We start from the raw sequence: 288,358 nt of genomic DNA, 5'->3' as shown, positions 1-288,358 counted from the left end.
CCTCTTGTCAGCAAAGTGTCCGCCGCACGGTTCATCATGACATGCCTTACGGATGTCAGGCATTTCATCTTCCCGAACACATCTTCTGATCATACAATCTGGCCCTGTTTTGAACAATTCATTAGAAATCCAAGAATAATGTGAACTCTCCTCAATGATTTTCCTTTTCTCATTAGGAAATAAGTGTGGAGGTAGCTTCCCTGTAACTAAATAGTTAGCAATATCTGCATACCAAGGAGTTTTGGTAGTTACTGCAAACAAGTATTCATCTGGAAACTTATCCTCTACAGGAGAATCTTCGTTAGTGTTTTGGATTCTAGACAAGAAATCAGCTACTGTGTTTTGTTTCCCTAGTCTATCTAACACAGTAATGTTGAATTCTTGTAAAAGTAAAAGCCATCTTGTAACTCTGCCATTAGTAACAGGTTTGTTCATAAGATATCTAATTGCAGAATGATCAGTATGGACAAAAGTTTCATAGCCGGTTATATAATGTCTAAACTTGTTAATTGCATGAACAACGGCTAAGAATTCTTTTTCAGTCACAGTGTAATTTAACTCAGTGGGAGTCAAATTTTTACTGGTGTAATAAATGGCATAAGGGACCAAATCCTTTTGTCCCAAGACAGCTCCTAGAGCTGTATCTGAAGCATCAATAGAAATGTGGAAAGGGAGTTTCCAATTTGGCCCTCTCAAAATGGGTGCTTCAGATATTCTAGTCTATAAAGTTTCAAATGCAGACTGACATTCAGGATCCCATTTGAATTCACAGTCTTTGGTAAGTAATTTGAAGAGCGGAGATGCTATCTTGGTGAAGTTTTCAATAAATCTTCTATAATATCCAGTAAACCCAAGAAAACTTCTAACATCTTTCTGGCAACTTGGAACAGGTAACTTGGAGATGACTTCAACTTTGGATCTATCAACTTTAATTCCATCTCTTGAAATATGATGTCCTAAAACAATCCCTTCAGTAAACATCATAAAACATTTTTCATGACTTAATGAAAGATTTGTTTCTTTACATCTAATTAGGACTTTTTCCAAATTTTCTAATGCTTCTTCAAATGTGTTACCATAAACTGTGAAATCATCCATGTAGACCTCTACACAATCATGAATTAGATCTGAAAAGATTCCTAGTACAGCCCTTTGAAATGTAGCGGGTGCATTGCATAATCCAAAAGGAAGTACTCGGTAAGCAAAAGTTCCCCATGGACAAGTAAATGTGGTTTTGTCTTGATCTTCAGGTGCTACCTGAATTTGATTGTAACCACTAAAACCATCCAAAAATGAGAAATACTTTTTGCCTGCTAAAGTATCTAATACTTGATCAATAAAGGGTAAAGGAAAGTGATCCTTCAAGGTTGCTTTGTTCAATTCCCTGTAATCAATGCAAACCCTCCATTTACCATTCTTTTTAGGTACTATAACCAAGGGAGAAACCCATCGGCTATCTGAAATGGGGTAAATGAAGTTTACATTGAGTAACTTTTGGAGCTCTTCTTTCACTATCTCCCTAAGGTTTGGATTCATCCTTCTTTGAGGTTGTCTTATTGGTCTACTGTTTTCCTCAATGTAGATGTGATGAATGCAAGTCTTAGGGTCAATACCTTTCATGTCGGTATACTCCCATGCGAAAGCAGTAGAATGTCTTTGCAAGACTTTGGTTAGCTCTTCCTGTTGGGATTTTTCCAAGTTTTTGTTAATGTTTAATGTTTTTCCTGGAAAGATCTCAATGGCAGAACTACCAAATTCTTCCATAGAGAAAAGAGACATTTGTCTAGATGATAGACACTCTATGTCAGAATCCAATTGAAATCGTGTAGAGTCATATTCTGAAGATGGTTCAAAATTTTCTAATGTGTTCAAAATTTGACTATCTTCACTAATCTCAGAAATGGTAAAGACAGGTTGTATAGTATCTTCATCATCAACCCACTCATTATCTCCTATTTCTGTAATTGCTTTCGCTGGAGGATACAGATTGAACTTCTTTGTTGAATTGCCATCAGAAATATACATATCCCCAGACCTACAACTTATGAAAGCATCAGCTGTGGCTAGCCAAGGTCTTCCTAAAATAAGAGGATGTCCTCCTAGATTGTTCTTGGGAGTTAAAATCATAAAATCAACTGGATATTCCCAAGAGTCTAGGGAGACTGGAATGTCTTCCAATACACCATCAGGTTTAATGATTGATCGATCTGCAAGCTGCAGTAGAGTAGGTGTAAAGAGAAGGTTAGGAAGTTTTAACTGGTCCATGGTCTGTCTACTCATAATGTTTATAGCAGCCCCTAAATCAATCAAAGTATTTGGTATTTCTACCCCATTGATATGTGTTTTGACAATTGGACTACCGGGATCTACATATTTCTGCATGGTAATCTTTCCCATCATGATATCTACAATTTTCCCTACCAGGTGGATCCTTCTGGTATCTCTTGGTTTCCTTCCTGGTCTTTTAAGGCTCAACTCCTTTATTGTTTTTGCTAGAATGGGAATCTCTTTAATGGCTTGTAACAAGGGAATCTTGATACAGACATTCTTCAATTCATCTAGAAAATTATAGTCAGGCAACCAAATTTGTTTTTCCACTCCTTTGTCAATTTGTAACCTTTCAGGAAAAGGAGGTGTGGCCAAAGATGTAGGTTGTTCAACTATGGGAGTTGTGGGGGTTGATTCTTTTTCTTTTGCTTTTTGAGTGTTTGGGTTTTGAAGAGATGCTTCAGAACCCTTATTGGCTTTAAGAGACTCTTCCTCAGAAATGCTTGGCTGTTGAACATTTATAGAAGGTTGATCTAGGATTCTACCTGATCTGAGTTGTACTTCATTGAGAGGAACAATCATATAGGTAGGGAATGGTTGACCTTCCATCATGTAAGCATTTTGAGGGTTCCTATTATTGGGGTTTGGCAATGGCTGAGAAGGGAGTTGATTTGACTTCTGTTGGGATTGAAGCAAGAGTTGAGAATTTTGATTTTGTGGAGAAGGTTGTTGTTGTTGAGGGAATGGCAATGATAGTTGTTGACTTTGATTTGGAAGTTGTGGAGCTTGCTGGTTTTGAAAAGATGGAGGATATTGATAGAATTGAGCAAATCTCCCATAAGGATTTTGCATGCTTTGCATCCATGATTGAAAAGGATTTTGAGGTTGAGGCCAAGGTTGTTGCCAAGGATTCCAATTTGGTTGGGGTTGAAAATTCATAGAGTTGTTAAACCCTTGATTTTGTTGCCCCTGCCAAGGTCTCCTTGCAACAAAACAGAGAGATTCAAGTGTATTTGGATCTTCTTGAAAGACTGCTTTGAGCCCAGGGATTGAAGGACAATCCTTGGTCTCATGGTTTTCTGAGCAAATTACACATGTTTCCACAACTTGTGCTTCCAAGGGACATTCCCTTAAAGCATGTTTCTTCCTACATTTCAGGCAAAAGATGGCCAAGGCCTCGGCTTCTGCTTTATGTTTATTGTGGATCTTAAGGGTGTCTAATTGTTCACTAAGACTCCCTAAGATGTCAGTTTTGAATTCATCAAGCATATTGCCGATCTCAGCCCTACTTACTGATCCAGTTGCAGATTTATTTGCTCTAAGGAGAGAAGGATCTCTAGGCCCTTTTTGAGTTTTTGATTTGCCCCTTGAGAGATGGATACATAGCTCTGCTATATCATTGAGTGAAAGTTGAGATATATCTCCTTTCCCCATCATGTTCAGGATATCTATCCATTCATCTCTAATGGCTTTTAATAGGAGGGCTTTCAAGGTCTCCTCATCCAAGTTACTCATTTTTGCTCTTTTCAGGTTATATTGAAATCTTTCAAGTAAATCCTCTAGGTTCTCATCTTCTCTTTGTACCATTTTAAATACCTCATCCTTGTGATTGGTAGGCATACAATAGTCCAGGTACCTATCCAAAAATGTCTGTTTCATATCATTCCAAGACCTAATGGATTGAGTGAGTAACCCCATGAACCATTTCAAAGCTTGTCCTTTCAATGTGGAAGGGAACAATTTGAGTTTTTGAGTGTCATCCAAATAGTCATAAGTTCGACATACGACTTCAAACTCAAATAAAAATGTTTCAGGGTCCTCAGTTCTTAACCCATGGAAGTTTGGGAGGACAGATGGTGATATGTTTTTCATAGTGGCTCGGGAATCCTCATCAATGATAGGAAACCCAAATGAGTTATCCCCATCTCTATTTCCTCCAATGGGACCTCTACCTCCTCCATTGTTTCCTCCTCCTCCTCCTCTACCTCTACCTCTACCACCTCCTTCCTCTGTCATAATGGTTTCCCTAGAGACTTCAGAATCTTCTGGTTCTTCTACAAAGGGTGAATGAGAAGGAATTTCTCCCTCTTCTTCAGATGATTCTACTTCTTCAATTACAATTGGTCTTTCTGTAGAAGGAAGGAAAGGATCTCTTTCTGATTCAAATTCAATAGAAGGTGTGGGAGAGTCAACTCTTGCCTCTTGAATTCCAGGAATCCTAGGGTTAGGAGTGTCAGTTGGAGATGAGGGAGGTGTCTCTTGTCTATTCCTTGAAGTAGATGGACTTGTAAAAATTGAACTCTTGGCTCTAGCTAAAAACCTTCCCCTAGAATCTCTAGCTCTATGCATGTCATTTTTTTTATTTTTCTTCAAGTCAGGCTAATAATTCTCTTTCTGATCTTCCAGGTCACTCTAGGTGCAAGAAGAGAGCATACTTAAGAAACTATTAAACCAATAACTTTCTCTTTTCTGATCCTCCAGATCACTCTAGGTGCAAGAGGAGAGCATACTTTGAGAGGTTATCACTAGGTGCAAGAGGAGAGCATACTTTGAGAGGTTATCAATTTCCCTTTCTTGAAATTTTCTTAATTTTTTTTTAGAAATTGGCTACCTAATTTCACTTCCCTGGCAACGGCGCCAAAATGTTTGGTCAATTTAGTGTTGTCTAAATTGCTATCATAAATTGTCAACTCGGGGCTCGTAAGCTGATGAAGTGAAGTGTACAATATATACTTAAGTAGCCTTTCCTAGTTCTTTTTGTCGTTTTTTAGTTCGTGTTTGACTTATCTTCCTAATGTGATGTGATGAAGTTATAAACAAGTGAGTGAATGTGTGTGTATGTGGCGATAAATGCTTCTTGAAATTTAAAGAGAAAACTTGAACAATAACTTGGAATGAAATTAAAGCTTCAAATGAAAGTAAAGCATCAAACAAAAGACCAATGGCACTAGTCCAATACCTTTACTGCTGATAAGAATGGAAATGACATCTACATTAACTCAATTGAAAGCAAGAACACTACTCTAACTCCTCTATTGAATCTAAAGCAATGCAAAGATTAAGTGACAAATCACACTACTTAATTCTCCCTTAACATTCTGCCTTTAGCTAATTGATCATGTGAAAAAGAGTTAGGAGTGAATTAGCAATATGAGTCTAAAACTAAATAAACCAAGCTGCAATTAAATGATATTTTGGTCCCACGAAAGTTAGTGAATTATGATAAAAAGAACCATCAAGAGATTAGCAACTTGACAAAACCTGATAAAGTAAACTAAGCAATGAAACTAATGCAAGTCAAGGTAAAAATCAGCAGTTTAGATAAGACAACTTCAAATGCCACTAGTGATAAAAAGAAGGAAAAACACACTATCCCGGGCTCCTAACACACCTGCAAGAACAAACTGATCAGTTCTGAAAAATGTTGGGAATGTAAAGGCATAATTCAAACTGTACAATATTATACATGTCAAAAGAAATGAAAATTGCAGAAATCAAACTGTACATTAGTATACATGTGAAAATGAAAACAAAAAGAAGTGCAGGAAAATGAAATTAAAAACTACTGTACATAGGTTGTGGCAGACGGGGGCCCTCCATCTACTCAACCAGTTAAAAATCAGCTACACGGATAAGAGCAAAACAGTCTTCTTGATATTAAATCAGCATGTCACAAAATACAAAAGTGTAAACGCTGTATAAAACAATCTTTAAAACAGAGTTTTATAAACAAAATGATTACAGCCAAAAACTAAACTTGAAGACTAACTACTAAGCGTATGCAAACGCTTTATTTATAGCAACATAGACAAACTGTCTTCTGCGTAAACTAAGCTAACAACCAGCTAATTAATTAACTGTGCAAAAGACACGCAGCAGCACCGTGCACTGTTTGAGGAAACGGTCATCGTGGATGATAAATCCATGGTTAGATTCTTGTCCCCTGCCGTCTTCGTGGCTCGAAGAAGATGCCAGCTGTGGTTACGTGCTTCACCTGCTCACGCAGAGCCGTGCCACCGCTTGAAACCTTGCTGTTTGACCGTGGTTACATCTGCGTTGACCAGGGGTATATATGAGTGAGTTGGCTTAGCTGATAGCACACGAACCATGTACACAGTCATACCAACTTGCCCATGTGGCCCTTTCCTTTGGAGGACACGTGGAACATAGCAAACAAGAAAAAGGCTGCGGAATCTCTGATCGGCTGCGGAAACGCTGTATTAGCTGCGGAATTGTAGCACTTGTACCAAAATTCTAAACCAACAGTCAATCATTAGCACAGTCAACAAATCATGTTAAAAAGACATATAATGCAATGAATTGAACAAGTTGATGGAGGAAATGATGACAAAAGAGAGAAGTGAGTAGGAAAAAGCTGTTGGGAGGATAGGTAAATGAGTGCAGGTTTGAGGCTCAACAATCATTGCGCGTAGTGGTACCTTTAGACCCTGCAGAAGGATCGCACTACATAGAGCCAGTGCGTGACGACAAGAGCGACGATGATCTAGACTGTATCTACAAGATAACCGCTCAGGAATAGGATTGGGTGAATCCTACAGTAGATGGCAGGATTTTGTGGGAGCGCAAAAGCTCCTGCACATCAGATTTGGACGAGGAAATAGAACGATGGCAGAATTAGTTGCATGAGTTAACCACACTCAATTGCAACATGATGATAAAGTCACTATGCTATGTAGCAACAGAAGCAAGAGATCTACCTATGTATGATGGGCTAACAATGGTAGATTATTTCCTGAACACATTTGAAATAGAAGTACTGGAACAACAGGGTTTCAATGCTCTGAAATTGGTGTTCCCAGCTACGCCCGCAAGCTGGTGGGGTACACACCAGCATAATTTTGAGGACTAGCGGGAATGTAGAAAGATGATGCACCTACGATTTGGGAAACCACAGATGTGGCTAACAGACAAATATGATGAATGGGATGATCCACACACACACCTCACAAAATGGACCAAGGTTTACAGGGAAGAGCCACAACCTGAATGGGTGCATTTGTTCTGTCATAGCCTGGATGTCATACCCATGAATTGGTATACTGAGACAGAGCTTCGCCATGGCATGAGCGAATGGGATATCTTGTGCGAAGGATTCCTGTTAACCTTCACATTTGAAGATCGATGGTGGGATACTGTTGATGATGCGCTACAAGTAGTAAAATCAACTACCTTCAAAATAACCTAGGAACCAATGGAAGTGCTTTAGACGGAATGGGCGACCCAGCTAAGCTGCGCACTAGAGTGTTACAATGTAAATATTGAGGAAGATGATGAGGATCCATGAAATATTAACCTTCTAGAAACTAAATGCTGTTGCTAGGTTCGAGGACCGTTGATTGAGGATCCTGGTATCACCGCGCCACTAAAAATGAAGCAGGTAAACATTGGGATGGAGGCGGAACCAAAGTATGCAACACTCGGTGACTGTTGGGATGATGCCATGGTGGATAAAGTTGCTGAGTTACTCCGTGAGTACCAAGATTTATTCTTAACCAAGATCATGGACCTAAAGGGGATCGTTGGCGATTTAGGGATGATGAAGATCACCCTAAAACCCGACGTGAAGCTGGTTAAGCAGAGGCTTTACCGCTTGAATCCGAAATATAAGGAAAAGGTCCGCGTCGAACTAGACAAAATGCTCATGGCCGAAATTATTGAACCAGTGGAAGAATCTGGTTGGGTAAGCCCTATGGTTGTACAAGAAAAGAAACAGAAGGGTGAGATAAGAATATGCGTGGACCTTAGGAAATTGAATGATGCCTGTGTAAATGACCCATTCCCGACCCTGTTCATAGATGAAGTATTGGAAAATGTTGGCAGACAAGAAGCATACTCTTTCACGGATGGGTTCTCAAGGTACCATCAAATCAAAATCGTGCCGAAATACAGGAGCAAGACAACCTTCGCAACTAAATGGGGCTGCCTTCAATACATTGTTATGCTATTTGGATTAAAGAATGCGCCAGAAATATTTTCGCGCATAGTTATTGCCACCTTCAAAGAATATGTCCACAAGTTCCTGGAGGTCTATCTAGATGATTGGAATGTCTTTGGATTGGTTAAGCACCATGTAGTAAGCTTACGATTGATGTTGGACACTTGCCAATGACACCAGATTGTGCTGAAACTTAAGAAGTGCACATTCCTTGTTCCCTTTGGAAACCTATTGGGACATGTGGTCTGCAAACAAGAACTGATCGTGGACCTTGCGAAGATTGTAGTAATTCTAAATTTGGAAGCACTGTGAAGTGTTAAACAATTGTGCGCTACCTTGGGACACACAGGGTACTATAGGAAGGTCATCAAAAGCTATGCCCAAATCACCGCGCCGATGGAGAAATTACTGAAAAAGGATCTCACATTTTTGTGGAATGATGATTGCATGAAAATCCTGGATGTCATAAAGGGGAAATTGGCCTCTGCTTCAATCCTGGTCTTCCGAAAATGGGATGTGGAGTTTCATGTCCATGTTGATGCGTCGTGTATCGTGCTAGGAGCAGTGCTCACATAAGAGGGCGGTGAGGGCTTGGATCATCCTATCATATTTGCAAGTTGTAGATTGTTCAAATCCAAGAAGAACTATTCCACAACCAAGCGCGAGGGGTTAGCGATAGTGTATGCGTTCCAAAAATATCAGCACTATTTGCTAGGAGGACATTTCAAAATATATATAGACCATTCCGCACTAAAGTACTTTGTCAATAAGCCTGTGTTGGTGGGGCGCATATGTCGGTGGATCTTAATGTTCCAAGAATATGACTTTGAGGTCGTGGTAAAACCTGGACATCTGAACGCAGGACTAAATCACTTGTCACGTATTGAAACAGGCGAGGAACCTACTAGTTTGGAGGAAGGATTACCTGACACATAGCTCTTTTTTGTACGCATCGTGGACAGACACTTCAAAGACATAATCCACTTTCTAACAACTGGGACTGCGCTACAGGGATACTTCGTCCAACAAAAGAAGGAATTAATGGTGCACACGGCGGCCTTTTCTGTCATCGTGGGGCACCTCTATAAAATGGGAAATGATGAGATATTGCGAATATATGTACTTGAATTTGAACGAAGTCAGATCCTCATGGAAGCACATGGGGGCGCTGCAAGAGGACATTATGCAGGATGAGTGACTGCACAAAATATTCTCCGTGCAGGGTTGTGGTGGCCAACCCTTCATTAGGATTCGAAAGCGCATTGTAAGGCCCACGATATATGTCAAAGAACTAGAAAACCATCACGGAGGGATGAGATGCCTATGAATCCACAAATGACACTGCAATCGTTCGAGAAATGGGCGATCGACTTTGTGGGACCTATCAAACCTTAGGGAAATACGGGCACGCGCTACATCATCACCGCGATGGAGTACTTGAAGCGATTGGCGAAAGCGCAGCAGGTCAAAGACTGCATTGCCGCTACGGCTGCGAAGTTTTTGTTTGAACATGTGCTGACCCGATTTGGATGTCCGAAGATCTTAATGAGTGATCGAGGTACACATTTCTTGAATGAAACCATCAACGCATTCATAGAAGAGTTCCAAATGTATCATCAGAAAAGCACACCATATCACCCACAAGCCAATGGGATAGTAGACGCGTTCAACAAAATACTGGAGACTGCGCTAACCAAGTGTGCAATGCGCAGTGAAATGATTGGGACCTGTGCGCACTTGCAGTACTCTAGGCTTATTGGATAACATGCAAGAAATAAACGGGTCAAACACCTTTCCGATTAGTTTATAGCTTGGAAGTTATCATGCCAATGGAATATATTGTACCTAGTCCACAAATAGTCACACTCACAGGTATGACAGACCACGAAGCTCTAGAAGAAAGGCTCATGAAATTAGAAGAAATTGAGGAGGAATGATTCTTGGCTAGTTTTCATCAGCAGGTACAAAAGCAGCGTGAAAAGGCCTGACACGATTGCCATATTAAGTTGCGCACCTTCAAGGTAAATGATTTAGTGCTGTTGTATGACAGTAAGTTTGAAAAAATCCCAGGGAAGTTCAAAATGCATTGGATGGGACCATGTGTGATGAAGGAGGTCATAGATGGAGGCACAATACAACTGGTCAAAGTAAATGGAGAACCTTTCCCAAGAAAGGTGAATGGCAGCCATTTGAAGCCTTACACAGCTAGACCAACTATCTGACTAGCTGGTAGAAGCACAGTCTTCGCACTCTGAGGAGCCGGACCAAGGCACGGGACTATAAACACATGCCACAGACACTTGTATAGATGTATGGAAATATTTCAGAAATAGAGGAGCGGATGCAACAGATTCAGTAAGCAGCAGCTCAATGCGCTGCCAACATTAGCACAATTCGAGGAAAGTTGAAGGAATTTCATGCCAAGATTGTCGCACCACCAAACTGACTCGAGGGCAAGTCACAATGTTTGTGTTGGGGGCCTGTTGGGCATGGAATCCCCCCGAGGCATGTTTTGGGGCTCAAAGCCCATGTTTTGACCAAAAAATGTTGTAAAGCCCCGTGAATTGAAGGCACGGAAGTATGTTAGAGTCATAGGGTTGTTCGCCCTAGTTTTGGATGTAATGTCGGCCTACCCATGGTCCGCGGACCATGGGATTGTATAAATAGAGTGAGGCTCTAAATGTAAAAGAGAGGAACTAATGGAGAATAGGATGGCATAGAAGAATAGCGAAGCAAAGTAAGAGTTTGAGTAGCTAAGTGTGTCTTGGGTCGTAGAGTAGGAAAAGGCTCTGCAGTTGAGTGCACAGAGGCCTAGTAGTTTGTAGCTGAGTGCGCAGACCCCTGCAGCTGAGTGCGTAGGGCAGATTCGAGTCTATAACTGAAGAAGAGAATAATAAAGAGAATTTTTATCCAAATTCTATGTATCTGTTCATGAGTTATTACGTGTTTGATATGAATTGCAAATATATTGTTTATTCACTGCGTGAACTTGTATGAATGATTTATATTATTACAGTATAACTTAAAACTCGTGATTGGGCTAAAATAATCAACTAACAATGGAACACTCATAAGACTTGGGTAATAACAACATTGGAGCCTCGAGTAGGATTGCGCGAAGGTAGCCTCTCAGGATGCGAGGTACGGGTAAGTGCGCGTAGGGACATGTGCATAGGGTCGAACCGCGTACCACTTGAACTCATCAGACATCCCCAGGGTGCGGAAAACTGGTTCTATCACCCTCCCATACTACTTCGGGTGAGACCTCAGTCCGCGCTCTGCGGACTGTTGCTGAAATGGCCAGTAGTACTGGGGTTTTTTTGGCTAAATCACCTCTGAACCTGGGTTAGGCCCCAACAAGCCAACAACAATTATTGGTGGCATGACCAATAACATCACACAAAGCACATGGAGAAATATGCTTTGGTGGTTTAGGAGGAGTTGGTGTTGTTTGGGGTGCCTTGCCTTTGGTTCCCTTTTTCTGGGCTTTTCTCCCCTCACTGGATGCTTTCACAATAGGAGTAGGTTCCTATTGAGGTTGATGTGGAACTGAAGTAAAGGCAGGGGTAGGAACAATGGGTTGGATTGGGGTCAAAGTAGTGTAAGGTTTGAGTTGATTAGTGGGAGTGTTTGCGAGAGGATGAATGTAACAGACTGGGATCCCAAAGGTAATGTTGGTTAAACTCAACGTAGCCATAACATGTGTAGAATAAACTCCAAGGGGGGGGATAAGAATGATATCTGACCAGAAGGATAATGGCCTGGAGGAACTACTCCAAGATAGTTAAGACCTGGGGGAAGGTTTCAGTCAGAAATAAATTATGACAGATACCAGTAGAAGGAAATGATCCTTGAGGAGTAGTAGCAGAAGGTTGTGTTGAGTTAGGAACATTGAGTTGCAGAGTTGCGGTCTACTGTGAAGGCATACCAGACCATTTGTGGAAGGCTTGTGATGCTTTGAACATGCAAACACTAGATGAGTTAGGCTCAAAAGGAGTAGGTGGTGGACCATAATACACACCAAGAAGAGTGTAATCTTTAAAGACTCCAGGAGAGACATTAGTGAGGGATGAGACAACCTTATTGTCAGTTACGGAAGAGATGTTGGAATGAGGTGAAGTCTGGGCTTTGGGATCATAGTATGTCAACTAATCAATGATGATGATATTTACATTGTGGGGAAATCACATCTTACGGTGGACCACAAATGTGACATATGACATGGCATAGGTATAAATATGACGCAAAAGTATGTTATAGTCTAAGGGAGCATCGATGACTTCAATGTCAATAGAGACAATATTTCTAAAACTATGACTAGAAAGTTGTGATATAATCCAAGGGGTTCTGATGGATGACCATCCCAGGCATGTAGAGTCATGGTGGATGGGGACAAGTCAGGGGAACCAAATTTCTTTGAAACACTGTAAGCCATTACACAGGTGGAGGCGCCTTCATCTATGATACACCACTGAACATTGGTGTTTCTAATGGAGCCTTGTATTTTAAACACAATGGATGAAGGTAGGTGAAGATTTTATGACTTTTCAACATGGAAGACAATCATATGATCATCTTAGGGATTCACGACACCCAAAGGAGATAATAGATCTTTCCAGTTGGATGGGCACGTTTGAAGGATTTCCAACATTGACATGGGAGGATGATACTATGCCAATTCATCTAGTATGTTATATTTATGGGTGGCTTTAGTAGAAGCAACATTTTGATGTAATGGACCTTTGGGGATCTTGGGAATAACTGCAACCTTAGGTTGAGGGATCTATAAGGTATCATTGGGTGACAATAGAGGCTTAGTGGAAAGTTTGGGTTAGGACTCATTCACTGACTTAGTGGATGGTTTGTCGTATTGGCACGATTGAGTCTAAAGGTTGACTTGCTCGGTATTGACCTCATCAAAATTAATCATAATAATATGATAATCATGGTGACTATATGGTGTAGTTGGCTGGGCTGCCTAACTTGTTGTAATTTGGGTAGAAATATGTCCTTGGTGACGAAAAGGATTGGTAAGAATTCTCGGTTGAGATGAAGTAGGAGGGGGAGGAGGAGTTATGGTTTGTGGTCCTCGAGAAGTAGTTGCTTGAGCTTCCCATAGTTAACACATATGAGATAAAAGGGGACACTCATGAGTATAATGGCCATATATGCCACAACAAGCACAAGGTCATTTTGTACAAAGACCCTTGTTTTACTTGGGTTGTCCACCCTGTTGTTGGGTTGTGGGATTAGGCTGAGGACCCTAAGGTGCATTGGGTGGAGGACCCTATTTATCTTGATTACCTTGATATTTCTTATTCCAGTTACGCTTCCCTTTGTTCCTTTTCTTGGGGTTAAGGGGATTGGGTCCACTCTGTTGAGCATACACTTGACCTTGTGGAGGAGGTGGCTGTTATGGGAGAGGGGGAGAAGGCATGGGGGGTTGGGGGATGGTGCCAGAGGTGTTGGAGTGCTATGCGGTGCATTCTAGTAGTAAGGAGAAGGGGAAACCTTGGTTGGTACCTCGGTTAGCACCTTGGTTTTAACACCCATGTTGGTGCCTGACATGGTGGAAATATGTTATTGAGAAGACACAGAATCAAAGGATTAACTCGATGAATCAGTAGAATCAGAATTAGAATGATGATTGGATGAAGGACTGGGAGCATGTACCCTAACTCGACGAGGAGAAGTAATATGTCATAACGGGAATTAGGGTGAAGATCATGAAGTCTCCGTGAAAAACACCTAGGGGCCGCAATGATGTCAAGAAATAGGAACAAAAAGAGAAACAAACAACAAGCAAACACCTAGTGTAGTGGTGCCAAGTGTAAACTAACTATATTAATGATGTTACTCTAGTACAAGAAAACACGTCCTATCAAAGAAAAAGACCTCTAGCCTATAGGTGATCTAAATCCCCAAACAATACTATATCTAGTATTTCATATGGCCTTCAAAAGAACTTCTTACTTGACGAAATCTCATCTCCACAAGCATAGTTTTCCAGAGAAAGTTAGGGTAGAGAACCAACTGCTTTCCACAATCAGTTCTATAGGGTGTTTTCCTATGATTGGTCACTACGGTTACCTTTGTCCCATGGGGGTGGTCGAGTCTTGAGCTTCTTGGTAGTCATCCAATGCATGGGATTTCCTGCCACGGGTTGGATAGCCCTGAGGAGAATTGCTTGCATGATGACCTAGCCTAACCACCTCTGAATCAGGTTTTTGACGCACTCTGGCTTTGGACCGCGGGATGGTGAAGGCTTTTAAGCTCCCTAACATGTCAACTTCTATGTCTCAATGAAAACGATCGATGGGTGTTATTGGAAGCCTATCCCACTGATCCTACACCTATGCTACAAAGATTTTTTGGCCATAGTGCCCAATTGGGCTTAATATATGTGTGTTGATTTATTAAGGTGTAGGGTTTAAAGTCTTGGCTTGGCAGTGTTAACCAAGCTCACGTTCACTTAGGGTGTGAGTCTGTGAAAATAATGTGTCAAGTGGATGAGTTAATTGAGCATGTTTTATGATGCCATGTGCTACTGAAAATAAAGTGTTGAAATATTATAAATAAATCTAAAAATGACAGAAAATAAATAGCTAATCAAGGACAAAAAACCCCACCCACAAGGGCTATCAAGCAGTTAAGAAAGAGAGGGAAAAACAGCTACTCAAAGACACATAAAAATGCCTAAAATACCTAATGTCAAGGGACTGAAATATAAAAGCACTAATCTGCTATAAATGTTGTAGACAAACAACAAAAATAAGAGGTGAAAATTGTTGCAAAGGATAGGTGTGAAGCTCTAAAACCTGGGATGCTCAAAGGGATCCTAAGGGGGAAAAGGAAAAATCAAACTCTAAAGGGAGAAAATGTAAAAGAAACAGATCCAAAGGTGTTGGAAAGTAATGGATTAGACTTTGAAAATCAATGGTTGTAAATGCTGAAACCCTAGACTCCTCACTCAGTCGATCTCTTCCTAATAATGTGGAGGTGTACTCTAAACCCTATGGGCTTTTTCCTTCCCCAAAGAGACAAAGTAAGTGTATCTATGCCTAGGGGAGACTGAAAATAGAGTTGAAGTACCCTACCCAGTCTGTAGATAGCACTCTCGAAATAAATAAATATCTGGAAAAATACCAAAACGTAGGTACTGACCTAGAACAGTGGAAAACATAGTTTTTGGGCCAAATAGTGTGCTCTGGAATGAAGATCAGGGCTGAAAATTGTTTTTTTTTTCTCCCGGGAGTTTCAGTTAGAAGATCTCGCACAGATGTTTCCATATCTTGCTCGGTTGGTACTTGTGACCTACGGAAAGAACCAAAAAACCACCAGAATCTGAAAATTTGACAAAAAAAGAAATAATACTATAGATAGAAATTGAGACGCTAAAAATAGTTTTATAAAACCATGAAATTTACTGAAATTTCAATCACCCAAGAATTTTTTTATTACACCAGTAGAGTCGCCATTTGTTAGTGTGAAATTTCTTGGAAGGTGTACCAAAAACACTTCACTTAAGTCACTAGGTGAGAAATGAACCTAACAACAATTTGATGGCTGCTTTTGATTCAAATATTTGAGAAGAATGGAAAAATGTGCAACAAAAACATATATGATTCAGCATAGAAAGTAGTAGTAAAGATATCCAATGCAATAACCCTAACGGAAAGACTTTAATTGAATAAATTCTTTATTGAAAACACCTGCTGAAGGAAATCCACAAAAGGGTTTGTGAAACCCCTCTGTGGGATGGGTCCTTTGATTTTGTTGATGCTTCAGTAATCGATCTTCTCTCTCAATATGTCAAAAGCCCAAACAATGTGAATAACTCAAATGGGAGCTCAAAAGAGAAAAGAAGATAATGGTGATGATGATAATGATCATGGTGAAGAATGAATGGAAACCCCTCATATTTATAACAAAGTATGGAGTTAATCTCAAAAATGGATAATAATAAAATAATATTGACCAAATCAAGCTCTAATTTCTAGGAATACTTTATTATATTTGTTGGAGATGGAAAATACATTTAAAATGGGCAAATATCTTCATTTAGAAATAATTAACAAATAAAACGATTTATTAATTATTTCACAAGGATTAAGAAAGGTGTGAAATTTAAATAATTATTAAATAGTGATTTAACAATTATTCCAATATTGGAAATAAGGAATAATAAATAAATATTGATCTATTTAATTATTCCTAGGGGATTTCGTCAAATGTGACAAGGAATAATTATTTAAACAATGATTTAATAATTATTCCTAGAGAAAATTAAATAAATAATGATTTATCTAATTATTTTCATGGATTTTTTTTTTAATCAAAAAATAATTTAATAAAAGTGGTTTACTAAATTATTTTCCACAATGAAAGTGATTTTACTATGGTAATATTAATCCTACATGGTGTATTTCGATCCACGTAGTTAGAAATGGCTAGGTGATAATTTTTTGGTGATAACATATCTAGTACTAGCTTAACCAACTCACTGAATAGTTCAATCATAATGTCTCAATAGAAATAGTCTCCTATTCATGCGAGACATAAAATAAAATATTATATTAGAACAAATATATATCACAAAAGGATACCTTATTCATCCTCCCTCTCACGGAGGTAACAACCACAAGCCTAATATTTTATTATATGGAAACATTGTTACAGTATATGAAGATATCTCAATCCCAGCTATATACAATATTTTCTGCCAATCAGATCCCACTCATTATTATTGCAATGTATCATTTTCACATCCAAAACCTATTCAATTCTTCAACCTACTTCACAGCTAGCCATGCTAGCAACACCATACTCAACCTCGGTTGTGCTTAAAACTATGGATTTATTATCCAAAAGTATCATGGCAAATCTCATACTAAGGCAACACCCTGGTCTGCTCATCTTATCAATAAAAATACCGAACAACGTCAATACATCCATGCAGTCACATATCATAGGATTAATATCTCAAACCAAAAATTGATCGCCCCATGCAAATATCTCGAAGGGTGCTTAGTGTTAACTCAATGTGTATGAAGTGGCTCAATCATGAATTCACTCAGGTTCTATGAAACACACACACACACATATATATACGCATGGGTGCTCACATGGAACATCAATGCTTCAATCAACTATCAGTTTCCAAGTTAGGTTTAAGAATATCCCTTCACAACTTCTTGCTTCAATCAAATATCAGTTTCCAAGTTAGGTTCAAGAATATCCCTTCAGAACTTCTTGAAATTCAATTGGAGTGTCCAAATATTTTCATTTCCATTTTCCAAAAAAATATTCAATAAATTAAGGATATATATTTTATTTTCCAAAATTCAAAAAGTAATTCATCTTGAACTTCAAATACCAATTCCCTCTTACTTTGATCATCAAAGGCTCGTTACATGCCAAGAATAGACCGTCAACATATAAAACCAAAATCAAAATCATACCTTGGACCAATTTTGAAGTTGAGGCTTGGATTGGCACATATTCCTAGCTTCACTAGGTAATTGTCAATGCCAACATACCAGGCCCATGAAGCTTGCTTAAAACCATATAAATCTATCTACAAACATTATATTGATCAAACCAATATAATTAGCATCACACAAATCAATATTGTGCAATCAAATCAACAAAGTCAACTTATCAAGCTTTATATGCCAAATTAAAACTAATTTTAGAGTCATGATTTGTTTTTCCAATATCACTGTGACAAACTCTTCAAACTAGGTGTCAGGTGGAGCTCACATCCCAACAACAAGTTATGAATTCATCTATTTTCATGTCAAAAAATCATTATTTACCAAGCAATATCAAATTCTTGTCAGCATCCATGGGGATATTGTTGGCATGATGGTGTGCATGGATCCATCTAGTTGATGTTAGTATGAGTTCATGATGACAACTAGCTCATGTTGATGTTAACCACTTGTAACCTAGCTTATGTGTAGCTAAAGTTCATTATAGCATGGTTGCATCTAGTTGCGTTGGCATTAGGATGATTATGTTGGCATTGACGTCAACCTTATGATGTCAACCTTATGAGGTCATGTACTTAAGTCAACCTCATGATGATGTAGATCGATTGAGAAGTTGGTGTGTGTCAGTATGTGTTTGTATTGATGTTTGATCCTATGATGATGGCACACTCATGATTGTTAGATAATGGCATTGGTTGGTTGATGATGCTACTACAGGTTCATGATGTAGATCTATGTGTGATAGAGATGGTTGATGGCATACTAGTTGAATTTTCAACTAGGTATTCATTAGGTCTTCACATCTATGCTTATGAGGATGACTTCTTATAGTGATGTGATGGATTGATGATGGTGTTACAGAGTAATTCAGGTCTGTCAGAGGTGTTGCGGCTTGTGGAGATGATTGATGGAGAGTAGAGGACTTGTTGACAGTTTTTTCGACCATATGTTTGTTGGCCTTTTAGGTCAACACAGGAAGTGACACTTGGGAGACTTTTGTCATGGTTATAAAAGGATTTTCATGGGTTTTTAGAGGTTCCACAATGATAGGCAATGCCCCCCCAAGTATATAAACAAGTCCTGTAAGTTTGGAGCCGATAAGATACAATATCAGGGCTGCAAAACTCTTGCGAAAACTTGCTTCTAAGAGGAATACAAAGATTTTGTGAAGGAAACCCACGTATACGTAGATTTTATGAAGGAAAGTTGCACATACATTCTTAAAGTGAATTTCTCTACATTCCTCTCATTTCTCAAGTTAATTATTGGTTTTCCCGACTTGTCTTGATCAAAACTTTTTATGTAAAGGTTAGAAAAGGTTAGGGATCTTCTAGAAAATGATTAACTTTGGAAATTTCAAAAGGAAAGTGGAGTTGGTGGTTTGATCAAGTCAATGAGCTAAATCTAGATCAAATCAAGAATATGAATAGATATTGTGGAGCTTAGTAGTTCTTGGTAATTATTGAGTTAAGAACCTTAGTTCATCTATATATTGGAGGAAGCTCAGTGATAGTATGGTGGATTCTATTGGTGTATGGAGTGAGTAAGTGATTGCAGGATTGTATACAAGATTTGTGAGGGTTGTGTAATGCATAATTTATGAAGCATGTTGTAGAATAGATCAGAATTGAGGTTGCTGGAGTAGAAATTGATTTAGAGAGTTATGTATGTTGTTGGGTAGTGTTTATGTTGGTGATTCTCACACTTGTTTTATGCAGGAGTTGTTGATGCATTTGGAACATAGCCATAGTTTCTCATGATGTTATTTGTATTATGCAACATTATATTGTTGTGAGGATATATTTGTATTCAAATTTATTGTGGTCATAATTTTTCTATTTGGAGAGCATGTATTTTGTGGAGTTTATTATTTTGTTTTGATGATGAGATCCTACTGTTGAGAGCATGTATGCAGATCTGAATTCTTGTTGAGAAGAATGTCTTGGATCCAGTTTGAAAATAGATGAAAGGAGGTCCACATAGTGGAGAGGAGCAGTGAATACATGATAGAGGAGAAGTGATATCAAATCTTTAGTGAAAGGAACAATTTCTCATCCAATGGTAGTTGGATAGTCCAATTAGAGTTTCGTAAGGATCGTTGATTGTTGTGGCCTTCAGTGGATGTAGTCCATATATCCATAGAGAACAAATTATTTTGTGCTTATCAATAGTATTGAGTGTCCTAGCTAATCGGTGTTGGCATTTTGTATATGAGGTCGAGTCTCCATGTTGATGAGATTTAGTGAGCTATGTAAATGGCCAATTGCTTGACTAATAGAATTTTAGAGTAGAGTAGCAACAACAAGGGTGGTTCTTCTCCTAGAAGGGTTTCCACTAGATATATTGTGTCTTATGTGTGATGATGTGATTGTGTGCATTGCTTATTGTTTATATTGTTTCTTATGGTTTTAAGTTATGCTTATGTGATGCACATGTTTAATGAGTTGCTGCTAACATATGTGTGATTTAGTAATTGAAGTTAAAATTGGTAAAAATCATATATAGATCAAACTAATTATTCACCCCCCGCCCAATAGTGCACAAAGTTTTCCAACAATTCAGAGTGAGGCTCTTAGTTGCAACTTGATCATTGGAGAGTAGATCTGGGGTTTGTTGGTGGAATTTTTTTTTTTAGAATAGTTTTCCTTGTTGCTACAAATTACAAGGTATGGTGTAAAAATGTAAAATATTAATTATTATATTGTGGATCTAACATTTGGAGAATATGTGAAGGTTATGGAAAGGATCCAATTGCAAATGAATTTTTGTAGCAAGATGCACAAGAACGATGCATTATCTACAAGAATATTCATGATGTTGATATGAATACATTAATGGGTTTGAAACTTGCTAAAGATATGTGGGACAAGCTAGAGTCCGTTTTTAGAGATGGCACTAGCAACAATTTAGAGAATGTGAAGAATATCAACAAGAAGAAGAACAAAAAGAAGAGACTCCAAAATCAAGAATCTCATCCACAAGAGTCCCATTCTTCTAGTGCACATGATTCAACGAATGATGAGAAGAAATCGAAAAAATATTGAACCCAAAGGTATAAATATTAATGATTTCTATTGAGTTATAATTTTGATGATTCAAATTTTGATCATGTTGAATTGGCTAGTGAAGATGAGAATAATATTAAGGTTCTTGTTTGGTCAATTTAGTGTGTTCTAAATTGCTGATTAAACTGTCAATCCGGGATTCGTAAACTGACGAAGTGAAGTGTACTATATGTACAAGATAACCATTTCCTTAGTCTTTTGTCGTTTTTGAGTTTTTTAGTTTGTTTTTGGATTTATCTTTTCCTAATGTGTGATGGCGAAAATGAAATTTAAGTATGGATGGTAATGGTGATTTCTACAGTGATTTTCCAAACTTAAAAGTGTTCAAAAAGAAAGCTTTAAAATAACTGTAATGAAATCAATTCTTAAGAGGAAGTAAATGTATCAAACAATGAACTAATGACAATGGCCCAGTATCCTTGCTGCTGCATGAAAAAGAAAGTAAAAACTGAACTTAAAGCAACTCAAAAACTGAAAGCAAAATCAACTAATTCACACTACTTCAACTCTTCTGATCCTTTACCCTTCAGCTCAATCTACCTTATGGGAAGCAATCATGAACAAGTTAAGCAATATGATATCTAAATTGCAGGAAATTAAATTGCATAAAGGAAACTAATCACACTACTTCAACTCTTCTGATCCTTTACCCTTCAGCTCAATCTACCTTATGGGAAGCAATCATGAACAAGTTAAGCAATATGATATCTAAATTGTAGGAAATTAAACTAAATCACACTACAATAAGTAATATTCTGATTCCTTACTAATAGAGTCACTTGACTATAGAAAGAAACCATAAACAAATGAGTAGTATGATGTCTAAGTAGCAAAAAAATAAATAAGCAAAACACAATTTAAAAAATGACAATACTGGAATTTAACTTCAAAAAATGAAAATTAGCAGGAAGGACAAGATGATCTCATATGTCAGTAGTTGTCAAAAAGATGAAAATTTTCTCGGGCTTCCTAAGAAAACCTGTAGAAAAGCATTGATCAGCTGACAACTATAAGAAAACATAAATGAAAATGTAAACAGCAGTGAATTAAAAACATCAAAACAGCATGTTATATACAAGCTAATGATTATGAAAGCATAAACATAATAAAATCAAATGAAAACTATACAGGGCTTTAGTGCATAGGGGCCCTCTGCCACCTCAGCCAGTCAACGAACAGTCACAAAAACGAGCTCAGGAAAGTAGTCTTCTCATGTATTAAAGCAGCAGCAAAATATGTAAAACAGAGTGCAGTGGGGTGATAATAACAACAGTTCAAAAATTACATCTCCAAAAGCTTCTACACAGCGTTTATCAACGCGTTATTTATAATGAAAAAGTGTTGTAACTAACTAACTAAATCCTATGCTGTTAACTGCGTTGCCAGAGACACGTAGATCTCCTCAGCCCGAGATCTAGCGTAACGGTCATCATGTCCATTAAATCTTCGGAGTGGTAGCTGTTGGATTCAGGTTACGGGGTTGATCTCCAGGTGTGCCGATATCTCCGTGAGCTAAGGACTGTGCCACATAAACTTTCACGTGCTCAAAACAGAGACGTGCCACCGCTAAATTCCTTGGTTGGCTTTGCCTTTGACCCTTGTTGACTGTGACCTTTTATGGATGATTTGGTTGATCTGAAGGGACACGTTCCATGTACCCGTCACCTGTAGCTTGCCCATGTGGCTCGTTTCTTCATAGGACACCTGTAGCATAGCCTTTCATAAAATGGCTGCGGAAACCTGTGCTGGCTGCGGAAAATGACAAGTTTCCACAGCTGCCTGAACAAAAATCTAAACCAAACAAAAATCATAAGCATAGTTAGAAAACCATGTCAGAAGCTCTTTTTAGACTATAATGCAATGATTTAACAGCTTGGCGGATGAAGTAAGTGGAAAAAAAGAAGGCTGAGAGGGTGTATAGGAAGGTGCAGGTTTGAGGCTCAACATACCCCCACTGTGAAGGTGTTGCATGTCCTCATGCAACCAGAATTTAGTCATTTCCCTCTAATCCATATGTTCTGAGGCTTCTGCTAGGACATCTAGCCCTCTTTTCTTCTTCTTTGATGCTAACATCATCCTGGGTTTCCTAACTAGACATTTGAACTTGAGATTAATCAATGCTCTGCTTAACTTTTTTCACTTTTTCTCCATCTTCCTATTTTTCTTTTTCCACAGTCCTAAATGGAGCATAGTGTTATCATGGACAATCTTATCTACCTTGCTCTGCTCTTTGAGTGCTTCATTTTCCTGTTTGATATGCCTATTTAGGACTTCTAATTCAAATACCTCTTGTTTCAAGGACTGAACTTGTGCATATAGTGGCAGAGTGGTACTTGGTCCTACAGCTGACTGTTCTAAGGATTCCAGGTAGTTATATACCTCTTGCTGATTAGGATCTACCTCAGGTGTCTTTCTCGGACTAAGCTCAAAATCTGGTGGAGGAGGAGGACGGATCTCTCTTTCCGGTCGAAAAGGGCTTTCATCATGTGGAGGACTTGGTTCAATGCTTGGCTGAGCTGGAGATTTATCAAGTGTCTCTTCACCTAAATCAATAAAGTGAGGCTATTTTTCTTAGGTTTTACTCACCTTTCCTCTTAGCCTAGTGCTCCTCCTTAAGTATGGACTAGTACTCTTTTCTTGTGTACTCTGTTTTCCTTTTTGCTTTTTCTTTGCTATAGCAGCAGCCTGAAGATGTACTAATCTTTCTGACAGTGGTTGATAATCCTCCTCTATGGATTGCTCAGGGGATGGATAGACTTCTTGGATGGTTCTTTTGCCTTTTTCTTTCTTCTGTTTCTTGCCTTTAGCTTTATCTTCTTCTTCTTTTTGGTCAGTTTCTTGAGTTTCTATAGTAGGGGAGTCTTGGACTGTAGTGTTCTTTTCTCTCCTCCTACTTTTCCTTGGAATCTTTGGTGGACTACTTCCAGAGGCCTCAGATGGCTCTTGGAAGTAGTTTCTTATCAAGAATTGCTCCCAAGTATCTTTAGTTTTCTTCAGCTAGTCCTCAATAAGAATTTTTATGAGCCCATGATGGTATAGATGAGGTTCAATGTTGCCTATGTGTTTTTGAACTGTAATACTCATCATTTTCAAACTTAACAGCAGAAAATGAGGCAAATTAAGAGTGTGACCCTCTAGGAAATTCATCATTAGTCTAGCATGATACATATACATAGAACCAAAACGTCCTTCACATGTGATAAATTTCTGGATAACTAACAATAGACTAGACCATTCCTCTTTTAGTACATGAACAGGGATGCCTCTTGTAAATACGGTGGTATCCATACCTTGGTTTTGTAGCATGATTCTCCATATCTGATCGTCCACACTTCTATTTTTAAACCACCTTTCACCTTCCTGAGGTAGGCCCGTGGCAACTGGTACTGTGGCCTTAGTCACCGTGAACTTCAAGTCTCCAATCTCCACTGTTTGACCATCAAAAGACCGTGCAAAAGCTTTGGTCACCTCCTTGTTATGGCCTTTAAACTTTTGGATAAGTCGTAACCATCTGGCTTTCTTCAACAATTCTTTAGTTTGAGGATAACCTTCCAAGTATCTCGGTCCTTCTGGCTCTGCTCTCAGTAATTTTCCCATCCTCTGTTTTAAATTTCAACTGAGAGCTCTTCTATGTGTGAGGGTTCAAAGAAAGAAATGGCTTGGTTACAGGGTTTAGGATAGACTGTAGTGGCTGCAATTGGGGTTTGGAATAAACTGTAGTGGCTGCAATCAAGGTTTAGGATAACTGTAGTGGCTGCAATCGAAAATGGAGAACAGTGAATGGAAGTACCTAAATTACCGGAGGAACAGAGGGTGAGCAGCAATAAACAAGTTCATAAAATAAAATGCGGGTGCATGTGAGGAGTATGGTATTAATGAAGTGGTAAACAAATGGAGTAACGTCGGGATTCTTTTGAATCGGATGACTGTGTATGAAATTTTTACACGTCTCAATGGACGGCTGTGGAAAATACAGCTAAGAAGAACCGTAACAAAATAGTTCACGTCTCAAGAGTACGGGTAATAAATGAAAGTGCAGTCAGTCTTGAGTTTAAACCCGGAATAATCATGAGACCATTGGAGAAATGAATGCAAGGTGTGTGGAGTGATATCGTGGAATAGGAGTGGTAATGGAGCTATCGTATCAAATCATTGCACATAGTAGAACTTGTTATGGTTTGATAACTATGCATAATTATGACTTGAATTGTTATTTGATAAAAAAAATTGATCATACCTTTGGAAACTTTGTCATTTCTTGCTCAAGTCTTCTAACCAATTGCTCTTCCTTGATGTCTTAGAGATGCCCCATGTCTTTAGCTCAATTACTCCTGCATTTCATGATTATTGCACTAACAGTTGACTATAAATTTGAAAACATAGTGATGCTGGCTGCGGAAATCGTTTCTGGCTGCGGAAACTGCTTCTGGCTACGGAAACCGCTTCCAGCTGCGGAAATTGAGACAGCACCCACTCAACTGAACAAAGATAGTTAGAGAAGAACTAACTGAATGAAAATAGTCCTGAAAGGGACTTTTATTGATGAAATGAAATGGAATGAGTGGAATAAAATGAAAATGAAGTGGAGTGCAGTGGAGTGCAGTGAAATGGAAATGAGAATGAGATGGAGGTGAAGTGAAATGGCAAATGAGATGAAGTGAAGATGGAAAGAGAAGGAGAGGAGTTTTTTTTTTTTTAGAAAATATAGAGTGTCAAGTGTCCTTGATTTTCACTCCATATTTTCTGTATAAGACTGCCAATCTATGATTGGTTTTCAGGCTTATACAATTTATTTATTTATTTATTTTAACTGAAAGAATAAAAGGCTAGGCTAGTGGGGGAGAAGGATTCTTCTCCACTAGCCTTATTGCAGAATTCTCTTGGAACATTTTGACAAATTCCTCTTTTGAGAGTGGCTTATGATAAATTTTCAATCAGTGGCCATTCACAATGAGAGGAGTTCAAAATTCATCAATGGTCTTTATTCTTACCGCTCCAATGTTAATGACTTTGTCAATCTCATATGGCCCAAGCCAATGAGTCTGAAATTTTCCTTTGAAGTCTTTAAACTTGGAATCAAATAGTAATGCCCAATCTCCCTCTTGAAACTTTCTCTCTTTGATGTATCTGTCATGCCACTTAGCTCTTTGATGCTGAACTAGATCAGTCCTTAAAATTGCATCTTGTCTAATCTCATCTAGCTCATTCAGCTGTTCCATTCTGTGCTTTTGGGCTTCTGATAGATTCATTCCCAACTGGACTGCCATCTTGAAAGTCTTGACTTGAAACTCAATGGGGAGCAGGACTTCTTTCCCATAAACAAGTTCATAGGGAGAATGTCCTGTTGTGCTCCTCCATGTAGTTCTATAGGCCCATAAGGCTTCATGAAGCCTTTCTGCCCAATCTTTTCTGTGTAGATGAACAGTTTTGGTGATGATGCTTTCAAGAACTTTGTTTGTAGACTCCACTTGGCCATTTGCTTGCAGATGGTAAGGAGTAGATTTTCTATGCTTGATTTTGTATTCTTCCATCAGCTTCTCCATCAAGTTAGATGCAAATTTAATTCCCTGATCTGTCACAATTTCTCTTGGGACACCAAAACGAGTAAAAATATCCTCAAAAAGAAATTGAACAACTGAATTTTCAGTGGCAGAAGGCAATGCTTTGGCTTCTACCCATTTAGTGACATAATCAGTGCATACCAATATATACTTATTTTGTCTAGATGGTGGATTAATAGGTCCAATGAAATCTAAAGCCCATTTTTCAAAGGGTTCGATGAGTACCTGTGGTTGTGATGGCATTTCATTTGAAAGAGTCAGTCTCCCAACTCTTTGGCAGCTGTCACACCTTCTGACATATTGTTTTGCATCTTTGAAAAGGGAAGGCCAATAATATCCTAAAGAAAGGATTTTATAGGCCGTCCTTTTGTCAGCAAAGTGTCCACCGCATGGTTCATCATGACATGTCTTGAGGATGTCAGGCATTTCATCTTCCCGAACACATCTTCTGATCACACAATCTAGCCCTGTTTTAAACAATTCATTAGAAATCCATGAATAACTTGAACTCTCCTGAATAATTTTTCTTTTTTTACCAGGAAATAGATGTGGAGGTAGCTTCCCTATAACCAAATAATTAGCAATATCTGCATACCAAGGAGTCTTAGTAGTTACTGCAAACAAATATTCATCTGGAAACTTATCCTCTACAGGAGAATCTTTGTTAGTATTTTGGATTCTAGACAAGAAATCAGCTACTGTATTTTGTTTCCCTGGTCTATCCAACACAGTAATATTGAATTCTTGTAAAAGTAAGAGCCATCTTGTAACTCTGCCATTAGTAACAGGTTTATTCATGAGATATCTAATTGCAGAATGATCAGTATGGACAAAAGTTTCATAGCCAGTTATATAGTGTCTAAACTTATTGATTGCATGAACAACAACTAAGAACTCTTTCTCAGTCACAGTATAGTTTAACTCAGTGGGAGTTAAATTTTTACTGGTGTAGTAAATGGCATAAGGAACTAAATCCTTTTGTCCCAACACATCTCCTAGAGCTGTATCTAAAGCATCTGTGGAAATATGGAAAGGAATTTCCAATTCGGCCCTCTCAAAATGGGTGCTTCAGATATTCTTGTTTTCAAAGTTTCAAATGCAGATTGACAATCAGGATCCCATTTGAATTCATAGTCTTTTGTAAGTAATTTGAAGAGTGGAGATGCTATTTTGGTGAATTTTTCAATAAATCTTCTATAGTATCCAGTAAATCCAAGAAAACTTCTAACATTCTTTTGACAATTTGGAATAGGCAACTTGGAGATGACTTCAACTTTTGATCTATCAACTTTAATCCCATCTCCTGAAATATGATGTCCTAAAACAATCCCTTCAGTAAACATCATAAAGCATTTTTCATGACTTAATGATAGGTTTGTTTCTTTACATCTTATAAGGACTTTTTCCAAATTCTCTAATGCTTCTTCAAACGAATTACCATAAACTGTAAAATCATCCATATAAACCTCTACACAATCATGGATTAGATCGGAAAAGATTCCTAGTACTACCCTTTGAAATGTTGCGGATGCATTACATAATCCAAAAGGAAGTACTCGGTAAGCAAAAGTTCCCCATGGACAGGTAAATGTGGTCTTGTCCTGATCTTCAGGTGCTACCTGAATCTGATTATAACCACTAAAACCATCCGAAAATGAAAAATACTTTTTGCCTGCTAAAGTATCTAATACCTGATCGATAAAGGGTAAAGGAAAGTGATCCTTCAAAGTTGCTTTGTTCAATTCCCTGTAATCAATGCATACCCTCCATTTACCATTCTTTTTAGTTATTATAACCAAAGGAGAAACCCATCGGCTATCTAAAATTGGATAAATGAAGTTTACATTAAGTAACTTTTGGAGCTCTTCTTTCACTATCTCCCTAAGGTTTGGATTCATCCTTCTCTGAGGTTGTCTGATTGGTCTACTGTTTTCCTCAATATAGATGTGATGAATGCAATTCTTAGGGTCAATACCTTTCATATCAGTATATTCCCATGCAAATGCAGTAGAATGTTTTTGCAAGATTTTGGTTAGTTCTTCCTGTTGTGATCTTTCCAAATTTTTGTTGATATTCAATGTTTTTCCTGGAAAGATCTCAATGGCGGAACTACCAAACTCTTCCATGGAGAAAAGAGACATTTGTCTAGATGATAAATACTCAATGTCAGAATCTATCTGAAATTGTGTGTGGTCATATTCTGAAGATGTTTCAAAATTTTCTAATGTGTTCAGAATTTGACTATCTTCACTAACTTCAGAAATGGTAAAGACAGGTTGTATAGTATCTTCATCATCAATCCACTCATTATCTCCTATTTCTGTAATTGCTTTTGCTGGAGGATACAGATTGAATTTCTTTGTCGAATTACCATCAGAAATATACATATCCCCAGACCTACAACTGATGAAAGCATTGGCTGTGGCTAGCCAAGGTCTTCCTAAGATGAGAGGGTGTCCTCCTAAATTACTCTTGGGGGTTAAAATCATAAAATCTACTGGATATTCCCAAGAGTCTAAGGAGACTGAAATGTCTTCTAATACACCATCTGGTTTAATAATTGATCGATCTGCAAGTTATAGTAAAGTAGGTGTAAAGAGAAGATTATGAAGTTTCAGTTGTTCCATAGTCTGTCTACTCATAATGTTGATAGCAGCCCCTAAATCAATCAAAGTATTTGGAATTTAAACCCCATTGATATGTGTTTTGACAATTGGACTACCGGGATCTACATACTTCTGCATAGTAATTTTTCCCATCATGATGTCTGCAATTTTCCCTACCAGGTGGATTCTTCTTGTATCTCTAGGTTTCCTTCCTGGTCTTTTAAGACTCAACTCCTTTATTTTTTTTGCTAGAATAGGAATCTCTCTAAGGGCTTGTAACAAGGGAATCTTGATACAGACATTCTTCAATTCATCTAGAAAGTCATAGTCAGGCAACAAGATTTTTTTTCCACCCCTTTGTCAATTTGTAATCTTTCAGGAAAAGGAGGTGTGGATGAAGATGCAGGTTGCTCAACTATAGGAGTTGTGGGGGTTAGCTCCTTTTCTTTTTCTTTCTGAGTGTTTGGGTTTTGAAGAGATGCTTCAGAACCCTTATTGGCTTCAAGATATTCTTCCTCAGAAATGCTTTGGTTTTGGGCATCTATAGAAGGTTTATCTAGAACTCTACCAGATCTGAGTTGTACATCATTCAGAGGGACAATCATATAGGCAAGAAATTGTTGACCTTCTACCATGTAATCACTTTGAGGGTTTTTATTATTGGGGTTTGGCAATGGCTGAGAAGGAAGTTGATTTGACTTCTGTTGGAATGGAAGCAAGAGTTGAGAATTTGGGTTTTGTTGAGAGGGTTGTTGTTGTTGAAATGGCAATGATAGTTGTGGGTTTTGATTTGGAAGTTGTGGAGCTTGTTGGTTTTGAAAAGATGGAGGATATTGATAAAATTGAGCAAATATCCCATAAGGATTTTGCATACCTTGTACCCATGATTGAAAAGGATTTTGAGGTTGGGACCAAGGTTGTTGCCAAGGATTCCAATTTGGTGGGGGTTGAAAGTTCATAGAGTTGTTAAACCCTTGATTTTGTTGCCCCTGCCAAGGTCTCCTTGCAACAAAACAGAGAGACTCAATTGTATTTGGATCTTCTTGAAAGACAGCTTTGAGCCCAGGAATTGAAGGACAATCCTTGGTCTCATGATTCTATGAACAAATCGCACATGTTTCTACAACTTTTGCATCCAAGGGACATTCCCTGAGAGCATGTTTTTTTCTACATTTTGGGCAAAAGATGGCTAAAGCTTCAGATTCTGCTTTCTGCTTATTGTGGATCTTAAGAGTGTCTAGTTGCTCACTAAGACTCCCTAAGATATCAGTTTTGAATTCATCAAGAATATTGCCAATCTCAGCCCTACTTACTGATCCAGTTGCATATTTGTTTGCTCTGATGAGAGAAGGATCTCTAGGCCCTTTTCCAGTTTTAGATTTTCCTCTTGAGAGATGGACACACAGTTCTGCTATGTCATGAAGTGGAAGTTGAGATATGTCTCCTTTTCCCATCATGTTCAAAATATCTATCCATTCATCTCTAATGGCTTTTAATAGAAGGGCTTTCAAGGTCTCCTCATCTAAGTTACTCATTTTTTCTCTTTTTAGATTGTATTGGAATCTTTCAAGTAAATCCTCCAAGTTTTCATCTTCTCTTTGTACCATTTTAAACACTTCATCCTTGTGGTTGGTATGCATACAATAATCCATGTATCTATCCAGAAATGTTTGTTTCATATCATTCCAAGTCCTAATGGATTGAGTGAGTAATCCCATGAACCATTTCAAAGCAGCTCCTTTCAATGTTGAAGGAAACAATTTGAGTTTTTGAGAGTCTTCCAGATAATCATAGATTCGACACACGACCTCAAACTCAAATAGAAATGTTTCAGGATCTTAATTTCTTAACCCATGAGAGTTTGGGAAGACAGAGGGTGAAATATTTTTCATTGTTGCTCAAGAATCCTCATCGACTATAGGAAATCCAAATGAGTTATCTCCATCCCTGTTTCCCCCATTGTTACCTCTACCTCCTCCATTATTTTCTCCTCCTCCTCCTCTACCTCTACCTCTACCAAATCCGTTAACTCCCTCTTCTGTCATGGTAGTTTTCTCAGAGATTTCAGAGTCCTCTGGTTCCTCTACTAATGGCGAACGAGGAGGAATTTCTCCCTCTTCTTCCTTAGATGATTCTACTTCTTCAATTACAATGTGTCTCCCTGTAGAAGAAAAGAAAGGATCTTTTCCTAATTCAGATTCGATGGATGGTGAGGAAGAGTCTCCTAACTCAACTACTGTCTCTTGAATTCCAAGAATCCTAGGGCTAGGAGTGTCGGTTGGAGAAGATGGAGGTGTCTCTTCTCTATTCCTTGAGGTCGAAGGAGTTGTAAAAATCGAACTCTTGGCTCTAGCTAAAAACCTTCCCCTAGAATCTCTTGCTCTATGCATGTCATTTTTTTTTATTTTTCTTCAAGTCGGGCTAATAATTCTCTTTCTGATCTTCCAGGTCACCCTAGGTGCAAGAAGAGAGCATACTCAAGAAACTATTAAACCAATAACTTTCTCTTTTCTGATCCTCCAGATCACACTAAGTGCAAGAGGAGAGCATACTTTGAGAGATTATCAATTTTCCTTGAATTTTTTTTTTTTTTTTTTTTTTTTTTAAGGAATTGGCTACCTAGTTTCACTTCCCCAGCAACGGCGCCAAAATGTTTGGTCAATTTAGTGTGTTCTAAATTGCTGATTAAACTGTCAATCCGGGATTCGTAAACTAACGAAGTGAAGTGTACTATATGTACAAGATAACCATTTCCTTAGTCTTTTGTCATTTTTTAGTTTTTTAGTTTGTTTTTGGATTTATCTTTCCCCAATGTGTGATGGCGAAAATGAAAGTTAAGTATGGATGGTAATGGTGATTTCTACAGTGATTTTCCAAACTTAAAAGTGTTCAAAAAGAAAGCTTTAAAATAACTGTAATGAAATCAATTCTTAAGAGGAAGTAAATGTATCAAACAATGAACTAATGACAATGGCCCAATATCCTTGCTGCTGCATGAAAAAGAAAGTAAAAACTGAACTTAAAGCAACTCAAAAACTGAAAGCAAAATCAACTAATTCACACTACTTCAACTCTTCTGATCCTTTACCCTTCAGCTCAATCTACCTTATGGGAAGCAATCATGAACAAGTTAAGCAATATGATATCTAAATTGCAGGAAATTAAACTAAATCACACTACAATAAGTAATATTCTGATTCCTTACTAATAGAGTCACTTGACTATAGAAAGAAACCATAAACAAATGAGTAGTATGATGTCTAAGTAGCAAAAAAATAAATAAGCAAAACACAATTTAAAAAATGACAGTGCTGGAATTTAACTTCAGAAAATGAAAATTAGCAGGAAGGACAAGATGATCTCATATGTCAGTAGTTGTCAAAAAGATGAAAATTTTCCCGGGCTGCCTAAGAAAACCTGTAGAAAAGCATTGATCAGCTGACAGCTATAAGAAAACATAAATGAAAATGTAAATAGCAGTGAACTAAAAACATCAAAATAGCATGTTATATACAAGCTAATGATTATGAAAGCAGAAACATAATAAAATCAAATGAAAACTATACAGGGCTTTAGTGCGCAGGGGCCCTCTGCCACCTCAACCAGTCAACGAATAGTCACAAAAACGAGCTCAGGAAAGTAGTCTTCTCATGTATTAAAGCAGCAGCAAAATATGTAAAATAGAGTGCAGTGGGGTGATAATAACAACAGTTCAAAAATTGCATCTCCAAAAGCTTCTACACAGTGCTTATCAACGCGTTATTTATAATGAAAAAGTGTTGTAACTAACTAACTAAATCCTATGTTGTTAACTGCATTTCCAGAGACACGTACTCAGCCCGAGATCTAGCGTAACGGTCATCATGTCCATTAAATCTTCGGAGTGGTAGCTGTTGGATTCAGGTTACAGGGTTGATCTCCAGGTGTGCCGATATCTTCGTGAGCTAAGGACTGTGCCACGTAAACTTTCATGTGCTCAAAACAGAGACGTGCCACCGCTAAATTCCTTAGTTGGCTTTGCCTTTGACCCTTGTTGACCGTGACCTTTTATGGATGATTTGGCTGATCTGAAGGGACACGTTCCATGTACCCGTCACCTGTAGCTTGCCCATGTGGCTCCTTTCTTCATAGGACACCTGTAGCATAGCCTTTAATAAAATGGCTGTGGAAACCTGTGCTGGCTGCGGAAAATGACAAGTTTTCGCAGTTTCCTGAACAAAAATCTAAACCAAACAACAATCATAAGCATAGTTAGAAAACCATGTCAGAAGCTCTTTTTAGAATATAATGCAATGATTTAACAGCTTAGCGGATGAAGTAAGTGGAAAAAAAGAAGACTGAGAAGGTGTATAGGAAGGTGCAGGTTTAAGGCTCAACAGTTCTTAAAGCTGAGATTTATAGACTAACAACTATATGCAAGTATCAGCAAAAATTATTCTAGATCTTTGATGATAAGGAGGCCAAGCTCAAGGAAGAGATTGTGAGCTCAGAATCAAAAAAAGTTGAGGAAGGTACAAGGAAGAAATATCAAGTGAAGGTAGAGGAGGTTGAGAGATTATAAGTTGAAGTGGTTTCCTTAAGAAAGAATCGAAAGATGGAGAAGGGCACAGTAGCCTTGGAAAATTTGCTTGAGATCCAAAGATCACCATTGGATAAATCCAGTTTTGGATTTCAAAAGGTTGAGTCTAGTTTGCATGTAGGTAAAAATACCAAAGAAGAACCCAATAAACCTATAGAAAAAAATGACAACAACAAAAATGAGATCCAAGGAAACAAGAAGCAAATCCAACAGCTGAATTACAAACAAAAGGACCAGCAACAGAAAAACAAGTAGAACCAACAACCATTCAAACATCAAAACTAGCAACATCAAATAAAATCTCAATGAGAACCTACATTCATAAGATATTTTTCTCCTAGAGATGATCGTGATAGATTTGTAAAGTTTCAAAGGAATCAAAGTCCTATTGTTCCTTTTGTGCATAATGTATAATGTTACAATTGTCACAAGTTTGGGCATTTTGCAGCAAATTGCTGGAGTAGAACGTATAGTCCAAATCACCAGAGATTCCAGCAATATCAACAACTAAGCAGAATAGATAACATTTATACTTGTTATTTTTATGGTTATTGCTACTCATTTCACCTGTTTGTCCATAAGGAAATAGATCGCAAGTCTAACCGTTGGAGGAGAGACACATTTCCAGCAAGGTTTAGAACTAGCCTGAGTTGTGGAGTGTTATATATGCCATAGATTTGGCCATATGGAAAGAGATTGTTTGTTGCCCATTACTCAAGCCAAAACCATCAAAAGCAGCAAAAACAAAGACGATCTAGCACAAAACCAATGAAGCAAGAGAAAAATCATATGTATGAGGATAAGAAGCAGCCCAATGCCATGTGGAGGAAGAAGGAGCAACAACTCTTCAACTAGTGAACAACATTCCCTCCTGCAATCCTTGATTATTCATGCATATTTATAGAGGAATGCAAAATTCATGAGAGTTGCATCACCTCAGGGGGAGCGTATGACTAGTTGTTGGAGCAACATATGATGAGTTTGTTTAAGCCTCATGCACATTTAGGTCCACAAGATCAACCTTTCTATTGGAGGTATATTGGGCTAAGGGGGAGCTATGCATGGTATGGATTTACATGTGATATTTAGCATTTTCTTCATTTCTTTTCACTTAGTCATTTGTGGAATATTTATATATGTGTTTACATGAGTGAAAAAGAGAACATTTTGTGACCACGCATATGTTATTGGTTTCCACTAACAGCTGGTTGAAAATATGTGGAACCATGCATAAATTATGATCATTAGTTCCAGATGTATTGAGATGACATGTGACATGGACCAACCATTTATGAGTTTTTGTATGAAGATTACTACAGCCATGTATTTTCTATTGTTTCATCATTATGTATTGGTTGAGAGTCCAATCAATAGTTGTTGAGTCATCATGGTGATAGGCATGTTTTGGAGGAGTCTTATGGAGTCATATTGCAGCCACATGTATGGGATAATGATGATATAATTTTCCTGATGTATTATGTGTTTGAGTCATTGGTCCATAGGAGATGATCATAGAATCCATATATTTCATTGAAAATCTATGTAAAATGTTCATGGAGCCATGTACTTGTGTTGTACTATCTTTTGGGTCATAGTCATGAGTCATGAGATCATGTTATGGTTATAAGAGAACATGTATGAGGTCTTATGTCACTGCTAAAACCATGTATTTATTATGTATATGTCACTTGAGTCATGGTCATGTGGAGCCTCAGTCCATATGGTGCTTATATTTGTCAAAGGAAGCATTGTTTGCAATGGAAGCAGTCATTTAAACCCTACAATTGGTATCTTTATAGCTTGGAGATGGCATGTGTTCACGGGGAGAATTATTTGATATTATTACTTCAGCTATATATTTTTGGCATTATGACCCGCTTGGGGGTATTCATGTTATGCCTCATACTATGCTATGATAGTTGGGCCTCATGTGATGAGATATTTTGTTAGTTGTTGATAAGTAGTTATGGGGGAGATTGTGGATTGATGCTCATGTGAATATTGATGCATATACTTGATGATTCTCATAGTTTATATATGATGTGCATATGATGACTGTATGGTTGCCCTATGTTGGAAACTTGCTTCTCGGTACAAGAGGTTGTTGGTTGGTATGCTACTCTGGATTTTTTATTGGATATATTTGATGCTTACTACTTCTGATATGTGGAGAGATAGAGGATATTTTTTACTGTTGTAAGGAGGCATGGATGACCTTTCATATGCATTATATTTCAGCCATGTAGAGATGTATCACTCCAATATTTGTACTTCGGTTCTTCGTTATGAAACCAGCTCACAAAATGATAGAAAAGATAGATCAATGCCTTAGAATTAAACCTCTTTGAGGGGGAAACCTCCTTTACATTACACAAATAAACAATTCTTGGATGTTACAAATGATAAGACCTCATTCCTATATATAGGAGTCTAAGTGGTCATAATATAATTAGAGCCGACATGACAATAATAATGTAAGGGCACAATAATAACAATAGTGGGATTCTATGGGGCACAATAATAGCAATATGGGGACTACATGGGCACAACAATATAGTAAGGGGGTTGAACTAATAACAATAAGGGGTTACACTAGTAGTATAGGGACCTAACATGCCCCTCTCCTTCAAAAAGTGTTGTCCTCAACGCTTGAGTAGTTCTTGATATTTCTGTATAAAATTCTTGTCCTCCCATGTGGAATCCTCAGTGGGTAAGTTCTTCCACTTGATGACATACTCTGAAATTGATTGATTTTGTAGCTGTCGAGTTCTTGTTTCCGTGACTACTTCAGGTTCCAATATGATTTTTTCTTCCTCATCAAGTTTTGGCAATATTAATTGAACTGGGATATTCTACAACTTTTGAATGAGTGGCCACACTTCTTCCTCCTTCTTCCATTCGTCCCTTGCTTCATTTATCCAATCTGGTTGGACAATAGAAATAGCACAAGATAATGCTTCACATCCTCATCCTTTCTTGAGAGTGCATCTACAACAATATTTCGCTTCCCTTTTTTGTAGATGATTTCAAAGTCATAACCCAACATATTTGTGACCCATTTTTTCTGTTCTTCTGCAGATAATATTTGTTCTAAAAAGTATTTAGGATTATCATGATCTATTTTTACCTTGAAGTGTCTTCCCCTTAGGTAAGGTCTCCATCTCTTAAGTGAATGTAGTATTGCCAACATTTCCTTCTCATAAATAGCTTGCTTGAGATGTAGCCGTAAAAATACCAAATTGCCTACATCAAAACCTCTTTCACTGCAATCTTGATTTGCCCGTTGTTTCATTCGATTTTGCACCAAAGTGGCATTATCCTTTAAAAGTTGGAGAACTTGTTGTTGATGCTTGATGTGATCTTTCACTGCTTGAATATTTTTCTTCTTGATATGTCCTTCTATCTTGAGAGTTTGATGAGTGGTAATTTCTTCCAATGCATTACAAGATATGGTTGGATTCATTTCTTGATGATCGATGTGATCTTTCAATTATTGAAAATTTTTCTTCTTGATATGTCCTGCTATCTTGATAGTTTGAGGAGTGGCAATTCCAGCCAATGCATTACAAGATATGGTAGGATTCATTTCTTCTTTCTCGATGTGACATTTCACTTCTTGAACCTTTTTCTTCTTGATATACCCTTCTATCTTGAGAGTTTGAGTGGTAATTCTTACCAATGGTTTACAAGATATGGTCGGATTCATTTCTTCTTTCTCTGGGTTTGTTTCCTAGTGTATATCCCCTTCTTTTGATCTTTCTTGATCCTTTTCTTCCTCCTCTTCATAATCTATGTAAAATAATATCTTCTCCGCACACTTATGACCTTTAGTGTATTTGCTATCACAATTGTAACAAAGCCCCTTTTCTCTTTTTTCTTCCAATTGTTGCAGTGTAAACCTTGTAGGTTGTGGAAGGCCAAGAGAGAAAACTCTTCCATAATTATAGTCATGAGTGGTGGGATTCCTTATTTCCATAATTTCGCTTTCAATTATTCTTGCCAACCTAAATGCCTTCTCCAATGAATCAGGTTCCCAAAGACAAATCTCATCTTGAATGTTATCCTTTAAAGTCCCTATGAAGACATCAATCCTTTGCTTCTCTAGAATATCATTTACCCTTATATTCAATTTTTGAAATAACTCAATGTTCTTTGCCATTGAACCCTTTTATTTGAGATTTATCAATTGGCTAAAGAAGGTGTTTCTCTTTGTATCCTCATAATGTGCTATCATTTCCTCTGTGAAAATTGACTACGTAACAAGTGGTTTACGAGAACAAATTCCTTTATACCATAAAAATTGATCCAGTTTTAGATATGAAGATGAAATACATACCTTTTGTAATAGTTGCACCTCATGTAGATCAAAATATTGCTCCATCTGTGTTATCAGGAAATCTAGTTTCCACTTGGAGCTGCTAGTCCCACTAAGACTGGTAGCTATCTTAGAAACAAACAAACCAAAACTACTTTCGTTTTCCTTTATGAGAAGTAGATAAGAGTGGAATGAAGGACACCAACCTCAGTCTTGCACTTGGTTCCTTGCTCGGTTCCTCTCCCTTCTGATAGATCCTTGTCGCTTCTCCTTCATCTACTCAGCTTCAAAGAGCACCTGTGGAATCAAAGTAGCATAATACTATCGAAGAACAGAGATCTACAATCATAAACAATATAGGACTAGACATATATTGACCACACAAATGCATATATCATCAAACATACAAGAATGTGGAGGAAAACTTGAATAGCTTTATTAATAATCAAGAATAGCAAAGAGGATTACAACCAATTGTTCTGACCTAGCGTCATCTGCCAGCATGAAAGCCCTTCTTTCACCTCATGAAAAGCTTAGATCACCCAACACTATGATATTCCAACAAGAAACCAATAGCACTTCCTTACAAGATACAAAATTCCAGCTTCTGGATCTCTTGGATGAGGGATCCATATATAGATGATTGCAGGGGGGTGAGTCAGCTTCTTGGATTTTGATTAGTGTCCTCTCTCTGATAGTTCTTGATTCCACTTGGAGATTGATGATCTCTTACTCATCGCTGGGCAAATTCAGAGAGGCAAGTGTCATAGGAGAAGTTTCTGGATATATTATGATCATCCACCTCGCAAACTGTCAACCTGTATGGTCAAGTTTTGACCTGTTTTGAGCAGTTTTCTGTGGAGAACTTCTGGGAGATGATGTAATCAGTTGACCTTGTTCCTTTAGGGTATGAAACAAAACTTTTAGGGACTTAGGAGCCCTTGGTTTATGGACATGTTTGATTGGGGTTGTAGTGCCCAAAAATTTCTATAATAGTTGCCCCCTAAAGCATGATGTCGTTAATCTTTTGATGTCGGGTGAAATGCTTTATCATGAGGATCTGAAGCTTTTTGAGCTGGAAGGCGACCTATAATAAGATACAATACAATACATTATCTTCATAATATTTTTCATGATCTAGCTAAGGCGAGCATTCCCATGCTCAGCTTTATAAATTCATTTTCATGTACATAAGACAGACAACCGTCTGTGTGGGAGACTGATGATTCTGATAGAGTCATCATCCTTTGATTCAGATGATCATCTGTGCAGCAACAATGTACATTTGATGTCTTTATTTTCTTGAATATATCGCAGCCCGGATGGATGAAACTAGATCCGAGGTCTTCAAACTTGTTCAATCTTCACTCGGAGTACAAGTCGATCCATGTGAAAGATGTTCTGGAGTCAAACATGAAAAGACATCATCTGATTACCAGCCGATGATGTAGGCTGTTAACAGGCGCGAGAGGAATCACCGATAATGATGGTGACCCTCAAGGTACTATAGTAAAATTCACATGGTGTGAAAAGGGACTTGGTGTTGAACACCACGCAAAATCTTTTGGTCGAAGGCCATTGATGTAAACCTATCACTGGAAGTGAGAAACTTACCATTGAGGCATGCAAGCTTCAAAGTACTAAAAGGGTTGTCCCTAAGTCGACTTCTTGGATAATGAGCTGATGTCGACAAGAAGCGACCCATCGTAGGAGGGCCTTAATGAATCCCACATCTACGACACAAAATGGAGTAAATGATTTTGGAGGTGAAAACGATCTGATGATACAGGGTTCAGTGTGGCGGCATGAAAGAATGGAGCATGAATGTATTGCAGCGGATGAGACATAGGTGAATTCTCTGAGCGACTTCTCTTGAACATACCGGCGACACTGACATGGATTGGTAGCGTTAACCCCAAATATGGATGGTGTGGTATACCAATGGTGATATGACCGGTGAATGGAACAACCCAACCTGATTCAGATGCGGAGTGAAAGTGTCATGTTCAAGGGCGACTTGCTACCAATAAAGTTTCTTCAAGTTTTCTTCCCAATTTTTCCCCAGTCATTGCGGACTAGTACCTCTTTATTTTTGTCAAGCTTGAGGAGGATAACATATGCTTGTTCTATAATTTGCCCTTTGGGCAAACCCGTCACTATGTTTTAACGAGCCTAGCAACAGTGAAACTCATTCTTGTCTATATGGACAAGTTTGTCGCTATTCGGTTTTAATGAGTTTAACGACAAAGATAACTCGGTCCTTTTCAATTTTAGAGAGTTTGAAAGGGACGTAAAGGAAACTCCATTAATCCTTTTTCGTCATCTAATCCCTCAAGTCCGAAAAAGTATAAACTAATACGAAAGGGATGAATTTTCGGTAATTTTAACGAGCTGAACAAAACAAGCGCTCGATCTTTTTGTGTAATAATCCCTCAAGTCCAAAAAGATTAAAATCTAGAGGATGGATAGCACTTCCGGTCGCTTTAACGAGCTGGAGAGGCCAATTGCTCAGCAATCTTTTAATATTTTACGAGTCAGTTGAAAAGAGCTTAAAGGAGACGCGTTTTTTGAGGAACCAGTGATAATTTCAGGTAGCAGTTGATTTCAAGTAATGTTTGGAATTTTCCAATCATGGCAGTGTCACAAGGATGGCTAACAGGATCACTCTTCGTAGTTGTTCCTAAAAAGGGGTAAACAATCAAATGGAGGTGAATGGTCGGCTAAAACAGAGTGGAGTTGATGATGAGAACATGACCAGGGCTCAAAAGCTGATGATAATGCATTCACATGGTTATTTACCAGAAATTGGTTCATTCTTTAATGAGCTTAAACTCTGGGGGAATGTTTTCTCATTGCTTATGTTTAATTTTTAATGAGCTTGAACTCCACGTAAAAATTGCTCGTGCTAGTTGTATGATAAGGATATTTCATCTAAGATGCCATTTTTTATGGAGCTTGCACCTTTCAAAGCTTTGCCCCGGATCCTTTATTTATGCAAGTTAGGAACGACCAATTCTACGAGTTTAAAGGGTTGAGAAACTACAAACTAAGAAAATAAATGGTCGCTCTTCGCTTGCATGCAAAAAGGTTTGCATACCCCCAAGTATAGCGAAAAGTTTCCAGGCTACCATATGAAATCTCTCCATCCGCTTTGCAGACAAAAGGCTTCCTTGGCGATGTCTACCGAAATAGACAAATGTGAGTGGCGCGGTTGCCTCCACTCACATAACTTTGACGAGGGAATCTTATTCCAATCTAATCCCATTTTCCTAAATGGACGGGTGTGTCAGACTAGTCATATATCCTCCACGAAAACCTACCCTATACCCAAAGTTTTCCTACCAAAACAGACTAGGGTGCATGCCCCCTGGGTTTCAGTCATGTCCTCCCGAATCACTCGCGCTCATCAGGTGGACGAACTGGATATTGATGAGATATTACTTGTGCGAAAAGACCATTTAGGGATGGTATTTGACTATTAGCTATGTGTGAGCCAGGAAATGACAACTGTTCTACGAGCTTGACCACCCTGCCTTCATGCGGAAAACACATTACTCTAAAGAGTGAGGAGACAATGGCTCCCATGCAATAAATATAGTCACGCCCAAGGACTAGATTATAATCCAGAGGTCCTTGGACTACCATTACGTTCATGTGAATGGTTTTCCTTCTCAATGTTATCGGTACATTGGGAAGGATCCCTAACGGTCAACTGGTTCCTTTGTCAAAGCCTATCGTATTTCTCATCTCAGGTAGAAGCGATGGCGAACCAAGCGCTTTCCAAGCAGTTGAGGAAAGGATACTCATAGAAGCCCCTTCATCTATGATGGTACTGACCATGATTATTCTGTATACTTGTGTAATGATTCGGAATGGTACACTAGCTAGTAAACGGGGTTTGCCTAGTAGGTTCCAATCGAAGGAAACAACTAGGTTGCTTGGAGGTGGGACCGAATAGACGGTCGGATATGACTCTGACGAACTTCCTTCCTACGGTAAAGGAACAGGTAGACTGCCCCCATGTTCATCGGAGTCAATGTTTACAAAAAGAATTTGAACGGTGTCGTTCTCATTCTCTTCGGTGATTGTGTCATCTGAAGATGGACCTTCCGAAGGCAAGACCAGGTCGACTACCGCCTCAACCTTTTGACTTTCATCTGATATGGATTCAGCAGGTTTATCTTCAATGACAGATGCTTCGACTGACCACAATGGCGTGTCGGTCGGATTTTCAAATAGTGACATACTTGGCACGACTTTCTTATATCCAGGACGAAGCCGTAGCGGTGAAGCTGGACGGTCAACCAAAACTCTTTTAGCTTCGTCTAGGAACGGACAACGGTGGACGGTGTGATCGCCTTCACACATTTTATGATGCAGGAGCATCAAGGGCGTTTTTTTTAGTTTGTAAATATGTTAAAAGGGGGTGTGACAATTTTTAATATTTTATTAAATTAATTTGTTATTTTAAATAAAATAGGAGGAAGTGAGGATTTTTGTAAATATCCTTTTATTAATAAAAGGATATGAGAGAATTTGAGTAGTTAAGGATATAAAGGGATACGATTCTAGATAATAGGATTTGTTGAGATATTTTAGTGATATTGAGATATTAAGGGGATTGAGCATTAAATTCGATTATTTTTTAAAATTGTATAAATAGGAAGGGGTTTTGAGAGAAAAACACATTGAGATTGAGAGTAGGCTTGAACTGCAAGGTTGTAAGCCTTCAGCAATTGTAAAGGGGCTACAGAATTGAAATATCTGCCCAATAAAAGTTTGTAAGTTATTGTTTTGTTTCAGATTATATATGTTTCGGTTAATTGGGAAATTCTTGTTCGATTTGTAATTGAAAGTTGGATCATGTGCCTTAGCTGAGTGTTTATGGATGGAATTGAATATAATCTCTGCAAGAATGGTGATTGTAATTTTAAGATTGAGCCAGTCCTCTTAAATATAATCAATTGCAGCAAATGCTATTTACTGAGCACCTGAAGCCACAAAACAGAAGTCTTGGGCAGAACTGAATTCGATTTATGTGAATATGTTTGGTAGCTCTGCACATAAGTTATTACTAACGATATGGAAATTGATAAAAAGTATTGTTAAATCTAAGTCTGTCCAGTAATTTGGTTGTCGATCTGTAGTTTGATGGACAGCAATAAAAGTACAAAGGAGAGCGCTAGTATGAATTCGTGAGTTCCGGAAGAACCAAGAAGCGTTCAGGTTTAGCTATTGAACAGAGATCGGTGAAAATGTTGAAAAATCGATTCAAATTCAGTGAATCGATGCTGTAGGACAGAAAGCAGTAATGAAATTGGTCTTTCTTATGTAGTAACTGGCATTTTGCATCTTCTGTATTTGTAATTGAATCAAATCTATTTTCTTGTCGATGGACAAATGAAACAGTAATAAAGATTGAAATGGCGATGTGAAGAAATAACATTGCAATTTAAATAGATGCAGATCTTATAAATGCACAGTCGACTCAACTGGAGCAGTTCGGCCGAGGAGTACTTTACAAAACTGGAACGGTGGACTGAGAAGTGTTAACCAGGTTTGGAAATCTGTGTGTTGACAGCGTTAAAAGTTAGGCAAGCAAAGAGAGATGGGCGCAGTCCCTTCAGAAACGTGGAAGCTTCGGTGAGCAGTAAGTTGTTTGATTGTGTTTTTTTTCAAACCAGTTCTTGTGTTAATAAGTGAATTCCATTGTAAAATCAACGCAGAGTTGATACAACATTTAAATGGTAACCGTATGGAGGCGTTAAATGAGTGATGCCATTGTAAAGATGTATGAACCATGGAAATCGATCCGTAATAATGGAAAATCTAGTTGAAGGAATGAAACGCTGTGGGTATATAAACACCATTTGTTTATGTCGTATATTGAACACCGTTTTAACATAATGCAGGTTGAAAAGAAGTTTAAGAAACCAGTAGCTTTGGAAAGGATATGCCAGAAGGCATTGCCCAGAAATTGAAAGGCACGGTCCAGAACGGGTAAGATATGATAGGGTTGCATAAGTGATAATGCATGAAAGTGATATATGATTGCCAGGCACAGTTTCAACATACGGGCGCTTTGTTTATGAAGTTTGTTTGAAAATCCGTATTGAAAAACCATAAATGCAGGTGGGATGAAATGAGAACTGCGAGCAGTTGTTGTTTGAGATTTAATCCAAATGGAGTTAGTGGACAAACAAATGAGAATTAAGCACTGGGGTTATAATTAAACAAGTTGCCAGATTGAATAAGGGCGCAATCTATAATGAGAGTTATTGGATTGTTTGCTTCCGAATAATTAATGATTAAAATGGTGATGTTTGTGTGTCAAACTGTCAAGTTTGAATTAAAATATGGGCGCATTTGTTTGATTGATCTTTAAATCTGATCTTGAAAGCGCATATACAAGATTGGTTTGAATAATGTTTATGTGGTATGAAAGTGTGTAAATTTTGAATTGGAAATGCAGATTGAAGTTTGGGATGATGTATGTAAGCCCACGTGAATGATGGCATTGATATGATTTAAGGAGGCATTTGAACATTGTTTGAAGGTTCAAAAGTTATGAAATTGCTTAAAAGTGGGTGGATGTGAGATTGATAATATATGAAATGATATTGAGCCATATATTGGAAAGCTTCCACATGTTGAAATTGATTTGTGCATATGATGATGATGCATTTGTATATAGCAGAGATAAAAGTTCCTGGGTATTGCAAGCTCTAGGCTTGCATCAATTTTTGGTATCAGAGCTTGGCTCTGTTAAATTGAAAAATGTTTATTTTCTGAATGAGCACAGGAAGATTTGTTGAACTGAAATGTATTTTTGAATGTGTGATGAATGATGACGATCAGATTTTAAATCTGATATGCAACATACACAATTGCAAGTGAACAAGATGGCAGAAGCGAAAGGAGAACAAGATCAATAGGATCTTGAAAGGTGAGATTGTGTAGTTGATATTTAACTCTGGTTTGAAGACTATTTGTAGAATTTGGTTGCAGGCATAGTAGAGAAATCTCAGCAGGAAGAAGCAGATCACAGCTGAAGTGCGGTGATGAAGGAGTCCAGCAAAGGATTCTAGGTGTGTGGCAGAACCGGAAAGATTCAACAGAGGTTGAATGAAAAGGACAAGTGTGTTCTTGAAAGTTACAAATGAGAGAAGCCTGAAGGAGCAGTGGAGAATGCTCAAAGGGTTCCAGCAGAGGACCAGATGATTACCAAGAGACCAGATCCGGAGGAAGGGATTGATGAGGTAAGAGGCAGCAGAAGAGTTTGTTGTTGTAGAGGCTTGTTGCAAATTACGAGTGAGAAACTCATGGCGAAGGAAATGACTACTGAAAGAGAAAGCAGAGGTTCAGATAAAAGCCACAATAAAGTAAGGGAGAGAGATGCCAAGACAAATGGCATATTGAAGCAGTGGACTGATGAGGGGTATGAGAAAGAGAAGGCTGAGATAGCAGTTCATCTTGAGGTGTTAATGGAGTTGTTACAGGAGAATATGAGAGGCCAGAGACAGGGTTGGCTGATGAGGAAGAGAGTAAAGTGGTGGAGGCTACAACAGAAAAGAGATCGACAGATAAACATACAGTTAATGGAAGAGCTGAAGAAGCTCGAGCAAATGGTGGATGTACAGTTGAGGTGTACACAACCCAGAGCAGCTGAGTTGAAAGTGGAGGTTTCCATTGATGAAATAGAGGAGGAGATCATTGGTGATTTCTTAAGTTACTGGGTAGATCCAGATCAGCTGGATAGTGAGAACTCTTGTGTTTTTATAGCTGACAGTTGTGATGTGATTACAGGTTTTGTGGAGGATGATGCGCAATCTTGTGAAGCGATCACAAGTATAGAAAAGTACTCTGAAGAAGGAAGCAGTGATGTGTTTGTACTTGACGTTGTTGCAGTACAAGAAGAAATTCTTGTGGATGCTGAAGAAGATAATCAGTCTAAAGCACATATAAGGGAAGTAACAGTTGATACTGTTGAACATTTTGATATGCCAACTGAAGGTTTATGTATGAATGCAGGTGATGATGATATGCTTCAGCAATGCTACAGAGAAATTGCATTATTGGAATATTTATTGGAGAATTAGGAGTATGACAAGGAGATTGCAGCAGATGAAAGAGTTCAGTACAGTGAACAAGTGCAGAAAGATATCATGGAAGCAGATGATGTGAAGGAAAGACTGGTTGACAATCTTGAGAATTCTTCCGAGGATTCTTTGGGCAAAGATAATCAGCATACTGATGTGCTGATAGTGGAGGAGAATTCAGAACAGCATACTAAAGTGCTGGCAAAGGAGGACAAGGCACTGATGCCTTCTGATTTTTATTCTAACAAGTGTTTTGTGAATGCAGGTATTGTTGCAGAACATTTGACTCAGTTAAGCAGTCAAATGAAGGAAGAAGAAGTTTTCTGTTCCAGAAGACAAGAGGGTATGGATGATCGAGTGGCAGTCAGAACAGAAACAAGCAAAGAAACAAGAAGTCAACAAGTGACAGTACAGATAGAGAAAGTAAAAACTGAGCAAGCCGTCTTAGCTCAGCAGCCGGGAGATTTATTGGACCGAGAGATTGAAAGTATCAGAAGACTGATGATGAAAGAATCCCAGAAGAGACCAGCAACAGCAAGACAAAAGAGAAGCAAGAAAAGAAAGATAGCGAAAGATTGCAAGAGCAGAGCAAGTGGAACATTACAGCACAAAATATGGAGACCTGGAGAACAACAACAGATAACAACAGCAATAGAGCAATTAACAAGCAAGGAAATATTACAAAATAAAATTTGGGATCTAGGAGGAAATATCCAGACTTATGACCAGGTGGTCATGAATTTTCTTACATGGGGAGTCTGATGCAGGAGCATCAAGGGCATTTTTTATTTGTAAATATGTTAGAAAAGGGGGTGTGACAATTTTTAATATTTTATTTAATTAATTTGTTATTTTAAATAAAATAGGAGAAAGTGAGGATTTTTGTAAATATCCTTTTATTAATAAAAGGATATGAGAGAATTTGAGTAGTTAAGGATATAAAGGGATAAGATTCTAGATAATAGGATTTGTTGAGATATTTTAGTGATATTGAGATATTAAGGGGATTGAGCATTAAATTCGATTATTTTTAAAAATTGTATAAATAGGAAGGGGTTTTGAGAGAAAAACACATTGAGATTGAGAGTAGGCTTGAACTGCAAGGCTGTAAGCCTTCAGCAATTGTAAAGGGGCCACAGAATTGAAATATCTGCCCAGTAAAAGTTTGTAAGTTATTGTTTTGTTTCAGATTATATATGTTTCGGTTAATTGGGAAATTCTTGTTCAATTTGTAATTGAAAGTTGGATCATGCGCCTTAGTTGAGTGTTTATGGATGGAATTGAATATAATCTCTGCAAGAATGGTGATTGTAATTTTAAGATTGAGCCAGTCCTCTTAAATATAATCAATTGCAGCAAATGCTATTTACTAAGCACCTGAAGCCACAAAACATAAGTCTTGGGCAGAACTGAATTCGATTTATGTGAATATGTTTGGTAGCTCTGCACATAAGTTATTACTAACGATATGGCAATTGATAAAAAGTATTGTTAAATCTAAGTCTGTCCAGTAATTTGGTTGTCGATCTGTAGTTTGATGGACAGCAATAAAAGTACAAAGGAGAGCGCTAGTATGAATTCGTGAGTTTCGGAAGAACCAAGAAGCGTTTAGGTTTAGCTATTGAACAGAGATCGGTGAAAACGTTGAAAAATCGATTCAAATTCAGTGAATCGATGCTGTAGGACAGAAAGCAGTAATGAAATTGGTCTTTCTTATGTAGTAACTGGCATTTTGCATCTTCTGGATTTGTAATTGAATCAAATCTATTTTCTTGTCGTTGGACAAATGAAACAGTAATAAAGATTGAAATGGCGATGTGAAGAAATAACATTGCAATTTAAATAGATGCAGATCCTATAAATGCACAGTCGACTCAACTGGAGTAGTTCGGCCGAGGAGTACTTTACAAAACTAGAATGGTGGACTGAGAAGTGTTAACCAGGTTTGGAAATCGGTGTGTTGACAGCGTTAAAAGTTAGGCAAGCAGAGAGAGATGGGTGCAGTCCCTTCAGAAACGTGGAAGCTTCGGTGAGCAGTAACTTGTTTGATTGTGTTTTTTTTCAAACCAGTTCTTGTGTTAATAAGCAAATTCCATTGTAAAATCAACGCAGAGTTGATACAGCATTTAAATGGTAATCGTATGGAGGCGTTAAATGAGTGATGCCATTGTAAAGATGTATGAACCATGGAAATCGATCGGTAATAATGGAAAATCCAGTTGAAGGAATGAAACGCTGTGGGTATATAAACACCGTTTGTTTATGTCGTATATTGAACAATGTTTTAACATAATGCAGGTTGAAAAGAAGTTTAAGAAACCAGTAGCTTTGGAAAGGATATGCCAGAAGGCATTGCCCAGAAATTGAAAGGCATGGTCCAGAACGGGTAAGATATGATAGGGTTGCATAAGTGATAATGCATGAAAGTGATATATGATTGCCAGGCACAGTTTCAACATACGGGCACTTTGTTTATGAAGTTTGTTTGAAAATCCGTATTGAAAAACCATAAATGCAGGTGGGATGAAATGAGAACTGCGAGCAGTTGTTGTTTGAGATTTAATCCAAATGGAGTTAGTGGACAAACAAATGAGAATTAAGCATTGGGGTTATAATTAAACAAGTTGCCAGATTAAATAAGGGCACAATCTATATTGAGAGTTATTGGATTGTTTGCTTTCGAATAATTAATGATTAAAATGGTGATGTTTGTGTGTCAAACTGTCAAGTTTGAATTAAAATATGGGTGCATTTGTTTGATTGATCTTTAAATCTAATCTTGAAAGTGCATATACAAGATTGGTTTGAATAATGTTTATGTGGTATGAAAGTGTGTAAATTTTGAATTGGAAATGCAGATTGAAGTTTGGGATGATGTATGTAAGCCCACGTGAATGATGGCATTGATATGATTTAAGGAGGCATTTGAACATTGTTTGAAGGTTCAAAAGTTATGAAATTGCTTAAAAGTGGGTGGATGTGAGATTGATAATATATGAAATGATATTGAGCCATATATTGGAAATCTTACACATGTTGAAATTGATTTGGGCATATGATGATGATGCATTTGTATATAGCAGAGATAAAAGTTCCTGGGTATTGCAAGCTCTAGGCTTGCATCATTTTACAAGGAAATTTACATTTCCTTTTTCGTCCAAATGATTCGCTTTCACTAGTTGATGGTGTACTTTCAACATGGTCTTCAGAGGTTGATGACACCAGGTTGTGCAAACAAGGAGACCAGACCCTTAAGATCCAAGGGATGCAGGGACAATCTCGGTGATAGTGGTCTCCTTTGCAAATGAAACATGGAGATTTAGGCTTGGATAGTGCAGTGTGTGGATTTTCACTAGATGATGGATGGTTACCCCTTTTTTCCTTTGGCTCCTTCTTGTTCTTCTCTTTCCTCTCCTTCCCTTTCTTCTTCTTCTCAGTTACTTGATTTTTAGCTTTACTAGCTTTATCAAGCGAAGAGGAAGGAGGAGAGGCAGAATTGGATAAAGTAGAAGGTTAGGGGGTAACTTTAGTATCATCTAGTTGCTGACTTGATTGCTCAGGAATCACGGTGTTCTGAACGGAAGAGGTCGAGAAGAGCCATACGGGCAAGCCGATTGTCAATCCTGGAAGTGACAATGTGCCATATGGGGTGCACCAACATCTCCCCAAGAGGAGAAAGGACTAGGATTTCCTCCAAGGTGAAATCCTTGGTTGTTGGACTCCATTTTTCTCAACCTAAGACCAACGTGGGAAAGGTGGTGTTATTCCGATTAAAATAAATTTTAGATGCTTTGACACAACTTGTTTTTTCAATTTTTAAGAGTCGAGAAAAAACAAAAGATGAGTCTAGTCACCTTCGATTTTTAATGAGCCTGAAGTGACAAGTGCTTAGATGGACCTTTTCCTTTAAGGAGTCTGAAAAGGAATGAAAGAGACTACTTTGGAAATCTAAACAGAGGGATTACCAAACCAATTGCAAAACTGCAAAATAATTTTTATGGTATGGCAGTCAATCTTCCCGAATGCTATTTTCAGTGCATTGCGATCGATAGGGTGGCAGACACAGCTTCCTATGGATAAAGGATATAGCCTATTGTGGTCTCCCAATATATACTCGACAGTACATGGGAGAAAAAGTCTGTACTGGAACTTGTCATCTCAAAGAGGAGGAATCACCCAACCAACAGTGAAAGCGACAGTTACCAGGCTTTACGACGCCGAAATACGTCTCTAGCCTAGACTTCTAGATGTTGTGTGTTAGGTTCCAAAGCATTTTTAGGTTCTTTAAATTTATTTTACAGTTGATCTTTCTTAAGAAATTTGCCTTTCAGGTTCATTGTGTGATCTAGATGTACAATTCCTAAAATGCAATCTAAGATGACAAACAATCGTTTAATCTTCTTTTTGCAATGAAAATCTTAGCTACTAAAGAAAGAGAGATGGTATTCTTTCAACATAGAGCAAAGATCACACACTAGATGCATTGTCCTAAATCAAACCAACAAGCAGTCTAAATACAAATGCACATGCATGTATTTGTTTTCAGCTTTCTTAATGTGTGAATGACAAGAAGAATGCTAAGTACAAATCTGAATTATCTTTTCAAAGCGACAGTACTAACAAATTTATCTTCAAAACGAAAGGAAGATAATGACGAAACTTTGCTATTTTGAATTGAAAACTGCTTTCAACACTTGAAAAAATACTAATTCAAATCAAATACAAGAGTAACTATATAATCGACCATCAAGAAAAATAGAATTCTTTTCTTTGACTGAAAACGACACGTGCAACACTTCCAAATCAAGAAACGACAGTTCGGTTGTGCTACTACTTTGTAAAAGAGAACTGAAAATGGCGCACAATACATAAAAACATTCACAGTTCTTTGCACAATGGAGGCGGAATGATGGAAAGGAAGGGGGTTTCCACAGTGTTATATTGATCACAGATAGCAAAACTCCTGAATAGAGCTGAAGAGAGTGAATAGAGAAACCAAAAACTGAGAGCAGAAGAGGTCTTGTTTGATCACCGCACCTGTAACACATGGAAAGTGAGATGCAGTGCACCTACTGCACATGGGAAGTGCGATGCATCCAGATTCCCAAGAGGAGAAGGTGTGATGATCCAGGGACGAGACTTCAACTGGGTTTCGGGTCACAGTTTGTAGCTCGGTTCAGCATTTAGGCCGAGCAAGTGATGTTCAGTAAATATAAATCACAGGGATTGATCTAATGAGGTTACTAGAGCCACCACTAGGGAAATTAGAAGGTTTGCAAATCGATTGTTCAGTTTATAAACAAAACCTGGAGATAGACTGAAGTAGCATTGATCTACTTTGCATTTGCATAGAAAATGTAGTTTGAATGTTAGCTGGCTTGACTTCAGGCTCCGTCTATAAGTTTATAAAACAAACAAATTAAGAAAAACAAACAATCTATTCGTTCCCCAGCGGAGTTGCCATTTTTTTATTAGGAAATCTGGTATCCACTCGGAGCTGCTAGTCCCACTAAGACTGGTAGCTATCTTAGAAACAAACAAACCAAAACTACTTTCATTTTCCTTTATGAGAAGTAGATAAGAGTGGAATGAAGGACACCAACCTCAGTCTTGCGCTTGGTTCCTTGCCCGGTTCCTCTCCCTTCTGACAGATCCTTGCCGCTTCTCCTTTATCTAATCAGCTTCAAAGAGCACCTGTGGAATCAAAGCAGCATAATACTATCGAAGAACAGAGATCTACAATCATAAACAATATAGGACCAGATATATATTGACCACACAAATGCATATATCATCAAACATACAAGAATGTGGAGGAAAACTTGAATAGCTTTATTAATAATCAAGAATAGCAAAGAGGATTACAACCAATTGTTCTAACCCAGTGTCATCCTCCAGCATGAAAGCCCTTCTTTCACCTCATGAAAAGCTTAGATCACCCAACACTATGATATTCCAACAAGAAACCAATAGCACTTCCTTACAAGATACAAAATTCCAGCCTCTGGATCTCTTGGATGAGGGATCCATATATAGATGATTGTAGGGGGGTGAGTCAGCTTCTGGGATTTTGATTATTGTCCTCTCTCTGATAGTTCTTGATTCCACTTGGAGATTGAGGATCTCTTACTCATCGCTAGGCGAATTCAGAGAGGCAAGTGTCATAGGAGAAGTTTTTGGAAGATTCTATGATCATCCACCTCGCAAACTGTCTCTGCCATTTGTCCACTCTCGCTCAAAGCACCCTACAGAAAGGCTTTTAAGTATGCATCACACCTTTTATACTCGGCATGTGGGATGCATCGCACCCTTAGCACTCAGCAACCTGTATGGTCTAGTTTTGACCAATTTTGAGCAGTTTCCTGTGGAGAACTTCTGGGAGATGATGTAATCAGTTGACCTTGTTCCTTTAGGGTATGAAACAACACTTTTAGGGAATTAGTAGTCCTTGGTTTATGGACATGTTTGATTGGGGTTGCAGTGCCCAAAAATGTCTATAACAATTTGTAGTATCCAATTTACCGGATCCTTGCCATCAAACTTCCTCATATCGCCTTTTCTTGATTTTAGGAGCTCAATCTTGAAACGACTATAAATCTGTAATTTTGGATCTCCCAGTTCTGAAATCATGACCTGCAGTAGCCCTCCGAGTCCTCTTTCTAACCCCACAAGTCTAATCAATATTGGATTCTGTAAGGAAGACTTATGTCAAATCTCCCACAATGACCTGATTATAGACTAGTTCAGTAGAGCGAACTTGTACGAAGTTCCACGTGTCACTGTTTCAACCTTAGGTCCTACAACCGATAAAAACAAACTAAAGTTCATCCTCTTTCTGTAACTTCTTACGAAATTTCAATCTGATGCTCAAGGTGAACGTTATGACAATTTTCCTAAGGTCACCTATTTGGGATGCAATTCGGGCATCTGTAGAAACCCTAAATGTCATGGACTATATATCCAAACATATAGCAAAAAAATATTTGAAATTCTGGCCCGAGCTTCACCAAGTTTGTGGCTCAAATGAGTGATTTTTTTAGCTTCTGGAATGTCACAGAAAAAAGTTATAGCGAAAATGCCACGATGAGCTGTTTGAGATGAAATTCTGGAGCTTGAAAAAGGCCTAACTTCCTTAGATCATATCTCTAAAAATATAGCGAGACTAGATCTAAAATTCAGACCTAAGGTGTAGAACAATCTCAGCTGAAGCGTTTTTTTTGTCTTCTAAAACTTCATAGTGAAAAAGTTATAGCGAAACTTCCACGATGAACTATTTTAGATGAAATTCTGGAGCTTTCAAAAATCCTAACTTCCTCAGATCATATCTCATAAAATATAGCAAGACAAGATCTGAGATTCAGATTCGAGGTTTAGCGAGATTTCGTCTCAATTGGGTTTTGGTTTTACCTTTTGAAACATCACCAAAAAAAAGTTATAGTGAAAATTCCAAGATGACCTGTTTGGAGCAGCGAAACCCTAGAATCCAAAGCTCTAATACCAAATGTTATGAAACCAACTCACAAAAAGATAGAAAAGATAGATCAATGCCTTAGAATTCAACCTCTTCGATGGGGCAACCTCCTTTACATTACACAAATGAACAATTCCTGGATGATACAAATGATAAGAACTTCTTTCTATATATAGGAGTCTAAGGGGTCATAATATAATGAGAGCTGACATAACAATAATAATGTAAGGGCACAATAATAACAATAGTGGGCTTCTATGGGGCACAATAATAACAATGTGGGGACTACATGGGCACAACAATATAGCAAGGGGTTTTACTAATAACAATAAGGGGTTACACTTGTAGTATAAGGACCTAACATTCTTGCTGCATTATTCATATGGAGTTGGCCCCTTTCCATTGATGTCAAAGGGGGGGAAATATAGGATGATGGTATGGAGTTTGTGTATGGTTTCCATCAATGCCAAAGGGGAATATTGTTGGAATCCATGGGGATATTTTTGGCATGATGGTGTGTATGGATCCAACTATTTGATGTTGGCATGAGTTCATGATGATAGGTAGTTCATGTTGGCATTGATGTCAACCACTTATAGCCTAGCTTATGTGTAGATGTCATACATTGTAGCATGGTTGTAACTAGTTGTGTTGGCATTGATGTCAACCTTATCAGGTCATGTTCTTATGTCAACCTCATGATGACGTAGGATGAAGCAGTTCATGTGTGTCAGCATGTGTTGGTATTTATGATTGATCCTATGATGATGGCACACTCATGATGGTTAGATGATGGCATTGGTTGGTTGAAGATGCTACGGCAGGTTGATGATGCAAATCTACATGTGATGGAGATGGTTGATGGCATACTAGTTGAATTTTCAAATAAGTCTTGATTAGGTCATCATGTCTATGCTAATGAGGATGAATTGTTGTAGTGATTTGATGGCTTGATGATGGTGCTACAAAGTATTTCAGGTCTGTCAGAGGTGTTGCATCTTGTGGAGATGAATGATGGAGAGTGGACTTGTTGAAAGTTTTGTCAACCCTATGTTTGTTGGCCTTTTAGGTCAACTTGGTAGTGACACTCGGGAGACCTTTTTCATGGTTATCAAAGGATTTTCATGGATTTTTAAGAGGTTCTACAGGGTTTGGAGATGCCACACCAAGTAGAAAAATAAATCCTAGAAGTTTGGAGTTGATCAGATGCAAGATCAGGGTTGAAAAACTCTTTGAGAAAACTTAGTTTTGAGAGGCATACATAGGTATTGTGAAGGATACCTACACATCTGCATGTTTTATGAAGGAAAGCCACATATGAATCCTGAAAGTTAATTTCTCTACTTTTCTAGATTGTCTTTATCAAAACTTTTTATGTAAAGGGTGGAAAAGGTTAGGGAGCTTCTAGAAAATTATTAACATTGAAAATATCAAAATACAAGTGTAGTTAGTGGTTTGGTCAAGTCAATGAGCTAAATCTATATCAAATCAAGCATATGAACAGATATTGTGGAGCTCAATAGTTCTTGGTAATTATTGACTTAAGCACCTCAGTTCATCTATATATTGGAGGGAGCTCAACGATAGTATGGTGGATTATCTTTTTGTATGGAGTGAGTAAGAGATTGGAGGATTGTGTAGAAGCTGTGTGAGGGTTGCGTAATGCATATTTTCTGAAGCATGCTATAGAATATATAAGAATTGAAGTTGTTGTATTACAAATTGATTTGGAGAGTTTTGTATGATGTTGGGTTGTGTTTATGTTGGTGATTCTCACACTTGTTTTATGTAGGAGCTGATGATGCATTTGGCACATAGCCATAGTGTCTCATGATGTTATTTGTATTATGCAACATTACATTGTTGTGAGGATCTGTTTGTATTCAAATTTATTGTGGAAACGATTTTTCTATTTGGAGAACATGTCTTTTGTGGAGTTTCTTATTTTTATTTGATGATGATATGTTACTGCTGAGAGCATGTATGCAGAGTTTAATTCTTGTTGAGAAGAGCATCTTAGATCTAGTTTTGAAAATAGATGAAAGGAGGTCTAGATAGTGGAGAGTAGCAGTGATATCGAACCTACAGCGAAAGGAACAAATTCTCGTGCAATAGTAGTTGGATACTCTGATCAGAGTTGGGTGAGGATCGTTGATCATGGTGGACTTTAGTGGTTGTTAGTTTGTAGATCCATAGAGAAAAGAGTATTCCAAGCTTATCAGTAGTGTCGAGTCTCTTAGTTGATCAATGTTGGTATATGAGGTCGAGTCTCCTTGCTAATGGGAGTCAACCAACTATGTAAACGACCAATTGCTTGAATAATAGAATTTTAGATCAGAGCAGTAGCACCAGGGGTGGTTTTTCTCCCAGAAGGGTTTGCACTAGAAATATTGTGTCTTATGTGTGATGATGTCATTGTGTGCATTGATTATTGTTTATATTTCTGCTTCTTGTTTTAAGTTATGCTTATTTGATGTACATGTTTAATGAGTTTCTGATAACATATGTGTGACTCAGTAATTTTGTGAAAATTGGTAAAAAACATATATATATATATATCTATATATATATATATATATATATATATATATATATATATATATATATATATATATAGATATATATATATATATCTGAAATTCTGGTGCTTTCAAAAACCCTAACTTCCTCAGATCATATCTCATAAAATATAGCAAGACAAGATCTGAGATTCAGATTCGAGGTTTAGCGAGATTTCGTCTCAATTGGGTTTTGGTTTTACCTTTTGAAACATCACCAAAAAAAAGTTATAGTGAAAATTCCATGATGACCTGTTTGGAGCAGCGAAACCCTAGAATCCAAAGCTCTAATACCAAATGTTATGAAACCAACTCACAAAAAGATAGAAAAGATAGATCAATGCCTTAGAATTCAGCCTCTTCGAGGGGGCAACCTCCTTTACATTACACAAATGAACAATTCTTGGATGATACAAATGATAAGACCTCCTTTCTATATATAGGAGTCTAAGGGGTCATAATATAAAGAGAGCCGACATAACAATAATAATGTAAGGGCACAATAATAACAATAGTGGGCTTCTATGGGGCACAATAATAACAATGTGGGGACTACATGGGCACAACAATATAGCAAGGGGTTTTACTAATAACAATAAGGGGTTACACTTGTAGTATAAGGACCTAACATTCTTGCTGCATTATTCATATGGAGTTGGCCCCTTTCCATTGATGTCAAAGGGGGTGAAATATAGGATGATGGTATGGAGTTTGTGTATGGTTTCCATCAATGCCAAAGGGGAATATTGTTGGAATCCATGGGGATGTTGTTGGCATGATGGTGTGTATGGATCCAACTATTTGATGTTGGCATGAGTTCATGATGATAGGTAGTTCATGTTGGCATTGATGTCAACCACTTATAGCCTAGCTTATGTGTAGATGTCATACATTGTAGCATGGTTGTAACTAGTTGTGTTGGCATTGGGATGATTGTGTTGCCACTGATGTCAACCTTATTAGGTCATGTTCTTATGTCAACCTCATGATGACGTAGGATGAAGCAGTTCGTTTGTGTCAGCATGTGTTGGTATTTATGATTGATCCTATGATGATGGCACACTCATGATGGTTAGATGATGGCATTGGTTGGTTGAAGATGCTACTACAGGTTGATGATGCAAATCTACATGTGATGGAGATGGTTGATGGCATACTAGTTGAATTTTCAACTAAGTCTTGATTAGGTCATGATGTCTATGCTAATGGGGATGAATTGTTGTAGTGATTTTATGGCTTGATGATGGTGCTACAAAGTATTTCAGGTCTGTCAGAGGTGTTGCATCTTGTGGAGATGAATGATGGAGAGTGGACTTGTTGACAGTTTTGTCAACCCTATGTTTGTTGGCCTTTTAGGTCAACTTGGTAGTGACACTCGGGAGACCTTTTTCATGGTTATCAAAGGCTTTTCATGGGTTTTTAAGAGGTTCTACAGGGTTTGGAGATGCCACACCAAGTAGAAAAATAAATCCTAGAAGTTTGGAGTTGATCAGATGCAAGATCAGGGTTGAAAAACTCTTGAGAAAACTTAGTTTTGAGAGGCATACATAGGTATTGTGAAGGAAACCTACACATCTGCATGTTTTATGAAGGAAAGCCACATATGAATCCTGAAAGTTAATTTCTCTACTTTTCTAGATTGTCTTTATCAAAACTTTTTATGTAAAGGGTGGAAAACGTTAGGGAGCTTCTAGAAAATGATTAACATTGAAAATATCAAAATACAAGTGTAGTTAGTGGTTTGGTCAAGTCAATGAGCTAAATATATATCAAATCAAGCATATGAATAGATATTGTGGAGATCAACAGCTCTTGGTAATTATTGACTTGAGCACCTCAGTTCATCTATATATTGGAGGGAGCTCAACAATAGTATGGTGGATTATCTTTTTGTATGGAGTGAGTAAGAGATTGGAGGATTTTGTAGAAGCTGTGTGAGGGTTGTGTAATGCATATTTTCTAAAGCATGCTATAGGAATATATAAGAATTGAAGTTGTTGTATTACAAATTGATTTGGAGAGTTTTGTATGATGTTGGGTTGGGTTTATGTTGGTGATTCTCACACTTGTTTTATGTAGGAGCTAATGATGCATTTGGCACATAGCCATAGTGTCTCATGATGTTATTTGTATTATGCAACATTACATTGTTGTGAGGATCTGTTTGTATTCAAATTTATTGTGGAAACAATTTTTCTATTTGGAGAACATGTCTTTTGTGGAGTTTCTTATTTTTATTTGATGATGATATGTTACTGCTGAGAGCATGTATGCAGAGTTTAATTCTTGTTGAGAAGAGCATATTAGATCCAGTTTTGAAAATAGATGAAAGGAGGTCTAGATAGTGGAGAGTAGCAGTGATATCGAACCTTCAGTGAAAGGAACAAATTCTCGTCCAATAGTAGTTGGATACTCTGATCAGAGTTGGGTGAGGATCGTTGATCATGGTGGACTTTAGTGGTTGTTAGTTTGTAGATCCATAGAGAAAAGAGTATTCCAAGCTTATCAATAGTGTTGAGTCTCTTAGCTAATCAATGTTGGTATATGAGGTCGAGTCTCCTTGCTGATGGGAGTCAACCAGCTATGTAAACGACCAATTTCTTGAATAATAGAATTTTAGATCAGAGCAGTAGCACCAGGGGTGGTTTTTCTCCCAAAAGGGTTTGCACTAGAAATATTGTGTCTTATGTGTGATTATGTGATTGTGTGCATTGATTATTGTTTATATTTCTGCTTATTGTTTTAATTTATGCTTATGTGATGTACATGTTTAATGAGTTTCTGATAACATATGTGTGATTCAGTAATTTTGTGAAAATTGGTAAAAAGAATATATATATATATATATATATATATATATATATATATATATATATATATATATATATATATATATATATATATATATATATATATATATATATATATATATATATCACACTACTGATTCACCCTCCCCCCCCTCGGTAATGCTCAAAGGTTTCCAACAACTCCATCAGGCCATCCATATAATCATAATATGAATTATTTTTTCCATTATACATCGAGGATGAGACATATAAGTTCCATCCATTCATTGTGAAATTTCTTCAATAACAATCACTGCATACTGAATCATAACTGTTCATACTTCAACCAATGTGCCAAATCCAATGATCTCAATACATAATAAATATTGAATGGAAACATTAATCACTAAAAGTTACTATGCCCACATAGCACAATCATCAAGGAAAATCATCAATTATCAAAAACCCTAATATGTTATCACTATGAATTCAAACATTCCATAATAAAAAACATATTAATGAACTATAAAGCATCATATCAAATTTATAAAGTATCATCAATTCCAAGCCAATATGCCAAATCTCATCGAACCCTTGCAACAGTTCATCAATTACTGCTTATAATAGCTTCAATGATCAAATCAAAATAACATACTGATATGCATATTTTGATCCCTGAAAACACAAGTTTAGTTAACAAATTCACATTCTCTATAGTAAGTCAAACATTAAAACTTCCCTGCTAATAGGGCTTTCCATTGTTTTCTCCATATATGTAGGTATGTCATATTACTGGTGCACCCTTGATCTCATCCATAACGCTTTATTTTTTGTGACCTACATGGACAATCACACCCATAGACCTTCTTTCGTGCAGTTGAGAGGCTTACAGTTGTGCTCCTAAGCCTTTTTCCATGAGGTTGGGGCTTAGACTGAGAGAAACCCTCTCTTCTCAAATGAAAACTTATTGCAGACCAACAACATCATAAATTTTTCTATTTATGTCAAAATCTTACTTCAATAATAAAGAATCTTCTATAAATTTAATGCAAATGATAATAAGGTGTAGGAATCTTAGGGAGAGTTTCTCCCTATGAATGGGAAGCCACTTCATTCATCATAATTCAAAACATCAACCTATCTATCATAATATTGTCTATCTGTAGAACTGTTAGATCATGAAATCAAACTATATCAAGTTCTAAAACATATATCCATCATGGTCATAACATGTTAGCATCAGCTAGTTCATCACCACATATGAACATGACATCAAAATTTCATCAAGGGTTATAGTCATGTGATTTGGGGAAACTGACAGGTGTATAATCATACTTCAATGATTATAATCACTACATTACTTATCTTACATTTATTCAGCCATCAAGGCAGCTAATTCAAGTTTACCATACGCCATAATTACTAAGCTAACTAGGCTCAACAAGAAGATCCTGAATATCAATCTTATTGTTACACTTTCATCATCATTCTTATCATTCTTATCACAAGCATTAACAATAGTATCAAGCTACCATATATAAGAATCAATGTTCTAGATTTCTTCAGGAAATCCATCATGTCTAAGATGTAAGATGTTTTCCCAAATATCGAGTATATCAATATATAAATAATTAATGTTTCTAAGTAGCTTTACCACGACTTAATAAAATGTAAGATACTTGCCCAATACCAAGTGCATCATGTCATCATAAGTACCATGAATCAAACTTACTTTCATGTGTGATAGTCTCATCATACCTTAGAGCTTACCTTGCCATCCAATATTGTGGTTGAAACATAATATTGAAACAATACACCATACATATCTTGTAACATTCAGATACCTTTGCACCTTCTTATTTGACATTGGAAGTTGGATCACTTAGTCAACTTTTCATCAAATGCCTCTTTCTTTTTTCAACACTAGCTCTTCTCTTCCTAGACTAGGCATATTTTCCTACACCTCAGATAATCCTCAAGAAGGATCCAATAAACACATCTCAATAGGAGGTTAGAAGTATCCCAATACTCAAATATACATGCAGGAAGTATAATCAATAATCATATTAATAAATCTAAACAAAATTGAATACATAAAGGAGTAACATAAATCGAAAGAATGCTTATATTTAATGAGAGGTGATCATCTCCCTCTTGAACCAACCTTCAAGAGTCATTATTGTCCATTGTCCATGTAACAATGTTTCCTTCACTATTTTTATACCAACTTCATGAGCAACCAAGCCTAGTAAATACTAACTCATCTAGGGATACATCAAACCCATCATAAGTGTTGGAGCATCTTGTTGGCTTAGTGGGTCCTGACCCAGGTTCAGAGTTAGTTGTGCCAAACAAATCCACACACTACTGGCCCTTTTAGCATCAATCCTTGGAGTGCAGACTAAAGTCTCACCCAAAGCAGTATGGGGGGATGCTGGAACCAAGTTTTTGCACTAAGAGGTTAGCATGATGTCATTTTGTGCCCTAAATCTGTCTTCGCGTAGATCGATAAGTCCTTATGGGTTATTGATGGAACTCCCTTTAATCAGCCTCTACACCTCTGCCAAGGTCTACGACTGTCTTTCATAGACCCTAAATAGGTGAATCAACTACTTAAGTGCATCAAATATTACCCTTAACCTAGTAATTACTCAGATCGTCTTAAGTGTTTGATAACTTTAACATACAACAAGATAATCTTCGTGTAAACAATTAACATTAATTGCATTCATATAACCATATAGATCAAGTAAAGTCATGCATCAATACATCGTTATTTCATAAAACCATCATTTATCACAACATAAAGTACATTCATGCATAACATAAGTAAATATATAAAACATAGGAATTCTTGTAATAATCTTCTTTATGAATATTCAGTTCAGCTTACAGACTTAAGACTGCCCTCCGCACTCACCTGTAGGGGTCAGTGCACTCAGCTGCGGACTCTACTCTAGACCTTTGCGCACACACCTGTAGAGCCTTTTATTCCTTTAAGACTTCTAGACCTTCCTTCTATTGACCCATTACATTCATCTTCGTCATCTACTCTTGTCTTAAACTCTCTAAGACACACCTATTTATACAATCCCATGGTCCGCGGACCGTGGGTAGATCCTCAAAAAGCTGACTCAACTTACATAAAGGAGGGTAAAACCATTTTTGACTCTTTTACTATCTACGCGCTCCGTGATCACAACTTGCGGAAACTTTACATTTTATACAATAAAACTTGGGCTTTTGCCCAAAAATTGACCCTAGGGACCCCATCCCAATATGCCCCCAACACAAAGATCGTGACTCACCCTCAAGTCAATCAGATGGCATAAATATCTTGTTGTGAAGATCTCCTAACTCCACTTGTGCAACCGCTACTTCAACCGCGCTCTACGTGGCTGCCTACTTCACCTACTCTACCAGCTGCTTTGCCGCTAGCCCTGCACTATCATGCTTGATATTCTGCTACGTACTCTCCAAGTTCACTGATTTTTCCTGAATATTGGTGGAGACAATGTAGGACTCATCCAACCAAGGCCCCAGTATGGCCTTAAGGATGGCCTCTTTCTTTTGCAATGCTTCCACTTATGTAAGCAACTGCTTAGCCTCCTACAGCATTGCAAGGAATTGTGTTATAGCAATAGTGCACACCATCGCCCGCACTTCATCATATTGTTGTTGGAGCTCACAGACCTCTATATTCAAGACTTGCAAAGTGGGATCTTCCTACAGGGCCGTGACTACTTCCATGGCTTGCTCAAACAGCGTGGTGCAGTCCACCACCGCGACATCCACCATCGTTACTCCATCTTTAACAATATCCTCACGCTTTTCCCTAACCTCTGGCAAGGTTGAAGGATGTGACTTCAACTCCAGTTCAGTTATCTTCATGTTTAGCTCGAACTGAACTCTAGCCACTTCCGCCTTGGCATCGTGCACGCCCACAGCAACCTTTCTGATTTGTGCCTCCAAAGGCGCTTCTTCTGAGATATGCAATTTTGGCACTGTTTTGCAAGATTTTGCCACCGTGGCTGCGAGTTGGGCACTCTACGCCTGAATTTTCTCCTTTTTTTGTAATGCCTTTGTCTTTTCGATGAACATCTGCTCATTTTTCACCCTATATTCACTGATTAGGCTTAGTGCGTGCTATTCTCGAGCTCTGAACGCAGCTATCACACCTGCCTGCAATGTGTGAAGGTACTCATTGGGGAGCATGGCCAGGTTGAGGCTGATGTTCTTTAGAGAACTCATGATGACCTTGTCATCAGCCACCTCCATGCTCAAGGATCCATCTGGTAGCGTGACTACCCGGAGATCAAGTGATCAAACCATCTCTACTACCTGACTAGTTCCCGGTGCCAAGCTCGTCTGTGGAGCATTGACCTACCTTGCACCCACCTGGATCCTACTCATCTGAATTTGCAGCTCCCAAAGGTCCTTCATAATGGTACTTAGTGCTTGCTACTGTTGTTGTTCGAATTGCTAGAATAGTTCTGTCGTGGTATCACACACCTTGTCACCTATCTTGTCTAGGTCACCATCTATCAGAGTGATCGGATCCAGCAACGACTTTGTTGCTTTTGATTTCTTTCACGACCCTTGCTTCTGCTAATCCTTATATCTCTTTATCAGAAGGGAGTTCTCTGCTCCTCCTGACCACAGTCGCCATGCTCTGACTGTTCCTCCTCTTTTGTTTGGGGCGAAGGGGACTTACCACTCTTCTCGGAGTCGTGGTCTTCGTGTTCAGGCTACTACTTCACAGTGTGCTTCTCTTCCACACGGGCCTTCTCCTCAGCCTCTTTTCTGTGCTTCTCAGCCAACTTCTGGACCTTCTGCTTTGCCACTTCCTTCTTTTTCTTCTCCGCGGACTTGCTGGTGCCTGCGGCTAGATCGGATGGAGAATACCAATCTATCAACCAGCACTTAATCATTTCCTGGATGATGTCATCTATGGCCAAGTACGGCAGATCAAACCAGTTTTGTTGTAGATCCTTCCGTGCCCTGATGTATGCATGGTGGAAATCTGCTTTGAACTCTGCATACTCTGAGAGACATTCAAACACCATTGGAGACAACTACAACTTCTGGTTGATGGCCATGCATAGACTAGCCTCCATCAAAAGATAGAACACTTTGGTCTCTGTGACTCATGTGACATCTTTTTTCGCCCAAAGGGATTCAAACTATGCAGCCTTTAGCAATCCCTTGTCCATAGGAGGAAATTGACTATCCTCAGGAAAATCCCAAGCTACTAATATGATGGAGAGTAATAACCACGTGTAGTATAATGTTTTACTCTCATCCTACGCCTCTCAAAAGTTCACAAGGAACTCTCTACAAAGGTAGCGTGAACATTTTAACTGCACACCCTCCATGCACTATGCATCTAGTGAAATAACTGACGTCGGGACCTTGCCCATGTGAAATTTTCTCATGACTTTTCCAGCAAGGATCTACATGGCAATTTTTACCGCGGGGTCATGATTGAGGTGATAGAGTACCCGCGCGGCTTCTTCACGAGCTTGAATTTTTCCTTCGTTTTCTATGAGGTCACACTCACTTGTCTTTCTGCCAAACTCCTTGGCCGGATTCAACCCTGAGTGCGGTAATAGTGTGATCCGCTGGATCAACATATCAGTGATAAGGATCGGCGTGCTAAACCACAAGAATCTGTCATGTACCAAGGTCAGCAATTGCTTCATAACAATAAGGTTGATGTTGGAGCGATGGTAGTGGGGCACCCACAACAGGTTCAACAACCTTGACTGATTCACTCTGCAAATCCACTCCATAGGCTCCAACGCAGTGAGACCTAATTCCTTGTAAAAGACCCTCTTCATATAGTTCTCTATTGCATGATTGGGGAACCTCTTGTGGTCCACCAAATCCCAGTCCTCTAGTTTTAAATGTGGAATCCACCAAGCGCTAACCTTCAAACGTGATGCTCTCTGGTAAGAGGGGTTTGTGGATCAAGAACTTCTCTGCATTTGGCTCTCTGGTGATTTTCACTTTTCCCTTAAGAGGAGGGATATAATTCAGAAATTTGGAGATAGGATCCACCCCCTCGGTGTCTATATCCTCTGCACCCTCTTGGGCCTCTAAATCCACCACTTTCCCCTTATCCTTCGCTGACTATTTTTCTTTCTTTTGGGCCGGGGTAGAAGCATGCTTCTTAGGTGACTCGTGCAGTGACATTGGATTCTTATGTTTGTCCTTCTTGGGTTTGGGGACTTCTCTCATTGGTGTAGGTTTTGGCCTAGGAAACCTCGGTGCGTAGGCACAGGAGTCGGAGCCTCCATGCTTATCAACTATGGAGCAGCTCCCGCAAAGACGAAAACTCCTCCAGTACTAGCAGTCTCTCCTAGTCTAGGCGTCGTGCTGTGAATAAACTGTTGGGTATCCTTGGGTAACTTATAAAATACAAAACTAGCGACCAAATCAGCGAAAAACTGAGGATTCATAAAAAATTGATAACTCAAAACAGAAATTCTAAGGAGGTAAAGTGTTTTTTGCTGGATGGACACACATAATTTATAGGTGATTTCGAATTCAAATTCGACCATTCCCCACAAAATCTGTCCATAAATTCTGATTTAACGGTAGATTTCCAAAGATTTCACTCTTAAATACAATATTAAATGACGCCGCCCCATGCTCCTCTTAACTATCTCCTCACTATTAAATCATGAACAATGACTATAACAGTCACTTTTTCGCTATGCTGCACAGTGTCTCCCCCTATAGCACAGCTCACTTCGCACATCTTCTAGTAATGTGACACCACTCCTTTTTGCGTAGCCCCCCTGTCGCGTAGCTCTACAAACCAAGCAGTGTAGTTTATAGTCTCGCACTTCTTTGCAGCTTCCTCGAATGCTAAGATTGTGTTACCATCATGTAGTCATTGGGTTGGATCCCCCTTGTATGGCTTCAAATGGCTTCCATTTACCCTTCCTAGAAATGGTTCTCCATTCAACTTCAGGAGCTAAACTGCTCCACCATATATAATTTCTTTGATAACATATGGTCCTAGCCAGTGCATCTGCAAATTTCCTAGGAACTTGGAAAACCTACTGTCATATAATAACACTAAATCATTTACCTTGAAGGTGTGCAATTTGATGTGCTGATCATGCCAAGATTTTTCACGTTCCTTCTGAACTTGTCGATGAAATCCAACCAGAAATCTATCTTCCTCGAGCTCCATTAGTTGTGCAAGCCTCTCTTCTAAGGCTCTGTGGTCCTCCATTCCTGTGAAAGTCATTATGCATAGACTAGGCACAATGTACTCCATAGGAATCACAACTTCTACGCCATAGACCAGTGTAAAAGGTGTTTGACTAGTAAGATTTTTACAAGTAGTTCTGTAAGCCCATAACACTACTGGGATGCACACATCCCAATCATTCCACTACATGGTGCAAACCTTCATTAGCGCATTCTCCAATATCTTATTAAAAGCCTCAACTATTCCATTGGCGTGAGGATGATATGGCATACTCTTCTAATGGTCAACTTGGAACTCTTCTGTCAGTGCGCTAATCATTTCATTGAAAAAATGTGTTCCGTGATCACTTATCAATACCTTTGGGTAACCAAACCTTGTCAACACATATTCAAACAATAATTTTTTTATTGTTTCCCCTATACAGTGTTTCACAGGTTTTGCCTATGCCCATCTGGTCAAATACTCTATCGCGGTGATGATATATCGTGCACCCGTCTTCTTTCTTGGAGGTTGAATATGTCATACAAAATGACTTTCCCATTTCTCAAATGGTTGTAACGACAGCTACAGATTCAAAGGCAGCTTAAACCTTCGTGATGGCCTACCCGTTCTCTGACATGCATCGCATTCCCTACATTATGCTTTAGATTCCTTATGTAGCGTCGGCCACCACAACCCAATGCGCAAAATATTTTGCGTTGTTGCTTTCCCTACATAATTCCCTCCTACAACTCCTCCATGAGCTTCAACGAGGATACTATTTCATTCAAATTCAGGCACATAGCATCACAGTATCTCATCCTATCCCATCTTATTAAAATGGCTTGCAATAACCGAAAATTTTTCCGCATGCACCACCACTTATTTCTTTTGTTGACTAGTGTATCCCTCTAGAGCCGTCCCTGTAGTTAGAAAGTCGATAATGTCCACAAAGTTATTATCCGCTACGTGCACCGCGAAGAGCTGCGCGTTAGGCAACCCTTCCTCCAAATTAGTGGGCTCCTCTCTTGTTTCAATGTGCGACAGATGATCTGTTCCCGCGTTCAATCTTCCTGGTTTCACAATTACTTCAAAATCATATTCTTGAAACAACAACAACCATATGTATATTTCCCCCCCAACAAAAGCTTATTGACTAGGTACTATAATGCATAATGGTCTATGTACATCTTGAAATGTCCGCCTAGCAGGTAATGCCTAAATTTCTAGAGCACGTACACCATAGCTAGACCTTTGTGCTCTGTCGTCGAATAATTGTTTCTAGCCTTTGGCAACTGCCTGCTTGCAAATTCTATAGGATGGTCCATCTCCCCTTCACCAGCCTGTATTAGCACTACTCCTAGCACAATAAATGAGGCATCAACATGCACATGGAACTCCTTCTTCCAATTCAAGAAGACTAGGATTGACTCGGTGACCATTTTTCCTTCAATACATCCAGACTGCACTGACATTCTTCATCCCAACAGAATGTAGCATCCCTCTTCAACAAATTTTCCATCGATGTGGTAATCTAAGCATAACTCTTGATGAATCTCTGATAGTACCCCATATGACCCAGCATTGCACGCAGCTGTTTGACACTTCTTGGCGATTCCAAAATAACTATAATTGCGATCTTAACAAGGTCCACCATTAATCCTTGCTTGCACACCACATGACCAAGAAAGATTCTAAAAGGGATGCATAACAAGCATTTCTTCAGGTTCAGCGCAATCTAATATCTTCAGCATGTATCCAACATCAATCGCAAATTAGCTACATGGCACTTTACTAGCCCAAACATTGTCCAGACATCAAAATATACCTCCAAGAACTTGTGGATAAATTCTTTGAACGTCGTGATGACTAAGTGCAAGAAGGTCGTTGGCGCATTCTTAAGTCCAAATGGCATCTCTGTATACTGGAAGCAACCCCATTCTTTCGTGGAGGTGGTCTTACTCTTGTCTTCTGGCGTGAACTTAATTTGATGTTACCCAAAGAACCCATTAGTGAATGAATAGGCTTCTTGTCCTCCAACATTATCCAGTACTACCTTTGTAAACAACGTTGGAAAAGGATCGTGAAAGTAGGCATCGTTAAGCTGCCTAAGATCTACACAAATTTGTATCTCTCATTTCTACTTCTTCTCTTGGACTACCATTCGGCTCACCCAATCAGATTCCTCCATTGGTTCAATAATTCCTAGCTCAAGCATCTTATCCAACTCCAAGCGGACCTTTTCTTTATACTTGGGATTAAGGTGATAAGGCCTCATCTTAATGAACTTCGCATCCGGCTTCAAGGCGATCTTCATCAAGCCCAAGTCTCCTACAATACCTTTTAGTTCTAAAAACTTTGTAGGGAACAAATCTTGATATTCACAGAGAAACTCAACAACTCTATCCAATGTAGCATCATCCCAATAATCCCCAATTTTCGCAAACTTTAGCTCCACTTATGTGCCAATGTTTACTTGCCTAGTTTTAGTGGCACGGTTATGTCTGGATTCTCTATCTGTGGTCCCTCAACTTTGCAGTGGCCTTCTACTTCTAGGATGTTAATATTTTTAGGATCCTCATCTTCTCCTTCGGTAGTCACATTATAGCACTCCAACACATGGCACAACTGGGTGCTCCAATCTGGTTGAATCAATTCTAAAGGATCCTGCAGTATTATGAAGATTGCTACCTTAACCTCCTACAATGCCTCGTCGATGCTTTCGAACCCATCCTCAAAGCTGAAGGTCATAAAAAATCCTTCCCTTAAGATGTCCCACTCCGCAGTGCCGTGACGAATGTTGGCATTTTGGCACAAGTATGGCGCTATGGTACAGGTGTTGTGGAGATTGTTGGCATTTTGGCACAAGTATGGCGCTATGGTACAGGTGTTGTCCTTGATGGCAACTCACTTTGGTGACAGATCTCAGTTCAGATGCTCAGAATGAAGGAAATCTTGTATACGTAGGTACACCTTGCATAAGACGTGTATACACGTGGTTTATACGTTCATAAGTCGCGTATGCGTATACATGCACTTTTATGCACATAAAAGCGCGTACATGGTGGGAAACTTACTTTTGGTCCGTGGTTGTTAGTCCTTGGAATTTGAACCCATGATTGTGGACCATTGTATCTCGTCAGAAGAGTTGACCCCAGGTTTTGGGCCCTTGGTATTGTTTATTATGGTTTTGGCCCGTGGTATTGTGCAAGGCCTATAACTATAAAAGAGGAAGGAGATCATGTGGCAAGGTATCATCTGATTTATTGAATATCTGATATTGTGCTAGATTTGGAATAGGTGTGATTGGGTTATGGTGCAAATCTAGATCTGAAAAGGAGGAACCTAAGCGCAAGAAGGATAAGGGCTATTGATGGATCAAAATCTCAAGGCTTGAACATTGGTATCTCTGTATAATTTTGATCTATTTGGCGCTCTCTTGATCTATAAATCTGGGTTAACTAATATCTGAATACTTAAAAGAATAAATTATCCTTTATAGATCTATACGCAGGTTCAGTGAATTGCAGGTGCGTATACACGCTTTTTCTGTGAATGAAAGGAGCGTATACGCAGGTTGGTTGTGGTACAGACGCGTATACTCGCAGGTTGATGAACAGTGAAGTAGCGTATATATCTTGATTTATGTTCTAGCTGCCTCTGTTTTATTGCTGCAGTGCTCTAGGTTCAGAATTGGTGTTTGATTACAGTTACTGTGTTCTGGGTACAGTGGTCAGAGAAGTGCTTATTTGTTTCGGCTTTTGATTGATGAAAAGGAGTTTGGGTTATGCAGAAATTCTTGATGTTTGATTAATGTTACTTGTGGATCCAGTTTGAAAATTAATGAAACGAGGTCCCTGAAAGCAAAGAGAAGGTTGCAGCCTTCTGCAGGTAGGAGCCTGCGTACTAGTATCTCAAGCTAGTACAAGAACTAAGGGGGTTGGAGCTCCCTTCCAGGAAAGCTGGAAAATGAGAGAGAGTTGTAGCTCTCTGCGGGTTGCAGCCTGCGTACTGGTAAAGTCTGCTCTAGTACAAGACATTGTAAAGAGAAGTTTCTAATTAAAAGAAGATAGAGACGAATTGCAGCAGGAGGTTTTCACCCACATTGGGTTTCCTCCTTATATCTTGTGTTCTTGTGTGTGACTGTCTTCTGCTCTGTTTCACTGTTTCTGGTACTGTTTATGTGCATCTGAATCACAGATTAATAACTGCCATCTGAAAGATAATTCAAATTATAAGTCTGCTTTATATACGCGAGTTTCTTTATCTGTAGTTGCGTATATACGCGGTTCTTATTAACTGAAGTAGCGTATATCATCTGGAATTTAAAAAGGAAATAATTGGCTTGATAATACTGATTCACCCCCCCTCTCAGTATTATTTCCAACAATTGGTATCAGAGCAGGTCCTTCAGAGAAGCTTGATCGCTTGAAGGAAGATCATTCATCATGAGAAACTACGAGAGGGAAGCATCAATCAGGCCACCAATGTTTGATGGGACAAACTTCAATTATTGGAAGGTAAGAGTTACTGCCTATCTTCAATCTCTTGGTACAGAAGTTTGGGATATCATAGATACAGGCTACACTTTTCCTTCAGCTACTCCTACAAATCCGGCCGAGAAGAAGAAATATGAAACAAATGCTAAAGCAGTTAATACTCTGCTGGGATGTTTATCTCAAACAGAATTCATGAAGCGCAAAAGAAATATGGGACAAGATTGTATTGAGCTACAAAGGAGATGAACAGGTAAAGCGTGCTAAACTTCAAACCCTCAGGATTCAGTATGAGAATCTTAGAATGTATAATGATGAAAGTGTGGCTAACTATTTCCTTTGGGTAGACGAGATTGTTAATTGCATGAAAAACTTGGGTGAAGAAATAAAAGAGGCTATTGTGGTTGAAAAATTTCTAAGATCATTGTCCCCCAAATTTGAATCTAAAGTATCTGCAATAGAAGAAAAGGAAAATCTACGAACTCTTACTATGTCTCAGCTACATGGAATTCTAACTGCTTATGAAATGAGAAAAGGAGGTCCTTCAGACAGGAGAGAAGATGCTTTCAAGGCTTCAGGCCAAGGAGACTACTATGAAGCAAGTCACGTGCCAGAAGAAGAAGAAGAATCAAATTTTGTCAGAAATCTTCAACGAGGTACTGGAAGGTTTAGAGGTAAGTTACCTTTTAAATGTTTTGCTTGTGGAAGAGTAGGTCATTATGCTGCCAAATGTCCTCATAAGGATAAGATTGACAAAGGAAAGGAATCTGCTAAATGGAACAAGAAACAAAATGCAAATAAGAAAAGCTACTACACTCATGAAGACAGTGATGGTCTATCAAATAGTGATGAAGATGAACGAGGTAATGACTATAAACTTTTAATGGCCTTTGAAGATGATGATTACATGGATGCTATAGATGTGGATAGCTTTTATGAAGAAATTTCTAGACTCAAGACATGTATAGAAGAAAAGAATATGATCATTGATACTCTACAATTTCAAATTGATGAAAAAGAAAAATATCTTGAAAAGTTAGAAGGTGAAATTGTTGGCCTTAGGAAAGAGATTGAGAAAACAAAGGTTATTAATCTTAAGTTTGTCAAAGGATCTGAAACTCTGGATGAGATCATCAATGTACAACGTTCTCCACTAAACAAGACAGGTCTGGGGTATAATGGAGAAACTTCTCAAGCATCCACCTCAAGAAGTTATCTTGATGCAGCAAGAAGGAATGAGCAAAAGCACAATGAAGATCACCAGGTAAAGCAGGGACGAATTACATCAAGAACAAACAAAGACTATCAGGGGCAATCCATCTTAAGGGTGAACAAAAGCTACAACCAGCCACAGGTAAAATCTTCTCAATTTGCTTCAAGAATGGATGACAATAGAAATTACAATCATTTGGCCGGTAGATTTGATAACCGCAGAAGTTTCTTCAATGGACAATGTTTCTCTTGCCATAACTTTGGTCACAAAGCAGCTCAATGTGTTGCATATAAAACAATCATGACTAGAGAAGCTCAAAAACAAAGAAGTATGACTGAGATTACAAAAAGGACCTATAACAACTTTTCGGCTCTTGAAAATGAAGTTGAATGTTCTATTTGCAATAACTTTGGTCATGAAGATTCTGAATGCAGGAGCAGGTTTCAGCAGAAAAAGGAACAAGCCTCAAGCACCAGAACTTGGAGAATAAAGGAACCACAAACAGAAAGATGTGGGATAGCCTTTTATGCAGAGGGACAGGAAAATCTATGGTACATCGACAGTGGATGCTCGAAGCATATGACAGGTGATAAGGAAAAACTTGAATCATATTCTGCTTTAGAAAAGGGAAAGAAAGTTTCTTTTGGAAATGATACTCCTGCAGCTATAAAAGGAAAAGGCACTGCTCAGTTGAAGGAAAAAGTCAAAGCTGGAAATGTTTTGTATGTTGATGGATTGAAGCATAATCTTCTGAGTGTCAGCCAGATGTGTGATCAAGGAACCGAGGTAATATTTAGATCAAATGGATGTCGTGTTCGTGATCTTGATACAGGTGAAACAGTGATCAAAGGTAGAAGAACTCCAAATAATCTATACATATTTGAAGAAGGACAACAACAATGCTACTTGAGCAAGGATGATGAACACTGGTTATGGCACCGGAGGTTGGGGCATCTAATCTTTTCACAAATAAGGAAAGCATGCAAATACCAGGCAGTTCGTGGTCTTCCAGATATCAAAATTCCAGACAACACCATATGCAAATCATGTCAGTTTGGAAAGAAAACCAGAACTAACTTTCCAGAGAAGGAAGGATCAGCTAGCATGCCTCTTGAGCTAGTCCATACAGATGTATGTGGTCCATTTAGGAAAACGACACCTCGAGGAGAAGAATACTTGATATTATTCATTGACGATTTCTCCAGGTTTGTTTGGTTAGGACTTATGAAGCACAAAGATGAAGCATTCGAAAAATTCAAATCCTTCAAAGCCTTGGTTGAAAATGAATCAGGTTACAAAATTAAGTGCCTCAGGTCCGACAGAGGTGGGGAGTTTACCTCAAATGAATTTTTCGATTTCTGTGAAGAACATGGGATAAGAAGAGAATTCTCTACAGCTAGAACTCCTCAGCAAAATGGAGTGGTGGAAAGGATGAACAGAACAGTCCAACAAATGGCTCGTGCTATGCTTGATGAGTCTGGAACTCCCGCAACTTTCTGGGGTGAAGCTGCATATGCTGTGGTTGTTATTCTCAACAAAAAAAATGTCCGGGTGAACAGCACTCAAACTCCTCATGAGCTCTGGTATGGTGAGACTCCTTCGGTAAAGCATTTCAAAATCTTTGGGAGCAAATGCTATATTAAGAATACTAATGAGCAACTTGGAAAACTTGAACCTAGAGTAGATGAAGGTATTCTTCTTGGTTATTCTCCACATAGCAAAGCATATAAGTGCTACAATAAAAGACTTGGAAGAATTGTTGACAGCATTGATGTAGTGGTTGATGAAAAGGGATACATTCCTAGGCAAGTAAATCATGAAAATATCGAAGAAGATGAAGACTACCGTCAAAGACAGAATGATGAAGAAGAAGAACCTCAAGAAGCACCAGAGGAACAGATAAGGATAGAAGAGAAGACTCCATCCAGGTACGTTCAGAAGAATCATCCAGAATCTCAAATTTTGGGACAGAAAGAAGCAGGTGTACAAACAAGAAGAACAATTGCAGAAGCTTCAAGCTATTTGGCGTTACTCTCCTCCACTTAACCACAAAATGTAAAAGAGGCATGCAAAGATGAATGTTGGGTCAAAGCAATGGATGAAGAACTTGAGAAGATCGAAAAGAACAACACTTGGGAGTTGGTTCCTAGACCAAAGGATAAGAATGTTATAGGGACAAAATGGGTCTTCAAAAATAAGTTGAATGAAAATGGGGAAGTAATTAGAAACAAGGCAAGACTTGTTTGTAAAGGGTATGCACAGCAAGAAGGAATAGATTTTGAGGAAACTTTTGCTCCTGTTGCAAGACTTGAGGCCATCCGAATGTTCCTTGCTCTCTCAAGCTTTCAAAAGTTCAAAGTATTTCAAATGGACGTGAAATCAGTCTTTCTGAATGGAGACTTAGAAGAAGAAGTAAACATTGAGCAGCCAGATGGTTTCATTCTTGGAAATGATCCAAATCTTGTATGCAGATTGAAAAAGGCTCTCTATGGTCTCAAACAAGCTCCAAGGGCTTGGTACTACCGGTTGGAAAAATACCTTCATCAACAAGGTTTTTCAAAAGGATTAGCAGATAGCAATCTCTATATAAAAATTGAAAATAACAAATTTCTAATACTTGTTGTGTATGTAGATGATATTATCTTTGGAAACAATGAAGAAGCTATGAGTCAAATCTTTGCCTTGGTAATGTAGAAAGAATTCGAAATGTCCTTACTTGGAGAATTGACATATTTTCTTGGATTGCAAATCCAACAAAATGAAGGCGATATTTTCTTGTCTCAAACCAAGTACCTCAAGTAGATCTTGAAGAAGTATGGCATGGAAGATTCGAAACCAGTATGTACCCCCATGGTTATAGGATGCAGCCTTAGTGAAAATGATGAATCAGCAGCAGTGCATCAACCAACCTATAGATCCATGATTGGGAGTTTGCTTTATTTGACAGGTACCCGACCAGATATTATGCATGCAGTGGGAATAGTTGGAAGGTTTCAGGCAAATCCAAAAGAAACTCATCTTCAGGCAGTAAAGAGAATCTTCAAGTACCTTCAAGGAACTCAAAACTATGGCTTATGGTATCCTAGAGATACATATCTCACACTTCATGCTTACACAGATGCAGATTGGGCCGGAAGCGTGGATGACAGGAAGAGCACAAGTGGTGGTGCATTCTTTATGGGTTCCAGATTAGTATCTTGGTTCAGCAAGAAACAGAGTTCGATTGCTTTATCTACAGTAGAAGCGGAATATGTGGCTGCTGCATCTTGTTGCACACAACTCCTTTGGATGATGCAAACCTTGTAGGATTTTCAAATCACGTGTACTCCACCTGTCTCTATCTTATGTGATAATACAAGTGCAATAAGCATTTCAAAGAACCCAGTCATGCATTCAAAGACCAAGCACATACCGATCAAGTATCACTTTCTCCAGGAACAAGTGTTGGAACAAAAGGTCAAATTGGAGTATGTTCCTTCTAAGGAACAAGTTGCTGGTATTCTCACCAAACCACTGCCTAGGGAAACTTTTGAATATCTCAGACAGAAGCTGGGAGTCATTGATGCTTCATCCTGCTGTTGAAGCTTGTGTGTTCCAAAGAAAAGTTGGTGTATGCGAGTTGGATGAGGGTAATCCGCGTACATACGCCGATTTATGCAGGTGCAGTCGCGTATATGGAGTTCTGAAGAAAATCAGCAAGGGCAGACTCTGGTTGAAGAGTGTCTGATATGGGTCTGTCAGAGATCATCAGGCACAGGTTCAGGGGGAGCAGTTAATCTTCTAATAATGCATTGTTGGCATTAGCTTAGAAGTTCTTGGTTCTAGTACTCAAGCTGTTTTGGTTCAGGTGGAACAACTGCAGAAAGGAGATCAGAAGGAGATCATGATTGCTGATATCTACAGTGATTGTCAGATGCTGCTGATAATTGTTATTGATGATTTGCATAGTCTTGATATTTCGTCTCTATGTCATGTATATCTTTTTTTTTATTATCAAGGTCATGTAACGGCCTATTTTGGTTTCCCCACTATGCCTGGGATGATTAATGCAATTGGTTGTCATATGTGAATTTCTGATGAATCCCCACTTGGTTGGGTGATGGTTGTATGTATTGAGTCTTTTGGTGATAGGAAGGTCTTTTATGATGTATAAGTCATGTTTCTTCATTGAAGAACACCTTTTTGCAGATCTTGCCTACAGTCAGGGGGAGCATGTTCAGCACAGCAGAGCAGAGATATCAGCATGTACTCAGGGGGAGCACAGCCCTTTGCCCTTGATGACAAAGGGGGAGAATGACTTTGAGGATCTTGGGGTTGCCATCAAGTCCAAAGGGGGAGATTGTTGGCATTTTGGCACAAGTATGGCGCTATGGTACAGGTGTTGTGGAGATTGTTGGCATTTTGGCACAAGTATGGCGCTATGGTACAGGTGTTGTCCTTGATGGCAACTCACTTTGGTGACAGATCTCAGTTCAGATGCTCAGAATGAAGGAAATCTTGTATACGCAGGTACACCTTGCATAAGACGCGTATACACGCGGTTTATACGTTCATAAGTCGCGTATGCGTATACACGCACTTTTATGCACATAAAAGCGCGTACATGGTGGGAAACTTACTTTTGGTCCGTGGTTGTTAGTCCTTGGAATTTGAACCCATGATTGTGGACCATTGTATCTCGTCAGAAGAGTTGACCCCAGGTTTTGGGCCCTTGGTATTGTTTATTATGGTTTTGGCTCGTGGTATTGTGCAAGGCCTATAACTATAAAAGAGGAAGGAGATCATGTGGCAAGGTATCATCTGATTTATTGAATATCTGATATCGTGCTAGATCTGGAATAGGTGTGATTGGGTTATGGTGCAGATCTAGATCTGAAAAGGAGGAACCTAAGCGCAAGAAGGATAAGGGCTATTGATGGATCAAAATCTCAAGGCTTGAACATTGGTATCTCTGTATAATTTTGATCTATTTGGCGCTCTCTTGATCTATAAATCTGGGTTAACTAATATCTGAATACTTAAAAGAATAAATTATCCTTTATAGATCTATACACAGGTTTAGTGAATTGCAGGTGCGTATACACGCTTTTTCTATGAATGAAAGGAGCGTATACGCAGGTTGGTTGTGGTACAGACGCGTATACTCGCAGGTTGATGAACAGTGAAGTAGCATATATATCTTGATTTATGTTCTAGCTGCCTCTGTTTTATTGCTGCAGTGCTCTGGGTTCAGAATTGGTGTTTGATTACAGTTACTGTGTTCTGGGTACAGTGGTCAGAGAAGTGCTTATTTGTTTCGGCTTTTGATTGATGAAAAGGAGTTTGGGTTATGCAGAAATTCTTGATGTTTGATTAATGTTACTTGTGGATCCAGTTTGAAAATTAATGAAACGAGGTCCCTGAAAGCAAAGAGAAGGTTGCATCCTTCTGCAGGTAGGAGCCTGCGTACTAGTATCTCAAGCTAGTACAAGAACTAAGGGGGTTGGAGCTCCCTTCCAGGAAAGCTGGAAAACGAGAGAGAGTTGTAGCTCTTTGCGGGTTGCAGCCTGCATACTGGTAAAGTCTACTCCAGTACAAGACATTGTAAAGAGAAGTTTCTAATTAAAATAAGATAGAGATGAATTACAGCAGGAGGTTTTCACCCACATTGGGTTTCCTCCTTATATCTTGTGTTCTTGTGTGTGACTGTCTTCTGCTCTGTTTCACTGTTTCTGGTACTGTTTATGTGCATCTGAATCACAGATTAATAACTACCATCTGAAAGATAAGTCAAATTATAAGTCTGCTTTATATACGCGAGTTTCTTTATCCGTAGTTGCTTATATACGCGGTTCTTATTAACTGAAGTAGCGTATATCATCTGGAATTTAAAAAGGAAATAATTGGCTTGATAATACTGATTCACCCCCCCTCTCAGTATTATTTCCAACAACGAAGCTCTGTTTCAAGGTACCAATTCATAGGAATGATGTCCAAAGTGTGAAAGAATATATGTAACCACTCTGGCTGCGACTCATTCCATAAACCTTAGTCCATTTTTCTAAATGATTGAGCAGGTCATTTCTCCTATCATATTTCTTAGTTAGCCGAACTTTTGGATGACCAAACCGCAATCTCATCATTCTTCTATATTCACGACATTCATTAAAATTGTCTTTATGTGTACGCCACCACCATGCAGTGCCAAATCTAGTGCTTGGAAGCGATGTTTCTCAGGAACTTCCATTTCAAATGTATCCAAAATTTATCTACATCAGTTAGACCATCATAATAAGATAAATTTCCTACCTACAATGATACACAACGCAGTGACTTAGTCATCATATTACACTGCATTGTAGATACTTCATGCAACCTATTATGCTAATGTTCCAATTCTTTTTCTATATCTGATGTATAGGAATTTTCACAATCCCATGCAATTTGTCCATTAGCGATCAGATTAACTCAATCTTGGCCTCGTGTTGTTATCTTATAGATCTGGTCCAAATCATCATCACTTCCCTCATAATCGTAGACTAGTTCAGTATAGCATGGTCCTTTTGCAGGGTCTAAAGGTACTACTATGCGGAGCGATTTCCTTTCAAATGACATCGTACGCTTCTTCAAATTTATTACCCCACTCATGTCAATAGCCAAATCAATCCCAAGGAATGCAGGGTACAGATTGTTGTCATCAACAATCTCTATCACTTCAAAATCGGTCAATGCTTTCACCCCTTCTATATCTATGGCTACTCCATGCAATCTCCCCATATGGATAATCTTGTGTTGATTTTCCATCCTTAATTGAATCGGAGACCACTACAGTGCAATTCTACCCATTCTTTCCCATGTCTGTTTAGGAAAAACATTTGCATCCGACCCCAGATCCAAAATAACCTAGTCCATCTCATACTCTCCTATTTGCGTGGTGAGCCTCATCTCATGCATTGTTCTTATCTTGTGCTTGCCTATCTTCCTGACTGTGCACTGTCCTTTAGGAATAGTTTCCTTACCGGCACACTTATTTATAAGTTCTTGTAGCCCTTTTACAACCTTTCTATCATGCAGTAGCTTCATACAAGTCTCCAAAAAGGTGGTAAGCATGGAAGGGTCAACCTCTTCAGCTAGCTTGTCCTAACTTCTCGAGGCAGAAGCCTCAGGGAAGCTTTTCTTTGCTTCCATGAATGTTTCCTTCATGTGCTCTAGATCAAATCCAACCTCCTTTTCTGGAGCCTTGCGGACCCATCCACTTTCTACAAGTTGTTTCCCTTTATCCTCACTAGTTGTCATTCCACTTCATAGCACAATATTCACGTTGGAATCCTCTTCACGGGGCTTAGCCCTCATTGTCTGTAAATTTGGGTAGGTTTCTGAGGATGCACATTATTCTCTTTCATCTTATCTATCAATATAGGGAATTATTCTATCACGTGGTCAAACTAGGTACAATATCGGCATGACAGGCGTGTCTGGATCGTATGCTCTGATGCGTAGTGTCATGGCACTCCGCAATTATTGCAAATAATTTTCCCTCGACCTCTACTAGGTCCTCCTCCTCCTCAGCCTGGTCCGTGGCCCTAATATCCTTTCTATGCTCCCCTAACGCCTTGATCTGAAGGCCGTGTTTCTATATGCATTCAATACATGGGCATTCTGTCCATCATAAATTCATAGCTATGGAAGATACGCTCATCGTGGCCCACCTATTTACGAAAATTATAGAATAACTTTTGTGGTGTCTGCACAAACTTCTGCAGCAAATGACAATTGTCCGTTACATGTTTTCCAGCCACCTGACAGATAACGCACCATAGCGTGGGCCCTGTACTTGGTCCTACTGGAGCTTCCTGCCTCAGAGCCATTGACCCTCCTCCTACAACATAATTCGTGAAGACATGGTAGTGATCTTTATCACACCCCTAGTTTTTACACTTCAGGCACCAAAATTGTTCACGCACCTCTGATCGAGTCGCTTTCTCCTTTTTCAAGCTCTGAAACTCTGAGAAGAGGTTATGTAACTCTGCATGAATCTGTTGAACTCCCAATGACACGTCCTGGATAGGTGTCTCATGTAATCTCATTACGATCTCCAGCGCTTCCGCCTGAGTTCCTATATTTTGTTGTGACAAATCAATCCTTAAGTGGGGCAAGAGCACGGTTATAAACGAATCATGGTGTTGATTGTCTGTGAGATTCATATCAGCTTCGTGGATGCCACACTTGAGTCTTTGATCCAGCTCCAAGGGTGTTTCACCAATCCTCATCGCGATTTCCTTGAACCCCATTACTGATTGCGTTTCAGACTTAGGCCTTCTGAATTCCTTGTTTAGCACAGTTTGAGTGTTTGCTAACGATGCCCATAGATTATCAGTGCAGTACTTAATGTACCACATCAACGCATGATCTTGTAGAGAAGTAACCAACTGCACCTTCTTTATGTGATCATCTATAATATTCTATCCTGTCCATATAGCCTTTGCAATGAACCAAAACTGATATAGGTCCTCACTTCCCAAGCCCTTGAAGACAGTCAACTTCATGGTATTCGACATACTGAATGGCGGAGGAGGTGGTGGTGGTGTGGGTGAAGGTGTACGTTGTTGAGGTGAAGGTGGAGGTGGTGTGGGCAGATGAAGTATTCACGGAAAACCCTGCTTTATTAAATGTACAACACTTCACAATGAGGCTTGTACCGCTCCCTCGTCGTCACTCGAAGGAGGTTCTATCAATGGGTTGTATTCAGGACCTGCGCTTTCCTTATTTCTAAAGATTTTTCCACTTCGCATAGATCCAAACATCAAGGCAATGGAATAACGTGCTTTTCACACAAGAGAATTTTAATCCAACTATTCAAGGATCTCATATACTTACCTCATGGTCCCTTGAAAAAACGTCACTCTGCTTCGATGTAGCTGACTAAGGTATTAACCATGAATTCTATCAAAAATCCTCTTATGAATTGATCAAGCCAATGATCAACATCGTGTGGGATCCTATCTTCAGAGGTTTCCAACCTTCACACTAGTTCCTTGGTCCACACTATCGGTCCATCAAGCCTCCACCTTCCTTGGTCGCCTTCTAATTTAGTGATCCACTCGTATAGTTCGATCGAGAATGTGTAGAAGAAAATCTCGTGTATTTATGTGTACAAATATCTGTCCAACCACTATTCTTTTGTCAGGTGTGGATTTATGTTCTCTTGCATCGTGAATTCCTGGATCTTTCTATCTAACCACTTCTCAATTTCCTTCTTTGTTGGATTCTAGTGATGTGACATCACACATCTCTTTATGAAAATCCCAGTCCCAACAACAAAACCATTTGTTGGCATAGTGGGTCCTGACCCAGGTTCAAATTTAGTTGCACCAAATAAATCCCTACACTATTGGCCCTTTCGGAATCAATCCACGGAGCGTGAACTGAAGTCTCAGCCGAAGCAGTATGTGGGGATTATGGAACCAAGTTTCCGCACCAAGAGATCAACGTGATGTCATTTTGTGCCCTAAATCTGTCTTCATGTTGATCGATAAGCCCTTATGGATTATCTATGGAACTCCCTTTCATCAGACTCTAGATCTCCGTGAAGGTCTACGAATGTCTTTCTCGGACCCTAAAAAGGTGAATCAACTACTTACATGCATCAAAGATTACTCTTAACCCAGTAATTACTCAGATCGGATTAAGTGTTTGATAACTTTAACATACAACAAGATAATCTTCATGTAAATAGTTAAAATTAATTGCATTCATATAACCATATAGATCAAGTAAAATCGCGCATCAATACATCGTTATTTCATAAATCCATCATTTATCACAGCATAAAGCACATTCATACATAACAGAAGTAAATAGATAAAACACAGGAATTCCTGTAATACTATTCTTTATTAATACTCAGTTCATCTTATAGACTCAAGACTTCCCTGCTTACTCAGCTATGGGGGTTCATGCACTCAGCTGCATACTCTACTCAAGGCCTCTACGCACACAGCTGCTGAGCCTTTTCTTCTTCTAAGACTTCTATGATCTTTCTTCTATTGACCCATTACATTCATCTTCGTCATCTACTCTTGTCTTAGAATCTCCAAGACACACTTATTTATACAATCCCATGGTTCGTGGACCATGGGTAGATCCTCAAAAAGCCAACTCAACTTACATAAAGGAGGGTAAAACCCTTTTTGACTCTTTTACTATCTATGTGCTCCACAACAACAACTTGTGGAGACATTACATTTTATACAACAAAACTTGGGCTTTTGCCCCAAAATTGACCTAGGGGACCCCATCCCAACACATCCTCACATTGATCATGTTAGGGTTTCTAGATTGCATATCTCAAATATTTGTCATAATCCAGGGTTTCTTCCGAACCCTAACCTCATAATATCCATCAATTCCTAATAGACAAAGTTCCTAGGTTTCCTTCAAACCTTATTATTCTTCTAGGCCTCCTCCATATTCTCTTGAATCCACCAAAGGTGTCTTCATAGGTATGATATTAATGACTTCTCTTCAGCCTAGCTCTAATACCATGTTAAATTTTCTTAGGCCTATATTGTTATTTTCTTTGATAATTGAATTTCATTATTTACATATCAAATTCACTCCATAGCATCATAACATTATCCAGATTTACAACATTATTGAACAACGTATGCAACTATATAGAAAGAAAAATATCATCATCAATGCAGTGGAACATAAAGGAACAATAGAAGAAAAACATTCACACATAGAGACACCAGGATTGGTCAGAGACTACGGAAAAAACCACTACGGGGAAAACCCTTTGAAATTCTTCTTATTATTATATTTTCATTCAATGATTTGGAAAAAGAGAGTACAAAGATCCATAAATTCACCTGTAATCCTATCCAGAAAAATCAACTAAAGAACATCATAAGATGAATCCAACAATGCCAATAATAAAAACCCTAATTTAGAAGCATGCAGCTAACTATCATTAATTGTGATCAACTACCAAACTCTATGATAAACTAATGAAATCTGCGGTCAACTGTAAAATTCAAACCCTAAGTCCAAACTGCATGCAAAGAGTGATGTGTGTGTGACTAAAACCCTTCAACTGCATGTATGAACCTACCTACTTCCATTTATATCCAAAAAATTCATGTGACAATCCCGCGGTCAAAAATAAAACACCAGACACGTGTGCAAGCTTTGGAAACTACAATTTCAAACTAATGCGAGTCAATCTCTCTTAATTTCCTCAGACTTATGTGAACCAAGACCAAAAAGAGAGTAGAAGAATGCTTCATGATCATTTCTAAATGAGGTTGAGGTCACCTGTATTTATATACTTCCAAGACTGTTCAATTTTCTTTAGAGTTGACTTTATCAAATATGCACATGTGAGCTTTAATTCAAAAATACACTTTCCCTTATCCAAATTGAGCACTTCAATAGTCAAAATTGGTCCTCTTGAAAAGAGGATTCTCATCCCATGGTTGGAATTTGTCACTGAACTGCCAAATTAACAGGAATATGTCACTGATAGGAGGATTATTATGGATTATTGTTGAGTTTGTGGGATCCCTCCTATTGAAGTCTTCTCCCGTGTTCTCTATTGTTTCTTCCTAAAAAGAAATTCAAGGAATTTTATATCAATTATTAGTTTCTAAGAAACCCGGGTTTTCAAAATATAGGTGAGAGGAATGGTTCTCCTTTTTTCTAATTAATGGGAGAAAATTATATTCCAAATTTAAAACAAATTCACCCTTTTGCGAGCATTCTTATCACTTAATAAAAACCATGGTTTGAAAAATTTTAACTTTCAGGGGTTTGCTATAGGATGCCTATATATGAAAAATTTTACCAAATTTTCCATCTTTGTGTGCATGGAAGGTGAGGAAATTTTACTACTTATCCCTTCCTTGGAGACTCCTTCATGCCTTTGGGGTTTTAGAGGAAAATTTTCCCAAAATCGATCCCTTTTCCACCTCTCAAGCTAATCCTGTAGCAACTCATCACAATCCTGTAGCATATGTTCTGTATCTTGTAGCATTGAACCTAGATCTTATAACAACTAGTATTTGACCATGTAGCTTATGTGTGGTAGCATATGGGACCCCTAGTGGTAGCTAGCTCAAATCTTGATGATGCAGTGGGCCTCTCTTACCATTTTTGAAATGAGACTCTTGGTACAAGTGAGGCTCGAGCCCGATCTTTATTCCTTTTGTGGTTTGGTGGTGGGATCAACATGCTGTGTTAGATTTCCCACACATACCGTCTTTGTAATCTCCTCATAGACCCATTGGCCCACTACTCAAAATCATCATCTTTTCATTTTCATTGTTTTCTCCATGTGGGATGAGAGATGGAGTGAAATTTACTCAATTGTTCGAGGGTGGCCTAGGACGCTGGCCACCTTAAGCCTAGAAAAACCTTTTTCCTCATGTATTAAAAACATTTTAAAACTATTATGCACATAAGGAATAGGTTAGGAGTTTTCATACATGTACCTACCTAGTGGTTTTTTCCAATGTGCTAAACACTTGATGTCTACATGTTGTTTCTGATCAAGAGTACTTGTCAATATGATGGCTTCTTGAGGTGTCATCTTATCATGTTTGTTTCTCAATGCATTGGATCTGCTCTGAACTTTTTTTTTGTGAATTGTTTCTTGAAATTTGATTGACTTATCGAAGCTTGAAAACCTAGATTCTGGATGAGGTGGATCAAATGTTGTTGTTGAAGGTGATTGGTGACCCTTAAGTAGCTTTGAAGAGGTCTTGTGGCTACCCAAAATCAAGAAAATGACACTACAATGCCTTCATGATGCTTGATTCTTCATTATGGTGTTTCCAACTATGGTCTAGTAAGGTTTGTGCAGACTAATACAGGATTGTGTGTCTTCCTGTAGTAGTCACACAAACCCCTCTAGGATAATAATATACTTTAGATAATGCCTTCAAAAACATTGATAATTCATTATTAACCTATGGATAAGGATCAAAGCCTTTTATTTGGTGGAAATGATGAAAGAAGTGGTGAAAATGGGGATTTTTGATGGACAAAGGTGGATATTTGGGTGGAAGAGAGGAAAAATGGCGTGGACGATGGATGATGACCCCCTCTTGTTCCTCTATGAAAAACATAATATCTTATCCCCTTTTCTATGTCGATCACAATCTTGTAGAACTTCAGGAAAATATTGTACCACTTCAGAACTGAGGTAGAATTGAGTGAGATAGGTGACCAAATGATGGAGGAACTTGGGGGAATTGATGAAATAATGGAGCACATGCAGAGAGATAGCTTGGTGGATGAAAAAGTGGAGTTTTGAATTTGTTTTCGTGTCTACTGTCCTTGTTGGGATATGAATGGAAACCTGAAAAAAACATTTTAGAAACACTGATGTAAGGGTTCCAGTACTTTTCCCTTGTTCTTTTTATCTTTTTCATTTTTCTCTTTCTTTTTTGAGATACCTAAAAACTTTGTCAAAGGAGGTTTTCAGCATACAGGACTACCCGAGGTGCCTGAAAAGGAGGTTTTCACCTAGGGATCTTTTATTTTCTCATTTTTTTTACTCTTGGAGTGCCTCATTGAGGTTTTTAGTTCTAGAGTTTGCCTTTGGTGCCTCATGGAGGTATTCAACGAGGCTTCTTATTCTTTTCCTCTTGTTTATTTTTTCTTTTTTTGTGTGTGTTTTTCATTTTTCTTCTTTCGCTGATCAAAGGCTGGCTGGAATGAGAGTTGTGAGACCCCCAATTACATTCAACTCTTTCCTCATTGAGTTGGTAAAATCCTCCTTTGATAGAGGTTTCTTGTAGAGATTAAATTGGTAATCATTGAATAAAAGTTGAATTCCTTCTTCATCAATTTTTCTGATATGGATAGAGTCATTCTCATGACATTTTTCCACCAAATAAGGGTCCAACCATCTTCTCACCAACTTTCCCTTGAAGTCCTTGAATCTAGAGTCATATAGTAGGGCCTAATCACCCTCTTGGAAGGTCCTTCCTCTAATGTTTTATTCATGCCAAATATTCCTATGTAATTGGACCACCTTAGCATGAATGAGGGCCTACAATATAAGTTCATCAGGATTATTGCGCTGTTGCAGCCTCTCTTGCTGAGCATTGGTGATGTCTAGGTCCAATTGTGCTGCCATTCTTAGGGTGTTGTACTCAAACTCAATGGACAAAAATTTCTTCTTACCATACACCAAATGAAAGGGAGTGAACCTAATGGTGGTTTTCCATGAAGTATTATAGGCCCAAGTGGCCTCCGCAATTTGGGGTGCCCAATCCTTGTTTTTGTTACTGAGAACATTAGTCAAGATGTTCTCCAAAGATTTGTTCATGACCTCCACCTTCCCATTTGCTTGAAGATGATAGGCACTGGATTTATTGTGCCTTATATGATGTTTCTCCATGATTCCCTTAATAATATTTGAAGTAAACTGAGCCCCTTGATCAATGTCCATCTCCCTTGGGAATCCAAACTTATAAAATATATTCTCCCTTAGAAACTTTGGAACCTTTTTCTCTATTATTTCTTTTACTTCTTTTACTTCACCCCATTTTTTCAAATAGTCAGTGCACACAATGATGCATACCTTTTTTCTATATGGTGGATCAATTGTTCCAATGAACTCCATGCCCCACTTCTTAAATGGTTCAAGAGTCACTTGAGGTTGCAGGGGCATTTCATCCTTCGATGTAGGCTTACCCATCCTTTGGATATCATCACATCTAGTAGTGTATCTTCTATCATCTTGGTGTAGAGTGGACCAATAATAGCTAGCTTGGAGAATTTTGAAGGTTTTCCTCTTAGAAACAAAATGGCCCCCACAGGGTCCATCATGGCATGCTAAAAGGATCTCAAAAACCTCACCCTCCAGTACATTTCTCCTCAATATCTAACATAGTCACAATTTGAAGAGATTTCCCCCAATCTAGGTGAAAGGGGCACTTTTTATAACAATATTTCTCTTCTCCTTACAGGATAGATTAGGAGGGAGTCACCCAACAACCAAGAAAGTTTCTATATGGTGTTTCTACTACAACACCCTCCAAAATTTTTCTATATTTGAATTTTGGAGCCTATCTTCCATCATGTGAAATGTCACTTTTAGTGTCCAAGTGTATTTTTATGTTTTTACACATGTTTCAAGTGTCCATGTCCCTTCGTAAGTGTTTTTGAATCATCAAGAGTAGAGATAACCCACTTTGGAGCCATAATACACTTCCTAGTCACAAAACAACACTTATTAGTCACAATTGCACATACTTTTTCTGTTACATTTCGAGAATGTTTGTGAATTGGAATTTTGATGTACATTTCTCATTGTTGGACCGTATTTAAGTTTCACTAATGAATTGAGATAGGTCGTTCTTGATTATACCTCTAACTCATTTTGTTTTCACATGTTTCACCATTTTGTACTTTAGCCATTTTTCTAGCTTTGCAAGTTTGCCCTCTAAGCTTTAAAAAGCACACTACACACTTATAAGGCTTAGGGGAGACCTTCCATGTTAGTAAGAACTCCACCCTACAACACCCTAGCCCTTTCCTCTCCCTCTAGTGCATAACACGTTTTTAGTCAATATAACCTCCTTTTTCTCTCCATCCTGTGCTAGTCAAGCTTTTGTGATCCAAACTTATGAAGGAAAGAAACAAAATAAAAAAATACACATATACATAGAGAAGAAGCAGAAATAAAACTTCATTTCATTAATATCAAAGAAATAAAATATGCTTACATACAGAAATGGAAATAAACTACCTTGGGCGATGGTATCTTATCTTTGAGAAGAGAAGTAGTGGCTACACACCTCTAAACTGTGTTACAATGAGGCTCAAAGGCCTATTTATTATTGAGAAATAATGGAAAACCCTAAACATCCAAAAACCTAACCCTAGGATATGAAGTGCCAAAACTTTGTGCCCTGTTTAGGTAAATTGGTACATCAACTTCCCAGGGTCATAACTTTGGCATACGATCTTCATTTGACGTGCACAATACCTCATTAGAAATATCTATTCGAGGACTACAACTTTCGAATGAAAAAATCAATCAAAGACTCATGTTTTATTGTTTTCCAAAACAACTGTTGTTTAGGGCCTCAAAACGGCTTCAAAATTTCACAACCCAAAAACTTCTAAAAATGGTAAATTATGTTACAATTAAGGAAACTAAAAAACTGAAAGAAATAGTGGTGGGGATCCAAGTGGAATAGGCGAGTGGCTGCCAATATCCACCTGGATAATTTTTCTCCTAGTTGAGCACATTGCACACTTCTGGTGGTAAGTGATGCTTTCCTTTATGCCTTGCAAGAGTTCCCTGCATCCCCCTTGTGGCCCTGACCTTCTTCCCTAGCAAATGGCACATTTTCAATGAGGAGCCCTTGATGCATTGTCTCTTCCAAGTGAACCCTATGTCAAACATGCCTCCTCATCCTTAAGAGATAAACATGGCACAGTCTTAGTGAGCAGTGAAGCCCTCTTATGTCATGTATAAGTGTGCTCTATGCCTAGAAGGCCTCTCCCTATCTCCTTTGCGAATTGTTGAGCCAAAGTTAGAAAATTTACATGAATCATGATATAATAAGATATTTTTGGGTTGATGTTTGTCTACCATGAGTGATCTATAGTTGCAGGTGTTCAAAAAAGCATGTAAAAAATATGTGAGGAGATTTTCCAAGAAGGGATGTGTTGGGCACGGGATCCCCCAAGGGAATTTTTGGGGCTTAAAGCCCAAGTTTTGACTAAATCCAATGTAAAGACTCCGTGTTTTGGGGGCGCGGAGCATTAACTTGTAAATGAGTCATATGGTTGTCCACCCTCTGTCACACGGAATTTGTCAAGGGTGCGGACACGACTGACCTTCCTAGAAGTCTAAGACATTCTAATGACAAACAAGACAAAATGGAGTGATCTTTCTCTAAATACACCTTTTACAACATGAAAACTACAAGTGTTTAGGCTTACCTTATTCCAAAACGCTGTTGTTGAAGTCCGTTCTTGACGATCCGGATGAGCTCTTCCTTCAAGTCAATTCCTGCAACCACAAACAATCAAACAATTACCAAGCACTTGCATTTCATATAATAAAAAATATATTCAACATGCAGACCAAGGAACACATGAAATAACTCATTAACACAAGCTATTGAGAAAAATAAACCAGTTTGTATTAATAACGAAACAAAGAAACTCTTACAACCTGGCCTTGGTGTTGTGCAAGTTCCTCCCAGGGTCCATCAAGGGTTTTCCTCTACTTTGACAAAGCTCACCCTCTCCCAAGTAGAATCAAGTGAAGACAATCTCTCCTCACAAAGGCTCTAATGGAAGACCTAAATCCTGCAGCATTTACCCAAAGAAAATGTATAGCTCCAACCTCCCCTCCTTTTGGCTCAATGCCTTTATTTATAGTGCTGTAAAGAGGTTATTCAGGTCCACTATCAATGGGATCATCCCCCTCTATGGGTGGGATAGCTCCCTTATTGATGGGATAAGTTCCCCCTTAATAGAGATACATGAACCAACTGGAGGCGCATCCATTTCATCAAACCGACCTCTAGAATGTTCTAGAAGTAACCACAAGTAACTTTTTCAAGATAAAACTCGCGCATTTTGCCTTTTACAGAGGGACGCACCTGTCCCTTAACATACAGAGCGTCCATGGACGCAGATTTTGTGAACATGGTCAGCGTCCCCGCAGGTAAGGCTAGAGAGAACCTGCGACCCCAGAGATAAACATAGTTTTTACAAGACTTTCTCTCTTCTTTGAGTTTGAGATGGATAACAGAGGCATGAGACTTGCCTAAGAGGGTAGCATGACTGTTGATTTGAGCCATACTAACTGTAAGTAGTCAAGGTGACATTTTTTAGTGTAACAGATTGCCCCCTAAAGTGCGAAGCCTGGAATAGAAAAGGGTTTTGTAATTCTAGGAAGGGTGAAGCGCTTTATCATTTCAAGGATTGCCTTGTGGATGGCCTGGTTGGAACCTGCAATTTTCAACACAAAATACATGGATAAGATTATATCATCACTGAGGTAGGCATTCCCATACTCAGATTCAAAACTTTAACTAATGGACTAACTATTCTGATACAGGAATGATCTTGCAGTACATTATTTTTATAGACTTTTGTAGACACAGTATGGACGCAGCCATCTGTTTATGATAAGTCTACATAGACAATGAATACAAAACTCCTCGCAGCCTGGATGGTAGAAACTAGATCCAGGGTCTTCACTTCTACTTCCCGAATTGGTACGATTCTAGCCATGTGATTAAATGATTCGATGTCGAACATGGTAGAAACCACTTGATTACCAGTCAATGATGTAAACTGTTAACAAGCGTGAGAGAAACCACCAGTAATGTCAATGGTCCTCAAAGTACCAAGCACAACCCGTGAAATGTGAATAGATGTTTTGATGTCGAACACTTCACGGAATCCTCTGATCGAAAGTCAATGATGTAAACTGACGTCAAAGGCGAGAAACCTGCCATTGATGCATGCAGACTTCAAGGTACTGTCGATTCCTAAGTCATCTTTCTAGATAATGTGTCGATGTCGATAGAAAGCGACCCGTTGCAGGCAAGCCCGCAACACGAAATCATTGTTCAAGTTGAAGAAATGTTGCTGTAAGGACTGACTCAGGGATGGTCAAATGGATGACAAGTATTTTGTAGATGAAAGTTTTGCTTGCAGACCTCTTGAACACATAACGACACAACAGATGGTTTGGTGACGAATAACTCAAAGTTGATCCCTGAACCCGGTTAAAGATTTTCAAAGTGATTTGGTCAACTGTGAGGTAAAAGATTTCCCAACCCAGGTGAATGAAAAGTGTCGTGTTCAAGAGCGGTAATAAAGTTTCTTCTGAGACAAAAGGTGACAAATAGGTTCATTCTTCTCTTTTTTCCCCCACCATTTCTGGCAAGTACCTCTTTATTTTTAACAAGCTTGAGGAGGATAACATATGCTTGATTATAAGCTCATCCTTCGGACGAGTCCAACCTAGTTTAAATTCGAACCCTAGGAAGGAGTGGTTCGTTCCTGTTTGTAATTGAACAGGTCCTTTACTGTAAAAGTTTAACGAGCCCAGTATAGGAGAAACTCGGCGTTTTTCATTTTTAGAGAGTCTGAAAAACTTAAGGAAACTCCACGTTGAACTTTTTCGTAAGTTTGTGTCCCTCAAGCCCGAAAAAGTATAAAATAATACCTGGGGGAACCGCTTGATCTTGCGACCAAGGAGAACATTCATATAGGTGCCGCATGTACTGAAGAAGAAATCCAAACTTACAAGGCCCTATTCCAAGAATTCCGCGACGTGTTTGCCTGGTCTTACGAGGAAATGCCGGGAATTGATCCTGCCATTGTTGTTCATGAAATCAAAACCTACCCGGATGCTAAACCCATTCGGCAACGGTTGCGTCAGATTCACCCTCGAAAAGCAGCTGCAATCAAAGCCGAAGTCGAAAAGCTGTTGAAAGCAGTTTTCATTTATCCGATCCCGTTAACGGATTGGGTATCGAATATTGTTCCCGTCAATAAAAAACAAGGAACAATAAGAATCTGTATCGATTATAGGGATATCAATCGAGCTTGTCCAAAAGACAACTATCCTACGCCTTATATCGATCAAATAATTGATGATTGTGCCGGAAGTGAGATGTTTTCCTTCATGGATGGTTTCTCCGGTTATAATCAAATCAATATTCTACCTGCCGATCAACCAAAAACGGCATTCATTTGTCCATGGGGGACATTTGCTTATTGCAAATTACCTTTTGGCCTTAAGAATGCCGGTGCTACTTTTCAACGGGCCATGTCTTATGCATTTCATGACATCAAGCACATTGTGCAACCCTATCTCGATGATTTGCCTGCTCATTCTTTACACCGAGCTGATCACCTTGTCCATTTACGAGCAATCTTTATGAGGTGTAGGCATTATCGAATTCGGTTGAATCCCCACAAGTGTGTTTTCTGTATAGAAACAGGTCGATTGCTGGGATTTGTTGTTTCCAAAACCGGCATTCGCGTCGATCCCTCGAAAGTCGAGGCTATCATCCAATTGCCTCCTCCTTCGAGTTTGCGCCAACTCCAAAGTTTGCAAGGGAAAGCGAACTTTTTACGCCGATTCATCCCTAACTACGCCGAGGTCACTAAAGGTTTTACACGGTTGTTGAAACAGAACGTACAATTCTTTTGGGACGAGATTGCTCAACAATCTTTTGATGCACTGAAACACGCGTTGACCCATGCACCGTTATTGCATCCTCCCAACTACAACCAGGACTACTTCTTATACCTCGCAGCTTCGCATTCCACCATTGGAATGGTGTTAGTTCAAGAAGATGAATTCAAGGCAGAGCATGTGATATATTACCTTAGCAGAACCTTAAATCCAACTGAGTTAAAATATTCACATGTGGAGAAATTGGCCCTGGCAGCCGTTCAAGCTGTCCAGCGTTTTCGTCACTACATTCTTCTCCGCAAAACTACTGTTATTTCGGATTGCAACACTATGATTTATATCTTGACAAAACAACTGCTAGGGGGCAAGTACTCTGAATGGATCGTCATCCTGCAAGAGTTCGACTTAGAGTTTGAGAAGTCCAAGTCTAAGAAATCTTTAGTCTTCGCGGAATTGATGTGTGATTTCCCGAGTGCTGACACAGAGACTGTGGCAGAGGAGTCCATTGCGGACGAATCTTTGTTTCTTATTAGCACTGTAGATCCGTGGTATGGGGATATAATCATCTATCTCCAAACCCAAACCTTTCGGCCTGAAGCTTCCAAGGAAAACCGTCGAAAAATTCGGTTTCAATCCCAGCAATACAGAATTATTGGAGATACACTTTATCGCCTGGGGGCAGACTTAGTTTTTCGACGTTGTTTAACTCACGATGAGGCTGAGAGAGTTTTGAATGATTGTCACTCTGGAGCATGTGGCGGTCATATGTCTGGGTATGCCACAGCTCAGAAGGTGTTGCGCGCTGGCTATTTCTGGCCGTCTATGTTTAAAGATTGTATCCTTGCCGTCAGAAAATGCCACAACTGTCAAGTGTTTGATCGCAAGATGCGCGCTCCACCTGCTCCTCTCCACCCTATAATTGCCGCTGGTCCATTCGCCAAATGGGGCATTGACTTTATTACTTGTAACCCTCACTCGGCCGGGGGGCATGCGTATATCATCCTTGCGGTTGATTATTTTACTAAGTGGGCCGAGGCGATGCCTACATTCGACGCAAGCGGCAAGACAGCTGCACTTTTCGTATTCAATCATATCATAACTAGGTTTGGTGTCCCACAAGCAATCATTACGGACCATGGAAGCCATTTTCGAAATGTCATGATGACTGAGCTTACAAGCCAGCTTGGTTTGCGCCACGATAGCTCTACACCTTATTATCCGCAAGCCAACGGTTTGGTTGAGTCAATCAACAAAGTTCTAGTCGTCATGATTCGACGGATCATTGGTATCCATCGAACGAATTGGCATAACATGTTATTTTCGGCGCTATGGGCATATCGAACTTCAGTGAAAAATTCAACAGGTTTCACCCCTTTTCAGCTAGTTTATGGCTTAGAAGCTGTGTTACCTATTGAGTGCGAAATCCCATCACTTCAAATGGCTGTCGAATTACTTCCAGCTACTTCCGAAGAGGAGAAACGGTTGTTATACTTGGCTAAATTAGATGAGACTCGACGTGACGCTACTTTAGCCATCGAGACTCACGCAAAACGAATGAAAGCCCAGTACGATAAAAATGTAACTCCTCGAAGTTTTTCAGAAGGAGACCTAGTACTATTATATGATCAAGCGAACGATAAGCTAGGTGCTGGAAAATTCGTTCCCATGTGGCATGGGCCCTACATTGTAAAGCGAAAGCTAGCAAAAGGGGCTTATGAGTTAGTTGATTTTGATGGGGACTCTTTGGGCAAACCCAGAAATGGACTTTACCTAAAGAGGTATTATGCTTAAAATGATGGATGGAGAAATTTTTAGATAGGTTAGATTTCCTTTCTAGCTAGCAAGTGTGTTAGTTTAGTCAGTGTGCTTAGCTTAGCAAGTGTGGTTTTTCGTCATTATTTTGGCTCATCTTGGTTTTACTCTTGATATTGTAGATGTCGACGCCTCTCCAAACATACATTGGATTTGCTGATGGTGCTTGTCGTAGTACACGGAATATCTCTTCCGCAGCTTGGGTTATCTATTCACCCTCTGACGAGTTAGTTTCTATGCATGGGGTAAGCCTCGGTCAAACAACGAATAACATTGCAGAATACAGTGCAGTGGTTGAATTATTATCCGAATCTATTTCATTTGGAATTCGACGTTTGATAGTGAGGTTAGATTCTGAACTTGTTGTATTACAGCTTAATAGAGTTTATGCCATTAGAAATCCTGTGTTGTTAAGGTTGTTTTTGAGAGTGCGTCTCTTGGAACGTGAATTTGATTACATTGAATATCAACATATTCCAAGGTCTTTGAATACATTAGCAGATGCAATTGCTTCTCGAGTGTTGGACAGACATTTATAATAATCATGCAAGTAAATTTAAAGACATTTCATCATACATGTTAAACAAGATAAGCCAGTAATAGTGATATATAGATATAGATAGAAGTGTGTCCAAAATATATACATCGTCTTCGATCATAGGTTTAACACACCTTATGATCGGCAAAATGATAGTACAAAAAGTCAAAAATGTCACATGTGACTACAAAAGTGACTAGTCAATCACTGGTGGTGCTCTCTGTACGACACCACTGCGCGGGCTACCTTGCGCAGAAATCTCCTAAACGGTCCAGGGACCGCGACTACGAAGCGCTGAAGCCTCATAGGAATATCATCCATAGTAGTCTCAGGTATATCTGCCGTGAGACGCTCTAGATCATGCTCCAAATCAGCTAGTACTTCTGCTGTCGCATCCTGTAGGGCCGGTGCCGGTGCAGCTGGATGTTGTCTGTCGTAAGGCCGGAGATTGGCTGGACGCTGTGGTCCAACATCTGCATTTTTAAAATTTTACTGTTACTTTGAGACGATATATATGAAAAATAAAAAATACATAATTAGAAAACTTGTGAAAATGAAAGTACCTCTGTCATCCCATTGTTCTCCCTGTGGAAGAACCATGTCCGGATCACCTCTGAAATCCATTCCGGCATATGGAAAGTCTTGTATCACAAAAAGCTGGCCCTCTAGCCAGTCGAAGTAACTGTCCGAGAATCGAACCACTGCAGCACCCTCGTCAGGATGCCGGGCCATCACCGCAACCCATCGAACAAGCTTTGGCTCCCGAGGACCCAAGTCATCAACAGTGAGTTGCTGAGGGATCAGCATAGGAACTCTCTCCAAGGCAAAGCTCACGACTAGAGGCCCATATCCAAAAGTTTTTAGTCGTCCGTTCTTTGCCTTGGTTAGTTGGCTCTTCATATGAGCCGACACAGCTTTGCACCAGTTGAAGATGGTGCCTTGGTAACAGTCAACTGCCATCCGCATTTGGGATCCGGAGGCAATGTGCAAGGCGGCCGCGCCACAAATCCTGGTGACCGTAAATGCAATAACTCTAAGTTCCGCCAGAGCGATGTGCTTTATCTCCACGCCTTTTTTATGGCGAATCCCTGGTCTGCACCACTCCTCGCGGAGATCATCAAGGGATTGGCCACCCGGCCTGGTCCCCGCAAGGTTGAGTTGCTCACCTCTGTTTGGCAAGCCAGTGAGAAAGTATACATCCGAGGGCTCTATCTCGAGCTGGTGCCCTCCAATGTAAAAACATTGATCTTGAACGTTCCATCGCTCAACCAGCCATTCCAAAAATCTTACCTGGCCCCTCATGCCCGGTATGGTCCAATATTTGTACAATCCACATGTTCTTAAGGCATCCAGAGAGGGTTGGTGGTTAATCGCAGCTTCATCGTCCTCTACGTGCTCTCTCTCTCTCCAGTCTAACATGTTTTAGGTCCTGCACATCAAAAGAGTCAATTAGAAATTAATTTGAGCAAATTTGGTGGTTTTTTGAGAGAGTTGGGGTTTTGAAATGCGCCCTTTGCGGAAGACGCACCCCGGCTTTGTAGCACAGGGCGTCCGGACGCAGCTCGCCTGAAGGCGGACTGCGTCCCCCGACCTTTTTCCCGTGTGAGAAAAAGTCGGGGGACGCAGGTCACCCGAAGGGCACCTGCGTCCGCCGAGGGGCGCATTTTGAACCCAAAACCCCCCCAAAAAATGAAACAGAGACCAAAAACAAAAAACTAAACGGATAAAAATGAAGAGTGGGATGTGTAAAATACCTCGGTGAAGCGGCGTTCGATTCCGACGGTCAGATTTTCCGCAGCAACCACGGGAAGTTTCTTGTCAAAAGCTCCTTTTTCAACCTCAACAGTGAAACGGTAAAAATGACATGGTAAAAGGTCTTTTTATAGGTTTTTTGGATGAATTAGTTCATTTTTTACCATGAAAAGATGTTTTCGAATGTATTTTTGCCTATTTTAAACAGGTATGAGTAATGTGTCGCTTTTGTGCAGGACGAAGGGATTTCGAGGGAAATTGTAATTTTTCACAAACAAAATTTCAGAGTCATCTTTTAAGCCCTTTTCTGACTCCTAAAAACATGAAAAGATCGCCGAGTGTTTCTTTTTCACTCGTTAAAACGGAATTAAAAGACGGTCCCCTTTTAGCTCTTTTCTGACCGCAAAATCAGGAAAAGATTGCCGGGTTTTTGTCGTTTCAAACTCGATAAGGAACTAAAACGACGTGTCCTTGATCGCTTTTTACTTTTCAGATTAACGACACTATTATGAAAGTACTCCTTGGTCGCAAGATCAAGCGGTTCCCCCAGGTATTATTTTATACTTTTTCGGGCTTGAGGGACACAAACTTACGAAAAAGTTCAACGTGGAGTTTCCTTAAGTTTTTCAGACTCTCTAAAAATGAAAAACGCCGAGTTTCTCCTATACTGGGCTCGTTAAACTTTTACAGTAAAGGACCTGTTCAATTACAAACAGGAACGAACCACTCCTTCCTAGGGTTCGAATTTAAACTAGGTTGGACTCGTCCGAAGGATGAGCTTATAATCAAGCATATGTTATCCTCCTCAAGCTTGTTAAAAATAAAGAGGTACTTGCCAGAAATGGTGGGGGAAAAAAGAGAAGAATGAACCTATTTGTCACCTTTTGTCTCAGAAGAAACTTTATTACCGCTCTTGAACACGACACTTTTCATTCACCTGGGTTGGGAAATCTTTTACCTCACAGTTGACCAAATCACTTTGAAAATCTTTAACCGGGTTCAGGGATCAACTTTGAGTTATTCGTCACCAAACCATCTGTTGTGTCGTTATGTGTTCAAGAGGTCTGCAAGCAAAACTTTCATCTGCAAAATACTTGTCATCCATTTGACCATCCCTGAGTCAGTCCTTACAGCAACATTTCTTCAACTTGAACAATGATTTCGTGTTGCGGGCTTGCCTGCAACGGGTCGCTTTCTATCGACATCGACACATTATCTAGAAAGATGACTTAGGAATCGACAGTACCTTGAAGTCTGCATGCATCAATGGCAGGTTTCTCGCCTTTGACGTCAGTTTACATCATTGACTTTCGATCAGAGGATTCCGTGAAGTGTTCGACATCAAAACATCTATTCACATTTCACGGGTTGTGCTTGGTACTTTGAGGACCATTGACATTACTGGTGGTTTCTCTCACGCTTGTTAACAGTTTACATCATTGACTGGTAATCAAGTGGTTTCTACCATGTTCGACATCGAATCATTTAATCACATGGCTAGAATCGTACCAATTCGGGAAGTAGAAGTGAAGACCCTGGATCTAGTTTCTACCATCCAGGCTGCGAGGAGTTTTGTATTCATTGTCTATGTAGACTTATCATAAACAGATGGCTGCATCCATACTGTGTCTACAAAAGTCTATAAAAATAATGTACTGCAAGATCATTCCTGTATCAGAATAGTTAGTCCATTAGTTAAAGTTTTGAATCTGAGTATGGGAATGCCTACCTCAGTGATGATATAATCTTATCCATGTATTTTGTGTTGAAAATTGCAGGTTCCAACCAGGCCATCCACAAGGCAATCCTTGAAATGATAAAGCGCTTCACCCTTCCTAGAATTACAAAACCCTTTTCTATTCCAGGCTTCGCACTTTAGGGGGCAATCTGTTACACTAAAAAATGTCACCTTGACTACTTACAGTTAGTATGGCTCAAATCAACAGTCATGCTACCCTCTTAGGCAAGTCTCATGCCTCTGTTATCCATCTCAAACTCAAAGAAGAGAGAAAGTCTTGTAAAAACTATGTTTATCTCTGGGGTCGCAGGTTCTCTCTAGCCTTACCTGCGGGGACGCTGACCATGTTCACAAAATCTGCGTCCATGGACGCTCTGTATGTTAAGGGACAGGTGCGTCCCTCTGTAAAAGGCAAAATGCGCGAGTTTTATCTTGAAAAAGTTACTTGTGGTTACTTCTAGAACATTCTAGAGGTCGGTTTGATGAAATGGATGCGCCTCCAGTTGGTTCATGTATCTCTATTAAGGGGGAACTTATCCCATCAATAAGGGAGCTATCCCACCCATAGAGGGGGATGATCCCATTGATAGTGGACCTGAATAACCTCTTTACAGCACTATAAATAAAGGCATTGAGCCAAAAGGAGGGGAGGTTGGAGCTATACATTTTCTTTGGGTAAATGCTGCAGGATTTAGGTCTTCCATTAGAGCCTTTGTGAGGAGAGATTGTCTTCACTTGATTCTACTTGGGAGAGGGTGAGCTTTGTCAAAGTAGAGGAAAACCCTTGATGGACCCTGGGAGGAACTTGCACAACACCAAGGCCAGGTTGTAAGAGTTTCTTTGTTTCGTTATTAATACAAACTGGTTTATTTTTCTCAATAGCTTGTGTTAATGAGTTATTTCATGTGTTCCTTGGTCTGCATGTTGAATATATTTTTTATTATATGAAATGCAAGTGCTTGGTAATTGTTTGATTGTTTGTGGTTGCAGGAATTGACTTGAAGGAAGAGCTCATCCGGATCGTCAAGAACGGACTTCAACAACAGCGTTTTGGAATAAGGTAAGCCTAAACACTTGTAGTTTTCATGTTGTAAAAGGTGTATTTAGAGAAAGATCACTCCATTTTGTCTTGTTTGTCATTAGAATGTCTTAGACTTCTAGGAAGGTCAGTCGTGTCCGCACCCTTGACAAATTCCGTGTGACAAATTGGCGACTCCAGAGATAAACATAGTTTTTACAAGACTTTCTCTCTTCTTTGAGTTTGAGATGGATAACAGAGGCATGAGACTTGCCTAAGAGGGTAGCATGACTGTTGATTTGAGCCATACTAACTGTAAGTAGTCAAGGTGACATTTTTTAGTGTAACACCCTCATTTTTGTAAATGTAATGTCAGCTTTATAGATCTACCCATGGTCAGCAGACCATGGGATTGTATAAATATAGTGAGGCTCTAAGTTGTAAAAAAGGGGAATCAATTGATGAATGCATGATGAAGAATTGAGTCTTACTTAAGTGTAGAGTCGAGTCTTGGGTCATAGAGTAGGAGAAGGCTCTACAGTTGAGTGCGTGGACCGCTACAGCTAAGTGCGCAGGGCGAGTCGAGTCTGTAACCTTTGGAGAAGTAATAAAGAGAAGTTTCATATCATTTCTGTGTATCTTTTCCTGTTTTCTGCATTGAGTATATTAGGTATGAATTGCAATTTTACTATTTATATGTGCAAAATTATATGATGATGTTGACTAAGAGAATATAAGACAAAAATCTGTTTACACGAAGTTAACTAACAGTTATAAGAAGATAAGTGAGATCAGCAGTGTAACTTAGGGAATTAGCGTAGATCACTGCCTTAGCAACACAAAAGCATCTCAACCCCTGGTTAGGGTTGCGTGAAGGTGATTATAACAGATCGCGAAGGCCTCGCAGGTCAGGGTAGTGTGTGAAGTAACCTGTGCGAAGGTATTCATAGTTGGACTAAACCGACCCCTCAGACATCTCAAGGGTGTGGAAACTTGGTTTCAGCATCCCCGCATACTGCTTCAGGTGGGACCTCAGTCCGCGCTCCGTGGGTTGTTACTGAAAGGTCCAGTATTGTAGGGATTTGTTTGGCTAATTAACTCTGAACCTGGGTCATGCCCCCTCAAGCCAACAAATGGTTTCGTTGCCAGGACTAGAATCTGCATAGAGATGTCTGATGTCATATCATTGGAATCCAACTAAGAAGGAAATTGAAGGTTGGTTGGAGAGGAGAATTCACAAATTTGTGACATAAGGGAATAGGAATCTGCGACTATCAAAAGGAAGAGTGGTTAGATTGCTACCTGTACACAGAGATCCACGAAATCTTCTTCGCATCTTTCCCTACTGAGTTGTACGAGTGGATTACGAAGCTAGCAGATATCCAAGGGAGGTGGAAGCTTGACGGTCCTATTGTGTGGACCCCAAAGTTAGTGCGCAAATTGGAAGCATCGAAAGATAATATCGCACACTTGTTGATCACTGGTTGGATCGTATTATAGAGGATTCATTACTAAGTTCGCGGTAGATACTTCAGTCAGCTATAGCAAGGCAGAGCAACGCTTCCTCAAAGGACTGCAAGGTAAGTACGTAAAGTCTCTGAATACTTGGATTAAAATTCTATTGTGTGAAAAGAGGGTTATGCAATTACCTTGATGTTTGGAGCTACGCGAAGTGGAAAAACCTATAGAAATGAAGGAAGTAAGGAACCAGAGAATAGCCCTTTGATTTCACCTCTGTGAGGGGATGAGGAAGAGCTTGTAAAGGTCTCTCCGCGAAGTGCGATCCATTTGATAAGGCAAAGGATTCCTTGCATACCACCCCTACCCACACCGCCACCAGCTTCACCGCGTTCACCTCCATATTCACTCATACCACCTCCACCACCACTGTGAGTCAATATGTCAAGCGCGATAAAGTTTATTGTGTTCAAGGGAGTAGGAAATGAAGATCCGAATCAGTTTTGGTTCGTGATAAGAGCCGTATGAGAAGCACAGGGAGTTACAGATGACAATATAAAGAAAGCGACATTGGTTAGCGCCCTACAGGACCGCGCACTGACCTGGTATATTAAGCATTATAATGACAATTCGAATGAGGGGATCGCAGATATCCAAACTGCGATAAATAAGGAATTTAGCAAGCTGAATTCAGAAGTGTAGTCGATCACTGGGTTCAAAGAGATCACAATTCTACAAGGTGAGACTCCTTCGGAGTTGGATTAGAGGCTGAAGTGCACAATTCACGAATCTAATATGACTTTGACGGATGGATAGCATTGCGAATGGTTTGTAGCATCACTAATGCCACATTTGATGAATGCGTTGTCGCATCAGAGGTTAATGACTTAGGCAAAAGCCTTGGAGATCACTATGAGACTCCATGAGGCCTCTGTGCAACATCCTAACTTGGGAGTTCAACAAATCCACGCGCAGTTGAAAAACTTATGCCTTGAGATGCAGAGTCTAAAACAAGATAGGGCAGCTCGACCAAAAGTGCATGAAGAGGTGTGGTGCATAAAATGTGAGGGTCAGGGTCATGACAAAGACCACTGCTCAGTGTTCATGAATTACCTCATGGGAGGAGGACTGGTGCTGTTAAGGCTAGAAGCGCAAGTGGGAACTAGTGCGGTGCCTGCTTTGTGGTGCGCAATTTGTCAAATAGGTGGGAAACATGCTACAAACAACTTCCATTTTCTACAAAAGTATATGCAGAATTTGCAACAGTTGTTCTGTAAATTTTGTAGGTCATTAGGACACAATGAGTGCACTTGTAGAAGGTATGAGTTAATGATGGATAGAACTCCCACCTACAGAGTTCAGGCTGAATCGCGGCCCCTAGACTTGAATGCAGGAGTGGTGCGAACAAGATTTCAGGGGCGCAGACGAGGCCGAGGTGGAGGAGGACCTAGAAGAGGTCGCGGACAGCTGATATGCTACAATTGCGGAGGGCCAGGACATTATGCTCGTGATTGTACAAATCCAACGCGCCCATCATGTCTATATTGTACCTTGTTTGATCATGAGATGGAGGATTGTCCTACGCTAATAGCTAGGATACGTGACAAGGGAGCGCTACCACCTCCCCCGATTTAGAACTTGCAGATGATGAGGTCTGAGCCATGTGAGGAAGACCCAAATGTGAACATTGTGCTTCAGAGTGGAATCATGACGGGAGATGATAAAGGAAAATAACCCAAAGATAGTACTTGGGTTCGCAAGGCTCCGACGAAAGAAGCAGAGTTTGATTTGGAGCACGCTAAGGAAACCTTCATGGAAGCTAAGAAGAGCTTCGTTGATGCCTCCACTTCAGGAAGCAAAGATAGACCGAAGCCAGAAATGGACCCATCTATGCTTACAATGTTCCTGGAAACATGCATGAAGTTACTGCATGACAGTAAGGATGTAAAGTGACTACAGGAACTCATTAACAGATGCATTGGGACCGTGATAGGAGAATCGCGCGTATTTTGAAAGGTTGGAAAGCATAAGACAAGGACAAGGAGAGAAATGAGGCTAACTACGCAGATTGGAGAATATGACATGGGCCAAGTAATTCTGGACATAGGATTGGACACGAATGTTCTACCGAAGCAGACATGGGAGTGCATGGGGAGGCCTACGCTATAGTGGTCTCCTATTCAGCTGTGAATGGAAAACCAACAGAAGATAATACCCCCTGGGGTGATTGCAAGGAATCGCTATGGATATTGAGGGAGCAAGCATTCTAGAAGACTTTGAGTTGATACAGATTGTTGATGAAAACAATCCCTACCCCGCACTCTTAGGAATTGATTGGGCCACTGACATGAACATGGTGATTAATCTGAAGAAGCACAAGATGATTTTTGAGAAGAAGTCTCTATGCGTAGTTATACCCTTGGACCCTGTTGAGGGATCACACTATACAGAGCTGGTGCGCGACTATGAAAGCGACGACGATTTGGACTGCATCTACAAGATAACTGTGTGATAGCAAGACCGGGTAAATCCCACCACGGATGGATGAATATCATGGGAGTGCGAAAGATCTTGCACTTAATATTTCGATGAGGAAATAGAACGATGGTAGAATCGGTTACTTGAGGTAACCACGCTTAATTGTAACATGATGACAAGATCATTGTGTTACATATCAACAGAAGTGAGAGATCTCCCTACTTATGATGGGTTAGGTGAGGTATATGCTTTCCTAGACAGATTCAAAAGGGAGGTACCAGAAAATCAACGTTTCTAGGCCTTCAATTGGGTACTACGCATTACGCCCGCGAGATGGTGGGGTACGCACAAAGGAAGATTTGAAGACTAGTGCGCATGTAGGAGGATGATACACACATAGTTTGGGAAACCTATAGTGTGATTGGAAAATAAATATAATGGACAGGATGGTCCACACGTTCATCTGTCTAGGTGGGTACAGGCATATGGTAAACAACCTGCCTGGATACACATGAACTGTGCATAGGGAAATATGGGAAATAAGCATGTGTTTGGGGGGGAAATGTGTGAACGATTCCTCGGGTTGGAACACGAGAGTGTGGAGAGAACAAGTGCACAGAAGATTATCCACGCAAAAGCATTTAAGGAAGTGTGTGAAGCACTGAACAAGGTATGTAATCCGCAGTGAAGTGATTGGGACCTGCACGTACCAGCAGCCTTATGGGATTATATGACAACATGCAAGAAACTGATGGAATAGATGCCTTCTAGGCTGGCCTATGGAGTGAATGTTGTAATGCCAATGGAGTATAGCATGCCTAATCTATGCATAACAGTGGCCACAGATATGGCTATTTGCGGAGCCTTGGAAGAAGGGATCTCACAGTTGGAAGAGCTCGAAGAAGAACGCTTGGGACCTAATGAAGAGATCTAGCAGGGTAATATTAGGCTCCAAGAACTCATGAATGAAAGAGTTTGGTTGAGGGAGAAAAGTGCCATGGTGGAAGCAGGAGTCAAGAAGCTTGAGGAAGGAATACAGAAGGACTTTCTTGATAAGAAATCCATGGTGATAAAACAGGATGTGCACAATTACGTTGACGAATTTTGGGACTACGCTGAGAGTTGATAAGTTTGATGCCTTGGATTGGACCATATGTTACTAAGGGGATCATAGATGGTGGCACAATGCAGTTGGTAAAATGTGCGTTGCAGTTGGTGAAGCCAGCTAGTGGACCCTCCCCAAGAGAAGTAAGTGATAGTTGATTGAAGCCGCATACAAGTGGCCCGACCACCTGACTAACTATGGAAAGCATAGTTTTAGCACCCAAGGAAGTTGAAAGGAGGCACGGGACTATAAAATACACTGCCTGGGAGCTATGGGATGTCAGGGCTGTGCGTAGGAGCAAAGTGTCACAGGGTCTGCGACGACGCAAGTGTAGCTGCGCTGCCGCGCGGGTCGATTGGAAAGTGAATGTTATAGTCACTATTCACGATGTGATGCTTGGTTTGAGACCAATTAATTGGGCGGCAGGAATTTAAGGCAGGATTTATCAGCTAGATTTGGGAAAATCTACTGCCAAGGGAGAATTAATGAAGAAAATTTTGGGGGAATGGTCGAATTCGAATTTAAAAGGCGCTATAAATTGCAAAGGGTTGCCCAACAAACAACACTTGGCCATTTGAAAATTGAGCTATTGCGTGCCCAGAGATCTATGAACCCAGATCTGTTTGATTTTTTGAAGTCGAAGGCATTGTTTGAGCACTTACCTGAGCTATTGAGACATTTTTGGAACAACAATATGACCACACCAGAGGAAGCCATGGATATTGGCGAGATGACTGCTGAAGAGGCCACGCAGGCCATGACAATAAGAGATGCCCTTGATAGCAACGGGATAGTCGCAGAAATCCCTAAATCATCACGCACGCCGAGACCCAACAAAGATAAGCAGCCCATGGTTCTAGTATGTGTGTCTCCTAGAAACTAACTGCTAACTAAACTAACCATGGAAGAAAAGGGGAAAGCGGTTAATGTGGAAACCGATGAGGAGGAGGAAGACCTTGAGGAAATCCTGGTCGAAGAGGAGGAGGACAAAGAAATGGAGGAAGAAACCCAAGGTGCGGACCCTCTAACCAGGCTGCTAGCATATGTTCCTCTGCAAAAATGGAAAGCAAGGGTACCTAAGGACCTAGATGAGAGCAAGAGCTCTCTGCAGACTCCGCTACTACCTGACGATATCGTTTTTGAAGGAGTGCACTTGGGACGGGTGCCGGGTCTAAAGTTTGAAGACTGGGATCTCACAGACCACAAGAAGTTCCCACACTTGGCAGCCTCATAGCTCATGAAGCCGAAGAAAAACACTGCAATGGGAGCCATAGAGTTGGAGCCGCACAAGTGGTTGCACGGAGTAGAGAAAGCAGGGTTGTTAAACCTGCTTTGGGTGTCATATTACCATCGCACCCTAGTAACTATCTTTGTCATCAGGCAATTGCTCTGCCTGGTGCATGATGGGTGTTTATGGCTAGAGGAGCCCATCCCCATCATGGACCACCTGATTCATAGAATTACCTAGCTCCCTTGTAAGGGGGAGGACCCCATGGATATTTTAGAGGGTAAGAGTAATGACTTGGCCATCGCGGAGGCCATGAAGGAGAAATTCAAGCTAGAGAAAAAGAAGAGAGGGTATGTGAAATCCAATATCAACAACAAGGCAATCAAAGTTGCCACCCTAATACTGGCTGGCAAGGTTATGCGAAAGTGTCGCGCATATGAGGTGCCTGCGTCGGTGATAACACTTTTCGTACAGTGCACAGCGGGAGTCTAGTTTAACTGGTCCAAGTACTTTTGCAAGGAGTTCCTGGAGAATTACAGTGAGGGATAGGAACAGGGGAAGACCTTCCACTATGCATGGCTTCTTCTATCCATAGTGCTGGTGGCTTTGGAATTTCCTAAGGATAGCCAGTTCCCTGCAATTGCGCGGGATCTTCTTGAAGCAGTGAAGTATGCTTCGCTATGGGCCACTAAGGATGCTCATAGGATCTCAGACAGTAAGATATTCTGGGTGTTCATGGAGATGACATCAGAATGGGGATTAACCGTAAACCGTGGTTATTGCTCGTTATCTATAATAGTCTACAAATCCTCACAGAGTTCAAGGCGGACTTCCACCATGTGTATGTTAGAGTGTGCAAGGACCCTGCGAAGAAGTGGAATGAGCTCCCGTACCTAGCCACGAACGATGTCATATTCGCCACACTTGAGTCATGGTCACAAGAGTGGTGCACTCTGACCATATCCACATTGGAAACGGAAAAATTGGTTGCACAAAAGAAGAAGGAGGAGGTGAAACTATGGATGGCGTAGTTGGTAAAGAAGAGAGGAAAAGAGGTAGCAACAACAAAGGCGCAGGAGGTGCAGGATGCTACGAAAGTAGCAACAGAACAGCAGAAGGCAACCGCAGAATAGTAACAGGCAGTAGAGAAGGAGCGCGAGGGCCATAAGTCACCATCGCCTGGGGAAGAGCTCGAGACAGAGGAAGCTGGCGTAGACCCACAGATAGCATCTACATAGCTGAAGCACCAACACACAAGAGAGCAGGTGGGGCCGCAGAAGAAGTCAAAAGCCTCCAAGACTTCTTTCGACCCGATCACCCTCACTAAGGGGGATCTGCATGACATAGGGGAGATGGTGCGCGACGTCACTGTGGAGGCCCTCCAGCAGTTCGCAGAGGAAAATCAGATGGCATTGGGGGCCCTCCAGGCACAGATACAGGAGTTGTAGGTGCGCACTCCTCAGGCTAGTACTCTGTTGACCAGCCTCGCAGTAGGAATGGTTGCAACTGAGGAAATGTTGCGCGCCCGCATGACCAATACTATAGTGCTACCAAAGGGGGCATTGGTTACAGAAAATGAGGCCGACAACCTACGGTCAGTGCACTAAAAGGAGTGGGGATCAACATGGCTACGCTCCCTCGGGAGATGCTCTATGTTCTGCAGGACGGAGTAACTGCAGAACTGTGAGCTAGGGATGGCCGCACACTCTAGGTAATAAGCAGTGAATTAACATGGAGCAATTGAGCCTGCAACATGATGAAGTTGTGGCGCAGAACCGACAGATTGTGCAGGTGGTTGAAGAAGCTTGCTAGATGGTCCCTGAGTTGGCCATCCCAGCAGAGGCACCAACAAAGGTGCGCATCTGGAGGTTAGCAGTAGGGGTGCGTGAGGCACAAGAAGAAATGGCTAAGGTTCAGCTAGAGCTAAACCTTCAGATAGCTAAGCTGCAGTTGAAGGTGCAGCCTTCAACTCCACTAGAGGTGAGGGAACAGCACGCCAGTGCCATCGCAATGGGAACAGAGGAGATCAGCAGTGCAGTGAAGGGCTGCACCATACAATGCTTGGAAACAGAGGTGCGTGAGATGTAATAAAGACATGATGATATAAAAGGGACTGTGTAAACGATGGCCCTTACACAATGGCTCGTGTGGATGTAACAGGAAAAATTGCTTAAGGAGCAGGTAGACGCGGCGTGACATAAGGAAGCGGTTTTGAAGGCGTACATCCAACCATGGATCAATGAGGCCTTCGTCCTTACAGCCTCTATCGAAGCCAAGCTCACGCAAATGTAGGGAACGCAGGAACAGATGCAAGGAATTAGTTCAGATACCGTGGTCTCTGAACAATGCGTGTAGGAGGTATAGCAGACAGCTAATCAATGCGCTACCGATCTTGTAGCAGTTTAGGCAGAGTTGGGAGGTCTTCGCACAAAGATCTCTGCATCGACAGAGTGACTCGAGGGTGAGTCACGATGTTTGTGTTGGGGGCCTGTTTGGTGTGGGATCCCCCAAGGGACATTTTGGGGCTTAAAGCCCAGGTTTTGACTAAATCCAAAGTAAAGACTCCGCATTTTGGGGGCGCGAAGCGCGAACTTGTAAATGAGTCATAGGGTTGTCCACCCTCATTTTTGTAAATGTAATGTTGGCTTTAGAGATCTACCCATGGTCCACGGACCATGGGATTGTATAAATAGAGCGAGGCTCTAAGTTGTAAAAAGGGGAATCAATTGATGAATGCATGATGAAGAATTGAGTCTTATCTAAGTGTAGAGTCGAGTCTTGGGTCATAAAGTAGGAGAAGGCTCTGCAGCTAAGTGCGCAGAGGCCTAGTAGTCCGCAGTTGAGTGCACAGACCCCTGCAACTGAGTTTTCAAGGCGAGTCGAATCTGTAACCTTTGGAGAAGTAATAAAGAGAAGTTTCATATCATTTATGTGTATCTTTTCCCGTTTTATGCACTGAGTATATTGGGTATGAATTGCAATTTTACCATTTATATGCAAAAGCTTATATGATGATGTTGACTAAGAGAATATAAGACAAAGTATCTGTTTACGTGAAGTTAACTAACAGTTATAAGAAGATAAGTAAGATCTGTAGTGTAACTTGGGGAATTAGCACAAATCGCTACCTTAGCAGTGCAAATGCATCTTAGCCCCTGGTTAGGGCTGTCCGAAGGTGATTATAACATATCGCGAAGGACTCACAGATCAGGATAGTGTGTGAAGTAACCTACATGAAGGTATTCATAGTTGGACTAAACCAACCCCTCAGACATCTCAAGGGTGTAGAAACTTCGTTCCAACATCTCCCCATACTGCTTCAGGTGAGACCAAAGTCCGCGCTTTGTGGACTTTTACTGAAAGGGCCAGTAGTGTAGGGATTTGTTTGGCTAATTAACTCCGAACCTGGGTCGGGCCCCCTCAAGCCAACAAGCTACCCAAGGAAGCATCTTGAAGACAAAAGGTACAAATTTATCATGTTGCAACAATTGAAATAACAATGGGTTTCAATGATAAAAGTGACTCATGTAGACTCCATGATTTCTCAAGATACTTTGGAGGGTAGAAGGAAACAACAACACATGATTTTTTTACAAGTATTGAAGACATAGTGGTAATTTCATCACTTCTTAAAGAAATATATGTAGAAGTCACCATGCATCCAAGTCATTATGTCTATGATTTGTCATGTTGTCGTAAGATGATAATTTAATTTTGGGAAATATCGTAAATGTAAATATTTGGAATTCCAAGAGTCACATGGAAAAGTCCAAAAGTCGTATAAAAGTCTAAACATCACATTAGAAGTCTAAGGGTCATGAGGAAGTTCAAGAGTCATGGGGATATGAAAAGTCACTCCTCTTGTTATAAAATAAGCCTCATTACTCAAACAAAGGAATTTTCACCTCGACTTCTCCACCTAGGAATTAGAGAGAAAGATTGTTCTTTTGGAGAGAAAGTAGTGGCTTAATGCTCCACTATTGGAGCTAGTGGTGTCTCATTATATCAATGTATCTTGGAACTTTCACTTAATATTCAAATCTCATTGAGCCAACACACTTTCATGCATATATCGTGAATGTAATAAGACTATTCTTTATATGTTTTTAGTATGTGTTTTGTTCATATGTATAAAGGAAATTGAATTATTTCATTATTTTTTGCACTCATCTTATTGAATGTGTGCTGTAAGTTTTTTTACGATCGTTACATCCATGTGAACTAATTCACTAGATAGTTAACGATTCTTTCATATGTATGTGAATGTGTTGAAAATGCAACAAGATAATCCTAATTTAATTTTTTCCTTGAATTAAATTAGGAATTAAATTGTAATTCCACATCTCATGACAACTTGTAATAGTTAACTAAGTTAATTTGACTTAGTTGGCTTAGTTTATTTGAGTTGAGGGTCTAACTTGAGTCATGTAGAGTATCTCCTACATTATAGGAGCCTTGGTTGAGTTTATTTTGAGTTGTAATTAATTAATTCAGTTTAACTGAGTTAAAGTTATTTAAATTAGTCCTCACTAATGGAGGAACTAGTAGTAGGTTAGATAGTGGGGTGTTTCTTCATGTGTTAAACCATTTAACTGATGATTCACTCATAAATAAATCATGCATGTCAGATCTAAGAGTTATCCAGTTGGTATTAGATTTTAGGTACAGTGTACTATCAGTTGAATAATCATTTGAATTGTATAGGTGGTGCATGCAATCAAAGGAATGATCTGAATTTGAAACTACTTGAAATTTGTTTGCAAGATATTCAATTCAGAATTAAACATGTTTAAAAGATTTCCATGTCTTGCAAAAAGAAAACACATGAAATTTTCAGTTGTTCATGACCCATTTAAGCATAGCAGAGTTATTTCTTTTTGCTATTTAACACATTAAAACGAATTTGATCTGCAAAATAAATCAACCACAAATGCAAAAGAAGTTGATAAAGCAGTTCACCCCCTCCAGGGCTACGTCTGTTGGGTCCAAAGCTCCCAACCGGGCTTGTCCTTATTTTTATTAAATGCTAAAATTGAAAATACAGCTGAATAGAAGAATATACAGGAGAAATAGATGGTAAAAATGGATTCATAACACTTGAATCCTTCAGGATTGACTATTGGATCACCTCCAATGGATACCTGCAACCCTATACAGTCTTCACAAAATTGGGCCCTAGTGGCTCCTAAAACTTTCACGGCTCCAAAAACTCTACAAATGACCTCATATGGCTGTAAGACCTACACCAATGGCTTCATAAGGTCGAAAATACCCAAAATCAAAAAAAAATTCGTCCAAAACCGACTTTCCTAGCCAAAGTTATGGCCATTTAAAGTTTCTCCAGTTTGCCCCTAGAAAAACTCCTGCTAACTTTAGTTAACTCTAGTTAGCTCCGCCAATTATGGCGGGTCCGCCAAATTTGGCGCTCCTGCCAAAATTCCGCCAACTTAACTGCAGTTACATTTAATGTTTGGTGTTTGCCTCGGATTTCTTGCCAGGCAGAATATTCCTTTTTTAATTATTTTTTTGAAAAATTAAAATTTCTAATGTTATGGACAAATTCTTCTTTTTGCCATAACTTCCTCATACGGCGACCATTTTTCGAACCATTTGCGGCGCCAGAATCAGGAAGATGAGTGCTTTCCATTCATTCAACTTTGAGCCAGTTCTAAGTACTTTAAATTTTGAGCATTTTATGACACTTAGGACATGAGCACCTGATCACGCCTCCCCATTGGGAAGCTTTTGGACCCCAAAAGCCTTCAACTACCTGTTAAAGAGGTGAGGGTACAGCTCCCTCACTCTATCCACCTCCATCCACTTTGCCTTGTTTGGTTTGCTGCCTTTGAAACCAATCCGAACATAATCTACACTGCCTCTCCTTGAAGTGCGTGTCCTTCTGTCAAGGATTGTATCTTCTTTCAGCTCATCTAAGAATTCTGGCGAGAAATCTTCTATAGATGGCAGCTGAACAGCATTTTCATGATCAGCAATCAAAGGAGGTTCATACAAACGTAAGTTCTCCACATTGACAACATAATACAGTTGCATGTAGGAAGGCAAATCTAATTGAAAAGCATTATTTCCAACCTTCTTGAGGATTTTGAATGGACCATAACGCATAGGCTTCAGCTTTTTACCTTCTCCTTGCATCCTTTCCTTACTAATGTACAGCCATACCTCATCTCCTTCTTGAAACTTGTGATCGACTCTATGCTTGTCATGTCTTTCCTTGTACTTGCCTTGACTCTTCTCAAGCTGTTCTTGAATTTGCTGATGTATTTGCTGAATTCTTTCAATGAATGAACGAGCTTTGTCAATATCACTATGTCCCTCAATGGCAACATCTTTCTCAAGAATGAAATCAAGAGGTGATTTTGGCAAGTAACCAAAACAAGCTTCAAATGGTGAGGTGTTTGTGGAAGAGTGCTTGGCACGATTGTAAGCATGCTGTATGTAGTGCAAATGTTCATCCCAAAGCTTGGGATGCTTGCTGCAATAACCTCTCAAGAGGTGCACAATTGTTCTGTTCACAACTTCGGTTTGTCCATCTGTTTGCAGATGGAAAGCAGTGCTTTTCTTCAACTTTGCGTCGATCATCTCCCATAGGTTGGACCAAAAATTCCCCACAAATATGGAATCCCTGTCACTAATAATGGAAGTAGGCAAACCAAAGTGAATCCATACATGATGAAAAAATAATTCAGTAGTTTGTTCAACAGTTATAGTTTTCTTACAAGGCATAAGTATACACATTTTGCTGAAACGATCAACTACTACATATAAATAATCATGATGCTTTCGAGATTTTGGCAAACCTCCTACAAAATCCATAGAGATGCTCTCCCATGGTCTAGAAGGTACCGGCAAAGGAGTATACAAACCAAGCTTCCTGTTGCTACGCTTGCTTGTAGCACATAATGAACAACCTCTTATGAACCTTGAAACAGAATCTACCATGTGAGGCCAATAGCAATACCTCTGTAGATGTGCAACTGTTTTGCTCACACCAAAATGGCCAGCAATAAGAGAAGAATGAGCTTCTCTTATGACATTTATCCTCTCCCCCTGTGGTATACACAACTTGCCCAAATGAAACAGCAAATTGTTATGCATGTGATAGTCATTTTCCTCTACATGATTCCCTTTACTCCAGTTAGCATACACATCTTTAAAGTCTTCATCAGATGCATATTGTTCTATGTAACTATCATGTACAATGGAATCATTCTTAAGTAAAGTAACAGCACCAATAATAGGCCTTGAAAGCATATCAGCAACCTTATTCAAAGTACCTTTCTTATACCTTATTACCAAATGGAACTGTTGTAAGAAGCCCATCCATCTAAAGTGTCGTGACTGTTGTAACTTGCTTTGTGATTGCAAGTACTGTAAGGGCTGATGGTCGGTATGTATAACAGTTTCGTTGCCCATCAAATAGTGTTTCCACTTTTTGACGCTTTGTACCAACGCATACAACTCCTTATCATATGTAGGATAATTTACAACAGCACCATTAAAAGTTTCAGAATGAAAAGCAATAGGCTTACCATGCTGTAGAAGAACTGCACCCATAGCATAATCACTAGCATCAGTTTGTATCTCAAATGGTTGTCTCAAATCCGGTAATGCAAGGACTGGAGCTGAACTAATCTTCTCTTTCAAAGTTTCGAAAGCTTTTTGCTGCTTGCCTCCCCATTGGAAAGCATGCTTCACACTTGTCACTGCATGCATAGGAGCTGCTATAGAAGAGAAGTTAGAGATAAACTTCCTCCAATATTGAGCTGCACCCAAAAAACTTCTTACCTCTGTTATGGATTTGGGAGTAGGCCACTTCACAATAGCCTCAATCTTAGCAGGATCAATTCTCAAAGCACCTCCTCCTACTATGTGTCCCAAATAAACCAAAGAAGTCTTTCCAAATTCACACTTTGACATTTTAAGAAATAACTGATTCTTCTTCAAAACATCAAGTACTTTTCTAACATGCATGACATGATCTTCTCTAGACTTGCTGAAAATTAAGATGTCATCTAAGTAGACAATAACGAAATCATTAAGAAAAGGACGCAAGACATCATCCATTACCCGCATGAAAGTTGCAGGTGCATTGCACAAACCAAACGGCATCACAAGCCACTCAAAGAGTCCTTGTTTGGTTTTAAAGGTTGTCTTCCAAATGTCACTTTCTTCAATTCTTACTTGATGATATCCACTGCGCAAGTCTAGCTTAGTGAAATATCGAGCATCTTTCAGCTGGTCTAGCAAATCATCTATCCTTGGGAGTGGGTAACGATTCTTTACCGTTATCTTGTTCAAGGCCCTGAAATCAACACACATATGCCAAGTGCCATCTTTCTTTGGAATCAATACAATCGGTGACCCACATGGCGAAGTACTTGGCCTTATGAAACCCTTGTCCAACAAGTCCTTGATTTGCTTCTTTATTTCAACATTCTCCATAATAGACATGCGGTACATGCCTATGTTTGGAAGAGGACAATCTGGATGCAAATGGATTTCATGTTGAATCTCCCTCTTAGGAGGCAAACCTGTTGGCTCCTGAAACATCTCATGATATGCATCAACTACATCATACAGATCTGATTTAAGTTTTGGATCACAATTGTCAAATGACTCATGATTCACATCAACCTTGGGCTTAATCATAAGAAGAACAAAATTCTTACTTGAATTGACCAGCCTTTTTACCTGTCCTGCATTCACCATCACTATATTTGTCTTCTTGCGATGAGCTCTAACAATGAACTCCTTGCCATCTTTGAATAGATGATATTTGTTTTCATGGCGATGAAAGATAACTTTCCTGTCAAACAAGTAAGGTCTTCCCAAAACAATTCCTGCTATATCAAAAGGTACCACATCAAGTTCAACTGTGTCAATAAAATGTGCAGTAATTGCAAAGCGCAATGTGCACTTTCTTGAAACTTGTAAATTTGCATCCTTGCAAATCCATCCAAGTGGATATGGCTTCGGATGTGGAACGGTCTCAAGTTTAAGCTGCTTGACCAAGTCCTCTGATATAAGGTTTGCTTGTGACCCACTATCAAAAAGTGTGTCAATTTTAGTATGTTTTGAAATCACCCTCACATGAAACAATTCAATTCTTTCTTCCTCATTAGGAGCTTGTACATGGCAGTTTGAGGTACTAGTGCTGGCTTGAGTTTCAATTTATTTTCCCTTCAAGTTTTTCAAACCCATGGCTGCAATTTTGGTTTCATCACCTGAATCTTCCCCTAAATCTTGTGGTGTAGATGTAGTAGCAGCAGTTTTCTGTTTCCCTTTGGATTTGTTAAATTGAGGTCTTTTTTCAGGATATAATTTCCAACAGTTTTTCTCCTCATGGCCTGGTTTAGAACAGTGTTTACAGATCACTTTCTCACTCTCCTGTTTGACAGATGCATTCTTTTTTCTCTTTCCCTTGGAGGTTTTCTCTTTGTTTTTCCCCTTGGGGGGCTTGTTTCTACCCTCTTCAAATGTGTTTTTTCCCCTTGCCTCTAAATGGGTAGCTTGGACATAAACCTCGTCCAGGCTAGTAGGGTTAAACATCAAGATGGTGTGTCTAAGGTAGCTATTCAAGCCACCAATGTATTTCAGCAAGGTTTCTTGGGTCTGTAAATCTACCCCTAACAAGAGAGCTCTTCTCCTGAATTCTTGGGTGTAGTCTTGGACACTCTGACCCTTAAGTTGTCTAAAATTTTCCCAATTCATGATGGCTTTCTGCATGTAAGCAAGAGGATAAAACTGTTTTTTAATGGCTAACAGAAATTCAGGCAATGTTAAGGTGACCTTACCAAATTTCTTGATCTCCTCTTTAGTCTTGGCCTCCCACCAGACCAGTGCTGCTCCATCCATTCTCAAAGAAGCCAACTAAATCTTTGTGGAATCATCATGCATATTCTGGATCCTCAAATAAACTTCCAACTGCCTAATCCAGTTGTCCAGCTTTTTTGCATTCACTTCACCATTAAACATAGGTAATTCGAATTTCACATCAAGCTTCAAAAAAGGACTTTTTCCAGAGGATCTATGCTTATGAACGGAAGAAGACGAGGATGAAGAGGAAGAAGGTGAAGATGGGGGTGGTGGATCACCATTTCCTCCATGTCCTTTCTTGGAATGATCATCATCTTTCTTACCTCCTGAAGAGCCCTCTCCTTCATGGGGATGTTTGGACCCTTCTCCAGCCAATTTCTCATTTCTTTCTTGGTACAATATCCTCACCATTTCAGTGAGGTCCAAGAAAGCCTTTCTGAAGACTCTTTCTTCTTCTCTTGGATCTATCTCTATAGGAATTTCTCCTTCATGTTCAGACATCCTTGAAGCTTCTGCTGAGACTCTTGAGGGTGAAATTGAAGGTGGAGGTGATGGCTCTCTAGCCTTCCTTGACTGAGGATTCTCTCGTTCTCTAGTCAACTGTCCTTCCCCTCTTTTACGTTTCAACCTAGTAAGCATCAATACTTTGCAAGACAATTAGAAGATATTTGCACCAAAACCCTGAGCTCTGATACCAACTTGATCTGAATTTGAAACTACTTGAAATTTGTTTGCAAGGTATTCAATTCAGAATTAAACATGTTTAAAAGATTTCCATGTCTTGCAGAAAGAAAACACATGAAATTTTCAGCTGTTCATGACCCATTTAAGCATAGCAGAGTTATTTCTTTTTGCTGTTTAACACATTAAAATGAATTTGATCTGCAAAATAAATCAACCACAAATGCAAAAGAAGTTGATAAAGCAGTTCACCCCCTCCAGGGCTACGTCTGCTGGGTCCAAAGCTCCCAACCGGGCTTGTCCTTGTTTTTATTAAATGCTCAAATTGAAAATACAGCTGAATAGAAGCATCTACAAGAGAAATAGATGGTAAAAATGGATTCAGAACACTTGAATCCTTCAGGATTGACTATTGGATCACCTCCAATGGATACCTGCAACCCTATACAGTCTTCACAAAACTGGGCCCTAGTGGCTCCTAGAACTTTCATGGCTCCAAAAACTCTGCAAATGACCTCAGATGGCTGTAAGACCTACACCAATGGCTTCAGAAAGTCGAAAATACCCAAAATAAAAATAAAAAAAAATCGTCCAAAACCGACTTTCCTAGCCAAAGTTATGGCCATTTAAAGTTTCTCCAGTTTGCCCCTAGAAAAACTCCAGCTAACTTTAGTTAACTCCAGTTAGCTCCACCAATTATGGTGGGTCCGCCAAATTTGGCGCTCCTGCCAAAATTTTGCCAACTTAACTGCAGTTACATTTAATGTTTGGTGGTTGCCTCGGATTTCGTGCCAGGCGGAATATTCCTTTTTTAATTTTTTTTTTGAAAAATTAAAATTTCTAATGTTATGGACAAATTCTTCTTTTTGCCATAACTTCCTCATACGGCGACCGTTTTTCGAACCGTTTGCAGCATCAGAATCGGGAAGACGAGAAATTTCTAGTCATTTAACTTTGAACCAATTCTAAGCACTTTAAATTTTGAGCATTTTATGACACTTAGGACATGAGCACCTGATCAAGGAAGGCCTATGACACTAGTAGAAAATGAGAAATTAGTGACTAGGTGACCAAAAAAGTTAGTCATTGCAGCCTTTCCAAGTGAAATACGAACAAAAATGAGAAATCATAAGTGACCCAACTAAAAATGACTAACATGAATGATTGATTTAGTCCCGGGTTAAAATATATGAACAGATACTAAATACAACTAAAAATGACTAACGTGAATGACTAATTTAGTCCAAGAACAAAAATACGACTACCTAACAAGTACTACAATAATATGAATCAGTCATTTAAGTTAGTCATTTTAATTGTGTCACTTCGACAATCTAAACTTACAAGTGATAGGGTATTCAAAGGCCATTAAAGATTGGTTGAAAGGTTATACTTCCTTAAACACATTTTTATTGGATCAGTGGATGAATAAAGTTATGGAGTTTATTAGAATCGTTAGGGTTATATCCTTTGATCACATTCATAGGGAATTAAATTCAAAGACTGAGAGATTATCCAAAATGGGAGTGGACTTACAACTAGGTCAAATACATTATGAAGAATAATTGCAAGGAGAAGTGTTGGTTAATTAGTAGAGGACACATTTCCTTTAGTTAAAGACTTAACTTTTCATGCATATTTACATTTTTTATTATCAGGGTCATATCCATTGAACTTAAGATACTAGTTTTTAACTTGGATATCAAGTTGTTTATCTAGTTTGAACGTACATTATGAACATAGCAATACTAGACTCTTATGAAATTGTTTTGAATCCTATGGGGATTTTGATATTGCTTGAACATTAAATGTTGCACATATTAGAATATCACATCATACATGTGAAGAATATTTAGTATATGTTGGATGATATAAATTACACCTTTGCATTAATATAAATACAAAAATGATGTTTTTTCTTATTGGAAAACAAATTTATGTTATTTCCCACCACCTAAGTCAATAATTACTAAAAATATTATGCCTAAATCAATAACTTATACTAAAACAAATCATTTCCAAATTCTTCAACCTAAATCAATAATTTCCCACAACATAAATAATAATTTATAAAACAATAACAAATCATTGCTCATTGTCATTGAAAAATCAATGTTCATCGTGACTAGTCACTTGATCATAACTAAAAGCCAACTCACCTGAAAAATCAAGGTTCATTTTAGTGATTATCTCTCATGATTGAAAAATCAAGGTTCATTATAGTGATTAGCCATTGGGTTTACAACCACTATTGTTGGTTTACTAATTGGGGCAAGTTAGCAACAGAAAATTGGTAATGGATATTCTTACATCCCTAGTAAATTGGTCCCTCCACCCACCACCCTTAGTTTATCCAAACAATCAATCAAGGGGCTTCCATCCGGTTGTTTAACTGGTTCACGAAAGAGATTCAAAGAGTTATAGTTAAAGAGGGGAAAATAAACCAGAGTGTAACATGAGATTTAGCCTCTAAAGTTGCAGGCACCTTCAACTATGAATTCACCTGCCTCTTCAACTACCTCCAAATTCTATCTACTACTCTTTTGTCCATGGAAAATATCTCCAAATAAGCCTCTCAAAACCAAAATAACCCTCCCCCTTCCAATGAAATGCAAATATTAATGTAGAAATTGGTGCCAAAATTTCACCAAGTTGTAGTGCCACTAGTACATATAATTTTTTTTTTGATAAAATAGTATGACAATATGAATAACATTGGCTATACCATAAAAAATTACAATAATAATGCCAATTTTTTTGGTCTAATTCACCTGCGTTCATCGATATTATGATGAAATATCTTAAAATCATCATTTTTTCTACAATTTTACACCCACAAAAAAATAGAATAATTACATACAAGTCTAAACTTAAATAATTACCTCAAATGAAATATTTTGGTCTTTGTACATGGTCTTTCTAGAAGGGAATTAAATCAGAGACATTGGCGGGAAGTTGGACACATAACCAATTGACATTCCCATGAATAATTTCACATATTTCAGAGGTGTGGGACCAAAAACAGGTTGAGCTCTAATGAGAAGCCCATGCAATCTGGTGGAACCAGGTTCGAATACCATAAAATATATAAATAGGAAAAAAAACATCTCCACGATGCAAGCCAACCACAATGGTGGGGCTCTAGTTTGGTGAGAAAATTTTTATATAGGGTGGAATTGCTCAAAATATTCGCTCAAATGGTGAGTAACATTTCCGATCATTTTCAATCTCTTCTTGATTGTAGGCTTGATGCCTCTTATTTTCCCATCAAATAATTGTTTCAGACCTTAGTCTAGTAAAATGATGACGGTGTGTTTAGTTCTTACCTAGCTTGACAAATTTTACATAAATCCAAATGGAAATCAGTTTGAAAACTTATTTTTTCTGGTCATCTTGGTAGGAAAATGGCTTGGAAAAGGTGAGAATTGGCTCAACTGATGTAATAGAAAGTGTGAAGATATTTGTGTTTTTCTCTTGAAGTTTCTTTTAGAAACACAACCTTAGGTCAAGGGCTTCATTGCATAATATGGGCTTTTGTTAGCTTCGATTCCAGGGTTGAGAGGTAGTTATTATGTTCAATCTCCGATGACTCGTATCTAGCATCATCCCCTTTAAAACCTTGTATCCATTATGAAGATGAAACTTGCTTTGGAAATTTATTTTCCTAATTGATTGTGGCATGGGGGCCATGGGAGTATCAGTCTTCCATTTGATGAAGGGAATTTACAATTCCTGGAAGGTTGAATGTATCTTGGTGGCACGTAGGGTGTGAGGTTGAACGCCCCTTGCATTGGTGGAAGCTTCAGAGTATGAGGCAGTTTTTTCTTGACTTTTGATTGCTCGGTGGTGTACATTAGGAAAAAACAGGATCCCTTGAATTCTATAATCACCACAGCTACCACCGGGGGGTTTCTCCAAATTCGGCAGGGACCCAGGCTGCCACCAGGTCTGCTATATTTGGTGGAGTTTTTCTTGCCTTGATAGAGGGTGTCAGGATTATGCTGAATAATATTTTGAGTGTGCAACAACAATTTCTACCGATGGTTGAATATGTGCCTAATATGCAGGGTTCTATTCCAAGGTTTCAAGGCTATGGACCCATGCCTGCCAATATTGGGGGTCCTGGGGCTGAGCCAACTCAAGCCATGGGAGAGTAGCTCCTGGTTTGGAGGATTTAAAGGGATTTTTGAGGGAAAGAAAGAAGAATCACAACATAGTAGTGGTGGTGGCAAGGTTGAGGCTTTGGATATTTTTTATTAGCCCAATGTTCCAGTGCCTACTTCTGATTTCAAGTGAATCGGGGGATATTGGTCTGTGTTAGCTTCAACTACTAGGTAAGGGCCTGAAATTTATCCCATTTTAAAGTCATGAATGAATATAAATATTTATTTATTTATTTATTTCCTTCCGTAAGCATGCCACATACCAGTGACAATAAGGTGATGATCATTAAATAAGACTTTGACATCACACAAAGAATCTGTGGAAGTGTTGTACACTCTTCCCTCTATTCATTATCTTAGTCAAGCACAAAATATCTCAACCTAATACAACTTAAGCACATATTCCTCAAAATGAATGAGAATATGTCCACTCAGACATTTTCCACAATTTGTTGTGTGCATCACTAAAGTGATATGGATGGGAAATACTAGCATTTCTTTCATTACCTTGTTTGTTGCTTGTAGCCTATCATTTGTGAAAATTGAACTAATGAGGACACTATAAGTTAAAATTTGGTAATGGTATCTTTTCAACCATGTCATCAGAAGCATCAAAACATCTTGCATCCTACCTTCCTTACAAAGCTTGATAATAGAGTTCATATACTTTCCCATATGTATTAGTTGTTGACATGGAGGTTGTTTTAGGTTCATTATCATCACATAATCTATCAAGTTGAAATATCAGCAGCTTGACTCTCAGATAATTCCAGTTCCCACAATATTGTTGATGCTTCTTGTATCTTTCCTTCATCATAAAGCAATTTGATGAATTTTGCACAATGAGATATCAAACTCTGGTCAAAATAACAATATACGACATATTTTGTAGTGTTGTTTAATTGGTGACTTGAACATAAATGTATCTAGTTGAATGCTCTAGTTCTCCATTTCAAGGAGAAGAATGGATGCCTCCTCATATTTATCATGCTTACACAAACAAGGAATCAGTATATTGCAAATTAAATCAGAAGCCAACTTAAACTATATCTATATCTATATATATCTATATATATATAGATATATATATATATATATATATATATATATATATATATATATATATATATATATATATATATATATATATATATATATATATATATATATATATATATATATATATATATATATATATATATATATATATATATATATATATATATATATTTGACAGGATTATTAGCTCCAAGTTTTCTTCCAATTTCATGAGTCGTGTCAGGAATGACATGTGCTTACTAATACTTGGCAGTATGATTTCCTTTTCTATTTGATTGTAGACTTTGATAGCAATATCAAATTTCCCTTTCTTTCAAATTCCATTGATGACAGTGTCATAGAGAGACTCATCCGCATAATTCAAGGATCCACACCCTATTATGTTATTGAGAAGTACATACACTTTTTGTATATTTCCTACCTAAAGACACCCCTTAGGTAATGACATTTGGATCGAGACCTTTATCCAAGTCTCTCTAAAGTGGTTGCTCCATGCTTTTTATTTTTTGTCTACTAATCCATTCAATGCTTTGATTTAGTCTGCACTCTGTGCAAGAATGTCACCAGTAATCTCCACATAAACACACACCATCCTTAAATCAATGAAAATGGTTTGTCTCTCACAAATATATCTTGGGAGACTATCCTGGAAATGTGCTTGGTGGCACTATGACAATCCTTGCACATAAAAATATTCTTGATGATACATATAGGTGTCCTCAACATTTCTTCATAACACCAAATGTAATTTCTAGCTTATCACTATGAGCAGAAGGATGGTTTCCTTCTCATACTCATCTACTTCATGCAACACAAATATTGTAGCAAGGAAGTACCCCAAATCCCTTAACTGTTCATTTCATCTCTCCAACTTTGCATATATATCCTCTGACTATGGGTGTGATCTGTCTCACAAAAAAGTTGATGATCCTTATTTTAGACTCAAATTTAGTTGCATCCTGGCCATTACATAATAATTTGTCACTTCCTTCACCCTAGTTCTTCTACTATGTCATGTGTCTAGTAAAACGTTTCTCTTATTGAATGAATGCTCTCTTATGTTGGCAATTGACCCTCTTTTCCTAATTTTTTTGCCTCGTCACGATAATACACTTAATATACGTGATGGACCCCTATCATAAACAGTTTTGTCGTGACCCCGTCCCAGGAGTACATCTGTTTCTCACGATGGTCGTATTTCATGCCCCAGTGCGAGGCTATTTGCTCTCTTTAGCGACAGTTTGACTGAATATATTACTTCCTAGCGATGTCAGTGCCAGAGCTTAGTTATCAACCAGCAATGATCCAGATTGGGTGAATTTGTTCGAACAGTCGGCCTTCTAGATGTCTCTAGACCTGGTTGTTGGGTCAGTTTGGGTTGCCCTTCCCCCTCTGGCATGGCAGTTCCGTCTTTTGTGCTGCTTTCCCTCAGGATAAGCTCCCTCTCCCTCATTTCATGGAGACTCCTTCTCCTATAAAATCACTCACCATTTCTATCATCTAATAGTTCTTTTGGCTGGGCAGTGTTGCTAGTGCTTTTGAGTTTGATAGATAGCTGGTGTGAGTGTGACAAGTGTGGGATTGTTGATAGCTTGTGGATGGTTGTGGAGTGCCCTTAACTTTGTGTTAAAGCTTATGAGTTACAGAGAGGCAATGTATGTTGGGAGATTCATCCTTTAAGAGTGAATACTTGAGAAATATACTGGCTGGACCCTCTGAGAAGGCTTGCAACATCAAGACATGGTTGTAAGCTTACTCTTGATTCATTATTAATACAATAAATGATGTTTTCCTATGTCTTGTATGTAATTTACTTGACAGCTCATGACTTCTTGACTTTGTGAGTAAATAGATCATTGTTGTTTCTTGGTTATGCGCTTTGTCATTGTCTTGTGTTGTTTCAGGTTAATTGCTTGTTGAGGAGAAGAAACGGAAGCTGGAGCAGTGCAACGGAACTTCATCAACCACCGGTTTGAGGTAGGCCTCCAACGATGACTATTTAAGGGAATCAATTGTTGTTTTGTATTTACTATGACTAGACCCACTCTAGGGCTAGAGGGGTTGCCTCTATCCGCAGAGGGAACACTTTCCTGCATCACACTAGCTTCTGTTTTACTCATTTTCCTTTCATCATTTTTTTCTCACATTTGCAAGATAATACACCTGTCATCTAATACATATATATATAATATGGAAGCACATGCATGAGAATATGTTATGTTGCTTATTTCTCTACATCCAAATTGCCATGGACTTTGCATGGTGACAACAAGGTCTGCCATACCAAAGCATTTAGCTCAAACCACATTTATTGATAAAATCCTCAACACCATCCAGTTGCCTAGCATGGCCAAGAAGGTCACCCATATACACACAATGCTCCATTTTTAATGTAATGCATTCCATGAGGAAATCTCACATTCACATTCATCAAATACATTTCAGGCATCTCCCAAACTTCCAAAATTTTCATCCATGTCAGCAATGGAATTTCCAATAGAGATATCTAAGCCAAGTCCACTTTGGATAACAAAATAATGGACCTGCTTTCCAATTTCCATGACTATTAGATTGGCACAAACATCAATGACACTAGCAATAGTAAAATTATTTGGCTTCATTCTTTCTTGTAGCATTTGGCCAAAGTTTTTTAATGTCTTTTCCCAATACCCATTTTGGGTGTATCTTGCAATTATGACAATCCATGAAACCTCATCTCTTTTTGGTTATTTTGTCAAACACCTATCAAATATAGAATACCATGCATTAATATCTAATACTCATATAATCATTAATATTTCTAATTTGTGTGAGAGGTCTCTGTTAATTATTTTTCCATTTTTTGATGTAAGCACATTTAATGTGAGTAAATAAATGTGTAGATATTTAGTTATAAAATATGGTTGTAGCTGTTGGCATACATCTATTGGTGCATGCAGTTTCTAGTCATCAACCTTATATTTGATTTGAGTCCTTAGATTAACTTTTTAGATAGTCGATCCAATAAGAAAAAATAATTAAAAAGTTCATTGAAAGATTGTGAGGATTTGTTGAACATGGATTTTCATATTGCATTGATTACTACAATTATATAGTAAGTGTTAAGTTAGAAATGAAAACTTTTTTATTGGTTGAAAATACAACATACTTTTCATTAAAAAAATCAATAAACTGTACATCAAAATTAACAAATCCAATATAGTGGAATCACCAGCCTACATAGGTCAGGAGCTCTAACATATCTGCTTTGGCTCCATTCGTCAGAGAATCTATATCCCTTCTAAGCATGTTAATCCTAGCCCAAACCTGGAGAGCCAATTTTGATTGGAATGTAAAATTTTCACACAAGATGATCAGATATTTCACCTCATGAAATGTTACATGACAGTGAAATCTTCACAAGAAAAACAACTCTGTCATTCTGATCACATCTCACATGTACCTACTAACCTGCCAGACCATTAGCTAGCCTCCAAATAGAACTCCCTTCCAGTGGAGGGGAGAAACTAAGAGAATGCTATAATCAATAGCTACTCAATGCTATAATCGATAGCTACTCAAGCCCTGAATGTTCAGGCAATTGAACCATTCGTCAACACATACTTGATTGTTTCATGTTTCCACAAACCAAACCATCTCAATCAGTAAAACTGGAGTGATGTCATCATCCTTGATTGCAAAACTTTTATGAAAAGTCAACCACCTCAATATACCCTACGTCCACCTGGCTTCAGAACCACTGATCTTCCATTTCACAATTCAGCAAGGCCTCCCATAAGACCATAACCAGTCCCTTCCAAATGAGCCCATGAACATCCAATGCCAGCTTAAACTAACAGTTTCTAGAATTAGCTGACATATTGTAGTAAAGGATAGGTGTTCAACAGGTTGAAGCTGATGATAATGATTTGTTCTTACCTAGATAGCCATTACACTTTGTTCATATCCCAGAATTCATGCCACATATGAAATCCTTTTTTCATTAGGTGTTTGTTGGTAAAAGAGGGAAGTTACCCAAGTTGTCCTCAATCACTGGAGAAACTCTATATTGCTGACAATAGTCTAGAGAATCCCAATGCAACTTCTTAGATACCAACTTCCAAGCCTACGACTTACCACATTCTACTATGAAAATTGGATCCAGATAATTTAAAGGTTTCAACTGGGCTAACTATGTCACAAAGTATGGAAGGATCAGAGATGCCATGGATGTGCATAGGATTTTGAAGACAATGTCATACTAGTAATTGCCAAGGCATTTAGCTACTAACACAGTTCCTTGGGAATCAAGCCAAGCTTGTTTCCCTTCTTCTGAAAAGTGTAGAATCTCCAAGAAATCAAAGGGAGACTAAATTTCTTAATATCAACTTGGTAATGACAAGTAAACAGTAATAGAATTTTGAAGGAGGGGTTTGATAACATATATAAGAAACCTAAAGGAAGATGGTATTCCCTCTGCTGCATACATTAAAGCCTGGAAATGACACCGATAGTTGAAACCTAAGTAATTTTGAATCCCTTCTACCCTTGTCTGGTCCATGAAATGTTTCCAATTTCTTAAGCTCTATATTGGCTTCCATTGATGAAGGGCTCAATAAGTTTCTTTGCATTGGGTGTGGAGCTTGATTATCTTCCTTATTCAGAGGTATCATCACATTGGACCCCATTTCGTAATGTGCTGGCAACACTGCCCGTAAAATGTATGCTTCTAAGGGGTCCAGTGGCAGGGTGATGATGATTATTTGGAGCCCCCCCTAGGTGCGGGATTGGCGGTAGCACCCCTCAAGCAAAAAATAGATGTAAAATTTCCTTGTAAAATGTTGTAATTTTGTAGTCAATCTGAGTTGTTCATTAGGTGAAGATCTGATAGTAGAAGTTATTTTTAATTTATGGTTTTTTGACCTAGAAGGCAACCCCTCGCTATATATGAGGGAATTGTATTGAATCTATGCAGATCTATATTCTGAGTGAGAAGGAGAGAGGAGATTGTGTGAGAGCGAAGAGGGACCTACAACGGATGTATTGTAGGTTGTATCTCTTCATTTTGCTGGATAATATAAAAGGAAGGAATCTTAAGGGATAAAGTCCCCTAGGGCTTTGGGTCAGAACCCTAGTAGAGAAAGAGTAATCTACAGCAAGAAACAAGCAAATAACTCAGGAAAAATGCTTAAATGAGCAAACTATGTGAGGATGTACATACTTGGGGGTCCTTCGTTCGGGTAGTTCCAGCCAGGGTTCAAACCCTCTACAACTCCTCACGATCTTTGAACCTGTAAAACAACCAATTCAAAGACACACAACAGCATATAGATAAAGCATTATAGTGAAATCAACTTTATAGCATATAAGTATATGGTTAGTTATACATTGAAATAGTCATTCATACATAAACCATAACAATAACATTAGATGCATGAACAAAGTTGATATCAGGAACAAGACAATGTTTCTTTTATTGCAAATAACTATAATCAAAACATAGAAAGAGTTCACCTAAGTCTTCCTCTTCCGACTCCAAGCGGAACCGTCCTCCAGGTCCATCCAGTCCCGGTCTTCAAAAGGCTCCTTCCATAACCAACACAAGGATATCTCCCACAAGTGAAAGGATATCAACTCTTAAGGAAACAAGGGTTTCCTGAACTTGGGGAAGTGCTTGAAGCATAGGGATCTTCAGACTTGATCAGGGGATAATCTCAGTAGAGTAATTCTCTATTTTCTCTCCTCCTTAAGGCCTTCCCATTGAAGTCTTTTTATACTTCTCCCAAAGTAGTTTTTTAGTTGGGAAACAGTTGGGAACAGTTGGGCCACGGGCACTAATAGGTAATCAACAGGTAAAACCCATGATGTCTGCCCATAATTAAGGAAATTTATTTTTTTAAGTGTTTTAAGACATATACGCGAGTTGGGTATAGACTGACCCACATGTACACATGTTTAATACAGGGCAAAGTCGCATACAGGGAGTAAAACACTATTTTTTGAATATTTGGACCAAGTATGGAAGGAGAGGTTGCCCTAGGCTATATATTAAGCATCACAAATACATAAGGTGGTATGTGGAGCTATAACAGATGCCCCCTAATATATGAGGTCATAAGGGGAACATGATGGACGAAATGAATTAAGTATATGGAAAGGAAACCTGTCAAAAACTGGAAGGACTTCACCAGATTTCAACCTACCAAGCCAGCAAAAGAATATCAGAAAGAAATAACTGTCTGAGGCAGGCATACTCATGCTCAGAGAAAGTAAAGCATGTCTGCATATCAAGTACAAGTGGATCCACTATGTATACAAGTATAAGGAACTGAAAGTACATAATGGATCATCTGATCACGATTGAACAAGTACATGTCTGCATATCACATATAAGAAGATGACCAATGAAGTTGAAAGATGAAGCTAATCACTGATGTCAAAAACTGATCCCAATAGTACCAAATGAGCATGATGGAGTAAGATGGTACTACATTGCAACTCGGATGCCAGCATATAGGATGTCGTTGTGAAGGGTTGCAACATATAATGTGGAATGGTGTCAACTAGTAGCAACAGGAGTAACTGTCAAGTGAACCAAAGAATGTTGTTGCAACCTGAGGTCTTCACCAACCACCGTGGTACATTTCTACACAATGGGAATAAATGATACTTAGTCAACCATGTGAGAAGTCATTTGATTACTGGTCATTGATGTGTACAGTTAACAAACGCAAGACTACTCACCGACAATGATAATGAGAGTCAAGGTACCCAATACAATCTAACAAGTGTGAATAGATGAGCTGAAGTTGAACATTGTAAGAATCTATCAATCAAGAGACAATGATGGTTTCCCACTGTCAATAACAAAGGATCTGCCACTGATGACTGCAAACCCCAAGGTACTGCCAAATGGGCTCTGTACCTTTGCCCCAAAGCAATGAGTCGTAGTCGATAGGGAAAGATCCACTAGAAGGAAGGCATTAAGGCATCCTTCATCAATCTAGTGCGAGTGTAACCCATAGGCCAATAATGTGGAAGGAATCAGACGAAAAAGATTTAGTAACCCGACCGAAGCACGTTTTTGGCATACACAACATGTAGCTAGCACACAATAGAAACACTCTAAACCAACCAATAATGAAAGTTGACACAGAGGTGAGGAATCCACCAATAGGTTCAAATGGAAACCAAGGCACTGTATGAATCCCAATATGTGATAATGAAAGTTGATGTCGAACACAAGGGAAACCACTCAGTCAAAGACCCATGATACTGATCAATGCTGAGCACAAGGTGACCTATCAATAATGAAAATAGGGCTAGGGTACGGCTTTAGGCTTGTCCTCAGAGAAAGATGTCGTCGTCAATAAGGACAAGACCTGCCAGCAAGAAGTCAATGGAGACCTTCTCAAACTGGCATGAGTAAAGGACCAATATAACTGATGTGATGATAGACAAGACACTGACAACCAGGGATGGCCGACTGAAAAATAGGTCAAGAGACACCGGAGAGAGGCCGACTCAGGCTTACTTCCCTTGAACAAAAGCACGACTCAATGATGACCATGTGACAGCATATGATGACTCTATATAAGTTCGTCATGTAGGAGGCATGAAAAAACTCTCCATATGATTAGAAGAGATAACCAATCGGAGGAGAACTGACTCAATAACAAAGTTAAGGTGTACCTAAGTCAAACTAAATCCCACCCAAATGGAGGAGAGACTTTCTTTTGAGTGCTTTGTTCAAGGGCGACACGACTGACTCTAGTTGCCAACAATAAATGGAAATGTTGTCCTGTTCCCGCTCTTTTTGGAATATGTAATTTTTTTTTGTCTTTTTCTTTAAGCTGGAAAAAGAATAAAAGAATGCTATAGTATAGTGGAAAGAATGAGTGTTAGTGAAACAGATGATCTAGTTCCTGGGATGGGAACATTTCTATGCTCAATGCAGGGAGGCGAAACTGGTCAAGGACACTCAAAGGGATGTTCCTTCCATGGGTCTGAAGGTGTGTCAAGTTTCATAAGCTAAGGGACTTTAGGTTTGATTTTGCAGACATCATGGTCAAAAAAGTGGCTTAAACACGAGTCCAAGTGAAGTCGGCTCAAGGCCAAAAGGTGCAAATAGTCAAAATGCAATGCAGTAGTACAACTCAACACAAAGGAGCCTCTAGGGTATAAGGCCAGAACGAAGTGAAGAAGCAAAGAGGAATGAGTCTTCAACGCACAATTCATGGTGGCACTAGAGAGGACTCCCGAGCGTAGGAATAGAAAATCAGCATGGGTGCCAAGTGACAACAAGGTACTATCTAGGGCACCCATGATATGGTAGGCTTTACCACACAAGTCATGATACTTCTAAGCGATGAGAAATTTCCGCACCATAACTTGGTGGGGTCGATCCTAAGGCCAAAATGGGAAAGGAAACTGATAAGTGCACAATGTAGGTGAAAAAACCTAACCTATATGCCAGTTTCGAGAACCAATACCTATCCGAATGGATCAACCATAACAATTTCCAAAGGAGAAATCTTCCAAGTTTTGTAGACATAAATAGGAACACTAGACAAGAAGTTAATACATCCCACATATAAACTTCATATAAAATCTTGTGTTATAGAATACAAAACTTGAAAATGCGTACCTTATATATACAATATGGTACAGGGAACCACACAACCTTGTGGCTTACGCATAATAGTTCTTCTGGAAAAACCCCTTGCAGAGCTTAGGCCAAGGACTCCTTGGTAGTCAAAACTCATGGCTTCAAAGAGTTCCTCCTATGAAGGCAAATCAAGTTCTTAGAAATCATGAGAACTACATGGATCAAAAGAGGGAATTAAGGGGTCCCATGTCCTTATAGAAGAATTTCTTGGTTAACTACTGGGACCAAGTCCTAAGAAGGAGAATAATAAGTCAAAGGATCCTTCTCGGAAGTGATTGAACATTGAGGATTCAATGCCACATAATTCACCCATGGTGGGGTAGAGTCTTCTTGAATACTTGGAACAAACTAAGGGGTATTCTACAGTAAAGTCGAATTAGGGTGGTAATTATCAAACGTAGGTTGATAAATAGTGACAATATTGCCTTTATGAGGAAAACACATCACTCGAAAGAGTGAAGACACCACAGCATTCATAGCATAGACATAATCATTCCCAAGTAGCATATTAAAGTCTAACGAGCTATCAACCACCATCATATCGATTAAAACAATCTTCCCACCTAAAGTAATAGGAAATTGAGGAAGAACACACATAGATTCACCAGGTCTTCTATCATAGGCTAAAAACTGAGTCTAAGTTGTCAACAACTTTGGGGAAACCAAAGCTTTCCAAGTCAAAGAGGATATAATACTTGCAGAGGATCCTTCATCCACCATACATCGATAAATGTTTGTGGAATTAACTCTGACCTTTATTTGGAAAGGTGTAGCGGAAGGAAGATGAGGCTCGACAAGACTATCCCAATCAAAGGAGACACTCTGAGAACTTGGAGGGGGAACATTTGAAGCAACCAAAATGCCCCCTATACCAGAAGACTCTGTACTAGAAATCAAATAGACTCTTTTGTTAGGCATTTCACCCCCCAAAAGAGGAGTGTAATCAACTAGAGATTGCACTGGCTCTACCACATTATCAACCAATGGTTGATGGGATTGATGAGAAACCATATCAGATCTAGGAGTAGAAGAACTTTCAGACTCGGACCATATCCTTTGTACCTCTGGAATACCAGGGCATAAATGAGTAAGATGGCCTCCCTTGCATAGCTTAGAAGGGAACTTAGGTTTAAAACTTCTATGTCCAGGTTTCTTATCAACCTCCAATCTGCCAACATGACTAGTAGTGGTTTACGGAGAGTCCTGAACATGACTTGCAGAGGTCGGTGACTCTTTGCTAGTATGAATCGCAGTGACTAGACTCATGTCCCCAGCATGACTACTAGTGGCTAAAGGCTCATCTTCAAAATGACTAGCAGAGGTTGATGATGAATTGCTAGTATGACTTGTAGTGACTAGACTTGTGCCCCCAGCATGACTTGCAGTAGCTAAAGACTCATCGCCAACATGACTCGCAGTTGTTGAAGATGAATTGCTAGTATGACTCGCAATGACTAGAATTATGCCCCTAGCATGACTTGCAGTGGCTGAAGGCTCATCTCCAACATGATTGGCAGAGGTTGAAGATGAATTGCTAGTATTATTCTTCTTCTTTGTCTTCTGATTTCTCCTCTTTTTAGATTTCTTATTACAAGAAGGAGGAGAAAGAGGAATCCTAGATTTCTCTTTGAAAGAAGATGAACAATTAACATCCATGTGATGCCCCTGAAATAAAGTATTCAATTGAGAAGCTTCAAGATCATTTGGAACATTAGGAGTGGACCACAGCCAAACGGGTAGTCGAACATTCAATCCAGGAATATTCAAAGTGGCCATAAAGGGAATACCAATGTTTCCAAAGAAAGGAAAAGCACAAGGATCCCCTTTTGGGAGGGTACCTTCGTTGGTTTCCACAAGAATATGGACCATATCTAACCGATTCACATACCCTTCCCTTACGGGAATGTACAAATGACTTTTCAAGGAAGATAGACGCACAATTAAAACCTTTTCCCTTGAGCAGGCAACTCCACAACTTTCCAAAGAAATACCAAAAATCTTTCAAGATCGACAGAGTGGTAAGCCACTCAGAATATAAAGTCCAAAAGTGACCAGAAAAAAATACCTAAAGCCAACTATATACAAGGAGCAAAGAGCACTCGATTATTAAGTCCCTAAAGTCACAACCAATCAAGCAACTTCCAAGTATTTTTGCTCCGAGTGATGAGGACCGGACACCAAAATACAAGAAAGTGAAGTAAGGGACCTTCCGAAGATAGTCTGGGATAATGATGACCCAAGCGTACCAATGAAGGTATCAGAGGTAGTTACGCTGACCCCTAGACAACAGCTTTTGTTGGTGCAAGCCCCCAAGCTTCGCAAGGGTGCCCTCCAGAAGTACTGTTGAACGTGATGCAACGTCAACCTCAAGTGCCACGGGATTCCCCTCCGCAGCCACCTGTGTAGATCCATAGGATAGGCAACTAAATATACCAACTCGTATCAAAAGTTGAGCGGAATAGTCGTGAGGTAAGATCGAACAAGTAAGAGAGGGGGTATCTCTCGTCCTTATCTTCAAAAACCCTCGTGCTTAACTCCCAGTCACAGAGCTTTCCCGGTCTCCCTAATGCTATTGGATTTTCACTCTTTATTTAGACTTCTACGTTTGACAATTTAGAATGGCCTTGGAGAGTTTACTTTCCTCTCACCTAATCCAAGGCCCTAAATAACCTAAAACTTGTTGGTGTACTTATTGACAATATAAAAAGTTCTAGTTTATTTTATTAGCACTTGATTTTAAGTGGTTGTTCTTTTAAGTCAAGGGTATGAGAGTGAAACTAATGATGTGTGTATGACTCAACCAAAATCAAAGAAAAAGTAACTACATGAATGAAATCATTTTTCTTTCAATGAAAAGAGATCTCTACATGGGTTCTATGAAACTTTTATAAAGAAAAAACTTTTTCTTTTCTTTTCTTGCAACACACTTCACACATGCAAAAACTAAAAAGATTACTAATGCTTTAACAATGTAAACTATCCTAATGAAAGGTGTAATGAAGATGCAAGATCCTAAATCACTTCAAAAACGAAAGAAATTGTTTATAATGATTAATAAGCCAACTTAAGTATTGAAGATAATATAAATTTTGAATGCAACAATTCTCTACAAACAAGAAGGACAGATCACAAAAGATCACAATTCACTTTCAAAAAATGAAAAAGGAACCAAAAACTTGGCTAAAGAAAAGAAAAAATATGTTTTTTAAGACTTTTTGTTTTTCAAGAAACAATCAAAATAACTTTTCGAAAGCACTCTAAATGCTACAAAAGACTCAAAGACCGAAAGCAAACAACAAGGAAACTTTGCAAGTTGTCAATTCAACACGAATGAAAACTTAAAAAAGTAGGTGCTTCAAGATGCACTAAACGATCCAAAAGTAGCAAAAAGAGTTTTGAGACACTAATCAAGAAATCAGGAAAAGCACACTTTGAAATTTGTCAACAACAACTTTCGAAAAGCAAGAAGAAGTGAATGGCCACAACTTAACAGGAAGCAAAGCAAGTAAACCATAAAAATGAAGTTTGACACAAATATTGCAAGAAATATTTTGTTCCAGAAAACCAGAACAATCAAGGGCCTCTACAAGAAGCCTTGTGTGTTCAAACACAAATGGTCACAGTCACTGTAAAGCAAACCAAGACCAAAAACTCTTCAAAGCAGGAGAGAACTTGAAACAGTAGGCTCACTGAAAAACTAAAATCTGAAAATAGAAACTGACCACTCAGGAAGCACACAGGCCAAGAAACAAATCTTTCCAGATAAAAAGACTTGAAAAAATCATGCAAAGAAAATGTATACGCAACTATGTCTCTACACAGCTGCGTATATGCGGCTTCAGTTCAGAGAAACTAGCGTGTATACGCTTCAATAACCTGACAAAGATGTGTATATACAAGTTTACAAGAAAAAAAAAATGAGGCCTAATGAAATGGATCAGACTTGAAGTCTGAGTTCCTACAGGGGCAGAAAATACAATCACAGCAAGGAAACTGAAAGTTTAGCCCTGATTGGCACTAAATAACCCAAACTAGGAACAACAAGATTGTTGTCCCTAGTGGAGTCGACAATTCTGTTAAGGGATAAAGTCCCCTACGGCTTTGGGTTAGAACCCTAGCAGAGCAGGAGTAATCTACAACAAGAAACAAGCAAATAACTCAGGCAAAATGCTTAAACGAACAAACCATGTGAGGATGTACATACCCGGGGGTCCTTCGTTCGGGTAGTTCCAACCAAGGTTCAAACCCTTTGCAACTCCTCACGATCCTTTAACATTCAAAACAACCAATTCAAAGACATGCAGCAGCATATAGATAAAGCATTATAGTGAAATCAACTTTATAGCATATAAGTAGATGGTTAGTTATACATTGAAATAGTCATTCATACATAAACCATAACAATAACATCAGATGCATGAACAAAGTTGATATCAGGAACAAGAAAATGTTTCTTTTATTGCAGATAACTATAACCAAAACATAGCAAGAGTTCACCTGAGTCTTCCTCTTCCAGCTCCAAGCGGAACCACCCTCCAGGTCCATCTAGTCCCAGTCTTCAAAAGGCTCCTTCCATAACCAACACAAGGATATCTCCCACAAGTGAAAGTATATCAACTCTCAAGGAAACAAGGGTTTCCTGAACTTGGGGAAGTTCTTGAAGCATAGGGATATTCAGACTTGATCAGGGGATAATCTCAGCAGAGTAATTCTCTATTTTCTCTCCTCCTTAAGGCCTTCCCATTGAAGTCTTTTTATACTTCTCCCAAAGTAGTTTTTTAGTTGGGAAACAGTTGGGAACAGTTGGGCCACAAGCACTAATAGGTAATCAACAGGTAAAACCCGTAATCTCCACCCATAATTAAGAAAATTTAATTTTTTAAGTGTTTGAATACATATACACAGGTTGGGTATAGGCTGAACCGGGTGTACATGTGTTTAATACAGGGAAAAGTCATGTATAGGGAGTAAAACGTTGTTTTTTGAATATTTGGACCAAGTCTGGAAGGAGGGGTTGCCCTAGGCTATAAACCAAGCATCAAAAATACATAAGGTGGTATTTGGAGCTATAAAAAGGACTAGTTGTTTCTCTGTGGACGTAGCCCAAATTGGGTGAACCACATATATCTATGTCTCTCTTGTTTTATGTGCTTTCTATGTTTATATTTCTACAATATTTTATGTGTTCCATTGCTCTGTAATATATAATTTTCTAACAACTGGTATGTAGATGATGAAGGGTTGTTTCCAATTTCTTAAGCTCTATATTGGCTTCCGCTGATGAAGGGATGAGTAAGTTTCTTTGTTCATGGTTGTTGGATTTATCATCTTCTTGTTCCAACTAAGGGAAGACAAAGATCTGATATTTTGGAGTGGTCCTTATTTCTTGGGATCGAAAGGTCTGTATCTGAATCATTGGTTTTTGGACTTCAATTTAGAAGAGGACATCTCTAAGATAGTTCCAGTGTGGGTTCACGTCTTGCACTTGTCATTCACTTTTTGGGTGACTTGACCTACTAGCTTATATGAAATAGAATTGGGAAATTCTTGTATAGAGTAGTCCCAAATACTTTTTAATAGCTGGCAAAAGGTATGCCTGAAGCCATTCAATTGAACTCAAACCATTGGTGTCACCTTCATAGACTAGGTTACAAACAACTCCTTTTCAAATGCAACATTTGTCATGAAAATGATCATTTCAAAAGAGACTATAAGAAAGGCTAGTGACCTAGACTCAATCAAAAGAGCAACTGATGTGAACAATGACTAGGAGGAGATGTCGACAACCTTTATTGCAATCCACTCAAACCAAATTGTTGGTTCTGCACTCAGTCTACAATAATTTCAAGGTATTAGGTGAGCAGTAACAAGGAGAAGAAGCAGAAGGTTGAGTCTTTGGTGGTCCATGAGGAAAATGAAAGGATCTAGAGGGGACAGAGAAGATTTAAGTTGAACAGGCTTTGAATTATTATTCCAAGCCACCAAAGGAGGATCCTCCAGTCTAGGGTGTTGAGAGGAATTCTTCATATGCAAGAGTGATTAAATAGACCACTAGTTCCCCGCCTATCATGAGAGGAAGAAAAAAAAGAAAAGAATCACACAAAAGAGAAGTTGAGTGGAATAAAACATTGGTTTCCTAGTGTTTGCTTGCCAAGTTTGACTATTCTTTACTAGGCTCTGTGTATTAGGTATTTTTTGTCAATGTATATTTCTATGTAATCAATTTCTTAGACAATACTCATGTGGTACTGGTCATGACAGTGAACAAAGTTCAAGTAAAAAAATTAGTCCTTCTCCCTGATTTGGCTTGGGGAAGGGGAGAGATAGGATTTCGTCAGCTCAACTTAGCTCTCTTGTCTCAGGTTGTATAGGAATGGTTGTAGCCCCCAATATTTTCTAGTTCAAATACAACTACTAGTACTAACAAATTTCTTTTGAATATAATTCAAACTGGAGCACAATATGTATGGTGCGAGAAAGTAGCTATTGGGTTTCTCTTGTGACAATGGAAACATACTATTCCCTTATATTTGGGTCCTACTACTGTAATATTGTTGCTCGAATGCTTTCATATTGCATTAATGTTTCTCATGGATTTGTTGGTAGAAGAGAGTGTCGACATGAGGTAAAGATATCTAACAGTTTTGTGCATCTACGAAGAAATTATATGTTTTCTTAGTTGATTGTTAAACCTTCTAGTGTTTTTCACTAATCTATAATCATTTGCATGGGACTTTACTAGTAATTAGGAATTTAGGACACAAACTTTTACAAGCATTGTTGAATACTCTAGATATTGGTTAAGATTGGAAGAGGTAGTCTTATTGCACTATATTTCTTTCTTCCTGTATTATTGTTTCTCAAATATTAAGAAAAGTACTAAGAGAGAATTACAAGTGTTTGAGACATGTTTTCAGCGATAATCACATCAAAATTCATTTGTCGACACGTTTCAAACCAGCAAGTGTGGTTCATCATCAAGACAAGATGAAGAATCGGATCATGGTAGCGAGTTAAACAGAGGGATCGACCATTCAAATGGCTAGAAAGAATCGACTATTTTTTACCAAAAGAAACGACTACATTTGACTGGGCTTCAGCTACAATTGATTAGACCAAGAGTTAGGCAAATTTTTTATTAATTAATTAGTTAATTTGTTTATTATATTTATTTAATTAAATATATAAATAACTAAATATATATGTTTATAATTAACTTGAAAATATTTTAACTATGTTTATATGTAAAGTTATTTATTATAAGTACCATGTTTAATTTAATAAAAACTAGTTAAAAACTTAAAAATATATATTAGTTAAATTATGTATATATATATATGTATATATATATATATATATATATATATATATATATATATATATATATATATATATATATATATATATATATATGCTTAATTAACTAAAAACTTTTTAACTATGTTTATATGTAAACTTACTTATTATAAATACCATGTTTAATTAAATAAAAACTAACTTGAAAATATATATTGGTTAAATTCTATAGAACTAAACCTAATACCTAAATATTAAGGGAAATTATTATCTTTTTATCAATTTAAAATATATATAAACTTATATTAATACTACTATAGGAATATTATGAGGTAAATTAGAGTTAAAAGTAAATCATAATAATAATATTAATAAAAATAATAATTAATAAAAAATATAAATAACAAAAAAGTAAAATCAGCAAATAAATAGAAAAGGGAACACAGAGGAAATTCAAACAGTTTAAGAGACGAGGGAAAGAATTCAAAACTGGAAACGAAAACAGCAAAAAGAAAGGAAAAACAAGGGGGGTGGTCTAAGAGGAAAGGGCAGGGATCCAACAGTTGTTGATTTTCCATCCGTCATCCCTGTTAAGATTACTCGACCTCCTTTCAATTTCAATGGCCTCCCTAAACTTTTGGTGATGAAAGGATAAATCCTAGCAATGACCTAGGCCTCCTCAATGAATATATGATGCTTAGTATTCTCCACGTGTTTCGCCAAATATTAAGACCGGGTCCTCCCATGCTTGATATCGGCTGCGTGATCATGAATCCTTTTATTAATAAAGTGTCCAGTTTCACCAACATAGGGGGTCCCACAAGAAAATGGAATAACATAAACACCTTTCATATCCTTGGGGTCAACAAGGTCTTTTAAAAATCTTAAGGAGCTATGAATGGTGTTAATGGGTCTAAATGTTGAGGGAACATTATGCTTCCTTAGGATTCTCACAATCTTGTCAGTGGTTCCCTGGATGAAAGGGAGATGCACCCTTGAGATTCGATCTTTAGGGTCTTTCTTAACCTTGGGACCTCTGCCAGCTTTGAGGAAAGCTTTAAGACCTTGGTGCCTACTATATCCATTATTAACAAAAACATTAAGGAGATGGGCTTTCTCTTTATAAAGGTGGTTTTCATCAGAGATTCTCAGCACACGAGTAGCTAGCGTGTTGAGAACACCAAACTTTTGAGTCGGGAAATGATGAGACTTGGCATGAAGATACTGCTCAGTGTGAGTTTTCTTCTGAAACACCTGGTGGGAGAAAGAACCATCATCCTTCTTCAAAATGAGAACATCAAGAAAAGGCAGGCACCCCTCAACTTCCTACTCCATAGTGAACTTTATGGAGGTAGATTGATTGTTGAGATGCTGGAAAAATTGATCTAACTTTTCTTGGCCATGAGGCCATATGACACAAGTGTCATCTACAAAATTTTTCCATAACTTAGGCTAGAAATGGGTTGAGGCCAAATCCTTCGATTGAAAGTATTCCATAAAAATATTAGCAACAACCAGGGATAATGGGGAGCTTATGGAAACCCTACAAGTCTACTCATAGAATTCCCCTTCAAAGTAGAAAAAAGTAGAAGTAGGACAAATCTCTACTAATCTAGTGGTATCAGAATCAATGAGGCGATTGATGACCTCAATGGCATCCTTAATAGGGATGTTAGTGTACAGGGATACTACATTAGAACTAACATGATTGTCCCCATGATAAAACTTCAATAATCCCTTTAATGCATTAACAAATGAAGAAGAGTCTTTGACGAATGAATTTGTATGTCCAACAAGGGGTTTAAGCTTCAAGGCTAGGAATTTGGCTAGGAGGCAGGTAGGCACTCCTATAGTGTTGATAATGGATCTTAGGGGGGCCCCATATTTGTGGATCTTTGGAAGCCCATATATCCTTGGAGTGATTGGGCTACTCTCAATAAGCTTATAGCAAAAGGTACCCAGAGTGCTACTAGAATTTATAGCTAGAGATATTTTTCTGGAGATCCTTTCAGGGTATTCTTATTAAGCTTTTTATAGCTTCTGCTATTACATAGGTGATCCAACATCTTCCTGTGATAATCCACCTTGTCAAGGATCACAAAAACCCCACCTTTTTCATCTTTAAGAACGACAATGTCCTTATTCTGGTTCAAGACTTTTAGGGCATTAAATTCATCCTTGTTAATGTTGTTCCTAGGGGGCTTTGCTTTCTTGAGGATGAAAGCGCAGTATTGCCTAATTGTGTTCTCAATAAGATAACTGCTCGTGCACCAAGAATCTCTGATGAAAACCACCTTTACAAAGAGAAAGCCCATCTCCTTAATGTTTTTGTTAATAATGGATATAGTAGGCACCAAGGTCTTAAAGATTTCCTCAAAGCTAGCAAAGGTCCCAAGGTTAAGAAATACCCTAAAGATCGAATCTCAGGGGTGCATCTCCCTTTCATCTAGGGAACCACTAACAAGATTGCAAGAATCCTAAGGAAGCATAATGTTCCCTCAACCTTTAGACCCCTTAACACCATTCGTAGCTCCTTAAGATCTGTAAAAGACCATGTTGACCCCAAGGATATGAAAGGTGTTTATGTTATTCCATGTTCTTGTGGGACCCCCTATGTTGGTGAAACTGGGTGCTCTATTAATCAAAGGATTCATGAGCATGCAGTCGATATCAAGCATGGGAGGACCCGATCTTCAGCTTTGGCAGAACACGTGGAGAAGACTAAGCATCATATATGCATTGAGGAGGCCCGGGTCATTGCTAGGATTGCTCCTTTTCATCATCGGAAGTTTAGGGAGGCCATTGAAATCGAAGGAGGAAGAGTGATCTTAATAGGGGTGATGATGGAAAATCAACAACTATTAGATCCTTGCCCTTTCCTCTTAACACCCCCCACCACCCCCCCCCCCACCCCCCCGCCTTGTTTTTCCTTTCTTTTTGTTGTTTTCTTTTCCGGTTTTGATTTCTTTCCCTCGTCTCTTGAATTGTTTGAATTTCCTCTATGTTCCCTTTTCTATTTATCTATTGTTTTTCCATTTTTTATTTATATTTTTTATTCATTATTATTTTTATTAATATTATTATTATGATTTATTTTTAACTCTAATTTACCTCGTAATATTACTATAGTAGTATTAATATAGGTTTATATATATTTTAAATTGATAAGAAGAGAATAATTTCCCTTAATAATTAGGTATTAGGTTTAGGTATATATAATTTAACCAATAGATATTTTCAAGTTAGTTTATATTTAATTAAACATGGTATTTATAATAAGTAAGATTACATATAAACATAGTTAAAAAAATTTTAGTTAATTATAAGCATATATATTTAGTTATATATATATAATATAAATAAAATTTAACTAATATATATATTTTTAAGTTTTTAATTAGTTTTTATTTAATTACACATGGTACTTATAATAAATAACTTTACATATAAACATAATTAAAATATTTTTAGTTAATTATAAACATATATATTTAGTTATTTATATATTTAAATTAATAAATAAATAAATCTAATAAACAAATTAACTAATTAATTAATTAATTAATAAAAATTTCCCCTTACTCTTGGTCCAGTCAATTGTAGCTAAAGCCCAATCAAATGTAGTCGTTTCTTTCTAGCCGTTTGAATGGTCGGTCTCTCTATTTAACTCGCTATCATGATCCAATTCTTCATCTTGTCCTAATGATGAACCATACTTGTTGGTTCAAAATGTGTCGACAAATGAATTTTGATGTGATTATCGCCAAAAACATGTCTCAAAAACTTGATATGAATCACAAAAGCCTTAATTCAATAATTACAAGTGTCTTTAAACATTTCATGTATCTATTTTTCAAGAAATGAATTATTGGCATTTTTTTTTGTTGGAAGTTATCTTATTTGCATGGCTTTCCTATGGTAATTAGCAAATAAACTCTATTTATAAAAACAGGTAAAGGTGGTACCTATAAATGAATATGCTTAGTCAATTATTGGCATTTTCTGCATTGGGAAGTTGCCATGACATTTGCATGGTTTTCCTATGGTAATTAGCAGATGAACTTTATTTATAAAAACATGGAAAGGTGGTACATTCAAAAATCTATGGCACCATTTTAAATATATGGTTTTATATTGGTAAATTACAAGCATGTTCAGAAAGAATCAACATGCTTGGATTTTCTTTTATAATTTCACTCTTAGCCACTACAAATTCACTTTCTTTGCAGTAAATGTCATGCTTTTCTTTTGATGTTCATCATCTAAAGTTATTTCATTTTGGGACTCATATATGTTAAGTCAATTTAATGTTCTAATTGCCCCTAACTATCTGGAGTCAGATAACCACACTATAGGACATGCAACATGTTATTTGACTTATAAAATCTATGTTGGTTTTGTAGATTCTTGCACTCCTTGTTAAAATATATCAAAAACTACCCTCACCTGATTATTTAAGCATTTGTCAGTGCCTCATGTTTCTGAAGGAACCAGACATTGTTGCAAGTATATTGGAGAAACTCCTAAGAGGGGACAAGGTAATTTTTTAGGAAATCTTGATAGTGGTTGCATGTTTCTCTGTTTAAGGAAATTTTGATAATGGATGAACTTAAACTGATATTGGGTTGCATGTTCATTGTTTATAATTGAAACCAATATTTTTGCTCCCTTTTTTGTAGGATGATGCCTTGTTGGCCTTTCAGATAGCATTTGATTTTCTTGAAAATGAGGATCAGGCTTTCCTAATAAATGTTAGAAACCAACTTCCCGAGCTCAAGTAGCAAGGCACTAGAAGTGCAGATGTTGGACAATCTTTAGTAGTTCCGGGTGATGTTTCTAATAATGGAAACAATGCTTTGGCTTAAACACCTATTGCAATGGATACCTCTGATGGTGTCCAAATGAAAGATGGTGCTATTGTTCCCAATGGAGCTAATAATGAATTGGATATAATAGAAGTCATTTATGCAGAAAGACTAGCAAAGATTAAAGGAATTTTGTCTAGTGAAATGGCTATACTTCTGATATTGCAGTTTTTGTACAGTCACAATAGGTCTGAAGTCTCATCTTGTGCAATGTTTTTTAATGTCAATTTATTTTTTTTGCAATTTGATTTAGTATTCCCTGATCTGCATTTATGACTTTTGTGTGCTTTAACTTGTAGTTGGATTTTTTAATGAAACTAGTATGCAACCATGTTAAAATAATGAGAAGATAATATTGTTCTAAGTTCTATCAATGAATGTTGTGAGTATATTATATTGGGATTTTGTCCAAAGGCATCATTACAAAGATAGCTGGGCACATAGTGGGGAGCTTAAGCATCAAATTCAAATGGTCGCAGTTCTATTTTTTTTCTCTTAACAACGACAAAGATTTATATTAATACTGGAACTGGAGATTACATATATAAGTTGAGGGAAACACGAAGCACCCTTTACTTGGACATGAAAAATACCACTATTAAACTATACAACCGAGAAACAAGAGTAGAACTCTATAGCCAGATATCCATGCTTCCCTTGTCCTTTAAGCTTCTGAAAAGAATGAAAGCTAATCAACCTAACAGCTGAGAATTCATAAGTTGCAACTGTTGGAAATGTTGGGATTGCATACATATACAGCTGGTAACAAGATATGTACTGTAAATCATTTGGCTTGGTTGTGGTACTAAGGAATGCTTGGAGCTGAGACATTGATGTCACTGTGGTACAAATGGATGTTATGCTCTTAACCTACAAAGCGATACCCAAACATAGAATTTGCGAAGAAAAGATACCAAGAACACAAAATATGCGAAAAAATATACCCAGAGCACAGAATAGCAATGATTTTATTATTCAGAGAGAAATGTTCACATGCCTCTTCGAGGGGGCAACCTCCAATAGAGCAGAGCTTGATTACAAAACAAGACACACTCCTCCTCGCAGGGAGTCTCTATCCTTTATATATGACTCATACATGCCATACCACGAGCCAATATCGTGGGTTTTATTAATACCATCTATCTAATACTACCGCCCATTTACCATCTAACTAATACTACCGCCCATTTGCAACTAACTGTGGTCCCGTAATTAATTGCGGGTTAACCACTTACAAATATTAATATGGGCTTTATTGACTCTTGACTATGGCGTGATCCCATGACATAAATAAGGGGGTTAGGGTGGGACCCTAACATGCCCTCCCCCTTAAGACTAGCCTTGTCCTCAAGGTTGAAGCTGCGGAAACTGTTGAAGAATAGCGGCTGGTTCCCAAGTTGCATCTTCCGGCGAGGTATCTTTCCATTTGACGAGGACCTCCTTAATCATGCGGCCGCGCAGGTGCTTGTCTCGAGTGTCTAGAACCTGTTCCGGTTGAAGCCAGATTGATCCTTCTCCATCCAACTCAGGTAGACTGGTTTGAACTCGGCAATTGTTCCCAATCACTTTCTTGAGACACGATACATGGAAAACTGGGTGGATTTTTGTTGTAGGTGGCAAAGCCAACTTGTAAGCCACTTCTCCAATGCGCTGAAGTACTTGATATGGTCCGTAGAATTTTGGAGAGAGCTTTTGACAGCCCTTGTCTTTGAGTGATGTTTGCTTATATGGTTGCAGCTTCAAAAAGACCTGATCCCCTTCTTGAAATTGGCGCTCTGAGCGATGTTGGTCAGCCTGTTGCTTCATACGGTTCTGAGCTTGATGAAGATTCTCGCGCAGGTGGGCAAGCATGGTTGCACGGTGTTGTAGGAGTTGATCCACGGCTTGTACTTTGGAGCACCCCGTGAGATAAGAAGTGGGGGACGGCGGAAGTTGTCCATAGACTGCTTCATAGGGAGTCATTTTGGTGGTGGCATGATAGTTGGTGTTATACCACCATTCTGCTAGAGGTAACCACTGTACCCAAAGGTGTTGTTTTTCTGAAGTGAAACACCTAAGGTAGGTTTCTAGACATTTGTTGATGGCTTCGGTTTGACCATCTGTTTGTGGATGATATGAAGTACTGAGTTTGAGTTGAGTGCCTTGTATTCTGAAGAGCTCCTGCCAAAAATTACTAGTGAAGATTGGGTCGCGGTCGGATACAATAGAAGTGGGCATGCCATGCAATTTGAAGATTTGATCCATGAAAGTTTGAGCAACCAAAGTGGGTGTGAATGGTTGGGGTAGGGCGCAGAAATGAGCATACTTCGACAGTCGGTCCACAACCACCATGATGACTGATTTGTTCCCAGACTTTGGAAGACCTGTAATGAAATCCATGGAGACCTCCATCCAAATTGACGCCGGAATGGGTAATGGTTGTAATGTGCCTGGTGTGTTGACGGTTTCCCCTTTGTGGCGTTGACAGACGTCACATTCTGCTACAAAAGTAAGGATGTCCTGTTTCATGCCGGTCCAAAAAAATGATCTTCTGGTGCGAGCGTATGTCTTCTGAAAGCCCGAATGTCCTGCAATGGGAGATGAATGCAATTCTGCCAAAATGCAACTTTTGAGGGTGGATGTTGGTGATATGACGACTTTGTCCTTGTAGCGAAGAATATCATTCTGCCACGAGTAGCCCTTGCTGGAATTAGGATCTGCCTGTAATTGAGAAATGAGTTGGGAGAGCCCGGGGTGTGAAAACCATTCCCTGCGAGCCTCTTCAATCCAGTCTGGAATGGGGAGGGATATTGCGAGCAGAGTACTTTCCTCCTCAAATTGGCGCGACAATGCATCTGCTACCTTGTTGTCTTTCCCTTTCTTGTAAATGATCTCATAATCATATCCCAGCATTTTGGCTAACCATTTATTTTGTTGGGGGGACGATAGGCGTTGCTCCAAAAAATATTTAAGACTGTGATGATCTGTGCGGATTTGGAAACGTCGCCCCAACAGGTAGGGTCGCCAGGTCTCAACTACATGTAAGATGGCCATCATTTCCTTCTCATAGGTAGATTGGCCCAAGTTCTTCCCACTTAGTTGTTGGCTGGTGAAGGCCAATGGTCACCCTTCCTGCATTAAGACTGCTCCAATACCTGTTCCCGAAGCATCAGATTCAATGACAAATGTTTTGGTGAAGTCCGGTAGTGCTAAGACCGGAGTGGAACACATGGCGGTTTTGAGAGCAGTAAATGCCTGTTGTGCTTCTTCGTTCCAAAAGAAGGAATTTTTCTTTAGAAGTTACGTCAAGGGCTTCGCTATGCGGCCATAATTGCGGAAAAATTTACGATAATAGCCTGTGAGACCCAAAAATCCTCTCAAGCTTTTCAAGGTCTTAGGTTGAGGCCATTCTTGCATTGCCTGGATCTTTTTGGGATCCACCTTGACACCTTCACGCCCCACAATGTGGCCTAAATACTCAACTTCTTCCCTGCCAAACGCACACTTAGACATTTTGACAAATAGTTTATGCGTGCGGAGCAGTTGCAAGAGGATATCTACATGCTGAAGATGTGCTGCCCAAGTGCCACTATAGATGAGTATGTCATTGAAGAAGACCAGGACAAATTTTCTTAGATATGGTTTGAGGAGGTGATTCATAAGGCTCTGAAAAGTAGAGGGGGCATTACAGAGACCAAATGGCATGACCAAGAACTCATAATGGCCTTCATGAGTTCTGAAAGCTGTCTTGGGAATGTCGACTTCCTTCATGCGAATTTGGTGGTAGCCTGAGCGAAGATCCAATTTAGTGAAGAATTGAGCCCCATTGAATTCGTCCAGCAAATCGTCAACCACTGGGATGGGAAATTTATCTTTGACTGTTAACTTATTGAGGGCCCTGAAGTCTAGACACATCCGCCACTCCCCATCTTTCTTGAGGACCATGACGACTGGAGATGAATAAGGACTAATGCTAGGACGAATGACACCTGCTTCCAACAATTCCTTGATGATTTTTTCTATTTCATTCTTTTGGGTGAACGGATGTCTGTATGGCCGCACATTTGGGGGTTGGGCCCCTGGAACCAATGTGATGCTATGATCATGTTCCCCTCGCGAGGGTGGAAGTTCATGAGGTTTGTCAAAGACCATCCGATGTTTATTCAAAATCTGTTGCATCTCAAGATGAATTGGCGAAGACATGGTGTCTACTACCTGGATTGCATTAAATTGAGCTACCACTCCATGATGGCCCTTTTTTAACAATTTTTCCATCCTATGCGAGCTTATGATAGAGGGGGCTCCCGCCTGTAGTCCACGGAGGGTATGTGTGAAGTCGTTCTGCTTAAAACTCATATATAACTCCTGGAAATCCATTGTGATTGGCCCAAGAGTGCGGAGCCATTCCGCACCGAGGACAATGTCGCAACCCCCCATGTGTATTGCAAACATGTGGGTTTTCAAATGATAATCCCCCATTTGAATTTTGACATTTTCACAGCAACCTTCACATTTCATTGTGCCCCCATATGCAATCTGGACTTGGAAGTTAGAAACTGCCCGGACAAAATAATGTGCTGCTTCAGCGATCTTTTGGTGGATGAAATTATGGGTACTTCCACTATCAATCAAGACTACTACTGGGCGATGTTTAAGAAAACCCCTGATTTCGAGAGTTTGAGGGGAAGAAATTCCTGCCAATGCATGTAGTGAAATCATTGGTTCATCAAATACCATCTCCTGTTGGTTATCTTCTTCGGTGGCCTCTGGTTCCTCAAGTGGTGGATCTTCCTCGGTGGAGCTGTAGTCAGTGGCATCTATTTGAAAAAAACTTGTGCTCTTTGCATTTATGACCCGGGGAATATTTTTCATCACAGTAGTAACATAGTCCTTGCTTCCTTCTTTCGGCCATTTCTGCCGGTGACACCTTTTGAATCTTAAGTGTTTGGGTCATATTGGGAGCCTATGAGGGACGACCTTTAGCGGGGAAGTTGGGGCGACTGGATTGGGCGGTTAATGCACGTTCCACCTTACGGGCTACCTGGCAAGCCTCGGTCCATGTGGGGGGGTGGTGGAGTAGAACCTGAGCTTTGATGGCTTCTTTAAGACCACTGATAAAGCATTCCATGTAGAACTCATCTGTGAGACCCTTAGTGCGGAAGGCTAAAGCTTCAAAAGCAGTCATATATTCCTCCACTGTACCCGTCTGTCGAAGCTTAGTGAGACGCCCCAAAAAAGAGTCTTCCTGTTCAAAGCGACTGCGGAGAGTTTTGGCAAATTGGGCCCAATTCTGAAAATGTCCATTGCAGCGTTGATGCCATTCCTTCCATTGCCATCTTTCATTGTCCAAGTACATGGTGCCCACCATAAGCTTAGTTCCCTCATCTGTGATATGATTCAATTGGAAATACTGCTCCATTTGTGCTAGCCATGTTGACGTGTGAGAACCATCAAATTTCTGCATATCCAACTTGGGAGGACGCTGACTGGGTGGTGGACGGGAGTGCCAAATGTGAGGAGAGTGGCTAGACTCACCCTCATGGTGGTTATGGCCATTATACCCCTCCTCGTGGGCTGGATCCTTGCCTTCTGGGAATGCCTGTTGTATCTGGTTACTCATTCCTTTAAGCTGAAGTTGTACGAAGCTACTCATATTTTGAAGCTCATGTTCGATCTTGGACGTAGCCATTTCGAGGGTCTCCATATGGTTTTCAATTTTGTCGATCTGTTCATTGGCCATCGCTTGGGCGCGAGTTTCTACCATACACCAACCTGATGAAAATTTGGGACCGCCTAAAAATTTTTACTAAGAAATTGAATGGTACCACCTTGCTCAGCTCGTCGTCCTGATACTGATGGGCTAGGTCACCAATAAGCGTCCCGGGAGATCTCAGACTTACTCCTTCCTGATCAATACTGCAGTCGCCAAATCCTCAAAATGTCAATGCCGCCAGAAGTCCTGCGAAAATTATATCCAGGTACAGGAACCCTTCCCAACTACTCCGATCTGGTGAATCTGAGAGATCTGAATGGTGGAACAGCTACTGTTGCTGATCTGAAATATCCGATCTGGTGGATCTGAGAGATCTGAATGGTGGACAACTGCTGCTGCTGATCTGGAATATCCGATCTGGTGGATTTGAGAGATCTGAATGGTGGAACAACTGCTGCTGCTGATCTGGAATAGATGATGTGTGATCCCCCGATAGAAAGGGAACTATGGACTTGGGGAGTGTCAGGTGCTACAGATCGCAATATACACAAGGGTCTGACAGTAGTACTCGGCCCAATGTTTGAGGGCTCTAACTAAGGAGGATCGACCGTACCCTTAGCCGTACAACCCGACTACCCTATCGTACGGGCGAGTAATCTCTCCGAGTGCTGTTCTCGGTGTACTGTAGCCACAAGACGGCCGAAGGTTTATCTATGGTGAGGTTTCAAGGGAGCTAGGGGGCTTCCTATATACCCAGAGGGTACGTGGAAGACAGTCCGTGCGCGGTTCTGTCTAATGCGCTACTACTCGAAGGGGTACCCACAGGGGTTACAAGGGAGTCCAACAGACGTGACCACCTCTTGTATTTCCTACGTGCATGCCTCCCCAAATCCGCAGGTTTATGCGCTTAACGATAGATCCCGTGGTTTAAAGACGCCGGAACACGTCTCTAACCTAAAAAAAAATTTGCTAAAATTTGGAGATCCCACCGAGCCCTGGAAAGTGCTCTGATACCACTTGTTATGCTCTTAACCTGCAAAGCGATACCCAAACATAGAATTTGCAAAGAAAAGATACCGAGAACACAAAATATGCGAAAAAATATACCCAGAGCACAGAATAGCAATGATTTTATTATTCAGAGAGAAATGTTCACAGGCCTCTTCGAGGGGGCAACCTCCAATAGAGCAGAGCTTGATTACAAAACAAGACACACTCCTCCTCGCAGGGAGTCTCTATCCTTTATATATGACTCATACATGCCATACCACGAGCCAATATCGTGGGTTTTATTAATACCATCTATCTAATACTACCGCCCATTTACCATCTAACTAATACTACCGCCCATTTGCAACTAACTGTGGTCCCGTAATTAATTGCGGGTTAACCACTTACAAATATTAATATGGGCTTTATTGACTCTTGACTATGACGTGATCCCATGACATAAATAAGGGGGTTAGGGTGGGACCCTAACAATGGATCTCTAGTTCCCCCATTGGTGTTAGTGATGGCCTCATTTTCCATCCCATCAGCCTCTTTGATATGCTTTCACTGTTTCTCATCACTTGTCCAATCTCAATGTTTGAAAAGCATTTGGCTTGGTTGTGGTGCTAAGGAATACTTGGGACTGAGATGTTGAAATCATTGTCAAGAAAATGGATATCTAGTTCTCCCACTGGGACAATGGCCTCATTTTCCATCACATGAACCTTTTTGTCATGCTTCTTATCAGATGTTTAACTTAGTGTTTGAAAATTTCTCCATGGTGAATTTGCACATCTGTATTATCCTGTTGATCTTGTGATTTTGGACAAAATGGTGTACTTAAATGGCTTCCACAATCAATTTGAGTACTGTATGCAAATTATTTCTTGCTTGTGTAATCAATTGACAATTAAAGCCCTGTCATGGCTGCCAGAGGTTCTACCATATTACTTGACTGAATACTTACATTTCATGCAACTTTACACTTGGACTCTTCTGTGTCATAAATTACTCCAGATTCAGAAGGGATGGAATTCCTTCTAGATGCTCCATCAAACATTGATATATTCTTGTCTTGATATTTAACCCACCCAAAGATACCACTTCTGTGTGGATCTGAGGGCATTATTTTACCTGCTGCAGAATTCAAATAATCTCATCTTTGTGTTTCTCATCACATGTCTGATATCAATACTTGAAATTTTTTACAAGGTGAATTGACACCTTTTTATTATCCTATTGATTCTATGATTTTGGAAAGAGTGGTGTCTTTTAATGGCATCCACAATCAATTATAAATCCCCAAGATTGGTTTTAAGAGGCCTCTTGACTTCTCCAGTGGATGACCTTCTCCCTAGAGCACCTTTCCCACTTTAGGTACTCTCTAGATGTGCCAAGCCATCCCTTGCCAACTAGAGAAGAACTGAATTGGGCCATTAGAGAGGACGTCTACAGATTTTACATCCAGATTACTTGGACCTCACCTTTGGAAATTGGAAATCTCTTGGAATTCGAAATTCAATGTAAATCAAAAATTTTATCTTCATCCTAGAAGGTTTCTCGGATCTCAACCCTATATGAAACAACAATGGAAAGAGTACAATGTTTCACTTCAGAACAACCCAAACTTCTTGGAAATTCAAGGAGAAAAGATACCAAATCAAAGGGTTAAGTTTCAATCCATTTTAAGGCAACTCATCTGCCAATAGCCAAATCTGAAAATACCCTTTCACAACAGTAATAATGGAATCATGGAAAAAGTAAAATAAGCAGCTTATACTCTTCACTCAGATGTCAAATAACTTCACAGTTATGATTTTACTTGTGTCAAATCAGCAAGACATATATGGTTGTAAATAACAATGCATAAAGAACATATGTAACTGAATCAAATTTGGAAATTGCACAAGTTTTTGGACAACTGCAAACTTAATTAACATGCTCAAGATGAAGTACATGTACACATCATGGCTTTCTCTCAAGTCTGGTACAAATCCCCTCCCTGTGCTCCAAACCCTAGCTAGGGTGAATCGATAAAACCCTAGCAACCAAGAAGATCCAATATGCAAGCATCACTCTAACACATCCTCTGAATCAAGAGGTCCTCTCTTCATTCTCTTCTTCACAATTCCACCCTAGGGTTTGATCACAAAACCCTAATCTCTAATCTCCAAGGGATAAAACTTAACCCTAGACCTGTAGGATTCTCCTTGTGTGCAACGTGCACCAGTGTGAATGAACATATTTTAATGGAAAAACTCTCCTTCCTCTATTTATATGAGAGATAAGAGAGGCCAACAATTCAATGTGGGCCTTAGCCCTTACAAGCGCTTGTAGGCCAACACAAGAGAGATGATATGATCTTTAAGTACTTGTGTCATGTTGGGAACTTCATCTTCTAGATTAAAGTGACCAACTATTTAATAACAAGCCCATTTACTTAAAGACCCCCTCAAAATATTTTATCCTTGTTGGCCTTGGTGAATCAATTTTCTTTTGTAAATCATATAATATAATTTAATGTTGTTTAAATACCTTCGATATTGGCAATACTCCAATTAGTTTTGTAATTTTCTTTTTCCAAGGGATGGGATAATGATGGATAGGTTTCTATTTTTACTACTGCTTGGATTTTTTATTTTTTATTTTTTTTTTTTTAAATTTAAAATTAAAATTGAAAGTTTAGATATGTCAATGTTACTACTTCTAAATGCAAGAGATTTTTCTAACCCAAATCAATATTTATTCTGTGTAGGTCAGATCTCCTCATATTGTAAACCATAAAACAATATATTGAAATGCACAATAGTGTATGCCACAATGCGACCATTTATGCCAATGCATTGATGCATGCTGGAACAACTGCAAACACTTTCCTCAGGGAAAACTTGGTGATTCAACTATGATTTTATATTTACAATAAGTTTGTGTTCACATTTAACTGTTTCTTACATAATTTTGTTTTTATATTGTGGTATTTTATGGTTTTGATCTACTGTGTTACTAGGAATGGCTAAGTAGAGCCACAAACTAGGAAAAATTTAGTGCTACGGCTAGCTTGGGAGTCATTCATAGGGGTCATCTTCAACAAGGATGTTCTTTGATGGCTCCTTATCTTCCTTAGAATGGTGCTAGTGGAGGTGGAAGTCCCTTTTTTGAGGGTGAAGCCCTATATGCCTTGGGACTTATACATGCAAATCATGGAGAAGGGATCAAACAGTTTCTTCGTGAAATCTTACACAGTGCAAATCTTGAAGTATCTCATTCCTTTGCAAATATGCACTATTTTATAATAAAAAAGTTGATTCACCCTATTTTTCCAGCATGTTTTTCTCTGAAGGGAGCCATTACAGATGTGTGTTGTAATTTCTACAGGTAATTCAACATGGTGCATGCTTGGGTTTGGGATTGGCAGCTTTAGGAACTGTCGATGAAGAAATTTATGAGGATATAAAGAATATTATCTATTTAGATAGTGCAGTTGTTGGGGAAGCTGTAGGTATTAGCATGGGTCTCCTTATGGTTGGGACTGCAAGTGAAAAAAACTAGTGAAATGCTTGCATATGCACATGACACAACATGAGAAGATTATCAAGTATTAATTATTTTTTATGTAACAAATAACTCTACTTTCAAATAAGTTTTTTACTTGAAACTATTAAATTTTCTTATTTTTCCTTGGTCTACCTAGAAGATATGATTCCAATTTAGAAATGACATGCAGGGGTTTGGCACTTGGAATAGCCCTTACTGTTTATGGAAGAGAAGAGGAGGCAGATACACTTATTGAACAAATAACATGGGATCAAGATCCTATTTTGCGATATGGTGGAATGTATGCACTCATCCTAGCATAAGTGGAACAACCAATAACAAGGCTATCTGACACCTTCTCCACTTTGTTGTCTCAGATGTCAGTGATGATGTGAGAAAAACTACAGTGTTGGCCCTTGGGTTTGTTTTATACTCAGAACCTAAGTAGGTTAATTTTGTCTACGCATCTCGATAGAATTATCTTTTTCTAGTCAGAATCATAAGTGGAATGTTTTGCATAAATATGTCGGCAACATTACTATTGTTTCTATTTTCTTGTGTTGATTTGACAATTTTCCTTGTATTTTCATAGACACCACAAGTTGTATCTTTTCTTTCTGAGTCTTACAATCCACATGTTAGGTATGGAGCAACTATAGCAGTGGGTGTTTCTTGTGCTGGTACAGGATTGAGTGAAGCCATTTCACTGCTAGAGCCTCTGACATCATATGTAGTTGATTTTGTTCAAGGAGCTTTAATAGCAATGGTTATGGTTCTTGTTCAAACAAATGAATCGTGTGAATCACGTGTAGGTAACTTCAAGTATGTTATCCCCTAGACTTTACAATGGCTTAGGAGTACTTCATGGAAGTTCAAATTTTAAAAGCAAATATTTCCATCGCTTACCAAATTGTTTTCAAAATGTTGGTATATACATTTATTTCAATTTTCACCAAGCTGAAATGATTTCTTGATATTGTTTCAGGTGTCAACTAGAGAAAATAATTCTCGATAAGCATGAGGATACCATGAGTAAGATGGGTGAAATTTTGGCTTTTGGTATTTTAGATGCAAGTGGCAGGAATGTAACTATTAAAGTACTTTCCAGGTATAAGTATGATAGAATGACTGCAGTTATTGGAATGGAAGTCTTCACACAGTTTTGGTATTGGTATCGGCTCATCTACTTTTTGAGCTTGTCTTTTGCACCAACTTATTTTATTGGGCTTAACTATGACTTGAAGACCCCAAAGTTTGAATTTATATTTGATGCAAAACCTTCATTGTTCGAGTATCCTCATCCAATGGCACCTCCAACAACCACCTCAACTGCAAAGTTGCCAACCACTATTTTTTCAACATCAGCAAGGGCTAAAATGAGAGGAAAAAAAGAAATAGATAATACAAGTATAGTTGAAACAATATCTGGTGATGATGGTAATACATTTGTATCTGATAATGGTGTTGTGTGCTCTGGAAAGGGCCCAAACTCTAGTGATAAGGACGGTGAACCAATGCAGGTAATTAGTGTTATTATTGAGGTGTGTTTTGTCAGGATAAGCTTCTATTAAAAATGAATTATAAAAGTACTGATGAACATATTGGTGGCATTTAGTATGTGGAGAATGGTGATCTGTGTTTATTTGTTTCTTTGTTCACTATTTTTCTTGTGTTTTTTGTAAATAGTAATGTCCTTCTTGGGGTGGATCCAAATTTGGAGATTATTATTGATCGATAAAGGTCGAAAATGTGATTCATCTTATGTAGAACAGGGGTATTCATCTTATGAAGAACCATGTTACACCTTTATCCACAATCTACCCTACTTTATGTGGAAAGTTACGGTTGTTACTATCCAATGATAATGATAATTTTGATCCCTGATTCTATCAAAAGAGTATCGTGCCTCATCATCAACTGGTGACTTATATAGGGCTTCAAAATTGACCTCACCCAATCTGAATTGTTGCAAAACAAGTGCGATGTTGTCTCAATGAATGTATTTTTTTTTAAATGAAGTTATGGAATCATGATTTAGAGGTCGATTACTTGGACAACTCACAAGCAACACATACAACATATCTGATACCAGCTTTCAAGAGATGCAAGCAGCATCATAGATATGAATTTTGTGGTTGTTTGAGAGAAGTGTGAAACTGTACTAATAGTCTCAAGACAACACCTTAAATTCAACAGTTTCAAGAGGTTGAATGGCACTGTCTTCAGGATCCCCATAATGTTTAGGCACTAGTGGAAAAATAGAGACCATAAAAATGATATACTATCTAATTGCATTCCACCAAGGGAACATATGGCATATAATGTCCTTAAGGTTATACTCAATATGTATGATTGTAATGTTATAAGGACTCACCTACAACATGGTTCACTTGGTCTAAAAGAGTTTGAAAAGGCTAGATAGAGCCACACTATCAAAGCAAATTTTTTTCCTTCTTCAACCATGGGCATATAAAGTCGATGCATGGTTTATGTGAGCTCAACTTTTTGAATCACCAACATATTATTTTTCCCATTTCTTGGATTCTAATGAAGGATTCAAAATTTAGGACTTATGTTGAATATATCTCAAAAGAAGCAACCTTCTTGACATTATTAAGTGTAATTGGAATTTGATGCCTTGACCAAGAGAAAATGAAAGTTGTATGCACTTAAGAGAGATGTTAAGACAAGAGTCAATGTTTGAGTGCAAGGCTATGTGAGGTTTGATATTAAATTTTAAAATAAAAAAACGCAAGGTTATAATGAAGCAGCTGTAACAAGGTTTTACAAAATTGCAAGGAAACTCTTTTAATATACTCAAGTTAGGGAAACAAAGTTGAGATAATCTCTTAAAATTTAAAATTTCTATAGGTTAATATGTTGAAATTCAAGCTTTAATGCACTAGCTAAATATGGGAGATGGGCCAACCAAAGCTTGTTAATCTAGGTTGTCATTGATGTCAATAGTTGATCATCAATATGGCAGTGACCGAGATGCCAAATATTCTTGAAGATGCCAAAGGATGACTATAGCTCTTGTTAAGATATGAAGACAAATGAAGTAACAATCTTGTACCTTGATGATCATACTAAAGGATTACCATATCACTGCACTTGATGAAGGTCTAGAAAATATACATGATGACATGTTCTACCTCTAATATGGACCATGATGATGATTAATAATTGGAAGAATGCCCTCTATGCTGAGACTATGATGACTTATCTTACATTGAAAGAAGGGACTATGATGATGACCCTATGTTGAAGAAGTTAAGTAATAAGGCACTCAAGAACATGAAGAGGTTAAATACATAATGACATGAAGACAAGGACATGATCAAGGGCATAATGATAGTGGCCCTACATTGAAGAAGACAAGGACATGAATTGTGAAGAAAATTAACGAAGGAATCATCCATGAAGAAGTAGCCCATCCATGAAAGACTGTTGTTGTCCTATATTTCTACACTCATAAATATCAGTCACAATAAAAAATACTTTTTTCTCCCTTAGAGGTAGAATTATTCCATGAGACATACACCATATTAAATAGAATAATTTTTTTATTTCCAAAGAGCTATTACACGTCCCTAAATTCCAAGCGGTCGGAAAGTTAATGATTTTTTAATTTAAGGTATAATTTCAGGCCAGCAAGCTAACCTGAACGTGTAAATTCAAGTTGGCCTACCATTATGACATGACCATTCAATTCATGAATGAAATGAATATATAGATAGATAGATAGATAGATAGATAGATAGATATATATATATATATATATATATATATATATATATATATATATATATATATATATATAAGAGTTTCAGACCTCAAATTATATAAAGAATTCAGAGATACGAAGTATAGAAGAAGACAAAAGGCCGAGGAGAACAAGGAGAATATTATTTAGGATGAAAAAAAAAAGGATAATTCTATTTGGGCATAAAATCTTGGTTGAAGCTACCTTAGTTTCCGTGGTCTAAGCTTCCGTAGTTTCCATGGTCGAAGCTGTCGTAGTTGTCATGGTTGAAGCTACCGTATTTTCCATGGTCGAAATTGTAGTAGTAGCTGTGGTTGAAACTTCTGTAGTTGTCGTGGTCGAAGCTGCCGTAGTTGCCGTGGTCGAAGCTACCATAGTTGTTGTGGTCGAAGTTGTCATAGTTGTCATGGTTGAAGTGTTGATTTATTGGGATTGGAAAAATATAGCTTGTTGAAGTCTTCTCTTGAGAACATAATAGGGTACAGTTGGAGAACTTTGTGAAGCAACATATTGAAGATTTGTGAAGAACACTGAATACCATGATGCATTGAAGCCATCATGAGGTGACCTTGAAGAGGTTTATTTTGGGTAATATGAAGAGCAATGGTGACACCTTCATGTGAAGAACAAGGTTGTCATTGATGATGTGACGTGGAGACTAGGTGAAGGCATAGCTAAAGATTGATAAGGCTTGTTGAAGAAGACATTGGGACTCGCGAAGTATAACCAAACATATCTTGGTGAAGTAAAGATAAGGGTTGGAGCCCAAGAGATTGGAGACTCAAAGAGACAAGGTTGGTGCCTTGGAAGATAGGGTTGGAGCCATTGGAGCCTCAAAGATACAAGGTTGGTTCCTTAGAAGATAGGGTTGGAGCCCTAGAGGATAAGCACCCTCAAGAGACCAGGTTGGTGCCTATACCAGAGATAGGGTTGGGGCCCTAGAGGTTGGTGCCTCAAAGTGAAAAGGTTGGAGCCTTGGGAAGTCCAAGTCGGTGCTTGGAAAAATACAGGTTGGAGCCTGGGAGATTGAAGATTGGTGTATTCATCTAGGATTGGAGCACTAATATTGTACTTGATTTATTGAGATTAATAAAAGTATTTATTTTTATTGTTCATTTTGTGTTCTAATTATAAGTGATCTAACTAGTCAAAATAACAATTGAAAAGAAATATTGATTCACCCCCTTCTCTTTAGTTCCAACAATCGATATCAGAGCCAGTATGTTCACTCAAAAGCCTAACAACTTGAAGGTTGATCATTAGAACACAAATGGCGAAGCCAAGGAAGAAAGTCTCCAATCATCCTAAAGATGTGTCTCCCTCAACCACCGAAATTGAAGTCAATCAATCTGTGAAGGCTCCATTGTTCAATGGAAACATTGATATATGGGAGGCAAGAATGAGGAATTTCATAAAGACTCAAGACATTGAAGTCTGGAAATCGGTGATTGTTGATAGCATGATGGATGGAGAATCCAAGGAACATAATACAAGAGCAATGAAAGCAATCTTGAATGGGCTACCTGATTCTATGAAGGCCAATTTTGAAAATATTCATCAGCAAAAGGCATATGGGATAAATGTCATGATATTCACACAAAATGAGTGTTGACAATGATCTCTAGTCAAGAAAATGATGGAAAACAAGAATTCAATCCAGAGCCCATCAAGGAAGGTGAAAATATGAGTGATAACATCAAGCCTAAAGAAGACCTAGAAGATGGAGAGAATGAAAAATATTTTGAAGAATATCTCCTCACTAAAATTATGGATACCATGGAAGAGATTAACAATTTGAAAAAGGAAAATGAGGAACTTAAGAAGAAAGCACAAGTTGGTGACCAGGACAAGATAAGGAAGGAAGTTGACCTTGTTAAGCTTCAAGTATAAGAAATATACAAGGGGCTCACCAAGATTAAGGAAGAATTTCATCAAAACAAGAGAAAGCATCATGAAGAAGTCATATCCATGAAAAATCAATTGGATAAGGCAAAGAAAAGGGAAGAAACTTTATCCAGCCACCTTGAACAAAGACTCAAGAACTTGAACAAACTTGAAGCAAAGATTGGCTAGTACAAGGAAGAGGTCTCCTCTACTAAATCTCAACTAGAAGAAGCAAGGAAACAAGCACAAGGAGCTGAGAAGGTGATGGAAGCTTTGACATTCATATAAGGACAAGTTGATGAAGCAAAAAAGGAGAGAAACGCCATGCTATGCCAACTAGAAGAAAAGGATGATGACATCACCAAGTTAAAATCAAAAATCACTTCTCTTAATGCCCAATCGTGTGAAGCAACCGAGATGTAGGAAGAAATGGACATCATTATATCAAATAAGGATGAAGAATGAAAGAAGATGAAGGAAGAAATTGTCTTTCCTAAAAAATAAGTTGACTTGCTGAATAAGAACTTGAAAAGTTCTTCAAGTTCTCAAACCCTAGATGACATCCTAAGTCATCAAAGGCCTCGCCTCGATAAATCAAGTCTTGGCTATGCAGGTGAATCCTTAAGCAATAATGATGAAACCCCTAATGTTTCAAACAACAAGGATGTGACGAAGCTTGGAAGAAATGTTGATGCTCCCAGTTCTAGCAAAGGCAAGGAGAAGAGTCAAGAAAACTATGGAAGAAACCCTCCTCCAAGAAGAAATACAGGTGATGCCAAGAATACAAAAGGCGACGAATATTATCAAGGAATGATAATTTTGATTCCTGATTCTTTCAAAAGAGTATTGTGCCTCATCATCAACTAGTGACTTATATATGGCTTCAAACTTGACCTGACCCAATTTGAAATGTTGCAAAACAAGTGTGATGTTGTCTCAACGAATGTATTTTTTTTAAATGAAGTTATGGAATCATGATTTATAGGTCAATTACTTGGACAAATCACAAGCAACACATACAACATATCTAATACCAGCTTTCAAGAGATGCAAGCAGCATCATAGATATGAATTTTGTGGTTGTTTGATAGAAGTGTGAAATTGTACTCAAAGTCTCAAGACAACACCTTAAATTCAACAGTTTCAAGAGGTCGAATGGCACTGTCTTCGAGATCCCCATAATGTTTAGACACTAGTGGAAAAATAGAGACCATAAAAATGATATACTATCTAATTTCATTCCACCAAGGGAACATATGGCATATAATGTCCTTAAGGTTATACTCAATATGTATGATTGTAATGTTATATCGACTCGCCTACAACATGGTTCACTTGGGATAACACAGTTTGAAAAGGCTAGATAGAGCCACACTATCAAAGCAAAGTTTTTTCCTTCTTCAACCATGGGCATATAAAGTCGATGCAAGGTTTATGTGAGCTCACCCTTTCGAATCACCAACATATTATTTTTCCCATTTCTTGGATTCTAATGAAGGAAAAGATTCAAAATTTAGGACTTATGTTGAATATATCTCAAAAGAAGCAACCTTCTTGACATTATTAAGTGTATTTGGAATTTGATGCCTTGACCTAGAGAAAACGAAAGTTGTATACACTTAAGATAGATGTTAAGACAAGAGTCATTGTTTGAGTGCAAGGCTATGTGAGGTTTGATATTAACTTTTAAAATAAAAAAGCACAAGGCTATAATGAAGCAGTTGTAACAAGGGTTTACACAATTGCAAGGAAACTCTTTTAATAGACTCAAGTTAGGGAAACAAAGTTGAGATACTCTCTTAAAATTGAAAAATTCTATAGGTTAAGAGGCTGAAATTCAAGCTTTCTTGCACTAGCTAAATATGGGAAATGGGCCAACCAAAGATTGTTAATCTAGGTTGTCATTGATGTTAATAGTTGATCATCAATATGGCAGTGACCGGGATGGAAAATATTCTTGAAGATGCTAGAGAATGACTATATCTCTTGTTAAGATATGAAGACAAATGAAGTAATAATCTTGTACCTTGATGATCATAATGAAGGATTACCATATCACTGCACTTGATGAAGGTCTAGAAAATATGCATGATGATGACACCACATGATGACATGTTCTACCTCTAATATGGGCCATGATGATGAATAATAATTGGAAGACTACCCTCTATGCCTGGACTATGGTGAATTATCTTACCTATGATGACTTATCTTACATTGAAAAACTAAACTATGATGATGACCCTATGTTGAAGAAGTTAAGTAATAAGGCAATCAAGAACATGAAGAGGGAAAATACATAATGACATGAATACAAGGACATGCTTAAGGGCATAATTATGGTGGTCCTACATTTAAGAAGACAAAGACATGAATTGTGAAGACAATTAACGTAGGAATCATCCGTGAAGAATAAGACCATCTATGAAAGATTGTTGTTGTCCTATATTTCTGTACTCATAAAGATCAGTCACATTAAAAAATACTTTTTGCTACCTTAGATGCAGAATTATTCCATGAGACCTACACCATATTAAATAGCATAATTTTTCCTTTCCAACGAGCTATTACATGTCCCGAAATTCCAAGCACTCGGAAAGTTATTGATTTTTTAATTTAAGGTATAATTTCAGGCCAACAAGCCGACCTAAACGTGTAAATTCAAGTCGGACTACCTTTATGACGTGACCATTCAATTCATGAACGAAATGAATATATATATATAAGATTTTCAGACCTCATATTGTATAAATAATTCCGAGATACGAAGTATAGAAGAAGACAGAAGGCCGAGGAGAATAAGGAGGCTATTGTTTAAGACGAAAAAAAAGGATAATTATGTTTGGGCATAAAATCTTGGTCGAAGCTACCATAGTTGTCGTGGTCGAAGCTGTCATAGTTGTCATGGTCAAAATTGGTGTATTTGTCATGGTCGAAGCTTCCATAGTTGCCGTGGTCGAAGCTGTTGTAGTTGTCGTGGTTGAAACTGTCGTGGTCGAAGTTGTCATAGTTTTCATGGTTGAAGTGTTGATTTATTGGGATTGGACAAATAGAGCTTGTTGAAGTCTTCTCTTGAGAACACAATAAGGTAGAGTTGGAGAACTTTTTGAAGTAGGATATTGAAGATTTGTGGAGATCATTGAATACCATGATGTATTGAAGCCATCATGAGGTTACCTTGAAGAAGTTTTGTTTGGGTAACATGAAGAGTAGTGGTGACACCTTCATGTGAAGAACAAGGTTGTGATTGATGATGTGACGTGGACACTAAGTGAAGGCGTAGCTGAAGATTGATAAGGCTTGTTGAAGAAACATTGGGAGCCGCAAAGTATAACCAAACATATCTTGATGAAGTAAAGCTATGGGTTGGAGCCCAAGAGGTTGGAGCCTCAAAGATATAATGTTAGTGGCTTGGAAGATAAGGTTGGAGCCCTAGGGGTTGGAGCCTCAAAGAGACAAGTTTGGTGCCTTGGAAGATAGGGTTGGAACCCTAGAGGATAGGAGTCCTCAAGAGACCGGGTTGGTGCTTGTACTAGAGATAGGGTTGGAGCCCTAGAAGTTGGTGCCTCAAAGTGACAAGGTTGGAGCCTTGGGAAGTCCAAGTCGGTGCTTGGAAAACTATAGGTTGGAGCCAAGGAGATTGAAGATTGGTGTCTTCATCTAGGGTTGTAGCCCTACACAAATGTTGTACTTGATTTATTGAGATTTATAAAAGTATTTATTTTTATTGTTCATTTTGTGTTCTAATTATAAGTGATCTAACTGGTAAAAATAACAATTAAAAATAAATATTGATTCACCCCCCCCACTAGTATTTCCAACAAATCTTTCCTTATATTCCTTGTTTCAAAGGAAGCAATGAAACAGATCAAAGTTATTAACAATATTGAAGGGAGGGTTAATGAAGTAGATATCAAAAAAGTGTTTGAAATCATTATAATATTACTTTTCAAACACAAGTTGATATACAAAAGAAAAGTGGCCATGCAAATGTCTATTGGTGTAGTTCCTTGATGGTTTTCTAATGAACAACAAAGGCTATGTGATCATGGTTTAATTTTAAATGAGTTAATCACTGCATTGGAAAAATGGCCAATGATAAGTCTCAAGGGATTAATGACTACTCGTGTGAATTTTAGAAGACTACATGAGATTTTGTCAAACCTAACCCATGAAAGGGGTATAACGAAGCACTTTAGTGACAATCATTTAGGAGTTCCTTCAACAAAGGTTTGATCATGTTCATTCCAACACTTGAATATTTTGAGTTAATCACCAATGGGCACTTGATAATGTTATTCGATGTCACATTTAAAATCATAATCGAAGCATTGGCACAAAGTTTGAGACATATTTTCCAAAGATCATTAGACATGGTCAAACAAGTTTCACTAATGGGTGTTATATTATACTCAATGTCATTGTAATTTAACATGGAATTAAAAGGTTAGTACACTAGGTTAGAAGCTATGTTCATTAATACTAACTTTGAAAAGGCACATGATATCATGTGATGGCCATTCATTCTTTCTATGTTGAAGGCCTTGGGGTTTTTCCCTTTCTCAATTTAAAGTGACATAAACCTTTTTCATTGATGTTATTTCCTTGTCCACTAACTAGGTTAGGTTAGAGGAAATTAGCTTGTTCAGGGAAATTTGGCAAGGTTTCCACCCTTTTTTTCCCTTTTTGTGATGCTAGAAAAAGTTCTAGATCACCTTTGTTATGAAACCAGCTCAAGAAAAGATAGAAAAGATAGATCAATGCCTTAGAATTCAGCCTCTTCGAGGGGGAAACCTCCTTTACATTACATAAATGAACAATTCTTAGATGATTCAAAATGACAAAACCTTCTTTCTATATATAGGAGTCTAAGGAGTCACAATATAATCCAACCGACCTAACAATAATAATATAAAGCCACAAAAATAACAATATAGGGATTCTATGGGGCATAGTAATAACAATATGGGGGCAATTGGGGAACAACAATATTAAGAAGGGGTATAACTACAATAGTAATGGGGTAATCACTAGTATTATGGGGACCCAACATGCCCCTCTCCTTCAAAAAAGTGTTGTCCTCAACGCTTGAGTAGTTCTGGATACTTTTGCATAAAATTCTCATCCTGCCACATGGAATATTCAGCGGATAAGTTCTTCCGCTTGATAAGATACTCTGAAATTGATCAATTTCGTAGCTGTCGAGTTCTTGTTTCTGTGACTGCTTCCGGTTCCAATATAATTTTTCCTTCCTCATCAAGTTCTGGCAATATTGTTTGAACTGGGAGCTTGTCGCCTATAACCTTATTTAAACATGAAACATGGAAAACTGGGTGCAATCGAGAAGCTGCAGGAAGCTCCAATTTGTATGCCATAGTACCAATCTTTTGCAACACCTTGTACGGACCATAATACTTTGGTGATAATTTATTATCCTTCTTAGCTTGCTTGAGGGACATTTGCTTATATGGTTGTAGTCGTAGGAATACCCAATTACCTACATCAAAACTTCTTTCACTGCGATGTTGATCTGCCTGTTGTTTCATTCTATTCTGTGCCAACACGAGGTTATCCTTTAAGAGTTGGAGGACTTGTTGATGTTCCACAACCTGAACCTTAGAATTTTATCTTAAATATGATGTGATGGATGGTGGTTGATACCCATAAAGTGCCATAAATGGGGTCATTTTTGTTGTTGTATGGAAGGAAGTGTTATACCACCATTCAGCCAGAGGCAACCATTTGACCCATTGTGTCTGTTTATCAGATACAAAGCAACGAAGATATCCTTCCAAACATTTTTTTACTATCTCAGTTTGCCCATCAGATTAAGGATGATAAGATGAGCTATGAGCTAACTGAGTACCAAGACAAGAAAATAATTTTGTCCAAAAATTTCCAGTGAAAATGGGATCTCCGTCACTTACAATAATCTTTGGGTTTCCATGTAGCTTTTGAATTGTTCCATAAATGCAGTAGAAACTGTACTGGCTTTAAAGGGATGTGGTAATGCACAAAAGTGTGCATACTTGGTAAGTCTGTCAACTACCACCATGATGACACTCCTTCCCTCAGACTTGGGTAAACCTGTGATAAAATCCATTGAAACCTCCTCCCAACGTTGGCTTGGAATGGATAAAGGTTTTAATAGACCCGATGTCTCAATTGTTTCAACTTTATTTGTTTGGCAAACCAAACATTCCACCGCAAACTTTTGAATATCTGATTTAAGGCCATCCCAAAAAAATTCCTTCTTAACCCTATGGTAAGTTTTTAAAAATCCCGAGTTCCCTCCTAAGGGAGAAGTGTGCAATTCCATAAGAATATTTTGTTTTAGTTGGGAATTATTACAGAGGTATAAGCGATCTTTGTACCATAACGAATCATTTTGCCAGCTAAATGTATCAGACGTACTAGAATCTTGTTGTAACTTTCGAATAAGTGCCCAAGGATTGTAGCCATTGGACTCCTAGTACAACATCAGCACCTCCCATTAGAATGGAAAGCATTGGGCTAATCAATACATATTCTCCCATGGATAGCTTGATATTATGGCACTTTCCAGAGCACTTTATTGTTCCTCCATTTACAATCATCACTTGACACTCTAGTGCTGGAAATAGGAAGCAATTCAATTCTTTTGCTACCTTACAATGAATAAAATTGTGGGTGCTTCCTAAATCAATCAACACTATTACCTTTTTCTTCTTGATTTGTCCTTCTATCTTGATGGTTTGAGGAGTGGTAATTCCCGCCAATGCATTACAAGATATGGTCGGATTTATTTGTTCTTCATCTAGGCTTTGTTCCTGGAGTATATCCTCTTCTTTTGACCTTTCTTGCTCCTTTTATTCTTACTCTTCACAATCTATGTAGAATAATTTCTTCTCAGCACACTTATGACCTTTAGTGTATTTGCTATCACAACTGTAACAAAGCCCTTTTGCTCTTTTTTCTTCCAATTGTTGTGGTGTCAACCTTATAGGTTGTGGAAGACTAGGGGCAACAACACTTCCGTCTTTATAGTTGTGAGTGGTATGTTTCCTGGTTGCCATAATTTTGCTTTCCTTTTTTCTTGCTAACCTAAATGCCTTCTCTAATGAATCAGGTTCGCAAAGGCGAACATCATGTTGGATATTATCCTTTAAAGACCCTATGAACACATCAATCCTATGCTCCTCTGGAATATCTTTTACCCTTATGTTCAATTTTTGGAACTCCTCAATGTGCTCCATTATTGAACCCTTTTGTTTGAGACTTATCAATTGGCTAAAAAAAGTGTTGCTTTTTGTATCCTCATAATGTGCTATCAATTCTTCAGTAAAAATTGCCCAAGTGATAAATTTTTTACGAGAGCAAAGCCATTGATACCATACAAACTGATTTGGTTCCAAATATAAAGTTTCCATACGTACCTTTTGTGTGTTTTGCACATTATTGAGATCGAAGAATTGCTCCATCTGTAATATCCATGTTGCGGGATCCTTGCCATCAATCTTCCTAATATCGATTTTTGGAATATGGTGGTTCTTCGATCCAACATTAGAGTCTATGGAATCATGATTAACATTTATTTTGTTCTCATCATGAGTTTCCTTTACTACCCTTTCACCATTAGTGACCCTTTCTTGTAGCAACTTCTTCAATTCTTCCATGTCTGTCTTCAAATCTATCTTCAAATCATCCATCCTAACTTCTACGCCTTTCTTTAAACCATCCATCTTAGCTTCTACATCTTTCTTTAAACCATCCATCTTAGATTCTGTTCCTTTTTGTGCAAGTGACACTTGTTGCACTTGGTCTCATAATTTTGCTATATCATGTTGCATTTCTTCCTCTTCTTCATAAGTCATGCTAGAGCTTTCAGGTTGCTTACTAGGTGTTTTCATTTTCTTTCCTCGGGGCAGAAATTACCGATAATAATGCTTTACTATGCCCTTTGAATTCCTTCAAACCAAGCTTACGAAAAAATTTAACAAAAAACTACACACCTTTTTTCATTTTGTAGAAGCCTGATATTGAATCTGATGTATCTCTGTAATTCCGAATCATCCAGTTCTGAAATTGTGACCTGTAGTATCCATCTGTGTCCTCTTTCCAATGCCACTAGTCTGATCCAAATTGGATTCTCCAAGAAATAGTTATGCACAATCTACCGTAGTGACCTTATTATAGACTAGTTCAGTAGAGCAAAATTGTATGAAGTGCCACGTGTCATTGTTTCGATGTTTGACTCTAAAAAGTATATACAAGAAAACTACAGTCCATTTTCTTTCTGTACCTTCTTTCGAAATTTCAATCCGATGCTCAGAAAGAAAGTTATGACGATTTTCCCCAGGTCACCTGTTTGGAATGTAATTCAGGACTCTGCAAAAAGACCAACTTCCTCAGATCATATCTTCGCAAATATAGCGCGAAAAGCTCTGAAATTCGGACCTAAGGTTCAACACGATTTCTTATCAAATGGGTTTTTTTGTAACTTCTGAAACGTCGCAGAAAAAAAGTTATAGCAAAAATTCCACGATGACCTGTTTGGAGCAGTGAAACCCTAGAATCCAAAGCTCTGATACCAAATGTTATGAAACTAGCTCAAGAAAAGATAGAAAAGATAGATCAATGCCTTAGAATTCAGCCTCTTCGAGGGGACAACCTCCTTTACATTACATAAATGAACAATTCTTGGATGATTCAAATGACAAAACCTCCTTTCTATATATAGGAGTCTAAGGAGTCACAATATAATCCAGCCGACCTAACAATAATAATATAAAGCCACAAAAATAACAATAGATGGATTCTATGGGGCACAGTAATAACAATATGGGGGCAATAGGGGCACAAAAATATTAATAATGGGTATAACTACAATAGTAATGGGGTAATCACTAGTATTATGGGGACCCAACAACCTTCTTTAGAGAAAGAGTGCTCAAGGCATTATCAAAGGCATACCCCTTTAACATGGAGATTCTTAACTTGTAAAAGGATTTGTTATAATACCATGGGCCAATACCATGGATCTCAATCCTCTATTTATAACTATTACTAAAAATATTTTGTAAATATAAAATACTTACCATCCACCTATTAATTATTGATAATTAAATTAAAATTATGAAATACCCATTCCAAAATATACACCTCTAAAAAGAGTGTATAAATGTAATTATTAATATTATTGAAAAAGAATTATTATGAAACTCACTTGAACAACTTTAATGATTACCAAGGTCAGGGCTACAACGAAGATAAAATTACGTGCTCCATTAATATTTAACATTGTAGTCTAATGAGGCATCGTTTTTCTTGGAAAACAATGGAAATTTCTGCACGATTTTGATAAAATCTGGTGGAATTTTTGGAAATCTGGGTTACAATTGCCAAGCTTCAAGATTTTGGGTGCCCTAGGGTTTTTTTATGGTTCTGAATCCATTTCCATCATTAAAAACAAGATTGAAGCACCATTGTCATATTTTTTGAAAAAAAAATTAGTCGGATTTCGAAGATTTTTGGCTCTCCAGGCAAAATTGACGCTCAATAGACAATGCCCTATTTAACACCTACATTATGTAACCAATTCTTTGTTATAGGTGGTCTAAGGAACCTCCATAAGAAGGAATTGATTCAAGGTGGGCTCCGATGCAAGATGACCAATGCTCCAACATGTTTTGCATGGTATAACTTTCAATAAATTACTTATTGGCAATAACCATCCCTTCTCGTCCATTTAAGCTGATATAATATTGTTGGTGGATTGTGTATTTTTGTATTGTATCTTGATCCTATTTAATTCCATTCTTGACTTCTTAAGGCACCACAACGTGGTCAGTCTTTGGAACATTGTTTCTGCATATTGTGAATTTATTTGATTTATTTTAAATATTGTATTGAAAATGAACAATTGATTTCACTTTTCAAAGTGGTTTTTTTTGGGAGTTGTTTTTTGAAATTATTGTCGCTCTATTTAATATTTCTTAATCAAAATTCAACATTTTTCTTTGTAAATAATGTAGTAGTCCAACCTCTAGTCTTGCAAACATATTCTATTATATAATATTTTTATTTCTGCAAGTTGTTCATTTCCATTCATGCCTTCTTATTTTTCTTTCACAAATTTGTAAATACAAAATAAATTGGAATTCTCAGCTGCCAGTTTAATATTCTAGAATCTAAACATACTCTGGCTGGAACTGTTTTGGTATTTTTCCTTCTTCTGCTTCCACCTAAAGACAAGCACCTAAGTTTGTCTTTAGTTGTTTTTATTTTCAGTTCCTTGATATATTGGGTTTCATAATGATGATTGGTGTTAATGTTAACTGATGCCAATCTTCATTCTGTAATTCAAGCTCGTAATTTTTTCTAGGAATTTAGTGGTAAGGTGTGACCTTATATGGTTGTCTCTCCCCTATATTCATAATCCCACATCTACATTTATATTTTCACACTTGTGCAAGAAATGAAATTCATGTGGCACTCCCAGATTTAATGTGGGGTACTCATAGTTATGATAAAAAAAAAGGATAAGGTACAAAATATGTAGTAGCAACTTTGTAAAAGATGTATTTCTCAGGATCATTTTGGTGGCAGCATTTATACTAGTAGTTAAAGAAGACACTTTTAGACATCATAAATGAACATTGCAGCCCATAAACCCATAGGAATACCATCATCTACAACACTAATATTGACAATTAAGACTGAGAAACTTCAAGAAGTTAAGGCAACAGGTGAAAGAAACATTTCAGTGTTTTTGTGAGTAAGATGATATGAAAATTCTAGATGCAAATTGATGACATTCTGGAGATGCAAAAGGAATTTGTATTCAAGAAGATATTGGAGTGTATTGGTAGTAGAGATGAATGATATAAAGGTTGTAAGATTTCCTATGGTCCCTCCATCCATATTCTATTGCCTGACCACCACTGGGACACTCTATATATACCAGGAGGTTGTTGCTCTATTCAGGAAAACAGGGAAAGTTCAACTATAACATTACATCATCGACATATTTCTTCTTCTCTCTTATAAACAGATTTGGATCAGAACATCCTCATTATTGGTGCATACCTTGTGCATTTCTTGATTGAATATTTTTAGATCTGTATTGACAGCATCAAGACAACGTTTTTCTTTGCATTTTTTGCTTAATTATTAATCAACATACTCCATATTATTTACAACATTATCAGACTTGTTAAGGGGTGTATGGAAAGGGTGATTTATGCAGTCCCTGTGGCTATTGTTTTTCAAGAATTCTAGGCTAATAATTGAGCATATTCAGGGAACTATGTTTAAGGAAGTTGCAGAGAAGTTTTAGAATGAGTTTGAATTGGGAAAGGTCTATTATATCCCAAATGGAGCCTTTTGAGTGGCAAACAAATAATTCAAAATAGTACCAAATGATTACAAGATGGCCTTGCATGCAAATTCAAAATTTGAAGCAGTATGACACAGATGGAAAGAGTTGTTTCCATATCCTTATATTCTGAGCGTGCATTTGTTTCTGAAATCATTAAGCCTTCTGTAGGTGAAGGAGAGCCATCCTACTTCAATGTTAGAGTACGTATGAGTAGAATGGCTCAATCCATTGAGGGTTGTATGGGAGTTTCTACAAAGCATGTTCATCACTTATATTCAGCCTAGAATGGAGGTTTTTACACTCTTAAATGTGTTATTTTGAAGGAGGAATTTGATCAAGGGCCAATTTCTTCCAAGAATTTCTAGGGTGGACTTATTCCTAGACCCATGTTAGGGTTGACCCCTCTTCATCTTCCAAATAGAAATCATTTATATGCTTGTTTGGGCACATTTGATGCCTCCTCAGTGCAACAATACACCACATTGATGATTCGTGGCATTACTCAATCCCTGAAGTGTAGTTGGAACTCACAGTTTGCAGAGTTCTTTGAAGACCATGACCAGAATGGAGAAACTATAGCATTATTATTGGTTTTAGGCCTATTTCTTCTAGCACAAGTTTGAAAGTACACCTGTAGCAGCAACACGAAGACATTGTAATGTCACTTATTCCAGCAGTGAGGAAAATTGATGAATGAACAAGAAGAAACAGTAATGAGATCAAACTCTATCCAAAAAATGAAACATGCTCTATGATAAGGGCACAACAATATTATTCCTAGACCTTGTGAAGCAGATCAACCCTCCACCTTTTCGTACTTTCAGATCCAAAATTAATTTGATAGAGGCTTTCCATTTCCTGTGTTTTCTTTTTAGCTAATTGGTTGACATTTCCAGCCTACATTTAAAAGCATGAGCACCTTATTTAAGAGGTGACCTAGTCAACATATTGTGGATTGAATTTCTGGAAAAGAGAAGATTGCACCCCATGCTTTTAGACATTTCTTTGAGGAGGTTTGAATTTTTATTTTTTGGACTCACAAAGGAGAGGAAAGGCGAAGATGTAACCAATCAATCATTATGTTAGTAGGAGGTTTACTTCCTCTAGACCCTAAGGATCATGGAATATTGGGGCATGTTACCCACCCACATGTATGGGTAACCATAGGAGGAATTTTTTCTTCAATGATGCAAATTGCCAACCAACTATCATACATTATTTATTATATGTTGTCTTTTTTTTTTTCCATTTGTTTTCACAAGTTATCTACAACCTAAGATTTTTAGCATGTAACTTAGTTGACATGATTATGGATAAGTTTTTCTTGAAGGTTGAATACTAAGTTCCTAAGTTGTTCTTTTTTATGGTGACATTTTATTTACTTTGTTTATACAAGTCATTTGGCCACATAGTGGCCACTATCGCCCAACTAAAGAAAACATGTTCGAGTTTCTTGTTTTTCTGGGGAAAATGGCATTGACATTGTTGATGATGAGGTATATGTTGTTTTTCCATTTTCGAGAATGTTTCTCTCCATTTTTTTTGGAGAGAGCCTCAATTGCAGTGGAGCTAGAAGTAATAAAGGATATGTGTACGTACCAGCAATAAAGTCGAAATACCTTTTTCTTCTTGGATTCCTCGATTATTCAAATTATATTTTTAAAATGTTGAAGACTACCATTTGAACTTGGACAAGGTAGCACTTGGAACTTACTTTCAACCAAATCATAAGCATGTTTTGAATTTAACTCATATTTTCTTTAGATCCAACAATGAATCCTATGACACTAGAGACAAATAACTTATAGGGAACAAGATCAGGACTTGATATGCAATGCGTATCACTCTTGCACTTAATTTAAAAGGTTGTTTTTATTTTAATAAATTCATTTATTCAAAATGGTCCCAACATTGTGCTACATGAAAAACACCTAAAAGTTCACACATAAGCTTATGCCATTCTTGCACAATAAACAAAAACCACCTGGTGAAAATGTGCAAAAAAAACAAGAGCAGTGACATTGCCACCATGTGGCTCTTGTTTCTTTTATGATGCAATTTTCCAGCCAATTGTCATACATTATTTATTATATGTCATCTTTTTCTTTCCATTTGTTTTCACAAGTTATCTACAACCTAAGCTTTTTAGCATGTAACTTAGTTAGCATGATTGTGCCTAAGTTTTTCCTGAAGGTTGAATGCTAAGTTTTTAAGGTGTTCTTTTCTATGGTGACATTTTATTTTCTTTGTTTATACAGGTCATCTAGCCACATGGTGGCCACTATCACCCCACTCAAGAAAACTTGTTTGAGTTTCTTGCTTTCCTGGAGAAAAATGGTAGACATTGTTGATGTTGAGGTATATGTTGTATAAATATTTTATAGTTTAATTTAGTTTATATTCTAGTGTTTATCGTCTTTCATGCCTTATACTCTGCATTGTGTCTTCCTTCATTTTCAGAAGAGGAAATCAATATTGTTGGTAAGAAACAAAAATTGAAGAAAGAGGAGAACAATAACACTGGAGCGACAAATGTAGAAAGAGAGAGAGAAGAGAACCAGTCTAGTGATACCCTTAAAGCCAATATCCTGCATGAGACACACACATACAAACTGATGGTCAAATATTTAGAGTTTGTGAATTCACCTGCAATGCCTTGACAACATTTTGAAGTGATGAAAAAATAATATTTCATGTGTAAATTGTAGTCCAACCAATATTAAGTTGGAAACTCATATTGTAATACTTGACATTTTATATAATATAATTTATGTGGTTAAAATTATTTATAGTTGCACTTGATATTATTTAGTTTTGTAATTAACATATGTAACTTTGTCTTTTCATAATAGATGAACATGCACATTGTATGACATATTTTTTTTAAATTTAGTTGCAAAATCATACTAATTAATTTATGTTGATAAATAATGAACACATAAAATCAATCTAAAACTACTAAATTAGTAGTTTATATTGATTAATGATGAACACAAATAAAATGAATATACGACTAAATTAGCCATTTATAATGATTATTAATGAAAGTAAATGAAATGAATATAAACTACTAAATTAGTCATTTATATAATGAAAATGAAACTAGCAAAAATAAATAAATGACTATTGCAAATGATAAATTTGTGATTACAAATAATGACTAAATTTTGCATATATACGAATTTTAGTAGGTAATTTACAGGGTCTTATAACACGACTGAAATTTAGTCATATTTCTTTGGACATTAATTGTTATTAAACTATGACTAAAATTTGCGTATATGACTATTAGTAGCTAATTTACAGTGCATTATAACACGACCAACAATTTGGTCATATATTTTTGGTCATTAATTGGTTTTTTCGGGTGATCATATAGTAATATATTTAGTTGTATATTTGGTCATTAATTATGAAAATTTATGACTAAATATACTACAAGACGATAAAATTGAGACAACCAATTAACAACTAAGGTAAAAACGACTAAAATTTGGTCGCGTTATAAGATAATATAAATTAGCTACTATTGGTCACCGACTGAAAAACGGTCGTTTATATGCAAATTTTAGTTATTTTTTTAGTAACTAATTGGACATTTTTTACTAGTGTGAGGATTGCACAATTCATAATTGCGGAATTTCCCAATTAAATATGGACTAACTACCAAGGGAACAATGCAAGGAAATAAGGACTTGGGCAAACAAGAAATTGGCTAAGTATTGGCTTGAGCTTGTTTGCGAACATTGCTCGGGTTTGAGCAAAGCATTGTAATCTTCTCATAGTTTCTAATTAATGTAATATACAAATAGTAGGGGATTTTAGCTTTGGAATTCCCTAGAAAATAGTTTTGTTATGTGCGATTGAATTCATTCTCTTATATGCTTCGTGATTTCATCAATCAATTATCATTTTTGTTGATGAGTAGAGCAAATTCATCTCAATTGTTTGAGAATATTACAATCTGAAGTTTGAATCTATGAGGAATTTCTACATGGTATCAAAGCTGAAATCCCTAGAGAAGACGAGAATACGAGTTTGTCTTTTGCAGGAGAAATCGAATTTGCAGTATCATAATTCAGAGCTAGTAGGATTTCATTCTACGAATTGAGACTCGAATATGCCCTTAAGGGTAGTTTGAAATATATTTCTTGTAAGGACAAGATGGAGGCAGTGTTGGAAGACAACGGACTTAAGGAATACATAGACAAAGATATTCCTAAGCCAAATGATGCTCAAGATCTGGCAGAGTGGACAAAATGTGTGGAAAAGGTGAGAAGGATTATCCTAGAAGGAGTTAGAGATCATATTGTCTTGAACCTTCATGGTAAGGAAACTCATTTATAATGTAGAGGGCCTTGACATAATTGTTTCAAAACAGAAGTGACCACGGGAAGATGACATTTAAGGAAAAGCTCAGAAACATCAAGATGGAGAAGGGTGACACAATACCGAAGTACTTGACCAAGTTCACCCAATGTCAGGATGAGATTGGAAGTGTTGGCGTTACAGTTTCTAAAGATGATATGGTGAGCCTAGCAATTCTAGCCTTTCCCAAGAGTTGGCAAAACTACCAGGACTCAGTTAATGGGAGGGAGAAGCTACCAGAGTGAGAGTGTTTTTGGTCCGACTAGATACAAAAAGAGATTGGGAGAAACACCAAATATGGATCCTCATCCATGCATGATGATGAGGAGAACTGTGCCCTAGATGGAAAGGCAAAGATGTGTGTGTACCATTCTCAACAACATCCATGGCCAAGCACAAGTATTACATAATATTTTTTGATGATTTTTCTCATAAGTTCTGGATTTTCTTCATGCAGAAGAAGTATCAGACGTTCACTAAAATTTGTGAATTTAAAGAACTTGTTGAGAAAGATACTAGAAGGAAAGTTAAAGCTCTGAGAAGCGATAACAGTGGAGAATATGTGTTGAATGAATTCAAGAAATTTTGTACATCATAAGGCATTCAATGGGTGTTAATAGCACCCAATAACCCATAACAAAATGGGGTGGCTGAAATGAAGAACATAAGTATTGTGGGAGCTGCCTACCATTACACTTATGGGCTGAAGCATTCAACACATCATTTTATTTGCAAAATAAAAGTCCTCATCAAATTCTCGGGATGAGTACACCAAAAGAATCCCTTTCAGGTAATAAACCAGATGTGGCACACTTTAGTACCTTTGGTTCATCAGTCTACAGTCATGTTACCAAGGATGCATGGAAAACACTGTAGCCAAAAATTGAGTTGGGCATATTTGTGAGTTACATTGATACACCTCACAACTATCGCATGTACCTTCCATCCAACAGGATGGTAGTGGTTTGTAAGGATGTGAAGTTCGATGAATAGAAGGTTGTGAGATGTTCCCTTGAGCGGGAGCTTCACTTATATATAAATGAATAGATTTTAGCTCCAAAGGAGCAACCTTAGGATGATGTGGAGAAACCACATGTAAAGGAGCAGAGAGTGGAAGCACCCACTCATGCAGAGACTTCCAAAGATGGATGAAAGCACACCAGAGAAGATGATAGATTGATGCTTGATGCTAGAGACAATATGGGATCCCCACATCATACCGCAAGTAGAGAAGGTCAACAGATCGGTACACTGGCTACATGGCTCTTATGGGCGAGAGTGTAGAGGTTGAGCCATCCTGATTTGAGGAAGCACTGTAGCAACCAGTATGGGTTGATTCCATGGTTGAGGAGTATGAATCCATTATCAAAAACACTGTTTGGGAAGTGGTCCCAAGACCAACGGACAAGTTAGTGGTCAGTTCTAGATGGCTTTATAACATAAAGCGAGCAACAGATTGGAGTGTGGAGAAACACAAGGCCATATTTGTGGCCATAGGGTTCTCTCAGGTGGAGGGAATTGATTACAATGAGACCTTTGCTCCAGTAGCAAGGTACTCTTCAATTAGATCTATTATAGCACTATCAGCATAGAAGGGATGGAAGATACATCATATGGATGTGAAGAAAACATTCCTCAATAATATGATTGCGGAAGAGGTGTATATTGAGCAACCGGAAGGATTTGATACCTTCAATAGAGTGTCACATGTGTGCAAACACAAGTGAGCTTTGTATGGACTAAAACAAGCACCTCATGCTTGGTATAGTAGGATTGATAACTATTTCACCAGATTGAGCTTCACCAAAAGTGAAGCAGATGCGAACCTTTACTATATTGTGGTTGAATGTAAATTATTTATTATAGTATTATATTTCGATGATTTTATTCTAACAGGTGATGAGAAGTTGATAAAATATTGCAAAGAGTATCTTGCAAGATACTTCGAGATGAAGGACCTGGGGATCATGCATTATTTCCTTGGTATGGAAGTATGGCAAGGAGATGGGGAATTGTTTGTCTCTCAAGGAAAGCATGTCAATGAAATACTGAATAAGTTCCACATGGAGAGAATCAAACCCATGGAGACTCCTCTAGAAGGTAATTGGAGGAAGGAAGATGCTACTTCAGGTGAAGTAGTGGATGCTACTATTTATAGATAGCTTTTTGTTTCACTTATGTATTTGGTGAAAACACAACTGAACATGTGTTTTGTAGTTAACAAGCATAGTCAATCCATGGTTAAGACAACCAAACTCTATTAGAAGGTAGCTAAACATGTGTTAAGATACCTCAAAGGCACCACTCAGTTTGGTCTTTGGTACAAATAGAAAGAGGGAGTGAAGCTTCAAGGCTTCAAAGATGTAGATTGGGCCGGGAGTCCATCCTACAAAAAGATCACATCAGGAGGAATATTTAGAATTGGTTCAGCAATATTTTCTTGGTACAAGAGGGAAGTGGAGATCAGTTGCACTCAGTTCAATAGCATCAGAGTACATGGCTACTAGTCAAGCAACTTGTGAGGCTATCTATATGAGGAAGATCCTTGTTGGGTTATTTGGTCAACAGATGGATCTTACAGTGATTTACTGTGACAATCAGAGTTGTATCAAACTCTCTGAGAATCCATTTTTTCATGATTGTTCGAAGCATATCAACATGTGGTATCACCATCTAAGAGTTTGTGTGCAGGGGAGAATCATGTTTCTAGAGTACATTCCTATAGAGGAACAAGATGCAAATATTTTGACAAAGGCATTGTCAAGATGCAAATTTGAGTTTCACAAAGGCAGGATTAGGGTAGCAGACAATCCATTTCTTATTGAGAGAGAGTGTTGAAAATGCAACAAGAAAATCCTAATTTAATTGTGTCCTTGAATTAAATTAGGCATTAAATTGTAATTCAACATATCATGACAACTTACAATAGTTAACTAAGTTAATTTGACTTAGTTGACTCAGTTAATTCGAGTGAATGGTCTAACTTGAGTCATGTAGAGTTTCTCCTACATTATAGGAGCCATAGTTGAGTTTATTTTGATTTGTAATTAATTAATTAAATTTAAATGAGTTAAAGTCAGTTAAACTAGCCCCAACTAATGGAGGAACTAGTAGGAGGTCAGAAAGTGGGGTTATGCTTCATGTGTTCAACAAGTTAACTGATGATTCACTCATAAATAACTCATGCATGTCATATCTAAGAGTTACCTAGTTGAGATTGGAGTTTAGGAACAATGTACTATCAGTTTTATAATCATCCAAATTGTACAAATGGCGCATGAAATCAAAGGAAGGCCTATGAGGATTGCACAATTCATAATTATGGAATCTCCCAATTAAATATGGGCTAATTCCCAAGGGAACAATGCAAGAAAATAGGGACTTGTGTAAGCAATAAACTGGCTAAGTATTGGCTTCAGCTTGTCTAGGAAGTAGTGAGATAGATAGAGATAGTGCAGACGTTTCTCAGGTTTGAGCAAAGCATTGTAATCTTCTCATATTTTTTTATTAATGCAATATACAGATAGTAGGGGATTTTAGTTGTGGATTTCCCCATAAAATCAATGTGTTATGTTTTATTTAATTATTTCTCATATATCCCTCATGATTTCATCGATCAATTATTATTTTCACTAATGAGTAGAGTAGATTCAAGTCAATTTTTTTAGCATATTACAATCTACAGTTTGAATCTATTAGGAATTTCTACAACATGCGTCTTTATTGGAATAGTACTAATAATTTTCTTCTAAAGGCTAACTTCTTCTTCCTTTTTGGTGAAATAACCTAGATACATATTACAATTGAACATTTCACAAGGCATACTTACTTGCTCATTCGAAAGTACGTGTGTTGCTCTCTCATGCTAATGATTGCACCCAAGGAAAATCTCTAATAAAATGGAAGTCACAACACATTTCCATATAGGTCTCCTACAGCAAATGGTACGAGGTACAATTGGGACTTCATATTGGGGAGATGCATGACCCCCTGTATGTTGGCAGGATCCAACACTATCAACATTCTAGTGCTAGAAGGAGGGGCGACATTTATATGGTTGAAAATTCACCACATCCAAATAAAGAAATATTCGTGCAAGGTAGTAAGGGCTTAAGTTCAACTCTAACTCATATTATGTAACACCCTCCTCCCATATCTACCAAAGTAACCATCCAACCAGGGTAAACATGTGACAAAAGGCTACTATGATATGATTCAACCCCCTAGGTGACCTTAAGGAAGTGGAATCAATGGAAACACATCAAACATACCTTCCACAACAACAACACTAACAGGAGCCATCACAACCACACAAGCATCATGCCCTTGGGTCCCAATGAGTGTTTAAGCTATTAGACCTATGGACACCCCGATGCTATGGGCATGATAGTGTCTAGATAGCTCTAGATTCTCCAACAAGACTGCATGCTTGCATCCAGGGACTATTTACAATAGATTTATGCTAGAGTCCACAGGCTTTAAGGCACTTTTCAAGCCCAGAATTTTGGCCACTACCCAGAACTTACTGTAACTTCGGGAATCCATTAAACACATGATGACAAGAATAATAAACCAAAAACTAACTCCGGGATTAGGCCTAACCATCCCCAACCAAGACTAATATTTTGTCAAATACTTGGCATCAATTCAATCTATAGGAAATGAATACAAGACAGAGCATCAATGACTGATATATCATACAAAACTTGACAAGAAGGATCACCACCCTCTTCCCTTAACTACTTTGACATCAATTAGGTATTTCATCCATTATCCTTTTAGTTACAAGTAAATACATGAAATAACCATGACAATAATCATTCGCATAACCATGCTTATAACCAACATTGAACCATGAAAATAATAGTGAGATAACAACCATTAAATCCACATATTAATAAGTACAAAATTAATAGAACGTAGCTTTTATTAAACATAGGCAAATCTAACTAGATTTAGACTTACACGTACCACCTGACTGTAGACATGGCTGAACCGAATATTTTTTTCAGCGAGTCACCCCCATGCCATATTCCTATTAGATGATTTTTGAGGTCTAAAATGGACCTCCTAAGGAGATTATAAAATAGTAGTGGAAATAATAAAATAAGATTACATTACATTATCAAATTTTAGAGGGAAAAAAAGAAAAAACTAATTTTTCAACTCATATTTTCAACTTATCTCCCTGTCAGTTTACTCAAATTTCAAGCGCAAACACTTATTTGATGTGGAAGTTGATTCCTCATCCAAGGAGTACCCGTGTTGCATACTTTCGATGGAGCTTACTACACGAAAAATGATTAATACATTAAAAATGTGATTGCAATCACGTTTTTTCATGTATTGATCATTTTTCGTGTAGCAGGGTCCATCAAAAGTAGGCAACATGGATACTCATTAGATGAGGAATCAATTTTTTCATCGAATGAGTAATCTCGCTCGAAATTTGAGTAAAACATTAAGGAGATAATTTGAAAATATGAGTTGAAAAAGTAGTATTATTATTTTATTATTTTTTAAACTTTTTACTTTTTTACTCCAAAAATGGTGAATCATCCCCATGGATGACATCATCATCTTGAACCCTATTGGTTCTTATAAAGTTTATTTTTCTTGTACATTTTTCTTAGGAGGCCCATTTTAGACCTCAAAATCCCCCTAATGAAGCATGAATGTGGGATCTCATAGATAAACCAATCCAAAAATAACCAAGGGAATCTGAAGGTTAAACCACCTCCACCCTCACCAAACTGTGATCACACCAACACCAGTGCTCTGATCACAAAACCAAACTGAACTTGGAATTCCATCCAGAATCCATCACTATCGTTGAGAATTTTTTCGTCTCCGTGTCTCTCAGGCTTTACCACAATCCCATCCCATATCACAAGGCCCTAAACTGAGACACCTCCCTGAGGCTTTACCATGTATCCTGCCAAAACTGGTCAAGGGATTCCTAGGCCTTCGGGAATGAACCTTGAGACTACCTCCGCCCTAGATTCTGAAATCCATCCCGTAATTCCAAACCTCAAAACCACGATCAACATCCCAACGCACCATGGCATCCGGAAAAAGGCAAGGTTAGGCTGAAAACCATTGTCATAACTTGGAAAAACCATGCCATCAACAAGAAGAGAACCATACACCAAGATGCAAATCCATGCATGTCAAAACTATCTAGGAAATCACACATGTAATATGTTACCTGGAAGTATTCTCGTTGAATTTGCTTGATCTTACTCTTCCTTGCTTGATCCTTTCTTTCCTTCCTTTCCTTTTTCTTGTCTTTCCCTCCTTGCTCCAAAGCTAGAGTGCTCCAAGAAAACTCTAAGTTTCCAAGAGTGAGAGAGAGAGAGAATGATGAGAGAGCTCCAAAAATGAACTAACTAAGATTACACTAACCAAGCATGCCCACTAATCCTCAAAAGCCTTTTTATGAATGAGGCCTCTATTTTCTTCATTTTCCATTATTTTATTTCAATTTTCTCCTCACATGCAACCTGTGACCTTTCACCTTCCTTTTCTCCTAATTTCTTTTATTTTCATAAATAAATGTGCCAAAAATTCATTTTTTCCTTTTTAATGCCTTTTCCAATTGCCTTTCGCCATAAACACCTCCAGTGATGCCCACTAGGATATATTTGCCCAACATTCAGCTTGGAATAAGTGTCCCTTAACAATGGTCTTATTTTTCCTTTATTAACTTTTATTACATGGAATTTTCACCAAGGTTGTTACATATTCCTGAGATAGGCAGGTTCTCTCTTCAAAGTCCAGAACAAGCTTTTGAAGTCACTTACTATCAACTCTAAATAATCTGCCCTATTACTCGTCAATTTGTAAAATCTCTCGGCCTATCATGCTTTTTCATGTATTTCCCATTTTTTGTGTAGTAGGGTCCATCGAAAGTATGCAACTTTGGTACCCCTTAGATGAGGAATTGAATTATGCATCCAATGAGTGCTCTTGCTTGAAATTTGAGTAAAACTGTAGTGAGATAAGTTGAAAATATGAGTTGAAAAAGTAGTTTTTTCTTTTATCCCTCTAAAATTTTATGATGTAACCTAATATTATTTTATTATTTCCACTATTATTTTATAATATTCCTTAGGAGGCCCATTTTAGACCTCAAAATTTCTCTAATGCAATATCACAAGAAACAACTCATCATGATGTACTAGTTTCTTCGGTAGAAGATTTGGTTATTTCAACCCTTGAAAAGTTAGTTGATTCTACTTAGAGAACACATCGACAAGAAGATATTCCACCCATTGAGGAGGAATTTAAAGGAGACATGGGGAGTTTTCCTGTTTCTGATTAAAAACATCTAAGAGAATAATAACTTCCTGATTACAACGAAGATTTAAATGCTAAGAGAGAAGACGCTTTAGATTTAGAGGGAGAAGAGGAGGAGGAAGAAGACATGGTTGATGAAAAATTGGATTGGATGGCCCAAAAGTTGTGTTGATGGTGTTGCACCCACCAACATTCATGGGATCTCCCCAATATGAAGCCCCAGCTAGACCTCACACAGTTTGGAGTAGGAGTCCTAGCAGTGGGTGGTAGTGTAATGCCTTGACCACGGTAGCATGTAGAGGTAAGTATGGTAAATTTGGGTGAGAGAAAGTGTGTGACCCTATGGAGAGTCAAGTGCGATGCATGAAGGTTCTAACACATGGAGGGGAAATGGAATTGTTCCCCTTAGAAGCCTATAGTAGTATGCAACTTGAAAGGAACACACAAGAGAAATGCCATCATAAGCTAAAATGCATTATAGTCCATAAGTTAAAATGATGAGTTAATCCAAAAACATGTATTCAAAAAAAATCGTACAAATGCATACAAAGTAGTTCATAATCAAATGTGTAATTTAAATAACATACATTTCCAATACAACAAGAGTAGTCCTGTTGTATTAACAACATATGCATGAAAGTGTGTTGGCTCTGATATTATTATTATAAGTGAAATTTCCATCCATACATACACCAATGATGACCACTAGCCCCAATAGTGGAACATTATAGTCAAGAACACCTGCCCCTCCAAATAATTATACTCGCTCTACACTATGCAGAAGCCAAGGCTCTTCACAATACTCCCAAGCCTTTCTTAAGCCTATGCCTAGCCAAAAGATTGGCTCCTAAATTACTATTCTATAAGTTACGAGGTTCTATTTATAACAAAGGGTGGGGTGACCCTTAACATTCCCCTTTGTGACTCTTTAACTTCCCTCATGACTCTTCAACTTCTTCACTAAATGACCCATCACATTACATAATGAATTTTCATATTCCAATATTAACACTTGGAATTTCATTGACAACATATTTACAAATAATACTACATTTTCCACATGTACCCATATAAGACAAAATAGGCTAGAGATAGCCTGACAAGACAAGAAACTATGATTCTAAAGTTTGAAGGAAACAACCACACATATGAGGCATGTATGCTACCGATGAATGAGGCGAGCTTCTCTTTGTTTTTTATCAACATTCAAGCCTTCACTTTCTCCATCTCTGTGTGTGGCTTTATCTTCTTCTCTAACCAGGTGATGCCTCCATTGTACCGCATTGTCCACTCTTGTACATGGGTGATTACAGCATGTATGTCATTGATATTTAAAATAAACTCTTTGCTCTTCTATTGTAAGCCACACACATTGAAAACTGCTTTATGCACAATGAAAATTCTGTCATATAGCTTCCACATGGTATCACCAATTTTTGATACTTCAACAAGTATCATTGTCTTCATCTCCCTCATTGCGGAAACTACATTCTGCACTAATGCTCGAAGTTGCTCTACCTCTTACTTGGTAACCTACAAGTTCTTTTCCAATTGTTCATTCTCGGTCATTATATACCTAACATTTGACCTTGTTGCTTCCGCATAGGCCAATCTAGCTTCCTTCGTGCAGAATGTCCGACATTATCACCCTTTCCTCGATGAATGTATGTGATGCGTGATAATCAAGAAAGTGCTTCCTTCGTGCCTGTACAATCCTCTTCTAGAACTCATCAAATGATAGATTGTACACATCCATAACGGGATCATCCTCAAGGAGAACAACATCTTCGTTCTCGCTCGGTACTAGCTCTACTGCTGGAGGTGGTGGAGATTGAAGGATTACCTATGGTGCTCTTGGCATCAGGTCGAAATATTCATTCTGCGGATCCTATTCCAAATCCATGTCTGTTACTTCAATCAATTTCTCAATCTGCTGAGCAAGCTCTCAATCCTGCATCTTTTCACTCTTTTGCTCTATTATTGTCTGATTTTTTTCTTGAATCAACGTTGTTTCTTTTGTCATTGCGCCTTTCCTTTCTTCTTCTTCCTACTTCTGCATCTCTTCCTGCTCTTTCCTCCTCATCTCTCATTCTTCATTTTGTTCTTGTTCTGCTTGTTGCGACCTCAATTATAGCTATGCTTTTATCTCTTCCTCCACTTTGTTGTATGTATCCTCTGCTTCCTTTTGCTTTTACTGCCAAAACTTCTCGCATGAAGCTTGAATCCACTTTCACTCTGCATATTTTTTCTCCCTCTATTCTCTCAACAACTTCCTATTTCCTTGATCTTGTACTAGATTGTTTCCTTCTGCTACTGCTACTGGACATGCTGCCATGTTAGTGTTGACTCTTTTTCTATTAACAGTTGAGTGTCCGTATATATTGAAAAGTTAATTATTATTTTCCCAACTTCTTCCCCAGAACTTCTTTTAGTGGTATCTCTTGAAGAAACTCTCTTTGGTGCCATGGTAACAATGACTATTGGAGAGAAGTTCTTCATGAGTTTGGTACCTATGGGATAGAAAGGACACTCATGGAAAGCAAACAATAGCTCTTGAAAATCTAACTTCACAGCATGATCAAGCAAAAATCAGGGCATCTAATAAGATGGATTGCACAATTTTCATTGGTAGGAGGGACTAGATGACTATGGGAACTGCGCACTGCACAGTTCTAATAGTTAGTGTGCAATCTTGATGATTGGAACTACATAATGCACAGTTCAGTCTAGGACAAGGCCTTGGAGAGACTCAGAATTACACTATCTCAGTGGCCATGTTAGGAGACCCGCTCATGGAACTAAGTAGTGCTCAGTTGGAACCAACCCACGCCATTATTTGTACAATTCCACAGGCCAAGCTAGAGGCTTGAGTTTCCAGATTGTGTGGTACAAGCTATGCATAGTGAGATCTGAGCAAGGGGAACCCATATCTTCCTAAGGGAGTGTGAAAAACAAGCATATCTGAAATGGTGTGAAGTTGAGTTCATATCTAACTAAATGTAAATGCATCCATGTGAAACAAGTGCAAAAATTGATTAAACTAAAGGAAAACGAAGCTTGTGAAGAGAGTCACTACAACACCGATTGTTGGTGCAAAGATGGGAAAACTCATGCGACACTTGGGAATGGAAAACTATAACTTGAAATAACAATTATACAAGCTAAAACAAGTTAGAACAACAGTAGTGATGCAAAGATCAAGCGAAACAACACTCACACATGCTAAACCACAAAAAGTGACAAAAAAAGTGGCAAAATACGACAAAAGAAAAAACCACCCGAAAAAGCGATGATAATGCTCTAAAGGTTCCTTGATCTCCTCGAGAATTCTAGAGCTTGATGATCGAATGTAAAAATCATCTCTAGAGGCATCCATTACATAGAATTGTGCAAATTGGAATTTATGATGCGCATGCCTGAGATCAAGGACAAAAGCGACACTTGGTGGGAACTTCTAAATATATCAATGTGCCACCTTGGGGAAACTAAAAATAGATCCCTATTTTTTAGGTATGATTTTTTTTTTTTTTCTTTTTTAGGAAAACTTCCATGCATTTCCAAAAAAGTTTGAGCTGTTCTAGGAAGGACTGAAGAGCTCTCTGGGTGATGCATTGCGCAGCTTCTAAGCACAGTGAGGTTTGCACAATTTCTAGGCTCAGTGCCGGGCTACCCCTCCATGATTGCACATTTCTAGAGTTCAAGGCTCACTGGCAGTAAGGACTACGCAATTACCAATAGCAAGGCTAGTTTCCCTCAAGCATTGTGTTGTATTATGGCTAGCCCATAACTATTGAGGGACCAAGTCAAGAGATCGGCTTGTGGGTTAGAAAATTAACTAAGTGAGAAAACAAAATCTAAGATGAAAAGGATCAGTCTCATTCAAAGCATGGTTACCTGGATCAGTGCAAGATGAGCTACTTTAGTTTAGAATAAAGGCTCCAAAATTGAATCATAGACAAAATTTTAGAGGGTGGTTGTAGCCGTTACAACATTAGTGGCACACTGGTAGAACTCCAACTCTCTTTATGGACCTTGTCTCATACAAAACAAGTCTAACTCTTCCGGAAGTATTTTTCAATTATTTGATTATCATAGCTTCTTCACTTAGCTCTAGTTAATGATGTAGTCCCTACCATTCTCTTTATGGACAAGACACATACCAAGATAAGTCAAACTAAGTTATTTCGATTGGGGATGAGGGGTATATATATGCACAAGTAAAATAGACTATCATATTTTTAGTGTCATCTTTGGTGTTTCTCCTCTACCAGCAGCCCTCGATAGTACCTCGACAGAGTCAATTCAGGAACACAAGAATTGCTCTGCTACCAGTGAGTCTGGACAGTACCCCAATGGAGTTACTTTCTTCACCTCTCTATGCAGGAAGCCTTTCTCTTCTTTCGCCCTTTTATTTATTTATTTATTTATTTTTATTTATTTCATAATTCGGAAGAGGGATCCCAACTTATTGAGAGTAGAAGAGGTTGTCCCTTTAGAGAAGGATATTTACATATACCTTTGGCATATGTTTTAAGGTTTTCCCCCTCTCCTTACTCTAATTGACTGAGTTGAGAAGGGTTAACTAAAAATAGAAAACCAATTAGAGTAGGCGGTACTAGTTAAGAGTGTAAGCATCATGAGTTCACCATGACTCTCTTTGAAAGGAACGTATTTTCCATCAGGGTATCATCAACTAGAAGAAATTCAAGACTCAAAAAAAGGGAGGGAATAGACATATAATCAAGTATTGATAGATGTACAAGTTCCTCTCGGATTTCACCTTGCTTGTCTAAGAAGCCAAACATGGTTTCATGCGAAAACTAACCTATGAGTGCAAAAGCAAACAAACAAAGGAAAGAAGAAAGACAAAGTAATAAAATCAAGACACAAACAAGAAAATAAAAACTACTCCTACTCCTAACCTAAGCAGAACATAGGCCAACTCACCTAAAATGATACTTCCAATGTAGTCATCGACGCATTGGTTGTCCCATGAAGGCGAGATCATGATCAACAAGAAAGATATGCAAGAAAACCAACATACAAGAAATATAAAACAATGAAAACCAATACGTTTGAAGCTTGAATGCATCCACGATGAAGTAAAAATGGAAATCATATGAAAGGCACTATGCCAATGTATCTTGGTGTCCTGACACATTGTGAGTGGAAGACAAGCATGTACACACCTTCTAACTTGAAAAATGAGCAAACATAGAGAAAGAAGAAAATTTATGTTTTGAAACAGTTCTTTCTATGTACGACTCCTCCAATGCTTGAGAAATAGGATCATGTAATTCCGGTGGAGGATGAAAAAATCGTAAGATAGATTGATTTTCAACGTGAAAAACAGAGTGATGAGGAGCCTGGAAAGATTCAACAATTTTTTAATCCAAAGTGGTAATGACCTCAAGGCTACAAGAACCTAACATAACCATCAGCTCGGGCTAAAGTGCCTCAATAGCTTGAGGAGTTTCCAATTTTTCGTAAGATGGATCATCAAATACCAGTAGCTTAGAAAGATCAACAATAGACAAATCAAAATAATGATTATATGAATGAATCAAAAGATCACAACAACGACAATTAGAAAGTTCAATATGATGGATAAAGGGATCCTCATGATCTGACGAATCATAAAGAGGGGATGAGGAAAAATGAGAGATTTCACCCTCTATGTTTCTGGAAAGGTAAAATGAGAGATTGGGAGGATTGGGGAAGATAGATTTGTCCTCTCTACGTTGAAATGAAAAACTAGCATTCCACGTGTTCTTCGAATGATTGGAAATATAAACATTTGGAAATGAATTTTGACAAGATGGAACAGGAATGGAAGAACTATGGAAGATGTAAGGAAAAAATGGATGAGGTGTGGACAAAAGTAGATCATCCTTCACCACAGATTCTTGTTCAGATTCCCACACACACTCATCAAAAATGATATCAAAAATTGGTTTTTCAACACCAACTCCACATAGAACATGATCCATGTGACCATCACATGTGAGATCTGAGACAAATGAACATAGAAAATGAAAATCCGAAGGATGAAAGGGACTAAGGGATGGAGGTTGAGGAGATAACACTTCAACACACCCATCAAAGTTACATTCCAAATTTTCACAGAAATACTGAGCAGGTGGGGTAGGAGGAGATGGTGATAAATTAATAGGTGGATTCTCGACTTCTCCCTCCTTGACCTGTAGAGCTAGAGTTGTTTGATCGGAGGGGGATGGAGGGTCACTTGGGACAACAACCTTGTATGTCTCAGATCTAGAAGCACTAACACTGAGGTATGTTGGGAGAGGTTTGAAATATTATAACTCATGTGGATTCTCATAAACTTGAACAAGAGATTGAAATATTTCATCCAATAATTCCCAGTTAGCATCATCTTTAGGATATTTGAAACAGTAATGAAGAAAATGATCATGAAAATATTCAAGGGATTCTCAAGGTGATTTTCGCAATTTTAAAATATTTCTATCAAGAGCTTTATGGTCATAAAGAACGAAAGTAAGACATAATTCTCTAAAAAAATTAATCAAAAGAGTGTATAGAGGCTACGAGCAAAGTGTGACACCATTGATTTTCACACCCTTTGAATGTGAAATCGAACAACCCATAAGAAATATCATCAAATGGGACATCATTCCTATCATAGAAACCAGTAAAAGAAACTGTGTGCCTGAATAAGGTTGTTCCACCCTCGCCATTAAACTTTTATATGGACAAATCATCTAAGATGTTCACCAACACTTCAAAATGTGCAGAGTTAGAAAAACATGTCAGGGTTTTGATTTGGACAGAAGTCATGAAATATGTGTAGAAATTCAAAAAAGATTTCAAGGGCTCACCTTGTTATCTGGCCCTCCTTCTAGTGGCATAAATGTTGACGGTGCTAGAACCACCAACATTCAGGGGATCTCTCCAATATGAAGTCCCAACTAGACCTCACATCGTTTAGAGTAGGAGTCCCAATAGTGGGTGGTAGTTTAATGCCTTGACTGTCATTGTGCATAGAGGTAAGTATGATAAATTTGGGTGGGAGCAAGTGTGTGACCCTGCAAGAGTCAAGTGTGATGCATGAAGGTTCTAAAACACAAAGGGGAAAAGAAAGTGTGCCCCTTAAAAGCCTGTAGCAGCATGCATCTTGAAAGGAACACACGACCAAAATGACATTATAAGCTAAAATGAAAAGAGTCCACAAGTTAAAGTGGTGATTTAATCCAATAACATGCATTCAAATGCATGCAAAGTAGTTCATACGAAAATACGTACAAATTCATACAAATTAGTTCATAAGAAACTATGTAAGTTAAATAAAATACATTGACAATACAACACACGTAGTCCTACTATATTAACAACATATGCATGAAAGCATATTGGATTTGATATTATTATTATAAGTGAAAGTTCCATCCATACATACACCATTGATGACCACTAGCCCCAATAGTGGAACATTACAGTCAAGAACATCTACTCCTCTAAAGAAGTATACTTGCTCTACACTATGGAGAAGGCAAGGCTCTTCACAATACTGCCAAGCATTTACTAAGCCTAAGCCTAGCCAAACGCTTGGTTCCCAAAAGCCTGTTCTATGAGTTATGAGGTTCTATTTATAACAAAGGGCAGGGTCACCCTTGACATTCCCCTTGGTGACTCTCTGACTTCCCTCATGACTCTTCAACTTCTTCATTAAATGACCCATTACATTACATAATGACTTTTCATACTCCAATATTGACACTTTGGAATTTCACTTACAACATATTTACAAATAATAGTACATTTTCCACATGTAACCATATAAGACAAAATAGGCTAGAAACAACTTGACAAGACAAAACACTATGATTCTGAAGTTTTGGGAAGTCCAACTCGAAAACCTCCACTTGGTGCTTCTCGGTCACATATCGGTGCCAATCTTGGTACTGTGTGATGGTGTCCCAAAAATGTTTGATGGTGTCATTCTGGAAGTGAACTCTTGCCTCCATGGGATCTGGGTATATGGTCTTGGAACCTATATCCAACTCATTATGAAGCATGAGCAACATGATCTTTCCCATGACAGGACCACCGATGTACTTATGCATGTTATGTGCACTTAGCTCTAGGTCTTGTCTAGTGGCCTCTTGTCTTAGCTGCTCCAAGTACTCATCGATCTTCATCCGGACTTGGTTCTTGGGTTTAACATTAGCGAGGGAATGGATTGATGGGATCTTGTGATTTCTCACCATGACATCCAAACTAGTGTACAACCGCATATATGAGGCCTATATGTTGTCGATGAATGTGGAAAGTTGCTCGTTGTTCTCGATCAACATTCATACCTTCCCTTTCTCTAGCTCTGTCTGTGGCTTCATCTTCTTCTCTAAATCAAGTGGGACCCCCTTTGTACCGCATTGTCCACTCTTGTAAATGGGTGATGGAAGCATGTATGTTCTTGATAATTTGAACAAAACCTTTTCTCCGTTGTTGTAAACCACGCACATGGAAAACTGCTTTATGCACAGTGACAAATTCGTCATAGAGCTTCCGCATGGTATCACTAAGTGTTGATACTTTAAAAAGTATCATTGTATTCATCTCCCACAATGCGGAAATTGCATTATGTGCTGACGCTCAGAGTTGTTCTGCCTCTTTCCTGGCAGCCTACAAGTTCTTTTCCAGGTTTTCGTTCTTGTCTATCAGATACTTAAGATTCAAACTTGTTTCTCCTACATAGGCCAATCTGGCTTTCTGCAAGGGCAGTTGCATTCTTCCTGGTGTTCGACACTATCACCCTTTCCTTGATGAATACAAGTGATGCGTGATCATCCTGAAAATGATTCCTTTGCAGCCGTACAATCCTCTTCTGGAACTTATCAAATGATAGATTGTACACATTCGTAACTAGATCATCCTCAAGGATAACAACATCTCCTTGCTCTCTCAAGAATGGCTTTGCTGTTGGAGGTGGTGGAGACTGATGGATGACTTGTGCTTCTCTTAGCATTAGGTCAACATCTTCATTCTGTAGCTCATGTTCCAACTCCATGTATGTTAGTTCAATCTATTGAGAAAGCTCCCGATCCTGCATCTATTCACTCTTTCCCTCTATTGCTAGCTAGTTTTGTTCTTGAATCTACAATGTTTCTTCTGTCATTGCACCTTGCCTTTCTTATTCTTCATTCTTTATGCTTCTCTTCATGTTCTTTCCTCCTTATCTCTCATTCTTCCTTCGATTCTTGTTTTGCTTGCTATGACCTCAATTCTACTACCTACAAGCTCTTATTTTCTCTCTTCCTTTGCTCTGTTGTTTGTATCCTCTACTTCCTTTTTCTTCTGCTGCCAAAGCTGCCTGTATGAATATTGAATCTGCTTTCACTCTATAGTCTTTTTCTCCCTCTATTATGTACGTAGCTTCCTCTTTCCCTTATCTTGTACCGGATTGCTTCCTTCTACTACTGCTTCTTGAATTACTGCCATGTTAGTGTTGACTCCTTTTCTATGAACAGTTGAGTGTCCACATATATTGGCAAGTCAACTGGCATTTTATGAACTGCTTCCCCAGAACTTCTATTAGTGGTATCTCTTGAAGCATCTCTCTTTGGTGCCATGGTAACAATGCTTGATGGAGATAAGTGCATCACGAGTGTGGTACCTATGGGATAGAAAGGACACTCATGGCAACCAAACGTTAGCTCTTGCAAATCTAACTTCACACCATGATCAAGAAACAATTAGGGCATCTGATGAGAGGGACTTCACAATTTTCATTGGCATGAGGGACTAACTGACTATGTGAACTATGCACTATGTGGTCGCAACAGTCAATGTGGAAGCTTAATGATTGGAATTGTGCAATGTGCAATTCAGTCTGGACCAAGGCCTGGAGAGACTGCGCATTGCATAGTATTAGTGGCCAAGCTAGGATACTAGCTCCTGGAACTGCACAATGTAAAATTGGAGCTAGCCCAAGGCATGCTCTACATAATTTTAGAGGTTGAGCCAAAGGCTGGGTCTCCAAATTGCACAGTGCAAGCTGTGGATAGTGAGATCTGGGCAAGGGGAAGCTAGATCTGCCCAAGGGAGTGTGAAAAACAAGAAGATCTGAAAGATGGTTTTAATTTGAGTGTAGATATGACTAATTTTATATGCATTCATGTGAAACAAGTGCATGAATTGATTAAACTAAAGGAAAATGAACCATGTTAAGATATTTGTTGCAATGGCAAGCATTGGTGCAAAAACAGGAAAACTCATGCGACACTTGGGAAATGTAATCTATAACTTGAAACAATAGTTATACAAGCTAAAACAAGTTAAAACTCCATAATTTGTGCAAAGAAACAAGTGAAACAACAACCACACATGCCAAACCACAAAAAGCGATAGAAAAAGTGACAAAAGACGACAAAAGAAAAACTCTCCCTAAAAAGTGATGACAATGCTCCGAAGGTTCCTTTGTCTCCTTGGGAATGCTAGAGCTTGATGATCAAATGTACAAATGATCTCTATAGGCATCCATTACATAGAGAAAATTGGAATTAATGACACACATGCTTGAGATCAAGGATAAAAGAGACACTTGGTAGAAACTTCTAAAGATAACAATGTGCCACCTTCGGGAAACTAAAAATAGATCCCTATCTTTTATGGATGTTTTTTTATTTTTTACTTTTTTTCTTTTTCAAGAAAACTACCATGTATTTCCTGGAAATATTGCATAGTTCTGGGAAGGACTGTACAACTCTTCAGCGCATTCACTACGCAGTTTCTGAGCATAGTGAAGTATGTGTAGTTTCTTGGCTCAGTTCTAGGCTACCCCTCCATGACTACGCATTTCTATACTTCAAGGCTCACTTACAGTCAAGACTATGCAATTCCCAACAGCAAGGCTAGTTTCCCTCAAGAATTACGTAGTTTTATGAGGCAATCCTAGGACTATTGAGGGACCAAATCAGGATATCATCTTATGGGTTATAAAATCAACTAAGTGAGAAAACACAAGCCAAGATGAAGAGGATAAGTCTCAGTCGAAGCATGGGTACCTGTATTAGTGGAAGGTGAGTTGTTGTGGTTTATAAGGAAGGCTCCAAAATCAAAGAGTAGGAAAAATTTTGGAGGGTGGTTGTAGCCGCTACAACAGGTCGCTGGCTCTTATGGGTGATCTTCATTGCATGCCTAAGCACCCAAAAAATATTCTTTCAAAGTATCATCCCGATAAGTAGATGAAAGTTGAAGACCATATTGATGAATTCTAGATGCAACTGTGAATGTTTGAGGTATGTTTTGATGATGTTTCTTGTAGACTCATTTCATACACTCTAGAAGGAATGCCATTAGTCTGATATCACAATATTCATCCATAGTTGGAGGGATTTCAAGAAGTTGTTCTTGGATAAATTTATCGATGATAAAACTCCTTCCATGTTTCTCAAATAACTCAGGAATCTTAAGATGGGGGAAATGAAAAAAGTGAAGGATTTTGTTCAAAGGTTTACATGCTTATTTAATAAATTCCCCATAGACGTTCAACCACATGATACTATCAATAAATATTATTACATATTTTCCTTGCCTACTGATATTCCATGTTTTTTATAAGACATGTAAATGACACATTGGCTTTTAACTTTACATAAGTAATTGTTGTTGAAAATGACTTGTGTTCTATTGGATCCATTGATGATCATGAAGATTCTAGAAACTCCAAATATAATGGTAAGAAAACTCAAGCCTCTTCCACTAAATCCAAAGAGAAAGACTCTTTTGACATGGAAAGCTTGGTTAAATCTTTGAAGTTGCTCACTAATGAAGTATTTGAACTAAAGAGGAATTCAAGTGAGGCAACTACTAGTAGTAAGTCCTTCAAGTCGCCTTTCTTTAAGAAGAATAACAATAGTCAAATGGATAAATCTACTCAATGCTCCAATGTTGTGTTTAGTATTAAAAGCTTCGGCATGGAAAAATTTTGTACTTTCAATCAGGAGAGGTATTTAGAGAAAACACGTGCCTTATGGAACCACAACATGACTGCTAAGATGACCAACTTCGTAGACACTTTATTTGCAAAAGAGAAATCTAAGCAGACTAAAGAAGAAAATGAATCTATCATGGCCGAGGAAAGTTCATGTGTTAGGCATTCAGTTAATACATTTGGTATCATATATAATGCTGGTAAAAAAAGTGTTGATGAACCACCAACGAGTGAAGCTCCTCCTTAGTATATAATTGAGTGATATAATTTGAGGATAAAAGGACCAATTTCTAAGAAAAATATTAAAAATCAATTGTTGAGAAGAATTATATCGCCTAATAACCCCGCTAAGAGTTTTCAGAATAAGTCCAGAAGTGATCCTCCTTCTAAGAACACTTCCATGAAAAATAAGAGTAAATCCATCACTCTAGAACCTTCAAACAAAGCTTCACCATTAGATACTTTATCACAACCTATTAGAAATGAAATTATTAATTATAATATTGTTGAGGATATGAAAAGAGCTCATGCCAATGTGACACCCTCCTCCCACATCTACCCAAGTAACCGGCCAACCAAGGTAAACATGTGATGAGAGGCTGCTATGATTGGATTCAACATCCTAGATGACCTTAAGGAAATGGAATCGATAGAAACACATCATACAGACCTTCCACATCATCAACAGGATTCTTAAGAACCATCCCAACCTTTCTGGTAACTAGCCCCTACGTCCCACTGAGGTTTTAGATCAATTGACCCTCAGACGCTCCCATGATATGGACCTGACAACGCCTAAGAGGCTCTGGATGCTCTCATGTCAAGTCATGCCAACATCAAAGGACTATTTTTCTCATTGTTGCATCAACATCCCTGGGATTTGAGCCACTTTTTTCAAGCCAAGAGCCCAAGTCACTTCCCAGAATTGAATGACACCTTCAGAGCAGAAACATAACAAGGGAACAATGATGAAAATGAAAATACTTGAACAAGCCCTTATCCGGACCCCTACTAGCCATGATAGACATTTTTTCAAACATTTCATAAATATGTAATCTATAGGTGTTAACAACATATTTAAGCATTAGGGTCTCATACTTATCTGAGAATCTCTAAGAAACATTGTTCCCTTATATCATTTGTTGCATTATCATCTATTAGGTCATAGATACATTGTTCATTCATTTACAAGTAAAAACATGATGAGATCCATACATAGCCTATTAGGATATTCCGACACATAGGAAATAGTTAAGTACAACTTGGTCTAATGTAGAGTTAGGTATAGAGTTAGGTAAAGTGTGTTTCTTTACCGTTGTACATTTTGTAACTTACAATCCGACAGGCACGATATGTAGTGATCCGACGGTTCATTCTCTCCTCGGTATTACCGACACTTGATCCGTGGCTTGACACCCGATTGGTCCATGAATTCTATTTAAAGAGCATGGAGGGTCATTTGTAGGGTAATCCGTGCATGAGAGAAACATATGTAAATTTTCATTCTTTTATTAATAAATTGCCTGAAGTGGCCGCGTTGGCTCAGGCCATGGACTGTTTCCCTCTTTGAGGGTTTTAACCACGTCAAAATACTGGTGTATTGATCTTCGATCTAGTTGTGAGCGGTGTCCTTTTGGTGTTCTGTCTGAGGAACTTACCCTGTAAATTCCTACATGGTATCAGAGCTATTTGAGGGCCACATCCGTTGGTGATCCAAATCTGAAGCCGGTAGAACTGCATCCGACTGCCGTTTCCTAGATCTGCTGTTTCTGACTGCTTTCGGGCCGAGAGGACTGCTCTGTTGTGTTGGGAGCATCTGTTCCAGTGAGGAACCCCTTTCGTTTCACGCGAAAAGGTTTCCGGTAGCCCTAGCTGCGTCATTTTTAAGATCTGGAGGTATACAGTGTTTATTTGCAGTTTACTATTATTTTCTCTCTATTTATTTCGGTTTCGGTTTATTTAGCCTTTTTATTACCGGATCTATACCTTTCATTTCTACGTATGCTCTTTGCCCTGCGACTCTGTGCGATCTGGGCAAATTAGAAATAGAAAGGAAGGATTTTTCTCATGTGTATGCTCTTTTCCCTGCGCCTTAGGGTGATCTCGGAAAATCAGAAACATTGAGGAAAATATTTAGTTTCTGGCCAAAGCTAACTTTGAGCCGCAAGGTTCATTTTTGAAAATATTTAGTTTTTCGGCTAAAGGTAACTTCAAGCCATAAGGTTCGTTTTCTTTGCATGTCCGTGTTGGGTTTTGTGTTTTTTGTTTTGTAGGGAAAAAGAGCTTTCTCAAAGCAAGCACGCAACCCAAAGCCCCCCCCCCCTCTCTCTCTCTCTCTCTCTCAAATTTTTTGTATAGATCAATTGGTTCAAAGCTATTTTAAGAGAGTAGAGGTCTTGGGTTCAAGTCTCCATTTTGTGGGGGCGGACTTTTTCATTTCCACACATTCCCGCACTTCGTCGGCAACTTCAACAACTTTTTTTCAAAAAGCCATAACTTCTTCATCCGGAAGCCATTTTCAAAGCCGTTTTTTTAAAGCAGCCTAATTTTTTGAGATCTATCCATTGGAACACTTATTTTCAACATCTTTAGCTTTAGTTTCCATTGAAATGGAAAGTCAATACCAAGTTACCCTTGACAGCACCAACTACTTCCAATGGTTGGCTTACATTGAGGATTTACTTAGAAGTAAAGGTCTCTACAGAATAGCCTTAGGCCAAGAAAAGAAACCGAAGGATGAAGATAAGGCTGCTAAATGGGAAAATAGGAAAGATCAAGCACGTGGATTGATAGGGATGTCTATTTCTCCAGATCTTAGATTCCATATTGCAGAAATTGATACTCCTGATGAAGCAATGAAACAAATCAATAAGGTTTTTGGGATTAAAAATGAAATTAGAGCCCATCAACTTGAAAATGAGTTGCTTACATTGGACCCTAATAATTTTTCTTGCATTGAAGATTTCTTGTCCAAGTTCAAGACCCTTAGATATCTTTTGGAAGGTGTTAAAGTTAAGAAAGAAGATAGTAACCTTATTTATTCCATTCTTACTAAGTTGGGACCAGCCTACCCTGTGTTTGTTTCCACCTTCCATTCTACAAGAGAAGCCTTCATTTCTCAAGGAACAGACTACAAGCCCCCTTCCTTTGACTCTTTTTGTGATTCTTTAATAAGAGAACAAGAAAAACTCTTACACCTTGGTCTTCTTAATCTTGGAAACTCTTCCAAGAAAGTGTTAGCTGCCCAGCAGCAACCAAATTCAAAGAATCCTAAGAAGTCATATCCTAAAAAGAATGGTCCTAAACCAAACAAGGGTCCTAAGCAATTTCAGCCCCAAAATGAAAAATCATTTCAACAAAATGATAAGACAAATAAAAACAAAGGGAAGAAGACTGATAAACATTGCAATTTTTGTAATCGAGATGGGCACTTAGAATCAAAATGCTTTAAGAAGATGGAAGCCTTGGAAGCGGCAATGAAGAAGCATAACATCCATTTGGGGCAATCTTCAACTTCAACTTCATCTTCAGGAATGGCACTTTCTGCTTGTGGTTGTCAAGCATCTCGGTCTGGCTATGCTTTAAATGTATCTTCTTCTTCTCATTCTCATGAGTGGCTCATTGATTCTGGAGCTTCTTATCACATGGCCAAAAACAAAGCCATGTTTTCTTCTTTAAATGATTGTAACACCAAAAATATATATGTTGGTGATGATAGATCTCTTAATGTTGTAGGGACTGGAACTGTTCATCTAGACAATGGTCAGTTTAATGATGTATTATGTGTTCCAACCTTATCCTGCAACCTTCTATCTGTATATCAGATAACTCATTCAGGTGAAGGTAAAATCGTTGAATTTTCACCTCATGATGTTGTAATCAAGGACTTAAGAGATCCTAAACAGATCTTGGCTACTGGCATTGATGATGATTCTACAAGGTTGTATAGGTTTCACAACTTTGGGTCATCAAATCTTCCCTCTGTATTTGTTGCTCATAACGATGAAGTGAGCAAACTTTGGCATGAGTGATTTGGTCACTTAAACTATCGCTCCCTTCACCATCTATGTAAAGAAAATATAGTGACAGGTCTTCCTATGGTATCTTGCAGAGATGGTATTTGTTCTAGATGTGTACTCGGAAAACATCATCGGGACAGTTTTGAAAAACGTGCCTCTTGGCACGCCTCAGCCCCTTTACAGCTTGTGCATAGTGATTTATGTGGTCCACTTCCAGTTGTGTCATTCTCTGGCTGCAAGTATTTCTTAACTTTCATTGATGATTTCTCCAGACGCACTTGGGTATACTTCTTGAAACTCAAGAGTGAAGTATTTAACACTTTTTTGGCCTTCAAGGCCTTTGTTGAAAAACAATCTAGACATCAAATTCTTAAGTTAAGATCTGATAATGGCGGAGAATATGTTAAAAATACATTCATCAACTATTGCACTGAGAATGGAATTCAAATGCAACACACTGTTCCATATACTCCACAACAAAATGGTGTAGCTGAAAGGAAGAATCGCACCTTAAAGGAAATGGCTAATTGTATGCTACAATCTAAAGGACTTGGTCTTAGTTTTTTGGCAGAAGCAATTAACTGTGCAAATTACATAATAAATCGCACTCCTACTAAGGCTTTAAAGAATATCACTCTAGAAGAAGCATGGAGCTCAATCAAACCAGATGTAAGTCACTTTCGTGTTTTTGGAAGTGAAGCGTGGGCCCATATTCCAGATGAAAAGCATAAAGCTTTAGAACCTAAGAGTGAAAAATGTACTTTTGTTGGATATTCTGAAGATGTAAAAGGCTATAGACTTATTCCATTTAAGTCCAAAAATGTTATCATTAGAAGAGATGTAAAATTTGATGAAAATATATCGGCCTGTGAGCCTAGTCCAGCGGATGTGCCACCTCTCCCTATCTCTTCTACTTTTGAAAACATTTCTTCTTCAGATGATGAAAGTGAGGATGACAATCCTCCCCCGCCATCTCAGGATCCTCCTTCAGCTCCTCAGCTTCCAAAATGGGTTCGTGCTACTCGAGATGCAGCAGGTGATCTTTCCGGTGATCCTACAGTCACAGATCAGCGACGCACACGTTCTCAGTTCGAGAGAGCCTCTTCTTTACTGGCTCAAGCTCCAGTAAATTATGATCCTGACACCTTTGCAGAAGCTTCAGGCCATCCAGATTGGGAAGCAGCTATGAATGAAGAATATCATTCATTATTGGCAAATGATACATGGGATCTTGTTCCTCTACCAAAGGGATGAAAACTTGTTAGATGCAAATGGGTTTATAGAACCAAGTATGGACCAGGTGGGAAAGTTGATAAACATAAAGCTCATCTTGTTGCTAAGGGTTTTTCACAGGTTGAAGGCATTGACTACACTGAAACCTTCTCCCCTGTTGCCAAAATGAACTCTATCCGCCTTGTTCTTTCCCTTGCTGCCTCTTTCAAATGGGAAGTCCATCAGATGGATGTTAAATCTGCCTTCTTGCATGGAGACTTGCATGAAGAAATCTATATGGAACAACCCATTGGCTTCATACAAACAGACTCCAGCCTTGTATGTCGACTTAAGAAATCCCTTTATGGTCTCAAGCAAGCTCCTCGGGCTTGGTATGCCAAAATGGATAGATTTCTTTTAGAATCTGGCTTTTCTAGGTGTCATTCTGACAATACTGTCTACACCAAGAAAGTGGGCAACTCTCTTATCATCCTTGTTCTTTATGTTGATGATCTTATCCTTACTGGTAGTGATCCCAACCTTACAAACCATGTGAAGTCTAGCCTTAAAAGGAAATTTGCAATGACAGACTTAGGACACTTACACTATTTTCTCGGTCTTCAAGTCTTTCAATCCAAGGAGGGTATTTCCCTTTCCTAGTCTAAGTATGCTTGCGATATTCTACGTCATTTTCACATGGAAGACTGTAAGCCAACCCTTTCTCCCTTTCAGTCTGGAGTCAAACTTTCAGTCACTTGTAATTCTCCTGAAGTTGATGCTACCTTATACCGTCAACTTGTAGGAAAACTTTTGTATCTAACCCATACTCGTCCTGACCTTTCCTTTGTTGTTGGCCTTGTTGCTCGGTTCATGCAAAACCCCTGTGAAAGTCATTGGAAAGCAGCTAAAAGAATACTTCGTTATGTTCGAGGTACAGTTCAGTTTGGGATTCATTACAGTGCCGAAGCAGCTCCTCTATTGGTTGGTTTCACTTATTCCGATTGGGTTGGTGACCCTGATGATCGGAAGTCTACTGCCGGTTATGTGTTCACTCTTGGTTCAGGACCTATTACATGGGCTTGTAAGAAACAAGCTGCCATTTCTCTTTCATCAGCAGAAGCAGAGTATCGTGGTGCTGTAGAAGCTAGTAAGGAAGCCTTGTGGCTTCGTCAGATCCTGTCAGAGTTTGGCTTTCAGCAGTAGCATCCGACTACACTTTGGTGTGATAATCAAAGTGCCATTCAGCTATGCAAAGATCTAGTCCAACATCAGCGCAACAAACACATTGAACTGCACATGGACTTCATCAGAAAGCTCATTCATGACCATGTTCTTGAAGTGCAATATTGTTCAACAGATGATCAAGTGGCAGACATCTTTACAAAGGCTCTCACAGAGGCGAAGTTCACTAAACTTCGATTTCTGGTTGGAGTTCAGGAAGTTGTCACTAAGGGGGGATAGGCTCTAGTGCCTCCTTCCTTCTCCTATTGTGTCATATTTGTAAATCCTTCAATCCTATCCCAAGTTGTTCTTAAGGGGGGATGTTAGGATATTCCGACACATAGGAAATAGTTAAGTACAACTTGGTCTAATGTAGAGTTAGGTATAGAGTTAGGTAAAGTGTGTTTCTTTACCATTGTACATTTTGTAACTTACAATCCGACGGTCACGATATGTAGTGATCCGACGGTTCATTCTCTCCTCGGTATTACCGACACTTGATCCGTGGCTTGACACCCGATTGGTCCATGAATTCTATTTAAAGTGCATGGAGGGTCATTTGTAGGGTAATCCGTGCATGAGAGAAACATATGTAAATTTTCATTCTTTTATTAATAAATTGCCTGAAGTGGCCGCGTTGGCTCAGGCCGTGGACTGTTTCCCTCTTTGAGGGTTTTAACCATGTCAAAATACTGGTGTATTGATCTGCGATCTGGTTGTGAGCGGTGTCCTTTTGGTGTTCTGTCTGAGGAACTTACCCTGTAAATTCCTACATAGCCACTGTCATAAAACATATACATAACCAACATAATAGCAACAGAAATATCAAGGAAATCACAGCCATATGATCCACATATAAACTAGTATAACCCTCATAGAAATACAAGGATAAATAACCTCATATGGATGATGAAAAATCCAAACCTGGGATGGGACTACCACATTCCACCTGACCATAGAATGGTTGAGCTGAATCTCTCTTTAACCATTCACCCTCATACCATATTCCAAGCATGAATGTGGGACTCAAACTAAAAGAACCAACCAGGGAATCCTGAGGCTAAACCACCTCATGCTCATTAATATAAACCAAAATTTACCTTAATCCATCCAGGATCACTAGGCCACTACAATGAACATGCAATAACATGCTTTACCATGATCTCCACCAGATCACTAGGAAAAAACAAGCATGGATGCCAACGAATTTCTCCACCTACACCGTGATGAATTTTCTTATCTCCCAGTCTTTGAGGCTTTAGCGCAATCCACGCTGGATCCCTAGGTCCTAAAACAAGACCCAATCTCCAGGATTTAGCACATATCCTAACCTGGGATTACTAGGCCCAATAGAGAGCAATCCACCTCTTGGTTTTACTGTATATCCTACCAATCACTGGCAAGGATTCCTAGGCCCACCGGGGCAACACAAAATCTAGCTTTACCGCAACCCATAGTATGGTTCAGGGGTTACTAGGTCATGAGTTCTATCATTCGAAATCCACCTCACTTATCTTTGAATCCATCCGCCAATCCATCTCAACCAAAACATGAGAACCCCATCACACCATGGATATTTGAAAATGGCAACGCTAAGCTGAAAAAACTTTCACACCTAGCAAAACCCATGCCATAACAAAAAAATAACCACATGCAATACCATGCATGCCAAATCTAGCAAGTAAAACATAGATGAAAATCGATACGTACAAGAATATTATTGTAGTTGCTTGATCCTACTCTTCCTTTCTTTCTCCTCCCTTCCTCTTACCTTCTTTGCCTTTCTTGATCCAGTGCCAAAGTTCTCCAAGAAAACTTTAAGTGTCCAAAAGTGAGAGAGAGAGAGAGAGAATAATGAGAGACCTCCATAACTAAACTGAAAAAAAGGTACTAACTGATCCTCAGAAACCCTTTTATCAGTTAGGCCTCTATTTTCTTCATTTTCCTCCTCACGTGAAACGTATGACCTTTCACCTTCCTTTTCTCCTATTTTCCATTATTTTCATAAATAAATGTGCCTAAAATTCCATTTTGCTTTTCCAAAGCCTTAGCCATTTCCTTTGCCAATTTCCTTAGCCATAATAAGCCAAATCAACACCCACTAGGATGTTTTCCCAACATTCAACCTAGAATAAGTGCCCCATCAACCATGGTTATTATTTTTGCCTTTATTAACTTTTATTACATAGAATTTTCACTAGGGTTGTTACAGCCAACATTTCAATATTTGAGCTTGCAAAGATAACATGACAGTGTGAATTGATCATCCAAGCAATTGCATCACATCCTTCGTCAGGTAATGAAGTTTCTACTTCTCAATTTATGTCTAGTAACTCTCATGGAATTCTCAAGTCTATAGTTAATGTTGTTAATTTAAATACTAACACCCTCTATCCCCATTTTCCCTTAACATTTTAAATATTTAACTATAATTTTTATAATTGCCTTGTTGATACCAGTGGATCTTTAAATGTGATGCCACTATCTATTGCTAAGAAAATTAGTGCTAAATGGGAAAAGACTGATGCATGAATCATACAACTAGACAAATCATTAGTCCATGCAATTAGTGAACTTAATAATGTCATCATCTATTTTTCATTAGACCATAGAGTTCACTAATGCATTAATATTATTATTGTGGACATTCCCGAAGCCTATGGTTTGCTTCTAAGTAAAGATTGATCCAAAAAATTACAATCGTATTTATCAACAGAATTGACACATTTACGGATTTATTTCAAGGGCAGAAATAGTAAGATATGAGTGGAAAGTGAACCTTACATGAAATACATAGTGACAACACTTGAGGGACATAATGAGCTAGCCAGATTTGTACAAATAATCTTTGGAAATTATTTTTTAGAAGTTGATCACCTTCACCTCTACCATCTGATACACAATTGAAGCTCATTCATTGCATTCCAACCGGTGCAACTAAACTCTGTAATATAGATGTACATACTACTAGTGTAGGAACTAGCTCAGCAGCTACTGATATTTTGACCTTATACTTTTCATGGTCCAAAGACTCAGGATGGTTCTGGAGCTAGTTGTATTCTTATTGACCCTCAGAATAATAGGTATATCTTGTCATGTTTCTTGGAGTTTGAGTGCAAAAATAAAACTGTTGAATATGAATCACTCATTTTGGGGTTAAATAAATCCATAGACCTCAAGGTGGAAGCACTTAAGGTAATTGGTGACTCAAATATTGTTACCCATCAAGTACGAAATACCATTCAATGTGTTTCACCTAACTTAAAAATTTACCAACAAGAGGTATGGAAACTTATTTCATTATTTAAAGAATTTAATATTAGTTTTGTTCCTAGAATTCATAATGCTTCTGCAAATACATCAGCCAATGTGGCTACTAGAATGTCACCATCAAAGGATGGTTTTTCTATAGAAATTAGTTATAAGCCATTTGTGCCTGACCATGTCACTAATTTCACGTATTTAATAATGACTAGCATATATTTGACTTCACGGCTAATGCAGATGTGTTCAAATATGCGGCTATTGAAGAAGATGAGCACAAGAAGGCTTTGTAGGAAGCAACTCAAGTAGTTGAATGGAATTCGATGTTGAAAGGTGTGGTATCACTTGATAAATTACATGATATACAAAACAGTTTCAGAGGAACAATGAATACAAAGACTTAGAGTTCAATGTTATAACATTAATAGGTCAATATGGGGACCAAAGAATATCCAAAGTATGTGAACCTCGATACATGTTCTTCAACCAAAGAATGACATGATTTTATTCTCCTTTTAAAACAATATTGAGATGTATTTACATGGACGTATGATTATTTGAAGACATGTGATACACATATCATCCAACATGGCATTCTTATTAATGAATGGGTAAAGCCATTTCAACAAATATTTAGGAAGTTTCATCTAAGGCTTCAAACCTTGATTCAAAAGGACTTAAGGAAATTGTTGGATGCTTGGTTCCTATTTGGAAACATTCATGAGAGATATGCCTATGTATTGATTTTCAAAACCTCAACTAGACTTCAGACAAAGATAATTACACCGTGCCATCTATGGAGAAAATAATCCAAACATTATATAGGTCGAATATGTTCTTGCTACTAGATTGATTCTTCAGATATAATCAAGTCCTAGTAGTAGAACTAGACATTAAAGATCACTTTCAAGAAGAAGTGGGGAAATTTTTCTTTCAAGCACATGCCATTTGGGATTATAAATGTTGGTGCTAATTTTCAATGGGCCATGGACATCACATTCCATGGATTGATTGGAAAAAGTGTAGTAGTCTATTTGGATGATGTAACAGTGTTTTCTAAGATATCATATCATATTTTTCATCTAAATTATATTTTCAAGCAATGTCACGAGTATATATGGAATTTCATTGAATCTGAAAAAGAGAATCTTTGGTGTGTCCAAAGTTAATATCTTATAACATATCATTTCTAAGAGGGGAATTAAGGTTGATCGAGAAAGGGTCAAGGATATTATGCAAATCCCTTTTCCTGTGAAAAAAAAGTTATGCAATATTTCATGAGAAATATTAGTTTCCCGCGCAAGTTCATATCTGAATAGCACAAATTGTCAAACCAGTACAAGAGATGAAAAATAAAGATGCTACTTAAAAATGGGATAAGAGGGAAAAGCATGCTTTTTCCCGGATTAAGCAAGCCATAGATGATACCCAAACCCTATACAATCTAGATTTTAGCAAAAAAATATTGTTGTATTATTTTGCTTCTGACACGTCGATTGCGACTATATTAATCCATAAATACAATCAAGGAAGTGAGAGACATACATATTTCATGAGTGTTTGCTTACACGGATCATAACTGAATTATACTGCCATTAATAAGGAAGTGTACATAGTGTGTAAGGCAGTTAAACACTTTAGGTCTTACCTCCTGAAATTTCACTTGATTATCTATGTGCATCGTCTAGCCGTTATGACACACTTTGTTCAGCAAGACCTGGGTGAGAGGAGAGAAAATTGGATGACGTGCTTACAAGAATATGATCTTGAATTCAATCCAGTCCATACTGTTAAAGGTCGTGGCCTCTGTCAACTCGTAGCCAAATCCCTGGATTCACTAGAAGAAGATCCTTCTCATTTGGAACATGAAATTGAGATGTATAATATTGAGCAAGTTACTCTGATAAGTACAACCACATCTTGGCATTCAGATATATGAAAATACTTAGATCACGACACCTTTCCTCACATATATTTGCTAAATAGAAGAGGGAAATATGTCTTAAAGAATTATATTACTAGCTTATGCATGGTGTGATTTTTCAAAAGCACCACAATGGTGTCCTGCTTCGATTCTTAGAGCCTCTAGATTCAGAAAGGGTGTTAATATATATTCACGATGGGCCAACAAGTGGGCACTTCATGGGTGATACTACTACTCATAATGAGATGAGGGCCAGTTATTATTGGCCTACGTTTTTCAAGGATGTCTATGTCTATACCCGAAAGTGGCCACTGTGTCAAAAGTGTGTTGGTCATGATGAGAGGTCAGCTTCCCCATTGCTACCCATACTAGTCGAATAACCATTTCAACAATTGGGATTGGAAGTTATCTATAAAATATATCCTCATTCATCAAAGAAGCACCAATACATTCTAACTGCAACTTATTATTTCACACGGTGGACTGAAGAAGTTCCACTAAGATAAGTTAACGATCAGGAAGTCATCCAAGTTATTAAATAGAACATCATAATCAGGTTCAACATTCCTACATCACTTGTCTTTGATAATGAAACTTATTTTTCTCCATTAAAAATTTACGAGCTTGCATTAGAAAATGGTATTTTTCTAAAGAATGCATCAAACTACTGTTCACGGGGAAATAGTTTGGTTGAATCCACAAACGATAACTTAAATTGTAATCTCAATAAAATCATCTTCTTATAAGAAAAGAACTGGAATACTACTTTAGTGAATTCGTTATGGGCTGACCATGTCACTCTGAAACCCTCTCTGAAAGCCTCTCCATATTTCCTTGCATATGGAAAATAGGTTATCCTTCTGTCAAATATATATATTCTAACCTTGTAGCTTTCTCAAGAATCTCAAGGCAAACCATGTCTCCTTGTTCAGAGTTGGATAGCTACTCTTATTAAGCTTCAGGAAGAAAGGCCCAGAGAAAAAGAGAAATTTTACATACACTAGAACTGTATCAAGATTTGGTTTGATAATAAGTCCATAGGGAACAAATATTTTAGTGTGGGTGATCTAGTACTAAAGTGGGAGAAAGCCCAAGAAGAGAAAGGAAAGCACACCAAATTTCAATATTTGTGGATTGTACCATACACTGTCATTGAAAATATTGGACACCATTTTTACAAGTTGAAATCCTTAGATGGGAAGGTTGACCCTCTTCCCATCAATGGTCAATATCTTAAACATTACTTTCAATAGCATCCTTTGAATGTGTTCTTACCTTTGTACAGTTTTATTTTCATGTCTTTTGTTGTTTTTCCCATTATTTCATGTCATGTCTTGTTTGTTTTCCCTTTGTCTTGGTTAGTGTACATAAATAAGATATTGTTTGAGTGTGTATGTATGGCCTAAAAATCCTACATGGTGAAATGGATAGGGATTGTGACAACCACAATGCTTGGTTATTTTTCAGTTCTCCTTCCTTGTTTGGGACAATGTCTTAAGTCAAGTAATTTCTAGATATAAAATACGATACATTCAAGAGGAAACCTTTGAAGTGGAACCATGATACTAGAATCTATTTTAGCATCCTAATTCCTTAACCTGGTATTGAATCTACTTGATTTTCTACATGCTAATCCAATTGAGTAGAGAAAGGAAAGGGGAAAATCAATAGTAAGCAAACCAATATCAAAGGTATATATAACCTTCTCTGAAGGAACAACCTCTTTTTCTCCCAATAATTCAATATCCCTCTTCCACCCTTGTGAAATAATAAGTGCCTAGCACATTTCTATAAATAAAATAAATAAAGGGTGAAGGAAGAAAAATGCTTCCTACGTAGATAGGTGAAGCAAGTAACTTCACCGGGGTACTGAACAATCTCGCTGGCAGCGAAGCAATGCTTGTGTTCCTGTAGTGACTCTTTTGAGGTACTAACTAGGCCTACTGGTAGTGCAGCAACACCAAAGGTTAGAATTAATAATATTATTATATTTAACGCACAATTACATATTACCCTTCTCCTAAATTGAATTAATTGCAAAATGGCAAGTTTTGTTGGTGTGGTGAACTAAGGAAGGAAATGGGGGTACTACATATATAACAAGATTAAGTGGGAAATACTAATTAATCCCATTAATGAATCAATACTACTTGAAGGGATAACTCTTTACTAAAATCTACCCCTAGATAGAGAAGTTGAAGTTCACCTAATGCCTTGCCAAGTATTGTCACTGCGACAACACCCTCAAAAAAATTGCTATATTTGAATTTTGGAGCCTACCTTCCATCACGTGAAATGTTGCTTTTATTTGTTAAGTGTCATTTTATGTTTTTATTCATGTTTCAAGTGTCCATGTCCCTTCCTAAGTTTCATCGGATCATCAGGAGTAGCAATAACCTACTTTGGAGTCATAGTACACCTCCTAGTGACAAAACAACACTTATTGGTCACAATTGCACATACTTTGTCTATTACACTTTGAGGATTTTTGTGAACTAGTGTTTTGATGTATATTTATTAGTATTTGGTCTTGTCTAAGTTTCACTGACGAGTTGATATGTGTTGCACTTTATTATACCTCTAACTCATTGTGTTTTTCCATGTTTCACCATTCTGTACTTCGTCATTTTTTTGACTTTGCAATCCTACCCTTTAGGCTAGAAAAAGTGCATTGCACACTTCTAATGCCTATGGGAGACCCTCCTTATCATCTATAGCTATTCCTTGCAGCATCCTAGCCCTTTCCTTTCCCTCCAGTGCATAGTGAATTTCTAGTCAGCAGACCCTCCTTTTCTCTCCATCCTGTGCCAGCCAAGCTTTTGTCTCCCAGTTGAGTGCATTATGCACTTATGGTGGGTAGTTATGATTTCCTTTACTCCTTGAAAGTGCAACCTATGCCCTCCTTGTGGCCCTGACCTTCTTCCCTAGAGCATGGTGCTTTTTTAGTGAGTATCCCTTGTCTCTTGCAAGTGCACCCTACACCCAACATGCCTCCTCCTCCTTAAGATTTGTGCATCGTGTAGTCTCAGTGAGTAGTGAAGCCCTCCTCTATCTCTTGTAAGTGCACTATGTGCCTAGAAGGCCTCTCCATGTCTCCTTTGCACACTATTGAGCCAAAATCAGAAAATTTTCATGAAGCATGATAGAATGGGACATTTTTTGGATTATGTTTGTCTTCCATGAGTGATCTATACCTACAGGTGTTCAATAAATCATGGAAAAAATGTTAGGAGATATGCCAAAAATGGTTTCCTAAGGAAGCATCTTGAAGAAAAAAGGTACAAAGGTATAATGTTATGATAGTTGAAGGAATAATGGATTTGATTATCAAAGTGACTCATGAAGATTCCATGATTTCTCAAGACCCTTTGGAAGGTAGAAGGCAACAACAATGCAGGATTTGTTAAAAGTATTAAAGACATAGTGGAAATGTCACCACTTCTCAAATAACTCTATGTATAAGTCACGATGGGTCCAAGTCATCATGTCTATGATTTTTCATGCTGTCATCACATGATTATGTGGAAAATGATGATGTAATGTTGGGAACAATAGTAAATGTAAATATGTGGAAGTCAAAGAGTCACATATGGGCAAAAGAGTCACATGGAAAATTCCAAAAGTCATATAGAAGTCCAAAGGTCACATTAGAAGTCTAAGAGTCATGAGGAAGTTCAAGAGTAATGGGGATGTGAAAATTCATTCCTCTCGTTATAAAAGAAGCCTCATTACTCAAACAAAGGAATTTTCACCTTGGATTCTTCACCTAGGCATTAGAAAAAAGAGTGTTATTTTGGATAGAAAGTAGTGGCTTAATGCTCCACTATCTAGCAGTGTCTCATTCTATCAATGTATCTTGGAAATTTCACTTAATATTGAAGCTCATTGATCCAACACACTTTCACACTTATATCGTGAATGTAATAAGACTTCTTTATATGTTTGTGGTATGTGTTTTGTTCATATGTACAAAGGATATTGAACTATTTCATTGACTTTAGTGTTGATCTTGTTGAATGTGCGTTGTAATTGTTTTAACGATCATCATGTCCATGTGAACTACTTCTCTAGAAAGTTAACGATTCTTTCAAATATATGTGCATGCATATTTATTGGAATAGTACTAATACTTTTCATCTAAAGGCTTACTTTTTCTTCCCTTCCAGTGAAAGAACCTGGATACATATTATAATATAGCATTTCACAAGGCATACTTACTAGCTCATCCGAAAGTACATGTGTGTTTCTCTCTCATGATAATGACCACATCCAAGGTAAATCTCTAAGAAAAAGGTAGTCAGGCCACATTTCTAGATGGGGCTCCTACACTAAATGGTGTGAAATCTAATTGGGACTTCATATTAGGGAGACTCCTTGTATGTTGGAAGCATACAACACTATCAAGACCATGTCATCAAACCAAGGAGACAATAGAGAAATAACAAACAGGTTCTCATCCGGAAGCAATTAATCTATTATCCCCTCATTTTCTGCAAGAAATGGTAGTCTAGACAAAAAATATGCATCCACATTCTCCTTCCCTGGCTTGTCAACAATGGTTAGTTCAAACTATTGCAACAATAATAACCATCTAATGATTCCTAGAATTGACATTAGGTTTAATCATTAAAAAATTAAGTGGTGCATGATCAATATGAACAAAGACTTGGTACACAATGATATAATGCCTAAACTTGTTCAAGGAGTACATAAAAGCTAAGAGTTATTTTTCAGTAAATGTGTAATTAAGTTCAATTTTGGAGAGGTTCTTATTGATGAAATATATGGCATAGGGAAACTTGTCTTCCACTTGTCCCAAAGTTGCTCCTACAACTTTGTCTGATGCATTTGTGTGGATGTCGAAAGGAAATACCCAATTGGGACCTCTCAAAATTGGTGCAATTGTTAATTTATCTTCCAGCTCTCCAAATGCCTCTTGATATTTATCTATCCAACAAAAGTTTGAATCCTTAGTTAACAACCCAAACAAAGGTGAAGCCAACTTATTAAAATCCTTAATGAATCTCCTGTAATATCTAACTAGTCCAAGGAAACTTCTAACATCCTTTTGTTTATGAGGGACAAGGACCCTTTTGATAATGACAATTTTGTTATGGTCAACTTGGATCCCTTCCTTAGAAAGTGTATCATTTCATTACATTACTTTAAAACTTTACAAAAACTAGAAAGAGCATCTTCGAAATCATTTCCATAAGTAGTGAATTCATCAATGTAGATTTCAACTATGTCATGAACAATATCATCAAAAACACTCAAAATTTTCCTTTGGAAGGTAGGAGGGGCATTGTACAGGCCACTCTATAGGTAAAGGTCCCTCATGGACATGTGAAGGTGGTCTCATCTTGATCCTCAGGACTGATTTGGATCTGATTATATCCACTAAATTCATTAGGGAAGTAAGAAAACTTATTCTATGCAAGACCATCAAAAACTTGATCAATGAAAGGAAAGGGAAAATGATATTTCTTTATAGCCTTCTTGAGTTTCCTATAGTCAACATAGATCCTCCACTTCCCATTATTCTTGGGCTCTATAATAAGAGGGGACACCCACTCACTATCTGAAATTGATCTGAATTTAAACAGGAATGCAAAACATTACATATATAACCATAAATATAGAGATGCAGCAGAAATAACACTATCTTTCATTAATATCAAACAATGAAATATGCTTACAAACATAATTGAAATGAGACTAGCTCGGGCGATGGTAGCTTATCTCTGAGAAGAGATGTGGTGGCTACATGCCTCTGAACTGAGTTACAATGAAGCTCAAGGGCCTTTTTATTATTGAAAAATAAGAGAAAACCCTAAACAACCAAATCCCTAACCCGAGGAGATGTAACACCAAGAGTTTATGGGCCCCATTGGGGTTAGTTAGGCAGCCAACTTCTCGGGGTCATAAATTTGTCATATTATCTCAGTTTGATTCACATGATACCTCATTGGAAATATACCTCACTTAAATATCTTGGAGGAATATTCCCAAAAAACGTCGTTTAGGACCTCAAAACGGCTCTCGAAGTTTAGGACCCGAAAAACTGCCAAAAATAGTCAACTGTGCTACAATTACGGAAACTGAAAAACTAAAAGAAACAATGGTGGGGGTCCACATGGAATAGGTGGGTGGCCACAAATATCCACCTAGATCATTCCTCCCCCTTTAGTAAGCAGTGGTCTCCATTGCATTGATTTCCTCCATGAGATGAGGAAACTTCTGCTGAACTTGGTCCCTAGTGAGCCATTTTCCTTGGTGCAAGAGTTGGTCGGCTTTGACAACTCGATACAGCTAGATATTCTACTCACGAGTGTTCTTGATTTGGGTGTCCATGATCCGATCATTTGTATCTTGTTCCATGCATTCTGAATTTAACTCTGTTGGTGTGAGCTATTCTGCAATGTCGGATGTGTCCAGTAATGGTGGAAAGTATGGCCGAAGGCGATCCACATTGAAAACTGGGTGTAGGCCAAGGAATGGGGGAATTTTGAGCTCAAAATAATTATCTCCCATGACCTTGGTGATGGTGTATGGCCCATATCGAAGCGGGAGAACCTTACGGTGGGGCCCAATGAGGTGCTACTTCTGCAAATGTAGCCAAACTTTTTCACCCACATGGAACTTGTGTGGCACTCGATGATGATCATGCCACTGCTTGTACTTAGCATTGGCTTTGTCCAATATGTCATGGACCTATTTGTAGATATGTTGAATGTGCTCAATGAAGCTATTTGCCTTGTCGGCTTCGGACTGGACATGAGATGAATCTGCCTAAGTCGCTACAAATGGTATGGCCACATCAATGGGACATAGTGGCTAGAATCCCAAGCCCACTTGAAAAGGGATGTGGCCAATCAAGTTGTGGAGAGCCCCGTTTTAGCTATGATGGACATAGGGGAGGCTCTCATCCCATGTGCGTGGATGCTTTGAGTTGTAGATGCACAGAATGTGTACGATCATCCTGTTGACGACCTCTGTCTAGCCATCAGTTTGGGGATGGAAATTTGTGGACTTAGTGAGCTTGGTGTCCAACATTGACCAGAGACTAGACCAAAATGTACTAAGGAACCTACTATCCCGACCTGACATGATAGACTGTGGGATCCCAAAGTGTACCACACTTGTTCAAAGAAGATTTTAGCAGTAGCTTCTGCTGTGATACTCTTCTTGCAAGCTCCCATAATGGCCATCTTCGAGAATCTGTTGACGACCGCAAAAACATAGTCATTTCCATGCTTACTAGAAGGAAGGCCTGACATGTAATCCATGGATATGGATTCCCAAGGTCGACTAGGGGTAGGCAGCAGAGTATAGAGACCTTGCTTCTTGATGGTCAATTTGGCAATGGTGCAGGCAGTGCAAGATCTGATGTACTTCCCCACATCCTGTCGAATATTTGGCCAATAGAAATACTTCTGCAGTACTGCCACCATTTTCTCGACCCCAAAATGCCCAGCAGCTCAACTGTAGTGTGCTTCCCAAATCATCTTCAAATGCTCGCTTGAAGGAGCACAAAGGTGTCCCAGGTGGCATAATAACGCATACTAGAGGTGAAAATCTGGAACTTGTTGGCCCTCCAAGAGCGTATGGTATATGTGGCCGAATTCTGGGTCGCGTTTCTAGAGAAGTGGCCAATCAAAAGTCTCATTCCCACAAGAGTTGAGCACGGAGGTTAACGCCATGATTAGTTGTCAGCTAAGGCAGTCTGCAACATTTTTTGTGTTGCCCTTCTTGTAATTGATATTCAAATGGAATTGTTGCAGGTATGTGGACCACTTCTGATGGTGATCATTTTGCAACTTCCCTTATGTCTATATGAACTGCAAGGGTTGGTGGTCTATTTGGATGATCGTTTCCTTCCCCAAAATGTAATGCTTCCATTATCGGCAGGCCTACATAATGGAATGCATATTCTTCATCATAAGTGGGATAATTCCATACTGTGTTTGAAAGTGTCTCACTATGATATGCTATTGGATGCCCCTGATGGGTAAGGACTACCCCAATAGCATAGTTTGAGGCATATGTCTCGATCTCAAATGGTTGTTGCAAGTCTGGTAATGTGAGCACTACTGCTAAGTAGAGGCGATGTTTCAACTTTGCGAATGCCTTCTGTTGAGATTCAGACCAAAAGAATTTTTATTTCGCTCCTCCTTTGGTGACTTGACTCAAGGGCCAAGTGATATGAGAGAACCCCAACACAAACTTGCGGTAGAAATTGGCAAGACCCAGAAAGTTGCAGAGCTCTGTTAGAGTGGTTGGGGCTAGCCAATCCTGAATGACTTAGATCTTGGCTGGATCCACATGCACCCCATGTTCATCAATAATGTATCCCAAATACTGAACCTGGGTCATGCCAAAAATTCATTTCTCCAAATTGGCACATAGCTTGTGTTGTCGCAGTGTTTGGAGAACCTGTTGGATGTGGTGGAGGTGCTCTTCCCATCTCTAGCTAAATATCAGGATGTCATCCAAGTATACCACTACAAATGAGTTGGTGAATGGCCGCAAGATGTTATCCATAAGCCTCATGAAGGTTGCAGGAGAATTCGTCAACCTGAAAGGCATAACCAACCATTCGAAAAGGCCCTCCTTGGGTTTGAATGTAGTCTTCCACACATCGAAGGGTTTGATTGGTACCTAGTGATATCTGGACTTCAAGTTGATCTTTCTGAAATATGTTTCCCCCTTGAGTTGGTCTAGAAGGTCATCAATCCACGAGATCGGTTACCTATTCCAGATAGTGATCTTGTTCAGCACCCGATAGTCAATACAAAGTCTCCAAGTCCCATCCTTCTTTTGTACCAATACGATCAAGCTCCCAGAGGGCAATGAACTCAGCCGAATCTGACTTTTCTACAGCAACTCCTAAATTTTCCTCTTGATTTCATCGTTCTCCAGAATGGAGCGCCAATAGATTGGTCCATTGGGTAATGGCACACCTGGGGTCAGATCGATGGAGTGCTTGACCTGACAGTGCAGAGGCACCCATGTGGGAGAGGTGAAGATGTCCTCATACTCCTCCACGACCTTGTCCATTTGTTGTTGCTGTGCAGAGTGGCCTTGTCTGGAGGTTGTGGCCACCGTCTTCTTCTTTCCTTGAGGGCATATCATCAGGAAAACAAATTTCCCGGTTTTTTAAATGAGCTTACCTCATTGTTTTGTAGTAACCAGAGAGATGGTGGTGGATGGTGCTACCTCCGATATCGTGTACAACTTATTTCCCAATGTTACAATAATAGTGATAAGCCTTGACTCATACATATCATGTCACTTCCACAAGTATGGTTGGCCTAATAATACATCACAAACATCAAGGGTAGAAACGTCACATAATACCTCATCCATGAAGAGCTTGATGTTGTATGGAAGGTGACATTGTTGGCTCATGATCAGATCTCGTCCTTGGTGAAGACACCGAATGGTGTATAGTTGTGGGTGTGTTGTTCTTGGTAAGCCCATCCACTTCACGAACTCTGCTACAATAAGGTTCTTTTGGCTCTTGCTGTTGATAATGAACTATAGCAAGGAACCATTTACCCACATCTGGGAGTGGAAGAGACGCTCCTCCTCCTCTAGATCTTCGGGTTCCTCCTTCTGGATATTTATGGTGGTGTTGGGCTCCGCACCAATAATCTACTTCCCTTTTTCATTCCCCTTATTGGGTTTTGACTCAGAGCCAGAAGATGCATCTGATTTTGAAGCCTTCAATTCAACCACCAATGACTGCTTGGCCCGACACTCACTTGTGTTGTGGGTGGAGCTCTTATGAAACTCACACCACTTTCCCGTGTCCTTATTTGGCTTCACAATGTTTTCCTTTTCTTGTGGCCTTAGTGGGTTGCCCTGGGTTGTCCCACCTTGGCTTTGTCCTTTGTTCTACAGTTTGGGCGCACCTTTCCCTTGCTTCAAATTCGCAGATCCAAAGTCTCACTTATTCTGTTTAAACTTCTCCTTGATATTGATGGCATATCAATATGTTGTTCCAAGCGAGGGGATGTCCAGGAACTCCATATCATCCTGGATGTATATATGTAGGAAGCTGTGGTACTTGAGTACCAAATGTTTCTCAGAATCCTTAATACCCAACTTCGTGAGAAGGGTATGAAAAACATTGGTAAACTCTATCATCCCTTCCCTGCCGCAGCATGGTCCACTTTATGTATTTTTCCTCATAGCTCCTGACAAGGTAGTACTGCTCCTTGATGGCATCTCGGAATGAATTCCAAGTGGGAGTGGCTAAAAATAGTGAGGTCATACTTTCATCCTTCTTCTCACAATAGGTTTCCCACTAGTCCTTAACGTGGGGGGCGTCTTTGAGAAGAGAAAAAGTAATCTTTTCTTGGATGGAAAAATCATGAACAGAAAAATATCTTTCTAGTAGATTAACCATTTATCTACTATTTCTACATCTATTTGGCCCTCAAATATGGGAATTTCAAAGTTTACTTTTACCTTAAAAGGTGTTGAGCCTCCAGAGTGGTTGTTGGATGTGGATGTGCCATCAGTGAGCAACCGTTGAAGGATCTGGGCAAAGTTATCCATCATCGTGTTCCTTTGCTTCTCGATGGCCTCCTCGAGCAATATTTTGATAGGATCTCCTACTCCCTCGTCTTTCTTTTCTTCCCCCATGGGAGGCCATTAGGATTTCTGAGGCTGGTCTTGCAAAGGTTTGACCGGTTTGAGCCCTAACTCCTTATATCCTGACCTCGTTTGGGACATGCAAAGAAAAACAGAGAAAGAGTAGACCGTTCTGATACCACTAATCTGAATTTAAACAGGAATGCAAAAAATTACAGATATAACCAAAAATACAGAGATGCAGCAGAAATAACACTATCTTTCATTAATATCAAATAATGAAATATGCTTAAAAACAAAATCGAAATGAGACTAGCTTGGGTGATGGTAGCTTATCTATAAGAAAAGATGTGGCGGCTACATGCCTATGAACTGAGTTACAATGAGGCTCAAGGGCCTTTTTATTATTGAACAATAAGAGAAAACCCTAAACAACCAAAGCCCTAACCCGAGGAGATGTAACACCAAGGGTTTATGGGCCCCGTTGGGGTTAGTTGGGCAACAAACTTCTCGGGGTCGTAACTTGGTCATATTATCTCCATTTGACATGCATGATATCTCGTTGGAAAGATCTCTCCAAGGATTACAACTAAAAAAAAAATCAGTGAAATCACTTGGAGGAATATTGCCAAAAAATGTTGTTGAGGGCCTCAAAATGGCTCCGAAATTTTAGGACTCGAAAAACTGTCAAAAATAGTAAATTGTGCTACAATTAAGGAAACTAAAAAGCTTAAAGAAATAGTGGTGGCGGTCCATGTGGAATAGGTGGGTGGCCACCAATATCCACTTGGATTAGAAATGGGGTAAATGAATCATACATCCAATATATTTTGTAGTTTTTCTTTCACAATTTCTTTAAGGGCACGGTTCGTTCTACTTTCAGGTTGGTGCACAAGTTTACATCCCTATTTAATGTAGATGAGATGGTACTTCTATAGGGATTTATGATCAGTTGGAAAAAAATAAAACCTTCTCAGTTTCTCTTGGAAACCTAGGACATACAGGGTAAGGGAAAGATTGTTTTAAGGCTCAATACTTCAATAACTCAAGAGGTCAAGAAATGATTGACTAACTCAAAGGAATGTAAATTGTGATTCCTTGCATGTAGGTTTGTTGGAGTGGTTAGTGTAGCACGTAAGTGCTCCTAACTAGCTCAAAAACCTGGTCCTACACATAAAAGGAAAGCAAGCAAACCATCACAACATAATAATCTTAGTAATGTGTTGATATGCAAAAATGACCTTTCAACATTTTAAGGGAGACCACCTGGTCGGGAACTTAAAACATTCCCTTTTCCATTGAAATGGTGGTTCTGACTAGTTCAATTCCGTCCAGTTACCCTCTCCCTATCTCTACTACCTTAAAGTATGACTTTAACCTACCAATACAGAAGAGACATCAGATGAATTTTCTTGTTGATCAGATAAGAAAGTGATCCTTAAGATGACATTATTTCCCATCGAAACCACTCTAAATATTTCCCCTGTATGAGGGGACTTCTAGGATGCACAAAGTAGAACTAAATGCAAAGTTTAATATAAGATGCATCTAATCTTAGGCCTCTCGTGATTGAAGGAAGGATTAGTCTTTCTCTCAATTAAGAGAAAGCAAAAAGAACAAGAAAAGAAACAGTATTATGATGAAATTGAAATGAGATAAAGGAAATAGATCAGGGAAATAATTCCAAGATCTAACCCTTGTTTGAGAAAATGTATGTAAATAAATTCCTATTAAATAATTAACAGGCATCCAACTGTAAACATCTCCAATTCCCAATAAAGCATATCCATAAGAAAAAAAGATTCATGTCACAATACTGAAATAGTTCAAATATTGGACATGTGGAAAGCAGGACACCTATAAGATTAAATAGTTAGATAGCTAGTAGCTCAAGGAGATAAAGGCCTATCCTTATGCAAGTTCTATTTTCGAAACTGATTTTTGATTAACTCTGCAAGATAGCCTGACCAAATTCTAAATGAGAATTTCAGTAAAATAGTGGTGTTGAAACGCCACATACATACTCATACTCCAAAAATGAATATGAAATCTAAAGAATTTATTTTCAATAATAGAGAAAGCAATAGTGATGTACATCTAATTACAAAAATAAATCTTATTTTAAAAATGAATCAGTTACATAAAACAACATAGAATTACAATAGTGCAGATCCTCTATTATCTCTATATCAATTCCTTGTCTGCATATATGGATCCAATCTCACTACAATAGTACAAATGAGTCTTAACTCTATCTATACAAAACAGGTTGTAAGATCTAGTATTACTCTGCCTCTTTTCTCTTGGATTCGAATCCCCCTTTTTCTCACAATCAGAGATGGGTATTTATACATAGTGGAAAGATTAAAATTCACCCTCTATTTCTCAACAACTGAGTTAATTAAAATAAAATGAAACAAATGATTCCTTCAGATGGGGTTCTGGCCAAATGTAGATGGCCATAGTTGATAAAAATCGCCATGTTTGGTATGTGCTGATGAGTTTGGTTTGCTTATGACAGGATAGAATTGCACTTTTCATGATGAAGTCCAACCTTAGCCTCATTGTTTCAACCACCTCTATCTATTTTTATCCAACATTATCCTACTTGATGGAATTACTTTGAGAATATTGATTGGATCTATTTCTTCTTCGGCCCTGAAAGCCTTTTTGTCAAACAAAACCAGAATTAGTTGCATATAATGTTTTTACAGCAAAAAAATGAATTATAAAAATAAAATGTAAATTAACTTTTCTTATGCCCAACTTCATAACTAAGTGGATTTTTACTTAATGAAAAAGAGGTCGTATAGAATAGTGACAAGTGGCAAGAGCTGAGTGGTATTAGAGGTAAGCTCATCAGAACTTTTAAAATGAGAAAAAACGAAATAGTTGTGATATTGGGTGGCTCCGATATGGAGTGGATGCGATATCATATTCAACTCCCTTTAATAACTTTATCAGGTCCATTATATCAGAGCCTTGTATCGAAGATTTGATATCGATGGTTTTATAATTGTTACCATTTAAAAGTTTTTACATATTGGCAAACACGATATTCTTATTATACCATCGTTAATACGCATATCAGGACTGGCTTATCGGATCCATGAAAATATCGAATGTCGGAGATTAGATGGATATGAATAACGAAAATTGGATATCGGAGGGAGTGTTGTATTGATTTTTTTAAAAGGTTGTTGAGTTGGAAATCTTAGATATGTTTTGAGCTTGATGGGAGCGGGAGTAGTGATGTGGAAGGTGGGCCCTCATATAGCTGCTTATAAATTATAGTGCCTGTATATAATGGTCAGACTTTGGTTATATGATATGTTTGTTTTAATACTTCAAAGTTTATAAAACGGGGTTGCCACATATATATTTATAATTTAATATGCTTTCTATGCCACTTCTAATACAGATCAGGGCTTTGACATTAAAGAATTCTAAAAGGATTCCTCCGATGTCAGAATTTCAATATCTTCGATTATTTCATTTACATAAAAAAACCACTTGTTTAATGGTTAAGGCCTAACCTAAAGCCACTTAGTTATATCAATATTTGTCTCGGGGGATATGTATAAAATATAAAGTAATATTTACAAAATATTTACAATTGAAAATTAATTATCTAAAAATAGATAAATTTATGAAACAAAAGTAATGTACAATTTATATATTTTAATAGCCCAAGGAAGTGAAAAATATCCAATCTTCAATTAGGCGCCATTTACAAACCAAAAAAACAAATGATATTAAACGAGTTTTTATAGGAAGACAAAAACAGATCAGCCTCATTGAAGCAATCTAAATTCAGAAAATGAGAAAGCAAGATGACCAAGATTTAATCAAAGGGCCCCCATAATGATAATTAAGTGAATAATGGGGGGTTGTGTTTTTACCACAACAATGGAAACACACTGGGAAGAACCAGTTATCTCTGGTTTATTATTAATGAAATCCTAAAATAAAAAGGATAAAGGTTGAATAAAATCAAAATGCTAAGATTCAGACTCTATGAAATCCCTCAAAACAAAGTTTAATCATTTTGAACATCTCTTGTATAAATAATAAGAGTAAGATCATGTTTACAATAACCAATAAATAATGACATCATAAATTAAAGGAAAAAAAAGTTTAGCATTGTGTTTAGTAAGAAAGATGAACTCTCATTGTCATAGGTAGATCCACTACTACCAGCAGGCATCCATAGACTCGACAGGGTTACCTTTTAAACCCAAAGGAATTTTAGTATCCCATCTACTATTTAGTATTTCAGAGAAGACATATTTCATTAATAACTCTGAAAATCATTTCCCTAGCTTGGTCACCAGATATGACAATGCCATTCACAAGTGTTGATAGCCATGAACATGTCGCCTCGTGATGAGATCTCTTGCCTTACAGTGAAGTGTTGTGAGCCATTATCCTGACTTGATGACCAAATACGATAATGACATAACAATAAAGCCCGCAATCATGGTAGGTTCACTCATTATGGAGACCTTCTATCTTTTAGGCATTTCACACAACTTTTAATTTATACTTTGATAATTTGTTCAAATAGATGGGGAGACAATTCCTCTCCTTGAGAGATGGGGATGACATGGAAGAGTTATAAAATACTAAACTAGTGTGTTTCTTTTGTAACCTTAGTATATGTTTTAGGATATGGCTTATTGTAAAGTAGTTTTCTTATATGTATTAAGGTAGGAGAGAATTCAAATACTAATAGAATATAACAATTTCAAAACTTCAATATGAGCCTGAAAAATAGCAGTTTAATGATCTTCCTTTTATTCTTCCTTTTACTAATGGATTCCATTAGATAAGAGTAAAATGTTCTCAAGTATTAACCAAAGTTTGGTTAAAAAGAACTCTTTAAAAAGGCTCAGTAATATTACTTAAATCAATCTAAGGCAAAGGTCAAATTGGCACTCAAGGGATTGGAGAGGGTAGAAGTGACATGCTATTAATTCAAACCCAAAGTCAAGAGCCAAGAGAAGCTAGCAAAACCCAAAAACAAACAACCACAAAAAGAAAATCATAAGGTAAAAAATACTCAACTTAAACAAGTAAAAAGAATGATATTGACATAAGAAATTATATTTCTTGTTAGGAATAATGCCAATCATGTTAATGTTGACTTGCTTAGTAATTTAGTTATTCATTAAATAAGTTTCTAATCTAATAGGGAGTTGTGAAAGAAAATTGCTTATAAAAGTTCAAACAAGGTTAATTTCCTTTTATAAGTTTGGCTTCCAAACAAAATATAAAGTCTTCATAATCAACCTTTCATAATAAATGAAAGCTTTGGAAATGAGAAAGAAAAACACCCTAAATGCATTTATGCAATTGTCCTCATTAAAATTTTCACAACTACTTTATTGATCTTCCAAATTATTCCAAAGAAAACCTATAGGAAGACAAACAAACATAAGGAAGAAACAACTAAAGGAAAATAAGAAAAACTTAAATAAAACAACCAGATGATGCATAGCTGGAAGAATTTGGTAATAATTTTACCTCATTTATCTTCATCTTCTTCCATGTATTTATGAAGAATGTTTAAAATCATATTTTTATTAAATCTACAAAACATTAACAAACATAAATATAATCTATCCCTAATCCTAATCTAAAAAGTAGAGTAAGACTAGGTGAAATCAAACTTCTAATGTAACCATGCTCTTAGGTTTAGTTCTGCATGCATGCAAACAACAAATGTCAACAAAAATAAAATTGTAGCTGAAACATTAAGACAACAATGAAACACACCTTTTGAAATTGAAAAATAAACATAAAATTATCTACAAAATACTTCCCTTGAAACTCTTCCAAATATTTGTCTATAGGATCATCAAGATAAGGATGGGATTCAGATGTTTGAAAAGAATTCAAAGAGAGAGGAAACAACAAACCAACATTAAATGTTAAATCTTTGCAAATTAAAGGTTGTCGTAAAGAAAAAGAAAAATCAGAAATATCCTTTTCAAAAGAATCAAGTGGATAACAATGAGGAATATTTATGAAAGGAATGCATGGCTGATCAAAATGTATAGTTGTACTCTCGAGTGTTAACATTCATGTAAAATGCATTTGAAAATCTGAAATCATTTGTCCAATCATAGATAGAACCTCAACCTAAGAAAAAAATAAAAATAGATGATTGAAATTTTGAAATCGATTACAGCATGTACTAATTAATGCATTTGACGAGAATGTGGAACTTTGTTGCTCAAGATGCCAGCGTACTGTGTGCAAAAATAAAAAATAAAAATGAACAAAGAAAGAAATTGAAAAGAATGAGAGAAAGGTAATTTGTAACATACATCTATGTTACAAATTATGTTACAACATAGTGGAATTTTGTTTATAGATATTTCCTTTTTACAAATGATTATGAATTTAAAATCATTATTATCTTCAAGATTAAAACTGCAAGAAGGTACAATATCATTGTAGGATTCAGAAATCAGAGTTGTTTTACAATCATTGAAATCATTATGACTATGAGAGGAAGTGTTTGAACTATTATCTTTTTCACTTTCAAAAAATGATTCATTTCAGGATTGGGAATTAATTAAAATGGTTTTTGAAGATGAAGAAGAACCAAATTCAATATTTTCATTGTCATAAATTACTTTATTAGTGTCTTCCTTGGTTTTTGATGCTTCAATAGAATTACAAGGAAGAGAAATTAAATACTTAAACCAACTCATTAATTGATGTTTAGGATGTAAGTCATTGGATTTAAAGAGCATTAATGTCAATTTAAATTTAACTGAAAATTGATCCAAGGGCTCATCCTCTGTCCTACGCAATTCAAGTAGTTTTTTGCACACCTTTTTGTAGTTGTATAGTTGAAAAGCGTGAAGGAACATCGCTACAAACTCATCCCAGCTATGTACTAAGGAAAATGGAAGTGAAAGACACCAGTATTTTGCTTTACCTATCAAAGTGTATGTGAAACAGCTGCCAATATCAACCTCATCAATATTAAATTTTTGAGAATTGGACATGAACTCAAAAAGGTGATTAAAGGCAGAATACTTACCATTGAACTTTACCTTTAAAATAATTTTAAATCCCTTGATTGGAGTAGTGTTTGATTGTGATACACTAAAGCATCTCCAAGGATTTTTTTGGAGGAACCCATAATTCAAAGTTTAAATTTATGCATAAAAACTTTAACAAGCAATTTAAAACAAACCCTCCTTCTAGCACCAAAAATGTTCATCGAAAAAAAAGACCTTTCAACATTTTAAGGGATACCACCTGGTCAAGAACTTAAAATAGTTCCTTTTCTGTTGAAATGGTGGTTCTGACTGGTTCAATTAGGTCCAGTTAACCTCTCTCTATCTCTACTAGCTTAAAGTATTACTTTTACCTACCAATAGAGAAGAGACATCAGATTGACTCTTCTTGTTGATCAGGCAAGAAAGTGATCCTTAAGCTGGCTTTATGGCCCATCCAAACCACTCTAAATATTTCCCCTATACGAGGGGACTTCTAGGATGCAAAAAGTAGAAATAAATGCAAAGTATAATTTAAGATGCATCTAATCCTAGACCTATCTTGATTGAAGGAAGGATTAGTCTTTCTCTCAATCAAGAGCAAGTAGAAAGAACAGGAAAAGAAAAGAAACAGAAGTATGTTGAAATTGGAATGAGATAAAGAAAATAGATCAACGAAATAGTTCCAATATCTAATCCTTATTTGAGCAATTGTATAAAAATAAATTCCTATTAAATAGTTAACATGTATCCAACTGCAAACATATCCAATTCCAAATAAAGCATATGCATAAGAACAAAAATATTCATGTCACAATACTGAAATAGTTCAAATACCTGACATGTGGAAAGCAAGATATCTATAAGAATAACCTTTTAGATAGCTAGCATCTCAAGGAGATAAAGGTCTTCCCTTATGCAAGTTCCAATTTCAAAAATCATTTATCATTAACCTTGCAAGATAACTTGACTAGATTCTAAATGAGCATTTCAGTAAATAGTCAACAATAGTGTTGAAAAGCCACATATATACTCATACTCTAGAAATGAATATGAAATATAAAGAATTTATTTTCAATGATAGAAAAAGAAATAGTGATGTACATCTGATGACAAAAATAAATCTTAGTATAAAAATGAATCAATTACATAAAACATCATAGAATTACAATAGTACATATCCTCTATTGCCTCTAAATTGATTCCCTGTCTTCACAGATGGATTCGATCTCACTACAATAGTGCAAATGAGTCTTAACTCCTTCTATACAAACAGGTTGTAATCTACAGTATTACTCTGCCTCTTTTCTCTCGGATTTGAATTCCCCTTTTTCCCGCAATCAGAGATGGGTATTGTTGACAGGCCAAAATGTACCGCCAATGATTAAGGCATCTCCCTGGTGTGAAGTCCCAATTAGACCTCACAGCATTTGGGATAGAGGCCCCATCCGGTATGTGGGCCCGGCTGCGACCATTAATGTTTTCTACTCTTGGCTATCAAATGAGAAGGTTTCGGAGTGGGGAGAGAGTGAAGTGGTCGGGCAACGAAACAAAATCAACCCGAGATTAAAAAATTGTAGAAAGAGGTTTAAACAAGTCACAACAATGATGAGAGTGATTAGTGAGCTAAAACCCCATCTAACATAATAAACAGCAACATGTCGGAGGTCAATTGTGAAGTAGTTCACAATAGGTAACTGACATGGCATGGGACAAGTAAACACAGATTCGAAAGCGAAACATACATGCAACCACTATGTATCATAACATAACATCTTGCGTATATGAAAGCACATATACAAATATGGTGAGGTGCTAGATAGTTAATACAACCACCATGAGTGAGCATGGGAATCAGTGCCAAAGATAAAAAAATATATCTTATTAATATACTGGAAATTCAAATACATATCATGCAATTGGTCAATACCCAATAGTGGAACATGGGTTATTCATACCATTTCCCGATGTCAAAACCATAGCCCTACTGCAAACCCACTCTCCTAGCTACCAAGATTTGAGTGGCCCTAGCTCTCAAGCATAAATTAGCTATCTCTATTGGCCTCCACTCAAGTGCTAAAGTCCCCCCTTATGAGGCATGAGGACGCATTTATAGAGGTCAGGTGATTGTTCACCTACTGTGACCCTTGATGCTCCCTCATGCCCTTTCGACTACCCTCCTGACTCTTGAGCTTCCCCACCTCTTTCTCAATCCAAGAATGATTGTTACATGCCCACATTAGTCCCAACATAGTGGCTGATATAATGGGGGGTGAAATTTACATTATGAAAGAGAGAGAGGAGGGATGTAGAGGGTTAATGGAAACCCTAGAATGTTTGTTGCCCATATTTCACAATGGTGTGGTTTCTTGGTCCTAAAACCGACTTGTTTCCTTTCTACTATGCTTCGCTCTCATTCATTAATATTCTGGTGACGCACCTTCGAGTTCACTAAAATGTTCTCGGCACTTGGAAGGGAGCAGCTAGCTTTCTCAGAGGAAACCCTGGTGCTGGATCTTCTTGTCAACATTATTGAGAAACCATGAAAACATGGATTGTTGGACTACATGTCAGTGCGCCTTGCTTACATCCAATCACCTATGATGTTGTGTTATTCATTTAAACCCTTGTCCATGTGGCATCTGTTGAAACCCTAGTTCCCTTCTTCAAGGTCACATTCTTGTTTTCTCCTACGATCTGCAAAAAAACAAATTATATTATCCACATAATTATTGCAACCATAGGGTCACTTGACAAGGTGTCACATTTAATCATAAAAAATAAGAACAATTATTATTGAAAAATAATTGATTCCCAAATCAACATTAAGACAGCAATAAATAAGCACTCATAGCCCTAAAACGTTTATGTGGAGATTCGTTTCTCAAGTCTTCTTCGATCCTTGGGGAACATTTCAATTGCCAACTTCAAGGAACCAATTTCATGCTTGAGTGTGATATCGTGCACCTATTCTTTCACACATGGTTCATAGGTAGATCTATTATTATTCACGTAACATGTATCGAATGAAGTTTTTCTATTTTTCCATGCCAAGAGGGCACTGCGACTCTAAGACAAAATGCCCACCTATGTGTTTGTCAACGTTAAATTCGACCTTTCGGGTCTACGCATTGTTATAGTGTGCCCTTCCTATTCCCATTTCCTTTTGTCATGAAGAAGATGTTATTGTAAAACGAAGGGTTGTACATGCATATTCCTTAGGTCGCAATGTTGTTGAAGTGGTCGCATTGTTGGAGCAGAGGGCAGGTTGCATTTCTATTTGCATGCTGGGGTGTGACTCCACAACCAGAGGTTAGCATGGTCACAAATAATGGTTAGGCGCACTTATGGATGCTTCCCTCAGGCTTGAAAACACGACTTTGTTGAGTGCCTTTTTCAATCAATTAGAGATTCGATCCAATGGCTTCACGACTGTTGGATAAGTCGCATGGTCGCATTGCAATGAACGTTGCACCTGTTGGCCTCTTGTGGAGTGCAATGCTACGACTTTGGTGGAGGTTCAACTTCCAAGAGGTTGCATAGTCGCGTTTCATAGTAGGTCGCATTCCCTGTCTTCTCCTAGATTGTGATTCTACGACTTGCAGGTTTACTAATGGAATTGCGACTAGTGACAATGGAAAAAACCAAGTCTAGCCTAAGTATTCAACTTATGCAACCGTAAAAAATTGGAAGGTTGACCTACATATGTTGTGGCGCAGAGGATCTGACTGTATCCACTGATATGTAAATACCTAAACATTGGGTATTCATCTCTTTATTCCCTTATAGCACTCATTCTTATGTTCTTTCATACTCATTTGTATCTGTGTCCTTCTAGCATGACCGTCCTATCCAATACCTAGAGGAGTCTATTCAAATGAGACTTCAATGAATAAACATGGCTTGTTGACTATGAAATAGAAGGTGTTGCATCATTTGATGTGAAATCCAAACACCTTCCTTTAGTCTCCATACGACCACGCTACTTGGGTTTTCGATATAGCTTTGGTTATGTGAACGTACATATTCACAGGCTCGAACAACACCATTGTTTGTGCAAGGGATCCATCGATTAGCTGATTGTATTATGTGGGCCTGAGCCAAATGTTGGCTAAGAGGTCCTCAACGCCTTTTCATCTTAACATTGATTATTTTAGGGAACTCTCTCATAGTTTTTTTTGGCAAAAGATACAGCCACTTCACATAAGGAATATATGACCCTTTTGCCGTGCTCATGGTATTACTTCCACCTAGCATCTAAACACCCAAGTTGGGCTTGAAATATCCTCTTCGACATGCGCCTCTGATGGCAACCTAAAACATTCTATGTTTTCCATCCCCTTGGCCACCTACGCCCATTATCCATCATCTCTTCACATGTTTTGGCCTTCAAGGTTGCTAACCACATGGTTATAGTCCCTTCTCGGAAAAAAAAACTTACCATCATACTTTCGAGTGTGTGTTACGGTGGTTTAAACTAGGCATTAACCCTTTACCCATTTAGAAAATCCACCATTTCATCTATTAAATAGTCACCACATGTTAAAAGTGTATCTTGTGTCTGGTTCACTCATCCATCCGGTTTCTTAGAAGAGTACGTGAGGTTCATCTTGAGAGCATCTTAGTAGTGTCGGGTCAAGGAATTGCTAAATGTAACTATTGCATAGTTCAATGTATACCCCTGACATCTTTGATCAATTTCCTGAAAAGGAAGTGGGATGAAAACAAGTTAGCCCCCGATAGTGATATTTTCATGTGAGAACATAGAAACCAATGAATAAATAAACTAATTAACTTCTGGAGCATAGACAATGAATTATCCAAATCAAAGTGCTACGAATTATATGGGTCAGTCAAGTGCGCTTAAGTTTGGAGGCCAACTCCAAACCTTCATGGATCTATTAATCGTGTTTGTCTTTGAAACTTTATGATGCCCCAGGTGATGATGTATTTATAGAGTGCATTCCTTGAACTGCTCATGACCATGCATTTGGAGGGCAGGGATTAATGCCAAGCGAGGTTTCAAAATGCCTGTAAAGGTGACCAACCTACAACCTTAACACACATGCTGGGATGGGGAACCAAATATGAGAGAAGGTGTAATATGACTTTCCATGATTCTTACCAAAATGCCAAAAAGAGAATGCAGCTCTGGAGGAATATTAATTAGGTTAATAGATGAATGAAAAACATTCATGTGTCAATTTAGGGTTCCTCTCCAAACCCTAGTATGGCCAATCATAATGAAAGCTAGATTGGGGTCTTGTTCTCCCACACATGATGTCACCATTGATCAAAAGGTGTAGGGACAAAATATGAAATATTCAGAAAAACACCGCACCTCCAAAACCCTAATGGAAGGGTTGGGTCGATGCATGAGATGAGGCATGGCCAACGAATGCAATATAAACCACACGATTGCATGAGTGAGCGCATCGGAAAGGTATGATAAGAACAAGTTGTGAGGGGAAAAAAGGCAAGGCACAACTAGAGCACCCATTAATGCCTTGATGCAAGCAGTGAGGGGGGGGGGACCCAATATTTTAGATAAGCACAAAATTTTGGGTGGTGTTGTAGCTGCTACAACAATTGGTGAAGCATTGGTAGAATCTAGTATCTCTATCCACATGCCTAAAATAGTCTAAGTCTAGGTATTGATGCGAGGGAACTACAGAACGGCTTTTATGCCACCTCTTGCATTGCCTCGACCCGTGCAGATATGTCTTCCATTCATGTCTCAACTAGGTCTGTCCAGTCATTGGACACCCAATTAAAATTTCACATATGTCGGTAGTTGATGATGATGTAAAGAACGAGGCAGAGGGCTTGTAGTATTCAGAATTTTAAAAGTAAGTTTCTGGTGTTGCTCCACTACCATTGGGCCTGGACAATACCCCCATGGAGTCACTCCAAGAAATCGCAAAAGTTGCTATACTGCCAGTGCGCTTGGTTTGTACCCCGGCGGAGTTGTTGCATTGCCTCTCTGCACAGGAAGACTTTCTCTATCCTTTACCTTTTATTTGGTTTCATTTCATTTTATGTGTGCATTTGCACTTATTTCTGGGCATTCATTGTGCCGGGGTGGATGAGGGATTCTGACTTATTTTACGAGCAAGAGAGGTTGTTTCTTATTTGACAGAAACTAAGAGATATCCTGATTTAGGTTTTCCCTTATGCCAAGCTTCCACATTTCATTTCCAGTTAACAAGTGAACAACGAACAAAAGTCATTGAAACAATCAAGACCATGTTGAGCATGAGGTTCAGGATATGGGTATAGGTCATTCAAACAGATTAGGGTTCCCCATGAGAAAATTCATTCTTATTTTCCCTGTTAATAAATTAGACTTGTAGGAGATATCTCCAAGATGCAACTTTGATGACTGGTTCCAAGAGAGGCTACTCATTGGTGTAACCATCACAACTTCACACCATCATTAGGGCTAGGGTTTCGGTCCTAGGGTTAAGGTGACCAAGAAACTCTCGTAGGGCTTTCGAACAGGTGTGAAGAGGATGAAGCAATGCACTTTGGAGCAAGAGCAAAAGGTGTGACAAAGCTATTCACAGTACCACATGTTTGAAAACTTCAGGTTCATGAAGGCTTATGCAGTAGCATGCAACATGGAGGAAATTTCCAGGCTAGCTCAAAGGTGAGTGTGTGCCAAGCGAGAAGGAAAGTGTATGATGCAATGCAACAGATAGTGCTAATGACGCAATGTAATACTATGTGCAGAAGAGATCAACTAATTGCAATTAAAGGACCAATGCAATGCATATGCAAAGATTTCATGAATGGCATGCAACAATAAACAAATGAAAGGACATGATTGCAGAAATAAACAAGTAGGGAACTAACTACCTACAGTAAATGAAATGAAGCATGACAAATTTAAATCATAAAGCAAACTCTAATCAGTGAACTAATAAGAAAAACTAAAACCTAACTAGTCTAAAACCCTAAATCCTAATTTAATGAAAGCATAGGTTAGGTTATGTGAAATCAAACTTCCAATATAGCCACTGCAGCAGTTCCCAACCTACAAAAACAAAGATGATAGCAATTAGAATTTGTGGAAAGAGTTGTGCAAAACATAACATGCTTACCTGTAAAGCATACAAAATAGAGGGAACATCTCGTCCACCTACATGGAAATGTGTCATAGAACACCTTTCAAAGCGAACTACAACCCAATCCTGGTAAACCGACCCACAAGCGTGAAATTTATAGTCATCTAGCCATAACATAAATTTGTTTATGCTTAACCCTAAATCCAATGCAAGTAAGGCAAGATGTTGTCGGCTAGTAAAGGTATCTTCCAAATTAACCTGATCAACAACCCTATCATGATGTAGAGGATGATCAGCTTGATAATCCTAAAAATATGGGTCCTTTTTGGGCGTCACTAAGATCCCTGAGGATTCAAACACAGAAACCCTAGTTTGAAAGCATTCATAGACTTCGTCAAGGATGTAAGGACCTGACATAACCATCAGTAGAAGTTGAAGAGCCTCATCGTCCTAACTAATATTTTCACCTTCAAATGACACGTGATCAAATGGCGATAGCTTTGTATGTGAGTGCATATGGTTATCGTTGGTTGTGACTGGACAATTATCAATGAGGGCATTGTGGATTGGATCCAATGTCCAAACATTGATAGATCAGCAGTTCGACAGATCAGATTCCTTAGATTCCCAAAAATGCACTGAATCAACCAAAAGAGTCTCAGGTAGAGGGGAGGTCAGGATATTTCCCCTTCCCCTATAGGAGATTGTAATACATCATTTGATTGTGTATCTTGATAGTGTATTGGATGGGAGACAATAAAAAAGATTCGAGACAATGGCCAAAGCACTCCCTTCAGCAAAGAAATTAAGATAAACAGGTTGATGCACATCAGTTGAAAGGTGATGGAAATATTTTCTCAGAGAGGCATTGCTCGAATCAGAGGGTTTCCAAGATGAACTTACATCCTGCGAGATGATGCTATGAGGAGCGTGATGTGCAGAAACCCTAATTCGACTTGGTTCAGGGGTCTCATCAGAAACGTAAGAACCTGACATAACCATCAGCGGAAGCTAAATTTCCTCAACTTCTTGATGAGTCCCCAAACATTTGAAAGGTTGGTCAACAAATTATGGTGGCTTCGTATGATCAACAGATGAATATGTAGAATAATCACCAGAGGCATGAGCAAAGATATTTCTGATAAAATGAAAATTGATGAAACCACCAGTTTGATCAAGTTGGGTATCTGATACATAAGACTCTTCTTGGCTTGGGGGTGAAGAGGGATTAATGAGGGAAACATATTGAGTTGGATGAGGTGCAGGGCCCTCTTCTTCACCTGTTAAAGACTGCGAGTGGAAGGGATTCAAACTCTACATCCCTTGATTGTGAAAACCCACCCCCATGCACCTGATTGCAATCAATTAGAGAAGGATAAATATATGAATGATATGAAGGAATCATTGGTGTAGTAGACCCATGGACTAAATCAGGGTAGAATGGATGCACAGGGTCAGATGAAGGATCACCGATCGGCCTCAGACTCACATCTTGCCCATTTATGTTCGCCAAAGTGAAAGACAGGTTTACAGGCCTAATGTGTTCCATGGATTTGATAAGACAGTCAACGTTACTTGAGTATATACCAAAGCCATCATGAAAATGTGAATGAGATCCCAGGATATAGTTTGACGTACGTTGAATGGACTCGATTGGAAGAGATGTTATGTAAATTTTAGATTCAAGATAAAAAAGATGTACGAGGGATTTAGAGGCAAGACACTCAGATCCGTTTTCCATAAAGCATTTTTCATCATTTGAATTATTTACGACCACAATATTATTATGTAACAAGTCAAGAGGAGGATGAGAAATCCCACAAACTATAATCTCTTTCTCGAGGGGTTGAGATTGTTCTAGATTCAGAGAGATAGGAAAACCAAAATTATGGGTAGAATCTAGACACTTTTTAATCTGCAAATTATGATGATACTCATCCGAAACAGGACTTGTTTCTAATTGAAAATTTTGTAAAGAAACGAGAACCAATCATTGAAAATTTATATTCAAATACACCTAGTCAACATCACTTTCAGGAATTCAAAACAAATATGCGCATATCTGAAAGAAAAATCATCTAAAGATTCCTCAAGTTTCATCCTAACCTCATTTATCATCTTTAACGCATCTTGAAAATCGTACCTATCAAATGCTTGTTGGAGCTTACCAACGAGTTGCTCGAACGAATGAATGAACGTTGTTGGCAACGTGTGGCACCATTGCTGGTGCGACCTTCAAGGGTGAGGGAGAAAAACACACAAGCGTACTCTTCATCATCGATCTCAAAAGATTCACAAAACTCGAGGAAATCATAAATGTGCTCAATTGAAGGTGTTCCATCCTCACCATCAAACTTTAACTAAGACAAGTGATGGAGCTGCTCCATGGGGATGGAAAATTGAAAAATAGACAAACCAGATAAACACCCTGGGAGCAAGATTTTGTTCGAAGCCATTAACAGATATGAGAATAAACTATAGGCTCCAAGGGATCAACTTGTCATTTGGCCCTCCTTCTAGTGCCAATTTTTTTGATGGGCCAAAATGTACCACCAACGACTAAAGGGTCTCCCCGGTGTGAAGTCCCAATTAGACCTCACACCATTTGGGATAGGAGCCCCATCCGATATGTGGGCCCGGCTACCACCATTAACATTTTCTACTCTTGGTTATCAAATGAGAAGGTGTCAGAGTGGGGCGAGAGTGCAGTGCTCAGGCAGCGAAACAAAATCATCCCAAGATTGACAAATTGAATAAAGAGGTTTAAACAAGCCACAACAACGATGAGAGCGATTAGTGAGCTAAAACCCCATCGGACATAATAAACAGTAACATGCCAGAGGTCAATTGTGAAGTAGTTCACAATAGGTCACCGACATGGCAAGGGACAAGTAAACACATATTTGAAAGTGAAACATACATGCAACCACTCCGTATTAGAACATAACATCTTGCGTATATGAAAGCACACATACAAATATCGTGAGGTACCAAACAACTAATACAACCACCATGAGTGAGCATGGGAATTAGTGCCAAAGATAAAAGAAAATATCTTATTAATATGCTGCAACTTCAAATAGATATCATGCAATTGGTTAATACCCAATAGTGGAACATGGGTTGTTTATACCATTGCCCGATGTCAAAACCCTAGCCCTACTACAAACCCACTCTCCTAGCTACCAAGAGTTGAGTGGCCCTAGATTTCAAGCATAAATCAACTATCTCTATTGGCCTCCAATCAAGTGCTAAATTCCCCCCCTTATGAGGCATGAGGACACATTTATAGAGGTCAGGTGATTGTTCACCTACAGTGACACTTGATGTTCCCTCATGCCCTTTCGGCTACCCTCCTGACTCTTGATCTTCCCCACCTCTTTCTCAAGCCAAGAATGATTGTTACATGCCCACATTAGTCCCAACATAGTGGCTAATATAATGGGGGGTGAAATTTACATTATGAAAGAGAGAGAGGAGGGATGTAGAGGGTTATTGGAAACCCTAAAATGTTTGTTTCCCATATTTCACAACCATGCAGATTCTTGGTCCTAAAATTGACTTGTTTCCTTGCTACTATGATTCACTCTCATTCATTAATATTCTGGTGAAGTGCCTTCGAGTTCACTAAAAGGTTCTTGGCACTTAGAAGGGAGCAACTCTCTTACTGAGAGGAAACCCTGGTGTTGGATCTCGTTGCCAACATTGTTGAGAAACCACGAAAACATGGATTGTTGGACTACATGTCATTTCACCTTGCTTACATCCATTCACCTATGATGTTGTGTTATTCATTTAAACCCTTGGCTGTGTGGCATCTGTAGAAACCCTACTTCCCTTCTTCAAGGTCACATTCATGTTTTCTCCTGCAATCTGCAAGAAAACAAATTATATTATCCCCATATTTATTGCAACCACAAGGTCACTTGGAAAGGTGTCATATTTAATCAACAAAAATAAGAACAATTGTTATTGAAAAATAATTGATTCCCAAATCAACATTAAGACAGCAATAAAGAATCACTGATAGCCCTGAAATGTTTATGTAAAGATTCATTTCTCAACTCTTCTTCAATCCCTGGGGAACATTTCAATTGCCAGCTTCATGGAACCAATTTCATGCCTGAGTATAATATCCTGCACCTTTTCTTTCACACATAGTTCATAGGTATATATTTTATTATTCACGTAACATGTATCGAATGGATTTTTTCTATTTTTCCATGCCAAGAGGGCACTGTGACTCTAAGACAAATTGCCCACCTATATGTTTGTCAATGTTAAATTCGACCTTTCGGGCCTGCGTGTTGTTATAGTACGCCCTTCCTATTCCCATTTCCTTTTATCATGAAGAAGATGTTATTGGCAAACAAAGGGTTGTACATGCATATTCCTTAGGTCGCAGCTCTGTTGAAGTGGTCGCGTTGTTGGAGCAGAGGGCAGGTCTCATTTCTAGCTACATGCTGGAGTGCAACTCCGTGGCCAGGGGTCGCATGGTCCCAAATAATGGTTAGGCGCGCTTATGGTTGCATCCCTGAGTCTTGAAAATGTGACTTCACGACCTATGCAGGAGTGAGACTCTACTGAGAGTCGTAAATTCACAGGGCAGGGTTGGTCACACTCTGTGAAAGCTCATTGAGGCATTAAAACATGACCATACTTAGTTGTAATAAGGTTGGTCATATTGCATCGTCGAGGCTCTTATATGTGACTTAGATACTCCCAATCTCTTAAAGGAGTTGCGACCGAAGGAATCTTTGGGCATAATGCATCGTGCCAAGATCTTAATGAGGAGCCATTATCTTACTGAAGATCTCAATGCTCTTGGCATCGAATCTGAGCATCAACTTAAACAATAAAACAAGCTTTAGTTTCACCCAAAGGATTCCATCGCTAATTTTCTACGTAATAATTTTGAGATTTTGTTGTTGTATTGATTGGTAGCGTTGGATACAGTGTGAAACTTAGAGAGCTCATCAGCTTCGACTGAATTTTTTCCTGGACACTAAGTTTTGCAACCTGAATTCCTCCATCATATCCCTGGCTTACATGTTAGCCCTTTCCACTCGCGTTGATATCTTTCAACTGCCAAATCTCTCACTCACTCTAACCCAGATCGTATGTATATCAGTGAGGAGTTCACTTCTTATGGCGAGGGAAAAAGGGAAGATAGAATGCTAGAGTCAACTTCCTTTGCCAATCAATCATAGGTTCGATCTAATGGCTTAGTGACTGATGGAAAAGTCACATGGTCACATTGCAATGAAGGTTCCACCCTTTGGCCTCTTGTGGAGTGCGATGTTGTGACTTTGGTGGAGGTGAAACTTTCGAGAGGTCACATAGTCGCATTTCATAGTAGGTTGCATTCCCTATCTTCTCCTAGATTACAATTATGTGACTTGCGGGTTCACTAATGGAATTGCGACTAGTGACAATCCAGAAAACCAAGTCTAGCTTCAGTATTCAACTTCTGCAACCCTACAAAACTGGAAGGTTGACCTGGCTATGTTGTGGCACAGAGGAACTGACCGTATCCACCAATATGTAGAAACCTAAACATTGGGTATTCATCTCTGTATTACATTATAGCACTTATTCTTATGTTCTTTCATACTCATTTGTATGTGCATCCTTCTAGCATGACCGTCCTGTCCAATACCTGGAGTAGTTTGTTCAAATGTGACTTCAATGAATAAACATGGCTCATTGACTATGAAATATAAGGCGTTGCATCATTTGATGTGAAATCCAGCCACCTTACTTTAGTCTACATACAACCATGATACTTGGGCTTTCGATATCGCTTTGGTTATGTGAACACACGTATTCACAGGCTCAAACAACACCACTGTTTGCGCAAGGGATCCATGGACTCACTAATCGTATTATGTGGGCCTGAGCTAAATGTTGCTAAGAGGTCCTTAGCACCTTTTCATCTTAACATCGATTATTTTAGGGTACTCTCTCATAGTTCGTTTTGGAAAAAGATACAGCCACTTCACGTAAGGAATATATGACCCTTTCACCATGCTCATGGTATTACTTCCACTTGGCATCTAAACACCCAAGTTGGGCTCGAAATATCCTCTTCGACCTGCGCCTCCGATGGAAGCTTAAAATAGTCTACGTTGTCCATCCCCTTGGTCACCTATGCCCATTATGCATCATCTCTTCGCATGTGTTGGACTTCAAGGTTGTTAATCACATGGTTATAGTCCGTTCTCCACAAAAAACCTACCATCATACTTTCGAGTGTGTGTTATGGTGATTTAAGCTGGGCATTAACCCTTTACCCATTTAGAAAATCCACCATTTCATATATTAAATAGTCATCATGTGTTAAAAGTGTATCTTGTGTCTCGTTCACTCTTCCATTCTATTTCTTAGAAGCGTACACAAGGTTCATCTTGAGAGCATCTTAGCAGTGTCAGGTCAAGGAATTGCTAAATGTAACTGTTGCATAGTTCAATGTATACCCCTGACAACTTTGATCAATTTCCTCGAAAGGAAGTGGGATGACAACAAGTTAGCCCCCAATAGTGATATTTTCATGTGAGAACATAAAAACCAATGAATAAATAAACTAATTAACTTCTGGAGCATAGAAAATGAATTATCCAAATCAAAGTGCTACAAATTATATGTGTCAGTCAAGTGCGCTTAAGTTCGAAGGCCAACTCCAAACCTTCATGGATATATTAATCATGTTTTTCTTTGAAACTTTATGATGCCCCGGGTAATAATGTATTTATAGAGTGCGTTCCTTGAACTGCTCATGACCATGCATTTGGAGGGCGGGGATTAATGCCAAGTGAGGTTTCAAAGCACCTGTAAAGGTGACCAACCTACAACCTTAACACACATGCCGGGATAGGGAACCAAATATGAAAGAAGGTGTAATATGACATTCCATGATTCTTACCAAAATTCCAAATAGAGAATGCAGCTCTGGAGGAATATGAATTAGGTTAAGACATGTAGGGAAAACATTCATGTGTCAATTTAGTGTTCCTCTCCAAACCCTAGTATGGCCAATCATAATGAAAGCCAGATTGGGGTCTTGTTCTCCCACACACAATATCACCATTGATTGAAAGGCGTAGGGACAAACTTTTAAGTATTGGGAAAAACATTGCACCTCCAAAACCCTAATGGAAGGGTTGGGTCGATGCGTGAGATGTGGCATGGCCAACGAATGCAATATAAGCTGCACAATTGTACGAGTGAGCGCATCAATAATGTATGATAAGAACAAGTTGTGAGGGGCAAAAAGGCAAGGCGCAACTCAAGCACCCCTTAATGGCTTGAAGCGAGCAGCGATGGGGAACCAAAAATTTTAGATAAGCCCAAAATTTTGGGTGGTGTTGTAGTGGCTACAACAGGTATTTATACAAGTGGAAATATTAACAGTCCCCCTCTATTTCTCAACAACTGAGTTAATTAAAAGAAACTAAAACAAAATGATTCCTTCAGTTGGGGTTCTGGCCAAATGTAGATGGCCATAGTTGAGAAAAATCACCCTGTTTGGTATTGCTGATGAGTTTGGTTTGCTTCTGACAGGATAGAATTTCACTTTTCACGGTGAAGTCCAACCTTAGCCTCGTTGTTTCAACCACCTCTATCTATTCTTATCCAATGTTATGCCACTTGGTGGGGTTCCTTCGAGAATATTGACTGGATCTATTTCTTCTTCAACCTTGGAAGCTTTTCTGTCAAACAAAACCAGAATTAGTTGCATATAATGTTTTTACAGTGAAAAATGAATTATAAAAATAAAATGTAAATTAACTTTTCTTATGCCCAACTTCATAACTAAGTGGCTTTTTACTTAATGAAAAAGAGGTCATATAGATTATTGACAAGTGGAAAGAGACGAGTGGTATCAAAGGTAAGCTCATCGAAACTTTTAAATATTAATATAATAATCACCAAAATCATCAATCCTCATATCATCATCATCATAAACATAAATTAGTAGTGATTAATTCACCCATAATCAATTGATAACATTAAACAATGAAAATTACATCTAGGATTGATAGATAATATTATAGAATTAACTCACCAAATCTTGTAGGATTTATTAACTAAAAATTAAATAAATTTATCAAGTAAATAAAATCAATAAATAATTAAACATGAAATAAATACATAAAATTAGAGACATATTAACAAATAATAAATAAAACAAAACTAATAAATTAATTTTAATTAATCAGACAAATTAGATTAGTAGTTAAAAACATTAATAAAAGTAATTAATCTAATAAAAAAATTAATCAATTATTCAAACTAACAAGTGAATAATACAATAAATTTAATAAACATATTAGTAAATAATAATTAATAAAATTAATTAATTAATCAACCCTTTTAATTAATTAATCAACCCTTAATTAATTAATTAATCAAATTAATTAATTAGTTAGTTAGTTAATCAATCAAATTAATCAATTAAACCATATATTTAAATAAAATTAATAAACATAGTAAGTAAATAATAAAATCAATTAAGTTATAAACCTATTAATTAGTTAATTAAAAAAAATTCATAATAAATAAATTAAATAAAGAATAATAATTAATTAATTAAATGAAAATCTAGCCGACCTATTTTTTTTACATCTTTTCTTCAATTTCCTATATATATAAAACCTAAATCTAGCTCCTTGATACATCATTAAGATCTGAAGAATATCTATTGACGCATCCCCTGATGATGGACTCACTTGGTAGTCCGAAACATTGGGTTCACTAAAACTCTATAACAGGTCATTCCTCCTATCTAAAAACTATCCTCACCTATATGGATTCATTATTTAACAAAATGAAATAGTTGTGATATTGGGTGCCTCCATTTAATAACTTTATTGGGTCCATTATATCGGAGCCTTATATCAGAGATATGATATCGGGGGTTTTACAATTGTTACCATTTAAAAGTTCTGATATACAAGCAGACGCAATATTCTGATTAGACCATTGTTAATACGCATATCAGGTCCAACTTATCAAAGCCTAATAGATATCAAAAGTCGGAGATTAGAGGGATATGAATATCAAAATTTGGAGGTTGGAGGGAGTGTTGTATCAAAGTTTTTAAAATCTTGTTCAGTTGAAAATTTCCGATAAGTGTTTAGCCTAATGGGAGCGGCAGTAATGATGTGGTAGGTGGGCCCTCCCACAACCGCTTATAAATTATAATGCCTTTATATAATGGTCAGACTTTGGTTATATGATATTTTTTTTTAACTCTGAGATTTATAAAAAGGGTTTGCCACATATATATTTCGAATTTAATATGCTCTCCATGCCACTTATAATATAGATCAGGGTTTTGACATTGGGGAATTCTAAAAGGATTCCTCTGATGTCAGAATTTCAATATCTCTGATTATTTCATTTACATAAAAATAACCACTTTTTTAATGGTTAAGGCCTAACCTAAAGCCACTTAATTATATCAATCTTGGTCTCGGGGGCTATGTATAAAATATTAACTAATATTTACAATTGAAAATTAATTATATATAAAAAAATAAATTTATGAAACAAAAATAATGTACAATTTATATGTTTTAATAGGCCAAGGAAGTGAAAAATATATAATCTTCAATTAGATTCCATTTGCAAACCAAACAACCAAATGAGATCAAACAAGTTTTGATAGGAAGACAAAAATAGATCAAACTCATTGAAGCAATCTAAATTCAAAAAATCAGAAAAAGACATGATCAAGATTCAATCAAAGGGTCCCCATAATGAGAATTAAGTGAATAATAGGGAAATTGTGTTTTTACCACAACATAATGAAAACTATAATAAATGAACAGTTATGCATTCAACATAAGAAAAACTTCCAAGTATTCATTAGTTAGAGACAAGAAGTAAAAAATGAACAACAATTAGGAAGCAAGAAAAATCGATCTATCTTTATTGAATAATAAGGAGATTATAACTAATAGATGTAGTTGCAGCAACACCTCCTCTAGCTCCTAGCTCCAAAAAACATCTCTCTCTCAAGTAGTATCTCGACAACATAGCAATACAAGAATTTTGATCCTTTTCTCAATGGCCAGGCCTCCAATATATAGGTTAGTGGAGGCTATGAAGATTTCCAAATTCTTCCTTAGTTCAAACTAGGAGGAGCCTTTTGGGTGGATGATGTTTCCTCATGAAAAAATGATTTTATCCACTTTTTAGATTCTTTAATGCTTAGGAAAAATCTTACTCATGTTGTATGGATATTTCTTGTTTTTGTATGCTTTTATTGTTTAGGAAAAATTCTTATATGAGGATAAAGAGATCACATTCCACCATATGAGTTTCCTTAAGTGAATAAGTGTCAAAGTGAGTTAACTTGGGCTCTTTTCCTTGTGACTGAATGAGAATTTGGTAACACAAGTTTGATGAAGGGAACAAGTGTTATAAAATAGGACAACATTTTCCTCATGGTACATAACATGCATTATAGTCCCAAATAAGTTGGAAAAAGGGGGCTTAAATGGGTGTATTTCAACCGAAACAATACTAATCTCCTCTTAGCTAATAAGGAGGTATTTTCATGGATAACATACGCCCCCTAAAGTGTGAGGTCAGAGAATAATGTGATGGACAAATTAATTTATAAATCAACCGAGGAGAGAGAGTTTCAAAGAATTGGAACATAAGGAGGCCTACAAAAAACATCAAACATATGTCATATATAAATCATGTCCTGAGTCAGGACATGATCCATGTAGCTAAAACAATACACTATGGATCCATGTAGAAGATGAGAGATCATGTCCACTAGTAAGTACAACGTGAAACTTTTTCACAGTGTATTTAGACTAGGATAAATTGTCTCCAAAAAAAAAGAAAAAAAAAACACCCAACTTGGGAGAGGAAACAAGGTTGAGTATTGTAAGCCTTATCCCAAGGTCTTCGTCACTGTCACGGAATGGTATAATTCTACACATGCGAATAAATTCATTGATGTCAAACATGTGAGAATTTGTCTTATTACTGGTCAATGATGAAAACCGTTACCAGATGTGAGGAAGGCCACCGATAAGGATGATGGTCTCCAAGATGCCTAATACAATCTAGAGAGTGTTAATAAAGAATTTGGTGTGAAACACTCGTATAATCATCCAAGTGGGAGCCAATAGTGAAAACCCCCAATCAAACACATGGAAGCTTGCCACTAAGGCTGACAAGTTGGATATTGTGATGTTTCTCAATTCACTTCCTACATAATTTGTTAAAGTCGATAGGAAGGGATCTGTAAAAGGAGGCAATAAGGAGTCCCTCATCAACCAACATGAAACAGTAATAAAATATTGATTTGAAGTGATCTGGAACAACAGGGTAGATGGAGTGAGGTCAAATGGACATATGATAAAGTGGTTGATAAGGTCAATAGATAGTAGACAATCCCTTGAAAAATAGAAGGCATGACACCAAGGAGGCCAGACAGCTTAGACCAAAGAAAACCAAAAAGAGTAGGATACAAGGATGTACACACATCAAGAAATCAAGGCAAGGCTCATAATATGGCAAGGTTCAAAGAGAAGCTGACAAAAGGTGAATATGTTGGACAACTGCCATGTTCAATGGATGGACAATAGATTGCTCCCATAAAACTTTCGACTGATATAGACAGTAATAACCATTATTTCTTCCAACTTTTTCCAAAACTGCTTATGTTTAACGAATCTAGAAACAGTAAACTCGGTGGTCTTTCCATCTTTAGATAATTTGAAAAGATCTTAAAAAGGACTCTAAGGGGGTACCTTTGTCATGGTTGATGACCGAGTATGAAAAAGGGTTAATAGTATGCCCGACACAACTCCTTTTCTGTAGTTAGTCCATTTGAGTCTGGATAAAGTGATAAACTTATGCTCAATAGGTGTCCACCTATTGACGGTGTTAGACCCGTCAACATTCAGGGGATCACCGTGGTATGAAGTCCCAAGTAGACCTCACACCATTTGGTGTGGGAGTCCCATCCTGTATGATGGCCTGGTTTCCATTATCTTAAATATTTGCCTCAACTCTTGCTTATCAGCACAGGAGAGTGGTCTGCTTTATCTTCAAGAAGTGAGGTTCACGTGCCTGGTGATTGTAAGTGTTACTTATGTCAATGGTTATTTCACTTTAGAGGGAGAGGGTGAGAGTGAGTCCCAAGTCGGTTGGGAGAAGTCCCAACTCTGCTAGGAACACACAACACAATAGGACGTGCTCAGATTTTGGTAGAACAGTCCACACAGATGCGGCAGTCACAACACACAAGGGAACATAACAAGTATAACACTCAGTGGATTAGTTCGCATGAGTGCAACGGTTGTTGTAGAAAGTTTTATGTGAAAGGTATGTCTAATGTCTCGGAAGGTAGCCACCATGGACGCGAAACATGTTAGTGTAACATGCATCACAAGTGTTTAAGATTAGTCTTACAATAGTTACAATACATGTGTTAAAACATGTTGGCCTGTTAGTAGGCTTCTCAATTAAGCGAAAGTTCCAAGACACGTCGTTAAACCATGCATCACTAACCCCGTGAGAGGGGTGTTGGAGCCACTCCTTACTCCTCAAATAAAATATTACAAACTCTCTTGGCTATGTGGGAGGAGTTGAGATGAAAAGTCCTTTGCATGTATAAATGAGGGGGTATTTATAGCCAAGGGTGAAACTAACCCTTGTGGTTGTTCGACTACCCTCATGACTCTTTGACTTCCATGAATTTTCGACTTTAAATGACTCTTTGAATAACAAGTGGGTCTCTTGGACTTCCACGTTACATTACATTGATAGATAATATGGCCCACAGTAGAGATGTGGAATACATGACTCATGACACGACTCGACATGACAATGCTGGTACATTTGTGCTACTACTAGTGTGCGTGTCGAGCTGCAATGTTGTTGGATGATAAATGACTTCATGGTGTGAAACAAATTCACCTCCGCATGGAAAAATGCGTGGAGTCTTTGATGGTCGTTGGTTTTCTTGATGTTTCTTTTGCACATTTCTCTTTGCTTGTATGTTGGAAGGCTTGACAGGTTCGTCTATTCGTGAAAGGTGCATGTTCGTCCGTTCGTCCGTCCTTGAGCACATCTTGCATTTTTTCTCATTCCTTTGTTCATGAACACATCTTTGCATGATCATCTGTTCATGATCACCTCTCTATGCATGCATCGTTCATTTTTCCGTTGGTGAACATGTCCTTTTGAATGTGCTCACTTCGTTCATCCCATTCATCATTGTGCCATGTTTGTTTGTATACTTGTTCTTGCAGTCACTCATGACGGGACGACATCAAATCCAAAAACCTCTTAGTCTACAATGATACATGATAATTTCCGATGCAAGTGACCAGGGGAGACAACAAGGTCCTAAGGCAGGATGGAGGCTCTGGGAACTGCTGATGAAAATTGCGCAAGAGTCACTGGGTGATGAATATGGGCAATCCAGATCGACAGTGACTGTCTGCAAGGTTTGGCTCAGCTGGAGGAAAAAACTACACAATTTTTTAGGGGAACAGTCTAGGCTGCAGGAGGGCTTGGTAGGCAAAATCTGCGTAGTTTCCGAAATGAACGGGCAGCGAGGTTTGGCAGAAAACACTGCACAATTTTTTGGAGGAACAGGAAAGTTGCAGGGAGGATTGGCAGACAAAAATTGTGCAATTTTTTTGGAGGAATGGGTAGGGATCTTGGTATCCAAAACTACGCAATTCTTGAAGGGAACTAGCAGTTGGCTACTGGGTCACTAGCAGGAGAACTGTGCAATTCCAGAGGGGAACTGGCAGCCAGTTGCCGAGAGCTTGGCAGCAGAAACTGTGCAATTCCTGGAGGGAACTAGCAGTCTTCTGCTGGGAGATGTTGGTGAGAGAAACTGCACTGATGTTGGGAGGTTAGCCTGCTGATCATCTCTACACAATTTCTAAGCTGAGCAGACTGCTGGGTAGCAGAGGGCCTGCTCATGAAAAATGCACAATTTTCTGGATGAGTGGTCGATCGACTGTCAAGAGCGCTGGGTGGAAAAATTTTGTAATTTTTTTAGGGAGACAGGGATAGACATTGGGTGTCTGTTCGGCCTATCTGTGCAATTTTATCAGTTAGTAGAGCGAGAAATTCTTATGGCCTCTGCACAATTTTTTAGGGGAGTCAATCTTGGGGTGGCTCCCAGGTCAAACTCTCTGGTTGACCAACATGGAGACTGAATGATTTGCTTGCGAGCAACGCAGCTTGAAATGACTTGTTTGTTGCTTCTGTGTTGTTCTGGGTGACAGTCAATTGAGTCAATGGCGGGGTGATGGTCCAGCTATCAGAGGGGAGTCTGGTCATTAGAACTTTAGAAAAATGACTAAGTGTGTGAACAAGTGGAAGATGCATATGTGATCTTGTAAACACACACTTGCATGACTCACCGACCAAACGACTCAAACCAACCAGACACACATGTACAACATGACTGACCGACGGTGTAAGGGACAGGTGCGGCACTTGTGATTGATCATTGGTCGACCATGACGACACTTATGGGACAGTGAATGTGACTCCATGTGTGAGTGCGAAAGATGTTTTCATAGTGAACACAACAAGTACATATGAAGCGAAGACTTTAAGCATAACCAGAACATGGTCAAAAGCATGACTTTGACATCAGCATGCAAGACTTGGTGAAATGAACAAGAAAGGCGAATTCGAAGACTCACACGAGCTCATGGAGTGTACCCGAGCATGTGCAGTCATCAAGTGAAACTCTCAAGGGAGGCTCTGAAATTGGGTGCAGGCCAAAATTTTGGAGGGTGGTTGTAGCCACTACAACACTTGGTGACACACTCATAGAATTCTAGCTTCTTTGTTTTGGTTCATTTCTAGCACAGGGCCTTGGTCTTTCAGGGGGGTATTGAATCGTTGTGCGGGTTACTTCAACTTCCCCACTTACCCCATGGACATACATGGTTTACCTTTTGCCAACTCAATCAAACATAATCAAAAGTTCAGCTTGATCACAGTGTTTCGAATTCGGGAAGGGTATTTTAGCTCACGAGTTGAATATTTTCAAAGTATAAGTTTTCATCTCTGGTGTTGCTCTGCTGCCAGTAGGCCTGGACAGTACCCTGATGGAGTCACGCCAGAACACACACATTTCTCCACTGCCAGCGAGCCTGGTTAGTACCCCAGTGGAGTTGTGTGCTTCACCTCTCTGTGTAGGAAGCCTTTCTCTTCTTTTGCCTGTGTATTTTTCAAGAGGACTGTGCATAGGCACTTATTATTTTTTGGGGTGGAAGAGGGATCCTGACTTATTGAGAGCAAAAGACGTTGTTCCTTTAGAGAAGCATGTAAGACCTCTGACATAGGTTTTCTCGTTTAGATTTTCCCCTTCTTCATTTCTACTAGTTGGATGAGCTTGAACACACAGAGCAGAAGGCTGAGTACAGGCATGGGGCTTGCCAATGTGGACACGGGTTGATGTTTGGACCAAAACTTCCCTTGCAGATGGCTCATATTTTCCATCAAGACTTCATCAATTGAAGGTCGTAACCAATCACAAAGAATACGGACAAAAGATTAGCCAAGTGCTTGTAGTGTCACAAGTCTCTTCAAATTTTTAACCACATACTCTATTCAAAATCTAGAACGTGGTAGTTGGCAACACATATTTCTGGAAATAAAAATAGCAATCAAGCAAACAAAACAAACGTAAACAAAAATAATAAGTAGGACAAACAAAGTAAAAACAAAGATAGTAAGCAAAGAAAACAAGATAGACAACAAGCGGTAAGCAGACTATGTACATGGAATAGGGCGTGGCCTGACCTACTGGAAGCAATGCTTGAGATCTTGGTTGTTGGCAGGAAGGTTGTCAACCCTCCCATCAAGTGATTACAGACGGCGTGTGTGTGTGCCAAGCTTCTCACAGACTAGTATTAGGCTACCGGGTTCTGCTACTGGAACTTGGTGGTATTCCAAAAGACCTTTAAGTGAAGACGACACCACTGCTTCAGATACTGCATGCAACATAGGCTCAGATGATGGCACAAGGTAGTTGTTTTTATTCCAGGAGCGGTTCAAGTTTCTGAAATCAATGCATAAGCGGATTTCCTCAGATTTCTTACGTGCAGAACCTAAAATAGAAAGACATGTATGATGATGAACTTTGCAAGTAATCTAAACATCCAAAATCTTAGTCAAATTTTCTTGTATAAGGAGTTCAAACAACATATGTGTTTTACCTGGCTTTTTCTGTAATGGCTTGGCTATTTATTTACCTGGAATCTCGTGCTGGATTATTGACGTGTTGTACGTACTCAAGTCATCATCTACCCATGTGCACACATCCCGGTGTTGTTTGATCAAGTGGTCAAATACTTGCCACTGTTGTGGTGTACAGTTGGTACTGAGACATACCATCTTCGAATCGTGATTGGTTCCCTGGTTACTCTGTTCATTTGTAGTGGTGGTTATATGGGTTTTGTTGTTTCTTGGCCCTTAATAGAAGTTATGAAAATCATAGAGCTTCTTGAGAGAAACCACACCCTTGGGGATGGGGTTTCCTTTATTTCCCTCAACCGCAGTTTTCAGGGGCTGCTCATGCTCACCTTCATCAGTTGTTATGTCCTTGAAAGCATAAACAATATTCGCGGAGCGGAATATCACTTTGAGAGCGATCATGTTGAGGCTAATGGTCCTTTGTAAGCCTAACACAACTGCTTCGTATTCAACAACATCGTTTGTGCACTTGAACTTCAAGCAGCTTGAAATCATGCATTTTATGTTGTTTTTGGCGACTGAGATATACCCAGTCCTTGAGTAGACATGTGTCTTTGATTTGTCAAAATCCATGGCCCAAAGCTTGTTTGTACACGAACCGTCTAACATGTTAGTACTGCTACTACTATTGTTGTTATTGCTACTACTACTATTGGTACAATGCACTGTACATGTTTCATTACCATCATTTGGGCAAGGAAGGAGTCCCAACTGCGTGTCTAGTGGGGTTGGAGCTGGCCGTGCAGGATAACACCCCAATGTTGTTTCTAGGAGGCAGTTGCCAAACATGAGTTATATGAAGGCCAATGGTTCATTCTCACTGTTAAGGGGGGTAACATTGTGCTTCATATACCTCTCGGACAATACCCGGATTTGGTTGCATTTTTCCTTGTACGAAAGCCACATGTGGGACCAATCTGTAGCAAAATATGCATCCAACTTGTTGGACTAGTCTCTGCTGAGTAGTAGATTGTATCCTTCCAGTATTTCCACAACAACTATGTTGATGCATTGGTGGAATCGACTGTCATGAGATAATCGGATGATCACATCTCATAGTTCACCAATGTCTGGTACCAATGTTTGATCAAATTGGATGATTCACGCAGATGTCTCACTCCATTGTGCATTGATCTTCTTGGAGATGGAGAGTGGCATGACATTGGAGACTGCGCCAGAATAAACCAAGCAGTTGTGCACATTGTAGTTAAAAATTTCAAAGGATAGCAGGAATGGAGGGAAACCTGAGCTTGCTTCTTCCATCCAGAGCATGTTGATCACATTAGAAAGTGATCCGAGAGGTGTGCTTTCTCCCTTGTTGGTAGAGGCTGCGCTGTCCGTTGTTGTTTGTCCCAATTTGTGTAGTAGGATGTCTCGTTGACTCTGGATCTTAGCTAACTCTAACAAACTGATGTTCGCCCAATTTTTCTTCATGTCATCAACAATCTTGTAGTCCAGAGGTGGTAGATTCACCGAGGTGTCTAAGGTAGAATAGATGTTTGCGTCATACAACGGAGTGTTCTGCAGCTTGCTGCTCATGGATGTACTCTTGTCCATCGTTATCTTCCCGTACTTGTTTTGTGTTTTTAGCTTTGGGGTGGCCAATGGATCAACCTTCCTTATCAGCAGTCTCATCTTTTCTTGTGCTTCCCCAAGTGTAAGGGGAGCCCCTTTACTCCTAAGATTGTAACGATCATTTTTCTTTTGGGGCTACTTCTCGGTGTTCACCTTCGACATTGCTTGCAAGCATTGATACGCGTTCACCACATGCCCATAACTTAATGGTTCATCAAGTGAAACCTCTTCGTCTTCATCTGTGTTGTCCGGCTGCTCCTGCATACAGAGTTTGCGACTCGCTTCCAATCCGCACAAGAATTCTTGGGGTGATGTTCTTTGTGGAATGAATAGAACTTGGGATTTGCACACCTTTCGACATGGAACATAGACTTTTGCGCAGTTTTTGGAGTGAACTGGTTGCTATGTGATGAGATGCTTTCCTGTCTCTACCTGGGCTGATGGTTGCTTGCAGATGTGTCCATTTTCCATTGTTTGAGCTCAGACGCTTCCGTAGTAAAGTCCTTAACAAGGCAAGTGAGGGTTTCAATATTAGTTGCGTCCTTGTCTCTACCCTTGCTTGTCATTGCTTGGGATTTCCTGCTCACATCTTTGGATTCCTTTGCTAACTCATCATCCTTGATGACTCCAATTGTGTGGAGGTATTTTTCAACAGCAATAGCCTCTTCACAGTTTTCTAAGAGTGTTTGTTTCGTAGCTCACTTGACGAACTACGCAATGTTGGTCGGCAGTGCAGACGTGTAGTAATCAACAGTGATGGAGTCATGAGGTTTGGTGTCGGCTACAAATTTGTTCAACATGCATGTAAACCGCTGATTGAAGTATTTTACTTTTTCGTTTCCCTCCATCTTTAGGCTTCCCAATTCTTTGAGTAGCATTGTTGGGGTTTTGTCATCAGCAAACTTCTCAAGGAACATTCGTTTGAATGCACCCCAGTTTTGTATGGAGTTCGGTGGAAGGCTATGATACCATGCAGCTGTGCGACCGTCCAAGGTACATGGAAACAGTTTATTTGCTACATCGTCATACTATACCTCAAGGGTCTGCAGCTGTAGGTAGAATTTGTCCAAGTTATCTTCTGCCTTCACCATGCTGTCAGGGCTAAACTTGATGTTCATTCTCTCTGCTCGCTTCAGCATCTTGTGTAGAACAGCTAGGAGAGCCAATGGTCCCGGAGTCATACATTCTATATTTGGGTCAGCCATCTCTTCTTCTTCTTTGTCCTCCTCTCTTTCAGAATCTGACAGTTCCATTTCTGAGTCCGTTGGTTCGTCTCTGCCTCCGCCTCCTTCGCTGCCTTCCCCTCCACCTCTTGTCCCAGATTCTAATCTCAAGATCGAAAGAGTGTCTTGTTCGCCTTCTCCGAAGACTAGAGATTCCTCTCCGTCTTCAATAGCTTCTACCAGACCTTCAAGTGTGGAAAGGACTGCTTCTTTCACCGATGATACAAAAACTCCTGTAGGAGTGGCTTTTGGCTTTCTTAATGCGTATGGAAGATGTTATATGTCTGGGATTAGTCTGACTACTTTCGTGAACTGGCAAGTGATGGGACGAATGGAGTGAAGTTGATGATACAAAATCTCGTGTTCAATCCTGGGAGGTGAGGAGTAACCAACTACAGAGTTGCGTGTAGGTGAGAGGGAGTGTGAGTTACTACCTTGACCAGATGGTTGATAAATGAGCATGAAAGGATGTTCAACCATATACAATTGGCTGCCCTCTTTCTAGCGCCAGAAATGTTAACAGTGTTGGGCCCACCAAAATTCAGGGGATCATCTCGGTATGAAGTCCCAACTGGACCTCACACTGTTTGGTGTGGGAGTCCTATCTGGTATGATGGCCCGATTTCCATTATCTTAAAGATTTACCTCAACTCTTTCTTGTCAGTATAGAGATTGGTCTGCTTTGTCTTCGAGAAGTGAGGTTCGCATGCCTGGTTATTGTAAGTGTTACTTGTGTCAATGGTTCTTTCACTTTAGAGGGAGAGGGTGAGAGTGAGTCCCAAGTCGGTTGGGAGAAGTCCCAACTCTGATAGGAACACACAACACAACAGGACGTGCTCAGCTTTCGGCAGAACAGTCCACATGGATGTAGTAGTCACAACACACAAGGGAAGATAACAAGTATAACACTCAGTGGATTAGTCCGGACGAGTGCAATGGTTGTTGTAGAAAGTTTTATGTGAAAGGTCTATCTAATGTATGGGAAGGTAGCCACCATGAGCGAGACAACATTAACATCATATACAACACATTTTCATTAATAGGTTATGTATTACAACAAGTGAAATAGTTCAAGTGTGAAACATAGGTTAAAGCAACATACGTCACAAATGTTTAAGATTAGTCTTACAATAGTTACATTACATGTGTGAAAATGTGCTGGCCTGTTAGCAAGCTTCTGAATTAAGCGAAATTTCCAAGACACATCGTTACACCATACATCACTAACCCAGTGAGCAGGGCATTGGAGCCACTACTTACTCCTTAAGCAAAACATTACAGACTCTCTTGGCTATGTGGGAGGAGCCGAGGTGAAAATTCCTTTGCATGTACAAATGAGGGGGTATTTATAGCCAAGGGTGAAACTAACCCTTGTGGTTGTTTAACTACCCTCATGATTGTTTGACTACCCTCATGATTGTTTGACTTCCATGACTTTTTGACTTTAGATGACTCTTTGTATAACAAGTGGGTCTCTTGGACTTCCATGTTACATTATATTGATAGATAATATGGCCCATAGTAGATATGTGGAAGACATGACTCATGACATGAATCAATGTGACAGTGTTGGTACATTTGTGTTGTTGCTAGTGTGTGTGTTGAGCTATAGTGTTGTTGGATGATAGATGTCTTCATGGTGCGTAATAGCTTCACCTCCACATGGAAAAATGCGCGGAGTCTTCAATGGTTGTTGGTTCTCTTTATGTTTCTTTTGCACGTTGCTCTTTGCTTGTGTGTTGGAAGGCTTGACAAGTTTTGTTTTTCGCGAAAGCTGCATGTTCATCCATTCATCCATTCGTGAGCACATCTTTCATGTTTTCTCATCCATCCATCCGTGAACACATCTTTGCATGATCATCCATTCATAAGCACCTCTGTATGCATGCATCGTTCATTTGTTCGTTGGTGAACCTATCCTTCTGCATGTGCTCCCTGTGTTCATCCCATTCGTCGTCGTGCCATGTTTGTTTGTATACATGTTCTTGCAGTCACTCATGATGAGACGAGGATGGGCACTGGGTGTTTGTCCAGCCTGTCTACACAATTTTCTCAGTCAGTAGAGTGGGCAATTCTTGCAGTCTTTGTATAATTTTTTAGGGGAGTCAGTCCCGAGGTGGCTATCAGGTCAAAATCTTTGGTTGACCAACATGGAGATTGATTTATTTGCTTGCGAGAAACACAGCCAGAAATGACTTGCTTGGTGCTTTTGCATTATTCTAGATGACAGCTGATCGAGTTGATGGCGGGGTGATGGTCCAGCTGTCAGAGGGGATTTCGGTCGTCAGAACTTCAACAAAATGACTAAGTGTGTGAATGAGTGAAAGATGCATATGTGATCTTGCAAACACACACTTGCATGACTCGATGATGATACAACTCAAACCATCCAGACACACATGTACAACATGATTGACCGATGGTGTAAGAAATAAGCACGACACTTGTGATTGATCGTTGGTCGACCGTGATGATGCTTGTGTGACAATGAATGTGACTCCGTGTGTGAGTGTGACAGATGTTTTCATAGTGAACACAACAAGTACACATGAAGCGAAGACTTTAAGCATAACCAGAACATGGTTGCAAGCATGAATTTGACATCAACATGCAAGACATGGTGAAATGAACAAGCAAGGAAAATGTGAAGAATCACACGAGATCACGGAGTGAACTCGAGCGTGTGCAATCATCAAGTGAAACTCTCAAGGGAGGCTCTGAAATTGGGTGCAAACCAAAATTTTGGAGGGTGGTTGTAGCCACTACAACACCACCTCATTTTGTTATCAGTACGAGGGGAACAAAGTAAAATAACTATTCTTCATAAAGTTTGAAATGAGTCAAAAGATGAAAACTTGTAGTATCTTTTTCAGTTTAAGGAGAGAGAAAAAGACAAAAAACAATGACTCAATTTTTTTCGTAGGAGTTTTATGATCCCAAAATTGGTAACTCGAAATTTTTTCTATTTGACAAGAAAAAAAAGTCCCTAAAAATAAATATTCATATTCTTCATGGGATTTTAACAAGCCTAAAGAACTAAATTCGATGTTTTCTAGATCAACGAGCGAGAAAAATACCACTAAAAGAATGCTCACGTAATTTTTTTGGTCCTTTGAAAATTATGTAATTTTTTTGGTCAAATGTGAGAAACCAAACATCCACGTTTTGGGATTCTTGGTGCATTAAAACTTGAAAGAAAAACAAGAAAAATGGAAATAATCACAGCAAAATGTTTTGTGTCCACACAAGACCAACGTTACACAAGTTTAACTCAAAAATGGAGGGTATGGGTCAGAGAAAATGGCTCGGATCAATTAAGATATTACTACATGAAAACAATGGATAGGAATTTAAGTAAAAATGAGATCAAATAGAGGGAATTTAAGAGAGGAAAAAAACAATCCGAGAAGAAGAATTCTCCCTAGTGGAGTCATCAATTCTGCTGTAACGATTTGTGCTTGGTTGAACAAACAGAAAACCCTCTCAAGTTCTCCCAGAAATCTAGGGTAGACATGGTAAGGGAAATATTGTTCTAAGGAACAATACTTCAATAATGCAAGAGGTTAAGCAATGATTGAGAATATCAAAGGAAGGTAAACCCATAAGTCCTCACATGTAGGCTTGATGGAATGGTCAGTGTAGCTGGGAAACACTCCTAGCTAGCTCCAAAACCCGATCTTGCACATAAAGAGAAAAAAAGCAAACCAACACAACATAATAATCTTGGTAATCGAAACTATAATAAATGAAAAACTATGCATTACTGAATAAATCAACATAAGCCAAAATTCCAAGCATTCATTAGTTAGATATAAGAAGTATATTATGAACAACAGTTAGGAAGCAAGAACAATCAATCTATCTTTATTGAAAAAGAAGGAGATTACAACCAATAGATGTAGTTTCAGTAGCTCCTCCTCCATCTCCTAGATCCAAAAAATGTCTCTCAAGTAGTATCTTGACAGCATAACAATACAAGAATTATGATCCCTTTCTCAATGGTGAAGCCTCCAATATATAGGCAACTAGAGACTATGAATATTTTCAAATTATTCCTTAGTTCAAATTGGGCAAAAGATTTTGGGTGGATGATGTTTCCTCATGTAAAAATGCTTTTATCCACTTTTTAGATGCTTTAATGCTTTGGGAAAAACTTCCTTATGATTTATGGCTCTTTCATGCTTGTGTATGCTTTTCTTATTTAGGAAAAGGTCGTAGATGAGGATAAAGATATCACATTCCACCATATGAGTTTCTTTAAGTGAACAAGAGTGCGAAAGTGAGTTAACTCGTGCATTTTTCCTTGTGACTGAATGAGAATTTGTTAACACAAGTTAGATGAAGGGACAATGTGTTACATATTAGGATAGCACTGTTCTCATTGTACATAATATGAATTATAGTCTTAAATAGCCCAGATGAAGGGGGTGTAAAGGGGTGTATTTCAAACAAAAGCATAGTAATCTCCTCTAAGTTGATGAGGGGGTATTTTCATGGATAACAGGTAAAAATAGGGGGATGCACCCCCTTCATTTCCTTATAGTCCCAAGAAAAAGCATCAAGATGTTGTCTTAACACAATACACAGTTTCTCTTCTTGATTTTCTTAGATGGAAGGATTGATTTCACAATCTTGGATGGACTAATAGCCACAATATTAGCATGATCTTGATCATAATTGGCAGTGAGAAGTTTAGCCCATGGATTGTTCTCAAGTTTCCCTAAGGATTCTTCTACAAACACATCAATTGGCATGGAAGCATGAGGGTTTTTTGGTAAAAATTTATCAATGAGGTCATCCTCATCTAGTTGTGTGCTTCATACAATAGTGTCTAATGTGAAAACTAGGCAGAGGTGTAACACCCTCCTCCCACATCTACCCAAGCAACCAGTCGGTCGGGGTAAACATGCGACGAGTGGCCACTATGATATGATTAGACCTCCTAAGTCACATTAAGGAAGTGGAACCGATGGAAACACACCATACAAACATTCAACATCAGCATTAGGACCCTCAGGAACTAATCCAAACTTTCATCCAACCATCCCCTAGCTCAGACTGAGATTTTGGACCACTTGACCTATTGACGCTCTCATGTTATGGACATGTCAACATCTAGGGACCTTTGGATGCTCTCATGCTATGGACATGTCAGCATCTAGGGACCTCTGGATGCTCTCATAGGCCTACAAGCTAGTGTCCAGGGACTCTTTTTCACAATATTATGCCAATGTCCCCAGGATTTGAGCCACTTTTTTGGGCCCAGAGCCCAGGTCATGACCCAAAATTGAATCACATCTTCAGAACAATAAAATAACAGGGAAATGAAAGTATAAATGAAATCACTTGAATGAGACCTTGACTAGACCTCTACTAGCCATGGCAGGCATTTCATCAAACATATCACGAATGTGTAATCTACATGTGTAAATAGAATATATGAGCATAGGGGTCGCATACTTATCTGAGATTCGTTATGAGGCATTGTTTCCTTGTCACTTTAGCTATAGTTTCATCCATTAGGCCATAGATACATTTTTCATTCATATACAAGTAGAAACATGATGGGAGCCATACATAACTATTGTCATAATACATGATCATAACCAGAATAATAACAATAGAAATACCAATGATACATTAGCCCTATAATCCACATATAAAACAATATATTACTTATGAGATAACAAGGATAAATAACCTCATATTAATGATGAAAAATCCAAACCTGGGATGGGACTTCCATGTTCCATTGACCGTAGAATGGTTGAGCCAAATCTCTCTTCACGCATTCACCCCGTGCCATATTCCAAGCATGAATGTGGGATCTCATAGAACACATCAATGCAAATCCATCCAGGGCTTCCAAAGTCCATCCACCTCAACCCATCAAACAGTGATTCCACCTCACAGACGAACATCACAAAACCATCTTCATATTGGTCTATATCCAAGCCTTATAGGGCTTCCAAAGAGTTTGTTCCAACCAAGGCTTCTGGGACTAGTAACTGAACCCACATCTTTTACTGGGATTCCAGAGTGTTTGTCCAAGCAGGGCTTCCAGGACTAGTAACTGAACCCACCAAGGGATTTCAGAGCGTCTATCCAACCAAGGCTTCCAGGACTAGTAACTCAACCCAAACTGTTACAGGGCTTCCAAAGCGTTTGTCCAACCAGGGCTTCCAAGACTAATAACTCAACCCAAGCTAATGAACATGAGAACCAACCAAAAAAGAACAAGGAAAACAAATCCAAAATCACCATGGCAATCAAGGAAATAGAAAGGCTAGGAAATCCACTATGAATCTCGACCATCCTCCATTCCCATGACAGATCAAAATCAACAAACCACATGCATTCCAAAACTAGTGAGGAAAACATACACGCAACTCGATACCTGCAAGAAAAGTCTGATGTAGTCGCTGATCTTGATGTCCCCTTGCACTTTCCTGCTCTTCCTTTTCCTTCTTACTCCAAGAATCCAAGTATGCCACACCATCCAAGAGTGCTCCAAGAAAACTCTAAGTATCCAAGAGTATGAGAGAGAAAGAGAATAATGTGAGAACTCCAAAAATGAACTTAAAAAACATTACCAACTTATCCTCAAAAATATTTTTGTGAATGAGACCTCCATTTTCTTCATTTTCCATTATTTTCCTTCATTTTCCTCCTCACATGCAACATGTGACCTTTCACCTCCCTTTTCTTCTAATTTCCATTATTTTCATAAATAAATGTGCCAAAAATGCCATTTTTCCTTTCCAAAGCCTTAGCCATTGCCTTGCCAATTTCCTTAGCCATTAATAACCAAATGAACATCAAAACTAGGATGTCTTGCCCAACATTCAGCTTGGAATAAGTGTCCCATCAACTATGGTTATTATTTTGCCTTTATTAACTTTTTTACATAGAATTTTCACTAGGGTTGTTACCAAACCCTCCCCCTTGGGGGAACATCACCCTTGGTGTTCAACAACACCTATAACCACAAAATGTTGTAAGAAAAACATATTGTTGATGGAGCTCTATAACTTAGCTCGTTGTAGTATTAAACATGATCAACCTGCTGAGAAGCAAACCAAAATGAAAACATAACAAACATAGAATCATAATAACATGACACCCATACCGCTTATTGGAGGTGTATAACATATCTCATGGCGATGTTTACATCCATATACATATGTACACATACTAAACATCACCAAAACATATACCAAAACATATACCAAGACATATACCAAAACATTGTACCAAACTGCTTTGCCTCAACCAACAAACAAGGAATGATACATAGCCTGCATCTGATCTGCCATCTCCCGTGTAACTTCATTAGGCCCAAAGTGTTTCCACTGCCCTTTAACTTGCTCGATTTCTCAATTCTGGAGCATGAGCACCTTTTTCTACAATATACACTGAGGCTCCAGCTGGAATTCTCCCTCTAGTTCCACCTGCAATACATACCATTCAATCACAAAATCAACATCTTTAACATAATTCTTAAGAAACGAAACATGGAAAACATCATAGAATTTCATTGTCAGAGGTAGTGGAAGTTGATAGGCTATTTGCCCAATCCTCTCAACAATAGTAAAGGGTCCACAAAACTGTGGTTTCAACTTGACACATGATATAATCCGTAAGGAGCTATTCTTTGGTTTGATGTGCAAGTACACTTATTCCCCAACCTGGAACTCCTTGAACGACCTGTTTTGATCTGCATAGCTCTTCTTCCTATCATGTTTTGCCTTTAGATTCTTCTTGATCACCTTCATTTCCTGTTCCATGTCTGCCAACATGTCTGGTCCAATAAACACCCTATTAATTGGATCACTCCAATTGAGATGAGTATTGCAACTCCACCCATACAATGCCTCAAACAGACTCATCCTCAAATATTCATGATATCCAGTATTGTAATTGAACTCTACCACTGGACGGTACTCTTCCCACTTTCACTGTTGATGGATCACATACATCCTCAACATGTCCTCCAATATCTTGTTGACACTCTATGTCTATCCATGTGTCTGGGGATGATAAGTTGTACTGAAGGCCTACTATGTGCCCAAATCTTCAAATAACTCCTTCCAAAACTTGGAATTGAACTTCGCATCCTTGTCTCACATGATCTTCTTCGGAACACCATGTAATCTGACCACACCTATGATGAACACCTGTGCTACATCACTAGCTAAGAATGTCGAATTCACTAGGATGAAATTCACAACCTTCATTAGCCTCTCCACAATAACCATGATGGAATCATGTTGTCTCACTATCCTCGGAACCCTATGATAAATTCCATGGAAATGGCCTCCCATTTCCACTCTGGAATCACAATTAGTTGTAGAAGTCCCCCTGGATGTTTACACTTTTCCTTCACATACTGACACTCAAAACACCGAGCCACATACTCTACTACATCCTTCTTCATATTCGGCCAATAATAAAATCTCTTCACTTTTGTCAGTGTCTTATGATAACTTAGGTTACCCGAATATGGTTTCACGTGAAACTCCCTCAATATTACCTTCTTGAGCTCAATCTAACCAATCCATCTCTTGTAAGGAAATATTCCACATATTTTGCACCTGCACATGTACTTGTACCTGTAGCACTACTTTTACCTGTACCTATACTTTCACTCGTACCTGTATTGTCACCTATACCTGTACTACCACCTATAATTGTACCTGTATTTTGCTGCAACCTATGCATAATCTCCATATAGCTCTCATCCTACTAAATTGCCTGCAAGATCCTATCATGTAAGTCTGTCCCATAGGAGCTCATAGCTGCTAAGTGATTTACCGGTATACTCTTGCTAAGGGAATCTGCCACCTTGTTCTCTTTACCTTTGATGTACCTGATCTCAAAATTGAACTCACTGATCGTAGCCAACCACTAAACCTACCTACCATTCAGATTCGATTGATCAAATCAATATCGTAACCCAATATGATCACTCATCAACACAAATCTCCTGCCTAGAAGGTTTTATCTCCACATATTCAATGCATGTATGATCATTGAAAACTCAAGATCATGTGTGGGTTAGTTCTACTCGTGCTCATTCAATTTTTGTGACTCATAACATACCACCTGTCCATCCTGCATAAGGACTCCACCAAGTCCCTTCTTGCAAGCATCTGTGCATACCACAAACTCTTTTTCTAGATCTGCAACCTTTAACATTGGTGCATGTGTCAACAACTGCTTAAGCTGCTCAAAACTAGCCTCACGCTCCTCTTTCCATTCAAACTTTTTACCTTTCCTCTGCAATGATGTGATAGGATAAGAAATTGGTGAGAAGTTCCTTATGAACCTCCTATAATAGCCTGCCAACCCCATGAAATATCTCACCTCATCTACATTCTTGGGAGCTACCCATTCCATGATGGCCCTTATCTTTTCTGGATCTGCAATGCCCTCCTTGGAGACAACATGTCCCAAGTAATGTACCTCAGTCTAAAAGAAACTACACTTGCTAAGCTTAGCATACAACTGATTCTCTCTCGGCAACCTCAACACTGCTGCTAAAGGCTCAACATGCTCTTCCTCATTTTTAGAATAAACGAATATTTCATCAATGAATACAATAACAAACTTATCCAAATACGGACACAACACACTATTCATCAAGCACATAAATGTAGCTGGATCATTAGTCAAACCAAATGGAACTACAACAAACTCATAATGCCCATACCTAGTTCGAAAAGTTGTCTTGTAAATGTCCTCCTCTTTTATGCGTACCTGGTGATATCCAAATCTCAGTTCAAACTTTGAGAACACTATTGCTCCCTTCAATTGGTCGAACAAGTCATCAATCTTCAGTACCGGATACCATGTTCTTAATGGTCACTTTGTTCAACTACCTATAGTCAATGAACAATCCAAGAGTACCATATTTCTTCTTCACAAATAATACCAGTGTGCCCCAAGGTGATACACTTGACCTAATGTATCCCTTGTCCAACATTTCCTTCAATTGTAGCTTCAATTCTACCAACTCAGGCGTGCTTATCCTATATGGGGATTTTGATGCTGAAGCTACCCTTGGCACCAACTCAATATAAAAGTATATGTCCCAGTGAGGTGGAAACTTTGTAATGTCCTCAGGAAATACATCCTTGAATTGATGTAAAATTGAGTACCTACTCAAAACATCTACATCTTCAACTTCCTTACCCTTGTCACTAGAAATGTGCACTGCAAATAATATACACCCTTTCCTACGAATATGTTTTTCTTTCATATCTGTCACCATCCTAATTGATGTGGATTTCTTCTTTCCTTGCAAGACTCTATGTTCCCCATTGTCATCCAAGCACTCAATAGCTTTATCATAACAATCTACCTTGTTTCTATGAAGATACAACCAATCCATGCCCAACAACATATTGTATGATGCCAACAGTAATGCATTCAAATGTGTTGCGATAGGAATACCATTCAAATCAAATTCACAAGCTCTTACCCAATGATGAAATCGCTTCTTCGTACATGTAGCCAAAAGAATTAACCAATATTCTGCATGCAATTCCTTATCAAACCATAGTTATGCACCAAGTTAGGACTAACATGGCTATAATTAGATCCAGGGTCAATCAAATTAGAAATAAATTGATCACAAATCTTACCATCCAACTTAATGATAGATGCTTGATGGTATTCCTATTTGTTATCAATGCTACATAGATACGAGGAACACTCTAACCAAAATCCCCAACAGTTTGTGTGTCCTGTGCACTATATATATAAGGCCTACCACCCTGATACTATGGAAAATCCCTCCTATGATGATCTCCTCCACAAGTCCAATGTTGCACGGGCTCCTTATTCAGCCCCTTACATCAAGCAACATTCTCTTTATTACCTGAATCTTATGTTCTTACTCACTTCTTGTCCCATTTTCCTTTTTTGTTGGCATTACCTTTCCAATCTTGTTTAGTCTCATACTTTCACTTCAATTTTTCATAGAAATTATTTAGCTTTCGGATAGCATCCTCCAATGATCTAGGCTCATTGAACTCAATCCTATCGTTGAATTCCATTGGTAACCCACTAGTGATTCTCTGAATCTTGGTCTTCTCCTCCTTGAGATAAGGCACATACCTCAGTAGCTCCAAGAACCTGCTAGCGTACTCATCATCTATCATAGATCCCATCTTTAGCTCATAGAATTCTTTTTCCATGTCATTAAAGTATCTCTCTGACAAATAATTTTTCTTGAATAGATGCTCAAACTCACTCCAAGTCAAATCTTCCTCATGTATACCTCTAACATTCTTCACATCTTCCCACCAAATTTCTACTTTACCTTTGAGATTGAATGTAGCTACTTTGGCTTTCATGTTCTTTGAATAATCATGCAACTTGAAGAACTTATTCATACCAAGAAACCATGTCTCTACATCATGTGATTTCTTCATTTCTCCATCCAAAGTAGGTGGCTTTTATTTCTCAAACTCATCTGGAAAGTATCCCCTATCACTCCTATAAGGATGATAACAATATCGATCAGCATGCCTGTCAGAACCAGAACTAGAATGGTATATGTTTCTATCCCTCCTCTAATACAGAGTGTCCAACAATATTCCATCTCTAACCATGTCACCACTATCTGACCTGTGACCACCATGTGACCTACTACCATATGCCCCATTAGTTTTGTCCTCCTGCTCATGGTTGATCTGAAGTGGTCCCTGTCACTGCAAATCTGACAAACTCTGAAGTATCACTGCATTCACCTCTGCTAGCTCCTCCTGTGCCTATATGACTTTCATTACTTGCCTTACAACTCCTTATTTCTTCCTTTAAGCTTCTCAATGTATCTATCAAATCAAAAGAGTTCCGAACACCATACTGCTCTTCTAATTCATAGGGAGAGTCCTTGTAGTCTACCATCTTTCTAGCCATTTGATATTTCTTCCTGCAAGGTATATTATGTCAGCTAAACCAAATCACAATAAACCAACGTACCTTACTATATCTCGAGGAGGGTACCTTGTCTGCAAGATGAACAATTCAACGTGATACATGTATAACATAATCATGATAGCATATAAAACATAAGCATATAACCATGAAACCCTCATTCTAAATAGGGTCCAGTCATCAATGTGTGACCTTATCAATAATGCATACTAGGACCTCATGCATGACAACAACCACTACATCATTGTACACTTCACCGCGTGAAAACGTTAACATGTATAATCAATGCGTAACCAACCACAAACATGCATAAACACATGTAATCAAGCATAAACGAATGATACTTGAAACCAAACCAACAAGAATGATACATGCAACCAGGCATACAAGAATGCAACCAAACATACAAGAATATAACCAAGAGACATATAACAACATGTAACTAGTCATACACTCATGACGATGCATCCCACAATAACAACATCAACTTCCACATGGTGACATCACTACAATGATGATCAACATTATGAAAATGAAGCAATCACATGGAATGCAAGTGTAGGAAACACACATGCAACTGACATGCATTCATGACCAACACACAACCCATCTAGTCTGAGGGGTGAACCATGCTCTGTTACCATTCTATAACGCCCTCCTCCCACATCTACCCAAGAAACCGGCCAGCGAAGGTAAACATGCGACGAGAGGCCACTATAATATGATTTGACCTCCTAAGTCACATTAAGGAAGTGGAACCGATGGAAACACACGATACAAACATTCAACATTAGCATTAGGACCCTCAAGAACCAATCCAACCTCTCTACCAACCATCCCCTGGGTCATTGAACTTTTAGACCAGTTGACCTCTCAGCGATCTCATGCTATGGGCATGCTAGCATCCAGGGACCTCTAGATGCTCTCACAAGCCTACAATCTAGTGTCCAAGGACTCTTTTGCACAGTGCTATGCCACCGCCCCCTTGATTTGAGCCACTTTTTTAGGCCTAGAGCCTAGGTCAATGCCAAGAATTGAATCACATCTTCATAACAGTAAAATAACAAGGAAATGGCAGTATAAATGCAATCACTTTAATGAGACCTTGATTGGACCCCTACTAGCCATGACAGGCATTTCTTCAAACATATCACGAATGTGTAATCTACAGGTGTAAATGACAGATCTAATCTTAGGGGTCTCACACTTATTTGATATTCGTTACGAGGCATTGTTTCCTAGTCACTTTACCTGGAGTTTCATCCATTAGGCCATAGATACATTATTAATCCATATACAAGTAGAAACATGATGAGAGCCATACATAACTACTATCATAATACATGATCATAACCAACATAATAACAATAGAATTACTAAGGATGCATTAGCCCTATAATCCACATATAAACTAGTATATTACTCATGAGATAACAAGGAGAAATAACCTCATATTAATGATGCAAAATCCAAACCCGGGATGGGACTTCCACATTCCACCCGACCATAGAATGGCTGAGCCAAATATCTCTTCAACCATTCACCTCTGTGCCATATTCCACACATGAATGTGGGATCTCATAGAACACATCAATCCAAAACCATTCAGGGCTTCCAAAGGCCATCCACCTCAACCCATCAAACAATGATTCCACCTCATAGTCGGACATCACAAAACCATCTTCATATTTATCTCTATCCAAGCCTTCCACGACTCCTAGAGTGTTTATTCCAACCAAGGCTTCCATGACTAGTAACTCAACCCATAACTTTTACGGGGCCTCAAGGGCATTTGTCCAAACAAGGCTTCCAGGACTAGTAACTCAACCCACCAAGGGATTTCAGAGCATTTGTCCAACCGAGGCTTCCAGGAATAATAACTCATCCCAAGTTGTTACAGGGCTTCTAAAGCGTTTGTCCAACTAGGGCTTTCAGGACTAATAACTCAACCCAAGGTAAGGAAACATGAGAACCAACCAAAAAAAAACAAGGAAAATAAATCCACAATCACCATGGCTATCCAAGAAATGGAAAGGCTAGGCAATCCACTATGAAGCCTGGCCATCCTCCATGCCCATGACAGATCACAATCAACAAACCACATGCATATGCCATGCATGCCAAAACTAGTGAGGAAAACATACATGCAACTTGGTACCTACAAGAAAAATATGGTGTATTTGTTTATCTTGATGTCCTATTGCACTTTCCTGCTCTTCCTTTGCCTTCTTTCTCCAAGAATCCAAGTATGCCACACCCTCCAAGAGTGATCCAAGAAAACTCTAAGTATCCAAGAGTATGAGAGAGAGAGAGAGAATAATGAGAGAGCTCCAAAATTGAACTGACAAAAGGTTACCAACTGATCCTCATAAGCCTTTTTATGGATGAAGCCTCTATTTTCTTCATTTTTCTTATCACATGAAATTTCTGACTTTTCACCTCCCTTTTCTCCTAATTTCCATTATTTTCATAAATAAATGTGCCAAAAATGCCATTTTTCCTTTCCAAAGCCTTAGCCATTGCCTTTGCCAATTTCCTTAGCCATTAATAACCAAATGAACACCCACACTAGGATATCTTGCCCAACATTCAGATTGGACTAAGTGTCCCATCAACCGTGGTTATTATTTTTCTTTTATTAACTCTTTTAAATGGACTTTTCACCAGGGTTGTTACAAGAGGGATGACTAATAAAAATATACCTCATCTTCTTCCTCTACCCATAAGGGTAAGCCATACTCAATAGAGGGTTGAAAATGGGGGTATAATACAAGTTTCTTTCTGAGATGCCCATTTTCAATTGTCATGTTTCCATCCATGCAACTAATGTACGCAACAATAGTGGCTAACCAAGGTCTCCCTAAAATGAGAGGGTGGCCATTAAAATTGGTTTTGGGTTGGAGGACAAGGAATATTGTGGGGTACTCCCAAGATTTAATGGATACCATCACATCCTCAATAACTCCCTCAGGGGATAATGTGGATCTCTCTGCAAGCTACAACACCATATTGGTCTTTCTCAAGGATCCTTGGAGGTTGATATTCAACACAGTTTCCTTGGTCATGATATTGATTCCACCACCAAGGTCAATCAATGTGTTTAGGACTACAATATTGTTAATGTGCACATCCACTACTGGGCTACTGGGAACCAAATAATTTGGGGCAATAACCCTCCCAATAATTAGATTAGATAGTTTCCCAACAACATGGATAGTGGGGGCATCTCTTTTTCTTCTCCGGACCCTCTTAAAGCATTCTTCCTCAATAAGCTTGTTGTAAATGGGAACATTTTTAATGGCCTGGAGAAGGGGTATTTTAACACACATGTTCTTCAATTATCCCAAAATTTCATCGTATTCTGGGGTGTGCTATTTAGATTGGAACAACCTTTCAAGATAGGGAGGTACACTAGATTGAGGGGCACTATATTCCTTCTCTTATTTAATAGTTTCAGGTGGAGAAGGTGGGTGAGCATTTGTAAGTACCTTCCCAGACCTAAGGCTGATCTCCTAGATCTCCATAGCATAACTAGGATGGGATTTTTCCCACTATAGACCAGTTGGGCCTACTTGTTATTTGGGTTTGGATTGGGTTGGGCATGCATCTGAGGTTACTTAGTTGGATTACTATAGGGTAGTTATGTTTGAAGTTGTTGAGGGGGGAAGAAGATTGGGCTACCTGAGGCCTCCATCCTTGTGAAGGATTGTCCCATTGAGGAGGTTGAGGTTGATATGGCTAGAAGGGTGGATTGATATGATGAGGAGGATATTGAGGAAAACAACACCAAGGAGAGAGCATGGACCAAGATGAGTGGATTGGAGGATATCAAGGTTGAAATGGTGCACTCTAGTTTGGATTAAAGGAAGGATAATGTGCACCTTGCATTCCTTGCTGATATGGTTGAGGCCCTTGTGGCCTCCTCTGGTTGATGAAGAAAAGCTACTCCAACCCACTCTTTTCCCCTTCATATACAACCTTCATGCATGGAAGAGAGAGACATTTTTCAATTGCATGGTTCTCCTCACTAACAGAGTAGACCTATATGACATTTAGTGGGAACTCATTTATGGGGTTCCTCTTCGTGCATCCAGGGAAAAAGATAGACAGTGCCCTTTCTGCCTCCTCTTACTTATTTTTTATCTGCATAGTACCCATTTTCAAGGTGAAGGTGTGCGACATATCACTCTTAAATTCTTCTAACATGCTCCCTATTTCATGTTTGATGGTTGACGTAGAGGGAGAAGAGTTGATCATGCCTTTGCTAGACCTACCTCTCTTCCTTGCAACCCTAGAATGATTCTTGAATACTATCTTGATGTCTTCATAAGTTATCTAGTAAATGTCTCCACTAGACAACATATTAAGGGCCTCCATCAAATCCTCCCTAACCCCTCAAAGAAGTATAAGCTTCAAGGATTATGGGAGAAGGGTAAATTGAGCTCTTTTGTAGTTGAGTTGGAATCTTTCATCATAATCCTCTAAGGATTCATCTAGCCCTAGAGTCATCCTAAATATCTCCTCTTTTTTTTCCCTTGATCTACAATATTCCTTGTATTTATGATTGAAGGCTTGTTTATTTGAGCCCAAGTGGTGATGTTGCCTCCATCCAAGCTCATGAACTAGTGCAAGGCTACATCCTTGAGGGTGGAACGAAATAAATTTAGCTTATGCTCATCATAATTGTAATCATAGGTTCTATAAACCGCAATAAACTCTAACATGAATCTATCAGGGTCCTCAGAAGTTATGCCATACAAGTGTGGGAGAGAAGTGGGGCTTATGTTTTTCATTATGCTTCCCCATTGGTTTCTTTAATAGGAAAGAGCTTAGTTTTCTTGTTCTTGGCCATGTTTTGGTTAGTTTATCAAAATTTAGGCCATGGAAGTGTGGGAGAGTAGTGGGGCTTATATTTTTCATTATGGCTTCCCCATTGGTTTCTTTGATAGGAAAGAGCTCAGTTTGCCTATTCTCAACCATGTTTTGGTTAGTTGATATGGGTTCTTCCTCCCTTATGGGTTCTTCAAATATTTATGGATTCTCACCTAAAATATTTTCCAACTCCTCTATGGTCATAATAGGAGGTTCACAGTGACTAAAGAAGAGTGATGGTTGACTACTTTTGTTGAAAAATGCAACAAGAAAATCTCAATTTGATTTTTCCTTGATTAAATTGAGAAAATTCAAATTTCCACATCAATAGACAACTTGGATGCAGTTAACTTGTGTGATATTGATTTTTTCACTCAGTTTACTCAGTAAATTTGAGTTAGAGGGCTTGGAGTTCAGTTAAGCATGTGTTATTTCTAATTTGTAGCAATCAAGGTCAGTTATTTGAAGTTGTTTTCAGTTAAACTAGTTCCAATTGTTGGAGGAACTAGTGAAAGGTCGGTTATGTAGTGAGACTTCAGTGTAACTCAATGACCATCTACTTAACTGATCAATAATACCAAAATATCTATTTCATGAAGAGAATTTGAGTTCCTGGGCTGTGGTGGATATTCCAAGGAAGTGTAACATCAAATGTAGACTAGTCTTGAGTGTACAGGTGTTGCATGCATTCAAATGATCAACCTTGGGAATTGTGCAAACAATTTGAGGAATTTCCCAAATAATAGGGGCCTAATTTTTCAAGGAATTATGCAAGGAAATAGGGGCTCAAGCAGAGGAATAAATTGACTAAGTATGGGTCAAAGCTTCTCAATGAGAAGAGAGATAGGTTATTCACTTGCAAGTTGTGCTCAGTTGAGCAAAGAAATTGTAAAAAATATCTATTCATCATATTAATGGAAGTAGGTAAATGATTTTTTAACAAATTACCTTACCCTGGAAAAATATTGTGTGCATGTGTATTATTTGTCATTGCATGTTTGTGATTGACATTCTAAATTCTGAATTGATTTCCATAGAGAAGTAGAGTAGGTTTCTGTCTTGTGATTTTGATTAAAAATTCATGAGAAGTTGAAAATATACACCATAATTTCTACATGGTATTAGAGTAGGATTCACATTAGAGTGAGAATTTTGAAGTTTTTTCTTAGGAGAATCAATTTTGCAGTTCAATGTAGTAGAATCTCTACATAGTTGGGAAGATGACCTTCAATGAGTTGAGACTAGAGTATGCCTTGGAAGGTAGCTCTAATTTCATTGCATGGAAGGATCACATGGAGGCAGTAATGGATAACAATGGATTTCTAGAATATATCAAGAAAGATGTTGCAAAACCATAGGCATTTGATGCCCAGAGCCTTCCTCAGTGGAATAAAGATGTAGCCAAGGTGAGGAGAATAATCCTGGAGGAAGTGTGAGACCACATAGTCACAAATATCCATGGGAAAGAAACTCCTTATGCAATGTGGTGGGCATTGACAAATCGTTCCAGAATAACAACCGACATAGGAAATTGACACTCAAGGATAAACTTTGAAATATGAAGATGCAAAAGAATGACATTATTCAACAGTAACTGAGTAGGTTCACACAGGTTTGTGATGAGCTTGCAGGACGTTGTTATTTTTTCATATGATGACTTGGTAAGCCTATCCCTTCTAGGCCTTCCCAAGAGCTATCATAGCTACCAAGATTCGGCGAATGGGAGGGAGAAATTACTGAATTGGGAATTCTTATGGTATGATTTGGTACAGGAGGAAATAAGGCGGAATACTAGAGATGGGACTTCATCCAAGGGAGAGGATGAAGAAAAAATTGCATTAGTTGGAAAGGGAAAGAAGGGAAAAGGGAAGAAATAGAAAAGCAAACCAGAACCCAGCCAAGGGGGAAAGAAGAAATATTTGTCCAAAATTAAATGCTTCAATTGTCATGAATTCAGGAATTATGCCACAAAGTGTCCACAAAAAAGGTCGAGCAAGAAGAAATCAGGAGGAGCATCCAGTGAATCTTTGGATTCATAGTTCAAGCTTGACTTCACCCTTATCACATGCATGGCCAACACAGTGATGGGGTGTGTGTGGTACTTGGACTCAGGTGCATCGTTCAACATGACAGGGTGTAGATATTTGTTTCCAGAAGAAGGATGACAAAGTGCTGCAAGAAGAAGGACAAAGATTTGACTTGTTCTTGGAGGATATTCTTGTCAAGGGTCTAGGGTTTGGTATTTATAAATAGAATCTTCAATAAGATAAATTTGAGAAAGGGTTTTCCTCTTTAAGAGAGAAAGCTTTTTCCTGAGGAGAGAGCCAACATCTGTTGTTCTTGCCTCTTGTGTTTTGGGTAGTATTTTAATGAAGTAAAATAACATACACTAATAATAAGAAGAATATCAAGCTAGCAAGAAAAAGTAAAAGTGTTTCACAAATTGTTATCATTTCTAGAAGAATCATATCATAACTAATTGCCCTTGATTATTCAAAATGGTATCATAGCTAAGGTGACGTATCAAGGAAGGGAATATCAAGAACACATACAAGGTTGAAGAATCAAGACAAAAGTCTCAGATACATCAAGAACAAGGAGGTATACCATCTACTATCCATCAAGGAAGACTACAAAGAAAGAAGATAAGCCTTTCATATAAAGGCACCTACAAGAATATCCATTAAAAGAAGGACCTACATCAAGTTACATCATCCTCAAAAGAAAATCATTCCAAGTCAAAGCCCCACACTCCAAGAAGTCTTCATAATCAATCAAGTCTCTTTGAAGAAGGCAATTGGAAGATCATCAAGATCCAAGAAGGAAAATCATCAAATCTTCAAGAAGGAAGCAAGACTACTACATCATAAACGCTATCAAGTAAGTATCTATATGTCCCCTTCTAAACATATATCAATGTATTTTTGCATGGAAAGCAACAAATTGGTTGGGACTACTAATTTCCTTGCATGGAAAAAGAGGATTGATTTATTTCTCAAGGAGAATGAACTTCTAAACCACATCAACGGGGATGTCAATGTCCTTGCTAAGGAACAAACTCAAGAATTATCAAAGTACAATACAGATGAAACAAGATCTCAAAGTATTATAATATAATCCATCAAGGACTCTCTCATTCCTTATGTTTCCAAGCTTGAAACATGAAAATAAATCTATGATAAATTGATAGAGCTATTCTCGGTTAGCATAGATGGAAAAGTGATATCACTACATAATGAATTGTACAAGATGAATATATACAAGGAAGGAATAGCTCCATACTTGATGAGAATCTCTAAGATTAGAGGTCAACTTCAAGAACTAGGAGAATCCATGTCTAACAGAGAAATGACAACTGTAGTACTCAATGTTGTACCTGAGGAGTGGGGCAACTTCACATCAAGTATATATGCCAAAAAGGAATCTACCCCACTAAGTGAACTTTGGTCTCTATGAAAAATTGAGGAGACTAGACTCAAAGCCAAAGATGATGTGGGATCAAAAGAGCAAGCATTCGCTACTATGGCCAAGAGAAAGGGAAAATTTGGAAAATTTGGTCCATGAAGGACAAGCAACAAAGATATGTCCAAAATCCAATGCTTTGGATGTTAAGAATATGGACATTACAAAAGGGATTGTCCCAAGTTTAAGAAGGACAACAACAAGTGGAAAAGAGAAGAAGCTCACATTACCCAAGAAGTGAAAGAAGAATATAAGAAGAAGAAAAAGGAGGACCCTCCAGACCTCTACTATGAGTAGGTCAACTTCTTTACATAAGTCTTCTTTCAAATTTTTGAGTATCTAGAAGTAGGATATAATGCATGGTTTATGAAAATGGCATCTTCAGGAATATAGGAGCATTGTGTAGAAATACCACAGATAAAGTTATTCATGTAGGAAGTATGAAGCCATTAGATGAACTCATCAAGGCATAGAGGAATGATCATGATCCAAAAGAATCATCTTAGAGGGCCACTATCATCAACAAAAAGGAGCATTTGTAGGATGAGGACTACTAGGATCCTCCAATAGAATCTTCAATAGAAGCTTCATGACTTTTAGGAAAAGAAGATGTCTCAATAGGAATTTCACTTATGGGGATTCAAGAAAGGATGACATGCAGGCAAGGAAAGATGTAGCTAAGCTAAGGGGATTGAGGTAATCTCAATCTAAGAAGCTATCAAAGGAAGATGAGATGATAAAGGAAAGAAATAAGATGAGGTATGTGTGCATCTATGTTTTCAGTTTAAAATTCATGTCATATTATGTGTTAATGAGCATGGGGAATGGCTCAAAAAGCATGGTCAAGAATAAGGAAGATCTCTTTCAATAAGAATATGCTCGAAGACATGATTCACACATTGATAAAGGTCAACATGAGAAATGTCCTCATAAGAAGTATGAGGTGGTTGACTAAGTAACCTATAAAGAAGCATATGGGAAAAGAGATTGAGGATAAAAAGGACACCATGGATACTAAGAATCAACATCCGACAGATTTGTTGAAGGCGTCTCCCAGAAGAAGGCACAATAATTCTGACTAAGGAAGAAAAATATCAAAGGACCCTTGACACCTAGAAAAGCCTTGGAGATGTGAAAAATACAGGATTTTTATGATTCAAGCCAATAAGATATCATCATTAAAATCCATCTCGTAAGCTACTATTTGACTTAATGTTATTTTTGAATTCTTGAGTAATATCTGGATGGAGTCATGTAAGGCTACTAGAACAAGAGTTGTAAGTGCTAGTACAACTAGAATTCATGTGGTGGATGGAAATTCTTGAAATAAACATGAATAAAAAGAAGTAGCCATATGACAAAGGTTCCATATATGTATCAAGAAGGCCACTTTCCACAAAGGAAGGAATGACATGACAAACCAAGAAGGAAAGTGAATGGATGATGCCCTACAAAGAAGAAGCACAACAAAATTTCATGACATCAAGGAAAGAAGGAGCCACAAATAAGAAGTTGTTGATCTGTAGAAGAATCCCTAGCTAAGAGGGAGCTCTGAGAAGTTCCTGATTAAAAGGGAGCTTGGCCAAGTTCCTGGTCAATAGGAGCTTGGGTACATTCCTTCAAGGAATGGGCATATATTCCCCAATTGAGAGGGAGAGTTAGACACAACATTCTTATCTTCACTTTGGAAGAAAGAATGGATTGGGTGGATTGGGTAATCATTTGGCATCTAATTCTCTTTGAGGATGTGTATGGAATCCAAGACAAAAGTAGGCAAGATGACCGGTATTCTTTGAGGGCTGGGAACCTAAGATAAGAATAGTCCTAGAAGGTCATACTCAGTGAACACTTGGGTGGGTATGTACCTTCAGAGACAATGATGAAGGTGTCTATAGTCATTGGTCTCACCAACATTGTTCTCTCATCTAATGAAAGATAGAGTTGTCATTCAAGGCCTTGCTATGTAAACAATGTTGGTTACTATGATGCTATAACAGATGGATCACCAATCCGATTTCTCTTATGTGAATTCTTCAGATTGAAAATGGCCAAACACCTTGTAATGATTTATGAATACCTCAGACCCTAGGTAAGAGGGAGAGTTAAAGAAAGTGTAACTAGGTTCGGTCTTCATAAATGTAATTTTGATCTTTGTGCTTATAAAAGAAAAGAAATATTATTTTTGTTATTATATCAATGAGTTTCTTGCTCATTGGATAGGTCTAGCACATGTCAAAGTGCTATAGGAAAGTCAAAGAGTCAAAAGAAATGTTGAAGACCATTAAGGGCATGTTACACCATGTATATATATGTATAAGAGTCCAAGAAGTACCTACAAGCAAAGTCACAAGTCTCCTCCAAGCTACGACATCATTAAAAGAAGCAATCTGAAGTGTAAATGACAAGTCGGCCTCAAGTCGGTCTAAAGAAGGAACAATCTTCTATATATAAGAGGTTGTCCACTCCTCCAACGACTAGGAAGATCACCTTTGAAATCAACGAGAAGAAGGGACAAGTTAAGGGAGAGAAAGGGACAAAGAAAGGAGCCTCTAGTGCAGCGACAAAGGAAGAAATAATATTGAGCCTTAGAGGATTGTTCTAAGGTCAACTGCAGTCACACGTGCAAAGATATAGAGGGTCTCTATACTGCCATAGCAACCCTCTACTACAGTCATATATATATTGTTATTTGGGCTAGAAAAATAGGCCTATAAGGCCTCTCACTCAATGAAGAAGAGCTCACTCAAGCAAGGAAGGAAAGAGGACTTTCACATAAGGAATCCCCTCACACGTGCGAAGAAATAAGGGCACACTTCTGTCATATAAGACCTGCAACTATAAGCGAAGAAAGAGCTCGGTTGGGTAAGGGATAAGGTGCTCTTCATATGTAAAGGAGTCTACTAAAGATCAAAGAGGAATATCCCTTCTATAGCAAGCATAATTAGGACTATTATCAGTTTCTGAAAGAAGAACAAAGTGCTGAAAGAAGGAGGACAAAGTGTCGAAATAAGAAGGACAAAGTCTTGACTTGTGCTTGGAGGATATTCTTGTCAAGGGTCTAGGGTTTGGCATTTATCAATAGAAGCTTCAATAAGAGAAATTTGAGAAAGGGTTTTCCTCTCTAAGAGAGAGAGTTTTTCCCTAGTAGAGAGCCAACGTCTTGTGTTCTTGTCTCTTGTTATTTATGGTAGTAGTTTGATGAAGTAAAATAACATACACTAATAATAATAAGAAGATCTAGCTAACAAGTAAAAGTAAAAGTGCTTCACAAATTGTTATCATTGCTAGAAGAATCCTATCATAACTAATTGCCCTAGATTCTTCAACATGATATGTATTAGTTCTTCATATTTTTATGAATATCAATGTTGTTTTATGTTTAAAAAAAGAAAACAAACACAAACTAATTAAATTAAGTAGTTTAAAATAATAAATAATAATTAATTATATATGATTAATAATATTGTTTTTGTAATTGAAAACAATATTACTATTAATGGAAAAAATTATAATAATTAAAAAAAAACAAATATATATTTTTTAATTATCAAGAAAATTTCTATATTAATTACAGTTATTAATTATAACAATTTTTTTTATACTAATAGTCATTCATTCTAATTAACTATATTCTATTTTTAATTATTATAAAAAGTTTTATAGTAATTAGTTTGCAACAAATATTTACTTTTAATAATTATAATAACAACTTTTATATTAACTAGTTCAAAATTAACAATCAACCCTTGTAACTATTTTAATAAAATTATAGTCAAAATATCTACGTTGGATTTTTTATTAAACAAACTTTAATTTATATTAATATCAATTTTTTCCATATGGCAAGAGATTATTGAGAATGCTCCTAGTGATGATGTTTAGAATAAAGCATTTTCCATCTTTCTTTTTCATGATTAAAGGACAAATGGATAGGATATCGACTAGGTATGCTAGCCATCCATCGAGAGTGAAGAAGCTTCATCATTTCATCCATCGCATGTATCATTTGTTGATCCATCCTACATCCACACATTATTCTGGTTTGGGTGTGCTTAGTTTCATATATAGAAGGGTTGTTTCTTCAAATTTATAGCCAATAGATCTTTTAAGTTCTAAAATCAATGCTTTTCTTCTTCATCATTTGGTAAGTTATCCTATGCTTATCTAGTTTTTCTATAGTTTTTCTTTGTTTTTCAGTGATTTTGGTGGTTGTATTCCCTTGTTTTCCTTTCGGGTTTTCTCTTAAAATCCTCTTTGTTACTATCCATAGTCCTCCTACCTTTTTTTCCTTGCACTAACAAAGCCTAGACACTAACCCCTCCCTACAAGAATTTTCTAGTGCCTATGAATATTAACATATTGCAGATTGTTGTTCCTCTTTTATACCATGCTCCATTATCTTTCTCCCTACCCAATTTTTGTCTCTAGGCATGTCTTGACATGCTCATTCTTAATATAGGCAAGGATACAATTGAAGAAAGGAGTCTCGTCATACATGTTCACAAGCCCATGTTGAAGCTTCAACAAGCCACTATTGGGAGAACACTGTGTGGGCTCCCTGAGAGGGAAATAGAACATTGCAGAAGGAGGAGGCCTTTGTTGAACATTAATTCCTGCTAGATTTAGAGGTAGAGGACAATGATTAGTCAATAGATTCCTAAAACACGGAACACTCATTTCATATATACTCAATAAATATAGGCTTATATTGGCAACTGAAAACTATTTTGGGAAAGTTTGTGGTTGAGCATAGTAAAGTCCAACATTTGATATTACTTTGCATAGATGCTCTTGAACTATATGTTAACAATTGGACAACGAGATATCAAAGTTGACCAAGAAAATCGCTAATTTGGACTTCCACAACAGTGATGATGATGAACAAGCCCCAAAACCTTTCTAGGTACTCCCTTACAACTTAAAAATGTTTTACACATTTGATTTTTTGAGTTTTAGTAGAAGATTTTGACTAGATGTTACTCTGTTGGTAGTGATAGTCATGCTTTATTTTCCAGCTTTTTAAATAAAATCAAACCCAGTGATTTAGACAAATATTTTAAATCATTGAGAATAATAATTTTGACAAGAAACTTATGTCTATACTACTAATCTAATTTCCCAAATAATAGACTAGTACCATAAATTCTAAACTAAACAAAACAACCTTTAAACCAGCTTAATAAAAAACTTAAACCTTAACTTAAAAAATTTAAACATTTATCCACCATATATAACAAACTTGTTTCATAAAAATTAAACTTTAATTAAAAAAACAAAACAAAACCTTACACCTTTCCTTCCTACCCATAAATCTAACCCTTTTCAATGATCATATTACTAAACCATTAGGTACAAATGTATCACTAAACCTTTTCTATGTAATCGAAGCCCTTTTAAATTTTATTTTGCTTTTGTCAGGGTGACATGTTTTAAAAGAAATAAACATAAATATTACAGCAAAAAATACATTTTCTGGCTGAAATTCCAAGTGAAGTACATGTCAACATAGTTTGGTGGTGTGTCAAAAGTTGAGTGAAAATTGTTTATATAGTTCAAGAAATGTACATAAAATCATACTAGCATTAAGATCTGAATATAAAATATATTACATTGCGTAAATTTATGGCAATATAAGAAGTAGACGTGCACGCACTTGAGAATTTTATAGCTTTATCGGTTTTTTTTATTGGTTTGTAAATTAATTTATTTTTCTGGTCAATCTTGAGCTCTCAACGCAGCTGGATACATGAGAAAAACAATACATATGATATTCCAAATATGACACTCAAAATTAAGAAACGTAACGTGATAAATATTTGTCCAAGGACGGATGGAAATGTTAGTGGGCGTGGGCAGAGACATCAATTATCAATGTGGTGAAATTTCGTTTGATTGGGATTGTTTTTTAATAGTATGAAATTTTATTATAATTTAATTGTCAAATCAGTAGTGAGGTTAGTTATTTTTAGATTTTTGAATTTGATGGGTGATATTTTTATGGTTTTTTTTAAATAGCGGGAAAATTTATTATAATTAATTGTCAAAACAATAGTAAGGTTAGTTATTTTTTATTATTATCCGTAAATGCAGGTTGACTCATCACCATTAATTAGGGAAACCACACCACCTAGAATGACTCGTTGGTAGTCCTTAGGGGGGTCGGCTTTGACCCTTGTGAGATGTCGTCTTGGACCATTCACATGTTTCCTTATGTCTGAGGAAGACAAACTCTTAGCCAAACATCAACAGTTTTAGAGCATATTGTAAGCCCACTAAACAAATTTTCATGAATTGCGGAGCTATAAAATATATAGATATTAATTTAATGTTATAATTAATTTAGATATTAAATTGGTGTATAATTTTTTTGTGTGTGGAATAAAAATATTGTATTTTTTAACCACTAAAATTTATATAAGAACATGTATTTTCTCTCGTTCATCTAAAATTATAAGTTCTTAAGAAAAAAACATGTATATTTAATCATATATAAAATGTAAAATATTTTTAAAATAAATCAAAATCGAATTTTAAAATTGTTTTATATTTATCAATTAATATCATGTAGATATCTAGCTTTGAAAGTAACATTTAAACACTGTAAAAGTGAACAACACACATTTTTTGTTACTTTTATGTTATGAATAAAATATATATAAAATAATGTAAACAATAATAATATTAAATAATGATGAATTAATTAGTAATTAGTCAATGAAGTGGTAGGTCCCTCAGGACATGACCGTTGGCGAAGAGTTATCTGTCTAGGTATATAAGCAGACCCTCACCGTCATTTGTAATCATCTTGTATTTTCAATACAATTCTTATATAACATATTGTCCTACAATGGATAATTACATATACCATATCTTTTGAGTATTTTACTATGTATACAAACTTTGTTCATTACATTAGTATCAGAGTTGTTTGATCCTCTGGTCACTCCACTATTGCAAAGAGTCATCTTCTCCAATCCAAGTCTTTGGCCATCAAAATTTGTCAACCTTATTGTTGTGTAATTGAAGCATTTCATTATACAAGCGTTTGGATATTCTTCATCTTTCCGTCAGACCTTTAGCCAATTATATATATATATATATATATATATATATATATATATGAAATCAAGTAAAAAAAAAGGGGGAGAAGTATATGTATTAAAAAGGAATTGAAAAAAAGGAATTATATTAAAAAAAAACGAATATTAAAAAAAGAAAAAAGAGGAAAAGGAAAATTTTATATAATTAAAAAAAAAGAAATAAAATTATTAAAAAAATAGGAAAAATAAAATAAAATATATAATTAAAAAACCAAAAATTATATATTAAAAAAAACAAATTAAAGCAAAGTTTTATTAAAAATAAAAAATATGACTTACCTGCATCCACCACCATTGCCCCGCGTCCTGACAAGCCATCCACCACTAGTGCCCAATAGGCCATTGATGGGTCGGCATAACCGGCTGTTGTTGCAGCCACAAAACATTGTTGAAACATTGAAACATTGCCTCCATCATTGGCAATGCCCCCTCCCCTCATCGCCCTAAGCAGATCCACAACCATCACAACTCCGCGATCGCCACACTGTACAAAGACGTTGTTCTAGTCATCAACAAACCCATTCTCTGACACAGAACCTCTGCAACCAAACCTTCACTTGCTGGCCAACAAATCCCTATGCCACCATTGTCCCAAGCCATCCATTTGCCTTGGTAGCCTGACACAACGTTGCACCCATTCTATGGCGTTATTCATGTTTGTCATCTTGTGTCATTCCAAAGTGTCCTTCTAACATCTATTAGCTAAATCAAATTCCATACGACATACCATGTCGCTTTTCCCACCACTACTAGAACGCAATCACAAAGCCAACCAAAGTGTCATTCCCCAGTCAAGGTCACATATTTCTCAGACCAAACCAAGAACCTTTTTGCATCCATACAACAACCATTTTGGAGGACTTATGGACCATAATTTTACCAATTTTTTCTATCAACTGTGAACATCCAAGACACCCAATTAAGAGATAACACACCAATTGTTTCCCATCGTAAATCCTAGGTAGCACAGATTGAAAATATGTAGCAAGAGAAGGGTAGCTTTTCCAAAATCAATTTTGAAATACAATTATCGAAGGCGGGGACTTCACATGAAACATTGTGATTAATCTGACACTTATACTATTACGTATTGGGGTTTTCACAGTGCATTATATTAGACATCATTTTGGGATTCAAGTGTGTTAAGTAAGTCATTCATCTATGACCATTTCCATGAGAGGTAGTCATAACTGACTAATTTCTCATGATTTTTGAATAGTCCACTTAACACTCATTGCATCGAGTGATGCTCATAGGGGTGAAGGAGTGGGATTGAAACTAGAGAAATGAATCACATAGCGTCAATCATCACTTTGGGGCTTGCACCCGGTAACCAAGACTTCCCGGGAGGTCACCCATCCCACTTCTTCACCCTTGTGAGCATCACCCAATGCAATGAGTGTTAATTGGACTATTCAAAAATCATGAGAAATTAGTCAATTACAACTACCTCTCATGAAAATGGTCACAGATGAATGACTTACTTAACGCAGTTGAATCCCAAAATGATATCTAATATAATGCACTGCGAAAACCTTAATACTTAATTCAAATGAGTGAAGTGAACTCTACTTGAATGGTTCATGAGGCACAATACTTGCTAAGGTTTTGCAAATGGGGTAGCAAGCTAAGTGGGCTTGATAGTGGGGAAAGCTCCACAGTTAAGCGTGCTTGAGCCAGAGGCGATCTAGGATGGGTGACCTCCCGGGAAGTCTTGGTTACTGGGTGCAAGCCCTGGAAGTGATGATTGATGCTATGTGATTCATTTCTCTAGTTTTAATCCCACTTCTTCACCCTTATGAGCATCATCCAATGCAATGAGTGTTAAGTGGACTATTCAAAAATCATGAGAAATTAGTCAGTTACGACTACCTCTCATGGAAATGGTCATAGATGAATGTCTTACTTAACGTAGTTGAATCCCAAAATGATAACTTATACTATTGTCAACCATCCATAAGGCATGCCGATTGAATTTTTGGCGTAATTCAAAGTTAAAATTGAATTCATATTAATTACACAAGGACATATTTTGGTAAGGTCAATAAAGAACGAAAGAGGTATTTTATAATGTGAAAAAGAAATAATAAAATTATTTAAAAATAAGTATATCAAACTTATAAAGTAAAGGAGATCATTTAATAAAAGATTAAAAGGTTTAAAAAAAATTGTAAAGGTATTAGGATTACCGAGGGAGACAATGTGAAGTTATTTATAAAATCAAAGGAAATAATTTACTATATTTCTAAGGTCATAAGGGATATTGTTGAAACTATAAAAGATGAATATTTTTAAAACTCTAAAGCTCAATGTCCCGAATAAGAAAATGGAGACCGGTGATGAAAGATTTCTTAAAACCTTTAGTAAATGTGTCAATACACTATTTAAAATTGAAGGATCACTTACAAAAAGAGATATTATAATCTCTATCAGTCCTATTGAAGATAATAATTATATTAGTACTAAATGTGCTAACCAATTAGTGAATCCTGAATCGAATATAATTGAAACAAATTTTGTTGACACAAGTAATAAACAATATGACATAAACAATCTACAACTAAGTATTAGGGATTATACTTTTATCTCGCAATTCACCTTGAAAACCTAATCTTTTGTTGATAGTGACATTGTTTTGGGCTCACCCTGGATGGAAACTCTGGGGTCCTTCATCCTAAATACAAAAAATAAGTTTTTGACATTTTCATACAAAAAGAAAAAAAATGGCACTACAAGATGTTACATTGAAGCCAAATTCAGTAACACCAAAAGACATATAAGATATTTCAAAAGTAATTTTTCAAGAAGGTAAAAAGGTACCACAAAATATGAAAAGAGAAGTTGATAAGATCATCGCTGACAAAAATGAAGAAGTTTCTCAACTAAAAGACCATAGTGAAAAATTACTAATGCAAATTAAGAAGCTTAAGAACGACAAGAAGTCATTGGAAAAGAAGGTACAACAGCTTATCGAGAAGGAATCATTGAATGTAGAAGTCCAAGTTGAAGAGAAAGGAATAAATATTGATCCAATGAATATCACAACTCAAGAAGAAGACAAGCCAGTTGAAGAAAACACACACTTAGATGTTGCAGTTCAGGGGATGAACATCCCAAGTGAAGGTTTTTTAACCAAGTGAACAAAATTGTCACTTGAAGTAAATCATAATATTTCCACATATATGATAAAGGAAATACAAACCAAAAGAAATCATTATCTACATCTGAAGCACAAGAACAAACATCTCAATCAATCTATGAATCTGTATCACTTAGAACATAAACAACAAACTTATGTTCCATAGAATATTGAAGTTTGCACAATTTAGTCCAGTGATAATAGTTCATCACAAGTTTCTTATAACCAAAAGATTCCACAAAATATTGATTTAGGATGGTCAAGTCCATTCTCAATTCGAAAATTTTGTTTATCACTCAGAGGATCATATCATCTTGTATCAATAAAGATGACAGTTTCGAGACAAGAAGACATTGAAAACAAAAAAATAGATCAAGTCTTTTCATCATTAAGCTTTGAGGAAAAATCTTTTTGAAGAGGAAGACAATGTTATATATATATATATATATATATATATATATATATATATATATATATATATATATATATATATATATAGATAGATATATATATATATATATAGATATAATACAAATAATGTAAACAATATTAATAATAAATAATGATTAATTAACTATTAATTAATTAATGAAGATGTATGTTCCTAAGGACATGACCATTAGTGAAGAGGTATCTGCCTAGGTATATAAGCATGCCCTCACCCTCATTTTTAATCATCTCGTATTTTCAATACAATTCTTATATAATATATTTGTCCTAAAATGGATATTTACATATACCAAATCTTCTGAGTATTTTACTGCATATGCAAACTTTGTTTGTTACATTGGTTTCAGAGCATTCCTCTGAGTATACAAACTTTGTTCGTTACATTGGTGTCATAACATTCCTTTGAGTATATGAACTTTGTTCATCACATTGGTATCAAGGCTAGTTACATTGTTAATTCAAAATTGGTTGATTTATTTATATGTGAAATGATGTTTTTTTTTAATTCTTTATCTATTAAATAATGAAAATTATGAAAAATGTTGTCAATTTAATATTTTAATATTGCTTCAAAAAGGGTGATTATGCAAGTCAAGAGGAAGGAGGGAGGAATCTCTTTCATTGTCTCACCATCCTACAACAAGCAGGACATGGCAACACGACCCATCAAGGTTTTAATTATGACATTCACTTTGCACAAGATGTTGACATAGACCACCACCCGGAGGGATTGCATGGGATCCAATTCTTAGTTGTCACCTATGTGACAGGAGATTTCACTAGAATTTTAGATAGATTTCGCCACTAATAGTATTCTCTTATGGATTCATTCAGTCAGTAAATTCCCTTCACCCACCTATTATTCAATTATCAACATTCAATAGGAATGATTCATCGAGGTTTCACATGATGGGGAAGGATATACATCACATAGTTTGGTTTAAAGTATAGTTTGGTTTAAAGTGGAGCATAATTCTATTTCCCATAGAAATGATATTTGGTTCTAATACCCCTAGTAACCCTTTACTCCAAGATTTTTGGAGCCAGCATTAACTGACTCCTCTTATTCAGCCTAGTGCAATGGCCTTTTAACAAGTCCTGATAGGTGGTCGACCCAAAGAATAGGTAGGAAAATACAACACATCCTGGCTATTTCCTTATCCCATACTATAGTTGGTGCCCTCCCTCCCTACATTCTCATTGTTAAGGTAATTGACGCACAACTCCAACAAGTTTTACTCTATCCCTTCAACCAATGCACGCCTAAAGCAAATCACAACCTTCCAAGGGAGCTATGTCTGGAGCTCGCGATTTAGGAATGCTTAGGTATGTTGTATTTTTTGGATGTTTGTCCTTACTTCTAATTTTTATTTTGTCCCAAATTTTATCACTATAGATGTAATAAGATTAGGGTTGTTCACACTCCAAGTTATATTCATGGGATTTATATGATAAGTCATTATGCCTCCACATCCTCAGAGTTTCCTTCCCTTTCCATAGTTCTCTCCTCCTTAGGATCTTTAGCCATGCCTAGGAAAAGGTCTAGCATGCAATAGGGAGCAACATACTACCAAGAAAGAGGCCACTCGAGACCTTAGGATCAAGCTAAAAGCTCAACCAATTGTTATAGAGACCCGACCCCCCAACCAATTCAAGAGGAGATCACACAAGTGGAAAGGGAGCTATTGAATGAAAGATACAATATTACGAACACAAAGGTTCTTGTTGAAGTAGCATATTGGGTTCCTGATATGGGTCACACTAGAGGCTAGTATAATCAATTTATGTACACCGTGGACATCTATTGGCATCTCAAGTTTCTCTTGGGGAGAGTTCTTGTAGACAGGAATGACTTTAAATCAAATGTATTGACATCTAATTGTAATGGACCATAGGCTTGCAAGAATAGAAAGGAAGATGGACACTCCTCTTGATTCAAATAAATAAGAATGCATGTTCATTTTCTCCTATTCTCTTATTTTTTCTATGTCTTATTACAATATTTTTTAGGAAGAGAAAGACCCTTGTGGCTAAACCATTAGAATTTATGTTTTTCTTTTCATGACTATAATCTCTCCCTTATTCTTTGACATTTTAAATCAGTTGAAATTATATATTTGGTCTAGTTTTACCAGTGTCAAACCAACACAAGCTTCAATAGCTATGTATATAAATATTTGAAAGTAGGAAATACAACTTTTAGTTCACAAAAAGAAAACAGATAGATATATATATCTATATATATATATATATATATATATATATATATATATATATATATATATATATATATATATTATATATATATATATATATATATATTAATATATTATCAACAAAATTATTTAAACATGTTTGCAATTGGAAACTAAAACTTAAAATAACACTAATCCTACCCTAGGCTTGATAAATCAGTGGAAAGGTATCCATTAAGCCAACAGAACTAATTATTTTCAATCTACCAAAGAATAATGAAGTGGCCAACTACTGACACTAATTCTTTTCAACCTACCAAGTGTTATTTTATGTAGCTTGGGCAGGTGTTCTAGTTCTAGATTGTGTCAATGAGGCTAAGGAACATAATGGATTAATTTTAACCAATACCCAAAAATTGTTTCCAAAGAAAATTACCTTAATTGGAATTAATAGTCCATTTTGTTGAAAATAGCAACAAGAAATCATAAAAATAGAATCTAGAATATTCCAATTTTAATTTGTCCTTGAATTGAAATTCGAATTTAGTCTCACCAGCTACTTGAAAAATAAATAATTAATTCATCTTGAGTTAATCAGTTGGAGGAATTCAAGCTAGAAGGCTTTGTGAAGTCATGCAACAGTTATCCCTTAAATTAAGGAGATTATCCCTTAATTAAGGAGATAAGATTGAGTTATATTTGAGTTGTAATTAGTTAGCTTAGTTTACTGAGTTAAGTCCAGTTAAATTAGTTCCAAACTGTTTGAGGAACTAATTGTGAGTTATCAGTCAGTTGATGCATGCATGCGCTCAACAAGTGTACTCCAGATAACTGAAGATTCTCTCATTAGAAAATCATGCACGTCTATTCAGAGAAAGACCCAGTTGAGTTAAATGTCAAGGACAGGTTACTATCAGTTGCATGTGTTTTCCTATAAAGGAAGCTCATCCATGCAGTCAAGGAAAAGGTTCCTTAAGGATTGCATAGTTTTACAAGGTGTCAGATCAGTGTGAGTGATCAGTGTTACACTTGGTAACGGTAGGTTCACCCAAGAGAAAATGCGCAAGGAAATAGGAGGCTTGGAGCGCAGAGGAGAAGGTTTGTGAGAAGCCTTGTTTGCCTGTGAGCATCCAGGAGGACTATACTAAGAGCTGGTTAGTTGTGAGAGCTAAGGCTTTGTATAGTTCTAATATATTTCCATCTTGTATGATAATACAGATAGCGGGGTTTTTAGTTGAGGCTTTCCCCTGAGTATTCTTCTGTGTTTCATGTGCATTGATTCTGCTTCTGGTTATATGTGGTCAGCGTGATCTTGCTCAAATATATTAAGCTTATGCAAGTTTGATTGTAGAAGTAGATTAAAGTATTCTTCTTTAGTTTTATTGCATTAACAGGTTAATCTACAGTCAGAATTTCTACACATTTTATTAATTTTCCTAAGTCTAACTTAGGGAAATAGCTTAATTAATCAAGATTAATTGAGGTAAATCAATTTTCCTCTAATGACTTCTAGAAAAGTCATATGATGGGGTCAAGATGATCTTAGCCATTGATTGAGATTAGATCATCGCCTTTCATTGCTCAATGAGAAATTTTAAGAGGAAATTGATGGGCACCTGTAGAACACATCAGAGAGATCAAAGACATAGATTCGCAGTGAGAGAAAGGGAACAATGATAGTGCGAGGGAACTAACAAATCGAGATAAAAAATTATTGAATATAGGATTGTTACAAGAAATTCTTGACATCGATTTCCAAAGCTTGTAGCAGAACTATTTTATATGCAGAGAGGAAAATTTTCCTAGTGATGTGATTTTCTTTAGAGAGGTTGAGTTTCCATAACAAAGAGATATTTTTTGAAGTGAACAATTTGCATGGGAGAAGCCAATTTTTCTAGGAGAAGCCAAATTCTAGTGGAGGCCTAGATTATTTTCTAGCAATCTAACTTTACCAGACAGGGTCGAGTTCCTAGAGTTGAACGTGTGGTTCGATTCAATGAGCCAGGAGAAGGCTAAATTGAATAAAGAGGGATGAGTTGTCGCCAAAAATCCAAGTTGACTTACATAAGTGACATAAATAAATTTATGGAGTTTTGCTAATTTATGGAAAATAATTGTACTTTTCAATCACAAAATTTTTCTATAGTAAAAATACTCATCTACAAAACTTGTTTTCCCTATAATGGGGTTTTTCTAGGGACATTTGTCCAAAACTATTGGTGTTCATTATTTTTGTGTGTGTGTAATATTTTTTCTGTTCCTATGCTTTATTTATTTTTCCTATAGTGAAGTTGCAATAGTGTTTTATTCAGTATTTTCCACAAAGAAATTACAAAAGACAAATAACCAATTGATAGGAGAAGAATAACTAGTTAGCTATAAAGGTATTTAAAATTTCATGTTGTATCAGAGAAAATATGAGGGAAGAAGAAGGTTGTGTGCAGGCACAAGAAGAGAAATTATGATGCTTTTGAATCCAATCTATATTCTTTAGTTTATTTAGGTTTCTCGATATTTCTCAGGATTTGAAAATGGCCTTAGCGGGTTTGAGAGATCGGGACATTTTAGTTGGAGCCTAAAATTTTGGTGCCTGGTGTTATCACAAAATCACTACTGAGGGCTACAACCAAGTAAGATTTCATGTAACTATTTCAACCTATCTTTAGACCAAAGATTAGCCTCTTTGATCAGAGAGGGCTCTCTCACAACTCTTGATAAAATCCTTCAAACACTAGATGGCTAACTCTTTATTCACTTATGAAAGCATAACTGGTTGGAAACACATCAAACTGGCTCTCATTGGGCTATGGAGTCTATAATATTAAGTAAACAAGGAAAACACGGTGATCTCATGGAAATCAAGGCTCTTAGCATTACATGTCAAACATACTCCACCAAAACATAGCTTGCTGAATACACAGGAAGTCAGAGCATATAATTATGAATTCTGAGTGATTGCATTACAACAAGACTATAAAAGAACATAAAGTATAAAACACCATCACTACATTTGAACATGACAATCCTTCGAGAATCTTGAGAAGAGAATAACTCTGTTTTACTATTACTGTCAAAAAAGGTCTTACAATGGCCCAAAACAACACTGTTTTTCTATAAAGTATCCAACCTTTTTTACATAAAAGTTATTCCTATATATAGCCAATCAAAACACTACTGCATGAGACTCCTCAACAAGCATGAAGAGAGCTCGGAATTTAGACATTAATGACCTTAACTATATCATAAACAAACTAATTGATTACAAGAGATATGGTGCTACGAAAACAGAGGACTCCATCACATTGGCACTTTAAGTCTTTCTCCTCGTATACTTTGCTGCGTTCTTGGAGCTTGCCACCTGTAGCATTACAATAATAACCAAACCCAAACTGAAAGCAGATTCAATGTATGGACAGCTCCGGATACCTGATGCATAGATGATTCATCAACCAATAAGAAAATGAAGCCTATATTCTCGGTTGCTGCCTCCCATCGGTGTTCATGTATTAATGATCCAGTTTCAAGCCATTTAATCCTTGGATAGTCCCGTGTGACTGAAGAAAACTCATGATCTGGCCATCCCATAACTAGACAAGTGTATCACTTAACACCTCAGCAGCTCTATCATAACCCTAAAAACTCGGACATAAAGTGAAACTTTCAATAAGAGACAAAACTTCACCTTTTCTTCGAATATTTACACCTGGCATCCTTTTTTAAATATCTGACTGACCTTCTATAACCTCCATGCTGGCATTAAGTCATCTCTTTAAATATTTGCTGACCTCAGCATTCAAACTCAAGTTTTCAACATAACCAGTCATCTACAGCAGTTTCGTAGCGCGCTACGAAACTGCTGTAGGTCATCAAAATTAAATACATGAACCTTAAAGCAACAATAACTCAAGTCTGTGATTTCTTCAGTCATTCTATACAGGTGTAAAGACATCAAAAAGTCTCAAAAAGCTTTAAAAAGACGATGGCCAAAATATATCAAAATTTGGAAAACACATCCCTTCTTGAATCATTTAGCTAGTTTGTCTAGCTTCTCTTTCAGGCTGATGACTTCTTCCTTCAACTTCTTGTTCTCTGCTCTTAGACCTGCATTTATTTGTTTCATAGTCTTTGCCTGCTTCAGAGCTGGCACTGTCCATACATAGGCATCAGATACTGAGCTAGCTTGACTGATCAAACTTGTTTTACCTTTCATTACAGCTTTCTTATAGCTTGTATATCTTACTGCCTTTTCTTTAAAAACATTTTGAACCTGAGGTATTTCCTTACTTGCTTCAGCTTGTTTCTTAATGGCAATCACATTTCCACTTTGACTGATAATAACCTTATTATCCTTGTTCTTGTTTTTAGCTGCTTGGACTATTTCAGAGAAGACTTCAAGTGCCTCTGTCCTAGGCATCTCTGAAGGTGCTTTCTCTTTCTGAGCTTTTTCCACTTCTTTCATTTGCCTTCTAGTCATTGGTCTGCGTGGTTTAAAGGCATACTCTTCACTTGGTTCTTCAAACTTTAATCTTTTAGAAGCCTTTGACTTCTTAGAACTTTTAGGTGAGGATTGTGTTAGATCAATATGCATTGGTGATACCAATTGATCTTGCTCAAGTTCAAGTGGTTCAATTTGGATTGGATGATCTTGCTCTAATTCAATGGCTTCAAGTAAGTCATTTAAACTACCCTTTGAAATAGGACTTTCTTCTACAGGGGCTGACTTTCCTTTTTCTTTGCTTAGCTGGCCTCTAGTTCTCACCCTTGAAACCCTTTCAACTTCACTGGATTTAGTTTCATCTTTTCTTTTGTGAGTCTTCTGTTTTGATGACTGAGGTGTTTCCTTGGGAGATGACTTAGAGGTTTCCTTTTCAGATACTCTAGATGATTTTGAAGTTTTATCTACTGATGCTTCAGGTGTTTCTTTAACTGCTGGCTTAGGAGTTTTCTTCATTGATGCTTCAGGTGTTTCTTTAACTGTTACAGACCTCTCTGATTTCTTTGTTTTAGCTTTGGGCTTCTTATGGTCTGTTATTTCTCTCCTAATTTCAGCCAAAGTAGTTTCCTCACTCCTTTCTTCTCTTTCTCTTACAGGTAATGGAGTGAGGCCCGTTTTACTTGGGAAACCGGCCATAAACACAAATGAATCCCAGTCTTTACCAATTTTATGTAGGCTATCCAACACCAGCAATTTAACCAGACCATGATGAAAAAGAGATGTTTCATAAGCATCTTTCTTTAACTGAATCTTATCACACATCTTGCTAATACTCCTGAACAAGTAAAAAGGTATGTCTATTGAACTCTTACCAGTGAAGTGTAACAGCAGCTTGAAGTGGTATGAGTAGACTTTGTTGTACCTACCCTCACATGTCAGGTACTTCTGGATACATGTCAATAGCATAGCATAATTCTCCTTTAGATAGCTCCTTGGGACAACTTTAGTGAGATCTTCATCTACATAAGGTGCCTTCAAGAACTCTTTACACGGACCCATGTCAAACTTGAAATTCTTGAACCACTCTTGGCCACCCCTCGGGATTTCTGTGACAGTAGAAATGACTTCAGGGGACACCGGAAACTCCAACATGGCCACCTTCGAATTCAGTCCAGTGAAGTTCAATGCAAATGCCTTGGTCACTTCTGCATGTCCACCCTTTAATTTTTCACAAAATCGCCAACAACCAGCACTTCGAAATACCTTTGCTACCTCCTCATTTCCGAGAGTTACATCTAACCCCTCCGGCTCTGTTCTCACACATTTACCCGAACGGTGTTCCTTTCTTTCCATGCTTCTTTAAGTATTTTTACACAAGGGAATGACGGTGTTTTGCAGCACGAAAACAATCTTTAGCTGTAGAGAGCAGGCTCGCTTGCAGTAGTCCGTTTAAAACAAAGCTCAGGCTTTTCATAGAGCTAAAACATTCATATGATATGAAGAACTCATTATGGAATGACCACCCCCTATAATGTCCTACAAACTGACACACAACTATATGACTTCGGACCTTATGGCAAAATAATGGCTAATCATGACATAGAAAGGGTGTGAAAAGACAATCATAACCAGATTTGTGACTCACTACTCTCGGATTAGACATTCAGAGAAAAACGCTGCAAAAAACCCTGAAACTCCGATTTCGTAGCGCGAGCAGTTCAAATTTAAGAGGATGCGCTACGAAATCGCTGACAAACAGAGCGCTACGAAAACACGCAAACATTATTTCGCAGCAAAACTGACCAATCACACCCGCGCTGCGAAACCGCGCAAGTACCAAAGACATCATACCCGCGCTGCGAAACTGCGCAAAGTACCAATGACATGACATGACATAACTAACAATGATGGAGGGTGTCTAATGATCTTGCCTTTACACGAATTCTCATCCACAACTCTTGAATTTCAAATTTGAAATTAACATCAACTAACAAACCTATTTACAAGACCTCAATACTTTATAAAAACTTATGGACACTCTTATATACATGAACTATAGTTCCTAGTGATAACACCTGGAAAGCCATAACTTCTTTATTGTTGGAAGAGAATGGTATCAAGGACTATGCAACCAAACAATGATAACCATTCCTACATATCCAAAACAACTTTCAACATACCTAAAGGAAGTTTCCCAAACACAGAGGATAATCCTTGATGGATTCAAGTACCATATAGTTCCACATATTGCTGAGTTGGATACAACAAAGAAGATGTGGGATGTTATTTTGAAATAGTTTGAAGATGAAACCACTAACACAAAGCTTATTCTCAGAGAAATGTTGATGAATATGAAGATGTAGAAGGGATACGACATTACATTTTACCTCAGTAGACTTAGATTGGTAAAGGACGAGTTAGATGTAGTGGGAGACAAACTAAATGATGACAAGATGGTGTGTATAGCATTGAATAGTTTTAAGAATAAGTGGGATGTATTCACCCAAGTGATCAATGGATGAGACAGATTACCAACTTGGGATCAATCATCAAGTGATTTTACCTAGGAGGATCCGAGGCTTAGTATTTTCAGTGACAGTAAGAATAGAACTAAAAAAAGCAAGGAGCATTAGGAGAACATGGCCCTAGCTAGAAAAGGAAAAGAAAAAAAAGGGTCCAGTAAGGCACTAAATAAAAAAAGGTGAGAAGAAGAAGGAGGACCTTTCTAAGGTCAAATCAATTATGGTTGTTATGATTTTTTCCACTATTAATTCAGAAATTTCCCATAGAGGAAGAAGAATGCTAAGATGGGAAAGAAGCAAACATCAACTTCAATGAGTGTAGATGAGCTCTCCAATAGGATGGATCATGAATTTACATTCATCATTTTCCTATCTAGCTCAACTTCACAAGGTGTTTGGAATATAGGCAGTGAGGAATAATTTCATATGATAGGAGATAGAGAGTACTTCTCCATCTATAAGGAGGAGG

The 288,358-nt window shown here is 38.1% G+C and overlaps 2 pseudogenes; both read left to right on the top strand.

The window, feature by feature from the left end:
- Window positions 1–119,171: 119,171 nt before the first annotated feature.
- LOC149259278 (mitochondrial import inner membrane translocase subunit TIM17-2 pseudogene) lies at window positions 119,172–119,752 on the top strand (annotated as a pseudogene).
- Window positions 119,753–135,866: 16,114 nt separating this feature from the next.
- Window positions 135,867–242,620, top strand: LOC149259277 (26S proteasome non-ATPase regulatory subunit 1 homolog A-like; annotated as a pseudogene).
- Window positions 242,621–288,358: the final 45,738 nt, after the last annotated feature.

The sequence above is a fragment of the Pinus tabuliformis genome, chromosome 6 (genome assembly GCF_031772625.1).
Source record: "Pinus tabuliformis cultivar Carrire ecotype Pingquan chromosome 6, CPIR1, whole genome shotgun sequence".
Taxonomy (NCBI): domain Eukaryota; kingdom Viridiplantae; phylum Streptophyta; class Pinopsida; order Pinales; family Pinaceae; genus Pinus; species Pinus tabuliformis.
Note: the sequence above shows the minus strand (reverse complement) of the source record. Positions and strands in the feature narration are given on the sequence as shown.